At 45.0% G+C, this 259425-nt stretch overlaps 1 protein-coding gene across 4 annotated transcripts; it reads left to right on the top strand.

Moving 5' to 3' along the window:
- Nucleotides 1-30952: 30952 nt before the first annotated feature.
- FAM193A (family with sequence similarity 193 member A) lies at nt 30953-151305 on the top strand. Of its 4 annotated transcripts, none has more exons than XM_040419201.1 (23): nt 30953-31360; nt 63729-63794; nt 68746-68991; nt 72173-72342; nt 74249-74416; nt 76874-77096; nt 77204-77328; nt 83264-83411; nt 85239-85316; nt 89601-89713; nt 91052-91294; nt 93657-93810; nt 93885-94064; nt 95439-95687; nt 97351-97483; nt 102011-102283; nt 103521-103803; nt 106323-106509; nt 110834-111067; nt 111808-111951; nt 132774-133587; nt 134589-134670; nt 150593-151305. In XM_040419201.1, exons 1-23 carry the CDS (start codon nt 31136-31138, stop codon nt 150684-150686), a joined length of 4632 nt encoding a protein of 1543 aa, XP_040275135.1. In that variant the 5' UTR covers nt 30953-31135; the 3' UTR covers nt 150687-151305. The 4 variants fall into 4 exon arrangements, with proteins under 4 accessions (XP_040275135.1, XP_040275134.1, XP_040275136.1 ...); XM_040419200.1 differs by having other exon boundaries at nt 97285-97483; XM_040419205.1 differs by lacking the exon at nt 30953-31360 and adding an exon at nt 63250-63255 and having other exon boundaries at nt 97285-97483.
- The last annotated feature ends 108120 nt before the right edge of the window (nt 151306-259425 follow it).

The following is a 259425-nucleotide window of genomic DNA, read 5'->3' as shown; positions in this document are numbered from 1 at the left end:
CCATTCAGATGTCCGCATGATTTTTACGGATGCACTGATAGATGGATCGGATCCGCAAAACGCATCCGGACGTCTGAATGAAGCCTTACAGGGGCATGATCAATGACTGTGGTGATCACCCCATATAGACTCCCTGATCACCCCCCTGTCATTGATTACCCCCCTGTAAAGCTCCATTCAGATGTCCGCATGATTTTTACGGATGCACTGATAGATGGATCGGATCCGCAAAACGCATCCGGACGTCTGAATGAAGCCTTACACGGGCGTGATCAATGACTGTGGTGATCACCCCATATAGACTCCCTGATCACCCCCCTGTCATTGATCACCCCCCTGTCATTGATCACCCCCCTGTCATTGATCACCCCCCTGTCATTGATCACCCCCCTGTCATTGATCACCCCCCCTGTCATTGATCACCCCCCTGTCATTGATCACCCCTCTGTAAGGCTCCATTCAGATATTTTTTTGGCCCAAGTTAGCGGAATTTTATTTTTTTTTTCTTACAAAGTCTCATATTCCACTAACTTGTGTCAAAAAATAAAATCTCACATGAACTCACCATACCCCTCACGGAATCCAAATGCGTAAAATTTTTTAGACATTTATATTCCAGACTTCTTCTCACGCTTTAGGGCCCCTAGAATGCCAGGGCAGTATAAATACCCCACATGTGACCCCATTTCGGAAAGAAGACACCCCCAGGTATTCCGTGAGGGGCATATTGAGTCCATGAAAGATTGAAATTTTTGTCCCAAGTTAGCGGAACGGGAGACTTTGTGAGAAAAAAATTAAAAATATCAATTTCCACTAACTTGTGCCAAAAAAAAAAAATTTCTATGAACTCGCCATGCCCCTCATTGAATACCTTGGGGTGTCTTCTTTCCAAAATGGGGTCACATTTGGGGTATTTATACTGCCCTGGCATTCTAGGGGCCCCAAAGCGTGAGAAGAAGTCTGGTATCCAAATGTCTAAAAATGCCCTCCTAAAAGGAATTTGGGCACCTTTGCGCATCTAGGCTGCAAAAAAGTGTCACACATCTGGTATCGCCGTACTCAGGAGAAGTTGGGGAATGTGTTTTGGGGTGTCATTTTACATATACCCATGCTGGGTGAGAGAAATATCTTGGTCAAATGCCAACTTTGTATAAAAAAATGGGAAAAGTTGTCTTTTGCCAAGATATTTCTCTCACCCAGCATGGGTATATGTAAAATGACACCCCAAAACACATTCCCCAACTTCTCCTGAATACGGCGATACCACATGTTGACACTTTTTTGCAGCCTAGGTGGGCAAAGGGGCCCATATTCCAAAGAGCACCTTTAGGATTTCACAGGTCATTTACCTACTTACCACACATTAGGGCCCCTGGAAAATGCCAGGGCAGTATAACTACCCCACAAGTGACCCTATTTTGGAAAGAAGACACCCCAAGGTATTCCGTGAGGGGCATGGCGAGTTCCTAGAATTTTTTATTTTTTGTCACAAGTTAGTGGAAAATGCTTATTTTTTTTTATTTATTTTTTTCATACAAAGTCTCATATTCCACTAACTTGTGACAAAAAATAAAAACTTCCATGAACTCACTATGCCCATCAGCGAATACCTTGGGGTCTCTTCTTTCCAAAATGGGGTCACTTGTGGGGTAGTTATACTGCCCTGGCATTCTAGGGGCCCAAATGTGTGGTAAGGAGTTTGAAATCAAATTCTGTAAAAAATGACCTGTGAAATCCGAAAGGTGCTCTTTTGAATATGGGCCCCTTTGCCCACCTCGGCTGCAAAAAAGTGTCACACATCTGGTATCTCCGTAATCGGGAGAAGTTGGGGAATGTGTTTTGGGGTGTCATTTTACATATACCCATGCTGGGTGAGAGAAATATCTTGGCAAAAGACAACTTTTCCCATTTTTTTTATACAAAGTTGGCATTTGACCAAGATATTTATCTCACCCAGCATGGGTATATGTAAAAAGACACCCCAAAACACATTCCTCAACTTCTCCTGAATACAGAGATACCAGATGTGTGACACTTTTTTGCAGCCTAGGTGGGCAAAGGGGCCCACATTCCAAAGAGCACCTTTCGGATTTCACAGGTCATTTACCTACTTACCACACATTTGGGCCCCTAGAATGCCAGGGCAGTATAACTACCCCACAAGTGACCCCATTTTGGAAAGAAGAGACCCCAAGGTATTCGCTGATGGGCATAGTGAGTTCATGGAAGTTTTTATTTTTTGTCACAAGTTTGTGGAATATGAGACTTTGTATGAAAAAAAAAAAAAAAAAAAAAATCATCATTTTCCACTAACTTGTGACAAAAAATAAAAAATTCTAGGAACTCGCCATGCCCCTCACGGAATACCTTGGGGTCTCTTCTTTCCAAAATGGGGTCACTTGTGGGGTAGTTATACTGCCCTGGTATTCTAGGGGCCCAAATGTGTGGTAAGGAGTTTGAAATCAAATTCAGTAAAAAATGACCTGTGAAATCCGAAAGGTGCTCTTTGGAATATGGGCCCCTTTGCCCACCTAGGCTGCAAAAAAGTGTCACACATCTGGTATCCCCGTACTCAGGAGAAGTTGAGGAATGTGTTTTGGGGTGTCTTTTTACATATACCCATGCTGGGTGAGATAAATATCTTGGTCAAATGACAACTTTGTATAAAAAAATTGGAAAAGTTGTCTTTTGCCAAGATATTTCTCTCACCCAGCATGGGTATATATAAAATGACACCCCAAAACACATTCCCCACCTTCTCCTGAGTACGGAGATACCAGATGTGTGACACTTTTTTGCAGCCTAGGTGGGCAAAGGGGCCCATATTCCAAAGAGCACCTTTCGGATTTCACAGGTCATTTTTTACAGAATTTGATTTCAAACTCCTTACCACACATTTGGGCCCCTAGAATGCCAGGGCAGTATAACTACCCCACAAGTGACCCCATTTTGGAAAGAAGAGACCCCAAGGTATTCGCTGATGGGCATAGTGAGTTCATAGAACTTTTTATTTTTTGTCACAAGTTAGTGGAATATGAGACTTTGTAAGAAAAAAAAAAAAAAAAAAAAATCATCATTTTCCGCTAACTTGTGACAAAAAATAAAAAGTTCTATGAACTCACTATGCCCATCAGCAAATACCTTAGGGTGTCTACTTTCAGAAATAGGGTCATTTGTGGGGTGTTTGTACTGTCTGGGCATTGTAGAACCTCAGGAAACATGACAGGTGCTCAGAAAGTCAGAGCTGCTTCAAAAAGCGGAAATTCACATTTTTGTACCATAGTTTGTAAACGCTATAACTTTTACCCAAACCATTTTTTTTTTTACCCAAACATTTTTTTTTTATCAAAGACATGTAGAACTATAAATTTAGAGCAAAATTTCTATATGGATGTCGTTTTTTTTGCAAAATTTTACAACTGAAAGTGAAAAATGTCATTTTTTTGCAAAAAAATCGTTAAATTTCGATTAATAACAAAAAAAGTAAAAATGTCAGCAGCAATGAAATACCACCAAATGAAAGCTCTATTAGTGAGAAGAAAAGGAGGTAAAATTCATTTGGGTGGTAAGTTGCATGACCGAGCAATAAACGGTGAAAGTAGTGTAGGTCAGAAGTGTAAAAAGTGGCCTGGTCTTTCAGGGTGTTTAAGCACTGGGGGCTGAGGTGGTTAAGGACTTGGCCATTTTTTGCAAATCTGACCAGTGTCACTTTAAGAGGTGATAACTTTAAAACGCTTTGACTTATCCAGGCCATTCTGAGATTGTTCTTTCGTCACATATTGTACTTCATGACACTGGTAAAATGAAGTAAAAAAAAAATCATTTTTATTTATAAAAAAATACAAAATTTACCAAAAATTTGTAAAAAATAACAAATTTCCAAGTTTAAATTTCTCTACTTCTATAATACATAGTAATACCTCCAAAAATAGTTATTACTTTACATTCCCCATATGTCTACTTCATGTTTGGATCATTTTGGGAATGATATTTTATATTTTGGGGATGTTACAAGGCTTAGAAGTTTAGAAGAAACCCAATTTTTAGGGACCAGTTCAGGTCTGAAGTCACTTTGTGAGGCTTACATAATAAAAACCACCAAAAACCCATTCTAGAAACTACACCCCTCAAGGTATTCAAAACTGATTTTACAAACGTTGTTAACCCTTTAGGTGTTCCACAAGAGTTAATGGCAAATGGGGATGAAATTTGAGAATTTAAATTTTTTGGCAAATTTTTAATTTTAATCCATTTTTTCCAGTAACAAAGCAAGGGTTAACAGCCAAACAAAATGCTATATTTATTGCCCCGATTCTGTAGTTTGCAAAAACACCCCATATGTGTCCGTAAACTACTGTATGGGCACACGGCAGGGCGTAGAGGGAAAGGTGCGCCATATGGTTTTTGGAAGGCAGATTTTGCTGGACTGGTTTATTTACACCATGGGCCAGATTTATCATTAGCTCAGGTCAGAATAATGGAGTGAAAAAGTCGCAAAAAAATGCGCAAACGCTAAAACTGCGCACAAATTTGCACTATGCTCGCCAGTTTTCTGAAAGTGGGCGTGTTTTCTTATGTAAATTAATCTCTAGACAGATTTACTATTGGGACTATTTAAAAAGTCGCAAAAAAATGCGCAATTTCACTCCAGTGAGGACCATGCTTATCTTTTGAGGCTTTTTAATAGAACATGCGACTTTTTGGTAAAGACGTGCGACTTTTTCGTAAGGACGTGCGACTTTTGTAAAGCTGCTTACTGACGGATAAACTGCTACAGTCAAACCACATTTATTACAGTCTTAAAGGGCCGATCATAAATCTGACTTGGCTAAAACTGACTTTAGCCATATGTGAAAGTGGAGTGAGCTGTCAGAGTAATGATAAATCTGGCCCCATGTCTCATTTGAAGCCCCCCTGATGCACCCCTAGAGTAGAAACTCCATAAAAGTGACCCCCATTTTGGAAACTACGGGATAAGGTGGCAGTTTTGTTGGGACTATTTTTAGGGTACATATGATTTTTGGTTTATCTATATTACATTTTTTTGAGGCAAGGTTACCAGAAATAGAAATTCTGAAATTTCCTCTCCATTTGCCAATAACTCTTGTGGAACACCTAAAGGGTTAATGACGTTTGTAAAATCAGTTTTGAATACCTTGAGGGGTGTAGTTTCTTAGATGGGGTCGCTTTTTTTGGAGTGTTTACTCTAGGGGTGCATCAGGGGGGCTTCAAATGGGACATGGTGCCAAAAAAAAAGGCCATCAAAACTGCCTTCCAGAAACCATACGGCGTTCCTTTCCTTCTGCGCCCTGCCGTTTGGTCATACAGCAGTTTACGACCACATATGGGGTGTTTCTGTAAACTGCAGTATGAGGGTAATACATTTTTAAGTTTTGTTTGGCTGTTAACCCTTGCTTTGTTATTGGAAAAAAAAACAGATTAACATGGAAAATTTGCCCAAAAATTGCTTTTTGGCACCTTTTTTACTTTTTACCGTGTTCATCTGAGGGGTTAGGGAGGGGGGTATTTTTATAGAGCAGATTCTTACGGAAGCGGCGATACCGAATATGTCTAATTTTTATTTATTTATGTTTTACACTATATTATCTTTTTATAAAGAAAAAAAAACATTTTAGTATCTCCATAGTCTAAGGTTTTTTTTTTTTTTTTGCCGATTATCTTATGTAGGGGCTCATTTTTGCTGTGATCAGAGGACGGTTTTTTTGGCACTATTTTGGGGGGCTTATGACTTTTTTTGATCGCTTGCTATTACAATTTTTGTGCTGTAAGGTGACAAAAAAAAACGTTTTTTGCACCGTTTTTATTTTATTTTTTTGACCGTGTTCATCTGAGGAGTTAGGGAGGGGGGTATTTTTATAGAGCAGATTCTTACGGACGCGGCGATACCTAATATGTCTACTTTTTTTTTATTTTAGTTTTACTAAATAATATTTTTGAAACATTTTTTTTTTACTTTTAGTGTCTCAAGTCTGAGAACCAGTTTTTTATCCGATAGTCAGTGGCTAAATTGGGATATAAATTTAGTACTCCTTGGAAGTGTGGTACTCCCTGAAGCAACCAATAATGCAGAGGCCCGGATGATCGGGGCATGTGTCGCACTGAGTAGTCGTGCCCTTCCGTATCCCCCTCCTGCGACACACTCTGCACCTTTTTTGGGTCCGTCCCTTCTTTCCAGTATGGGGGACCACACCTGGAAAGTGTTGGCCAGGGACGATCCGGGCGCCTCCAGTTCCCGAGGTACTCCGGCCTGCTCTTTCCCGGTCAGAAAAGATCAGGGCCTTGAGGACTGCCTCATAGAACTGAAGGAATGTCCCTGTGTTGCCAGCGCTCCGGGACAGCACAAAAGAGTTGTACAAGGCAACCTGCACCAAGTAGACCGCAACTTTTTTGTACCATGCCCGGGTTTTGCGCATGGCGTTATATGGCTTGAGGACTTGATCAGAGATATCAACTCCTCCCATATACCGATTGTAGTCGACGATACAATTGGGCTTGAGGACCGTTGCCCCGGTACCTCACACAGGGACTGGGGTGATGCCGTTACCATGAATTGTGGACAGTACAAGGACATCCCTCTTGTCCTTATATCTGACAGCAACAGGTTTCCAGTGGTAAGGGCACGGGTCTCACCCCTGGGGATAGGTACCTGGAGGGGGAGGGCAGGGAGGCCGCGTTGATTTTTCTGCACGGTCCCACAAGCGGACGTGGATCTGGCGGCGAGGGACTGGAACAAGGGGATACTAGAATAAAAGTTATCCACGTACAGGTGGTAATCCTTATCTAGCAGTGGGTGCATAAGGTCCCACACAAGTTTCCCGCTAACACCCAGAGTGGGGGGACATTCTGGGGGTTCAATACGGGAATCTCTCCCCTCGTACACATAAAACTTGTAAGTGTACCCTGAGGTACTCTCACAAAGTTTGTACAGCTTCACGCCATACCTCGCCCGCTTAGAGGGAACATACTGGCGGAAAATGAGTCTCCCCTTGAAAGCAATGAGAGACTCATCAACAGCGACCTCCCTTCCAGGTACATAGGCCTGTACAAATTTGGCCCCAAAATGATCGATGACCGGCCTGATTTTGTACAGGCGGTCATAGGCAGGATAACCTTGAGGGGGACATGCTGCATTATCTGAATAATGCAGGCATTTCCGGATGGCCTCAAACTGGGAGCGTGTCATGGCCGTACTGTAAAGTGGGGTCTGGTAGAGCAGCGGTCCCCAACCGCCGGGCCGCGGCCCGGGACCGGGCCGTGGAGGATTGTTAGCCGGGCCGCGGCGATCAGGGCAGTCTTTAACTCTGTACTAATGAAGCGCTTCCATTATGGAAGCGCTTCATTAGTACAGAAGGACCAGGAAGCGGGGAAGGATCTGTACTCACCACTTCCTGGTCCTCGGCTCGGCTATCGGCTGTGCATGGCTGCGCACAGCGTGAGGTCTCTCTGTGACCTCACGCTGTGCGCCGCTATACACAGCCAGCCGACAGCAGAATAATGAGGATCGCGATGGTGACCAGGAGCAGGAGAGGTAAGTGTTTTTTTTATTTTATTTTATTTGCACTAGGGGCTGATGGCTGACCTGGGGGACATGGGGCTGACATGAGGGACATGGGGCTGACATGAGGGGCTAATGGGGGTCTTATGGCTGACATGAGGGGCTTATGGCTGACATGAGGGGCTAATGGGGGGCTTATGGCTGACATGAGGGGCTAATGGGGGGCTTATGGCTGACATGAGGGGCTAATGGGGGCTTATGGCTGACATGAGGGGCTAATGGGGGGCTTATGGCTGACATGAGGGGCTAATGGGGGCTTATGGCTGACATGGGGGGCTAATGGCTGACATGAGGGGCTAATGGGGGGCTTATGGCTGACATGAGGGGCTAATGGGGGGCTTATGGCTGACATGAGGGGCTAATGGCTGACATGAGGGGCTAATGGGGGCTTATGGCTGACATGAGGGGCTAATTGGGGGGCTTATGGCTGACATGAGGGGCTAATGGGGGGCTTATGGCTGACATGAGGGGCTAATGGGGGGCTTATGGCTGACATGAGGGGTAATGGGGGGCTTATGGCTGACATGAGGGGCTAATGGGGGCTTATGGCTGACATGAAGGGCTAATGGGGGGCTTATGGCTGACATGAAGGGCTAATGGGGGGCTTATGGCTGACATGAAGGGCTAATGGGGGGCTTATGGCTGACATGAGGGGCTAATGGGGGGCTTATGGCTGACATGAGGGGCTTATGGCTGACATTGGGGGGGTTTATGGCTGACATTGGGGGGGTTTATGGCTGACATTGGGGGGGGGGGGGGTTATGGCTGACATTGGGGGGGTTTATGGCTGACATTGGGGGGTTTATGGCTGACATTGGGGGGGTTTATGGCTGACATTGGGGGGGTTTATGGCTGACATTGGGGGGGTTATGGCTGACATTGGGGGCTGATAGATGGCTAAAGGTTTGGGGGTTGATCTGAGCCATTGGGAGTCTAATCTGAGGTCTGATTAACATTGGGGGTCTGATTGCTGGTCTGACCTGAGGTGTAATGAAATTTTTCTTTTTTTATTGTTCTCCTCTAAAACTAGGTGCATCTTATAGGGCGAAAAATACGGTACAGTGCAGCAGAGACCAGTGCAGCAGAGACCATAGTCAGTTTAGTCAGTTTATATAGGGTTATATATTTTAATATGCACCTTTGTGTTTTTTTATGCGCGTGAATCAGTCAGCCCCGCCCACCCCAGAACCCCCGCCCCCTCCCCCCCCACCCGGTCCCTGGGAAAATTGTCTCGCATGAAACCGGTCCTTGGTGCAAAAAAGGTTGGGGACCACTGTGGTAGAGGACGTCCCCACTCCAGTAATGCCTGACACTAGGTTTCTTGACTAGGCCCATGTGCAGCACGAGGTCCCAAAATGTCCTCATCTTGGCTGCACTGACCAGGGTCCAGCCACCGGCCCTAGCCAAAAAGGAGCCCGGGTGTTGAGCAAAGAACTGTTGGGCGTACAGGTTCGTCTGCTCCACCATCAGATTTACAAAGTGGTCACTGAAAAAAAAAAAAAAATAGTCATATTCAGTGAAGCCCACTGTGGAAATCTGGATTCCTGGTTGGCCTACAAAATCAGGAATCACGGGCTCAAATTGCTCTGGGGTACACCAGACAAGTTCACCGGCAGGGGGCTCTGGTGGATTTAACTGGTGGGCCGGAAAACTAGTATGAGCCCCAGAGCTGCTCGTACTAGGGTGGGCCATAGGGTCCCTGGCATGGCCGTCCCTTTGCTCCGCCTTGCAGCGTCTCCGCCGCCTTGGGGGCTCATCATCATCGCTAGATGATGAGGAGGACGCGGATGACAACAGGAAAGTGGGGTCATCCTCGTCCTCACTGGGACTCTCGGACTCGGAGGCAAGCTGGGCGTATGCCTCCTCGGCCGAGAACCTCCGGTGGGCCATAGGGGAGTGTGTGTGGGCGTGGGCACGGGTGTTCGCGAACTCACCCTAAACCTAACAGACCAAAAAAAATAAAGAGTAACTAAAAAAAGGGGAAATTTCATTTTTTCCAAAGTTGATCAGCGGTGGGGTGTGCGATGCGCTAACAGTGGCCGGACGCTAAGAGTGCCGGCCACAGTCAGCGTACGCACACAAAAAAAAACTGCTTGCGCACAAAAAAAAGTTGAGGGGGGGCAGGGGGGCAAGCTGCAGCACCCCTGGGGGGGTGGTCTAGGGTCACACAGCTGTGCTGTGGACCCCAGACACCCGATTTAGGGTGATGCAACAAAAATGAGTTTTTTTTCTCACTAACTTTTCCTATATACAATATTATCTAATGACATTATAATCAAAATAAATACTCATCTCATTGCCTTTAAGAATAAAATCTGCCTTAACCAAAGTTTTGTTATGTGGCTGAAAAAGCCAAGATGAGTTCATGGCAAGTTCAGTTTATGTAAAAAAAAAAATAATTGTGAACATAAACGGACATTGTATTCAAAAGTTATTACTAAAGATATGGGACCATCTGTAAGGAGTATGCCAACTCCCTAAGACATGTCTGTCTGGAGGGAGCAAGGTTACTTGATAAGGACTCATGTCCTTGAGGCACACCTGCTGTATGAGGTTCAATTTATATATTCATAATTATATTATATATATATCTCTGTATGGTATATTTAGTTTACAACATATGTTAATCAATAATTCATATAATGTGTTATCTATGTGTAACAATGTATCGATTTATATATATGTTATACCATGTATTTACCATTTAGAAGGTACAGAAACAAGTAAGTTTATATTAATTGAATTTCAAAACAATAGTTATTCATGGATGTAGATAAGTGAAATGTACAAGTTCCGATGCCAAGCATCAAAGCCGCTATATATTTCATCAAGTCAACCTATTGTCACAACCAGACAGTTGAGAAGCTCTGACAGGAGCTTTCCAGATCCTCCTCCTTGAGTTTCTTTGTTTTGGTTAAGTTCCTCATCTCGTTAGTCTATCTCAGCTGTCATGCAGTTGGACTGATTGCTGCCCTTTAAGTTCCTCCCCAGAATGCAGTAGTGTGCGGCTTATACAACTTCCTGGAGTGTGTGTGCATGCTGTTCCTAGTTCTCAGTCCACAGTCCCCAGTCGTCTGCAAGATAAGTTCGGTTTATGTATTTATGATTTTCTGTTTTCTGGATCCAGGTGACCCTGACTCCCTCCGTGTCTGTGTAGGGAGCCGGTGGTCGTGTCCCCTCACTATTGTAGGGTCTTCAGGTGTAAGATAGTCGAGGTACGTGGATATGCGCCCATCCACCTTTGGGGTGGTCGCATAGGCTGAGCAATAAGGGAGAGCGGCAGGTCTCCCTTATTACAAATTTAGTTACAAATTTATTTTTTTATTTTTTTCTCCTCTTTAAAATGGCAGACTTGGTTCAGTGCAGGAACTGTTGTGCATTTATTTCATGTTCCACTCTTTGGAGATTCGGATGCTGTCAGATCTGTAGACAGTTTTCCTTACTGCAGCAGGAAATTGCATTTTTGAAAGCTGAAATATTTAAATTATCTGTTAAACAAACTCCAGCTAGGACTGCTGCAATGCCACTGCCACAGAGGACCCCCAGAAATGGCAGATGGGTTAATGTAGGTTCTGGAAGTCTTAGAGTGGTGGATAGAAGACATGTCCCACAGTCGGTGGTTCTCCATAATTCATTTGCAGCACTCTCAGAATGTAAGGACAACATGGATATGGACTCAAGCACAGAGGGTGAGAAACCATCGACTCCTATGTCTAGTGTATGCAACAAAAAAGATAAAGTGAAGTCTCAAAGGAAGCAGCTGTTGCTGGGTGATTCAATCATAAGAAGTGTGGAGCTTAAAGAAAATGGTTTTGTGAGATGTCTCCCTGGGGCTACTGCTAGAAGAGATAGAAGACGTATTATTAATATTGTTAAGCAAGCAAAGCAGGAAGGGGACGTGGATGTTCTTGTCCATCTAGGGACAAATGACCTGGCTTGCAATGAAGTGTCAGAGGTGAAAAAATCTTTTATCACACTTGGTAATGACGTACAGGATTTTGCATCCACCATTTCATTTTCTGAAGTTCTGCCTGTGCATAATGTTCAGAATGATAGGCAGAGGCGCATAAAGGAGTTCAACATATGGCTTGGTAAATGGTGTCAAGAGCAAGGATTTGGCTTTGTTTCTCATGATAGCTCTACTTGGAATAGAAAGGAACTGTACAAAAAAGATGGTTTGCATCTTTCTCTCAAAGGAACAAATGTACTTAGTGAACAACTCCAAGAATTTGCGAAAGAGTATTTAAACTAGGAAGGGGGGGCAAAAGAGTGAAAATAAAAGAGTCCAATTGCCCCCCGAAACAATGCCAGAACAGGTCAGAAGCACAGAGGTTAAGAAATGATAAGCTCAGAGTCCTGTCTACAAATGCTCGCAGTTTAGGTAAAAAAATCAATGAACTTGGGTCAATAATGGCATCTGAGAATGTAGATTTAGTGGCTGTTACGGAGACATGGTTTAATGAAAGAAATGACTGGGACATAACCATACCAGGGTACTCTTTATACAGAAGAGACAGAGAAGGCAAGAAAGGAGGAGGAGTGGCCCTGTATGTGAAAGATAGCATTAAATCTAACCTAATACAAGTTGGTGAGGCCAACATAGAGTCAGTTTGGGTTACGTTGCAGTTTGCTAACCATGCAGTAACTCGTGTAGGTGTGATATATAGACCACCTGGTCAAGTTAAAGAACTAGATGATCTACTAGTTGAAGAAATAGCTAAAATGACAATGAAAGGAGAAGTTATCATTATGGGAGATTTCAATCTTCCAGATATAAACTGGAAAACCAAAATAGCAAGTTCTACCAGGAGTACAGATATTCTAAATTCCCTACTGGGGTTATCTCTACAACAAGTGGTTGAGGAGCCAACCCGGAGGGAGGCCATTTTGGATTTGGTATTCACAAACGGGGATTCGGTATATGATGTCATTGTAGGCGAAACCTTGGGATCTAGTGATCACCAGTCAGTGTGGTTTAATATAAGAACTGTGAAAGAGTCCCACCACACAAAAACAAAAGTTTTAGATTTTAGAAAAACAGACTTTTCAAAAATGAAATTAGTCATAAATGAGTCCTTATCAGACTGGAACGGATTACATGGAGTCCAGGAGAAATGGGACTACTTAAAAGGTGCATTATTGAAGGCAACAGAAAATTGCATTAGACTCGTCAGTAAAAGCAAAAAAAGGAGGAGACCAATGTGGTACTCAGTAGAAGTGACCCAAATCATTAAAAATAAAAAGCTAGCATTTTGTAATTATAAAAAAACCCAGAGCAATGAAGATAAGGAAATCTACAAGATTAGGCAGAGAGAGGCCAAGCAAGTTATAAGAACTTCTAAAGCGCAGGCAGAAGAAAAACTAGCTCAGTCTATGAAAAAAGGGGATAAGACATTCTTCAGATATATAAATGAAAAAAGGAAATTAAAACAAGGAATAACTAAATTAAAAACAAAGGACGGAAGGTATGTAGAAGAGAAAGGGCTAGCCGACTGCCTTAATGAATACTTCTGTTCAGTTTTTACAAAAGAAAAAGGAGAAGGACCTCCACTAGAAAGAATGACTATTAAATCGTTTGATGCATGTATCTTTACAGAGGAAGATGTTCTAAGTTTGCTGTCTAAGGTGAAGACAGATAAGTCACAGGGGCCTGATGAGATACATCCAAAATTATTAAAAGAGCTTAGTGGTGAGCTGGCAAAACCGTTAACAGATTTATTTAACCAATCATTAGTAACAGGAGTCGTCCCGGAAGATTGGAAATTGGCAAATGTCGTGCCCATTCACAAGAAAGGTAGTAGGGAGGAATCGAGCAACTATAGACCAGTGAGTCTGACATCAATAGTAGGCAAATTAATGGAAACCCTATTAAAGGATAGGATTGTGGAACATCTAAAATCCCATGGATTGCAAGATGAAAAACAACATGGGTTTACTTCAGGGAGATCATGTCAAACAAATCTTATAGATTTTTTTGACTGGGTGAATAAAATAATAGACGGTGGAGGTGCAGTAGACATCGCATATCTAGATTTTAGTAAGGCTTTTGACACTGTCCCACATAGAAGACTTATCAATAAACTGCAGTCATTGAGCATGGACTCCCATATTGTTGAGTGGATTAGGCAGTGGCTGAGTGACAGACAACAGAGGGTTGTAGTCAATGAACATTCAAAACAAGGTCATGTTACCAGTGGGGTTCCACAGGGATCTGTACTGGGACCGATTTTGTTTAATATCTTCATAAGTGATATTGCAAAAGGCCTCGATGGTAAGGTTTGTCTTTTTGCTGATGACACAAAGATATGTAACAGGGTTGATGTTCCTGGAGGGAAACGCCAAATGGAAAAGGATTTAGGAAAACTAGAAGAATGGTCAGAACTCTGGAAACTGAAATTTAATGTGGATAAGTGCAAGATAATGCACCTGGGGCGTAAAAACCCAAGGGAAGAAAATAGAATATTTGACACAGTCCTGACCTCAGTATCTGAGGAAAGGGATTTAGGAGTAATTATTTCAGAAGACTTAAAGGTGGGAAGACAATGTAATAGAGCAGCACGAAATGCCAGCAGAATGCTTGGATGTATAGGGAGAGGTATAAGCAGTAGAAAGAGTGAAGTGCTTATGCCGCTGTACAGAACACTGGTGAGACCTCACTTGGAGTATTGTGCGCAGTACTGGAGGCCATATCTCCAGAAGGATATAGATACTCTAGAGAGAGTTCAGAGAAGAGCTACTAAACTAGTACATGGATTGCAGGATAAAACTTACCAGGAAAGGTTAAAGGACCTTAATATGTATAGCTTGGAAGAAAGAAGAGACAGAGGGGATATGATAGAAACTTTTAAATACATAAAGGGAATCAACTCGGTAAAGGAAGAGAGCATATTTAAAAGAAGAAAAACTACCACAAGAGGACACAGTTTTAAATTAGAGGGGCAAACGTTTAAAAGTAATATAAGGAAGTATTACTTTACTGAGAGAGTAGTGGATGCATGGAATAGCCTTCCTGCAGAAGTGGTAGCTGCAAATACAGTGAAGGGGTTTAAGCATGCATGGGATAGGCATAAGGCCATCCTTCATATAAGATAGGGCCGGGGGCTATCCATAGTATTCAGTATATTGGGCAGACTAGATGGGCCAAATGGTTCTTATCTGCCGACACATTCTATGTTTCTATTCTATGTTTCTATGTCTCTTGCAGGGGTCTCCCTTTTGTTCCTTAGTTGTGGATCCAGTGAGTCATTATTTATATTGTATTGTCTTGTTTCCTGTACACCATCCGTGACACCTATATTTCAAAAAGATAGGAGAAGACAGTCAACTCCAACAAGTCCAGGATATAGGTAATTAAAAGTGTCAGGAAAAGACCTTCCTCAATGATTTAGTAAGAAAGGTCAACGAGTTCATGTGAACATATTATTAGATATTTAATTTTAATGCTTAAAAGTTGTGATGTTCATCTACATTACCGCAGTGCCATCTGGAGGCAGATGGACAATATTATATTATTTCATTATTTGTTCTATACCATATTAGGAGTTGATATAGCGTCATGATGTTATTAGCATGCGAATACACCCACCCTACCTGATTGGGAATCCCTAATCTAAAGGGGATAATTCTTAGATAAGGGGGGAATAATTACTCATGTGCGGGGGAAAAGAAAAAAAGAGCTAGAGAAAAAGATCCATATATCCATTGATCCATCCATTCATTCAATCAAAAAGAAAAACTTTACCAGAAGAAACTTGGATTATTCTTTTTGGATTACTAGGAAAGTTCTTCAGAACTGGTCCCATCTGAACTCTGTCTACCTTTGACCCGGTAATGTATATTTTGTTTACTACTCATGATATTAATAAGATATTTCTCTCGGTATATAGTCAAGAGTTCCCATACTGTGGGAATATATAGTGTTAGGTGCCTCCATAATGCTGATTATTCTCTTAGCAAAGATGCATATTGTTAATGGAAGATCTGACATTATTTGAAAAGAGGACAAAACCCTTGGAAAGTTATTCTCCTTAGTCTGATTGCCGAGCTGAATATTTTATCATATTAATATCATATATTTTTGATTGGTCATAGGAAAACAGAGTCAAGGGATAACAGTTATTTTCCTGTAAATCCGTGTTTTATTGTTATAGCCTGTTTGATAAACAGAAGATCCTAAGTTTCTCTTGGTATATGAGTCTGTTTGTTAAAAGTATGACACTGGTTGTCATAAATCAATAAATCATACTGTGCTGATCAGATAGGGGTGTGTGAACACCACCGTGTGGTACATTTTGGGTATTACGTTGTAACTTCATCATTTGTTTTGCAGTTGTATTGTTTTTATATTCTTTGTTTTTATAATAAACGATTATATATTTTGCACATACAATTGTTCCTTTGTTTCACTGCTTGCACAAATCAAATTAAGATACTTGATAAAAAGAACTTAGAGGCGTTTTTTATGTCCGCCTGAAGAATAATGTATTTTTATATTTTTTTTTATCCTCTCTTTTATATGAAGATTCTTTTTCATATAGAAGATATATGACAGGGTGCTGACTGGAGATCGGTGAAGCTCTGGATCCACGTGCAGCGCTCCTCTCTCCTCGGCTCCCGGACACAAAAGGAGGAGGAGAGGAGCGCTGCAATAATTTGAATGACCCGACCAATGAGAGCGATCCTGAGAGGTGATGAATTGACCTGCGGTTTGCTGCGATCGCCGACATGGGGGGGGGGGGGGGATCACAGGACCCCCCGGCATATTTAGCCAAGGTGCCTGCTCAATGATTTGAGCAGGCACCGGGTTCCGATACGGCGGTGATCGGTACTATACATGAAGTACCGGTACGTCATGTGTCCTTAAGTACCAGGACAACATGCCGTACCGGTACGTCATGTGTCCTGAAGAGGTTAAGGTACAGTCATATGCACCATGATTGTACATACAAGAACTTACATGCTGACCTTCAGGGATCAAGAATGGTGGAGGAGGATACCCCAAGGGAGCTTGTCCCTCCTCTGGTTCTGGCGTCATCAAAGCAAGGCTTTGGTGCTGTGGGACATTAAGGTAATATGCTATGTGAATGTACAGTTGTGTTCAAAATAATAGCAGTGATTAAAGCTCAAAATCCTTCTAATAGCTTTTATTTCCATACACACAAATGCATTGGGAACACTACACATGCTATTCCAAATCTAAACACGAAGAAAAGTGAATATTAGACTGTTCAAAAAAAAATAGCAGTGTTTGTATTCTTCTTTACAAACTCAAACATTCACTATATAAACTGAAAAATGTTTGAATCCTTTGAATCACTTAACTAATATTTAGTTGTATAACCGCTGTTTCTGAGAACTGCTGTACATCTGTGTTGCTCGGAGTCAACCGACTTCTGGCCCCTGTGAACAGGTATTCCAGCCCAGGATGATTGGACTACATTCCACTGTTCTTCTCTATTTCTTGGTCAGAAACTGCATTTTTGATGTCACCCCACAAGTTTTCTATTGGATTAAGATCCGGGGATTTGGCTGGCCACTCCATAACGTCAATCTTGTTGGTCTGGAACCAAGATGTTGCCCGTGTACTGGTGTGTTTGGGGTCGTTGTCTTGTTGGAACACCCATTTCAAGGGCATTTTCTCTTCAGCATAAGGCAGCATGACCTCTTCAAGTATTCGGATGTATTCAAACTGATCCATGATCCCTGGTCTGCGATAAATAGACCCAACACCGTAGTATGAGAAACATCCCCATATGATGCTTGTCCACCATGCTTCACTGTCTTCACTGTGAATGGCTTGAATTCAGTGTTTGGGGGTCGTCTGACAAACTGTCTCCGGCCACTAGACCCAAAAAGAACAATCTTACTTTCATCAGTCCACAGAATGTCTCTTTAGGCCGTTAATGTGCTCTCTGGCAAATTGTAACCTCTTCAGAACATGTCTTCTTTTCAACAGTGGGACTTTGCGGGGGCTTCTTGCAGATAGCTTGGCTTCACATAGGCGTCTTCTAAGACCTCATGCACACGACAGTTGTTTTTTGCGTCCGCAAATTATGCGTCAGTCCAAAAAAACGGATCCATTTGAATGTTTTTTCGCTTTCTTTCACGTCTTTCAGGTTTTGGTTGCCATTTTAAAGCATTTGCGATCATTTTAGCTGAGCAGCCTATCATTTTCTGCACTTCTTTATATGTTTTCCCCTCTCCAATCACCTTTTTAATCAAGGTACGCTGTTCTTCTGAACAATGTCTGGAACGACCCATTTTCCTCAGAATTTCAGAGAGAAATGCACTGTAACCAGCATGTACAACATTTGCTGCCTTCCTTCCTTAAATAAGGGCAATAATTGCCTCCTGTTTTTCAAAGAATGAATGACCTCGCTCATTTAACTCCACACTGCTATTATTTTGATCATGCCCCTTTCAATAAGTGATTGAATTACAGAGAATCAGCAGCATGCATGTCATGACTGTCGGGTCTGTTAGGTTTCTATTACTCTACCACACCTTCTAGTAAATTATTTTCCACGTAGAAATATAAAAACTGATTGATCAGGTTAGTGATGTCTGACTGCTATTATTTTGAACACAGCTGTATGTACATTTATCTGTATCCCATAATGCTCTGTGCAGGTTCCATGAATGGTGGGATCATGCTTCGGTTATCTGGATATTCATCTGCAGACATTATCGTGCCATGTAAACTCTAAGTGGATGCGAGGAGGAAATGAAACGTCATCTGTTACTGGCAATAGATGGACTCAAGGGCTCGATGACAATGGTCTGATTCACACGGGGGTGACGCAATAATGGCAGTCCTGTAATAAAATAGAGTCCCATACAGCGCACGTGTCCGCACTGCTGACTCATATGTAATAAGGAAGCTGGGGTCACCAGGGAATTGCAGGGAAAGTAGCCATGAATGCACTTAATGGTGGCCAGACGCTGCATATTAATGACGTCAATGACATTACGCTCAAGTTCTTCCCTCTAGATGGGGCACAAATTCATGACCGTCTTCTTGTACAGAATGCTCTTTGATATGTTTTCTACAGATATCGTATACTAAGTGATGGATTTTGGCTGTTCCCAAAACCTGACCCCTTCCCCACTGACGCCCTGCCTCCAAGGTCGGACTGGCCCACTAGAGTACCCCCTTCGGTGGGTCCAGGCTCTGATGCCATACTGGGCCCTAAAGGTCCTGGAGAAAAACAAACAAACAATTGGCTTCCTATAGAGCCGATCACTTGCCAATTATGTTGATTTCTGTTACTTAAAACCTATTAAAGGGGTTGACCCATCTAATACATTGGTAGTATATCGCCACCTCTGGGACCCGCACCTATATCTAAAATGGAGCCCAAAAAGAGTAAAGCGGAACAAGCATGCGCAGCCGTCCTCCATTCATTTCTATGGGTGTGCCGAAAACAGCTAGTCCATTTTTCAGAAGTCCCCTAGAAGTGAATGGGAAGCGCAACACGCAAGCATGGCTTCCACTCCATTCACTTCTGTGGCACTGACGGAAATCGTTGAGCCAGCGCTCATTTTTGGCAGTCCCGTAGAAATAAATGGAGGGCAGTTGCACATGCGCGCCCCGCTCTCCTTCTTTTGGCTCCGTTTTAGAGATGGGTGGGACCCGCAGTTATCAGACATGGGGGCATATTCTAGTGATATGCCCCCATGTATGAAATGGGCCAACTCCTTTAAACTTTATTGATGACTAGCAGAAGGACCCGTCTTTGCACAGGTATATTTCATTTAATGTTTCGGTGTGTCGTTAAAAGATATTGACAGTATCCACTATAAAAGTGACCTCCACAGTGCCCGCCCCTTTAACAGTAAACTCCACTGCAGCCTGACCCCTTAACAGTAACATCCACAGCGCCCTCCCCTTTAACAGTGACCTTAACAGAGGCAGCCCCTTTATTAGTGACCTCCACATTTCCCCGTCTCGTTAATAGTGATTTCCACAATAACCCGCCCCCTTAACAGTGACCTCCACAGAGCTCGGTTCCCTTAAAATGTGACCTCCACAGCAGCCCGCCCGTTTTAACAGTGACCTCCACATCGGCCACCCCTTTATTAGTGACCTCTACAGTACACCATCTCCTTAACAGTGATTTCCACAACACCCTGTCCCCTTAACAGTGGCCTCTACAGTAATCTGCCCCTTAACACTGACCTCCATAGCAGATCGTCCCCTTTAGGCCCCATTCACACGTCCGCGATTTTGTTCCGCATTTTGTGGGTCCGAATTTCCTTTCCCCAAAAAAATAGAACATTTCCTATTCTTGTCCGCAATTGTGGACAAGAATAGGCATTTTCTATTAGTGCCGGTGATGTGCGGTCTGCAAAATGCAGAACGCACATTGCCGTGTCCGTGTTTTGCAGATCCATGGATCTGCAAAACACGTTACGGATGTGTTTTCACCTCAGCCTGCCCCTAGGGTGGCCAGAGGTCCAGTTTTAGGCCAGACAGTCCGGCTTTCAGACTCCCTGTCCTCCGTCTAGCGCAGGACCCGGACGGACACAGGGATGTACTTTGAACAGCTCACTCTCATACAGCAGCATTGTAGTGTCTGAGTGTGAGCTGCAGGGAGAAAGTCACCCTCCCTCCCACCCCTGCAGCTGACAGAAGTTGATTTTTACCTTCATTTTTTCTATTCCCGTCAGCTGCGAAGTGGGAGGGGGTGTGGCTTAGTGGGACCTGGGGGCGGGGTTTTTAAGTCCATCTTTTGAGGGTGGCCTGAATGGCCACCCTATCTGCCCCCTGAACTGTGACCTCCACAGACTCCTGCCCCTTTAAAGCAAAATGGTTGGTTTGTTATGGAAACCTGGTGTAAAACTGTGTGTATGTGGAGACTGCGAGCTTCTATTGGCTGATAATGGTCATGTGACCAGGCTTCTATTGGCTAATGCATTTTGTGGGAATATCTCAGGAACGGTACATGCTAGAGAGCTGAGACCCAGTCTAAAACCTTCCCGGACACCTGATGTACCTGTGTGTCAAATTTCGTGATTGTAAATGTGACGGTGCGGATTCCTTTAGCAGACCTACAGTCGTGGCCAAAAGTTTTGAGAATTAGATAAATATTGGAAATGTGAAAAGTTGCTGCATAAGTTTTTATAATAGCAATTTGCATATACTCCAGAATGTTATGAAGAGTGATCAGATGAATTGCATAGTCCTTGTTTGCCATGAAAATTAACTTAATCCCAAAAAAACCTTTCCACTGCATTTCATTGCTGTCATTAAAGGACCTGCTGAGATCATTTCAGTAATCGTCTTGTTAACTCAGGTGAGAATGTTGACGAGCACAAGGCTGGAGATCATTATGTCAGGCTGATTGGGTAAAAATGGCAGACTTGACATGTTAAAAGGAGGGTGATGCTGGAAATCATTGTTCTTCCATTGTTAACCATGGTGACCTGCAAAGAAATGCGTGCATCCATCATTGCGTTGCATAAAAATGGCTTCACAGGCAAGGATATTGTGGCTACTAAGATTGCACCTCAATCAACAATTTATAGGATCATCAAGAACTTCAAGGAAAGAGGTTCAATTCTTGTTAAGAAGGCTTCAGGGCGTCCAAGAAAGTCCAGCAAGCGCCAGGATCGTCTCCTAAAGAGGATTCAGCTGCGGGATCGGAGTGCCACCAGTGCAGAGCTTGCTCAGGAATGGCAGCAGGAAAGTGTGAGCGCATCTGCACGCACAGTGAGGTGAAGACTTTTGGAAGATGGCCTGGTGTCAAGATGGGCAGCAAAGAAGCCACTTCTCTCCAAAAAAACATCAGGGACAGATTGATCTTCTGCAGAAAGTATGGTGAATGGACTGCTGAGGACTGGGACAAAGTCATATTCTCCGATGAAGCCTCTTTCCGATTGTTTGGGGCATCTGGAAAAAGGCTTGTCCGGAGAAGAAAAGGTGAGCGCTACCATCAGTCCTGTGTCATGCCAACAGTAAAGCATCCTGAGACCATTGTGGGGTTGCTTCTCATCCAAGGGAGTGGGCTCACTCACAATTTTGCCCAAAAACACAGCCATGAATAAAGAATGGCACCAAAACACCCTCCAACAGCAACTTCTTCCAACAATCCAACAACAGTTTGGTGAAGAACAATGCATTTTCCAGCACGATGGAGCACTGTGCCATAAGGCAAAAGTGATAACTAAGTGGCTCGGGGACCAAAACGTTTACATTTTGGGTCCATGGCCTGGAAACTCCCCAGATCTTAATCCCATTGAGAACTTGTGGTCAATCCTCAAGAGGCGGGTGGACAAACAATAAACCACTAATTCTGACAAACTCCAAGAAGTGATTATGAAAGAATGGGTTGCTATCAGTCAGGAATTGGCCCAGAAGTTGATTGAGAGCATGCCCAGTCGAATTGCAGAGGTCCTGAAAAAGAAGGGTCAACACTGCAAATACTGACTCTTTGCATAAATGTCATGTAATTGTCGATAAAAGCCTTCAAAACGTACGAAGTGCGTGTAATTATATTTCACTACATCACAGAAACAACTGAAACAAAGATCCAAAAGCAGTTTAGCAGCAAACTTTATGAAAACTAATATTTGTGTCATTCTCAAAACATTTGGCCACGACTGTACACACATACACTCAGCTTTATATATTAGATATAGGGGTTGGGCCTCGAGAATAATTTCCTCTGGTGATCCCAAAGAACCCCAGCCTGCCGCCATGTGACTATAGTCAAGCCATCTTTTGCTGTGTATTTTGCCATGGATCCACAGCAGAATCCATTAAAGGGGCACTACTTTTGCCTTGGGTTTTCCAGACCCCCTTTGTACTTTGATCTGGTTATCTTCCGGTCTGGCATAGGCATTGGATATATGATATGTGTTGTCCACTTTCATCTTGCACTTTGGATTTTCCCTGTTTATTGTTTTTTATCGTGCTGTCATCGTGTTTTTCTTTTATTGTGTCAGTATTATGTTCCTTCTTTCATATTTACACAGCTACATGAAACTCGCTGCCGTCACAAGACGCTGAGATCTAAGCCGCTGCTTGCAGTGTCCTTGTGGCCGTTACGTGGTGGGCATGGTGTGGTCCCTAACGAATTTACAAGAACAGGGCTCATGCACACGACTGTAGCAAATTGCGGTCCCACAAAAAACGCGGAACGAAACGTCTGGCCAATAGTAGAACAGTCTTATCCTTGTGCTCATTTTTTTTGGGTGCTGTGGAACGGACATACGGATGTGGACAACACACATTTTTTTCGGCCCTGTTGAAGAGAATGAGTCCGCATCCGACCCACAAAAACTGCAGATCAGACGCGGACAAAAAAATACGTTCATGAGCCCTAAAACAGATACTAACTACTGGGCACGTCACTTAGTACTATGATTCCTTCTACTGGGCTCTCCTTTTTTTACCCTCGCTTATACAGTATAGTGCCGGTTTAGTAAGTGCCATAAGCTCAGCTGTTTCCGTAAACCCGGGCACCTCTAGCAGCCTGGACGGGTCGGCCAGCGGCACCAGGTGAGAGGGGTCGGGGTCGGGGGACTGCCGTTCTAGAGGTACGTCCTCTGGAGCCCTCGTCTCCTGTGGATATATCATACCTGTCTGAAATGACAACACCCCTTTGCCATCCAGATGGGGGCCATACACATCAGATTGAAGTTAGTTGAACCCACCAATTTCACTGGGTCTAATGTGTATTGGGGGCATGCCCTCACTTTTCACAGATCGATGACGATGGGAGAAAGAAGGGTCAGACATGGAGTTGTCTGGCAGCGGCTTTCTCCTCTCTCCCCATTCAGAACACCTGCATGCACAGCTGAATATGCAGGTGTATGGAGAAGTCGGGAACAATAGCTGTTAATCAGCATAAGGGCTCATGCCCATGACCGTATGTATTTTTCCTTCTGCAAAAAAACCCAAAATGGATGACGTCTGTGTTGCATCCGTTTTTTTTTGCAGATCCATTGTAACAATGCCTGCCCTCGTCCGCAAAACGGACAAGAATACAGCATGTTCTATTTATTCGTATGTGGACATACCGAATGCACAAGGAGTCATTTCCGTTTTTTTTTTCAAGTCCCATTGAAGTTAATGGTTCTGCATACAGACCTGTAAAAAAAACAAAGAACGGAACGGAAACAGAAAAAAATATATATATGTGTACATAAGCCCTAAGGGTGTATTCACAGGGGCCAGTTTTTTGACAAAGTAGGATGACAGGGTAGTAGGTGATAGGTGTATCTTCTGCAGGGCTCAGCGGTTCCCATGGACGGACTGCGAGTCTATTCTTTGCGTGTTTGTTACAAAGGGGAAATATGGCTGTTTCTGTGGCCAAAATCGCTGCAGGCTGCTTATTGATCTATCATATTGATCCTTCCTTATGCCAGATATATCCTTGGCTACCGAACCATCCCCCAGATACTTTAAAGTTGTGATGTCCAACATATGGTGTTCAAGCTGTTGCAAAACTACAACGCCCAGCATGCTCTGACAGCTGTCAGCGCATACTAGGAGTTGCAGATTATGATTCCTGCACTGCAGGGATTTCCTGCCAGTCCCCCCCCCCCCCAATGTCGTGCGGAACCGTATATATATATAGCTTCCAAATGAATGTCAGAAAACCACGGAGCAGATGGCGGGGAACCTCCACGCGTCTCTTATTTATCTATCACTTTCTATTGAGTGTTAGCACTGCCGGGGAGCTGTTGGATCAATAGCTACGACTATCCGGCTCGGCTACAACACACCGCGCGGGGACGGGCCGTGTTTCGTCCTGCTACAAGGTGGTCCATCCAAAATCAGAGAAGAGCACTAAGGCTGGATCCCTTTAACAAACCTAAGCTGCTGTTTATGGCGCCAATCATTTTCACCATGAGAAAACCTTCTGACTAATATGCCCGCGCCCAGGAATTCTTACAACTATTACTACTGTTATAGTAACTGCTATCGTCCGGGGACAAGATCGCGGGTGAACCACGGAAACCTCGGCACACGCCGGTCCCATAGGAGCCTATGAACGCGTTCACTATACACATCGCATACGCTGAAAGTACACAGCAAGAACAGTGTTAAGGCTCCATTCACACGTCCGCAACGTGTTTTGCGCATACGCAAAACACGGAAAGCGGCAATGTGCGTTCTGCATTTTGCGGACCGCACATTGCCGGCACTAATAGAATATGCCTGTTTTTGTCCGCAATTGCGGACAAGAATAGGACATGTTCTATTTTTTTGCGGAACGGAAGTGCGGACCCGCAATTCCGTGTCCGGGCAGCACATCATGCTGCCCCATAGGAATGAATGGGTCCGCAATTGCATTCCGCATATAGGGGCCCCCACAAGTCTATCGGTGCTCTATCACGTCTCCATAAACATGACTGTATCCAAAATACAGATACCGTCCATGTTGTATGTTTTTTTTTTTTGCAGAGCCACTGACCTCATTGGATACGTGGGCTGTATTTTGCGGACATGTTCTATCCTTTTGCAGAACGGACATATGGATGCGGAGAACATATGGATTGTCCTTGTGCTTTCCGCATCCGTAAGTCTGTTCCACAAAAAGAGAGAATATGTCCGCAAAACGCGGACCATGGACCCATCGAAGTCAATGGGTCTACAAAAAAAATAAAAAATGCAGATGGCACATAAACCGCATCCGTATTATGCGGATCCGGAAAACGGATACAGTCGTGTGCATATGGGGCCAAACTCGGAGGTTGTACTAAATTGATTTGCATGAATTGATGAGAACCAGTTCAACCAGACTGGACACAGGGGAAGGCAAAAAAGTCAGTTCTGGGCACAGACCAAAACTAATGGAAAACTCATTGGTAGAGTGTGTAAGGACACACCCTATTAACAAACGGAATGGTAACGCCCAACTATTCATATATTTACAGGAGGAATAACAGAAGGACTGTAGAGTGCAAAATTCTAAGAAAAGATGCTTCAGAATCATGGAACTGCAAGTATTACTAAAACAGACTTGTCGGCAGTGTGGGCTAGGGGTCAGTAAGGAATTTTTCCCTTAGGTTGTGCTCCGCTTTGACTTCCTATCAGGATTTTTCACCTTCCTCTGGATTCTATTTTTCCTTTCTTTCGGGGTGAATTTTTTGGCTGCCTGTTTTTTTTTGTGTACCAGGGATCAGCAAGTTCCAGCTGGTATAAAACTACAACTCCCAACCTGCACATTTGGCCGACTGTTCATGGAGCTCCCATATCGGTGAATGGAGCATGCTGGGAGTTGTAGTTTCACCACAACTGGAGTGCTGCCTGAGGTCACTGACCCATAATATATTCTATATTGAAATCTTTCTTAACGATTCATGGTTTTAAACAATACTCGCAGCCTGGTTAGGAGATAGCAGTGATCTACGGTGGTGCCTACACTTTTAGTGGCGCGGGGGCCAGTGTTAGATAATGGTTCCCAATGGAGCAATTTTCCTAAATCTTCTCATTACGGAATTCAGAAGCAATGACGTGCAGATATCGCTCGCTCTGGCAGAGGTAATAGGATAATTATTACACCTGTAGCCTCGCTGTAGTAATGTGCCCCGAGGACCTGTGCGGACCTCCGCTGGGCTTTGAATACTGCAGCACATCCTGCTGGTGAGAGGGAAGCTGACTTCATGATTAGGGCTCGTGCACACGGCCGCATCTGCGCGTCCATTCTGCGGCCCCGCAAAAAAACACAGAGCAAGTCCTATTCATGTCTGTTTAGCGGACAAGGATAGGACCTTTCTAGTGGAGTGTGAAAAATAAAATAGCAGCATGCACTCGGTTGGGATCCGTATTTTATGGATCCGCGATTTGCGGACCGTAAAATGAACGCAGTCATGTGGATAAGCCCTTATTCCTAATAGTGAACAGGAATTTAATATGTATTCCCTCAATTTAAAAAAAAAAAGTTGTTACCCTGTTTTCCTAGAGTCCAGAATTGCAAATGTGTAAACAAGTACAGGGCTGATGTAAAAAATATAAATCAGACATGATATAGTACATGATAATCTCTTTCTAACAAAGCTAGAACCAGCCCTGTACCTCACATGGATCCAGAGATCTCCCCATTCATTGCTCTGCTAGATTTATATCAAGCTGGCTGCTCAGGGGAGTGTCTTTTCTGCTGCAGCTCTCCCCCTATCACAGCTCTGGGGGCGGATCCTTTTTGCTGCAGCTCTCCCCCTATCACAGCTCTGGGGGCGGATCCTTTTTGCTGCAGCTCTCCCCCTATCACAGCTCTGGGGGCGGATCCTTTTTGCTGCAGCTCTCCCCCTATCACAGCTCTGGGGGCGGATCCTTTTTGCTGTAGCTCTCCCCCTATCACAGCTCAGAGGGAGTGTCTTTTCTGCTGCAGCTCTTCCCCTATCACAGCTCTGGGGGAGGATCCTTTTTGCTGCAGCTCTCTCCCTATCACAGCTCATGGGGCGTGTCTTTTAGTCTGCGGCTCTCTCCCTATCACAGCTCAAGGGGTGTGCCCTTTCTCAGGGGGCCGTGTTTTTTCCGCTGCAGCTCTCTCCCTGTAACTGTCACAGCTTCTAACAGTAGATCTGGCTGGTGATAGTTGAAGGATGGAACTAAGTATGTGCGACCAGCTCAGTAGGTGGACGCGCACATTACTATACAGATTAGACACCTGGGGCACCATTGTAATAAAGTAAAGGGAATATATCACAACTAGAGAATTTTTATAATAAAATAAATCACAAAATTAACTAGTTTATTATGATGAATTATATAAAAATAAGACTTCATAGGGTGTTCCCATCTGACACATTGATGGCATAGCGCTAGGATATGCCTTCAATGTCAGAAAGGTGCAGGTTCCACCTCTGGGACCTGCTCCCATCTAGAGAACGGGGCCCTGGAGTGAAAGAGAGTGACAGAACAGCTGATGGAGGTCTAACTGACTATAAAGATGTGACATAACAGCTGATGGAGGTCTAACTGACTATAAAGATGTGACGTAACAGCTGTTGGAGGTCTACCAGACAATGATGATGTGACAGAACAGGTGATAGAGGTCTACCTGACTATAATGATGTGACATTACAGTGGACGAAGGTCTATCTGATTATAAAAATGTGACCGAACAGCTTTTGGAGGTCGGACTGACTATAGTAATGTGACAGAACAGCTGATGGAGGTCTACCTGACTATAAACTATAAACATGTGACAGAACAGCTGTTGAAGGTCTACCAGACAATGATGATATGACAGAACAGGTGATGGAGGTCTACCTATGATGATGTGACCAAACAGGTCTACCTGACTATAGTGATGTGACAGAACAGCTGTTGGAGCTCTACCAGACAATGATGATGTGATAGAGGTCTATCTGATTATCAAAATGTGACAGAACAGCGGATGGAGGTCCACCTTACTATGATGATGGGACAGAATAGCTGATGGAGGTCTACCTGATTATCATGATCTGACAGAACAGCTGACAGAGGTCTACCTGACTATAATGATATGAAGGAACAGCTTATGAGGGTCTACCTGACTATACAAATGTGACAGAACCGCTGATGGGGGTCTACCTGACTATATTAGGGATGCTTATAGGACTATGTCAAATAGTGAGCTGTAAATGGGTGAACACTGAGGAGGGAGGGCCCAAAACAAAAATGGAGTCTTCTTTTCTTAGTGTTGTCCCACATCCATGATCCTACCACAACCCTTCCACACCCATCATGGCAACTGAAAACTCTTGTCGCACATACAAGGGTTGTCTCAGACTCCATCTTCCAGCAGATTAAAAGTGATGTCAGGGGACCCCCTTACTTCCTGAACCCCATTTCTTCTATGGAAACCACTTCACTGGTCATAAGTTGTCTACCTCTACTGCAGGGCAGGGGCATAGGACTGCCAATCAACCATTTGGCAGGTGTCACACATAGTTTTTTCTTTGTGTTTTTGAGGGGTTTTGTGGTTTTTGGTGCTCTTTATTTGGTTGTGGTACTCTGAAGCTTTTTCTTTAGTAAAAATAAATTTTAAAAACGTAAACTCCAGATGTTTCTACAGGAAATTTTAAAGTGACCCTCGTGTTAAACAATTTTTTTTTTACATTAACTGGGGAATGAACAAAACACTTACCCGGTGACCTCTTTTTCATCTTTTCAGCTGCAGATCCGCCAATTCCCAGCACTGCTCTCATGATCAGGAAGTAGTCTGACAAACTCTATGGCCATCTTGGATTCCAGAAGAGGGGCTTGAGAATTGGGGAATTTGCAGCTAAAAAAGATGAAAAGGAGGTCATCAGGTAAGTCTTCTATTCGTTCCCTAGTTTGTGTTTTTTTCTTGAACAGGAGGAACGCTGTATAGATATGCAGGAGAAATAGATTTTTCATGCAGTGTAAGTGTCCCTAAAGCCCAAAAAGTTGGGAGGTATGGGTACATACTTGACTATAAAAATTAGCGAGACATACAAAAAACCACCATTAAAATTAACGCCAGTTGGTGAAAGACACTATATGGCTGAGGGCACACATAGTTTTTTCAGGTGTATTTATGGGGCTTTTGTCTGCAGCTTATTTAGCGCTAAAACAACGGGTCTGCAATATATGGGCACTGGGCGTGTGTGTGCGCCGTATGACGGGTGCAGACCAATTCACTTGAATGCATGCACTACTTTTTTGTGGTGCAGACCATCGGATGCGGATAGTGGACCCCATTCAAGTGAATGGGTCCTGCGTCCGCATACGGCGGCCCTACGGTCGTGTCTGTGCACGATGTGTGTATGAGCCCTTAAAACAAGTGTTTTCCAAGACATTTCTACTGATGACTTATCCTCAGGATAGGTCATCAGTATCTGATTGGTGCAGGTCTGACACCCGGGACCTCCGCCGATCACCGCCGCTCCTGTGAGCTTTGTGCCGTTCTCGCAGCTTACTAAGCACAGCGCCGTACATTGTATAGTGGCAATGTTTGGTATTGCAGCTCAGCCCCATTCACTTCTATGAGGCTGAGCTGCTCCTAGGCCACATGACTGATGAACGTGACGTCACTGACCTAGGAAAAGCAGGGTGAAGGCTGTGGCTCTACTGCGAGTGCTGGTGTCTTCTCAAACGGCTAATTGGTGGGGGTCAGACCTCCACCGATCATATACTGATGTCCTGTCCAGAGGGTAGATCGTCAGTAGAAAAGTCTTGGAAAGCCCCTTTAAGACAAAATACACATGCTCCAGATGTTGCATAAAAGTCTATGGGAAAAAAATTAAACACAGGGCAAACATGCCTTTTATTTGTAGCTGTGTTTTGTACAACTTTGATGTGTGTTTTCGGGGTCAGTGACGGTTTTTGAAATCGCAGCATGCTCTGGTCTGCCATTTTTTTTTCATCTGTTTTTCCATAGAATTCTCTATAGAGGAGAAAAACGCCTGAAAAAAGCCTAAAAAAATCCTTGTAAAAAATACCATCATTTCATGACTTTTTTAGAAGATAGAAAAAAAAAACTAAAAAAAAGGCTGTGTGTGACGGGCCTTTAGGGCTACTTAAATTTGACTACTCAGTAAAATAAAATGTACACATTCCGTGCTACAGGCAGGGTTGTCAGCCATCCAGAAGTTTCTGGATAGTCCGTAAAAATAGGCGACTTTTTTCCCGCGGCTGATGGTACTTGACTAGATTATTTTAGTGGTAATTATCATCAATTCACAGCTCACAGTAAACGCTGGTAAAAAGTTCTTATCAGTATATAGAGTTTTAGACACGTATTACTCATAATTAGGGATGAGCGAATCGACTTCGGATGAAACATCCGAAGTCGATTCGCATAAAACTTTGTTCTAATACTGTACGGGGCAGGAGCTCCGTACGGTATTAGAATGTATTGGCTCTGATGAGCCGAAGTTATTGCTTTGTGAAGTCTTGCGAGACTTCGTGCAATAACTTCATAAATTAATTTGTACTGTAAAAAACCATTTCCTGAACTTGGGTTCGGTTCCAAGGAATCGCTCATCCCTACTCATAATCTTCATCATTCACTATAGTTTTCCAATTTTTCTGTGATTTTGGGATAAATTGTCCAGAAAAAAAGAAAAATTCTGGTCGGCACCCTTGGCTACAGGTGTCCTGTATCAATGAAACACCTTATTTTATTACAAGGCTGCTGTAAATTCAGCACCTTGTCATTTTCCTTACGGACACATCCCTACATCTTTTGTGAACTACAAATCCCAGCATCCCTAAGCAACTTCCGACCGCCATCTATCCCCATTTCAGGCGCACTGCCTTATGGGACTCGTAGTCCAGTCAGGCGCTTACTGCGGCTTTTCAACCTTTTTGGAACGTTCGAACTCCTCACTCCCTGAAGGTGGCAGCAGTGAGCGCTCGGTCCAGCGGCACGTTGACGTAGGATTACGCGATGACGTCTGTGCGTAAGACGGGAATAGCTTTCCTCCTTGTAGTCCGCCATATTGGAGTCTAGCTTGGCTCCGCTGTGGTCGGTTGTTCTCTTTCTCTGCCGCCCTGTGTTCTGTCGTTGCGGATAATTCCGCTCCCCGGCCCCCCTTCCCTTCGGTATTGCTCCGGTGTGCGGCTTTCGGTTGAGCAGACGGTGTAATAGCGCAGACATGAGCCCTGCCGACGCCAAGAGAGGGGCGAAGCGGAGGAAGAACAAGCGGGGCGGAGGCAGCGGCAGCAGTAGCGGCAGTAACAGCAGTGCAGCCGGGGACGTGAAGGCGGCGGCTCTTCGGGGACAGCACAGTGCGGCAGCCGGAGCCAGCAGCAGCGGAGGAGCGGGCAGCGCAGCAGGAGCAGGCCTCATCTCCAGCTCCTCCACCCCGCCCGGGACAGAGGTGAGCTGCCAGCCTGCAGTGCCGGGCCCCTGCCTCCCCCGATACCTGCATGGCACGGGGGCCCCATGCCATGCATGTGTGGACCTCTGCAGTACTGCCCCTCCTGTGGGCACCCTCCTGTCTGCACTGACATCAGTGCCCTGCAGCCTGCTGTCATTAGAGGGCAGTGCCCTATGGCAGCTTCTGTGCCAGCCCATGGACTGGTGCTATGTGTCTCATTTTTTTGGTGATGCTGCTGCAGTTGTCATGGTAACTGCTCCTGTTTGCGGAGTGTGGCGGGGCACGGTTGGCACCGGTTATGCTTTCTGTTTCATTATTATGTGTATGGAGCTGTACCCACGGCATGGTCGTGGAGCTTAACTGGGCATCGACATGTGCGCCTTACAACCCGTCGTTATCCTGCTGTCAGAAGACGGGAAATTAGGAAAAGTGTTTTTTTTTTTTTTTTTTGGAAGCAGCGCCACCCTTATCCCTGGGCTGTGCCTAGTATTGCAGCTCGGCCCTATTCCGGTGAATGTTGCAGTGCCAGTCACAGCCCATGGACAAGAGTGGTGCTGTTTTTTGGAAAAACATACTTGATTGGTGCAGAAGTGAGTAGAGCGGTGGCTCGGTGGTCGTGGGTGCCACTGTTGGGTTGCACTGGTGATGCCCGGCTTAGGTGATGCCCTGTGTTTCGCAGAATGAACCCTATGACGCTGCCTCCTTTGGTGTTCTGTACCTTTCTAATATACAGTGTGTTTAATTCCACGGAGTCTCCACTTGCTGTCAGTGACTGGAAGCGCTCCGAGGTTGAAGTCTCCACTTGCTGTCAGTGACTGGAAGGGCTCCGAGGTTGAAGTCTCCACTTGCTGTCAGTGACTGGAAGGGCTCCGAGGTTGAAGTCTCCACTTGCTGTCAGTGACTGGAAGGGCTCCGAGGTTGAAGTCTCCACTTGCTGTCAGTGACTGGAAGGGCTCCGAGGTTGAAGTCTCCACTTGCTGTCAGTGACTGGAAGGGCTCCGAGGTTGAAGTCTCCACTTGCTGTCAGTGACTGGAAGGGCTCCGAGGTTGAAGTCTCCCTGCTCATACAGCTGAGGGTTAGTTACAGTGTGGAAGCTGTGAGAGGAAAGAGACTGTGTGGTTTTTTTTTTTTTTTCTGGTCAGGATACCAGATTATTGGGAATCCGAGACCCCCGCCAATCAGGTGCTGCAAACTATACAGCAGTGCACAGAGCGGGTAACCGCAGCGATGCCCTCATTCTCTTCAGTGCTGCGGTGACCAGCTCCATCTGGCAGGGGTGAGGGGTGTCAGACCCCCCGCACCGATTAGATATTGATGGCCTTATGAGGTTAAAGCATCAATATTTAGATCCCCCCCCCCCCCCCCCAAAAAAAAAAAAAAAAACAACAAACTTTAAAGGGTCAATCACATGATGTCTGAGATGAGAATACCTATCTGGATGTGGAGTCCAGAATTCGGGGAGAGATGGCAGTGTGACTGCTAGATCAGACTACACTGGATTTGCTTGTAGTCTGTAGCCATGGCAACACAATTTTACATGAGTTGTAGATTCTAAACCATAGGCTGTTTTTTAATTAAACTTTTTGAATTCTATTTTTTATTTTTTTATTTAACCTGCATTGGAGCAGTGATGCTCTGTATCTGATAGGCCATCAGTAGTAGAATTCTGGAACACCCCTTTAAGAAATATCATCCAAACGCTGCAAAAAAATAATAATAATAAATTGCTGCGTAAATTGACCTGTGGTGCAGATTTAAAATCCGGGGCATGTTAAAGGGGTTCAGCTCTGAACCTGGACATATCCCCTTCTTCTTCCCCCCCCCCCACTCAGCACCTCTCAGGGCAAGGGCTGTTTTGTTTACATTTTTACACTGCTAGGCCGAGGCTTCCACCTAGCATTGATCTCAGTGATGTCACCGGCACTAATGGGCGGCGCTGTCCTATCCCGCCCATTACTGCCGGTGACATCATCGGGAATACTGCTAGGTGGAAGCTTCCGCCTAGCAGAGACCCGGTGCGTCACCAGATCTGCAGAAAAAGCCTTTGCCCTGCTCCAATGCTTAGCTGAGACGGGCTGCCTGGATAAGGAAGGGGATATGTCCGGCTTCAGCGGCGGGGAGCAGGTAAGTGTGTCCCTTCACAGGTCTGGCGTGGAGGGGGAGCTATTTAAAAAATAAATAAAGCTGGAATAACCCTTTAATTTAGGCTACGTTCACACAAACGTGGTGTTTTGCAGATCCGAAAACACGGACACGTTGCGGACAAGAATAGGACATATTCTATTTTCTTTGCGCGGTCGCGGCACGTAGAAATGAATGGGTCCGCAAAATTGCAGAACGGATGTGGTTGTGTGACTGTAGCCTTAGGCTAAATGCACACGATCGGGATTGCATGCGGATTTTGACCTGATTTTTTTTTTTTTTTCCTGACCGGATTTTCTTCATTCACTTAGTAAAATCCGCACCGAAACTGCACCAAATCCGCATGCAAATCTGCACCAATTGATGCGGATTGACAGCACAGATTTGCCTGCGAACACCTTCGGATTTCAGTGCGGATGCTCGGCACATGAATCCTGAACGTGTGCATGTACCCTTAGGGTCCATTCACACGTCTGCAAAATGGGTCCGAATCCGTTCCGAAATTTTGCGGCACAGGTGCGGACCCATTCATTTTCAATGGGGCCGGAATATGCTGTCCGCATCCGCGGATCCGCACTTCAGTTCCGCAAAAAAATAGAACATGTCCTATTCTTGTCCGCAATTGCCGCTGTCTGTGTTTTGTGTGTCCACAAAACGCATACGGACGTGTGAATGGACCCTTAGGCATCATGCACACAACTCCATTCACTTCAATGGGGCCGCAAAAGATGCGGACAGCACTCCGTGTGCTGTCCGCATCCGTTGCACTGTTCCGTGGCCCTGCAAAAAAAATATAGCATGTCCTATTCTTGTCCGTTTTGCGGACAAGAATAGGTATTTCTACAATGGGCCGCCCGTTCCGTTCTGCAAATTGCGGAAGGCACACGGGCGGCTTCCGTTTTTTGCGGATATGCGGTTTGCAGACTGCAAAAAATGGCACGGTCGTGTGCATGAGGCCTTAGACTGTGGATTTCCACCGGGGATTTAACCCTTTGCACAAGACATTGGTACAGCAACACAGCAATTCCACCCTGTGTGGCCTTACCCATAACCTAGGTACGTTGTAACAAGCGGTGGAAGGTACTAGGGCAGGAATCGGGCCCCCTTCGGCACTCCAGCTGCAGTGAAACTACAACTCTCAGCATGCACACTTGCTCAGCTATTCTTGAAGCTCTCATGGAAGTGAATGAAGCATTGTGGGAATTGTAGTTTCAGAACGGCTGGAGGTTGCTGACCCCTACAGATTCTGATTTCTCAGCAAATCTCCATGCGCTACAAGCAGATTACGGATTGGATTTTGGTGTGGCGTTCCCCCGCTGTGACCCGACCCGTGTGGGTTTTTATCTGCTACATGTGGACGGTGGGCCCTAAAATCCATCCACATGTATCGTACTGTAAATTTCCTGACCTTCTCAGGATGTAAACAAGAGTGTTTTCTTTCACTGACAGCAAGCAGTGCTCTTGAATTGGTGGGAAACTGAAACAGACTGTTGAGAAGCGCACAGAACTTTTCATCCAGCAGTGAGTCGGCTTTATTTACGGAAGCCTGTTCCTTTAAGAATACGGCATTATGGACTCTGGTACCAAGTGATGAGAAAAAGTGAGAATTTGTGCCGTGTTGTCACGGAGATCTTCTGTAGGTCCAGATCATCAAATACAGATCCGTGGACACGTGGGGACTTCATTGGATGTACGGCAGAATTTAGAGGCGGACATGTCAGTAGTGCAGCCTCAGGCTTTAGGCCTGAAACATCTGATGGTTATATCTCGGCATAGACAGAAAATAGGAAAATGTTTTTCATATTTTTAGTCTAGAATAAAGGGTCTTTTTAACTTTTTTTTTTTTTTTTTAATAATATATACTTTTAAAATTATTTTTATTGCACTAAACAAAATCAAAATGATCTTTAGATCTGTGGTCTCCATGGTTACAGACTACAAGCACCCTACATGTAGTCTGAGCCCGCAGTCGCCTCATTTCTCCCTTCCTGTATGCAGGATATGGCTCATTACTGCAGTTTAAAGGGGTGATCCGATACTAAAAAATGTCCCCCATACGCCCAGCTCCCCTGCGCCTTTTCCTGGTCCCTGCGACGCTGCGGCTGCTACTCCCAGGACGTGGAGGAAAACATCCAGTGGGGGGAGGGGGAGCAGGTGGTGACAAGGACGAGCCTAGATCCCTAGCTCATTCAGAGGGCCGTAGTGTTTTGCTGTCCGCCAAACAAGGATACCGGCCTCGTGCGTCCTGCGTTTTTTGCGGACCGAACATGTCCGGCACTATGATATAAATGACTGTTTTTGTCCACGATTGTGGACAAGAATAGGACATGCTGTAAATTTTTGGCGGGGCCGCGGAACGGAATTAAGGATGCGGACATCTTTTGCAGCCCCTTTGAAATGAAAAGGTCCTCAAAATTGTGGAACGGGTGCGGACCCTTTCATACAGTTGTCTGAATGAGCCCTTATTGCAAGGACGTGTCCTTACAGGTGGTGGAACTGCAAGTTCCAGCTTAGGCATTGTACAGACAGACTCGGGGCAGCAGAGTTGACAGCTGGAGCTCATCTCCTCATGTATAGGAGTATCCTGTAGCACAGCATGGAGGATCAGTCCACCCCCCAGCGACTGGTTCTCTTTGTCAGGGTTTATCCCTCCCTTTAAAGGGGTTTTCTGGGTGTTTAATAATGACCTATCCTAAGGATAGGTCATCGATATCTGATCAGTGGGCGGGAGGGGGGGTCTGACACCCGATACCGTTTGAAGAGGCTGCGGCCTCCTCACAGCACAGCGCCATACTTTATATAGTGGTTGTATTTGGTATTGCAGTCCGGGCCCATTCACCAGGTGACTGATGGAGGTGACCTCACCGGCCTAGGAAGAGGACGCAGCACTAGGGCCTCTTCAAGCAGCTGATCGGTGAGGGTTCCTGGAGTCGGACCCCCGCTGATATATTAATGACCTATCCTGAGGATTGGCACTCAATAGGAAAATCTTGGACAGCCCCTTTAAAAGTGATTTCAGCATGGATAGGCCATCGGTATCAGATGTCAGAATCTTAGCACCTTTACAGATCTGCTGTTTGAAGGGTCTTCATTACATGGGGCCGTCTACTTAGTGGTGGCGGTGCAGGGGATTGCAGCTCCTGATTGGACAGCATGCAGGGGGGGGGGGGGGGTACTGGAAGTCAGGCCCCCACCAGTCTGATAATGATGGCCTATCCTGCTTCTTACTTGTGTCAGTACTTCCTGTCCTGTTGTCACCCTAGCTTTTTCTGTTCATGCTCTGTCACCAAGTAGGTGGCCGTGCTGGTGAAGTGTCTAGTATAAGGCTGGGTTCACACGAGCGTGTCCGGATGCGTCCCGGTGTTGCGGCAAACCCGCGCGAGTAGGAATGCAATTGCAGTCAGTTTTGACTTCGATTGCGTTCCGATGTTCAGTTTTTATCGCGCTGGTGCAATGAGTTCTGCACGCGCGTGATAAAAAACCGACTGTGGTACCCAGACCTGAACTTCTTCACAGAAGTACAGGTTTGGGTTAGTTGTAGTGTAGATTGTATTATTTCCCCTTATAACATGGTTATAAGGGAAAATAATAGCATTCTGAATACAGAATGCATAGTAGGTGAACAATTGAGGGTTAAAAAAAAATAAACAAATTAACTCACCTTCTCCTCTTGTTCGCGTAGTTCCCGGTCTCTTCTTTACTTCTTTAATGATGAGTTGTGGGCTAAAGGACCTTTCGTGACGTCTGATCACATGCTCCAATCACATGGTACATCACCACGGTGATGGACCATGTGATTGGAGCATGTGATCTGACGTCACCAAAGGTCCTTTAGCCCACAACTCATCAGAAGAGACTGGGAACTATGCGATCAAGAGGAGAAGGTGAGTTAATTTGTTTATTTTTTTTAACCCCTCCAGCCCTATTTTACTAAGCATTCTGTATTCAGAATGCTATTATTTTCCCTTATAACCATGTTATAAGGGAAAATAATACAGTGAATAGACTGTCACCTAGCAACCATGCGTGAAAATCGCACCGCATCCGCACTTGCTTGCGGATGCTTGCGATTTTCACGCAACCCCATTCACTTCTATGGGACCTGCGTTGCGTGAAAAACGCAGAATATAGAGCATGCTGCGATTTTCACGCAACGCACAAGTGATGCGTGAAAATCATCGCTCATCTGAACAGCCCCATAGAAATGAATGGGTCCGGATTCAGTGCGGGTGCAATGCGTTCACCTACCGGATTGCACCCGCGCGGAAATCTCGCCCGTGTGAACGCAGCCTAAGGCCTCCTGCACACGAACGTTGCGGCCCGCAATGCACGGGCACCAACCGTGGGCCAGCCGCATGCAGATCGTGACCCCATTCTATTGAATGGGGTCCGCGATCCGTCTGTTCCGCAAAAAGAGAGAGCAAGTTCTATCTTTTTGCGGTGCGCAGGCACGGAACGGAACCCACGGAACTTGGAAGCACTCTGTAGTGGTTCCGTTCCTTGCTTCCTTTCCGCATCTCTGGATTTGCGGACCCATTCAAGTCAATGGGTCCGCATCCGTGATGCGGAATGCACACGGAGCGGTGCCCGTGTATTGCGGATTCGCAATACGGCAACGGGACGCCTATGTTCATGTGCAGGTGGCCTAAGGCTGTATTATTCTTCTTTATTATTAAAGCGCCATTCATTCCATAGCGCTGTACATATGATAAGCGGTGCACATACATAATACAGACAATTGCACTAATCATAAACAAGACGAGTTACAAACTGGCATGCTCCTCTTTGTGCGTTTTTCACGTAACGAAGGCCCCATAGAAATGAATGGGGTTGCGGTGCGGCAAACAAGTGCGGATGCGGTGCGATTTTCACGCACGGTTGCTAGGTGATGATCGGGATGGGGACCCGATCATTATTTTCTTTTATAACATGGTTATAAGGGAAAATAATAGCATTCTGAATTAGAGTTGTTGCGATACCAAATTTTTGATTCGGTTTCGATACCATGAAAAAGTATTGCGATACTCGATACCATTCGATACCACGCGAAAAAAATAAACAAAAAAAGCCACGTGCATTCCTCATTTTTAAAAATGGCGAATCGCGCAGTTTTTATTTTATTTTTTCTGTTCCGGCATTCACCACCTAGATTTTTTTTTATATTTTAATAGTTTGGACTTTTCTGACGTGGCGATGTAATATGTTTATTTATATATTTTATATGTGAAATTGGGAAAAGGGGGGTGATTTATACTTCATATTTTAGTGTTTTTTTTTTTTTCACTTTTTATTTAATAACTATTTCCCCCCTTAGGGGCTAGAACCTGGGATCTTTCATCCCTTTTCCTATTCACCCTGATAGATCTCTATCAGGGTGAATAGGACTCCACACTGTCCCTGCTGCTCTGTGCTTTGTGCACACAGCATCAGGGATGTTACCATGGCAACCAGGGCTTCCTGGCTGCCATGGTAACCGATCGGAGCCCCAGGCTTACACAGCTGGGGCTCCGATCAGAAGCTGCCACTGCACCACCAATGAGGGGGAGTGGAGAGGTCCCTGTGGCCACTGCCACCAATGATTTTAATACTGGAGGGTTGAGAGGGGCCGGCGCACTGTGCCACCAATGATTTTAATGGGATGGGGGGATTGAGGGGGGTGGCACACTGCACCACCAATGATTTTACCCCTTTATACAGGAGGCGGGTACTAGCAGATCAGCGGCAGTTAACTGCCGCTGATCGCAGCTCCCTGTCAGGGGCAGGGTGCCGGCAATGCGATTCTGCTGCCGGCACCCGCCTCCTGTATGTGTTAAAGACTGACTACTGTATATGAGTCCAGACTTTCACTATTAGGCCACACAGAGCGGCGCCCAGCGATGTCTCAGCACTCACCATTTAGTCCTGGGCGCCGCTCCGTTCGCCCGCAGTGCCCCATTACTGTCTCCTCTCCTGCTCCACATGCTGCTGATTACTATCGGAGCGATGGGAGGAGACATCAGCTTCACTAGTGGGCGTTCCTTCTCCCTGGCTGTAGCGCTGTCCAATCGCAGCGCAGGGAAAAGGAACGCCCACTAGTGAAGCTGATGTCTCCTCCCATCGCTCCGATAGTAATCCTATCATTGGTGGCGCAGTGCGCCCGCCCCTCTCTTCTCATTGCCGCCCCTCCTCTTCTCATTGCCGCCCCTCCTCCGCCCCTCTCTTCTCATTGCCGCCCCTCCTCCGCCCCTCTCTTCTCATTGCCGCCCCTCTCTTCTCATTGCCGCCCCTCCTCCGCCCCTCTCTTCTCATTGCCGCCCCTCTCTTCTCATTGCCGCCCCTCCTCCGCCCCTCTCTTCTCATTGCCGCCCCTCCTCCGCCCCTCTCTTCTCATTGGTGGCAGCGGCAGCAGCACAGGGGGAGGGAGGACAGCTTCCTTCTCCCCGTGCTGCTGAGAGAGAACATGAACGCGCCGATAGCAGCGCGCTCATGTTCAGAGATACTAGACTGCGCAGAAGCGCAGCCCAGTATCGAAAAAACGGAAATCCCGGTATCGTATCGATACCGGGACAAAAGTATCGATTGGGTATCGAAATTTCGATACCCGCAACAACCCTATTCTGAATACAGAATGCATAGTACAATAGGGCTGGAGGGGTTAAAATAAATAAATAAAATAATTTAACTCACCTTAATCCACTTGTTCGCGCAGCCGGCATCTCTTCTGTCTTGTTCTGTGAGGAATAGGACCTTTGATGACGTCACTACGTTCATCACACGATCCGTCACATGATCCATCACCATGGTAAAAGATCATGTGACGGACCATGTGATGAGCGTAGTGACGTCATCAAAGGTCATATTCCTCACAGATGAAGACAGAAGAGATGCCATCTGCGCCAATAAGTGTATTAAGGTGAGTTAAATAAAAAAAATTTTTTAACCCATCCAGCCCTATTCGAATGCTATTATTTTCCCTTATAACCATGTTATAAGGGAAAATAATACAATCTACACAACCTTGAACCCAAACCTGAACTTCTGTGAAGAAGTTCGGGTCTGGGTACCACAGTCAGTTTTTTATCACGCGCATGCAAAACACATTGCACCCGCGCGATAAAAACTGAACAACGGAACGCAATCAAAACTGACTGCAATTGCGTACCTACTCGCGCAGGTTTGCCGCAATGCACCAGGACGCATCCAGACCTAATCCGGACACGCTCGTCTGCAAGGGGCCTAACTCTGTTTTATCCATGTTAAGTTTTAGAAATGAGAGGAGGAGGAGGATATGGAAGATAGGCATTGTGGGATTCTTGATAGTAAGGTGGTGATGTCTGGACCAGAGAAGTGTAGATAGAGAAGAGCAGGGGTCCTAGGACAGAGCCTCGCGGGACACCAACAGAGAGGGAATGAGACGAGGAGGTGGTGCGAGAGTGGGAGACGCTAAACATCCGCTCTGTGAGGCATGATGTGATCCAGGAGAGGATCAGTGATGCCAAGAGATGAGAGTTTGCAAATGAAGGGAGTGGTCGACAGTGTCAAAGGCAGAGGACAGGTCAAGGAGAAGGAGGACAGAGTCATGTTTTTTGGTTTTGGCTGTTAGTAGGTCATTAGTGACTTTGGTGAGGGCAGTCTCAGTGGAGTGGTGGGGTCGGAAGCCAGATTGTAGCCGGTCTAAGAGGGAGCAGGAGGAGAGGAGAGGTGAGAATGGACGTGTTGCTCAAGAAGCTTTGAGGCGTATAGGAGAAGTGATATCGGGCGATAACTGGACAAAGAAGATGGGTCAAGTGAAGGCTTTTTGAGGATGTATGGCGGATCCTAGTTGGGGAAAAAAAAAACATAAGGCCTCTTGCTCGTGACCGTATGGTTTTGCGGTCTGTTTCAAACGGATCCGTTTTTTTGTTTCAGTAGTGTTTCTGTTCCATTTTGCTGTTCTGTTTGGTTTCAGTTTGTGATCCGTTTTTTGCGGATCGGAAACTGAAGCATACAATCAGAGGTCGCACTACATTTTTTTCTGGAAGAGTGAAAATACTCCTCTTACCATTTTTGAGGAGTATTTTTAGCCGATTAAGAGTACGAAAGTTACAGTAATTCAAATAGTTAATACGAAGGCCTACGTAACATTAAGGGGTTGCTATTTATGCAGGGAAACCATTACTAGTACTCTAGAACTGTAGTCCATGCATAAATAGCAAATTTAGACAATTTAATTAGGGGTAGGTAGATTTTCCAGCAAAAAATGTTCCATCAGATCTCCCTACCCCTGAGTGCGCACAAATCATCAGGAGCAGTTCATCCTTACCGCAGAGCTGAGTGCAGAATTTTGAGGTCACCACATAGCAGAGCTGAGTGCGGGATATTACCCCATCTGCTATGTGGTGACCGATACTCTGCACTCAGCTCTGCGGTAAGGATGAACTGCTCCTGATGATTTGTGCGCACTCAGGGGTAGGGAGATCTGATGGAACATTTTTTGCTGGAAAATCTACCTACCCCTAAGTGCGCATGCGCGGTGTACAATTTTGCGCATGAAGTCCTTCTCCCGCGGCGCTGCAATGATTTTTTGCTAATCCAGTGGATGTGCGCTTGCGCAGCGCCGCACACACCCTCCTCCAGCTGATTCCTGTGCAGCTGCGTCACTTCCGGTATAGCGTTCTGGCAAGGTATAGGAATCTGGCAGAACTCCTGCTCCAGAGATCAAAATCCGCATCGCTGCAGTTCTTGTACATGAGGTTTCTTCATCTCATCCACTTTGCCGCTACTGTACAGCACTGCGGATTTGCCTCCCGAAAATCCTCAACAGCAAATCCGCAGCTAATCAGGCAATTTTACCTCCTTTTCTTCTCACAAATACAGCTTTCTTTTGGTGGTATTTGATTGCTGCTGAGATTTTTTGTTTTTCTTATATTAATCAAAATAGACCACAATTTTCTCAAAAAAAAGTGTATTTTTAACTTTTTCTGGTAAAATTGTTCAAATATAATTACATTTCTATACAATTTTGTGTCAGAATTTATAGTGCTACATGTCTTTGATAAAAATAAAATCCAATAAGTGTATATTTATTGGTTTGCGCAAAAGTTATAGCGTTTACAAACTATGGTACAAAAATGTGAATTTTTCCGCATTCTGAAGCAGCTCTGACTTTCTGAGCACCTGTCATGTTTCCTGAGGTGCTAGAATGCCAGGATAGTATAAATGACCCCATTTTAGAAAGAAGACACCCCAAAGTATTCGCGGAGGGGCATGGTGAGTTCACGTATGATTTCATTTTTTTTCACAAGTTAGCGGAAAATTAGACTTTCTGAGGAAAAAAAATAATAATAAAGTTTCCATTTCTGCTAACTTCTGGCAAAAAAAAAAAAAATCTCCCACGGACTCACTATGCCCCTCAGTGAATACCTTGGGGTGTCTACTTTCTGAAATGGGGTCATTTGTGGGGTGTGTTTACTGTTCTGGCATTTGGGGGGGGGGGGGGGGGGGGGGGCTAAATTGTGAGCAACCCTGTAAAGCCTAAAGGTACTCATTGGATTTTCGGCCCCTTTGCGCATCTTGGCTGCAAAAAAGTGTCACACATGTGGTATCGCCGTACTCAGAAGAAGTAGGGCAATGTGTTTTAGGGTGTATTTTTACATATACCCATGCTGTGTGTGAGAAATATCTCTGTAAATGACAACTTTTTCCATTTTTTTTTTATACAAAGTTGTCAATTTACAGAGATATTTCTCTCACCCAGCATGGGTAAGGTATATGTAAAAATACACCCCAAAACACATTGCCCTATTTCTCCTGAGTACGGTGATACCACATGAGTGACACTTTTTTGCAGCCTAGGTGGGCAAAGGGGCCAATGAGTACCTTTTAGGAGGGCATTTTTAGGCATTTGGATTCCAGACTTCTTCTCACGCTTTAGGGCCCCTAAAATGCCAGGGCAGTATAAATACCCCACATGTGACCCCATTTTGGAAAGAAGACACCCCAAGGTATTCCGTGAGGGGCATGGCGAGTTCATAGAAGCTTTTTTTTTTTTTTTTTTTTTTGCACATGTTAGCGGAATTTGATATTTTTATTTTTTTTCTCAGTCTCCCTTTCCGCTAACTTGTGACAAAAAGTTCAATCTTTCATGGACTCAATATCCCCCTCAGCGAATACCTTGGGGTGTCTTCTTTCCAAAATGGCGTCATTTGTGGGGTGTTTGTACTGCCCTGGCATTTGAGGGTCTCCGCAATCATTACATGTATGCCCAGCATTAGGAGTTTCTACTATTCTCCTTATATTGGGCATACGGGTAATGAGATTTTTTTTTTCTGTTCATCCTCTGGGCTGAAAGAAAAAATGAACGGCACAGATTTCTTCATTCGCATCGATCAATGTGGATGAAAAAATCTCTGCCAAAAAATGTGCAAAAAAATAAAAAGAGGGGAAAGGACAAAGGAGTGCTTGCGAAGTAAAGCTGTGATCGCTAATAAAGATCCAAAAAGCTCAAAAGTGATCTTTATAGCGCTGCAGCGATTTTACAGTGTTTTTGCAGTGATCAGAAAAAAAATTTTGGCACTGCGGTGGGGCGGACTGAACGCAAGTGTGCGCACAAGATCAGGCCTGATTGGGCGAACACTGCGTTTTTGTAGAGCCTAAGGTGACCCTAATGTACTGATATAGATCTGATTGCGATCAGTCTTGATCACTTACAGATACTATATAGTACTAGTGCTGATTAGCGACAGCGATGACGCTAATCAGCGACTAATCAGTGACTGCGGTGCGGTGGGCGCTAACTACCTAACAAGTGGCTAACTAACTGGCTGTGATAAGGGACCCTTAGGCCCCATTCACACGTCCGCAATTCTGTTCCGCATTTTACGGAACGGAATTGCGGACCCGTTCATTTCTATGGGGACAGACTTTGTCCCGCTCGCATCCGGAATTGCCGATCTGCACTTCCAGGTCCGCACTTCCATTCCGCAAAAATATAGAACATGTCCTATTCTTGTCCGCAATTGCGGACAAGAAAAGGCATTTTCTATATAGTTCTGGCAATGTGCGGATCCGCAAAATGCAGAAAGCACATTGCCGGCGTCCGTGTTTTGCGGATCCGTAAAACACATACGGACGTCTGAATGGAGCCTTACAGGGGGGTGATCATGGAGTCTATATGGGGTGATCAGATGTCAATAAGGGGTTAATAAGTGACGGGGGGGGGGGGGGTGTAGTGTGGTGCTTGGTGCTACTTACAGAGCTGCCCGTGTCCTCTGGTGGTCGATCCAAGCAAAAGGGACCACCAGAGGATCAGGTAGCAGGTATATCAGATGCTGTTAACAAAACTAATAAATATACCTTTCTGATGCGATTTTTTTTATTTATTTTTAAAAAAATCTACAGCCTGCCAGCGAATGATCAGCGCTGGCAGGCTGTAGTTTAACTTTAGAGCTGCGCGCCGCTGTGAACGCAAAATTTCGGGTCTCACGAGATGACGCCAATAGGCGTCATTAAGACCCGAGAGCGCTGACGCCTATCGGCGTTAGTGTGACCGTAAGTGGTTAAAGGGAACCTGTCACCGGGATTTTGTGTATAGAGCTGAGGACATGGGCTGCTAGATGGCCGCTAGAACATCCGCAATGCCCAGTCCCCATAGCTCTGTGTGCTTTTATTGTGTATAAAAACCGATTTGATACATTTGCAAATTAACCTGAGATGAATCAGAGCTTGAAATATGACTCTTCTCTGGTCACACAAGTAAGATATGACTCTTTTATGTTAATTTGTATATGTATCAAATCGTTTTTTTTTACACAATAAAAGCACACAGAGCTATGGGGACTGGGTATTGCGGATGTGCTAGCAGCCATCTAGCAACCCATGTCCTCAGCTCTATACACAAAATCCCGGTGACAGGTTCCCTTTGAAGGAGATGTCTCACCTCAGCATGTAGCATTTATCATGTGTAGGGAAAACAAATACAAGGCACTTACTAATGTATTGTGATTGTCCATATTGCCTCCTTTGCTGCCTGGATTAATTTTTCCATCGCATTATACACTGCTCGTTTCCATGGTTACCAACCACCCTGCAATCCAGCAGTGGTGGGCTGTGCTTGCACACTGTAGGAAAAAGCGTCAGTTTCTGGTGGCCGGGACTGTGGGAGCGCACATAGGCTAATGCTTTTTCTTATAGTATGCAAGTATGGCCACCACTGCTGGATTACAGGGTGGTCGTAACCATGGAAACAAGCAGTGTATAACGCGATGGAATAATGAATCCAGCCAGCAAAGGAGGCAATATGGACAATCACAATACATTAGTAAGTGCCTTGTATTAACTTTCTCTGCATAAGTGCCACTTCCTGAAGTGAGACAACCCCTTTTAAGGCTGTATTACACTGGCCAATAATCAGTAACAAGCGTTCCTGCGGCGGACATAGTGCCTCCGATTGAATGAACAATATCGGGAAATCCATTTTTTTTATTTTTATTTATTTATTATAAGTATGCTTAAAAATCAGAGCTGAGGACGATTGATGGCATAACGATCGCTCTCTCCCATGCTGCGAAGGAAATCGCTGCATGTAATAGCAGCGCTCTCCTCTGCTAGCGAGCAGGCGATTGCCGGTAGGGAACGTTTCTAGCCTGTTCAAGGCTGTAAACATCACCGTCTAGCTTTCCTGTTGGATTAGTTCCCTGTATTAAATTTTTTATTTAATTTTTTTTATTTTTTGACAGAAAAAAGTACTGTAGGACTTTGAAAAAAAAAAAATCTAAAAAACGGGACTCAGGCGGAAATGGCTCAAACAGATGCCAATTGATGCAACAGGATCCTGTGTTTTTTTTCCCCCCTCTCCTGACGGATCAGAAGAACGGAAAGCTAAACAGTGATATTTAAAATGCTGATGGGAAGGTGAACTTGCGGTTTGGCACTGTTATTTGAACTCCTTAAAATCAGTTCATTTAATGCAGTTCCCTTGTGTAGTCTGATGACCTGTACACAGTATTAGGCTACTTTCACACTAGCGTTATTATTTTTCGGTATTGCGTTCCATCATAGGGTCTTAATACTGGAAAAAAAACTCTTCCGTTTTGTCCCCATTCATTGTCAATGGGGATAAAACGTAACTAAACAGAACGGAGCGCTCCAAAATACATTCCGTTCCATTTGGTTTTGCGTTCCCAGACCGGAGAGCAAACTGCGGCATGTTGCGGTTTTCTTTCCGTCCTGGGATGTGGAGCAAGACGGATCCGTCATGACCCACAATGCAAGTTAATGGGGACGGATCAGTTTTCTCTGACACAATGGTAAACGGATCCGTCTCCCATTGACTTTCAGTGGAGTTTATGACGGATCCGTCTTGCCTATGTTACAGATAACACAACCGGATCCGTTTATAACTGATGCAGACGGTTGTATTATCAGTAACGGAAGCGTTTTTGCTGAACCCTACCGGATCCAGTAAAAACGCTAGTGTGAAAGTAGCCTAAGGCCTCATGCACACGACCGTAGTTATGGTCCGCATGCGAGCCGCAGTTTTTGCGGCTCGGGTGCGGACCCGTTCACTTCAATGGGGCTGCAAAAGATGCGGACAGCACTCTGTGTGCTGTCCGCATCCGTTCCTTTCCGAGGCCCCCTTTAAAAAAAAAAATATAGCATGTTCTATTCTTGTCCCTTTTGCGGACAAGAATAGGCATGTCCACAATGCGCCACCTGTTCCGTTCCGCAAATTGCGGAAGGCACACGGGCGGCTTCCGTTTTTGCGGATCCGCGGTTTGCGGACCGCAAAAAAAACGGCACGGTCTTGTGCATGAGCCCTAACTGTCTTACTGCAGGTCAAAGGAGAGAGAAATCACGCAACTTTTGTTGTCTTGGTTAAAAAATCAACCGTCGTGTGTATACAGCTCCTCTGCAGTCTCTTATCTCCATGGTTACGGAGTACAAACAAACTGTTGTCTGATCCCGCGTTCATATAGAACAGTATGCAGCTCTATACGTAGCACAACAGTAAATCTATAAGCTGACAACCCGTGTGACCACTATTGCAGTTCTCACAGCTGTTGTCACCCAGGATGAGACACGGGTATGCAGTCATATTCCGCAGCTAGCCTGCCAGCCAAGCCTCTAGACCATGTAATATGGGTTGTCACTGGGCTCTCTGCATAGACATTGGTGGCACATCAGGAGCATTTGCCACGTTTGAGGATAGCTCATTTCTGTGGGGCCGTGCACACATCCGTATTGTGCTGATCCGTTATTCCGTTCTGAAAATGATAGAACGTGTCCTGTTCTTGTCTGTGTATTGTGAACGAGGATAGACATTTCCATTGAAGGGAGTGAGAAAATTTACGGAATTCACATGGAAACATGTCCTTATTTTGCAGATATATTTTACATTTTTTTTTAACTTGCAGACTGAAATATGAAGCATGAAGTCTTGGGGTACCTGCTCATGGCGATGTAGTTTATGCGGGGTCTCTGCACCGAGTCCTCACCAATGCCTGGGTCGCTTGCCCCAGATCTCGCCTATTGAATTGAAATGCTGCGGACTTCAAAATCTGCCTCGCAGGTCAATTTCTGCATGGAAAATCTCTGCACCATCTACGCGAGATTTTGAACATCTCCTCTGCTTAGCTGGTGCTGTGAGGCCTCACGCACATGATCGTATTTTGGGTCCATGTCCCTTCTGCATTTTTTGCGGATCATTCATTTCTATGGATATGCTAAAAATACGGCCAGCACGTAGATGTCACCCATGTGCTGTCCGCATCCGTGCGGTGGTTCCGCAAACTATGGGACATGTCCTATTCTTGTCCCTTTTGTGGACCAGAATAGTCAGTTCTAGTGAAGGGAGGGAGAAAGTTGCGGCATGCACAAGGACGCTGTCCGTATTCTGCAGATCCGTGGTTTGCGGACCACAAAGCGGGTCCAGTTGTGTGCATGTTGCCTTAGGCTACTTTCACACTAGCGGCCCGGACCTCCGACAGGCTGTTCCGTCGGGTGAAGTGAACAGCCTGTCGGATCTGTCCATTGACTATAATGGGGTCGGGGCGGAGTTTCGGCGAGGCACGACAAGAGGCTGCCGGAATAAATGTCGGACATGTCGTAGTTTTACTCCGGCAGCCTCTCGCCGTGCCTTGCCGGGAACTCCACCCCTATTATAGTCAATGGGGACGGAGCGGCAGTCCGGAGGCACACGTTCACTAGTGGCAGGACGGATCCGACCAGGCTGTTCACCCGACGGAGCAGCCTGCCGGAGGTCCGTGCCGCCAGTGTGAAAGTAGCCTTACACTGTGGAGAGTCTGCATGTAATATGTATCGTGTTCATACTTCCTAAAGGCTCATGCAAATCACCATATGCATTTTCCGGTCCGCAAAAAATACAGATGATGTCCATGTGCATTCTGTTTTTTGCAGAACGGAACAGCCGGCCCCTGATAGAACCGTACTATCCTTGTCCATAATGCGGACAATAATCGGACAGGTTCTATATTATTTTTTTTTGCTTAACGGACATACGGAACTTTTTCAGACCCATTGAAGTGAATGGTTCAACATATGGTCCCCAAAAAAAAAAACGGAACGGACACAAACAATATGTTAGTGAGCATGAGCCCTAAAGCTGATCTCACATGGTGTGGACTCCCCACCTCTAAGCCTCAATCAGTGTGTGTGTGTGTGTGTGTGTGTGTGTGTGTGTGTGTGTGTGTGTGTGTGTGTGTGTGTGTGTGTGTGTGTGTATATATATATATATATATATATATATATATATATATATATATGTGTGTGTGTATATAGACTGTGTGCGGCCCGGCACTCCATGGTAAATGAAGAGGACTACATAGAGCTCTTGTGTAAGTCACTGTGTCTTGGGGCCCTGTCTCCAAGCAACTCCGCTTCTTCCTCCGCCACCGCCGGCCCCTGAAGTCTGTGCGCTGACAGGTTGCTCATTTCCCCCGCTCAGCTCCGCTTTCTGCAAATTGCTGTTTGCTAATTACTATGAGATGTCACTTGTATGGAAGCGATGTGCATGTACCATATGCGGAGAAGAGGGCGTTACCGCGCTGCCGGTCTGTATGCCCTGCGTGCAGGCCGGTTATGTCATATCCATGTACATAGAGCCGCTCGGCACCTGTCAGGTCTGACCGATTATTGCCGTCGCTGCATCTTTTATTTTCTGACGACCGGAAGAATGAGTTGTATTCGTGGCTGAGCTTTCCAGGTCGTCGTGTTCTTTATTGTGTGCTGTTTGTGTCGTCCGCTGCTTGTGTTGTGCGGTCTTTGTCACGCACTTTAGCAGAGCGTTCCAGCCCGTGGTTTATTCCGCTCATTGTTTTTAAGCAAATTGACTTTCCAAAACTTTTACATATTGTCTGATTTTGTGTAAGTGTTTGTCAGCGATCGTGCACCTGGCCGAGGGCCAACGGCGAGCGCTGGAAGGATGCTGCGTCCTGCAGTAACAGCTGAGGTACAAATACCATAGCATCGTACCGTTTTGTGTGCGCAGCTCCTGTGCAGACCTATTGGCCTCCTGCAGAAAGGATGTCAGTGGTTTGTCCATGAAGTATTCGTGTTTGGACCTTGTTTTGCTCCATGCGGACTTTGAAATCTGAAGCAGGTCAACTCGTTGTGCGGTTCAAATCTGCAGCAACGACCGCGAGTAACACATCCGTTTTTGGTGCTGAAACGCACAGAAATCTGCACAGAATTTCTGCAAGTCTACCCGCACCTATGGGGACGGATGGGAGTATGACTGCAAGATCAGACTACATGGGGTTTGCTTGGAGTCTGTAACCATGACGACGCAAGTTCCTCTGGGAGTGGTATAGTGAAAATGACAGGGTATTTTAACGAAAAAGGTAACTTTAAAAAAAAAAAAATTTATTAAGATTTATTGGAGCAATCCAGAACGATTTGCTGAAGTATTCATGCCCTGTAACACAGCACTCGGCGGTGGCTTTTGGTTCTGCAAGCTTTCCATGACCTGTAAACATATTAATAGCCTGTTATTTGAAATGGAGCAGTGCTGGGAGCGCGGCGACCCATCATGTCTCTGCTGCGTGAGGGTTAGATAAAATCGGCATCCTGTGATTGTCATCACACTGATGGGTTAATGTGCGTAATATTTCTCTAGTTGGTATATTTCCTTGGATTTGTGTTATGTAATGGTTATTGTCTTATATGTATACAGTTAGGCCTCTTTCACACGAACGATACGAATTAGATACGGATGCGTTCAGTGAAACTCGCACCATTTTGCAAGCGAGTTCAGTCAGTTTTGTCTGTGATTGCGTTCAGTTTTTTCCGCGCGGGTGCAATGCTTTTTGATGTGTTTTTCACGCGCGTGATAAAAAAACGGAAGGTTTACAAACAACATCTCTTAGCAACCATCAGTGAAAAACGCAGAATCTAAAACGTGCTGCGATTTTCACGCAACGCAGAACTGATGCGTGAAAAAAAAAAAAAAAAAAAAACGTACACAGACCTATTCAAATGAATGGGTCAGGATTCAGTTCAGGCGCTATGCGTTCACATCACGCATCGCACCCACGCGGAAAACTCGCTCATGTGAAAGAGGCCTTAAAGTCCTGACCTGTGTGCTGACTTTAGTAAGTTGTGTTGCCATAGATAGAAATCGTCATTGTGTCTTGTGTGATGCCCTTGTATTGGAAGGTGAGCCCGGCGTATACCGCCGAGGTGAGCCCGGCGTATACCGCCGAGGTGAGCCCGGCGTATACCGCCGAGGTGAGCCCGGCGCGCTGGCGTATACCGCCGAGGTGAGCCCGGCGCGCTGGCGTATACCGCCGAGGTGAGCCCGGCGCGCTGGCGTATACCGCCGAGGTGAGCCCGGCGCGCTGGCGTATACCGCCGAGGTGAGCCCGGCGCGCTGGCGTATACCGCCGAGGTGAGCCCGGCGCGCTGGCGTATACCGCCGAGGTGAGCCCGGCGCGCTGGCGTATACCGCCGAGGTGAGCCCGGCGCGCTGGCGTATACCGCCGAGGTGATATGTCTGGCCCATTGAAATCTATAAATGTGTTTTGAGATTTTTCTGGCATATGCACAGAAGGTGGTGTGAAAATAGGTGTATTACAGTGGTATCCCCATCTGAGACATTTATGGCATATTGCTAGGATTGTGGTCTGGGGCCACCACGTGAAGGGGAGAGCAAGCCACGTATTCTCTGCAACCCTCCATTTACCATGACTGTTTTGAAAATAGCTGAGCGCTGGATTTTTGGAAGTCCCATGGCGGTGAAGTAGGGAACAGAGATGTCGCCTCACTTTCAGGCTGGGTTCACACTTGAGCGTTTTACAGCGCGTTCAAACGCGCTGTAAAACGCTCAACACATGAAAACCAATGCTTCCCTATGGCCCTGGTTCTCACTTGAGCGTTTTACAGCGCGTTTGAACGCGCTGAAAAACGCCCTACGCTCAAACAAGTTCTTGAGCTTCTTTGGGGCGTTGTGACGCGCGTTTGTGGCCATAGGACACTGCAGTCAATCACACAAACGCGCGTTTACTATTGCAAAAAACGCGCGACAAAAACGCGCGTTAAACGCGCATATAAAATGCGCTCAAGTGTGAACCCAACCTCATGGTTCGCTCTCTATTCACTTTTGTGGGTCTTCAAAAAAATGTATAAAAAAAACTTACTGCTCCATTGAATAAAATGATATATCTTTGATAGACTAGCAGGAAGGGGAAAGATGGAAGAGAGTATGCCGGCAGGATCAGACTACACAGAATGCGTTTGTAGTCTGTAACCACGGAGCTGTGGATGCATGACAATTTTTCAAATGTATTTTTGTATAAAAATACTAGAAAAACTATAAAAATGTGGTATTGCTGTGATCGTACTGACCTGTAGAATGAAGGTAACAGGTGATTGTTACTGCATGGAGAACCACATTTTCCCCAATTCCACCTCCACTTCTGGTCCCTGCTGGACTGGAAATGTGACGTGCATGTTGGCGCTGCCAGCCAATCCATGGCCTTAGTGGTGACGTGCAGGCAGGGCACATGACTGCTACCACCGCTGCTTGGCCAGTCCCTTCAACGGGGCCGCAAAAAAATGGAAATGACTCCGTGTCCGCATTAAGGATAAGACTGTTCTATTCCACAAAATGCGGAATGCACGCGGCCGGTATCTGTGTTTTGTGGATCCACAATTTGCAGACCGCAAAAAAAAACGGTCGTGTGCATAAGCCCTTATTGTAAGTGTTATTATATTGGCCCTAAGTGTTCATCCTCACACGTCTGTCACACAGAACTTCATATCTCATGAAAGTGTCACATAAACGGCACGCCGCAAGGTCTCGTACTGGGTGTGAACGGGAGTCTGTATAATTGCAGCACGCTTTATGGAAGGATTCATGCTCCCTGCAAAGCAGCAACCCGAATATAGCAACAGATGCCACGGGGTGACACCGCCGGATACCCGTCCACTCATGGAGGCCACTCGCTGTACTGGTGAATGTTAGGTGATACAAACTGAGACGTCCAACAAGTGGTGGCTGTCGCCCCTGCGTGTTAGTGTTTATTGCTGGGGAGCTTTAAGAGGACCTGTTAATTCCCCGTCTGTGAATAGGGTTTTACAGCATTGTGCTGTAAACTTGCTGCAAATTTACTATGTGGAAAATGGGCAACATCTGCAATATTTTTTGCTACGTTTTGCATTGCAGTATTATATATAATATATATATATAATATATAATGTGCTCTCAAATCAGAATGCGGCCTAATTGATTTCGCCAAGTTTTCGCCTGTGCTTTTGTAAAGTCCCAGGTTATATCGCGGCTTTGAGCTTGATGAAGTTTTGTGATCTGATGAGGGCAGTGGTGGGGAGACTAACTTGCCCTGTTTGAGTTTAAAGGTTATGTCCACCTTCATAACTTTTTTTTTTTGGTCCCAATTTATTTCCCATACATTTCAGACTATAAGACGCACCCCATGTTTAGATGACATGAAATCAGAAAGAAAACATTTATGTTTACAGTGTCCTCTGCTGACCGTTGAAGCAAACGGCAATGGCGTATGCGTTCACCTCCAAGGGGTTCTGCAGCTTTTTCTTACTGATGAGCTATACTCAGGATAGGTCATCGGCATGTGATTGGCGGCGGTCCGACACCTGGAACCCCCGCCAGTCAGCTGTTTGAGAAGGCAGTGACGCTGGCAGCAGCACTGCAGCCTTCTCGTTTCCCACAGGACCAGTGACGCCATGACTAGTATCACTAGTCTAGGTGTGCCTAAGCCCCCTTGAAGTGAACGGGGTTTAGCCTCGCCCAGGCCAATGATACTGGTCGTGACCTCACTGGTCCTGTGGTAAACGAGAAGGCTGCAGTGCTACAGCCAGCGTTGCTGCCTCGTTCTCAAACCGCTGATTGGCGGGGGTCCCAGATTTCAGACCCCCGACAATCAGATGCTGATGATCTATCCAGAGGATTGATCAGCAATCTCTGGCACTCCAGGTGTTGTGAAACTACATCTCCCATCATGCACACTTGCTTGGCTGTACTTTGAACTCCCACAGAAGTGAAAGGAGCATGCTTGGAGTCGTAGTTTTACAACAGCTGAAGTGTCAAAGGTTGCTCGTCCCTGGGATAGAACCCCTTTAAATGTGCCTCCTACTATCATTGTCTGTAGTGTCCCACCAGGCTTGTTCTGCTAGAGCAGGGATCGGCAACCTTTTGGCACTCCAGCTGTTCTGAAACTACAACTCCCAGAATCCTCTTTACACTTCTATGGAACAGGAGGGTAAAGTTGCATGCTGGGAGTTTTAGTTTCCCAGCAGCTGGAGTGCTGTGAACGCCATATGGGGATGCCATACTTGTAATTACACCTGCTCACCACTGCAATTGCTGCAGCGAGCAGGTAAACAGAACAAAGAAGGCAGCGCTCGTATCAACACTGCCTTCTCTTCAAACAGCTGATCAGTGGGAGTGCCGGGAGTCAGACCCCTGCTGATCTGATATATCCTGAGGCCGCAGTTCTTGCATAAGGCCTCTTTCACATGAGCGTGTACGGATAAGGTCTGGATGCGTTGCGGCAAACCCGCTCGAGTAGGTACCCAATTGCAGTCAGTTTTGACTGTGATTGCGTTCCGTTGTTCAGTTTTTATCGTGCGGGTGCAATGCGTTTTGCACGCGCATGATAAAAATCTGGATGTGGTACCCAGACCCGAACTTCTTCACAGATGTTCAGGTTTGGGTTCAAGGTTGTGTAGATTGTATTATTTCCCCTTATAACATGGTTATAAGGGAAAATAATAGCATTCTGAATACAGAATGCAAAGTACAATAGGGCTGGAAGGGTTAAAAAAAAATGATGATAATTTAACTCACCTTAATCCACTTGTTCGCGCAGCCGGCATCTCTTCTGTCTTCTTCTTTGAGGAATAGGACCTTTGACGACGTCACTACGCTCATCACATGGTCTGTCACATGATCCATCACCATGGTAAAAAAAAGATTGTGATGGACCATGTGTTGAACGTAGTGACGTCATCAAAGGTCCTATTCCTCAAAGAAGACAGAAGAGAAGTCGGGCTGCACGAACAAGTGGATTAAGGCGAGTAAAATTATTTTTTTTTTAACCCCTTCAGCCCTATTGTACTTTGCATTCGGTATTCAGAATGCTATTATTTTCCCTTATAGCCATGTTATAAGGGGAACTAATAAATGATCGGGTCTCCATCCCGATCGTCTCCTAGCAACCGTGCGTGAAAATCGCACCGCATCCGCACTTGCCTGCGGATGCTTGCGATTTTCACGCAGCCCCATTCACTTCTATGGGGCCTGCCTTACGTGAAAATCGCATTATGTTCTATATTGTGCGTTTTTCACGCAGCGCAAAAGTGATGCGTAAAAATCGCCGCTCATGTGCACAGCCCCATAGAAATGAATGGGTCCGGATTCAGTGCGGGTGCAATGCGTTCACCTCACGCATTGCACCCCCCGTGGAAATTTCGCCCGTGTGATAGAGGCCTAAGAGGGGCGCTGGCAGTAGGAACCGCGCTAATCGGGTAATGATGACATATCCCAAAGATGGGTGATTAAAGAGGTTGTCCCATCTCTCCTTTTTCCACGGGAGTTACGGAAGCAGCGTCGCTTGTTCTGCGTTTCTATTGTCTTAGGGCCAATTCACTATAATAGTAGTTAGAGAAGCAGCAGATCTCTGGCCCGCTCGGCTGTTTCTGTAAGCCTGGTGCTTAGACCCAATCCCTGTAATATTTATTACTTGGAAAATAACTGACCATGGTACCAATATTACTTGAATGGGTCCACAATCCGGAAGGAGCGATACGGAAGCACTAAGGAGCGCTTCCGTTGGGTTTCCCACGTCCGTTTCGTGCATTGGGGACCTCAATTTGGGGTCCCCAATGCACGGGCAACATCCGTGCGGTTTTCTCAGATGGACACTGACCCAATCAACTTGAATGGGTCCGTGATCCGTCCGCATCGCAAATTTTTTTAAAAATAAAACATGCTCTATTTTTTTTTTTTTTGCGCAAAAAAAATTGAACATATTTCATTCAAAAAAAAATTGTGCTTCCGTACCGCTCCTTCCGGATTGCGGACCCAAATTGAGGTCCCCAATGCTCGAAACGGACGTGTGCATGAGCCTCAAGGCAGGACCTTTTATAGGCGATTTTGCACTGACATGTATAATACACTCCATTAGAGGAGTGCAGCAAAAGTGAAGCAGGGTTTTATGAAAAAATAATTAAAAGGACGTGATGGATAAGTGGCTGTAATTTGTAAAGGTGATCAAAAAGTCGTATATTGATGTACACTTAGTTTTTCTTAGGTCCATGTCCAGCTTGGTCATTTATACGCTTTCCATATTGCATGGGTAGCCCTCAGCAGTGCATTGCACCTGCGGTGTTCCCATAGTACACCGGACTCTGCTGTCCCATAGAAGGTGGTGGTCCAGCATTGCTCCTTTCACACACGGTTCTCGTGGTTGGTGGGGTCCCAGCAGTTGGACTCTCAATGATCTTACCTGTGGAAATATTGTTTGTGCACCAACCCCTTAACAAGGGGAGAAATGATGTTTCATTGAAATGACCCCCGATGCTGTCCACCATGGACGTCAGTCCTAAGTCACCCATGTTGCAGAATATTTGGGTGTAATAGGGTTGCTGTGCAGGTTTAGAAACACATGGCTGCTTTTTTCCCCCCAAAAAACAGCACCACACCTGTCCATGGTTTCTGTTTGGAATTACAGTTCTACCCTTTTTACTTTAACGGAGCATCCCTTTCAGACCTCATGCAGACGATCCGCAAAATACGGATACCGGCTGTGTGCTTTCCACAATTTTCTCAGTCCTATCAATAGTAATGACTATTCTTGGCCACAAAACGGACAGGAATAGGACATGTTCTACCATTTGTGGAACGGACACGGATCCCTGTGCTGTCCGCATTTTATTTAATTTTTTTGTTGAGCAGTAGAAATGAATGTCTGTGCGATACACACACACCAAAAAAAAAAATGCGAATCGATCGGGGACCAAAACTTCAGTCGTATGCATGAGGCCTATTTCTTCTTTTGGCTGGATATATAGTAAAGGCATCCAGCATTTCTTGTCTGTATTTGACTCCTAATACTATATGTGCCCCCCTTCTACGTGCGTGCACCCCTGCTGTCAGCCCCCTCCTCATTACAGGTGAAGCAGGTACCAGAGTTTTTCCCAATCTGAAATAAACCTTCATTTAGCAACAGAAAATAAAAAGCGAGCACTTCCAGGGGTCTGCTGCCCCGGGGCATGTACCCGCCGTCAGTGGCTGCCACTCGCTGTGCTGCTTATATCAGCAGTTTAGTGACTGCACTAGGTTTAGTGTAGCTGCCCATCTGCTGTCATGCAGGAAAAACACTGGGAAAACATGCCGTCACGTTGTCAAAAATTCCGTTTTTTTCCCTCTTTACCTTAATCCTATCTGCTTTAGGCAAAGCTGGATGATAGTTTAAAGGGTATTCCATTTCATAAAGTCCGGGGCCTATTAGCAAACACTTTGGTGGGGGCAAGTCGGGTTGATTTTGAGAATTAAGGGGGCGCTCTGCTGTCAGTCTTTCCCTGCATATTGTGCCCCCTCCATTCAAGTGAACCAGTGCTGCGCTACCCCCCAGAAGTGGTGGCGGCGGTGGGGCGAGAGGTGTATTCACATAGTATATTCTAACACCATTGAGTTGCCGTACTAAAGACGTCCTAGGTCAGGGATCAGCGACCTTTGGCACTCCTGCTGCTGTGAAACTACAACTCCCAGCATGCAACCTTACTCGACTGTTCTTGTAACTCCCACAGAAGTGAAATGAGGATTCTGGGAGTTGTAGTTTCAGAACAGCCGGCGGTTGCTCATCCTTGGCCGGCACTAGAGAAACCTCTGATCCTGGCACGTTAGCCATTTGATTGTCACATTGAGAGCGACTGCAGCGTGATCAAAAGGGATTCTCCTCTTCGATCACGTCACTGGGCTTTCCTAAGACGATGGGGGAAATGATGCATCATTTCCTGAGCAGCCCGTGCCGGAGTGACGCAGAGGACGATGAATAAGCATTCGGAGGTACACAAATATGTTAAAAATCACCAAAGGATAAAGTCAGGAAACTATATCTTAAAGGGGTTTGTCCCGTTTTCCCATATTGATGACCCATCCTCAGGATAAGTCATCAATATCCGATTGGCGGTTGTCCTACTCCCGGGATCCCCGCCGCAGCACTATTTACCTGATATTGCGGCAGTATAATTTCAGCTCCGCCATCCCATTCACTTCAATAGCGAGGCCATGGAACGGAGGTACGGATGCGGACAGCGCACGTTGTACTGACCACATCTATCGTGGCCCCATTTAAATGAATGTCCTCATTTTTTGGGGGTCGGATGTGGACCTATTCACTTCGATGGGGCTGCAAAAGTCGCAGACAGCACTCCGTGCGCTGTTCGCCTCCGCAGGTCCGTTCAGTTTCCTATTGTCTGTGTCGCGGACCAGGATAGTATTGCTCCATTGTCAGCCAGACGTTCGGGCAAAATGCAGGACACAAACGGCCGGTATCCGTGTTTTATGGACCGCAAAACTGACATGGGGATGTGCTTGAGGCCTAAAGGTCCAGTTGGGGGTGTCCAGAGGTGGAACCTAGCGATATCTGCCCCCAATGTGTAAGATGGGAATACCCCTTTAAGTGGTTAATTGTCAGATGAAATCATTGCATTGGGCAACTTGCACTAGTATTGGGCAGGTTATTGTATTGGAGGGGCCTGGAAAAGCGATGGCTATAATGTAGAAAATACGGTGTAATGCACTGGGCGTGTTTATGGCTGGGGTTCTCCGTCAGCCGGCTGCTGCTGCGTCCCAGGTCGTGTCATTGGCTTCATGTATAGCCGGTATCTGACTTCTCTGCTTTGAAGGTGACGAGTGACTCCGCTTTTCTGGGCGGTCTCTTCCATTGAGCTGCGCTCTGCATGTGACAGTCGTGGAGTGTCTTTTTCCCATGCCGGCCCTTTGTAAATCTGCAGCAGGAAGCAGGGTTGTGTACAGGGACAGACCGCCTGCTCATTTACATGATAATGCCTGGCCGGACCTGTCGCCACATCCTGAGGGGTGCCGGGTGACTTCATGCTATGGGAGGGGAGGCTGCCGTCTCTGTGTGTGTGTGCAGCTGTTTCATTTTTCAGCATGGGGGTCTTGCAGAGTTTGCGGGAGGGAGCAGCGGTAGTGGAGTAGCACATGGACGTGGTGTAGAGGTAGCAGCCCCACCCGGGCCTTCAGAAGACACAAGTGTCATAAATGGTACATGAAGTGTTGGGGTCTTGTTATACATTTTGTGTTGGAGCAAAACTACAGCTCCCAGCATGCCCGGCCAGCTGAAGAGCCACAGGTTGGACCTGACCTTGATTATTCAGTGCTGATATTTCCAGCCCGTTGTAGCACCTCAAGGCGCCTATTGTACTTGCCTGGAATTCGTGTAGTTATCCCACCTTTTGGAGGCGGCTCTTTTGAGAACAAAACGTTCAGGCATGAGGAAATCCAACATGCCCGATCAGCTACTGCCTGGAGAGAGTCGGTAAATGGTCAACCATTCCCACCGGGTATGGCCACAGTTTATCTGATATCAGCTTGAGTATACATGCAGCAAACATTTGTGTTTAGCGCCATAGGGACTGAGTGCCACAGTCCTGGACCCTATAATATAGATATTCACCCCGAGAAACAATACCTATGGGGCATGAAATAAGGTGTTTCTTGCTCCATCGTAACTTCAAATGAAAATCGGACATCATTTAGTACATGACGATATCTATCTAACAAAGCTAGAACCGGCCCTGTACCTCACATGGATCCAGAGATCTCCTCATTCATTGCTCTGCTAGATTTATATCAAGCTGACAGCTCAGGGGAGTGTCTTTTCTATGGCAGCTCAGGAGGCGTGTCCATGCTTTCCCTATCACAGCTTAGTGGGCATGTCCATGCTCTCCCTATCACAGCTCAGTGGGCGTGTCTCAGCTCTCCCCATCACAGCTCAGGAGGCAGTTGAAAGATGATACTGAGCATGTGCATCTGTCTCGGTGAGCAGGTCAAAGAAATAAGAGAAAGAACAAACAGCAGGTGGCGCTGTACAGATATATTTTATTGAATAACTCAGTGGCTATGCAAATTTTTTAATTACATGCAATTACAAAAGTATTCATATCCAGGAGCTGGTTTGAAAAATGTAGAATATTTGTGGGACAACACCTTTAACATAAAGTGCCACAGACACTACTGACCTGCAGCACGTGTGATTGGTTGGAAGACCACTTTATATAGAGAATAGGGGCTGCTTCTGGATCCAGTACAGTACACCCGAAAAATAACATGGAGCCGCCCTCACCCTCCAAAGGAATTACTCTGCTGGACACCAGGTGAGGATGGCGCTCTGGTATTTTTCGGGTGCGCTCTGTGTGTGCTGTATTGGACCCTGAAGGCGCTCATAATGTGATTGGCTGTAGATTTTACCCTTGTACAGACTTGGAACGATCAGTGAATGCTGGATGATTTCCCCTCTGCAGCCTGAGGAATGGTGAATGCAGCTCTAGGTTATAACGCAGGCTGTTACTCTAAAGAACTTTTTGGTTACCTCATGAGATGAGATCCACGTTACCCAGTGCCCGGTCGGCTGTGTCCAGCTTGGTACATGATTATAACGGCTTATGGAGCCATATAAATTGTGAGCTCATATTCTGATAAGCCTGACCCTGAGGATCAGCCGAGCCGCACTCATCCGATCGCTGGTGGTCTGAGTACCTGAATCATTCAAAATGTCTGTCCTGCCTATCTGCAGGAAACAGGCGTATTACGTGAAAAGAATACTTTAACCGTAACGTCTTGGGAGCGCTCCCCTCAGAGGGGTGATGCCGTTATCATAGTAACTCGCCATGATACTATAGGCACCAAGGATTTCAGCTGCTTCATGGTGAGAGGATCAAGGCATGCACTTGTCAGAAAGGAACCTATGAGGACATGTTCACATGGCGAGCTTTACTTGTGTTAAAACACACTTAAAGGGGTTGTCCAGGTTTTAGATGATGACCTATTCTGATCACTATCACATCAGTGGGGGTCTGACACCCTGGATCCCCGCTGATCAGCTGTTCTAAGCACTTTAGCACTTGAGTGAAAGGGCACTGATCTGCAGTACACCAGAATGGCCACTATACAGAGGATGGAGCTGTACTTCCGTTTTCTGCGTTTGTTCCGGCGCCTATACTGTGAACAGCTGATTGGGTGGGTGCTGTCTGAGCTGTTAGTATTACTACTAGGGGTGACCGACTGTCGTATACAATGACTCCGCAGATCATGACACCAGTGTGTCGCTCCACAGCAGAGACAGGGGTGTGAAGAAGGGGCCTCATGGTGGACAGTGAAACTGGGAGCTGCTCGCGGTTGTCAGAAGATCAAACGATCCGGAGCCTGTTCGCTGAGGGTGTGCGCCCTCACATAACCACTGCTCCCAACACCTCCTAACAGGTAGGTCAGAACAGCCAAGATGTCGGACAGTTTGTCGACACGACCATCCTGCTTCCCTCAGGCCAATCATCGGCCCCCTCTCAGTCTGTCCACTGGGCAAAATGTCTGACAGCATTATGTCAGTACCGTTCATTACATCAGATGTCGGGCAGGAACACACAGCATTAGAAATCATTATAATGCCGTGAGGTCCTGAGTTCAGGCCGGGAAATAACGCTCCCTCACAAAGTATCTTCCCCGGAGTGAACTCTCTTGTCTGAAAAGGCTTTCTGTTGAGCCTTGTAACGTCGGGCCGCTCGGTGAAGGCGTAGGAGTATTACGTTGGATTTTATGTTGTGCCTGAACCTTGTTTGTGACTGTGGTTAAACAGAAAACTGAACACCTGGCCTCCTCGGAGGACACAACATGGCTGCTGTGCGCGCCGTCGTCACTGCTCTCGGAGTACTACTTCTGACTATTTTTAGGCTTTTGCAGCCTGGTAACAGGATGCAGAATTATTAATATTTGACTCGAGCAGCTGGTTTTGTCGAGAGCTGCTTTGTATGGGCTGAAGATGCCAGCCTTTATTGGTGCCCTGTCCTCGTCGTTAGCGCACCACATTTTATCCCTCATTGGCTTGTACTAGTTATGGGCCTCGGGTGCACCCATTAAACTGCACCCATAAGTGTCAGATGCAGGGGGATAGGTGGCACGCATGGCATGAAAGGTCTATGTGACAGCTAATCTGCAGCATGGAGAAGGCTTGTGATATTGTAAGGACTATTATTAAAGGTCCACCTGCGTGTGGGTCCTGCCAAGTATCATTCATGAAGCCGACTCGGTCATTTTCTTTTTAAAAGACGTGCCCCAAAGTGAACAAGGCCTTAAGCTGGCCGTACACATTACATGTATACAGGTCGATGTCTATGGGGGTCCCTCTGATCCATGTTCGCTCCTTGTGTCCGCTTTTTTGCCGTCCATGTGTCATCTGTATTCCACGGACGCTGCTCAGCCGAAAATGAGATTCCTGAGCGTCTCCTTCCAATCTGTCTGTAAAACACTGACAGAACACAGATGCCATCGGTGTGGTTTTTCACGGACCCACAGACTTTAATGGGTGCACCTTGTCCGCATCCCGGACTGAAGAAGTGCATGTCTCTGACGTGAAAAAATTAAATAAATGGAGGTCAATAGGTATTTGTGCTTTCCGTGTAAAACAGAAACGTGAACGAGGACTCTGTGTAGTGAGAACACGTATCTTTTTTTTGCGGCGCTGGTGGTTTCACAGGAGATTTGAAATATCGCCCCCCCAAAATAAACGCTGCCGAAGAGCTGGTGCAATGGTATTGGTACATGTGCCCTCAGTATTCCCTGCTGTACATGTCATGATAGGTGCATGTTCTAGTCTGGAATAAAAAAATTCTGCAGTTACCTTTTTTTGTTTGGTGGAGTCACACATGATGGGTATATTGTGGCATTTTTCAACACATTTGGGGCTTTTTTTGTGTTTTAGAAAGTGTCACCTCCAGATGTTAGCTGAATATCTATGGGAAATATGAGAAGCAGGACATTTTTCTTGCTTGTGGTGGTTTTTATATATATATATATATATATATAATATATTATATTATATTATATTATATTATATTATAATATTTTTCCCCCTGCTATTTTCCCATCTTTTCTCTGTGTGAAAAAAGCTTTTTGTTTGACAAAAATGTTGCTACCAACTCTAGCGGTTTCTACTGTGGTTTTTTTTTTAGCTCGGGTTGTGTGTGTACGGGCACTTTTAGTGTAGAACCGGGACTAGAGGTAAGGGCTCATGCACACAACTGCATGTACTTTGTGGTCCGCAAAAAAATACGGATGACGTGCTTTCCGTATTTTGCGGAACGGAACAGCCGACCCCTAATAGAACAGTCCTATCCTTGTCCGTTATGCGGAACGGAGATACGGACATATGGAAACGGAATGCACACTGAGTACCTTCTTTTTTTTTTCTTCGGACCCATTGAACAGAATGGTTCCGTATACAGTCCGCAAAAAATAAAAAAAGGAAAGGGACACTGAAAGAATATACGTTTGTGTGCATGAGCTCTGAGTACAGAATGCAGTAGATATCTATGGGAAGAGCTGCGTGCCTTTGATAGTCCCATCATGCACTTGCCCGACCTACCTGCCTATGGACGCCTACGTGTAAAGCTGTCGTCTAGCCCTGGTCTCTCTACTGATGGCAAATCGCTTCTCCGTGTAATAAGGTTTCTTCTGTTTTTTTTCCCCCCCAGATTGCATTAAACGGTACCCCTTTCACAGATGGACCACTCGGTTCCGATTTCACCGGCGTCCCACAGGTAAGAGGCTGTATGTCAAGTATTGTCTTAGGGCTCTTTCACACTTGCGTTCTTGTCTTCCGGCATAGAGTTCCGTCGTCGGGGCTCTATGCCGGAAGAATCCTGATCAGGATTATCCTAATGCATTCTGAATGGAGAGATATCCGTTCAGGATGCATCAGGATGTCTTCAGTTCAGGACCGGAACGTTTTTTGGCCGGAGAAAATACCGCAGCATGCTGCGCTTTTTGCTCCGGCCAAAAATCCTGAACACTTGCCGCAAGGCCGGATCCGGAATTAATGCCCATTGAAAGGCATTGATCCGGATCCGGCCTTAAGCTAAACGTCGTTTCGGCGCATTGCCGGAGCCGACATTTAGCTTTTTCAGAGTGGTTACCATGGCTGCCGGGATGCTAAAGTCCTGACAGCCATGGTAAAGTGTAGTGGGGAGCGGGGAGCAGTGTACTTACCGTCCGTGCGGCTCCCCGGGCGCTCCAGAGTGACGTCAGGGCGCCCCAAGCGCATGGATCATGTGATCGCATGGATCACGTCATCCATGCACATGGGGCGCTCTGACGTCATTCTGGAGCGCCCCAGGAGCCGCACGGACTGTAAGTATACCGCTCCCCCGCTCCTACTATGGCAACCAGGACTTTAATAGCGTCCTGGGTGCCATAGTAACACTGAACGCATTTGGAAGACGGTTCCGTCTTCAAATGCTTTCAGTACACTTGCGTTTTTCCGGATCCGGAGTGTAATTCCGGCAAGTGGAGTACACGCCGGATTAGGACAACGCAAGTGTGAAAGAGGCCTTAGAATGAAATTTTAATTTTAAATATCCCATTTGTTTTTTTAATTGACCTTTTTAGAAGATTTTTACCTTTTTCACCTTCCGCTTTATCCTAGACTTCCTTCCTTACTATGTGGTCTTCGTGCATCTGTTATTCATTAGGTCTCCTTCAGACCACCCAGTTTCAAAATGGCAGATGCTTTTTTTTATTTTTTTTACAGCGATAGAGGATGTTTATGAATAAATGTAAAACTGGGTTTTACTAGTTGGCGGGGGTGGCCCTGCCCGGTCTGACACTATGCAATCAGTACAAGGGCACATCCCTAACTGCTAACACCCAGATGGCAATTCCTTCATAAACTTCTAGAAGGAATAACAGAGGAGCAACACACAGTGACATGAAAAGATGCTTCTGAATTCTTATTACATGGAGAATGCACCTAGTTACTGAAGTGGACCTGTCAGGAGAGGTGACGGCTCCTATTTAAGGTTGCAGGCAAACGTAGAATATTATGTCCGAATATTATGTAGAAATTCCCACTGCAAAATCCATGCCTATTACATGTGCATTTCACAGCGTATTTTCTGCAGATTTTAACTGGATTTCACGACTCGTGTAAGGGCTCGTTCACACGAACGTGTGCTTCCCGTTGCCGTATTGCGGCCCGCATTTGCCGATCCGTAATACACGGGTTACCGTTCCGTGGCCATTCTGCATCACTGATGTGGACCCATTCATTTCAACGGGTCCGCAAATCTGGAGATACGGAACACTACGGAAGAACTATGGAGTGCTTTCTGGGGTTCCGCACCGCAAAAAGATAGAGCAAGTTCTATCTTTTTGCGGAACGGAAGGATCGCGGAACCATTCAAGTAAATGGGTCTGCGATCCCCATGCGCCTGCCCCACAGACGGTGCCCGTGCATTTCGTACCGCTGTTTTGCAGGTTTTGAACATTGCTTACGTTCTCAGTATGGGGTCTTTGCGTGCCTCAGCCATTGGCAGGTGCTATTGCTCCGCAGCTTTTACTTAAAGGGCTTGTCTCATCTGAGACATAGGTGGCATATCACTAGGATATCAAGACGGTGAGACATGCTTAATTATATATCACTAGGGACATGTGCCTATCTCCAGAACAGGACTCCCTCTGTTCATGGAAAATAGTAGAGCGCTGGCTTGGCTTGCGTGGTGCACTCTCTATTAATTTTTATGGGACTTCCCTCTGTTTTTGGAACTCCCATAGAAATTAATGGAGAGCATGGTCCACTCCCCTTCACTTTCGGGGGCCTGTTCTGGAGAGGGGTGCGGGACTAGGGATCGACCGATTATCGGTTTGGCCGATATTATCGGCCGATATTGAGGATTTTGAACGTTATCGGCATCTATTTTGCCGATATACCGATAACGTATGGGGAACACAGAACGCGCTGCTCTCAGCGCGTTCTGTGTTCCTTCCGCAGCACAGGGGAGAAGGAAGCAGTGTCTCCTCCCCCTGTGCTGCTGCTGCTGCCGCCAATGACAGAAGAGAAGACAAGAGGAGGGGAGGGGCTGTGGCCACCGCTCCACCAATGAAGATAAGCCTTTCATTCATTCATATACAGGAGGCGGGAGCTGGCTGCAGAATCACATAGCCGGCTCCCGGCCTCTATGAGCGATAGCTGCGATCCGCGGTAGTTAACTCCTCAGGTGCCGCGGATCGCAGCTACCGCTCATAGAGGTCGGGAGCCGGCTATGTGATTCTGCAGCCAGCTCCCGCCTCCTGTATATGAATGATTGAGAGACTTATCTTCATTGGTGGCGCAGTGCGCCCCCCCCCCCCCCCCCCCCCCCCCAAGCCCTCCAGTATTAATCATTGGTGGCGCAGTGCGCCCCCACCGCAATCCCGGCCAATAGTAAAAACATTGGTGGCGCAGTGCGCCCCCCCCCACCCAGTATTACTCATTGGTGGCAGTGGCCACAGGATCCCCTCTCCCCTGCTCCTCCGATCGGAGCCCCAGCTGTGTAAGCCTGGGGCTCCGATCGGTTACCATGGCAGCCAGGACACTATTGAAGCCCTGGCTGCTATGTTCAGCTCCATGCTGCTGTTTGCACAAAGCACAGAGCAGCAGGGACAGTGTGAGATCCTATTCACCCTGATAGAGCTCTATCAGGGTGAATAGGACAAGGGTTCTAGTCCCTAAGGGGGCTAAAAGTTAGTAAAAAAAAAAAAACACAAAAATATTAAGTATAAATGAAAAAGACTTATAAAAAAAAAATACACATTAACAATAAACATATTAATTTTCAGCAGATTTGTGTAGGAATTTTTTTTTTTTTCTCAAAAATGAAAATTCCCAGAATATCGGTATAAATTATCGGCTATCGGCCTGAAAGTTCACAAAGTATCGGTATCGGCCCTAAAAAATCCATATCGGTCGATCCCTATGCGGGACCCCACGCCTATATGACATTGGTGGCATATCTTAGCGATGTCTCAGAGGAGAGAACCTTTTTAATGGGGCTAAGCTGCCCAAGGGTAAAGCCACACGAGCAGTAGTATTTCATGAAGTCAAAACCCACCTGGGTGTATGGCGACACAATTTTATCACAAAATCATGCATCCATTTGTTGGCACTGGCGGGCAAGACTGTTTGGGCTCCACCTTATTAGACAATGCCACACATACATCAGCCTTTTGTACTGGTTAGTGTGGAGGCCCCAGGGTCCGGTCCCTCACTGATCGCACCTCCATGGCCTGCACTTAGAGGATAGATTTCTTGGTTTTCTCCTCTAGGATGGCGGCAATAATGTCTTTGACATATATCCTAGCAAACGGGAAGCAGAACCCGAGCTCGCCTGCCTGTTGTGACTGATCAGGATGTGCAGCCTGATGCTCTGCACCACAGCAATTAAAACCTGTGATTGATGGCGCTTTTATGTTGTGCGCTGCACAGAGGTGACTGCTTCTTCCCAGCAGCCTGGTGGAGAAATCCCGTCCATGCGGCAGGCACTGCATATCTTCTGTGCAGAGTCACTGAGCACCTGCAATAAATCTGCCGGCTGCACACGGTCCGAGGAACGCTGCAAGGTAACGTGGAGCTGAACGTCCCAGTTTCACCTCTTCAATGTGTGGATAAACAAGGTTAGGGTGGGTTCACACTAGCGTTAGGGATTCTGTTCTTGTCCGTTTTGCGGATAGGCATTGTTACAATAGATCTTAAAAAAAAAAAAAAAAAAAACGGATGCCATACGGACTTCATCTGTTTTTTGTTTTTTTTGGGACCGCAAAACTCATACGGTCATGTGCATGTAGCCTTAAAGGGGTTGTCTCACTTGAGCAAGTGGCATTTATCATGTAGAGAAAGTTAATACAAGGCACTCACTAATGTATTGTGATCGTCCATATTGCCTCCTTTGCTGGCTGGATTCATTTTTCCATCACATTATACACTGCTCGTTTCCATGGTTACGATCACCCTGCAATCCATCAGTGGTGGCCGTGCTTGCACACTATAGAAAAGTGTCAGCCTTTCTGGTGGCCGAGACCACAGGAGTGAGCATAGACCAGTGTTTTAACCTACAATGTGCAATTACGACCACCACTGCTGGATTACAGGGAGGTCATAACCATGGAAACCACCAGTGTATAATGTGATGGAAAAATGAATCCAGCCAGCAAAGGAGGCAATATGGACAATCACAATACATTAGTGAGTGCCTTGTATTAACTTTCAGTACATGATAAATGCTATTTGCTAAAGTGAGACAACCCCTTAAAACTGTTTCTTTGCCATTGCTGCCCCTCTACCCCCTTCCTCCCCTTTTTTGGGGATAGAACAGTAGCCTGTCTTCATAAAATCCAGGCTCCCATGGTATAGATCCTAAGTAGAGCGGAGGAGCCCATGAATGAAAGCATCTGTAACGGGGATCAGCAACGGCCTGCACTCCAGCTGTTCTAAAACTACAACTCCCAGTATCCTCCATTCACTTCTATGGGATTTATAAGAACAGCCGAGTAAGTGTGCATGCTGAGAGTTGTAGTTTATCAAGGGTGCTGAAATTCTTTGCTAGCATTTATATATTTTTTTTTTCATGAAACCTGTGAAATTCACGTGTTTGGTGTCATCCTGCTCAGCTCTAGTATTATAATTGGCTACCGAATAATCGTTTAATAATATATATATATTTTTTTAAACATTTTTAGGCACCCTTTACATTTGGCCTAGGTCAGAGGGCGCCCTACACCACGGGTGAGCATTGCCTCCTCTGCAGGAGTGAACGAAAGGACCTTACGCTCTCAGAGTGCGGCACAAAAAATTCAAGCAAACTAGCACTTTCCACATCTCCAAAATCCAATGCCAAGATGCACCTTCCCTTATGGGTATGCTCAGACTGCCGGCGGACGGTAGAAAGCGAGGATATCCACCCCACACCAGACCAATCATTAGTGGTAAGTCTGTGGACACGGTGCACCTTATTGTCCGATCTACCAGCAGGTTTTCGGTTGGCGATGAACATTAGTCGAATCCCCCACTGATTTGACCTCTCTAACAAGTGAATGTAGAATAACTCATTGAAAGGATTGCTTTAATTGCAGGGTAAATTTTTTTTTTTATTGAGGGTGCAGGATAATGTGTGAGGATTTGCACCTATGACACTGGCTGACCTGTTACATGTGCTCTTGGCCGCTGAAGACATCTGTGTTGGTCCCATGTTCATATGTGTCCGCATTGCTGAGAGAAATTATGTTTTATTATATGCAAATGAGCCTCTAGGAGCAACGGGGGCGTAACCATTACACCTAGAGGCTCCACATTCTCTGCAAATGCCATGCTTTTTTTTACTTTGACGGGGCTGGGCAGTAAAAATGTCATCACTAATGGTCTTGTCAATTCAAAGAACAGAGGACGCGGCAGTTGCAGAGAGAGCAGAGCCTCTAGGTGTAATGGTAACGCCCCCGTTGCTCCTAGAGGCTCATTTGCATATATTAAAGCCTCATTTTTCTCAGCAATGCGAACACATAGGAACATGGGACCAACACAGATGTCTTCAGCTGCCAAGCGCACATGTAACAGGTCAACCAGTGTAATAGGTAAAAAACTGCCGACAGGTGCCCTTTAACCACCTCAGGACCGCCGTACGCAGGATTGCGTCCTGGCGGCGGCCCTGTTGTTCTGGGTGGACGCGCCCTCTCGCGAGAGGCGAGATTTCCTGTCAACGCGCGCACACAGGCACCGAAGGTAAGCGAGTGGATCTACAGCCTGCCAGCGGCGATCGTTCGCGATGCGATTTTAACCCCTAAAAGGTATATTAGACGCTGTTTTGATAACAGCGTCTAATATACCTGCTACCTGGTCCTCTGGTGGTCCCTTTTGCTTGGATCGACCACCAGAGGACACAGGCAGCTCTGTAATAAGTAGCACCAAGCACTACACTACACCCCCCCCCCCCCCGACACTTATTAACCCCTGATCACCCCATATTAGACTCCCTGATCACCCCCCTGTCATTGATCACCCCCCTGTAAGGCTGGCTCCATTCAGAGGTCCATATGTGTTTCGCGGATCCATGGATCGGATCCGCAAAACACATACGGACGTCTGAATGGAGCCTTACAGGGGGGTTATCACCCCATATAGACTCCCTGATCACCCCCCTGTCATTGATCACCCCCTTGTAAGGCTGGCTCCATTCAGAGGTCCGACTGTGTTTTGCGGATCCATGGATCGGATCCGCAAAACACATACGGACCTCTGAATGGAGCCTTACAGGGGGGTGATCAATGACAGGGTGCTGATCACCCCCCTGTAAGGCTCCATTCAGACATTTTTTTGGCACAAGTTAGCGGAAATTGATATATTTTTTTTTTGTTTTTTCTTACAAAGTCTCATATTCCACTAACTTGTGACAAAAAATAAAATCTCACATGAACTCACCATACCCCTCACAGAATCCAAATGCTTAACATTTTTTAGACATTTATATTCCAGACTTCTTCTCACGCTTTAGGGCCCCTAAAATGCCAGGGCAGTATAAATACCCCACATGTGACCCCATTTTGGAAAGAAGACATCTTAAGGTATTTTGTGAGGGGCATGGCGAGTTCATGTAAAATTTAATTTTTTGTCACAATTTAGCGGAAAGGGAGACTTTGAGAAAAAAAAAAAAAAATCAATTTCCGCTAACTTGTGCCAAAAAAAAAAAAACTTCTATGAACTTGCCATGCCCCTCACGGAATACCTTGGGGTGTCTTCTTTCCAAAATTGGGTCACATGTGGGGTATTTATACTGCCCTGGCATTTTAGGGGCCCTAAAGCGTGAGAAGTAGTCTGGAATATAAATGTCTAAAAATGCCCTCTTAAAAAAAATTTGGGCCCCTTTGTGCATCTAGGCTGCAAAAAAGTGTCACACATCTGGTATCTCTGTACTCAGGAGAAGTTGAGGAATGTGTTTTGGGGTGTCATTTTACATATACCCATGCTGGGTGAGATAAATATCTCGGGCCAAATTCCAACTTTGTATAAAAAAATGGGAAAAGTTGTCTTTTGCCGAGATATTTCTCTCACCCAGCATGGGTATATGTAAAAAGACACCCCAAAACACATTGCCCAACTTCTCCTGAGTACGGCGATACCACATGTGACATTTTTTTGCAGCCTAGGTGGGCAAAGGGGCCCACATTCCAAGGAGCACCTTTAGGATTTCACAGGACATTTTTTACACATTTTGATTTCAAACTACTTCTCACGCATTAGGGCCCCTAAAATGCCAGGGTAGTATAACTACCCCACAAGTGACCCCATTTTGGAAAGAAGACACCCCAAGGTATTCCGTGAGTTCCTAGAATTTTTTTATTTTTTGTCACAAGTTAGCGGAAAATGAGACTTTGTAAGAAAAAAAAAACAAAAAACATTTTCCGCTAACTTGTGACAAAAAATAAAAAGTTCTATGAACTCACTATGCCCATCAGCGAATACCTTAGGGTGTCTACTTTCCGAAATGGGGTCATTTGTGGGGTGTTTGTACTGTCTGGCCATTGTAGAACCTCAGGAAACATGACAGGTGCTCAGAAAGTCAGAGCTGCTTCAAAAAGCGGAAATTCACATTTTTATACCATAGTTTGTAAACGCTATAACTTTTACCCAAACCATTTTTTTTTTTTTATCAAAGACATGTAGAACAATAAATTTAGAGAAAAAATTAAATAGAAATGTAGTTTTATTTGAAAAATTTTACAACTGAAAGTGTAAAATGTCATTTTTTTGCAAAAAAAAACTGTAAATTTCGATTAATAACAAAAAAGTAAAAATGTCAGCAGCAATGAAATACCAACAAATGAAAGCTCTATTAGTGAGAAGAAAAGGAGGTAAAATTAATTTGGGTGGTAAGTTGCATGACCGAGCAATAAACGGTGAAAGTAGTGTAGGTCAGAAGTGTAAAAAGTGGCCTGGTCTTTCAGGGTGTTTAAGCACTGGGGGCTGAGGTGGTTAAAGGAAAATGTATAGGAATGTAACACCATTGACTTCTATGGGATGTGAAGTTGATTTGGTGTGCACCGCCATCTGACTATCATGTCGTGGTTCAGCTGCACTTGGAAATATTGTGTATTTATTTTTTTTCTTCTCTTTTAGAGTCAAGATTTCCTTTTGCACATGCCACCGGGCAATAGCGGTTCAAAGCAGGAATCTGTTGGCGGAGGACGAATGTTAGTCGGAGCCCAGACTGTTGCACCCACTGTGGCCCTTAATAACTCTGCACCTCCTGAAATGTCGTGCGGTTGTGAAGCTTGTAATGAGCGCAGGTAAGGCACATCATCGGTGAGACCACAAATGAGTTTGCAGCATTGTGAGCCATGCTGGGGAATTATCCTGTCATGTCACTCCCTGCATTGTTCATTGTCAGTAATAGATCTATAATCTGTGATAATGAGGTGGTGGAGCTTTCATTTATGGCACTGCAGGGAAGTAGGAGGACGCCTGCTTGTAACCTGTGGGATATATGGAATCGCTAGCATTCTTCTCGCTGGAAGACACGAATATTGAGATGTCTTCAAATGCTGCGTGTCTCTGCAAACAGCTTAACTTGTCACTTGAGAGGTGGGCATTGCTAGAATGAAAGGGGTCCTCCTCTGTGTGAGGTCCAATGAAGTCTGTTCTCTTGTAGCTTTAGATACATGGTGCCTAACATCGAAAGGCCGCAGAGTTAGTCCTTTCAGCAGCTCATCAATTATTGATGACCCAACGTGAGGGTATGTAAAGGGAAGCTTACTTACCTGCTTCCCGGCGTTGGCTCCCCGCTCCTCCCCCTTCCCGGCCTGTGACGCTCTGCTGGGCTCCCTCGCCGTAAACACCGGGTTTAACATTGCTGCATGCAATCACTGGCCACGGTGGTGACCAGATCCCCTTGCGTCATGTGCCCATTTGTCATGATGTTAGAGGACCCAGTCCCCGAAGCAGCCAGTGATTGGCTACGACAATGTCAAACTGGAAGTTGACATCAAGGAAGCCCAGAGGAGTATCGGAGGCCGGGAGTCGTGCACAGAAGCACTTCCCTTAGGGTCCAATCACACGTCCGCAATTTTTTTCCGGATCCGTTCTGAATTTTGTGGGGCCGGAACTGATGCTATGTGCTATCCGCATTTCTAGATCCGCAGTGTCCTACTGCAGACAAGAAAATGCATTTTCTATTAGAGTGCTGGCCGCGAAATGCAGAACACACATTGCCTGTGTCCGTGATTTGCGGATCGGCAAAACACCTATGGACGTGTGAATGGACCCTTACAGGTCTGGTAAACAACCCCTTTGCTAATACTCCAATACACTATTGATAATATGGCAACCATTGTGCCTCAGAAAGGCTCCATGATGCTTTAGGCCAGGGATGGCCAACCTGAGGCTCTCCAGATGTTGCAAAACTACAACTCCGATCATGCCCGGACAGTCTACAGCTATCAGCCTACAGCAGGGCATGGTGGGAGTTGTAGTTTTACAACAGCTGGAGAGCCTCAGGTTGGCCATGCCTGCTTTAGGCTATGTTCACACTCGCATCGTGGTTTCTGCTTATAAAGGAACAAGGCCATGCAGAATATTACTCACTATTGATACAGCACAGGTCTGATATTGACTTATCAGGGGCCTGTTCATACAGCAAATTTTGGTCGTGGGTCATAATCTGGAGTGTATTCCGATAGAGAAACCAATGCTGTTTCTGCTGCGGTTCTTTACTTTGAATGCTTCCGGCCTGCTTGCTGCTTAGCGCCATTGAATTACGTTAAATCGCTAGTGGACACCCACCACGGCTTCAAGCAATGTCTGTCCAGACACCCCGCCAAGATGGGACATGTCTCTTATTGGCACGGTCGCTACTTTAAACCGCTGGCCTGCGAGCAAGAGCTGCAGACAGACGCCACACGGAGGTCGCTGGAATTTTGGTGCGCCATTGGCACCTAAATTCCGCTAGCAGATTCCACTGTGTCCATTGTTTTAGCAGGAAAAATAGCCCCGTGTAGCAATATGCTTCCCTTCAGATCTGACAGCAGTGTGAACAGTGACATAGCTGCTCATTGGGATGTTTTGAAGCGCTGCAAAGCTTTTCATTGAGGTAAATGTGTCTGTTTTGGCTGATGGACCCTGGTCCTTCCCATTTACATAGGAATACATTGTGATTTAAAGGTCTGGTGAAGCTGTTTTTCTCCTTTTTAATTTTAGGGAAATTTCAGCAGAGACTGAACGGGAATCCCAGCAGCTGCAAAATTACTGGTCAGATGTACGGTACATGATTCGTTGCATATACCGTCAAGCGGGAACGCCATTGGCGGATGACCAGGACCAGTCACTGGTGCCAGAGAAAGATGGAATGAAAGACTTGGTAGATAGGTAAATGTACAAGGAGGATGAGCCTGCGGTGTACATGAGTTGTAATACAGAATTCCTCGAAGGTGATCAGGTCTTTGTGTTAGGGTTAAAGCCTCACCTCTTTCTTTTCTCTAACCTTGCATACTGCAAATACATATAAAAAAAAAGTAGAGGTCTTTCCCTTAGATAACATGGGCCATAGACACAGTGGACAGGAGGGGGCCTCGATGACTTCTGAGTTTTCGCATGTTATGTGACCTGTACAGAGGTTATTGTACAAGCAAACAATAGATAAGCTCTGACCATCACCTATTGTAAATGGTGGATCCTGTCTTATCTGTACACAGAGGTGATATCATTACAGGCAGGATAAGCAGGTAACTGCAGTAAAGGGATCTGTACAGACCAAGAAGTGGTGCAATGTGAAAACTGCAGGATTTTATGCATTTCGTCAGCCCACTAAACCGTTTTTTTTTTTTTTTGCTTAATAATAACCCCTACACTGCGATCTCTGCATACATAAGTAAAATAATAATTTTCGTTCAGTAGAATTTGCTAAAACCCTATTTTTATAATATGTAAATTACCTTGCTACCAGCGAGTGGGGCGGCTACTTGCTGGTAGCAGCCGCATCCTCCCATCGTAATGACGCCCCCTCCGCTTGTTGATTGACAGGGCCAGCGGACGGGATCTTTCTCCGCTGGCCCTGCCTGTTTTCATTCAATATCTGGTGCCTGCGCAACGGCCGTACCTATCTTCAATCTGCGCAGGCGCACTGAGAGGCGGCCACTCACTCAGCTGCTCCATCCTCAATGCGCCTGCCCCGGGTGTAGATGTGACGTCATCGGCGCAGGCGCATTGAGGATGAAGCGGCTGAGTGAGTGGCCGCCTCTCAGTGCGCCTGTGCCGATTAAAGATAGGTACGGCCGTGGCGCAGGCGCCAGATATTGAATGAAAACAGGCAGGGCCAGCGGAGAAAGATCCCGTCCGCTGGCCCTGTCAATCAACAAGCGGAGGGGGCGTCATTAGGATCGGAGGATGCGGCTGCTACCAGCAAGTTGTCGCCCTACTTGCTGGTAGCAAGGTAATTTACATATTATAAAAATAGGGTTTTAGCAAATTGTACTGAACGAAAATTATTATTTTACTTATGTATGGATAAATCACAGTGTAGGGGTTATTATTAAGCAAAAAAAAAAAAATGGTTTAGTGGGCTGACAGAAGCCCTTTAAATATAGATATTAACATGGAAAATTAAAAATAACCACCAAAATTTCTTTAACAATGTTGAACATAAAAAATGATATAAACAATAGGTGAAGATGGCACATTCCCTCTAAAGTCTATACCAAATTATAAAAAAAATCTATGTACACAGAGGGTAGACATTTTATTAAAACTTTTACGCCCATTTGTTTTATCAAAAAGTCGCAATTTATGGTGCACGATATATTTGCACCATAATTAGCAAATTTTTCAGCTTCCCGACACTTCTGTCGTAGACTTCAGTTTCTGACACACAAAGTGAGTAATTTATTAATAGGCATCTGCCCCTTAATAAATTAGGATCATCTTACTCCAGCAATGGGGGATCAATACTGTCGTATGGGAACACCAGTCTTGGCTTAATGGCCCCCAGTATGTGTGTGGCAATCAAAAAGCAACATGAGCTTTTTTTCTTCTTTTCCTTGTAGGCTTCTGTAAAATCACAAAAACCATTGGTAAATTTTTTTTTAAAAAAATTACTGAAACCTGACGCTCCATTACAGCAGGGGAAGGGGACCACCGTTGGGATCAATGTGGGTCCCAGCTGGTTTACCCCTTTAATTTGGTGTTAAAGGGGTTCTCCGGGTTCAGAGCTGAACCCGGACATACCCATAATTTCACCCAGGCAGCCCCCCTGATGTTAGCATCAGAGCAGTTCATGCTCTGATGTTCTCCCTTGCCCTGCTCTGGATAGCGCAGGGCAAGGGCTCTTTTATTTACAATAACACACTGCCGGGTGGAGGCTTCCGCCCAGCAGTGTATTCGGTGACGTCATCAGCTCTGATGGGCGGGCTTTAGCGCTGCCCTAGCCATTTTACAGGCTAGGGCAGGGCTAAAGCCCGCCCATCAGTGCCGGTGATGTCACCGGGCTCAATGGTGGGCGAAAGCCTCCGCCTGGCAGCCCTATGGAGAGCCCGGTTCGTCACCGGAACTCCAGAAAATGCCTTTCCCCTGCTCGATTCAGCCCAAGGCAAAGGAGAGCATCGGAGCATGAACTGCTCCGATGCTCAAGTCAGGGGGGCTGCCTGGCTGAAAATGGGCATATGTCTGGGTTCAGTTCTAAACCCGGACAGCCCCTTTAATAATGTATCTGTTCCCTCAAGGAATCAGGGATTTGGATTCTTCTTTCTTCTATGTGCTAAACTCTTTAGCCAAATACTTACAAAGCTACTTGACCTACCTTTATGACTCCTCTCTCCTTGATATATGCAGGTTATGTGAAAGGGACCCTTACCAGTTGTATCAACGCTTAGAGCAGCAAGCACGAGAGTACGTCCTGGAGATGAAAGTCCGTCTACTCAAGCACTTGTCACTGGGCTTTAAGGTGGCCCCAAACAAACCTCCTCAAGCTCACCAATTCATCTCCCTCCTCCTAGAAGAATACAGTTCCCTCTGTCAGGCGGCATGCACAATCGGCACCTTCCTCATCACTTTGGTATGAACAAAATGACTCTCCGTGTTGTGTGCTCTGAAAACAGTGTACCTTTGGTGGCAGGCAATGTCTTTTGAGAGTTAAATTTTTTTGTATTATTTGAACTGCAGGAAAATGAACATTTGAAAAAATTCCAGGTGACGTGGGAACTGCACAATAAGCATCTTTTTGAAAACTTGGTGTTTTCTGAACCGTTACTCCAAAATAGCTTACCGGCGCTGGTTTCACAGTTAAGGTAATGTGCCTTCAGTGCTGAAAACTCATGATCCGGATTTTTTTTTTCTTCCTAATCTTCGATTGTGATTTGGGTACTGCTTGATGCACAGGACACTGGTCTGTGCAGTTATAATGATCTTCAAAATTAGTCTTCCCATTTAAAGCAACACTAAACACAGAAAATACACAAAAGAGAAATATCTCCAATCAACCTCTATGAATCTCCTTTCTTCCTTTACACTTAAAAATGAGGAATATATAGAGAAATCTGTGTTCCAGTAAATCAGCCAGTAATCCTCCTCCTCCTCACTGTCCTTTGTCTGGCTGTAAGACACATGGCTGCAGCAGGAGCCTCCCCTCTCTGCAGTGTGTTCCCTACAAGACTCCTGCTTACTTTTATCTTTAATTTTAGGTTAAAGTGGTAATCTGGGAAAAGATATTTATGATCTATCCTCTTTATAGGCCGTTAATATCAAACCTGTGGTGGTCTGCCACCCGGGGCCCCTCTCACCAGCTGGTAGAAGAGGCCAGGCTCTCAGTGAACACAGTGGCCTCTTCCTAGGTCAGTGAGGTCACCGTAAAGCGACCTTGTTGCAGCTCAGCCCTATTCAAGTTCGATGGCACTGAGCTGCAATACCGAGCACAGCCATTATCCAATGTACGACGCCGTGCTTGGTTAGTCCCAGTGACCACTGCCGCTTCCTGAAACATCAGTGGGTGTGCCTGGACTTGGACCCCCGCTGATTTTTCAGCAAAATAAGTATTTTCACCCAATCCTTCAGGCTGGGTTCACACTTGAGCGTTTTACAGCGCGTTCAAACGCGCTGTAAAACGCTCAACACATGAAAACCAATGCTTCCCTATGGCCCTGGTTCTCACTTGAGCGTTTTACAGCGCGTTTGAACGCGCTGAAAAACGCCCTACGCTCAAAGAAGTTCTTGAGCTTCTTTGGGGCGTTTTGTCGCGCGTTTGCGGCCATAGGACACTGCTGTCAATCACACAAACGCGCGTAATACGCGTGTTGACTATGGACAAAAACGAGCACAAAAACGCGCGACAAAAATGTGCGTTAAACGCGCATATCAGATACACTCAAGTGTGAACCCAGCCTCAAAGCTGCCGCAAAGTGTCTGACAGAGGCTTTCTCCACTCCTCATGTTCAGCCAGACAGATCAGTGTTTGTGTATGGGGAGGTCGGGGAGAGAACTGTTGTCCGTAAAAGCTATTCAATGTGTATGGCCACCTTTGCAGAGCTTGTTCTATGGTATATCGCCTTGGAAATACCTTTGTAAGGAAGGTTCTCTGACAATTCCTGGGTCCTGGGAACCCAAGAAAACAGCGGTTATCAATAATGAAACCTGGCAGGAAGTGTTGCATTTCTTGTAGCATTACCTCGGAAGAATTACAGCATTAAAAGGGGTTTCTGGCTAAAATCCCATTTTCATATATCCTAATAAGGTTTAAGGCTAATAAAGGGTTTCTCCTTGTTCAGTATCTTCCTCTCTGGGTCAGATTGGACAGCAGATAGAAAGAACATCCCTTGCTGTGTAGGGCCTATTCTGTCCTGCAGAACACAGACAGACCTTTGATTTGAATGACTATTGTGTAACTTCCTGGAAAAGATAATGATGACATCCTCAGTGTAGGTCATCATTATCACATCAGCGGGGGTCAGAGTCCGGGCACCCCTGCCGATCATCTGTTTTAGGGATGCCGCTGCTCTCACCGAAGCTCTGGTGATCAATGCAGGCTCCCTGCAGTTTTCCAAGCACCGCGTCATACGTCATATAGTGGCAGTGCTTGGTATTGCAGCTTAGCCCCATTCAAGTCAACTAGGCTAACTCCCAACCATGTAATGTATATGGGGCCTCCAGACAATTTGTCTCTTGTATATGGCCTGCTTTACGGCTAGATTTCCACACAGATTGCAGTTGATCAATTCGGGTCCCAGCAGGTGGACACTTTATAATCAGCTTCTTGTCAAGAGACTCTTCTAATAAGTAGGGAGATGGTACAAACCTGGGTACCTCTTTAAATGGTGCTCATTTCTGTTAATGGGCTGCAAAGTAAGAATGCTTTCAAAGATAGAAGTGTTAATAGTTAATTTATATCAATCAGTTTGTGCTGTGACCACCCTTTGCCTCCAGCATCAGTTCTCATAGGTACACTTGCACACAGTTTTTGAAGGAACTCGTCAGAGGTTGTACAAACATCTTGGAGAACCACAGATCTTCTGTGGATGTAGGCTTTCTCAGATCCTTTTGTGTCCATGTAATCCTGGACAAACTCAATGATGATGAGATCAGGGAATATCACTTCTAGGACTCCTTCTTTACGCTTAAGGCTACTTTCACACCTCTGGTTTTAGTTCCGGCAGAGAATTGCCTGCCAGAACTCCCATGTCCGGCACTGACGGATGTGAAGGCAATGTCCGCCGGTCTCATTAAGTATGCATTCCGGCAGACAAATGGAGACCCAGCCGGACACAAACAAATGCATGCTGCGGTTTGTGTTGGGCCGATTCTCCACTTGTCTGCTGGAACAGCCATGCTGGAGTTTCACACCAGAGTTGTGGAAGTAGCATAAGACTGTTCTTAACCACTCCACATCCGCCCATAGGCTATAAATGTCTTATGCGCTTCCTGTCCCGGCCCGGTGGTCATGTGACCGCTGGGGCCGGTAGAGTGCAGGAGCTGACGGGTCTTCCACAGACCTCGATCAGCCCTCCACTGAGGCTGTACAGCGCAGTATACCGCTGTACAGCGTCTTTGGGGGCTGTATTTCCCCTGTAACTGGGGCTACTATGTCAGCCCCAGTTACAAGAGAAATCAATGGTAAAAAAAAAAGAAAAGTGAATCTTGTATGACCTTATGGGGGACGCAAAGTGTAAAATAAATTTTTCACAAAGTTAAAAACAGAAATAAATAAATTAGACATATTTAGTATTGCCGCGTCCGTAACGACCTGCTCTATAAATATATCACATGATCCACCCCGTCTGATAAACACCATAAAAAGTGTAAAAAAAAGCCATTTTTGTCACCTTACATTGCAAAAAGTGCAACACCAAGTGATCAAAAAGGCGTATGTCCCACAAAATGGTATCAATAAAACTGTCACCTCATCCTGCAAAAAATGAGCCCCTACATAAGAAAATTGCTCAAAAAATAAAAAACTATAGCTCTCAGAACATAAAGACATTAAAACATCATTTTTTTTGTTTCAAAAATGCTATTATTGTGTTAAAGTGAAATAAATAAATAAAAATGTATACATATTGGGTATCGCCGCGTCCGTAACAACCAGCTCTATAAAAATATTCCATGACCTAACCCCTCATGTGAACACCGGAATTAAAAATAAAAATAAAAACAGTGCCAAAAAAATGCAATTTTTGGTCACCGTACGTCACCAAGCGATCATAAAAGGCGTATGCCCCCCAAAATAGTACCAAACAGTCACCTCATCCTGCAAAAAATTAGACTCTACCTAAGACAATCGGTCAAAAAATAAAAAAAACGGACTCAGACAATGGAGACACTAAAATGTATTTTCTTTTGCTTCAAAACTGCTCTTATTGTGTTAAAGTGAAATAAATAAAAGACATATTGGGTATTTCCGCGTCTGTAGCAACCTGCTCTATAAAAATATCACATAACCTAACTCAGGTTAACACCATAAAAAAATAAAAACAGTGCCAAAAAAAGCAATTTTTTGGTCACCTAACATCACAAAGTGCAACACCAAGCGATCAAAAAGGCATATGCCCCCCAAAATAGTACCAAACAGTCACCTCATCCTGCAAAAAATGAGACCCTAATTAAGACAATCGGTCAAAAAATAAAAAAAGCTATGGCTCTCAGACTATGGAGACTAAAACATAATTTTTTTTGTTTCAAAAATGCTATTATAAATAAGAAAAAGTATATATTAGGTATTGCCACGTCCGTAACAACCTGCTCTATAAAATGTCACGCGACCTAACCCCTCAGGTGAACGCTGTAAAAATAAATAAAAACTGTGCTAAAACCACCAATTTTATGGTCGCCTTGCCCCATAAAGTGTAATAATGAATGATCAAAAAAATCATATGTACATAAATATGGTACCTATCAAAACGTCAACTTTTCCTGCCAAAAACGAGCCCCTGCACAAGACGATTGACAGAAAAATAAAAAATATGGCGTTCAGAAAATGGAGACACAAAAACATATTTTTTTTTTTCAAAAATGCTTTTTTATGTAAAACTGAAAAGAAAGTAGACATATTTGATATCATTGCATCCGTAACAACCTGCTCTATAAAAATAGCACATGATTTACCCCGTCAGATGAATATTGTAAAAAATAAACAGTTTTTTGGTTACCTTTAGTCACAAAAAACATAATATAGAGCAATTAAAAATCATATGTACTCCAAAATAGTACCAATAAAACTGGCACCTTATCCCCTAGTTTCTAAAATGGGGTCACTTTTTGGGAGTTTCTACTGTAAGGGTGCATCAGAGCGGCTTCAAATGGGACATGGCATCTAAAAACCAGTCCAGCAAAATCTGCCTTCCAAAAACCATATGGCGCTCCTTTTCTTCTGCGCCCTGCCGTGTGCCCTTACATCAGTTTACGACCACAAGTGGGGTGTTTCTGTAAACTGCAGAATCAGCGCCATAAATATTGAGTTTTGTATGGCTGTTAACCCTCGATGTGTTAAAGAAAAAAAAAAATGGATTAAAATGGAAAATCTGCCAAAAAAGTGAAATTTAGAAATGTCATCTCCATTTTCCGTTAATTCTTGTGGAACATCTAAAGGGTTAACAAAGTTAGTAAAATCAGTTTTGAGTAACTTGAGGGGTGTAGTTTCTACAATGGAGTCATTTATGAGGGGTTTCCACTATGTAAACCCCACAAAGTGACTTCAGAACTGAACTGGTACTTAAAAAGTGAGTTTTGAATATTTTCTTAAAAATGTTAATAATTGCTTCTAAAATTCTAAGCCTTCTGACTCCTAAAAAAAAAAAATGACGCCAACATAAAGTAGACACATAAGGAATGTTAAGTAATAAATATTTTATGAGGTGGCATTTTCTGTTTAAAAGCAGAAAAATGTAAATTTTGAAAATTGCACATTTTTCTAAATGTTTGGTAAATTTTGGATTATTTTATAAATGTGAAATATATCGACTCAAATTTACCACTGTCATAAAGTACAATGTGTCACGAAAAAACAATCTCAGACTAGCTTGGATAAGAAGCGTTCCAAAGTTATTACCACATAACGTGACACATGTCAGATTTGCTAAATTAGGCCCGGTCAGGAAGGGGGTAAATGGCCCGGATGTGAAGTGGTTAATGACAATGGCTGTATGTTTGGGGTCCGTGTCCTGCTGAGGAATACATTTGATGCTTTGGACAAGCATCTCTCTTTTGAAGAAGCACTGGGAAACGGGCAACATTGAGGACCATAGATGCAGTGGTCTTCCAAGGAAACTTAGTGCAGCAGATGCAAAACACAGCGTGCTTACTTTCCTTTGAAATGCTAATATGTCCATCATGTCTATCAGCTCCGAACTGGCAGAAACCAGTGGGTCCCAGGTACACCCATCTGTTAAGAGATGTCTAGCCAAAATTTGTCTTCATGGAAGACCTTTGATGTGGAAACAAGGCCAAGTGACTCAACTGTGCATGAAAACATTGGGCCTGGGATGCAGAGGAATTAGTGGTTGGTTTTCCAAGAGGTTAGGAACAGCAGCAAATTTATCAGAGCACTTGGTTGTACTTAGTATGCTTTCTAGGGCCCGGTGTAGGCAGTTTCTTTGGGTATAAACGTAGGTGGTAGTTAGTTTGTTGGGTTGCATCCACAGTGTTATTGAACAGCATTGTTTCAAAATCATGAGCTCTAAAGAGCGTTCTTTTTACCAAAGCAGTCGCTCATACCTAGACACTTGGTTTGTGCCGCAGGCTGGGAACAACATCGCACGACTCGTACAGCGAGGACATGTACAGTACCTTATTACAAAGGTACCTTCAGCTGGAGCAAGAGATGGGTCGGATTGCTGAAGAGTGGCTGGAGTGTCAAAAAAGAATCGACAACTATGTGGATGAGCAGGTAAACGAGCTGATTGTTATGTCCATGGGATTACCCACAGATTTGTGTCGTGCATGATCCAATGTTGTGCTCCTCATCGACATCCATAGTCTCTGCTGTGTCTACCTGTATGTCCAAATGGAGTGGATATTTGAAGTGGTTGGGATATACTTTTTTTATGATTTAGTATGCATAACCAACATAAAAATCTCTGGAATCTACCTGTTTTCTTGAGCATGCGCCGTTGCTTTGCATATAGACACTGCCCTGATTCATCACCTGTACTGCACATGCGCGATGACGTCCACCCGGAAGCGACGGACCTCTGCCTTGCTTATTGGCACATGCACTTAATGGTGGTTTTGACTCTGTCAGAGCTTTACATTGTGTCATTGGTGCATGCGTATATGGGTGATTTCGGCCCATGTGCCGATAAGCAAAGCTACAGGCGTGCGCGAGAACACAGGACCAGGTGAGATTACCTTGCAACTGCCGGGTCCTGTCAATAAAAAGCAAGGTGGGTAGCGGCCGGGCGCTGAAAGGACCTGAGCTTTGCTGCATCAAGGGTGATGTCCTTGTTGCACCAAGCGGCTCAGGTGCATATTAGGACAAGGCTCACATTTCAGGAAGCAAAAAAAAAACTAAAAATCTTTTACTTGGGTGACCTAAGGCGATCTGTCTATGTCCTTGGTTTGATAAGGAGTTCGCTGATGACAGAATCTCTTTAAGGTGTTTGATATAAGCAGCATTTCTCCATATTAAGGAGTGGTATCTGACAGGAGGTGAGTAGGAGCTGCTTAGTCAAAGGATAACATTAAGGCCGCATGCACACGTCCGTTGTGCGACCACAATTGCGGTCCCCAATGCACGGGCAACGGCAACTTGAATGGGTCCATGGTCTGTCCGCACCGCATCTCTGTAATTGCGGACCTATTTAATTGAATGGGTCTGCAGGGTGGATTGCCGACCCAGCCGCCCAACGGCTGTGTGCATGAGGCCTAAAAGAACACCTTCTGCTGAATAATCCCACCTACTGTCTGTTATCTACATAGCACTATCCATCATTGTGCAGATGATAAACCCAGCACCCATAAAGGATAGCCATGATTGTTTTTTACGTGCACACGTGGATGGTGTTTTCAGAAACTCCATCCATGTATTGTGCTGTGGATTTGTAGTGCAGAATCCGCACAGCGAGGCTGCCATGTCTGAACTGACGCTTATAGTTAGGTAGGTATTACGGTTGGGAACGGACACTGACCCATTTTATTATAAATGGGTATGTTCTCATGGTTGATTTTTCTGCCATGCCGAGTAAATCCAAGCATGTCCAATCTGGTCAGTTTTTCCAGCTAGACTCATTCGATTGAATTGGTCTGTGTGAAAAGTAGACCACACAAGGACGCAGCCCATGTGGGACCCGTCCTGTATCCTGTCTTTCCATGGATTGATTCTTCCTGCACACGACTGCCTCTGTCATTCCACCTGGAAATGGAGATTAGATTGACAATTGGGTGCCGCCAATCCTCTTGTCAATAGGGTCTGTATCTACGCATACGGAGTCTGGTTTGAAAAGTGACGGGCTGTGTAAGGACATAACCCATTGACAAGGTGAAGGGGAATGGCAAAGTGCAGAAAAGATATTTCATTTGTAATTTCATGCTAGTATTTACTAAAATAGACTGCAGTCATTTGCCAATTATCACAGAAATACCATTGATCTGGCCTAATGCCCAATTTCCCTATTGCATTTGCCTAAAATCACACCGTAGTCGGTGATTCTACCTCCGCAGAGCTCAGTGAGATTCTACAGAAAGCATGTTTATTCTGGTCTAAACTTCATTTTAGATGGCTTTGCAGTCCAAACACAGGATGCTAAAAGAAGATTGGGAATACTATAAGCAAAGGATGTTTATTGAAGAACAAGTAAGATGCCTCCATTGCTTTCACTCTGCTTTGGGTTTTACTTTTCATGAAGCAAAATCCTATTTTGAGCAAAAATAAATTTTTGAGAATCTCTTCTTTCCACTGCTTCGTTATGTACTTAGTTTGATCGGGTGGATGGCCATGTCGCTGTACTGCTTGCCTCAAATAATAAAAATGTACATTTTCTAAGCCAGAGAGACCTGCAGCCTGCTGAGTGGCTTGGCCTTCAGGTTGAGTGGCCATCGCTGTTGTGTAATGTTGACTGGAGGGTTGATCTGAAGAGAACCTGCCGTGCTGAACGTGGCGTCTGCAGGGTATAGAGCAGGAGGAGCTGAGCAAATTGATCTGTAGGTTCGTAGGAAAAAAATCGGGCTAATTTTTATATTTCATTCATTTATATCCCTCCTCCTTCTATGCTTCGGAGTCCAGAGGGTGGTCCGATCAGTGATTGACGGCGGTCTCTGTATGCAATTATACAGGAAGGGTGTCAGTCACTGAGTACCACCTGCTGGACTCCGAAACATAGAATGACCAGAAATTTTAGTTAATAAAATACAAGTTTATACCCATACAATTGTAAATGAATCTGCTCAGCTCCCCCTGCTCTATACCTGCGGATTGACCCTGGTTTTCAGTGTGACTGGTTTCCTTTAATTTTCTGAGTGAATGTCGGTGCTAGAACTATAGATATTCACATTGATCAGCCATAACATTAAAGCCTAATATTATGTAGATCCCTGTTGTTCCACCAGAAGCGCTCTGACCTGTCCAAGCATGGGCTCCACAAGACCTCTGAAGGTGTCCTGTGTAGAGAAGAGCAAATCGATTTTTGTAATTCCAGGTTGCGGCAAATGTGCAGTTGCTGCCCCTGCGCTTGCGTCGCTACACTAAGCGGCAGCGCAGATGCGAGATTGTCAGGGCCAGGCGACATTGGCCTTGGAGAGTGGCACCTACACACTGGATGGGACAGTTGCAGAGCGGATTATCCACGATTTTTCCTCCACTGGTTTTCTAATCCAGCTTTTCCCAACCAGTGTGCCTCCAGCTGTTGCAAAACTACAACTCCCAGCATGCCCTGAGAGCCTTTGTCTGTGCGGGCATGCTGGGAGTTGTAGTTTTGCAACAGCTGGAGGCACACTGGTTGGGAAACACTGTAAGGGGCACATGCGTGATACTCACTAGGCATCAAATGGTGGAAACTGTCCTGCCCAGTGTGCCGATTCTTCTATCCACACATGGCCAGACCACACAGGCCAGCCATCGCTGATCAGTGATCGCTGGTTCTCCTTCCTTGGACTTCTTTTTGGAAGGTACCAACCATTACCTAGCAGGATCACAAATTACAAGACCCGTTGTTTAGGAGATGCTTTGAACCCAGTTGTCTAGACACAACCTGTCCCTTAAATTGCTAAGATCCTTAAGCTGCATTTAGACGCAGCGATGAGAAGCCGATTGTCTGGAAGGAAGAGTTACTTCCTGAAAGTCTGCTATTCATTAGGCGGAGGTTAGAGCTGTATTTACATGCAGCGATCTCCTCCACAGTACAAGACCGCACATTCTGCTGCTCTGTAATGATTATTGAGGTGTCCGCATCTCCGATCACTTAACCGCGCGTGAGATCTGCGGCACTTTTAGACTGGCCAATTATCGGGAACGTGCGTTCGTAGGAATATTCGTTCCAGATATTCGAGCCGTGTAAATCCACCTTTATGCTTGATGATTTTACCTGCTTTTATCACGTCCACTTCGAGAACTGACTGGGCTGTTTGTCTACTATATCCCACCTCTTTACAGGGGCTTTTGTCACGACATAATGGTTTTAATATTATAGCTGATCGGTGTAGGTTAGTAATTGGTTGGCTTAGTATTCACAAGGTTGACTTGCCGGTAAGTTTCCATTCACATAGCAATATTCTCTGGTGCTTCAGGTTTCTGTCGCCGATACCAGGAATTGCATAATCTACAGTGCTGCTCATGGTGTAAAAAAAAATAAATAGTAACCTGACCAATCCGTTAAAATTTTTTAACAGAAACCCCTCATATCTTATATAGTGTATAATGTCCCGTGTGCAGCGCTGATCTATGGAACCGTTAGCAGTCCGGAACTTAATTGTTCCCATTATAGACCTTCACGGCATGTACCATAACATTTTTGATAGGTGGATGTCCCACCTTTCTGCAAAATGGTGATCTCCTGTCTCACTTCACTGGTGGCCACCAAATCCAGGCAGGGGGGGGGGGGGGGTGATTGGAGAGGTGGCCATACACCACGACCTGTGGACAGAGGTGGCACTGTTTTTCGGTTGAGAGCAGCCACACTTTTTATAATCCCTGACAACACCTTTAATTGACCATAGTTGTGATGACCCTTTAAGCTTTTTTTTTTTGTTTGTTTCACAAATATGTTAAAGGGGCAGTGCGGTGTCCGATATTAATCACCTATCCTCACTTGAATTGAAGTGGAAGCTGTAATTACACTGAACCGCCTCTGCAAGCTTGATGGTGTGCAGGTAAACATTGAAGAGGACGCAGCGCTCGCATGAACGCCACAGCCACTGGGGCTCATGTGATATTGATGACCTTGGGATAGCTCATCGATACCGGACACTGCACAACTCCCTTTAAATATTGGCAAAAAGGAGCTAATTTGGCACTCAAAGTAATTATTATTTTATTTTTTTGTGAACAGATCTCAGTACAAAATAGTGAGACTCAAATGGGTGTATTTGGTGATGTGGCTCCTGGGGATTGTCCAGCCTGCTAGATTACTTCTGGACTTCAGTCCCATTTTCAGTGCCAGGAACATATATCGTCGTGTGTGTGTATGTGTATATATATATATCTGTATAGCAGGCATGTGTATTTCTCCATTGTTTAACTACATAGTCCCATGCCTTCATGTCATTGTCATGTCCATAAACCAGTCAGAAATGGTAATCCTCACTGCTGTTCTCTTGTGTCTTAAAGGGATCCTGTCTGCTCGTTTTTGGGATATAAACTACCAAGGTGCCTCTTGTCCCCTTTTTCCAACTTGCAGACATGATGAAATCGGCTTTAATCCTCACTCACACTGTATTAGCTTTTTTAAGGGAAGGTGGTCGTCCCTTTCCTCCTCTAAGTCGAGCATTTCCTGCCCAAACTGAACCCCCTGCTTGATTAGACCTTCCCCGTCACAGGGAAAACGTCACCCCCTTGTCTCTGGGGCACAGGCATTTGTTCGGTCGCATTTCTGCCGCATGTGCAGTCATATTCAGTGCACAGATCCTGGCTTCAATGTGCATGGGCCGCACAGCGCAAGATCGCGCTGCTCCACCGACGAGCGCTGACTTCTCAGAAGCGATTCCTCCCGCTGTGCGGAGCATGTGCATTGGAGCCGTACGCCAAACGTGATTGGTCATACGGTGAAAATGCAACAGAACAGCGCCCGTGCGAGATCCCAGAAGACGGGGTGATGTGGAAACTCAGTCAAGTTTCAGGAAGTGGGGAATGCTTGGCTCCAAGGAGGGGGAGCGCCTGCCATCTTGACTCGAAAAGGTAAACTTTCATACGACGCAAGCCTGGATGAAAGCTGATTTTATCTTTTTATTTTAATTTTATTTTTGCAAATTGGAAAAAGACGAGGCACCTCAGGAGCCACATGGGCAGGGTGGAAGGGCACTGAAAACAGATTAAATCACAAAGACGAGCGGACAGCTTTCTGTTCAAGTGTCTTTACTTGATTTGTGTCAGTTCCTTTTCTCTTTAAAGGGGTTCTCCTCGGGATAGGTCATCAATATCAGATCAGCGGGGGTCTGACACTCGGTTCCCACGCTGATCAGCTGTATGAAGGGAAGGTGTGCGCATGCTGTCTATGGCGAGACTGCATGCGTCTTCTCTTCACACAGCTGATCGGTGGGGGTGCTTCGTGTCGGACCCCCGCTGATCTGATATTGATGACCTATCTTGAGGATAGCTCATCAATATTAAAAGCCCTGAGAACCCCTTTAAGCCTAAGGCTTCATTGTGACGCTGCTGCCTGTGAGTTGCAGTAAAATTGCAGCGTTACCACAACTCGAATGGAGAGAGTTTTGGGCGGCGATTGAAACAATTGCAGTCGTGATGATGTATCGGGTGACTCGTCTCTTAAGAGAGCTATGCGGTCTCTGTGGTAAAGCTGCAGTTTTGCTGTGACTTTTGGGCACCTTCTGTAGAGTGCTAACCCAGGGCTTTTTTTTTCACGTTCATATAGTTTAGTGATGGATATAATTATTGCATGCCTGTTTTATGTCTTTTTCCCCCCCTCAGTTAAACAATAAGAAGGCGTTAACTGGAGAAAACAACTTTGCAGACAAAATGAGGCACATGTTGTCAACGCGGATGTGCATGTCCGACTGTCCGAACTGTAACTACAGGAGGAGGTGAGATTATTGCTCTCGGACGGTCAGTACTTTGGTTTGTCCTGTCTGCTGGATTACCATAGACTAGGCTCAGATCAGGAGATCTACATTCACCCAATGCATTGCAAAAGGTGAAATTTGCCCGATTAATGGACATGCTGCAGATTTAAAGTTCACACATCAGGTCAATTTCTGCTGCAGATTTTCGCTAAAATCTCCTCCACTTTGCTGGTGCTGTAATATGCTGCAGTTTTGGATGAAAATCTGCAGCTTATCTGCCACATGGGAGCATACCCTAACGGTGTCAGCCACAGTAAAAAGATATACATTGCTCGTGGCATACTCTGGCTGTAGATCACTATTAAAGGGTGCTGGCAGCTTTATTTGATTGTGGATACAAAATACGGGACATTCTTCTACACAGTATATTGGCAGAATGCCCCTGCGTTTCCACAGGACAGCTACCGCAGCTGAGCCCACCAGTGTATGGGTGTTACCTACATATGTGGTGTCACTGGCTGCAGGGTTGTGGTGGCCCTCCTGTACAAGCACAGCAATGTCCCCTTGCTGCTGCAGTTGGGAAGTGGACATGTATCGGGTTATGGAAATTAGATTCAGCTTGAAGAGGAGCTGAACTGGTCGGGGGCACTCCATAATTTTTCACTCGGAACGATCTTGTAAGGGTGCTAGAAAGAATGTGCTGCAGGTGCGGTAATGTGCTGTCTTGCCGTGGTTTTGCAGTAGGGCGGCTTTTACCTGTGAAGCACGTGGTTTCCCATGCAGTACCCGATCATGTGGCACACTGGGCACAATGTGTAATAGCTGGTACTGTAACGTAATTCCACTGCAGAGAATTTACTTGTGGCCTTAGAGTGCTTGCAGAAATACGTTTTTTCCCACATATATATACATGCGGAAAAAAAGTAGTACAGTACCAGCAAATCTCATATACTCTTTCTTAGATGTGGAAATTGACCTGCTGTGTGGATTTCGAAATCTGAAGCATGTCATTTGGTACGGTTTTCTTTGCAGATTTCACCCTTTTCAATGGAAGGGTGAATCCGCATCAAACGTGCACTAACAACTGCGCAAAAAACACTCACCAAAAATCTGATTTTGCAGGTACAGATTTCTTGCAGATTTTCAGCAGTTCAGATATGCTCCAGTTGTGCTTTCCACCCAAATCCTTAGAAAGCTAGCAGAATGTAGGAGGTCGTGTTATGCCTGCTCATAATTTGTATGCGTGCAAGTTTTTACAACTTCTAATTATGGAGCGCGTAGTGTCGCTGTTTTGATTATCACCTTCAAAAACGATAATTGATTGAATTTCTCTGTCTGTACTCTGTGTTCTGCTCACAGATGCACCTGCGATGACTGCAGCCTTTCTCACATCCTCACATGCGGTATCATGGATACGCCTATTGCAGATGATATCCACCTAAACCCCTTACCACTGCAAGTCGACGGTACTCCAGACTATCTATCGGAGATACACCCACCCAGCATGTCCTCCACCAGTTCAGGGTCTGGCCCCAGTTCTCCCATCACTATCCAGCAGCACCCCAGGCTGATCCTTGCAGACAACGGCTCTGCACCGACATTGTGAGTTCTGACTGTGCATGTGTGGTAAATGCCGTGACTTTCTTCACCGAGAGATATGGATTCTGCTGTTTTGTGAACTGCACCCACATTTTTAGGATTCTTAAATTATCAGCATAGCAGGGAGTTCAGTAATTGGCATTGATATGATTCATTGTTTGTATAAAATGCCATAGGTCCTTAAAGGGGTTGTCTGCTTTCTGCTTAAATTTCTGAATAGCATACACAGGCCATTGCTTAGCCCAGCGCAGGCGCAGGTGCAGAAGAGTTGGCTGCCTGTTTCTGCGGGTGTGCTGGCATAAGCAGTAGGCCCTCTTTAGTGTTACGTATGCCATTTCAGAAATGAAAAAAGACAAACCCTTTAATTTATCCAGTACCTAGAACGTGTCTATAATTAATTAATTTTACACACACAATGTTATACTTGTTTTGGTTGAATATATATTTTTTTTTTGTAAAATCGCAAGGTAACTTGCTGTCATCTGTCTTTTATTTGCACATTGATGTGTTTTTTGATCTTTAAGAGGTTCTCTGGGATTTATATATTGATGTCTTATCCTCACGAAAGGCCATCAGTATGAGATCGGTCGGAGTCAGACCAGTCAACCAGTGAGCTCTTAGGCCTCTTCCTAAGCCATGTGGCGTCATGTTCATCGTTCATATGGCATATGTGCTGCTCAGCCCCATTGAAGTAAATGGGACTGAGCTGCGATACCAAGCACAGCCGCTATACAATGTACATCACTGTGCTTTGTAAGCTGCGAGGAGTCTACTGCGCTCACAGGTGATGGCCCGGAGTCGGCCCCTCTCCGATCTCATATTGATGATGGGTCATCAATATGAAAATCCCAGGAAAACCCCTTTAAAGGGAGTCTGTCACCACATTTCAGCATATTAGACCGATCAAATAGGGTTATATGATCCACCCAGAACTTAAAAACGGTACCTTTGTTGTAGAAAACGGACTTTTCTTTTAGCCGAAAATGAACTTATAAGGTTATGTTAATGAGCCCTCTCAAGTGCCCAGGGCGGTCTCTCAATCCTCGGAGCCCCAGGCAGCACCTCCTCAACGGCTCATAACCCCGCCCTCTGTGCGCCTCTGCCCGCCCGTTTACTCCCCTCCCCTGTCCTTTTCCACTGCGGCTGTGCGGTCCAAATCGTAGCGGGCGCATGCGCAGTAGGTATTGCGATGCCCTGCCAGGAGCAGGCATCGCATTGCGCATGCGCCCGCTACGATTTGGACCGCACAGCCGCAGTGGAAAAGGACAGGGGAGGGGAGTAAACGGGCGGGCAGAGGCGCACGGAGGGCGGGGTTATGAGCCGTTGAGGAGGTGCTGCCTGGGGCTCCGAGGATTGAGAGACCGCCCTGGGCACTTGAGAGGGCTCATTAACATAACCTTATAAGTTCATTTTCGGCTAAAAGAAAAGTCCGTTTTCTACAACAAAGGTACCGTTTTTAAGTTCTGGGTGGATCATATAAACCTATTTGATCGGTCTAATATGCTGAAATGTGGTGACAGACTCCCTTTAAGGACTTGGCACTTCAGGATGAGGATGTTTGTCCAAATGATTGCACAGCCCTGCAAGTGGGCTGTTAGATTAGGCGCGGGGCTGTGGCACTAATCCAGGGACACAGCTTAATGGCAGACATCAGAGGAGCCTTGGATCTGTTGTTTAACCCTATGTATGCTGCAATCAGTGCTGATAGTTCCATTTAAGAGAGTCTGGGGGTCACATCCTTGATTGTGCAGAAAGCCCAGAGTCCACTGAATACCCCGAGGCTTTCTGACTGTATCGGTGTAATACAGCGCAAAGTGTCAGTGCATTATAGTGAAAAGGATAAAAAATAAAAATATATATGATTCCCCAAAAACGTAATATATTTACTTGGTTTCTTCTCTATATAGTTATATTTTGGATCTAACCCAAAGTTTAAGGGGGTTGTATACAGCGTTAGTATATTGAAGACCTATACACAGGCTAGGTCATGAATAATCAGATCTGTGGGGGTCCAACTCCAGGGATGCCTGCCGATCAGCTGTTTGAAGAGGCCACAGCACCGCACCCTCTTTTCTCACTTTTTTTTTTTTTTTACTGCTCACCATCTAGATTGCAGCAGCGGTGCAATGTAACTACAACTGCTCGTCCCCTTCACTTGAATGGGACGAGTAGTTGTAATTACACTGCACCTCCACTACCAGTTAGATGGCGTGCGGTTGAACACCTACGAGGACGCAATGTGAGTCGGACCCTCACTGATATGATATTGATCACCCATCCCGAGGATAGGTCATAAGCACTGTAGCACTGCACAACCTCTTGAAGGCTTGTGGTCGAACTTGATCTGTTTTCTTTTTGTTTATAGTGGCAGTGATGATGAAGATGGAGCCCCTTTATCAGCAAAATTTGCTGATATCTACCCCCTGAACAACTACGATGATGCAGATGTTGTGGCAAACATGAATGGAATTCACAGTGAGCTCAATGGTGGTGGTGAAAACATGGCATTGAAAGACGAGGTAGATGACTCTACATGGCAACTAGGCATCTGTCATGGCTCTTGTCTTTCATAATCGCGGTCTCTGCTTTACAGTCCCCTTCAGTGAGCAGCACGAGCAGCAGCTCCTCAGAGGCGGATGACGAAGAAGCAGATGGGGAGAGCGGCAGTGAGCAGCCCGACTTGTCAAAAGAAGGCGTTCATGTTGGGAAGAGGTCCCCTAGAAAGGAAGGTCCAAAGATGGATAGCCCCCCTCCGTCATACCTCAGCCCCCAGGTGATGCATGTCCTCATTCCCTGTCCTGTTAAATTTGTCAATTAATTGATTCTGAGTTGAGCTCATTGACATCTGATAGAGAACAAGCGCAGCTACAGCTGATCGGCGGGGGTGCTGTGAGTCAGACCTCCTACTGATCTGATATTGGTGACCTATCCTGAGGACAGGTAATCAATATTTACCCACTGCACAACCCCTTTAATAATCCACACTGCATTTCAGTTTTTCTCCTGCATGGGTAGCTCCTGAGACTCAACTACACAGCTCCGTCCTTTGTGTTGTTGACAGAGCCTGTTACTGCAGCTCTGCTCCCATGCACTTCAATGAGAGCAGCACTACCGTAACTAGCTCCGCACTACACAGTGGATGAGGCTGGGTAATTCCCAAAACAGCTCATCGGCAAAGGTTAAAAAGATTAAAACATAACATTTACTATTGTTCACTGAAATAAATGAGGCCCAAACTAAAAAGTAAATGTAAATTGGTGAAAAAGAATTATCAAAGTAATATATAAAGAAAGAAAGGTCCTTAAAGGGGACTCGTAGCCCCTTTCCCATTAATACATAGGGTCTGTTTTAGGGCTAGACAGATTCATGTCCTTATGTAACCTGCAACACTATAGGGGCCGCTCCAAGAGAGTAATACAATCGACAAAAGGTTGAAGAATCTACAGAAAATGACCACCTTCACATATAAACAGAAAATAAACCACCCATACACATCTTAGGGCTCTTTCACACTTGCGTTGTCCGGATCCGTCATGCACTCCATTTGTGTTCAGGATTTTTGGCCGGAGCAAAAAGCGCAGCATGCTGCGGTATTTTCTCCGGCCAAAAAACGTTCCGGTCCGGAACTGAAGACATCCTGATACATCCTGAACGGATTTCTCTCCATTCAGAATGCATTAGGATAATCCTGATCAGGATTCTTCCGGCATAGAGCCCCGACGACGGAACTCTATGCCGGAAGACAAGAACGCAAGTGTGAAAGAGCCCTTAGGTGGTAATGACCTATGTACATATTACTTTGATAATTCTTTTTCACCAATTTACGTTTACTTTTTAGTTTGGGCCTCATTTATTTCAGTGAACAATAGTAAATGTTATGTTTTAATCTATTCTCTTTCCTCAGTAGTATAATCCTGGATAACCCCTTTAAGCTGGAATCACACTTTGAGTTTTTTGTGCCAAAGCCAGGAGTAGGTTTTCTCCTCCCTGTTGGATCTGTTCTTGGCTTTGGTTGAAACTGCACATGTGATTCCTTGTGATAGTCTGCTGTGGCCGTTCTTGCAAGTATTCTGGTGGTATACGGGATGACATAATGGAGACTTTTTTTCTTATGTAAAGTGGTCTGACAGCATTTTCTATATTGTAGGTGGAAACCATACCAAATACTTGTGAATGTCATGTATGTAAGCAGGAAGCTTCTGGCCTTTCCCCATCTGCAGTGGTAGCTGGACGTCTCCCTCCTGGACATCAGTTTGTTAATCCTGACAAGCCGGCACACCCAGCACTTCACCTCTACCCCCATATTCATGGACATTTACCCTTACATACAATCCCTCACTTGCCCAGACCTGTAATCCATCCCACACTCTATGCTTCTCCGTTTGCACATAATAAGGTAAGTTCTGAGCTATTAAAGTCTGTGATCATTCATTCAGGCCTAGATATAGCTCCTTTTGCTCCTCGTATTGGAGCAGAAGGATCTAGTTAACAGTATCAGCTGGTTTTCTGAAGTCGGGCCCTCACAATCTGATAGTGCTGACCTAGCCTAGTCCTAGAAACCCCCCAAAAGGCATTGGTCATCTACTTTGGACTAACCAGACATATTGCCGAAGGTGTTAATGCATAGGTTGAGTAAGACCTAGGTTTACTTCTGCAATGTATGTTCTAGCAGGAGCTTCAGTCAAAGAATCTTGCAAAAAAGGATAAAATACCGCTTCATGTAATACCAGAATCCATATTCGAACCCCATTGGAGCCCCTGATGGTCAACGGGATCTGACTGGCATATACCTGATCCAATGATTCTAGTTTTGTGTTCCTATTTTTTGCTGCCTACCGAACCTAGTCTTAATGTATTGTACAATCCTGTAGTAGGACTAAGTAGCACGGTCATCTGATCGGCAGTGTGTAAGGATGTGGGAGAGCCAATTATCTTTCTGCTGTCTTCTCCTGGAAAGAACCAACACAATTGCTATTTAATGAAGAAAGGAGTGCGAATAAACCTGTACAAATGGGAGGATTAATGTGCCAGAAAGGCTTAAAAATATTGCCCGTCTCTTGCGAGTGGTCCTGCACTGCTTGCTTTAACTCCTGTGAGGTGATGGCTGTCATCCATGAGGGTGACGCACACAGAGCGTCATGCAATTAGACTTTCACAAGCCAAATATAATTGGGCTTCATGGTCTTGACGTATCTGGCGTGACTTGTCATTGTGCCCTGGGGTGTTAATAAGGATAACGGGGCAGCTGATAAGTATATTGCACACATTCTGTTAACTCGGGAATGCCAGTGGTCAGCTGGTTCGTTGGCTGTATTATTTAGGCCCCATGCACACGACGTTATAGTTTTTGCAGATCTGATGCGGATCCATTCAGTGGGGCGGCAAAAAAATGAAGACAGCGCACCGTGGGCTGTCTGCATCCATATGTCCATTCCGACGGCCCGCAAAAAAAAATAAAAAATTAGAACATGTCCTATTCTTGTCCATATTGCGGACGAGGATAAGACATTTTTTTAAAGGGTGAAAAAAATGGCATGCACACAATTGGTATCCGTGTTTTGTTCATGAGGCCTTATGAGCCTGAAATGCGTTTCCCCTTGCAAATGGGATTTGCTGCTGGCAGACTATAGGACAGGGATCAGCAACCTTTGGCACTACAACTGCCAGCATGCAAACATGTTCGGCTGTTCTTCTGAAACCTATAGACGTGAATGCAGCACTCTGGGAGTTGTAGTTTCAGAACAGCTTGCGTGCCAGAGGTTGCTGATCTCTGCTGTAGAAGTATAGGAGCCAAATGTAGTAGTAACCCACCCCCCATGAACTTGCCATCTGCCTGTGTGAAAGGTCTTTTAAATAAGTGCCAATTGACTTTTGTCAAAGGATTGGCACTTCTCAGCATCTCCTTAACCCCTTCTCTTCTGACAGATGAGCTTTTCCTATTGTGTTTGCGTGTACTTTTGCACTTGGTCATGCTTTTTGTGTTTTTTGTTCAGGCCTTGCCACCAACCACCGTTCAGAATCACATAAATAAGCATCAGGTGTTCAATGCCTCTCTACAGGATCACATATACCCAACCTGTTTTGGCAATTCTCCCGAGTGGAACAGGTCGAAGTTTATAAGTCTATGGAATTCAGAAATGATGAACGAGAAAAACTGGAACCCAACGTCTTTTTTACCAGACCCCTTGGCTGGTAAGTTGCACTTTGCTGTGGACACTACAGTTAAAACGAATATAACTTTGGATTGAGAATGTGCTTCATTGGTAGTTTGTAGGACGGAGCATGTATGTACCACAGTCTCATAGAGATGAATGGAGTGTCTGTAGGACTTGTAGGACAGAGCATGTATGTACCACAGTCTCATAGAGATGAATGGTGTCTATGGGACTTGTAGGACGGAGCATGTATGTACCACAGTCTCATAGAGATGAATGGAGTGTCTATGGGACTTGTAGGACGGAGCATGTATGTACCACAGTCTCATAGAGATGAATAGTGTCTATGGGACTTGTAGGACGGAGCATGTATGTACCACAGTCTCATAGAGATGAATGGAGTGTCTGTAGGACTTGTAGGACGGAGCATGTATGTACCACAGTCTCATAGAGATGAATGGCGTGTCTATGGGACTTGTAGGACAGAGCATGTATGTACCACAGTCTCATAGAGATGAATGGCGTGTCTGTAGGACGGAGCATGTATGTACCACAGTCTCATAGAGATGAATGGAGTGTCTGTAGGACTTGTAGGACGGAGCATGTATGTACCACAGTCTCATAGAGATGAATGGAGTGTCTGTAGGACTTGTAGGACAGAGCATGTATGTACCACAGTCTCATAGAGATGAATGGAGTGTCTATGGGACTTGTAGGACAGAGCATGTATGTACCACAGTCTCATAGAGATGAATGGAGTGTCTATGGGACTTGTAGGACGGAGCATGTATGTACCACAGTCTCATAGAGATGAATGGAGTGTCTATGGGACTTGTAGGACGGAGCATGTATGTACCACAGTCTCATAGAGATGAATGGAGTGTCTGTAGGACTTGTAGGACGGAGCATGTATGTACCACAGTCTCATAGAGATGAATGGAGTGTCTGTAGGACTTGTAGGACGGAGCATGTATGTACCACAGTCTCATAGAGATGAATGGCGTGTCTATGGGACTTGTAGGACAGAGCATGTATGTACCACAGTCTCATAGAGATGAATGGCGTGTCTGTAGGACGGAGCATGTATGTACCACAGTCTCATAGAGATGAATGGAGTGTCTGTAGGACTTGTAGGACGGAGCATGTATGTACCACAGTCTCATAGAGATGAATGGAGTGTCTGTAGGACTTGTAGGACAGAGCATGTATGTACCACAGTCTCATAGAGATGAATGGAGTGTCTATGGGACTTGTAGGACAGAGCATGTATGTACCACAGTCTCATAGAGATGAATGGAGTGTCTATGGGACTTGTAGGACGGAGCATGTATGTACCACAGTCTCATAGAGATGAATGGAGTGTCTATGGGACTTGTAGGACGGAGCATGTATGTACCACAGTCTCATAGAGATGAATGGAGTGTCTGTAGGACTTGTAGGACGGAGCATGTATGTACCACAGTCTCATAGAGATGAATAGTGTCTATGGGACTTGTAGGACGGAGCATGTATGTACCACAGTCTCATAGAGATGAATGGCGTGTCTATGGGACTTGTAGGACGGAGCATGTATGTACCACAGTCTCATAGAGATGAATGGAGTGTCTATGGGACTTGTAGGACGGAGCATGTATGTACCACAGTCTCATAGAGATGAATGGCGTGTCTATGGGACTTGTAGGACGGAGCATGTATGTACCACAGTCTCATAGAGATGAATGGAGTGTCTGTAGGACTTGTAGGACGGAGCATGTATGTACCACAGTCTCATAGAGATGAATGGAGTGTCTGTAGGACTTGTAGGACAGAGCATGTATGTACCACAGTCTCATAGAGATGAATGGCGTGTCTATGGGACTTGTAGGACGGAGCATGTATGTACCACAGTCTCATAGAGATGAATGGAGTGTCTGTAGGACGGAGCATGTATGTACCACAGTCTCATAGAGATGAATGGCATGTCTGTAGGACGGAGCATGTATGTACCACAGTCTCATAGAGATGAATGGCGTGTCTATGGGACTTGTAGGACTGAGCATGTATGTACCACAGTCTCATAGAGATGAATGGCGTGTCTATGGGACTTGTAGGACGGAGCATGTATGTACCACAGTCTCATAGAGATGAATGGAGTGTCTGTAGGACGGAGCATGTATGTACCACAGTCTCATAGAGATGAATGGCGTGTCTATGGGACTTGTAGGACGGAGCATGTATGTACCACAGTCTCATAGAGATGAATGGAGTGTCTATGGGACTTGTAGGACGGAGCATGTATGTACCACAGTCTCATAGAGATGAATGGAGTGTCTGTAGGACGGAGCATGTATGTACCACAGTCTCATAGAGATGAATGGCGTGTCTATGGGACTTGTAGGACTGAGCATGTATGTACCACAGTCTCATAGAGATGAATGGCGTGTCTATGGGACTTGTAGGACGGAGCATGTATGTACCACAGTCTCATAGAGATGAATAGTGTCTATGGGACTTGTAGGACGGAGCATGTATGTACCACAGTCTCATAGAGATGAATGGCGTGTCTATGGGACTTGTAGGACGGAGCATGTATGTACCACAGTCTCATAGAGATGAATGGAGTGTCTATGGGACTTGTAGGACGGAGCATGTATGTACCACAGTCTCATAGAGATGAATGGAGTGTCTGTAGGACTTGTAGGACGGAGCATGTATGTACCACAGTCTCATAGAGATGAATGGAGTGTCTGTAGGACTTGTAGGACGGAGCATGTATGTACCACAGTCTCATAGAGATGAATGGCGTGTCTATGGGACTTGTAGGACAGAGCATGTATGTACCACAGTCTCATAGAGATGAATGGAGTGTCTATGGGACTTGTAGGACGGAGCATGTATGTACCACAGTCTCATAGAGATGAATGGCGTGTCTATGGGACTTGTAGGACGGAGCATGTATGTACCACAGTCTCATAGAGATGAATGGAGTGTCTATGGGACTTGTAGGACAGAGCATGTATGTACCACAGTCTCATAGAGATGAATGGCGTGTCTATGGGACTTGTAGGACAGAGCATGTATGTACCACAGTCTCATAGAGATGAATGGCGTGTCTATGGGACTTGTAGGACGGAGCATGTATGTACCACAGTCTCATAGAGATGAATGGCGTGTCTATGGGACTTGTAGGACGGAGCATGTATGTACCACAGTCTCATAGAGATGAATGGCGTGTCTATGGGACTTGTAGGACGGAGCATGTATGTACCACAGTCTCATAGAGATGAATGGAGTGTCTATGGGACTTGTAGGACGGAGCATGTATGTACCACAGTCTCATAGAGATGAATGGCGTGTCTATGGGACTTGTAGGACGGAGCATGTATGTACCACAGTCTCATAGAGATGAATGGAGTGTCTATGGGACTTGTAGGACAGAGCATGTATGTACCACAGTCTCATAGAGATGAATGGCGTGTCTATGGGACTTGTAGGACAGAGCATGTATGTACCACAGTCTCATAGAGATGAATGGCGTGTCTATGGGACTTGTAGGACGGAGCATGTATGTACCACAGTCTCATAGAGATGAATGGCGTGTCTATGGGACTTGTAGGACGGAGCATGTATGTACCACAGTCTCATAGAGATGAATGGCGTGTCTATGGGACTTGTAGGACGGAGCATGTATGTACCACAGTCTCATAGAGATGAATGGAGTGTCTATGGGACTTGTAGGACGGAGCATGTATGTACCACAGTCTCATAGAGATGAATGGAGTGTCTGTAGGACTTGTAGGACGGAGCATGTATGTACCACAGTCTCATAGAGATGAATGGCGTGTCTATGGGACTTGTAGGACGGAGCATGTATGTACCACAGTCTCATAGAGATGAATGGCATGTCTGTAGGACGGAGCATGTATGTACCACAGTCTCATAGAGATGAATGGCGTGTCTGTAGGACGGAGCATGTATGTACCACAGTCTCATAGAGATGAATGGAGTGTCTATGGGACTTGTAGGACAGAGCATGTATGTACCACAGTCTCATAGAGATGAATGGAGTGTCTATGGGACTTGTAGGACGGAGCATGTATGTACCACAGTCTCATAGAGATGAATGGCGTGTCTATGGGACTTGTAGGACAGAGCATGTATGTACCACAGTCTCATAGAGATGAATGGAGTGTCTATGGGACTTGTAGGACGGAGCATGTATGTACCACAGTCTCATAGAGATGAATGGAGTGTCTGTAGGACTTGTAGGACGGAGCATGTATGTACCACAGTCTCATAGAGATGAATGGAGTGTCTATGGGACTTGTAGGACGGAGCATGTATGTACCACAGTCTCATAGAGATGAATGGAGTGTCTGTAGGACTTGTAGGACGGAGCATGTATGTACCACAGTCTCATAGAGATGAATGGAGTGACAGTGCACTTGCTTGACTTGCTGCTCCTTTCACAGCTGTTCATAGGACCCCCTTTTTTGTGAACAGTGTCAATAAAATTACCTGAAAATGCAAAGCCATACAGTATTTTATATATATATTTTTTTCCCCCTCTTTTATCACTTTATAGGGGGAGACATATTAGGTCCAGCACTCCCAGAAATTAGACCAGAAACACTTCCAACCACATCCAGCAACGAGACCACACCGGTACCGGATGTGAAAGAGAAGAAAAACACTGCCAAAAAGAAATGTCTTTATAATTTCCAGGATGCCTTTATAGAAGCAAATAAGGTTGTGATGGCCACATCATCTGCAACTTCGTCCGTTTCCTGCACAGCCACCACAGTACAGTCTAGCAGCAACCAGTTCAAAATGTCATCCAAGAGGCCTTCTTCTATAGGTGAGAGGGGAACCGTATATCAGTCTCTATACGTCGGCTTCAGACTATATGTATCTGTCCAATTACTTTTCTATGGCTATAATTCATTGCATTGCTTTCAATGGGTGTTTTGGATAAGGATCGCAAGAACGGTGATCCCTATTCCTCTGAATGAATGAAATGGCAGGTCCAGCTTGCAGGCTGCCAGTCCATTAGAACAGGGGAATTTGCTTATCTCCTATACTGTGGATAAATCATAAGTTGTGGCAAGTTTGAAACATATTTAAAGGCTATGGACACCATGGGGTCATTCTTTTTATTGCATTCTACTCAATTTTGGGCTAAAAATCAGGCAGTTTTCCTAGCTGTGAGCATCTTACTCTCCCCATTGTCTAGCTATGTATATCCCCTGTCTTTGAACTTCTTACAGTTTATAAACACTTAAAGAGGACCTTTCACTAGAATAAAACATCTAAACTAAGTATACAGACATGTAGAGCGGCGCCCAGGGATCCCCCTGCACTTACTGTTATCCCCGGGCGCCGCTCCGTTCTCCGGTTATAGCCTCCGGTATGTTCATAGTTAGGCTCCACCCAGGGGAACCTGCCGCGGTCTTTTTCTCCTATGCTGTAGCGCTGGCCAATCGCAGCGCTCAGCTCATAGCCTGAGAGGCTTTTTTTTCTCTCAGGCTATGAGCTGAGCGCTGCCATTGGCCAGCGCTACAGCATAGGAGAAAGAGACCGCGGCAGGTTCCCCTGGGTGGAGCCTAACTATGAAGATTCCGGAGGCTATAAAGGGAGAACGGAGCGGCGCCCGGGGATAACAGTAAGTGCAGGGGGATCCCTGGGCGCCGCTCTACATGTCTGTATACTTAGTTTAGATGTTTTATTCTAGTGAAAGGTCCTCTTTAATTAACCCTTATTCTTATGAGTTAATAAGAATTGAGCCATCATGAGTGTTTGAGGTCAGGAGATCAGAGATAGAGCCATCATCTGAACTGCCTGACGGGAAACCATATAAACACAGCCTGCTACTACAAAATCTTTAGGTTGTACAGAGAAAGGGGCTACAAATTTTTAATAAGGACTAATTGAAAAATGATGCTTAGCTCAAAAGGAGTACAATGCGATGATGAAAAAAATTGCCTCTAAAGGTGTACATAGCCTTTAACTACATGTATTCACTTCAGACGGGAGAGAAGGGGTTGGACTCTGTAAATTACAATTTTATTTTACTTTGACTTTCTTAATCATTTTAGGTGATGTATTTCACAACATCAAAGAAGAGCATAGGCATCCGTCTACACCAGTTGCACCAAGAAACAGTCCGACAAGCTTAGCTTCCCTTCCCAACCTGTCTCCTGCTACACATTCATCGGCCTCCACTCCACACCATCCAAACATTAATCCTCAGCCCTTCCCCAAGACAGCTGCCACCGCTCCTGGTTTTGTGGATCCACACTTAGGTTTCTGTCCTTCCACTGCTGCTCCTCCAACATCTGCTACAGATAGCACGCTCAGCGCACCTCCCAGTGTCTGCAGGTAACGAAAATGCACGTTTTATCCTGTTAGCCATTGCTGATATGTTGCATGTATCAAATGAGGTATAGGTAGGTATACAGATGAGGTCTTAGCAAGCTCTGCCTCTGATGTCACCAGATGTAAGGCAGCTATCCTATAAATCAGTGTTCGACCCTTTAAATAGGCCTTGAGACATGACTTGGATAATAAATAAGCCAGCACCTCATCTGCAGACAGCTGTTTCAGGGTGACTGCCCCTCATCAGCGCAGAGCAGATAGATCTGGGCGAGAGGCCTAGGTCAGGATTCAGGGGATGCTGTATCTCCTTACAAGAGAGCTCCTTAATCAGCATCAGTAGACTTATAGGCCATACATGCTCCTCTGGAATTCTGGGAAGAAGTTAGGCAAATGAGCTCTTGGCAAGCTCTGCCTCTGCTACCATATGTAAGGCAGCTATCCTGTAAGTCAATGTTCGACCCTTTAACTAGGCCTTGAGACATGCCATGGATATCAATAAGTACGCACCTCATCTACAGAGATGCCGATTTAAGGCGCTCTCCATAAGGAGATAGTATCCCACAAATCCCGACTTGGCTTCTCAGCCAGTTAAGCAGTACTCTCTGCTCTGCACTGATAAGGGGCAATCACCCCGAAACAGCTGTCTGCAGATGAGATGCTGGCTTATTTGTTATCCAAGTCATGTTTCAATTCCTAGTTAAAGGGTCGAACATTGACTTTATAAGATGGCTGCCTTACATCTGGTGGCCAGGGTTGCCAACCAGAGTTTTTTTATTTTTATTTTTTTCCTGGACAATTTATCCAAAAATCAGCCAACATTTTTTACTGACAAATTGAAAAACCATACCGAATGATATAGATTATTATTAATACATGTCTGTAGCTCAATATACTGATCAGAACTCATTACCAGCATTTACTGTGAGCTGTGAAATGATAATTAGCACCAAAACAATTTAGTCAAGTAACACCAGCCCTTTAAAAAAAATCACGGACACTGGAAAAGAGTTTCCAATTTTTACGGACTGTCCAGAAGTTTCTGGATGATTGGCAATCCTGCTGATGGCATTAGAGGCAGAGCTTGCTAAGAGCTAATTTTCCTTCTTCCCAGAATTCCAGAGGAGCATGTATGGCCTATAAGTCTCCTCATGCCGATTAAGGTGCTCTCCGTAAGGAGAGATAATACTCCCCTAATGTAGGTATATTGGAGCATAGTGCACTTGCTAAGCACTGGCAGTTCTGTACTCTCTTCCCTGCCCTCACTATCTGAGAAGTGCAGGGAACAGAGGTAGACAAGTAGAGCTGACAGCAGGTCAGGCAAGGAGACAGTCCGAAAGGGCGCAAACAAGTATAATGCGGTTTGGGGAGTAAGCCAAGAGGTTCCTCAGTCGTATTCAGTGCACAGGAGACTATTACACCTCGTTTTCTAGTAAAATAAAACACCTTTCCCTATAAAATGTATTACAAAAATGTTTAACATGCCCTGTCCTCGCACTCTATTGAAAAAATGAAATTGCAGTACCACTTCTCTGTTCCGAGTCAGTCCCCCAATGAGGCAGAAGAAACCTGAGGCATTTCCCTCAGTGTTTGTGCCGTCCTGGGAGGAAACCAGGATGCAGGGGATGAGCGGGACCTATGAGGGAAGACCCTAGGCCGCTATTGGACTCTGCCCTATGATATAGAACGAGGCAGGAAGCAAAGGACGTCTGGAGGGGGGGGGGGGGGGGGGGAGGAGAGCACAATAATATCATAGCTGAGAAAGGGCGCAGGCTACGGTGGAGGTGAGGGACCCACATGGGGAGAACGAGATTTTAGGGTAACCCGACTGAGCCCAGGATCCAGTCACCGCATGCAGGCCAGCCAGGCCAATAGCACAGCAACCCCCAGCCACCGCGGGAGCAGATGCACACCAGGGGGAGGGATGGAGGGCAAGGGGGGACCAGCCACAACATGAACCATCGAACAGGGGCCCAAGATAATATGTCCCACCAATGACGCTACATGCCTAGGAGAAGGAGACTCCCACAGGACAAGAGAAGACCCGCCTACTATAACTTAAGGAGCAAAGGTACCGGAGCCTATAACGGGATAACGGAGCGGCGCCCGGGGATAATAGTAAGTGCAGTGAGATCCCCGGGCGCCGCTCTATATGGCAGCATACTCAGTTCACATAGTTTATACAAGTGAAAGGTCCTCTTTAAGTTGCCTCAGTAAGTTTTCCATCTCCGCTCCTGGTAATTGTAGCGGAAAGCATGCAATAGCCGTGACACAAATTGCAACAGAAAACACTTGTACTACATGTGTTTTTTGCCACGTAAAAGGCAGCAAAAAGGTGAAAACCAGTTATGAGAACCACAGCATTAATAGACTTGACAGATTTCTAATCCGCACTGCAGTTCAGTTTACGCTGCTGTTTATGTACACAGCGCTAGGACGAGATTTCTGAATCTTATAACACTGCCGCACGTGTGAACCCAGCCTTACAGTCTGCAGACTTTAACCAAGTGTGACTTGTATTCCAGTGATCCCGACTGTGAGGGTCATAGGTGTGAAAACAGCGCCGCATATGATCACCAGCCATACGACGGGGAGGAGAGTCAGGACGAGGACAGCTGCTCAGAACACAGCTCCAGCACATCAACATCCACCAATCAGAAAGAGGGCAAATACTGTGACTGCTGCTACTGCGAGTTCTTTGGACATGGAGGGGTGAGCACCTTTTATATATAGAACTGCTAATTCATGGTCTGCCTGGGACGCAACTTTCCAATATCCACCCTGCCCTGATTCTGTGCCTCTACGTTGTGTGGAGGGTCAGGAGACAGTGGCAGCGTTGTCCAGACAGTGCTTTTTTTTTTTTAGTAGAAAGTCATGCCCCATCCTGATTGCTGCCGGTGGAGAACCCTTTCTCAGATCCTGGCTCCTCCAGTCATTTGTTTGGGCCCCTGCAGTGAGTTATGGCCTGATCAGGTACTTCTTTGAGGGCTCTTCAGAATGCTGCAGTGCTCTTGAGCAACCTTGTCAAGTAAGCAACATCGACAGTGAAGTCTATACGGCTCATCACAAAGCATCTCTTGTTTTACACCTGGCTCTCTTGTAAGAACAGGCTTGGGGAGGATCAGCAGTCGTTTTTCACTGACTGAGCAGCTTTTCTCTGTCATAGTAGGTGAGAAACCTGAACCAGGGGATGCGTATATTGGGGAGCCCGATCAAAATCCATTCTCCAGACACAACATAATGTGAATTTCTGTGTATTTCATAATAGATTCCATTCATTCTTTTTCTTTCTGTGTATCTTTAGTTATCTTTAAAGTTGATGGGTTCCCAGTGTACTTTGTGTTAAAGGGAGTTGTTTTATATTAGACAATGGGGCATATCGCTAGGATATGCCCCATTGTCTGATAGGTGTGGGACCCACACCTATCTCCTAAACGGAGGCGGCAAAGTCCCGGAGGGTGCATCGCGCATATGCAACTGCCCTCCATTCATCTCTGCCATTTTCGGCGGGCCAGTAGGAAGGCGTGGTGGTGGCTGGAACCGGCTTTGCTGGCCACGTGTTAGGCTTCATTTTAGGGCTAGGTGCGGATCCCAGAGGAAATGGGGTATATCCTAGTGATATGCCCCCCATAAGCTCTCTGCTTGCTTTTATTCGCAAGACTTTTAGGCCTCTTTCACACGAGCGAGTTTTCCATGCAGGCGCAGATTTGCTTGTTTTTCACTGATGGTTGCTAAGAGATGTTGTTTGTAAACCTTCAGGTTTTTTTTCACACGCGTGAAAAACGCATTAATGCGCATTTCACCCGCGCAAAAAAAAAAACGGAACCACTGAACGCAGTCGCAGACAAAACTGACTGAACTTGCTTGCGAAATGGTGTGAGTTTTCCTGAACGCACCCTGAACACATCCGGACGTAATCAGTCACGCTTGTGTGAAACCTTATGGTTTAGTTCCATGGATCAAACTCTTTCCTGATTACTTAATGAACACACAAGTGCTCGCCTTACTACAACACTGAGCTCTGATAACTGTACTTGTTAAAGGGGTTATCCTGTTTCCTGTATTGATGAACTTTCCTTAGGATAAGTCATCAATATCAGATCGACGGGAAGTGTTCATACGGGGGGCTGCCTTCTCGTCACTGTTTACCTGTTCTCCATCAACATTATAGTGACTGGCAGTGTAATTACATCTCAGCCATCCCAGTCCCTTAGATAGGACGGAGTGTAATGTCAGAATATTTATTTGCTCCAATAAACAGATTTATTTATTTATGTAAACAAGTTAGGACCTATAAGGGTCCATTCACACGTCCGCATCCGTTCCGCAATTTTGCGGAACAGGTGCGGACCCATTCATTTTCAATGGGGCCGGAATGTGCTGCCCACATCCGCATTTGCGGATCTGCTCTTCCGTTCCGCAAAAAAATAAAACCTGTCCTATTCTTGTCTGCAATTGTGGACAAGAAAAGGCATTTTCTATAAGAGTGCCGGCGATGTGCGTCCGCAAAATGCGGAACGCACATTGCCGGTGTCGTGTTTTGTGGATCCGCAATTTGCGGATCTGCAAAACACATACTGTCGTGTGAATGGACCCTAATGGAGGAGATTCCAACTTGTTTTCCACAAATAAAAAGCTAACGAGCTTGTGATTTGTGCCAAAGGAAGAAAAAGGAAAAATATTTCAGTGCAATGAAAATAAAATTTAATCAAATATATGACTATATAAAATTTTTGGCAATTAAAGAATAATCAATGATATGCAATCAAGAAGACAAAATAACCCATAGGGTATAGATATAATCAATAATCAAACCGGTATTTTGGTAATAACTGATGCAAAAGAAAACTTTAGATAGACACTTGATTTCTCACAGCGAATAGATTTTCCTGTTTCAAAGTAAAGTTAGGCTTTCACCATGTTATATTATAATTATCCAACCAATTAGACCATCTGACTAGAACTACAATCCGTTCTCTGGAGATCACACAATTGTGTGTGTATGTGTGTGTATGTATATATATTTATCTCTATCTCTCTCGTATAGATTAATCTCTATCTCTCTCGTATAGATTAATCTCTATCTCTCTCGTATAGATTAATCTCTATCGTATAGATTAATCTCTATCTCTCTCGTATAGATTAATCTCTATCTCTCTCGTATAGATTAATCTCTATCGTATAGATTAATCTCTATCTCTATCGTATAGATTAATCTCTATCTCTATCGTATAGATTTATCTCTATCTCTATCGTATAGATTTATCTCTATCTCTATCGTATAGATTTATCTCTATCTCTATCGTATAGATTTATCTCCCTAGATTGAAAAGACACCATTGATTCTGCAGGTACAATTAAGTCTAATCAATCTACCATAGTTCCTACAACGAACAACATGATCTATTTAAATAAATATATATATGGGTATATTGCAATCAGTTGCCTAATATACAGTCAAAAATGTATACTATACCAATCTGTCTGGAAGAAATCAGCGTCAATGTTCAAATTCAAGGTACAAGGTTGTGGCTTTCCTGGATTGATCTGATGGATGGATCAATCTGATGTGATCCTCTAATCTCATGTAATATGTAATATGATGATCCCCCTTGCTGGCTCCTACCAACTTTTATTTCTCACCCCCCCCCCCCCCCTCTAGAAAGGGCTTGACCTGAATTTTCATGTGACCACTGACATCAGTATTTTATTTTTTTCAATGCTGTTTCTTACTTATTACCACCACCAGAGGGCACTAGTGTTCTATGTAAGAGTTGTTGTAATTACAAATCAAATCTTCTATTTTCTTCTAATTTTGTAAAAGATGACCTCTGACTCAAATCTAGGACCATGTTATAAATATAGATAAAAATGGCATTTAGGCTTACTACTGTCAGACATCCAGTCTACTAGAACGATATATACGATTTGAAACAACTCTTTCACAGGACACCAATCTCCTTATCTGTGAATTCTTCAGACCTGTTATAACTAACTTCAACCATTCAACCAAGTCTACATTGGAAACCTCACCTAATTCTATACTCCATGAATATATTTTGATTACCAATAAGGAATTCTAATTGATTTCAGTTTCTTAGAATATTATATTTATAGGATAAAATATAGAACACACAATACAACCACGTTATAGCTATATACTCCATACAATGAATATAACATTGATCCCCTTCTATTAATTGGGATGGGGGAAAAAAAAAATTAGCACATTAGACCATTGTTTTGCAGTAGCCTGTATGTTTTACGGTACGTCTCAACCTCTCCCATTCAATTTACGACCTGGGAATTGTATATGCAAGCATTCCTAACTTTTTAGTCAGTGATTCTCTTTCTTAAGAAAGCTTGAGCTCACACTTCCCTTTCAGAAAATGGACAAGATGGCTACCAGAATGTCCATATTCCCATCTTTTAAATGTAATCTGTATAGAGGCTTTTATAATATTGATTCCTTTTCTGTCCAATATATCTGACACTAACTCCAACTGCTTCTTCCCAGTCAAATGAATGGGGCGGAGGAGCCATAAATTACAATGCTTACCGCTGCAATGTGGACGAGGACTGCCACTGATCTGATATTGATGACCCATCCTGCTATCCGTGTTAAAATCCGATGTGTGAATTTCCTTGACAAAATTAAAATCTGCCATGCAGAAAGTGTTCGCATGTGGATTTGATTTGTAAAATCTCCTCCACTTGCCTTGTACTGCAATATCCTGCAGATTTTACTGACACAATCTGCAGCAAATCCTCTCTTTGAGGGGTACCAGGGTAGATTTTAGTCGACTGGAAGTAAACGGTCAAGGTTCCTATCTACAGCAAGCAGGGATTGTAAAATCTTTGGAGAATGTCTGCAGACACAGTATTGGAAAGTTTTTGTAATAATCTATTGAGTACGTAGATGTTACTCATTGAATGTGTACGTTTTCTATCTCCTATAGCAGTTCCCTCTGTGACTTGGTTATTATACAGTGTTGAGACCATATGTTTGGCTAAAGCATTTTGCTTTAAATTAAAGCCCCCATCAGCGCCAACCAGTAGGAATTACACGGAAATGAGGGAGAAACTCCGTTTGCGGCTAACCAAGAGGAAAGAAGAGCAGCCGAAAAAGCCAGACCTGATCCCAGAAAAGGAATCCGGTGTGGTCGACCATCGAAGGGTAGAAGATCTAGTACAGTTTATCAACAGCTCTGAATCCAAACCAGTCAGCAGCTCCCGGGCAGCCAAGCGTGCAAGACACAAGCAGAGAAAGGTGAGCACTGTTCTATAGCACAGCATTACCCTATAGAGACACACACAGAAGCAGATTGGCTTCATACATAAGGCTACTTTCACACCATCGTTTTTGCTGGATCCGGCAGGGTTCAGCAAAAACACTTCCGTTACTGATAATACAACCGTCTGCATCCGTTATGAACGGAACCGGTTGTATTATCTTTAACATAGCCAAGATGGATCAGTCATGAACACCATTGAAAGTCAATGGGGGACGAATCCGTTTTCTATTATGTCAGAGAAAACTGATCAGTCCCCATTGACTTGCATTGTGGGTCATGACGGATCCGTTTTGCTCCGCATCCCAGGACGGAAAGCAAACCACAGCATGCTGCTCTCCGGTATGAGAATGGAATGCATTTTTGAGCATTCAATTCTATTCAGTTACGTTTTGTCCCCATGACGGATCTCAATACCAGAAGATAGTAACGCTAGCCTAAGATGACACAAGTGCATGCTGTCCTTGCCACACTCGTACGTAAATGCATACTTCTAGCATTGTGAAGAAAGCTCACAGCTGTACATTTTAATCTGTGCACTACACACACTTGTTATATGTACACCTATAAAGACTGTATAAGTGCACATTTGTGATGTCAGCCAGACCTGTTGTGCCTGTGCTGATGGAACCTGCTATATATATATATATACATACATACATACATACATATTTTTTGTATTCATTCTAATATAATTACCCATGTGCTATCCCCATAGGAGTATGGGGCGAGCCCAGCAATGAATATTATTGTTGGCCATGAGCTTGAGGGCAGCATGCAGGGAATCTGCACCAGCACGGCTGAGGAACGGACTGACAAAGCAGAAGCTGAACTGGACCGAGAACGACTGGAAAAGCAGCAGGTTAGCATATTGGCCAGCAGTGTCTGGGAGCATCCTTAGGTGCAAGGTACCAAACAGTAACACAGGTGACAGTATCCATCCCCGTGGTGCTTCCAGTCCTCACCTTCACACCATCAGCACACATTGGTTATTTTTACGGACTGTTTTGTACACACCAGTCTTAAAGTCCCCAGTTAGACACAGAGACAAGCTTATCCCAGAGTTTTTTTCTAGTCTTTGTATGCAAGCCTTGAATTGACATTGGCTGTGTCATAAGGATATACAGTTAGGTCCATATATATTTCAACACTGACACAGACTTTTAGCTTTCATTTGAGGGTATCAACATTAAAATTGGCTGAAGTGTTTAGGAATTTCAGCTCCTTTACATGTGACGCCCTGTAAAGTAATTGGACAATTGACTCAAAGGCTGTTTCATGGGCAGGTTGGGGCAATTCCTTCATTATTTCATTCTCAATTAAGCACATAAAAGGCCTGGAGTTGATTTGAGGTGTGGTGCTTGCATTTTGAAGATTTTGCTGAGAAGTAAACATGCAGTCAAAGGAGCTCTCCATGCAGGTGAAACAAGCCATCCTTCATCTGCGAAAACCGCCCCTATATCATACATGTAATGGAGGCATGGAGCGCTCTGATGGGGCCCGAAATTGCCACTGTACTTCATGCCGGGCCCCATCAGAGCGCTCCATTACATGTGAGTACAGCGGCCTGGGAAGGGGGGTCCACAGGTGGCCGGGCCCCCTGGAGTGTCGGGCCCGGTCGCAACTGCGACCCCTGTATGTACGCCACTGCTGGTGACATCAACAATGCAAAAATACCTGGACGCCCACGGAAGATAACAGTGGAGGATGATGGCAGAATAATTACCATGGTGAAGAGCATCCAAGTGAACAACACTCTCCAGGATATAGGCGTATCAATATCCAAATCTACCGTAAAGAGAAGACTGCATGAAAGTAAATACAGAGGGTCCACTGCACGGTGCAAGCCACTCATAAGCCTCAAGAATAAGAAGGCTAGATTGGACTTTGCTAAAAAAAAACAAAAAAAAACATCTTAACCACTTCCCGCCACGCTAACGCCGAAAGGCGTCATTGCTGCCGTGCTCCCAGGCTACACTAACGCCGATTGGCGTCATCTCGCGTGAGCCGAGATTTCCTGTGAACACACGCACACAGGCGCGCGCGCTCACAGGATCGGAAGGTAAGTGAGTGGATCTTCAGCCTGCCAGCGGCGATCGTTCGCTGACAGGCTGTAGATGCGATTTTTTTAACCCCTAACAGGTATATTAGACGCTGTTTTGATAACAGCGTCTAATATACCTGCTACCTGGTCCTCTGGTGGTCCCTTTTGCTTGGATCGACCACCAGAGGACACAGGCAGCTCAGTAATAAGTAGCACTAAACACCACTACACTACACCCCCCCCCCATCACTTATTAACCCCTGATCACCCCATATAGACTCCCTGATCACCCCCCTGTCATTGATCACCCCCCTGTCATTGATCACCCCCCTGTAAGGCTCCATTCAGATGTCCGTATGTGTTTTGCGGATCCGATCCGTGGATCCGTAAAAAACATACGGACGTCTGAATGGAGCCTTACAGGGGGGGTGATCAATGACAGGGGGGTGATCACCCCATATAGACTCCCTGATCACCCTCCTGTCATTGATCACCCCCCTGTAAGGCTCCATTCAGACATTTTTTTGGCCAAAGTTAGCGGAAATTTATTTTTATTTTTTTTCTTACAAAGTCTCATATTCCACTAACTTGTGTCAAAAAATAAAATCTCACATGAACTCACCATACCCCTCACGGAATCCAAATGCGTAAAATTTTTTAGACATTTATATTCCAGACTTCTTCTCACGCTTTAGGGCCCCTAAAATGCCAGGGCAGTATAAATACCCCACATGTGACCCCATTTCGGAAAGTAGACACCCCAAGGTATTCGCTGAGGAGAATATTGAGTCCATGAAAGATTTAAATTTTTGTCCCAAGTTAGCGGAAAGGGAGACTTTGTGAGAAAAAACAAAAAAAGATAAATTTCCGCTAACTTGTGGCAAAAAAATAATAATTCTATGAACTCGCCATGCCCCTCATTGAATACCTTGGGGTGTCTTCTTTCCAAAATGGGGTCACATGTGGGGTATTTATACTGCCCTGGCATTTTAGGGGCCCTAAAGCGTGAGAAGAAGTCTGGAATATAAATGTCTAAAAATGCCCTCCTAAAAGGAATGTGGGCCCCTTTGCGCATCTAGGCTGCAAAAAAGTGTCACACATCTGGTATCGCCGTACTCAGGAGAAGTTGGGGAATGTGTTTTGGGGTGTCATTTTACATATACCCATGCTGGGTGAGAGAAATATCTTGGTCAAATGCCAACTTTGTATAAAAAAAATGGGAAAAGTTGTCTTTGGCCGAGATATTTATCTCACCCAGCATGGGTATATGTAAAATGACACCCCAAAAAACATTGCCCAACTTCTCCTGAGTACGGCAATACCACATGTGTGACACTTTTTTGCAGCCTAGGTGGGCAAAGGGGCCCACATTCCAAAGAGCACCTTTCGGATTTCACCGGCCATTTTTTACAGATTTTGATTTCAAACTACTTCTCACGCATTTGGGCCTCTAAAATGCCAGGGCAGTAGAACTACCCCACAAGTGACCCCATTTTGGAAAGAAGACACCCCAAGGTATTTCGTGATGGGCATAGTGAGTTCATGGAAGTTTTTATTTATTGTCACAAGTTAGTGGAATATGAGACTTTGTAAGAAAAAAAGTAAAAAAAAAAAAATCATCATTTTCCGCTAACTTGTGACAAAAAATAAAAAATTCTAGGAACTCGCCATGCCCCTCACGGAATACCTTGGGGTGTCTTCTTTCCAAAATGGGGTCACTTGTGGGGTAGTTATACTGCACTGGCATTCTAGGGGCCCTAATGTGTGGCAAGTAGTTTAAAATCAAAATGTGTAAAAAATGACCTGTGAAATCCTAAAGGTGCTCTTTGAAATGTGGGCCCCTTTGCCCACCTAGGCTGCAAAAAAGTGTCACACGTGGTATTGCCGTACTCGGGAGAAGTTGGGGAATGTGTTTTGGGGTGTCATTTTACATATACCCTTGCTGGGTGAGAGAAATATCTTGGTCAAATGCCAACTTTGTATAAAAAAATGGGAAAAGTTGTCTTTTGCCAAGATATTTCTCTCACCCAGCATGGGTATATGTAAAATGACACCCCAAAAAACATTGCCCAACTTCTCCTGAGTACGGCAGTACCACATGTGTGACACTTTTTTGCAGCCTAGGTGGGCAAAGGGGCCCACATTCCAAAGAGCACCTTTCGGATTTCACCGGCCATTTTTTACACATTTTGATTTCAAACTACTTCTCACGCATTTGGGCCCCTAAAATGCCAGGGCAGTATAACTACCCCACAAGTGACCCGATTGTGGAAAGAAGACACCCCAAGGTATTTCCTGATGGGCATAGTGAGTTCATGGAAGTTTTTATTTTTTGTCACAAGTTAGTGGAATATGAGACTTTGTATGAAAAAAAAAAAATCATCATTTTCCGCTAACTTGTGACAAAAAATAAAGTTCTATGAACTCACTATGCCCATCAGCGAATACCTTAGAGTGTCTACTTTCCGAAATGGGGTCATTTGTGGGGTGTTTGTACTGTCTGGCCATTGTAGAACCTCAGGAAACATGACAGGTGCTCAAAGTCAGAGCTGCTTCAAAATGCAGAAATTCACATTTTTGTACCATAGTTTGTAAACGCTATAACTTTTACCCAAACCATTTTTTTTTTAATCAAAGACATGTAGAACAATAAATTTAGAGAAAAATTTATATATGGATGTCGTTTTTTTTGCAAAATTTTACAACTGAAAGTGAAAAATGTCATTTTTTTTGCAAAAAAATCGGTAAATTTCGATTAATAACAAAAAAAGTAAAAATGTCAGCAGCAATGAAATACCTCCAAATGAAAGCTCTATTAGTGAGAAGAAAAGGAGGTAAAATTTATTTGGGTGGTAAGTTGCATGACCGAGCAATAAACCGCTAAAGTTGTGGAGTGCCGATTTGTAAAAAAGGGCCTGGTCACTAAGGGGGTATAAACCTGTGGTCCTTAAGTGGTTAAAAAACCAGCACACTTCTGGAAGAACATTCTTTGGACAGATGAAACCAAGATCAACCTCTACCAGAATGATGGAAAGAAAAAAGTATGGCGAAGGCATGGTACAGCTCATGATCCAAAGCATACCACATCATGTGTTGGCTCGGGCATGCATAGCTGCCAGTGGCCCCGGGGCCCTAGTGTTTATTGATGATGTGACACAGAACAGAAGCAGCCGGGTGAATTCTGGGGTTTTCAGAGACCTACTGTGTGATCAAATCCAGCCAAACTGATTGGTCGGCGTTTCATAATACCGATGGGCAATGACCCAAAACATAAAGCCGAAGCAAACTAGGAGTTTATTAAAGCAAAGCAGTGGAATATTCTTGAATGGCCGAGTCAGTCACCGGATCTGAATCCAATAGAGCATTTCACTTGTTAAAGACTAAACTTCAGACAGAAAGGCCACAGACAAACAGCAACTGAAAACCGCGGCAGTAAAGGCCCGGCCGAGCATTAAAGAGGAGGAAACACAGCGCCTGGTGATGTCCATGAGGTCAAGACTTGAGGCAGTCATTGCCAACAAAGGGGTTTCAACCAAGTATTAGAAATTATCATTTTAAATTATTGAATTTTGTCCAATTACTGTTGAGCCCCTAAAATGAAGGAATTGAGTTTTAAAAAAATCATTTAGTTTCTCACATTTTTATGCAATCATTTTGTTCAACCCACTGAATTAAGGTTGAAAGTCTGAACTTCAACTGCATCTGATTTGTTTTGTTCGAAATTCATTGTGGTAAAATACAGAACAAAGATTAGAAAAGGGTTGTCTGTCCAAATATATATGGACCTAACTGTATTTATAGAGCGTTTGGATACCAATCCAGTAGTGCAGCCATAGACACCTCCTTGGTACATTTTTAAGATCCCACCTTGGTATTGGCTGGAAAATCATGAAATTACATCATAACTATACTGTGTGAACACATCCTTAAAGGGGTTGTCTCATCTCAGACATTGGTGGCAGATTGCTAGGATATGCCACCAAAGTCGTATAGGTTCGGGTCTTATCTCTGCCACCCGCCCCAATCTTCAGAATGGGACCCCCAAAGTACAGGAGACAGCACCGCGCATGCTTCTATGGGAGTTCCAAAAATAGCCGAGTGAGGCCCAAAGCACTGAGTGGAACGCGTAATGCGCTAGCACGGCCGCCTCTCTATTTAATGCTATGGGACTGCTGGAAATGGCCAAGCCAGTGCTCCGCTATTTTCAGAACTACCATAGCGGTGAATAGAGATTGGCAGATGTCTCAGATGAGAGAACCCCTTTAAAAAAAAGTCCCTTTGAACTTCACATTAGTGTCCACGTGTATATGCCACATGTGTAGAAACCCTATTAAAAAGGAAAAAACAAACAAAAAAACTGGTATTTCTCGCCCAATTTCCTTGGGGGACACAGAAGACCTTGGGTATAGCTCATCTCCCTAGGAGGCGTGACACTAAGTGAAGACTGTTAAGCCCCTCCTCCACAGCTATACCCTCAGCCTGGAGAGAGAGACTGCCAGTTTTTTGCTTAGTGTCCAAGGAGGCAAGACACTCCCTGCTCTGCAGGGCTGCTTTCTCCTTGTTTCAATTTTAGATTTTTACTTTTTTATTTTCTTTTTGTTCAGATCATCAGGGATAACAGAGACGCACTAGACCTCTCTGTTCTCCCGGGGTTGAGCTGCGCCAGTGCCGGTCACCCGCACTGCTGCCTCCCCCACAGAAGGCAAGGTGGACCAGGGCAGCCCAGCTCCCCTGCATCCCGCCAGCGCAAGGGTCGCCCGCACGCCAAGTCCCTCCCCCGGCGTCCTGCCACTACGGTGCCAGTAGCTGAAGGGGCGACCCTGCTGGAACGGACCGAGGGTGAAGACGGCTATGGTGAGAGATTGGCTTCTCCAGCCCTACGTCCCCCCCCTCCCCCCTCGGTCTCCTGCGTGCCTGACCCTTACCTGGGCCTATGGACCCTTCTGTCCCTGCTAGACCTAGGCTGGCCCTGGGCTGCCGCAGGTCGACATCTGCTCCCTCTCTCCTGGCCTCCAGGACATTGGCACCCTTGTTCCTACAAGAGGAATGCCTAGGGAGCTGCGGAGGTCCGCACCTAGCTGCCCCTGACGGAGGGGTCATGCAGGCGTCCCACCCTCACAGACCCGGTCTCAGGGTCCCCCTCCCTCTTACCGGCCACTACTTCAGGGCCAGAGGGCCCGCGCCTTGCTGCCACTGACCCTCCCTGCTCTCACCGGTCCAGGGGAAAGGTGGTTGTAGCTGCCGGCAGGGGTGAAATCATATGGAGCGCTGTTCTAGGCCAAGGGCCCGCTCCAGGGGTAAAATGGCTGCCGGGTGCAGGGTCCTGACTTCCGGACACCTGGGTGGGCACCGCGGCCTGCAAAGGAGCGCTTCAACAGCCCCGGCTGACCGTCGGAACCTTCCGGTCGGCCGGGCGCCGAAGTCTTGTGTTCCCTTCAAGACGATCCCGCTCTATCCGGGTCCCCGGCTCGCGGGGTGGGCACCCGCGGCCGGTATGTGCCGCTCCGTAGGCCCGGCTGGTACTTTAGGTACTTGCGGCCCCGGTCAGCCGGGCGCCGCTAAAAATTTAGGCCCCGGCTCTTCCGGCCCGCGGGGTGGGCACCCGCGGCCGGTATGTGCCGCTCCGTAGGCCCGGACGCTACTTTAAATACTGTGCGGCCCCGGTTCGCCGGGCGCCGCTAAAAATTTAGGCCCCAGCTTCACGGCCTACTAGGCCGCAAAAATTCAGGCCTCTGTTGGAGGGGGCTGGAACTTCTCCAGGCGCGAATTTTTCCCGCCTGGAGGTTCCCCCGCCCACAGAGGATAGGCCTGTATGGGTGGATCTGTGCCCTGTAGGTGGCATCTGCCTCAGTGAGGCTGTGTGTTTAAAAAAAAAAAAAAAAAATAATAATATTTATTATATATATGACTTGTGGGCTGCGCAGGACGCTGCAGCCTCATCTCAGAGTGCTGCCTGTATACATGCCCCCCTTCCATAGGCGGCATGGTGTCGCGCTCCCCGGCTGCGGCGCTGCCAGGTTCTTTTTTCCCCTTCTGGGGGTTTTTTTGCCCTCTCCGCGCTACGGCGCTGGTCAAGGTGCAGTTTCTCCGGATACAATGCTGGCCATGTGCACGACCCCCTTACATAGGTGGAACACGGCACTCTTACTGGATTCGCTGCTGGCCATGTGCGTGCCCCCCTTCCATAGGCGGAACGCTACACTCTCACTGGATTCGTTGCCGATCATGTGCATGACCCCCTTTTTTAGGCGGAATACTGCACTTTCACCGGATACGGTGCTGGCCATGTGCACGACCCCCTTCCTTAGGCGGAACTCTGCACTCTCACTGGATTAGCTGCCGGCCATGTGCGTGCCCCCCTTCCATAGGCGGAACGCTACACTCTCACTGGATTCGTTGCCGATCATGTGCATGACCCCCTTTTTTAGGCGGAATACTGCACTTTCACCGGATACGGTGCTGGCCATGTGCACGACCCCCTTCCTTAGGCGGAACGCTGCACTCTCTCTGGATTCGCTGCCTGCCATAGGCATGACTCCCTTCTGTGGACGGCATTCGGCACTCTCACTGGATTCACTGCCAGCCATGTGCATGACCACCTTCCATAGGCGATATGATGTACTCTCATTGGATTCACTACCGGCCTTGGGCATGCCTCCTTCCCGGGTGGCGGCATACATACACTCCCTCGGTCGGTGGTTGTTCTCTCGCCTGTACATTGTTGGCCATGTGCATGACCCCTATACATGCACTCTCTCTGGATCCACCGTCGGCCACATCATGACCCCCCTTCCGTGGGCGGTGTACGCACTCTCACTGGATTCGCTGCCGGCCATGGGCATGCCTCCTTCTGGTGGCATACACACATTCTCACCGACTGCTCGCATTCTCCCTGAATGCGATGCTGGCCTTGTGCATGATTCCCCCCCCCCCCCCTTCCTTTTCTGGGCGGCATACTACGCTCACCAGATACGTTGCTGGCCTTGAGCATGGCCTCTAACATGGGCGGAACGCTTGCGCTCCCCTTGGATACGGTGCTGGCCTTGGCGTGACCACCCCTCATTCCATGGGTGGAATTTTGCACGCTCACAAGATTCAAGGCTGTCCTTGTATGTGCTGTACTGGACTTGCACATGTTCCCCTTCATTGGCGGAGTAGTTACACTCTCACGAAATTTCGGTGTTGGGTGAATTGTCGCACACTCACTTAATGCTAGGATAGCCCTATGCATGTCCCCCTTTTCCCTAGGTGGACCTCCTGCGTTTCCGCTGGATACTGTGTGGCCATGTGCATGGCGCCTTTCTGGGCGAAGTATGGTATGCCCTACTTCTCTGACGTAGGTCCGGCCTTGGGCATCTCCCCCTTTTTGGGGCAGGCCTTTGCATTCTTGCCCACTGCAGTTTGCCAGGTACATTTCCTCCCTTTCGGGGCGGTCAGTTTGCGTTCCATCGCATTCCATATTAGTCTTGTGCATAACTCCTTTCAGTTTGCACTCCCGTAGATACTGTGGCACTCTGTGGCTGGCCCTCTTCGCGGTGTTATATTTTTGCAGTGAGCGGACGTTCTTGTGCGTTGTTTGGGCCGTGTATGCCTTCTCGTCCTGTAGGTGGGTTGGCCTTCTCACTGCTTACGGGGCTCCTCGTACGTAGCCTCCTTCCTCCTGCGACATTCTTTTTCTCTTGGGATACGATGATTGCCGCAAGCCTTGCACTATTCTCTAAGGAGATCATTCTGGTGCAGTGTGGTATGATTCTTTCCGGATTGGCGCCCTCGGTGCTTCAGTCTGATCTGCTACCAGGTTCGGGCGCTCTTCTTGGGGAGGTCACCCAACTTCTCTTGGGTGCTCGCTTATACAGGTCCGGGGGACCTCCACCTTGGGTTCTTCAGGGTATTCGCCTTCTGCGTGGCGGTGAACCGGGCGTCTCTGTGTAGCGGTGTTCTGCTTTTGAGCTGTCCTATGGCCTCTCTGTTGCCCACCCCCCCTTTTTTTGTTGGAGGGTGTTATACCGGCCTCTGTCTCGCCTGCCTTTTCTCGCCGGCTCTGTTTGACTCCCACTCGGTACAGATCATTCCGATGTGGCGTCTGTTCCTGCCACGCTTCAGAGGCTGTTCCTTCACTGCCCTTCCCTCTGGGGAGAGCATGTTTGTTCATTTGGATGGTTATGGTGTTCCTTTTCAGTCTCCCTTGTCCACACTGGCTGTACTAGCTGTGTGCCTAGTTACCGGGTCTACCGCTTTCTGTCCTCCCGCTGGGTGCAGATTGCGTTTTTTTCCATTCTAGGCAATGTTTCGGCTTTGGATTCACCTTCTCGGTAACTTGGGAGGACTACCATTTGGTCAGGATTGTCTTTTGATCTCCCACACCGGAACTGTAGTCTGTCTTCCTGTGGTGGCTACATTGGCTTCGGCTTTAGCCTGTCTTGTCCTGGCGGTTGCTGGGCAGACCCTTCGGTTCCTGTCCGTTTGTCCTTCTGCTTCCCCACTCTGGGGGGATACGGGACAACCTTGCTCGGGGGCCGACGGGACCAGTTCTACCGACTGTTCTACCCGTGTTACTGGTCCGCGCCTGATCATTGGGTTTTCACCCGCTTGCCCAGGCGACTCTAGTGGGCTCGCTAGTGTTCGCTTCTAGCCGAGTTTTCGTCCAGGATCTGTGGTAGGACTTAGGGCTTTACCTGGGGTTCTGTGGGAAGCTGGGCGTTCCCCCACTCTGCCTTTCTCCATGGTTCTGTCTTTCTCCAGTCCGGCCTGGACCTGGGGCTGGGACTCTGTTGCTTGAAGTATCAAGTGTCATTCCTGTCCTTCCTCTTTCAGCGTTCCCCGTCCCTCTGGGCCTGTCAGGAACTTCTTCCATGGAGCGGCTCTTGGGTTCCTTTGTACTGCCCTCCGGTACCGTCCTGGGAACTACATACTGGGCTCTTGGCGCTCCAACTTTTCCTTGGAGCCGTTACAGAAGTTCTCTCTACTCCTTCTGTCCTGTACGGTTGGGTTTTCTGTAGCCATCGTGTCTCTGACGGGTGCCTGAGTGGCGGCCCTTCTTGTTCCGAGCCTTCCGTCTTCCCCCAGGACAGGATTGTTCTCCATTCCGTCTCTTCCTTCCTTCTGAAGGTGGTATTTGTCCTTCATTTCATTGAGGCAGTCGTCCTCCCCTTCCCCCCCCCTCCCCCCCCCCCCCCCCCCCGGGAACGGACACTTCACCGATTTGGACGTTGTTTGGGCCTTGCAGTTTTTACTTGGAGATCTCCGACTCTTGTCGAGTTCGGTCTCTTATGTTTCCAGGAGGTCCGAGCAAAGGGTTGACGGCCTCCAGGGTGGCTTTCTTCCGCTTTCTCAGAGTGGCTCTTGTTGTGGTTGCCGCACCAAGGGCAGGGTCCTGCTTTTGGTGTCACCATTCATTTGGCCAGGGCCGTCTGTCTTTTCCTGGGCCGGAGGCTTTAGGCTTCGGCCATCCATTTGTGCAAGGCGGTCACTGGTCTTCCTTGCACACCTTACCGAGTTCTACAGGGTGCATACGCGGGCTTCGGCGTATGCTGCCTTGGGCCGCCTGGTCTGCAGGCGGCGGGTTTTTTTGATGCCTTCGGGTGCTTCGCCTTGGTGCTGTGGTCCCTCCCCCTTTGGACTGCTTTTGAACGTCCCAAGGTCTTCTGTGTCCCCCAAGGAAATTGGGCGAGAAAACGAGATTTTTGTATAACTTACCAGTAAAATCTCTTTCTCGCTCTTTCCTTGGGGGACACAGCACCCACCCATTCTTTGTTCTTCTCTGACTGTTTCCGAGTTTGTTTTACCCTTAGGGTAGTTGGCTTGTTGGTTCCAATTTTTTGGACTTTGCCTTTTCTCACTACTTGGACACGCAACTGGCAGTCTCTCTCTCCAGGCTGAGGGTATAGCTGTGGAGGAGGGGCTTAACAGTCTTCACTTAGTGTCACGCCTCCTAGGGAGATGAGCTATACCCAAGGTCTTCTGTGTCCCCCAAGGAAAGGGCGAGAAAGAGATTTTACTGGTAAGTTATACAAAAATCTCGTTTTTGTTTTGGCTTTGCACCCTTGCAGAAACCAATTTAAATTGGTGCATGAACCAGGAGCACTTCCTAGAACATATGCCGAAAATCGGTGAACAGACCATTCCTCCACAGTTTATCTACGCCTTATTTTATAGGTGTTTTTATCTCGTTACAATGTGCCATCACTTTATGACCCCTGGTCCTCTTCACATTCTAACCTGTAGAGCGATGCCCAGCTACCTGCTGAGCAGGGGGAACATCAGCACAGCCCCATTCAGGTGAATTTCGGTGGCCGGAGTGCTACTGTGCAGATGATAACGCTGAATCAGAACTGCAGGCCATTTATTCTCCGAATCCGTGAGGTCCCAGATGTTTGGAATTGCCACCATTCATGAAGTGATGGCATATCCTAACAATATGCCATCACTTTATAAGATGAGAATACCCCTTTAATAATTTTGCTGGTTACTGATGCAGGAAAAACCAGGGCATTGAAATATTGCATTCATTTCCCCAGTGTGTGTGTAATATACAGTACAGACCAAAAGTTTGGACACACCTTCTCATTCAAAGAGTTTTCTTTATTTTCATGACTATGAAGGCATCAAAACTATGAATTAATACATGTGGAATTATATACATAACAAACAAGTGTGAAACAACTGAAAATATGTCATATTCTAGGTTCTTCAAAGTAGCCACCTTTTGCTTTGATTACTGCTTTGCACACTCTTGGCATTCTCTTGATGAGCTTGAATAGGTAGTCCCCTGAAATGGTTTTCACTTCACAGGTGTGCCCTGTCAGGTTTAATAAGTGGGATTTCTTGCCTTATAAATGGGGTTGGGACCATCAGTTGCGTTGAGGAGAAGTCAGGTGGATACACAGCTGATAGTCCTACTGAATAGACTGTTAGCTGCTTTTTTCTTGCCATAATACAAATTCTAAGTAAAGAAAAACGAGTGGCCATCATTACTTTAAGAAATGAAGGTCAGTCAGTCAGCCGAAAAATTGGGAAAACTTTGACAGTAAGGGCCATTTGACCATGAAGGAGAGTGATGGGGTGCTGCGCCAGATGACCTGGCCTCCACAGTCACCGGACCTGAACCCAATCGAGATGGTTTGGGATGAGCTGGACCGCAGACTGAAGGCAAAAGGGCCAACAAGTGCTAAGCATCTCTGGGAACTCCTTCAAGACTGTTGGAAGACCATTTCAGGGGACTACCTCTTGAAGCTCATCAAGAGAATGCCAAGAGTGTGCAAAGCAGTAATCAAAGCAAAAGGTGGCTACTTTGAAGAACCTAGAATATGACATATTTTCAGTTGTTTCACACTTGTTTGTTATGTATATAATTCCACATGTGTTAATTCATAGTTTTGATGCCTTCATAGTCATGAAAATAAAGAAAATTCTTTGAATGAGAAGGTGTGTCCAAACTTTTGGTCTGTACTGTATATTTAGATTTTTCTATGCCCATCCTAATTTTATTCAGCACCACCACCACCAGACATGACATGAGCTCTTATAGATAAGATGGGGAAAGGTAGAAGGTGCATTTCTTTGCTGCAGTGTCAGATGATTGGTTTTATGATGGATTTATCTCTTTTACGTTGGAATCGTAACAGTCTCATCATTCTTGTTAGCATATTGTATAATATGTACAGTCTGATCATGCATGAGGTTTGTGTACCACCTTTGGCCATTGCCAACCCAACATGTCACGACCACTACCAGCCCGTAGCTTCTCTGCCAATACTTCTGGCGGCCACCTCCATCTTATCTGCATTGTTGCTGGCAGCAGTCTTATGAAATGATAGTTACATGCCTCATCCTTATGGTCACCTGTGAGTAAATGTCGCCCTTACTTCACCTTCCTTAGTAGAGGTTCCCATGGTGGTCAGCCCTTGAGGGGCATAGTTTGCTTGCTTTTTTGAGCCTTAACAATCAGAGAAATCATACCGGTTGTCCAGCATTTTTATATTAGTCGAAATCTCAACCCCCCCCCCCCCCCCCCCCCCCCCCCCTCAACCATGTTGAACAGCCGTTTATTTGTACCTCCGGCACCGGGACAATATGGCTCCATACATTGTGTAGCAGACACATTCACTTGAATGGGAGTAGTGCTGCAGTTACCAGCTGTGTCCACTGCAGTATGGATGGAACTGTTTAGTTCCATCGCGACTTCCCCCACCGATGTGAGGCTAGACCATCAGTATTAAAATCCTGGAATACACCTTTAAATGTGTTTTCTGAGTTATACAGAAAGTCTGGCAAACCCTGTAAAATAAGAGAATTAATACTCGTGCCTTTTCCCCACTTCTTCCAATACTGAGCTTCAGTCCTCCCCGCTGCTTCCTCCCCGTCATCTTCCTGGCTGAAGTGGTGATGTTCCGTGCACACCGGTCACCACTGCAGCCAGCTCCTGGCCTCAGCAGTATACAGGAAGCAGCAGAGAGAACCTGAAGCACAGCTCTGGAAGAAGCAGGGGTGAAAAGTGGCGAGTATCAATTCTGTTATTTTACCTGGGTTGCCTGAGTTTTTTATTATTTTATTATTTATTTAACGCAGGCAACCTCTTTAAATGAGTTCTCCAGGTTTTTCTAAAACTCCTACAGCCTTTTAGACCTGTGGAGACAAGATGGTTTACTCATTACTTAATTCCTCAGTCATGCAGCCGTTTCACATTCTCCTCCGCTCTAATGTGGCCACCTGGACTTCATAAATTGAGAATAAACCACGGCACTCCAAGTTCTGATTTATGAACGTCTTATTTTATTTTGTTAACATTTTTAATCCATACAGAAAAAAATGATATTTAGTCACTGGCCAACGTTTCGTTCCAATCTATACCTTGTTCCTGGCCTGGTATAGATATATTGAGAAAAAGGGGGTTCAGCGGTACTCCTTGTTAAAGGTTGGGAGATGCTCAGTGGTAAGGGTACGTACAAGTTTCATCAAAAGACCGCAGCACTCTATGATTATTTTAGTTGCTTATTTTATTTCATATCTTTTATATATGGCGCCATCCACCATTCTCCCTGCTCCACAGACTAAGGCCTTGAACAAGGTCTAAGCCTAGACCGAAACGTTGGCCAGTGGCTACTTTTCTTGGATGGATATACAAAAGAAAATAATATATATAAAAAAGATATGAAATAAAATAAGCAACTAAAATAATCACAGAGTGCCGCGGTCTTTTGATGAAACTGGTAAAGATATAGACTTGAGTACAAAACATAAAAGAAAATATTTGTCAAGACATATGGGATGTAACAACAGTAGATAATATAGGATGTTACATGATGCCATAGCGGAGGGAGTAACATGATCATATATAGAGAGAAACGTTATTTATTGCAGAGAAGTAATACAGTGGTAATAGTAGATCTATTAGGATGTCCCAGGGTAGTGGACGCGAGACCATCGTAATGGAGATCCCTATGGATTTCAAGTAGACCATCCGTGAGTAGATATAATAGGAGAAAGACACCTATGCGTACTCAATAGGTTCATTCGTAGAGAGATTTCTCTATGTTTGGGTCTTTATAATAACCCTGCGCTTAAGATTAAATATAATGAATGAATATAATGTCGCCATACACAGTCATACACCTATATCAGATAGCTTTGTATAAGCACTTCTATAGGCATATTGTATCCTTATGAAAAGGATTACTTAAGGTAAGTAATGTGTCTGTGTAGGCTTTATGTACATGGGTAAAGATAGTTCTATTAGGAAGGAATATATGGGACGCTGGGAGGTAGTTATGGAGAGAGAGAAATCTAAACTAGGAGAGAGCAGTCAAAACAACATATATAACCTATAATATATATATATATATGGCGCCGATTTGAGTAGGCATCGGTGGCGCTGGTAAATGAAACTAGTTGTACTAATTTGTAAATATATTGGTGATCAGTGGGTACAGACCTTGGACATTTGTGGAGAGGAGCGTGTGGACGCCATTACCCTGCGAGGATTAAATGGGAGTAGCGGTATGGCGCGCGCCGCCGGGCGTCTAGCGTCATCGGAGTCGGGCGCGTGCGCACTGGGGTTTTAGAGCGCAGGCAGGGAACTGCCACATTCTGGCTTATGCTGGGTTAGCTAATAGTTAATGTAGAACTGCTGATTCACAGGGGGAGTGCTACTGTGGTAGGAGTCAGTCCTAATATTATAATGAGGCGCAGTTTGAATATATGTGTAGATGTAGGTGGACGGGGGAGTGTGTAAAAGGAAGAGGGAGAACTGGATACTATTGAGTAGGAGAAAATATGAGAGGACATGGAGAATAATAATCGTGAACAATATGCACAGTCATATAAATATTTGCAGACTTATAAATAAATGAATCGGTGGACACGCACAATTATATAAATATACGCAAGCTTATGGATGATAGGATAAATGGACATACAGTGGGGAACAGAAGTATTTGAACACCTTGCAATTTAGCAAGTTTTCCCACTTAGAAATCATGGAGGGGTCTGAAATTCGCATTGTAGGTGCATTCCCACTTAGACAGAATAAAAAAAATAATATTAAGGAAATCACATTGTATGATTTTTAAAGAATTTGTTTGTCTTGCACTGCTGAACATAAGTATTTGAACACCTGAGAAAATCGGTGTTAGTATTTGGTACAGAAGCCTTTGTTTGCAATTACAGAGGTCAGACGTCTCCTGTAGTTCTTGACCAGGTTTGCACACACTGCAACAGGGATTTTGTCCCACTCCTCCACACAGATCTCCTCTAGATCTGTCTGGTTTTGGGGCTGTTGCGGAGCAACACAGAGTTTCAGCTCCCTCCAAAGATGTTCTATTGGATTTAGGTCTGGAGACTGACTAGGCCACTCCAAAACCTTGATAAGCTTCTTACGGAGCCACTCCTTGGTTATCCTGGCTGTGTGCTTCGCGTCGTTGTCATGTTGGAAGACCCAGCCACGACCCATCTTCAATGCTGTGACTGAAGGAACGAGGTTTTTGCTCAAAATCTCACAATAAATGGCCCCATTCATCCTCTCCTTAATACAGTGCAGTCGTCCTGTCCCCTTCACAGAAAAGCACCCCCAAACCATAATGTTACCACCCCATGCTTCACAGTAGGGATGGTGTTCTTGGGATGCAACTCATCCTTCTTTTACCTCCAAACACGACAAGTGAAGTTTAGACCAAAAAGTTCTACTTTGGTCTAATCTGACCACATGACTTTCTCCTATGTCTCCTCTGGATCATCCAGATGGTCATTGGCAAACTTCAGACGGGCCTGGACATGTGACTTGAGCAGAGGAACCTTCCGTGTAATGCATGATTTGAAACAATGACGGCGTAGTGTTCTACCAATAGTGACCTTTGAAACTGTGGTCCCAGCTCTCTTCATGTCATTGACCAGCTCCTCCTTTGTAGTTCTGGGCTGATTCCTCACCTTTCTTATCATCAGTGATACCCCACGAGGTGAGATCTTGCATGGAGCCCCAGTCCGAGGGAGACTGACAGTCGTCTTTAGCCTCTTCCATTTTCTAACAATTGCTCCAACAGTTGATCTATTTTCACCAAGCTGCTTTGCAATTGCCCTGTAGTCCTTTCTAGCCTTGTGGAGGTCCACAATTTTGTCTTTGGTGTCTTTTGACAGCTCTTTGGTCTTGCCCATGGTAGTAGTTGGCGTCTGACTGTGGGATGGAGAGGGGTCTTTAAAGAGCTCAGACAGGTGCTACTAAGTCAGATTAATTAGTGGCGTAGAGGTGGACTTTTTAAAGGCACAGTAACAGGTCTTTGAGAGCCAGAATATATGCTGTTTCTCAGGTGTTCAAATACTTATGTTCAGCAGTGCAAGACAAATAAATTCTTTAAAAATCATACAATGTGATTTCCAGAATTTTTTTTATTTATTTTTTATTCTGTCTAAGTGGGAATGCACCTACAATGTGAATTTCAGACCAATCCATGATTTATAAGTGGGAGAACTTGCAAAATCGCAGGGTGTTCAAATACTTCTGTTCCTCACTGTACAGTACATAATCCTAAAATGAAAAGCGACATAAAGATAGCCCAGGTAGCGAAAATAGTATGTAGTAGTATACGTGGGCATAATACATATGTATGGTGTTTGTGTGTGTATGTGTGTATGTGTGTATGTGTGTATGTATATATATATATATATATATATATATATATATATACACACACACACACACATACTCTCAAAATATCACTTCGTGTGTAGGGAAATAAGGGTGAAGAAGAGTTAGTAACAGAGAATATAATTTTGATATTATAAGCTATATCGAATACTCGTATGGTGCATTACAGAAAATGTCCAGAACAAGAAGAGTCATAGGGTAAAAGCATCATAGGTTGCAAAAATCAAAATCTCTATTTAGTCCTCGTGGAGGGAGGGTATTGAGTTCAAAAAATCCAGTATGCCTCCCGTTGTTTCAAGCGTGTGGTCCTGTTGCCTCCTCTTCTTATGGGAGCTATTTGTTCCAGCATTTGGACACCGAATATCGGACTTGTGTTTAGAGATGCGGTCTCGCACACTCTGTGTGGTCTTGCCCACGTATACGAGGCCGCACGGACAACTGATTAAGTAGACAACATAGGAGGAAGTACATGTGTGAAAACCTTTTGAGTGGTAAATTTTGCCTGAGTGAGGATGAGTAACTCTGTTGCCTTTGACATTTGTGCACAGTTGAGGCATGGATAGGTCCCCGTTTTTTTAGGTGCCAATGTTGTTTGCAGCTGATCGTGGACCCATTCACTTTAATGAGTCCGCGATCCGGCTGTTCCGCAAAAAGATAGGACATGTTCTGTCTTTTCGCGGAACGGAAGTACGGGACGAAACCCCACGGAAGCACTTGGTAGTACTTCCGTGGGGTTCCGTTCCGTGCTTCCATTCCGCATCTCTGGATTTGCGGACCCATTGAAGTTAATGGGTCCACATTCGTGATGCAGAATGCATATGAAACGGTGCCCGTGTATTGCAGATCCGCAAATGCGGTCCGCAATACGGCCACGGAGTACACACGTTCGTGTGAAAGAGGCCTCAGAGTGGGTTTGAAAGGGCGGATATCAGCCTGGCCAAATTTGAGAACTAGTGGATTTACCCGAATAACCTATTCCAAACACACGCTACAACATGGTACAGATATATCGATGACATATTTTACACATGTACTTCCTCCTATGTTGTCTACTTAATCAGACTTCAGGCTGTAATTGACTGCCATAGATTTGCAACCAAGTATTAAAAAGTGAAAGTTTGATTTATGATTATTATTCCGTCCCATTACTTTTGGTCCCTTAACAAGTGGGAGGCACATATGCAAACTGTTGTAATTCCTACACCGTTCACCTGATTTGGATGTAAATACCCTCAAATTAAAGCTGACAGTCTGCAGGTAAAGCACATCTTGTTCGTTTCATTTCAAATCCATTGTGGTGGTGATTAGAGCCAAAAATGTTAGAATTGTGTCAATGTCCCAATATTTATGGACCTGACTGTGTGTGTGTGTGTATATAGATAGATAGATAGATTTAGATAGATAGATTTAGATAGATAGATTTAGATAGATAGATAGATTTAGATAGATAGATAGATATAGATAGATTTATATATATAGATAGATTGATAGATAGATTTATATATAGATAGATTTATATATATAGATAGATTGATAGATTTATATATATACAGATACAGGGTGGGCCATTTATATGGATACACCTTAATAAAATGGGAATGGTTGGTGATATTAACTTACTGTTTGTGGCACATTAGTATATGTGAGGGGGGAAACTTTTCAAGATGGGTGGTGACCATGGCGGCCATTTTGAAGTCGGCCATTTTGAATCCAACTTTTGTTTTTTCAATAGGAAGAGGGTCATTTGACACATCAAACTTATTGGAAATTTCACAAGGAAAACAATGGTGTGCTTGGTTTTAACGTAACTTTATTCTTTCATGAGTTATTTACAAGTTTCTGACCACTTATAAAATGTGTTCAATGTGCTGCCCATTGTGTTGGATTGTCAATGCAACCCTCTTCTCCCACTCTTCACACACTGATAGCAACACCACAGGAGAAATGCTAGCACAAGCTTCCAGTATCCGTAGTTTCAGCTGCTGCACATCTCGTATTTTCACAGCATAGACGATTGCCTTCAGATGATACGAGATGTGCAGCACCTGAAACTACGGATACTGGAAGCCTGTGCTAGCATTTCTCCTGCCGTGTTGCTATCAGTGTGTGAAGAGTGGGAGAAGATGGTTGCATTGACAATCCAACACAATGGGCAGCACATTGAACACATTTTATAAGTGGTCAGAAACTTGTAAATAACTCATGAAAGAATAAAGTTACGTTAAAACCAAGCACACCATTGTTTTCCTTGTGAAATTTCCAATAAGTTTGATGTGTCAAATGACCCTCTTCCTATTGAAAAAACAAAAGTTGGATTCAAAATGGCCGACTTCAAAATGGCCGCCATGGTCACCACCCATCTTGAAAAGTTTCCCCCCTCACATATTAACTTCCTGCACATTAGTATATCACCAACCATTCCCATTTTATTAAGGTGTATCCATATAAATGGCCCACCCTGTGTATATATGTATATATATATATATAACTGCTCTCTCCTAGTTTAGATTTCTCTCTCTCCATAACTACCTCCCAGCGTCCCATATATTCCTTCCTAATAGAACTATCTTTACCCATGTACATAAAGCCTACACAGACACATTATTTACCTTAAGTACAGTAATCCTTTTCATAAGGATACAATATGCCTATAGAAGTGCTTATACAAAGCTATCTGATATAGGTGTATGACTGTGTATGGCGACATTATATTCATTCATTATATTTAATCTTAAGCGCAGGGTTATTATAAAGACCCAAACACATAGAGAAATCTCTCTACGAATGAACCTATTGAGTACGCATAGGTGTCTTTCTCCTATTATATCTACTCACGGATGGTCTACTTGAAATCCATAGGGATCTCCATTACGATGGTCTCGCGTCCACTACCCTGGGACATCCTAATAGATCTACTATTACCACTGTATTACTTCTCTGCAATAAATAACGTTTCTCTCTATATATGATCATGTTACTCCCTCCGCTATGGCATCATGTAACATCCTATATTATCTTTTGTTATTACATCCCATATGTCTTGACAAATATTTTCTTTTATGTTTTGTACTGAAGTCTATATCTATACCAGGCCGTGAACAAGGTACAGATTGGAATGAAACGTTGGCCAGTGACTAAATGTCTTTTTTTTTTCTGTATGGATTAAAAATGTTTACAAAATAAAATAAGACGTTCATAAAACAGAACTTGGAGTGCCGTGGTTTATTAATTTCTGAAGACTTATAGTACCACTGAGCACCACCTTCACCCTAGAGGTGTGCCGTTCAACTATTTCGGCCACCTGGACTTGACTGTGAGCTGTTCCCCCTCAGGTCTCAACCGAATGTGTTCTTTAGTTTTTCTGTTCAGCTCCATTTACAAGATTCAGAAGGCTAGTGGATTTTTAGAAAAGCCCAGAGAACCTTTCTAAGGCTTGTGGCCTTGTGTTAGTTTAGGTAGTCGCATAGTTATTAATAATCTCTCCCTATTTATTCCTTTTAAACAGCTGGAAGACAAGGCACGACAGGAGGCTGAGACCAGAGAACGGGAAGTCTGTCAACTACTAGAAGAGCAGCGGCAAGAGGACGAGGAGAGGTTTAAGCAGGAATTTCAGCGACACCAAGAGTGTGTAGCTCTCAAGAAAAAGAAGAAAGATCGATCTAATAAAGACGGTCACAGGGCAGATCGACCCATACATAGCACTCTCCTCTGTAAAGAAGCCGCCACAGTGCTACTTCCTAATGGGACCCTAGAGCAGGAAACCATATCTATTCCACCTCCCACAAGGCATTGTCACAAAACCGAGCTGGGTCCGTTTTTGGAGGCCATGAACGAGCTACCGAACCACACAAATGGCAGAGACTTGAAATCGTACACCCACAAAGAGGTGAAGGCAAAACAGCAGGAGCAGCTCTCCCTCCTCCTTGACTTGGTCCAGCAAAAAGAAAACCACGTAAAGCAGAAGCCCAAATCCCAAGTCACAAAACTCAGCCCGGAACAGGTTAAAAAATCTGAGGCCCCCAAGCTGTCTGAACCCCAACCCCAACCAAAACCCAAGAACCAAAGCGAAACCAAAGTCCGAACAGTGGAAGTCGTCCCTTTGGTTGAGCAGAAGAAGGAAGAGAAAAAGGCTGGTAATGGTAACAACAAGAAGCAGTTAAATTATGTAAAGGAGGAAAAGCCACCAGCACCTTGTGAAGCCACCATCATAGCGGAGCAGCAGCACAACAAGCCACTGATCACCGCCGATTCCCCCCAGCCAAAGGGGAAAAGCAAGAGGAATAAGAAAAAGAAAGGAGAAAAAGTGAATAATTCTATTGGTAAGAAGTTGCTAAAAAGATGGCAGTCCACATAGGTTTTGCTTTTTGGCAATGTTATTAGTCTCCTCCACTTTCCTGTAGCTAGAGTGATGATGTTGCTCTCCTGGACAACAGACTTGATGCGCTTTAAGACATGGCGATCATAGGCATCATACATTTGCTGGCTAGTCTTCAGACACTGGTACCTAAAGTCTTCTGTATACGTTAGATCCGAAGTTCTCTTTCACTGGTTATAAGAGGGACCGATACAGACAGTTGTCTTGCCAAACTTTTCACTGGATGTTAAAATGTACCTCTGATTACGTCGAGAAGTGATGGAAGTGCAGGAGCGTGTAGAATAGTCCTTTTTCTAAACTGCTCCCAAAAAGGAGCACAGACCGTCCGCAGTCTGTCCTGCAGGCTACTCTATGCACTAGAGCATCCCAGCGCTGTTTCCTAGGCTTCTGTATGCAGAACCACTGTAAGAACCTCCTTACATCTTACAGCAATGGCTCCCATACTGGAGATGAGCAGCCTGCGGCACGGACCGCAGCCAGGCCGACTCTGCTGTGCAGATCCTGCTTTGTAAACCTTTCTCTCTATAATTTAAAGCCACATTTTAGTAAGTTGACCCAAATTGTTAAATCCATTCACATCAAAAATACGTTTTAGAATATGCATATAGGTCCAATATCTGATCGTGGGGGTTTGACACCTGGCACCCCCGCTGATCAGCTGTTTGAAAAGTCTCCAGCCTCCTCACTGCATACATTGTATAGCAGCTGTGTTTAGGATTTCACCCCAGGACATCTGCTTGAATGGTACTGAGCTACGCATGGACCATGAACGTGACATCACCGGCTTAGGAAGAGGCCACAGCGCTCACCGGTGCGCCGCAGCCTTTTCGGACGATTGGCCCCCACTGATTTGATATTGATGAGCTATCCTGAAGATAGGTCATCAATATATGACCCCCTCGGAAAACCCAGTAATTAAAATGTCACTTTTCTATTGTCTTCCAGATGATGTTTTTCTTCCAAAAGACATTGATCTCGACAGTGTTGAAATGGATGAGACCGAAAGAGAAGTGGAATATTTTAAAAGGTAAGGAGAAGTTAGTCTGCAGGAAATAGTTCCTGTATGAGATTTGAGAGCAGATCTTGAGGACTGAGATCGTTGCTTATTTCATTCTTTTTGAAGGCAAGATCATGGGTTGTATGGTTCTTCATTAGAAGCAGCTGGAGGGGAAGCTCAGGCAAGTGCCGGGAGAACTTGCTCCATCAGTCGGACTTCCACTCGTGATATTGATGGCCTCTACTTATGATAGTTGATCAGACATGGATAAACCTTTACATTTGAGGGTTTATTGACAGCACCCATTGTTAAAGCGTTTTCCCAGTATTTTAAACTCTTCATGATCCCTGACATAATAGTACATCAGCGGGCAGGGGAGGTTTATGGAGCGGGATCATGAGCTGATCCTGCTCCATATGTGGCTGGTGCTGGCTGTGAATACAGCTGACACCCACCAGAATGACTGGTATTGGATATAGAGCTGATCCTGGTTATTAAACCACTCAGATGCCTTGGACAGTAGCAACCTTGGGCTTCCTCTGTTCTCCGATCGGAGCCCCCATGACAAAATTGAAGGATTCCAAATGGTTGCTTTGGCAGCCTGGGGCCTTGTGAAGGCTCCCAGGCCTACTGAAGCAAACTACCTATTAGGCCATGCCTACAACAGGGCTTGACACTTAACCAGTAAAAATCCCATCGACCTCAATAGTGTGCTATTGTAGTCTATGGAATAAGTGATCAGAAAATCGCATGTTAAAGTCCCCTAAGGGGACTAAAAAGGACACTAAAAAGAATAGAAAGAAAGGTTTTTAAAAAATATAGAAAAAAAACAAAATACTAAACATTGAAATAACCTCACTTTCCCAATGTTACATAATTGGTATTGCCGCGTCTGAACATGTCCAAACTACTAAAAATCCAAATATTTATAGCGTGCAGTGAATGCCATAACAAAATGAATATCACCTCGCCACCTTCAAAAATTTCATGAAAAGGGATCAAGAAGTTGTATGAATCCCAAAATGGTACCGGTGAAAACCGCTTGCCCTGAAAAAGCCCTCACACAGCTCTGTAGATGAAAAAAAAAAAATATAAAGTTATGGGGTATTAGAATATGGTAATGCAAAGACATTTTATTCAAAGGTGTGTTTTCTCGCCTATATTCCTTGGGGGACACAGGAAACCATGGGTATAGCTCTGCTCCCTAGGAGGCGTGACACTAAGTGAAAGCTGTAAGCCCCTCCTCCATCAGCTATACCCCTCAGCCTGGAGAAGAGACTGCCAGTTTTTGCTTAGTGTCCAAGGAGGCAAGACACCCCCTGCTTATGCAGGGTTGTTTTCCTATAATTTTTTATTTTTTGCGTTATTTGTTGTTTTAATTCGATTTTTTTCTACTTACAGGGACAACAGAGGCGCATTAGACCCCTCTGTTTCTCCCGGGGTTGAGTTGCGCCAGTGCCGGTAATACCGCACTGCCGCCTCCCCCACAGAAGACAAGGTGGACCAGGGCAGCCTCGCTCCCCTGCGTCCCGCCAGCTCAAGGGTCGCCCGCACGCCAAGTCCCTCCCCCGGCTTCCTGCCACTGCGGTGCCAGTAGCTGAAGGGGCGACCCTGCTGGATGGATTGAGGGCGAAGACAGCGATGGTGAGAGTGGCTGCTCCAGCCTCCCCTTCCTTCCCACTGCTGCTACATCGAGCCGCCCCCCCCCCCCCCCCCCCCCCCCCCCCCCCTTCCCCCATGGGCATATCTTACCGGCACCTTACCGGGTATCATTTGGGGGGGACTTTGTCAGGGCAAAAATTCACTTTATTAGCGGAAGGGCACGAACTCATGCCTTCAGGGACGGCTGTAGGCTGGGGGCCGTTTTTCCTTGGCACGAACAGGCGCCATAGCTGGCCGGCACTCATCCAAGCTTGGGGGTTAAAATCATTTTGCCGCGCGCGGCTTTGCGTCTCTTCAGCGCGGCGAGGGGTGGGCGGAGCTTCATAGCGCTCCGCTACTTCCGGTTTCGTCGGGCTCCACATCGCATACTGCGTGGAATCCTGCTACGTCCGATCCTGAAGCTGTTCATCCCCGTGCCGGCTGCCTCTCCTCCACAGCCTCCTTCAGTCTGCTTCCCTTGCTGCTGCCGCTTGCAGGGTCTGGTAGGACTGTTAACCCCCTCCGTGCCAGTACTGTTGTTGGGTGTAATCTCCGTTCCTTTAGCCCTGGGGTCTCCCATAAGGCAACATTTCCACCATGTCAGACCCTTCTGCAGCTGCCAAGCCTTGGTACCATGCCTGTACTGCTTGTAGGGAACCCTTTCCCCGGGGGCAGTCTGATCCGCACTGTCCTGCATGCCGAGCTCCACCGCAGCCTCAGTCGCCCGCTGTGTCGCTCCCTGCTTTCTCTGACCCGCCTGACTGGGCTAGATCCCTGTCCCAGGCCGTGGAAAGCCTCACTCATGTCGTGGGCCGCCTAATAGACAGGCCACCTACCCCGCAGGACGCTACTTTTACTGTCGCGCCCTCCGGGTCCACCGCTTCTGCCGCTGCAGCGGGTTCACTCCCTCTTAGTGACCCCTCCCGAGCTAGGCACTCTCAGAAGCGTCTTAGAGTAGAGCGAGCCTCCTCCTCGGATGCCTCCCTCTCCCCGCCACGCGTGCGCACCCAGACGAGCCTCTCCTCTCCAAAGGATTCGCTCTCTGAAGGTGAATTGGCGGTTTCAGATTTGGAAATGGACTCGGCCCTGCCGTCCAAGCTAGCCTCAGCGATGAGTCAACTCATCTCGGATATTCGTGACACCTTTAAGGTGCAGGATGACCCCCCTAGCTCTGACGCAGCTAGCGTCTCCTTTATCAGACCCAGGCAGGCCTCAAAAGTCTTTCCAATCCACTCTGATTTCTCCTCCGTGGTGTCTAAGGCTTGGGCTCGCCCGGACGCCCGTTTTGTCGTGTGCAATCGGACAACGCCACGGCCGTGGCGTACATAAACCACCAGGGGGGCACTCGCAGCGTTGCAGCAATGCGGGAGGTCACCAGCATTCTCCGTTGGGCGGAAGCCCACGTCCCGGCCCTATCTGCAATTTTTATTCCAGGGGTGGACAATTGGGCGGCGGACTTCCTCAGTCGCACCACCGTCGACCCCGGCGAGTGGTCTCTTCACCCGGAGGTGTTCGAGGCCATTTGCCTTCGTTGGGGCATACCGGACGTGGACCTCATGGCCTCAAAATTCAATCACAAGGTCCCCGCATATCTGTCCAGGGCCAGGGATCCGGGAGCCTGCGGAGCCGACGCCCTCGTTCTTCCTTGGCGAGGCTTCGCGCGCCCATACATATTCCCTCCCATCCCTCTCCTGCCCAAGGTCCTTCGGAAGATAGCGGCGGAAGGCGTCTCGGTGATTCTGGTCGCTCCGGACTGGCCCCGCCGGTCTTGGTATGCCGACCTCATGCTGCTCCTGGCAGACGCGCCCTGGCCGCTGCCCGCCAGGGAAGATCTTCTCTCTCAGGGACCGATCTTCCACCCGCGTTTAGGGTCCCTACGTTTGACGGCGTGGTTGTTGAGACCACCGTCCTGACGCGTAGGGGTTTTTCTGCGGACGTCGTCCGCACCATGATCCGCGCCCGAAAGCCGTCCTCTTCTAGGATCTATTATAGGACCTGGAGGACCTTTTTGGGGTTCTGTGCCGATCTGGGGATTCCTCCGCTCCGCTTTTCTCTCCCCACCGTTTTGTCCTTCCTGCAGAGCGGACTGGCCCAAGGGCTGGCCCTTAGTTCTTTGAAGGGTCAGGTGTCTGCGCTGTCCATTTTGTTTCAGCGCCCACTGGCCCCCCTTGGTCCGGTCAAGACCTTCCTTCAGGGTGTGGCTCACGCGGTTCCCCCGTACCGTCCTCCGGTACCGCCCTGGGACCTGAACCTGGTTCTCTCAGCGCTCCAGGCTTCCCCTTTCGAGCCCCTGCGGACGGTTTCCTTGCGACTTCTGTCCTGCAAGGTTATTTTCCTTGTAGCCGTCACCTCTCTTCGGAGGGTGTCCGAATTGGCTGCACTCTCCTGTCTGGAACCTTTCCTAGTGTTCCACCAGGACAAGGTGGTTCTTCGTCCGGTCCCTTCCTTCCTTCCTAAGGTGGTCTCCGCCTTTCATCTGAACGAGGACATCGTTCTCCCCTCTTTGTGTCCTTCCCCTTCCCACCCGCGGGAGAGGGAGCTTCATCGCCTGGACGTTGTCAGGGCGCTCAAGGTTTACCTGGAGGTAACCAGCTCTTTCAGGCGTACTGACTCGCTCTTTGTGGTTCCGGAGGGGTCGCGCAGAGGGATGGCGGCATCCAAAGTTGCTATCGCCCGTTTTGTCAAGATGGCTGTTACTGAGTCTTATCTCGCCAAGGGCAAGGTTCCGCCCCTTGGTGTTACCGCTCACTCCACTAGAGCGGTCGGGGCTTCCTGGGCTCAGAGGAATCGGGCTTCTACGGAGCAGATTTGCAAGGCGGCCACTTGGTCCTCCTTGCACACCTTCACCAAGTTCTACAGGGTGCATACTCATGCGTCGGCTGACGCTGCTTTAGGCCGTCTGGTGTTGCAGGCGGCAGTTGATTGATGCCTCTGGTGTTGGTCTAGTTTGTTCTGGTCCCTCCCTTCTGGGACTGCTCTGGAACGTCCCATGGTTTCCTGTGTCCCCCAAGGAATATGGGCGAGAAAAGGAGACTTTTGTATTACTTACCAGTAAAGTCTCTTTCTCGCTCTTCCTTGGGGGACACAGCACCCGCCCTTCATTTGGGTTACAGTTGTGGTTCCGGCTTGGTTGCCCCCGTTGGGGCTCGACAGTTCTTTTTTCCGGTTGGTGGTTATCTTTCACTACTTGGACACGCAACTGGCAGTCTCTTCTCCAGGCTGAGGGGTATAGCTGATGGAGGAGGGGCTTACAGCTTTCACTTAGTGTCACGCCTCCTAGGGAGCAGAGCTATACCCATGGTTTCCTGTGTCCCCCAAGGAAGAGCGAGAAAGAGACTTTACTGGTAAGTAATACAAAAGTCTCCTTTTTTTTTTTTTTTTTTTTTTTTTTGTAAGACGTAATAAAAACTATTTAAATATGGTATCTCCATAATAATACCGACTTGCAGAATTAAGTCATCATGTAATTTAAAGAGCACGGTGAACGCATAAAAACAAACTCCAAAAATCAAATGTAGAATTGCATTTATTTAATTTTTTTCATTCACTTTTTTAATACATGATATGGTAAATGGGGCCCCTAGAAAATGTGTTCTGCATAAGACAAGCCCTTATCAGGCTGAGTATAAAGAAAAGTAAAAAAAAGTTATGGCTCTTGGAAAACGGGTGCGGAAAGAAAAAGAAAATTGGCTTTGTCCTTTTAAAAGGTTAATATCTATCTAAAGGACAGGCCATGGACATTTACGTTTGGAAAGAACCTTACATTTTCTGAAATCTTATTCTTAGAGGCAGATCTAGATCTGTTTGGACACGGACTCCCTACATTTAGAAAGCTGGTAACTCCTGTAGATCCTCTTATGTATGTTATGAGTCAGTTGTTGACTTTAAAGGGCTTCTCCGGAAATTAAGAAAATGAAAATAAATATTACTTTATTATTATACATATATTCACAAATACCTTTCATTAGTTATAATGGCTTGTATTGTCTAGGGAGCAATTGGGGAAAAGAAAAGGGCCGCCGTCCTATTAATACACACAATACCTGTCCTAATCACACAGCAGGACAAGTTACTTCACAACACTGAGGTAAAGAGCTGCCTCATCCTCCTCTGTTCTGTCAGGGATTATGTTCCTGAATATAGATGATATGATCTTCAGCTGATGAATAGGAATAGAGTTCATGAGGAGACATGAAGTATAGAGGGGACACACAGGAAAGACTGCGTTAATGGAGACTGCATATAAGTGCTGCTGCTCATCAGCCACATCCACATCCACACCTCCGCTCTGTTCTTCATGTCTCTTAATGAACTCCATTCCTACAGAGATTCATCTGAAGACCTTATCAGCTGTATTTAGGATTGTAATCCCTAACAAAGGAGAGGAGGATGAAGCAGCTCTTTACCTCAGTGTTGTGAAGTAACTTGTCCTGTGATTAGGACGTGTTGTGTGTGTACTAATAGGACAGCGGCCATTCGATTTCCCCTGATGATTGCTCCCCAGACAAAACAAGCCGTTATAACTAATGAAAGGTATTTGGTTATATAATTATAATAAAGTAATTAAGTATTTTCTTAATTCCCGTAGAACCTTTTTAAATTCAGTCTGAGATTGGGTTCTTGCATGGAGTCTAAGATGTGGTCAAAACCAAGCTGACAGTCATTTTTGAAATTTTCAACTAAAAGCATTTTTATTTAAAGGAGATGTCCAGAATTAGAAATAAAAATGGCTGCTTTCTTTCAAAAACAGTGACAACTACAGGTTGTTCCTGGTATTACAGCTAAGCCCATTTCACTTCAATGGTACCTGGCTGTAATACTAGACGCAACCCATGTGTGGCTTTGTTCTTGTAACAAAGCAGCCTTTTTTTTTTTTGTACTTCTGGACAACCCCTTTAAGAGTTGTGCAAGTAACCTGCTATTTAGCTGTAAAACCACACGACCATTAACCACCTCCGGACCGCCTAACGCAGGATCGCGTTCCGGAGGTGGCAGCGCTGCGCACAGTCACGCATATATGCGTCATCTCGCGAGGGCCGAGATTTCCTGTGAACGCGCGCACACAGGCGCGCGCGCTCACAGGAACGGAAGGTAAGAGAGTTGATCTCCAGCCTGCCAGCGGCGATCGTTCGCTGGCAGGCTGGAGATGTGTTTTTTTTAACCCCTAACAGGTATATTAGACGCTGTTTTGATAACAGCGTCTAATATACCTGCTACCTGGTCCTCTGGTGGTCCCCTTTGTTTGGATCGACCACCAGAGGACACTGGTAGGTAGCTCAGTAAAGTAGCACCACTACACTACACTACACCCCCCCCCCCCCCGTCACTTATTAACCCCTTATTAGCCCCTGATCACCCCTGATCACCCCATATAGACTCCCTGATCACCCCACTGTCATTGATTACCCCCCTGTCATTGATCAACCCCCTGTAAAGCTCCATTCAGACGTCCGCATGATTTTTACGTATCCACTGATAGATGGATCGGATCCGCAAAATGCATCCGGACGTCTGAATGAAGCCTTACAGGGGCGTGATCAATGACTGTGGTGATCACCCCATATAGACTCCCTGATCACCCCCCTGTAAAGCTCCATTCAGATGTCTGCATGATTTTTACGGATGCACTGATAGATGGATCCGATCCGCAAAACGCATCCGGACGTCTGAATGAAGCCTTACAGGGGCATGATCAATGACTGTGGTGATCACCCCATATAGACTCCCTGATCACCCCCCTGTAAAGCTCCATTCAGATGTCCGCATGATTTTTACGGATGCACTGATAGATGGATCCGATCTGCAAAACGCATCCGGACGTCTGAATGAAGCCTTACAGGGGCATGATCAATGACTGTGGTGATCACCCCATATAGACTCCCTGATCACCCCCCTGTAAAGCTCCATTCAGATGTCCGCATGATTTTTACGGATGCACTGATAGATGGATCGGATCCGCAAAACGCATCCGGACGTCTGAATGAAGCCTTACAGGGGCATGATCAATGACTGTGGTGATCACCCCCCTGTCATTGATTACCCCCCTTTAAAGCTCCATTCAGATGTCCGCATGATTTTTACGGATGCACTGATAGATGGATCGGATCCGCAAAACGCATCCGGACGTCTGAATGAAGCCTTACAGGGGCATGATCAATGACTGTGGTGATCACCCCATATAGACTCCCTGATCACCCCCCTGTAAAGCTCCATTCAGATGTCCGCATGATTTTTACGGATGCACTGATAGATGGATCGGATCCGCAAAACGCATCCGGACGTCTGAATGAAGCCTTACAGGGGCATGATCAATGACTGTGGTGATCACCCCATATAGACTCCCTGATCACCCCCCTGTCATTGATCACCCCCCCCTGTCATTGATCACCCCCCCCTGTCATTGATCACCCCCCCCTGTCATTGATCACCACCCCTGTCATTGATCACCCCCCTGTCATTGATCACCCCTCTGTAAGGCTCCATTCAGACATTTTTTTGGCCCAAGTTAGCGGAATTTTTTTTTTTTTTTCTTACAAAGTCTCATATTCCACTAACTTGTGTCAAAAAATTAAATCTCACATGAACTCACCATACCCCTCACGGAATCCAAATGCGTAAATTTTTTTAGACATTTATATTCCAGACTTCTTCTCACGCTTTAGGGCCCCTAGAATGCCAGGGCAGTATAAATACCCCACATGTGACCCCATTTCGGAAAGAAGACACCCCCAGGTATTCCGTGAGGGGCATATTGAGTCCATGAAAGATTGAAATTTTTGTCCCAAGTTAGCGGACGGGAGACTTTGTGAGAAAAAAATTTAAAATATCAATTTCCGCTAACTTGTGCCAAAAAAAAATAATTTCTATGAACTCGCCATGCCCCTCATTGAATACCTTGGGGTGTCTTATTTCCAAAATGGGGTCACATGTGGGGTATTTATACTGCCCTGGCATTCTAGGGGCCCCAAAGCGTGAGAAGAAGTCTGGTATCCAAATGTCTAAAAATGCCCTCCTAAAAGGAATTTGGGCCCCTTTGCGCATCTAGGCTGCAAAAAAGTGTCACACATCTGGTATCGCCGTACTCAGGAGAAGTTGGGGAATGTGTTTTGGGGTGTCATTTTACATATACCCATGCTGGGTGAGAGAAATATCTTGGTCAAATGCCAACTTTGTATAAAAAAATGGGAAAAGTTGTCTTTTGCCAAGATATTTCTCTCACCCAGCATGGGTATATGTAAAATGACACCCCAAAACACATTCCCCAACTTCTCCCGAGTACGGAGATACCAGATGTGTGACACTTTTTTGCAGCCTAGGTGGGCAAAGGGGCCCATATTCCAAAGAGCACCTTTAGGATTTCACAGGTCATTTACCTACTTACCACACATTAGGGCCCCTGGAAAATGCCAGGGCAGTATAACTACCCCACAAGTGACCCCATTTTGGAAAGAAGACACTCCAAGGTATTCCGTGAGGGGCATGGCGAGTTCCTAGAATTTTTTATTTTTTGTCACAAGTTAGCGGAAAATGATGATTTTTTTTTTTTTTTTCATACAAAGTCTCATATTCCACTAACTTGTGACAAAAAATAAAAACTTCCATGAACTCACTATGCCCATCAGCGAATACCTTGGGGTCTCTTCTTTCCAAAATGGGGTCACTTGTGGGGTAGTTATACTGCCCTGGCATTCTAGGGGCCCAAATGTGTGGTAAGGAGTTTGAAATCAAATTCTGTAAAAAATGACCTGTGAAATCCGAAAGGTGCTCTTTGGAATATGGGCCCCTTTGCCCACCTAGGCTGCAAAAAGTGTCACACATCTGGTATCTCCGTACTCAGGAGAAGTTGGGGAATGTGTTTTGGGGTGTCTTTTTACATATACCCATGCTGGGTGAGAGAAATATCTTGGCAAAAGACAACTTTTCCCATTTTTTTATACAAAGTTGGCATTTGACCAAGATATTTATCTCACCCAGCATGGGTATATGTAAAAAGACACCCCAAAACACATTCCCCACCTTCTCCTGAGTACGGAGATACCAGATGTGTGACACTTTTTTGCAGCCTAGGTGGGCAAAGGGGCCCATATTCCAAAGAGCACCTTTCGGATTTCACAGGTCATTTTTTACAGAATTTGATTTCAAACTCCTTACTACACATTTGGGCCCCTAGAATGCCAGGGCAGTATAACTACCCCACAAGTGACCCCATTTTGGAAAGAAGAGACCCCAAGGTATTTCGTGATGGGCATAGTGAGTTCATAGAAGTTTTTATTTTTTGTCACAAGTTAGTGGAATATGAGACTTTGTAAGAAAAAAAATAAAAAAGAAAAAAATCATCATTTTCCGCTAACTTGTGACAAAAAATAAAAAGTTCTATGAACTCACTATGCCCATCAGCGAATACCTTAGGGTGTGTACTTTCCGAAATGGGGTCATTTGTGGGGTGTTTGTACTGTCTGGCCATTGTAGAACCTCAGGAAACATGACAGGTGCTCAGAAAGTCAGAGCTGCTTCAAAAAGCGGAAATTCACATTTTTGTACCATAGTTTGTAAACGCTATAACTTTTACCCAAACCATTTTTTTTTTATCAAAGACATGTAGAACTATAAATTTAGAGCAAAATTTCTATATGGATCTCGTTTTTTTTGCAAAATTTTACAACTGAAAGTGAAAAATGTCATTTTTTTGCAAAAAAATCGTTAAATTTCGATTAATAACAAAAAAAGTAAAAATGTCAGCAGCAATGAAATACCACCAAATGAAAGCTCTATTAGTGAGAAGAAAAGGAGGTAAAATTCATTTGGGTGGTAAGTTGTATGACCGAGCAATAAACGGTGAAAGTAGTGTAGGTCAGAAGTGTAAAAAGTGGCCTGGTCTTTCAGGGTGTTTAACCACCTCAGCCCCCAGTGCTTAAACACCCTGAAAGACCAGGCCACTTTTTACACTTCTGACCTACACTACTTTCACCGTTTATTGCTCGGTCATACAACTTACCACCCAAATGAATTTTACCTCCTTTTCTTCTCACTAATAGAGCTTTCATTTGGTGGTATTTCATTGCTGCTGACATTTTTACTTTTTTTGTTATTAATCGAAATTTAACGATTTTTTTGCAAAAAAATGACATTTTTCACTTTCAGTTGTAAAATTTTGCAAAAAAAACGACATCCATATAGAAATTTTGCTCTAAATTTATAGTTCTACATGTCTTTGATAAAAAAAAAATGTTTGGGTAAAAAAAAAATGGTTTGGGTAAAAGTTATAGCGTTTACAAACTATGGTACAAAAATGTGAATTTCCGCTTTTTGAAGCAGCTCTGACTTTCTGAGCACCTGTCATGTTTCCTGAGGTTCTACAATGCCCAGACAGTACAAACACCCCACAAATGACCCCATTTCTGAAAGTACACACCCTAAGGTATTCGCTGATGGGCATAGTGAGTTCATAGAACTTTTTATTTTTTGTCACAAGTTAGCGGAAAATGATGATTTTTTTTTTTTTTTTTTCCTTACAAAGTCTCATATTCCACTAACTTGTGACAAAAAATAAAAACTTCTATGAACTCACTATGCCCATCAGCGAATACCTTGGGGTCTCTTCTTTCCAAAATGGGGTCACTTGTGGGGTAGTTATACTGCCCTGGCATTCTAGGGGCCCAAATGTGTGGTAAGGAGTTTGAAATCAAATTCTGTAAAAAATGACCTGTGAAATCCGAAAGGTGCTCTTTGGAATATGGGCCCCTTTGCCCACCTAGGCTGCAAAAAAGTGTCACACATCTGGTATCTCCGTACTCAGGAGAAGGTGGGGAATGTGTTTTGGGGTGTCATTTTATATATACCCATGCTGGGTGAGAGAAATATCTTGGCAAAAGACAACTTTTCCCATTTTTTTATACAAAGTTGTCATTTGACCAAGATATTTATCTCACCCAGCATGGGTATATGTAAAAAGACACCCCAAAACACATTCCTCAACTTCTCCTGAGTACGGGGATACCAGATGTGTGACACTTTTTTGCAGCCTAGGTGGGCAAAGGGGCCCATATTCCAAAGAGCACCTTTCGGATTTCACTCCTCATTTTTTCCTGAATTTGATTTCAAACTCCTTACCACACATTTGGGCCCCTAGAATACCAGGGCAGTATAACTACCCCACAAGTGACCCCATTTTGGAAAGAAGACACCCCAAGGTATTCCGTGAGGGGCATGGCGAGTTCCTAGAATTTTTTATTTTTTGTCACAAGTTAGTGGAAAATGATGATTTTTTTTTTTTTTTTTTTTCATACAAAGTCTCATATTCCACAAACTTGTGACAAAAAATAAAAACTTCCATGAACTCACTATGCCCATCAGCGAATACCTTGGGGTCTCTTCTTTCCAAAATGGGGTCACTTGTGTGGTAGTTATACTGCCCTGGCATTCTAGGGGCCCAAATGTGTGGTAAGTAGGTAAATGACCTGTGAAATCCGAAAGGTGCTCTTTGGAATGTGGGCCCCTTTGCCCACCTAGGCTGCAAAAAAGTGTCACACATCTGGTATCCCCGTATTCAGGAGAAGTTGAGGAATGTGTTTTGGGGTGTCTTTTTACATATACCCATGCTGGGTGAGATAAATATCTTGGTCAAATGCCAACTTTGTATAAAAAAATGGGAAAAGTTGTCTTTTGCCAAGATATTTCTCTCACCCAGCATGGGTATATGTAAAATGACACCCCAAAACACATTCCCCAACTTCTCCCGATTACGGAGATACCAGATGTGTGACACTTTTTTGCAGCCGAGGTGGGCAAAGGGGCCCATATTCAAAAGAGCACCTTTCGGATTTCACAGGTCATTTTTTACAGAATTTGATTTCAAACTCCTTACCACACATTTGGGCCCCTAGAATGCCAGGGCAGTATAACTACCCCACAAGTGACCCCATTTTGGAAAGAAGAGACCCCAAGGTATTCGCTGATGGGCAAAGTGAGTTCATGGAAGTTTTTATTTTTTGTCACAAGTTAGTGGAATATGAGACTTTGTATGAAAAAAAAAAAAAAAAAAAAAATAAGCATTTTCCACTAACTTGTGACAAAAAATAAAAAATTCTAGGAACTCGCCATGCCCCTCACAGAATACCTTGGGGTGTCTTCTTTCCAAAATGGGGTCACTTGTGGGGTAGTTATACTGCCCTGGCATTTTCCAGGGGCCCTAATGTGTGGTAAGTAGGTAAATGACCTGTGAAATCCTAAAGGTGCTCTTTGGAATATGGGCCCCTTTGCCCACCTAGGCTGCAAAAAAGTGTCACACATGTGGTATCGCCGTATTCAGGAGAAGTTGGGGAATGTGTTTTGGGGTGTCATTTTACATATACCCATGCTGGGTGAGAGAAATATCTTGGCAAAAGACAACTTTTCCCATTTTTTTATACAAAGTTGGCATTTGACCAAGATATTTCTCTCACCCAGCATGGGTATATGTAAAATGACACCCCAAAACACATTCCCCAACTTCTCCTGAGTACGGCGATACCAGATGTGTGACACTTTTTTGCAGCCTAGATGCGCAAAGGTGCCCAAATTCCTTTTAGGAGGGCATTTTTAGACATTTGGATACCAGACTTCTTCTCACGCTTTGGGGCCCCTAGAATGCCAGGGCAGTATAAATACCCCACATGTGACCCCATTTTGGAAAGAAGACACCCCAAGGTATTCAATGAGGGGCATGGCGAGTTCATAGAAATTTTTTTTTTTTGGCACAAGTTAGCGGAAATTGATATTTTTAATTTTTTTCTCACAAAGTCTCCCGTTCCGCTAACTTGGGACAAAAATTTCAATCTTTCATGGACTCAATATGCCCCTCACGGAATACCTGGGGGTGTCTTCTTTCCGAAATGGGGTCACATGTGGGGTATTTATACTGCCCTGGCATTCTAGGGGCCCTAAAGCGTGAGAAGAAGTCTGGAATATAAATGTCTAAAAAATTTTACGCATTTGGATTCCGTGAGGGGTATGGTGAGTTCATGTGAGATTTTATTTTTTGACACAAGTTAGTGGAATATGAGACTTTGTAAGAAAAAAAAAAAAAAATTCTGCTAACTTGGGCCAAAAAAATATCTGAATGGAGCCTTACAGAGGGGTGCTAAATGACAGGGGGGTGCTAAATGACAGGGGGGTGATAAATGACAGGGGGGTGATAAATGACAGGGGGGTGATCAATGACAGGGGGGTGATCAATGACAGGGGGGTGATCAATGACAGGGGGGTGATCAATGACAGGGGGGTGATCAATGACAGGGGGGTGATCAATGACAGGGGGGTGATCAATGACAGGGGGGTGATCAGGGAGTCTATATGGGGTGATAACCACAGTCATTGATCACGCCCGTGTAAGGCTTCATTCAGACGTCCGGATGCGTTTTGCGGATCGGATCCATCTATCAGTGCATCCGTAAAAATCATGCGGACATCTGAATGGAGCTTTACAGGGGGGTAATCAATGACAGGTGGGTGATCACCACAGTCATTGATCATGCCCCTGTAAGGCTTCATTCAGACGACCGGATGCGTTTTGCGGATCCGATCCATGTATCAGTGCATCCGTAAAAATCATGCGGACATCTGAATGGAGCTTTACAGGGGGGTGATCAGGGAGTCTATATGGGGTGATAACCACAGTCATTGATCATGCCCCTGTAAGGCTTCATTCAGACGTCCGGATGCGTTTTGCGGATCCGATCCATCTATCAGTGCATCCGTAAAAATCATGCGGACATCTGAATGGAGCTTTACAGGGGGGTAATCAATGACAGGGGGGTGATCAGGGAGTCTATATGGGGTGATCACCACAGTCATTGATCATGCCCCTGTAAGGCTTCATTCAGACGTCCGGATGCGTTTTGCGGATCCGATCCATCTATCAGTGCATCCGTAAAAATCATGCGGACATCTGAATGGAGCTTTACAGGGGGGTAATCAATGACAGGGGGGTGATCACCACAGTCATTGATCATGCCCCTGTAAGGCTTCATTCAGACGACCGGATGCGTTTTGCGGATCCGATCCATGTATCAGTGCATCCGTAAAAATCATGCGGACATCTGAATGGAGCTTTACAGGGGGGTAATCAATGACAGGGGGGTAATCAATGACAGGGGGGTGATCAGGGAGTCTATATGGGGTGATCACCACAGTCATTGATCATGCCCCTGTAAGGCTTCATTCAGACGTCCGGATGCGTTTTGCGGATCCGATCCATCTATCAGTGGATCCGTAAAAATCATGCGGACGTCTGAATGGAGCTTTACAGGGGGTTGATCAATGACAGGGGGGTAATCAATGACAGGGGGGTGATCAGGGAGTCTATATGGGGTGATCAGGGGTGATTAGGGGTGATCAGGGGCTAATAAGGGGTTAATAAGTGATGGGGGGGGGGTGTAGTGTAGTGTAGTGGTGCTTGGTGCTACTTTACTGAGCTACCTGTGTCCTCTGGTGGTCGATCCAAACAAAGGGGACCACCAGAGGACCAGGTAGCAGGTATATTAGACGCTGTTATCAAAACAGCGTCTAATATACCTGTTAGGGGTTAAAAAAAACACATCTCCAGCCTGCCAGCGAACGATCGCCGCTGGCAGGCTGGAGATCAACTCTCTTACCTTCCGTTCCTGTGAGCGCGCGCGCCTGTGTGCGCGCGTTCACAGGAAATCTCGCGTCTCGCGAGATGACGCGTATATGCGTGACTGTGCGCAGCGCTGCCACCTCCGGAACGCGATCCTGCGTTAGGCGGTCCGGAGGTGGTTAAGCACTGGGGGCTGAAGTGGTTAACAATGTGCAGGTTGGGCTGAATTTGCCTACGTTTGCGGCATTTTACTCGGCTGTATTTGCTAGCCTGGAGAAGCTATGTATTCTACAATACTGGGGATTAACCAATTATTATACAGGCTGATCTTGCAGTCTGGGAAAGCTGGGTAAAAATCTTTGAGGTGATGATGGGGGACAAATTTGTTTTATACAATACACACCATGCTGCCCCAATACATTATACGAATCCATCATGTGGTGCCAGAGCAACAAAATTATCCATACTTAAACCCAGCTCCCTCCTCTTAAAATCCCTGCATCAGAGAGGGAGGAGGGAGAAGACCTGGCTGCAGCCGGAGAGAACGATGCACTGCTTTTCTATTGTGTTTTCATGGTCTGCAATTGTGAAATGTAACGAAACAAGAGCAAATAACATGAGATTGTTTTGTTGGCTGTTCTTTTTTTCTGTGTTTACTGGCCCTTTAAGGTTTCTGAAGTTTAGTGCATTCATGTGTCACGCTTTGTGTTTTTGCAGGTTTTGCTTAGACTCTGCCCGGCAGACAAGACAGAGGCTGTCAATCAATTGGTCTAACTTTAGCCTGAAGAAGACTACCTATGCTGCACACTGACTGTGGAACTGTTCATGGGGAAAGGGGGTCACCCTGCAGGAACCGATGCCACTGGTGTATGCCCTGCTGTTCTGACCGCTTTATCAGGCCCCGAGCCAGTGCTGCCTTGCCTTGTCCCCAGTGCTGTGTGGATCTGCACTGAACCCCCTCAGCCCCGACCATTCTTGCTGATCTGAAAACGAATATGCCACTTTCTACCTGAATTTGTTAGCTTGTGTGCTCGTAGTCTGTGAGTTGAGACGTTGGTTGTAGCAATACGCTCTCTTCTAAACTGCCTTGGCGTCGGACTTGATACTGGTTCCTCGGGTTGAGTTGAAGCATACCTAGCTGTCATCCACGATGGCTCATGTCACTTCTGCAGTACGCTGTGTTTTATCCACATGGAAAACAAAAGGAATGGACTTTATACTGCTCATGTAATCATCACTGCTCCGATCTCATGGGGAAATTCTCGTAAACGGACAAGCGTTTGTCAGCTCACATACAATCTACTGTTGGAAAGTGTACAAGATACGCTTATTTGTGTTTTTGGATTTTTTTTTTCCCTCCCAACTCGTAGCCGGCTTGTGTAAGAATGCTTGCAGAATGAGGATGTGAACAGGAGAAGAAAAACAAAAAAGAAAAAAAAAATACTCACACTATCGATCTGTTATAGAGTGTATAATTGTATTAACACTGACGCCCAAGTGGCTACTTTAACATATTGTTAAGTAATATTAAAATCATATCTTTCTTTTTGAAAGATGGAATACATTAGTATGGCAGAAGGATGGCCTGTTCCTGTGTCCTTTCTTTCTAGGTTCACCAGTGTTCACTTATTTTTAAGAAGCTACCTGGATTGACAGCTGGGATGCCATCTGGTTGTCAGTTTAAGAGCTCATGCACACGACCGTCCAAAAAATGCGGATTGGATGCGGACCCATTCACTTCAGTGGGGCACCAAAATATGCGGACAGCACTCCTTCTAAGCATCAGGAAAGGGTTGTCAGCAGCTAGTGTAGTTGGGAAGCAGGTTGGCGGCTGCCATGGTTAAGATGAGGTTGGCAGATGCTAAAAAATCTGTAATTTGGTTGTCAGGCTGCTCCCATGGTTGGTCTGGGTTCGGCAGCCGGCCTGCTACCGGGCTCGGGGTGGGTTTGGCAGCCGGCCTGCTACCGGGCTCGGGGTGGGTTCGGCAGCCGGCCTGCTACCGGGCTCGGGGTGGGTTCGGCGGCCGGCCTGCTACCGGGCTCGGGGTGGGTTCGCCGGCCGGCCTGCTACCGGGCTCGGGGTGGGTTCGGCAGCCGGCCTGCTACCGGGCTCGGGGTGGGTTCGGCAGCCGGCCTGCTACCGGGCTCGGGGTGGGTTCGGCAGCCGGCCTGCTACCGGGCTCGGGGTGGGTTCGGCAGCCGGCCTGCTACCTGGCTCGGGGTGGGTTCGGCAGCCGGCCTGCTACCGTGCTCGGGGTGGGTTCGGCAGCCGGCCTGCTACCGGGCTCGGGGTGGGTTCGGCAGCCGGCCTGCTACCGGGCTCGGGGTGGGTTCGGCAGCCGAGGCTTCTGCTGTGGTTGAATTATGGACAGATTATGCTATTGAATGAAATTTGCAGTGCAAAAATATGGTAAGTGTCAGAAGTGCTTGCTGGATTTTATATACGGTATGTTTATTTCATTATGGAAACAAAAAGCCTGTGTGATCTTGAGCTAACATCCAAATTAGAATAACAATAGAAAATGGATCTGGTTTTGACACTAGGTAATAATTAATCATGTGTAATAGAAATGATGGAGGCGTACAAAACTCTCGGTCCACTAGGCTGCGGTTTGGCTTCATAGCTCAGGGGTTATAGCGATGGTCTCGTAAAAACCAGGAGTCGTGAGTTCAAATCTCCCTGAGATCTGAAAGCTATCTGAATTCTAAACCAGCAACTATAATGCTGTAGTGCTTCACCAGTGGATAAAAAACTGCTGTATTTTTTCTTGTTTACACCAAGAAATTTACTTTTAAGATGAACATTTTTCATCTGATTCTAAAACCTTTGGCCCCTGTGTTAGACTGATACTGTATGACACACGTTTTGTGTTGACAGGCGAAATGACTGATTTACATCAAATTATCTGAGCTCTTCCTCACATTTCGGTCAGGTTGCCCAAACAATGTAAAGTTCTGTGTCCCATGACAGCCCTGCTTTTCTGATGTGCTTTTAGCCTTGCACCTTCCTATCAGTGGATATGCTATCTACTCTCTGGGCGTCTAACAGCCAGGATCCTGCCTACTGTAAAGACTAATGGGTTATAGCATGTTAGAATCCATCTTCAGCTGGCATGGGCATGACAATCCGGGCACCATCTTAAGGTTGAGAAAGGGGAAAAGCCTACCCTGGTACAGTGGTCTTGTCTGGCCGATTCTCTGCATTCCGGTTCTGTCTGGCAATGCCAGATCCAGAAAAGAGCTCCTTGCAGGCTGGTGTCTACCTGAACAGCCTGCCGGATCTCTTACTGTGTATGTGAAACTAGCGTTAATATTAGTGAATTCTGGGTATGGCCACGTTGGGTGGAATTTCCACTGCAGATTTGTCCTGGATTTTGCTGTGGATTTCAGTCTGCATTGCAAAGGGTCACATCTGTGGGGGAAATCCGCAGCAAAGTTTTACGTCTTGCTTATGTAAAGTCTGCTCCACGGGTCAATTTGCATTGCAAATTGTTTCTGCATGCCGTGTATGAGATGTTAAAGGAGTTGGCCCACATGTTGGTGACATCGCTAGGGTATGCTACCAATGTCAGGTGCAGGTCCCATCTCTGCGACCCGCACATATCTCTAAAACGTGGCTCCTAAAGCCAAGGCATGTGTGGCATGCTCTCCATTCACTAATATGTAAATTCCATCGATAAAATGACCATCGGCTATTTTGAATGGTGCTTCCTGTTATCTATTTGTTACCTGTCATTGTAATCCTGCCTGTGATAATGAAACGACTGCTGAGAAGTTCTCTCCACAATCGGAAGTGTCAGCCTATTGTGAGTGTTAGTGTGAAAACTGCAAGGTCTGGGTTCTTGAAAAAAAAATAAAAAATGTCCTGGGGGGGGAAAAAATCGCCAAAAATTCAAAAAAGGTTCAAAGGGGTGTTCCGTTGTTAGTACTCCCTTTACTGGTCCCCTACTATGCAGTGCAGTCACTGCTCCTCATTCGCTTGGACTTGATGACCTCGACAGGTGTCTTGGCCTGACCGCTCAGCCAATCACTGGCTGTAGAGATGACCCACGTTAGCCGGTGATGGGATAAGAGGGCCGTACAAGCCATTTTAGTGTGTGGAGACAAAGAATAGGTCACATTCCCTTTAAATTTGCCTTCTCCTCTTTGCCATGAGAGACTAATGAACTTCCATGCTTTACACTGCAGCTGTTTTAGCTGCTGAGTATAGGCATAACTCAGGTGAATGAAGAATGTATTTGTTATTGCTAGGATGCAATGATTATAAACCACACCATTGGGTGAAAGACTACTATTACTACTGTTATGCAATTTCTTACCACATGGTGGCAGTATAATCTTATTAGATTTGTTTTTAATGTCCCCCTTTCTGTGATTACTTTCCTCTCGGTGGAGGTTTGATACCCTGGTGTGTGGTGCCACCTGTCAGCCTGTTCCATCTGATCCTCTGTTTGCCAAAGGGATTTTATTGCACCCTGGTTATTGACATTCTCCGATTTTGTGCACTAAAGTGCATTACGACCGTTTACCTGTCCTCATCAACTGGTTGAAGAGCAGCCTTCCCTTAATTGTTTACCTGCTCGCCATCGACGTCACAGTGAAGTGAGCAGTTGTGATTACAAGCTGTCCCCATTGACTTCAATAGTAGGACTCGAATAGAAAGAAGCCTTTTCTTCAACCAGCTAAATTGACAGGGGTCCCGGGTGTTGGCATATTGATGACCTATCGCCTATCCGATATTGATGACCTATCCTGAGGATAGGTCATCAATATTAAAATCATGGAAAGCCCCTTTAAGGACTGTAGAATACATTCTAAGCGTGCATTCACATGACCATAAGTGTTTTGTGGTCCGCAAATCACAGATACCGGCCATATGCATTGCACATTTTGCAGACCGCACATGGTCGGCTATATAGAAAATGCCTATTCTTGTCCGCGATTGCAGAACAGAAAAGGACATTCTCTATATTTTTTGTGGGGCCGCAGAACGGCACAATGGATGCGGACAGCTCATGGTGTGCTGTCTGCATCTTTTGCGTCCTCATTGAAATGAGTGGGTCCGCACCCATTCAGGAAAATTGAAGAATGTATGCGGACCCGTAATTACAGCCGTGTGAATGGACCCTTACTAGACGACAAAGTGGCAAAAAGCTTTTGAAATTGGGAATTTATAGCATTTTACGGTTTAGCTGGAATATAACTGGAACGCTAAAGGGATCATGATGGGCTCTGCTAGGGTTAAAGGGGTTCTGCACTTTGTTTAAACTGATGATCTATCCTCTGGGTAGATCATCAGTATCTGATCGGCGGGGGTCCGACACCCGGGACCCCCGCCGATCAGCTGTTTGAGAAGGCAGCAGCGCCGCGGCCTTCTCACTGTTTACCGCCGGCCGAGTGACGTCACGACTTGTATCAACTGGCCTGGGCGGGGCTAAGCTCTATTAAAGGGAACAGAGCTTAGCCCCGCCCAGGCCAGTGATACAAGTCGTGACGTCACTTTGCCTGCGGTAAACAGAAGGCCGCTGCGCTGCTGCCTTCTCAAACAGCTGATTGGTGGGGGTCCCGGGTGTCGGACCCCCGCCGATCAAATGCTGATGATCTACCCAGAGGATAAATCATCAGTTTAAACAAAGTGCAGAACCCCTTTAATTATTTACAGTCTTTTCAAGGTACTTGGATCTCCTGCTTCCAGAAGTACAATTTCATTCAATTATGTGTTATAGGTCGTTCCACATGGGATGGATTTTCCATGACAAGTGAATTGAGACACCCGGTCCCCAAACTCCTGACCTCTCAGTTTAGTAGCAGCGATTCTTCCGCATTCTCCTGACAGTTTAATAAGAATAATTAATGCTTACATGCAGCTCCGCTGATCTGCGTGCCGGCGCTGCGCTGGCGACATGGTCTCTGATGAAGCATTCCGTCCGTTGGGGGCCTCCATTCATTTGCACTGCGGATGGACTTGCGCATGCGATAGTTTCCCTGTCTGTCCCCAGTGTAAGTGAATGGAGGACGCTGATGGACAGAATCCTCCTTCAGCGCCCATGTTCTCAGCGCAGCGCCGGCATGTAGGTCCGGTGACTTGCGTGTAAACAGGAATTATTCATATTCAATTATCGGGCATCAGTGGCCATAGTTTTATTATGCTTATTACCAGCACGTGCAGCTAATCCTGTTAAAGGCGTTTCTCGATAGTTATTTTCATGGCCTGGCCTCCAAATAGGTCATGAATATCATATCGGTCCAATACCCAGCCGTCCCACCTGTCTGCTTTCTCGGACAACCACTGGTGTTGGAAGCTATACGGTCGCTGCACAGTGGATGGGGCCTTCTGCTTCCGCCTCTGTACAGCGGACAGTTTCCAGTGCTGGCGCTCTGGTGTGTTCAAGCCTTACGCCTAAGTCCTGGTGGTCCTGATCACTCCCACAATTTGGGGGCTGGGTAAGAAAATAATAGAGCTTTCTTCACCAGGAAGATTATGACTATCTCAATGACTCTTACAAGAAGTGATAAAGAAGGAAGGACCAGCACTCGCGATGATGATGAATGTTGCGTTTATTCAGTCACATATTAAGGACATATAGTGACGCGTTTCAGCACAACACGTGCTTTCTTCAGACTATACAATAAACTCCTATCACATCTCTTTTATACACAGAGAGAGGGAGGAGTAACAAAACAAAAGGAAAATGACATCATACTATGTAGCTCCACCCACCTCAGGGCTGACACAGGTGAAGTAATGAAAGATGCAATAAACCAAAAAAAATTCAATGTGGATACATTGATGAAACAATGGAACAGTTGATAACAATTCAGGAATCAAGTCCGCTGAAAGAGACAAATGAAATGTATATTATCATAATCTAAATTCTTATAATAAGAATAATATAGTCAAGAACTAGGTGAAACTGGAAATATTATACTCGCGGTTGAGCCCCCTTGGATCCACAGTTTGTAACCGGTGGATCCAATAAGCCTCACGCTTTAAAAGCAAACTATTCCTGTCGCCGCCTCGGCGAGGTAAAGATACGCTCTCAATCACTTGAAACCGCAACTGCGATATCGCATGACGCTTCTCATGGAAATGATGCGGTAGGGGTAACAACAAATTCTCAGTGCGGATAGTGGACTTATGCTTACTTAATCTATCTTTAATCCGCATTGAGGTTTCCCCTACATAGACCAAACCGCAGGGACATTTCAAAATATAAATGACATTTTTACTATCACATGTGAACATGCCTTTAATGGGAATTTGTTCTCCAGAATGAGGGTGGGTCAGTGTAGAACCTCTAATGACACTTGAACAGTTGTTACAATTTAAACACGGAAATGTGCCCTGACGCGGAGTAGTCAGTGTGGTTTGTCTGACTATAGGTTTGTTAGTGCCTATGTCTGCTCTAATAATTTTGTCACGGATATTGTCCGCTTTTTTGAAACACATCATTGGAGAATTTTGAAATATCTCCATATGAGGATATGATCTAGACATGATGTGCCAATGCTTATTAATTATACCCCTTATTCTCTGTGCCCAAGGATGGTACTTCACTATTAATGGAATGCGTGGTGGTTTGATAATCTTCTGTCCCTGCGGTTGATCTAACTTCTGCTTTTGAGATTGTAATAAGTGTAGGGGATAGCCTCTGTTGAGGAACTTTTTCGTCATCTCTTGCAACCTAATTTCACAGGTGTCAGGATCAGTCACGATCCTTTTAACCCTCTGGTACTGTGAAAAAGGAATCGCCTTCTTGATTGCTGGGGGATGGCTACTAGTGTAGGTAAGTAGACTATTACGATCTGTATCCTTGATATATAAATCAGTGTACACTGTACCATCATCCTTGCGCTTTACCCATGTATCAAGAAAGGATATTTGTTGAAAATCAAAGTGTATGGTAAATTGAAGCTCACTCCAAATGGAGTTAAGATGACTGTTAAATTCCATGAGGGATCGAACGTCGCCTCGCCATACGCAAAACACGTCATCTATAAATCGACGCCAAAATATGCAATGCTTTAAATATAAAGAATTGGAATAAACAAATTCACTTTCAAACGATGACATATAACTGTTTGCGTACGGCGGCGCGACGTTCGATCCCATCGCGGTCCCGCGGCGCTGTTGAAAAAAGGTGTCTTGAAATAAGAAGTAATTTTCCTCCAACACTAGTTTTAAAAGTGTCAGAAAAAAATCCTTCTGTGCTGATGTATAATGACTGGTATTCAATAGTCTGGATGCTGCCTCTAAACCCTTTTCGTGAGTAATGGAAGTATAGAGGCTGCATACATCAAAAGTGACCAGTAGGGGAAACCTCAATGCGGATTAAAGATAGATTAAGTAAGCATAAGTCCACTATCCGCACTGAGAATTTGTTGTTACCCCTACCGCATCATTTCCATGAGAAGCGTCATGCGATATCGCAGTTGCGGTTTCAAGTGATTGAGAGCGTATCTTTACCTCGCCGAGGCGGCGACAGGAATAGTTTGCTTTTAAAGCGTGAGGCTTATTGGATCCACCGGTTACAAACTGTGGATCCAAGGGGGCTCAACCGCGAGTATAATATTTCCAGTTTCACCTAGTTCTTGACTATATTATTCTTATTATAAGAATTTAGATTATGATAATATACATTTCATTTGTCTCTTTCAGCGGACTTGATTCCTGAATTGTTATCAACTGTTCCATTGTTTCATCAATGTATCCACATTGAATTTTTTTTGGTTTATTGCATCTTTCATTACTTCACCTGTGTCAGCCCTGAGGTGGGTGGAGCTACATAGTATGATGTCATTTTCCTTTTGTTTTGTTACTCCTCCCTCTCTCTGTGTATAAAAGAGATGTGATAGGAGTTTATTGTATAGTCTGAAGAAAGCACGTGTTGTGCTGAAACGCGTCACTATATGTCCTTAATATGTGACTGAATAAACGCAACATTCATCATCATCGCGAGTGCTGGTCCTTCCTTCTTTATTGCAAGTATTGGGACGTCTTCCCACTGACTCGTGCACCGCGTCTATTCCAGCAGTGCCGACCCTTTCCCACATAATCTTACAAGAAGTGAGGACGTTCAGTGGTTGCAGTAACTATTCTTATTTTAGGATACCGTCCCACTGCTGAAGCCTTATAGTGAATGGGGCCAGAGTGGACTTGCGGCGGCACGGTGGACTTGCGGAAAAGGCTACCGCCAGTGTAAAAGTAGCCTTTCTATGGAAGCCATGGTTGCCGTGCCATAAATACTTCAGATGGGAATGTTCTTTTCTCGTTCATTCCATTGGGGGACACAGACCATGGGTATAGCTTAGAGATATTACTAGGAGGGACACTATGCAAAAAAAGAAGCTCCTCCTCCTCGGGCTATACCCCCAGGCACCTCCAGGAGAACTTCAGTCTTTGCTTAGTGTCCGTTCAAGGAGGTTGACATTTATTCTTCTCCTGTTTGTTATTTTTTTCTGGTTTCAGATGGGGACGCAGGTCAGCATTGCGCTTTCCTGGCCCCTGTGGAGGGTCTGCCACGGTCTTCTGAAGGTTCCTGGCTACCTCCCATTCCCCCACAGAAGAAAAGTGGATCCAGGCTCGACATGTTAGCTCTGGCATCCCACCAGCTGCTGGGACACCTGCTGCCTACCCTCCACCAGAGCACTGCTCTCCTTGATTGGAGTCAGACGTCTGAAGAGGTGAATCCCTGCTGGTCTGGACATCGAGGGAGCATGCTGTGCAGATAAGTATTGCCTGCTTCAATCTCCCTCCTTTCCCCCCCCCTCCCCCCACCCCTTCATGTCATTACCAGTTCGTCGCCCTACCTTTTGGGTTGGCAACCGCCCCTCGAGTTTTTACGAAGATTCTGGCGCCTCTCATGGCGCTTCTTCGCACCAGGGGCATCTCTTTGTTACCATACCTAGACGACATCTTGATAAAAGCTATCTTTTTTCAGAGGTCCATTGCCTTTTTGAGACCTGTAAAAACCTTCCTGCAGGGGGTGGCGCATTCGGTTCCTCCGTATGTGCCTCCCTTGCCCCCCTGGGATCTCAACTTGGTTCTGCGCGCCCTTCAGGCGGCGCCTTTTGAACCTCTGAGGGAGATCTCTCTGGTTTTACTCACCTGGAAGGTAGTTTTTCTGGTGGCCATAACCTCCATCAGGCGAGTTTCGGAGCTGGCCGCACTTTCCTGCCGGGAACCTTTTCTGGTCTTTCACCAGGATAAGGTGGTGCTCAGGCCGGTGCCTTCTTTTTTGCCCAAGGTGGTTTCTCCCTTCCACCTTAACGAGGATCTTGTCCTGCCCTCTTTTTGTCCTTCTCCGGTGAACCCCAAGGAATGTGCTCTCCACTCCCTGGACGTCGTCAGGGCCCTGAAGGTGTACCTGGGGGCTACCGCTTCCTTCCGGCGTTCAGACTCTCTCTTTGTGATTCCTGAAGGGTCCCGTAAGGGCCTGGCGGCTTCCAAGGTCACCGTGGCGCGGTGGATCCGTTCCGCTATTGCTGCGGCATATCGCGCTCGCGGCCACGTTCCGCCGTCGCGGATTACCGCTCACTCCACAAGGGCAGTGGGTGCTTCCTGGGCTAGACGCAATCGCGCATCCGTTTCCCAGTTGTGTAAGGCGGCCACTTGGTCGTCCTTACATACTTTCACAAAGTTTTATCAGTTACACTCTCTGGCCTCGGCTGATGCTGCTCTTGGGCGCAGGGTATTGCAGGCTGTGGTTCCGGTTTGACTACTGGACGTTTATTCCTGGCGGTGTTGGATTTGTTCTTTTTTCCCACCCCATGGACTGCTTTGGGACGTCCCATGGTCTGTGTCCCCCAATGGAATGAACGAGAAAAGGAGATTTTTGTGAAACTCACCTGTAAAATCTTTTTCTCGTAATTTCCATTGGGGGACACAGCTCCCGCCCCCTTTTTTGGTTTACGCCTTAGGGTGTGCTGTGTGATGGTTTCCATAATGTTTTGTTTCCGTTCTCCTTCTCCTACTGCTTTTGCAACGACTGAAGTTCTCCTGGAGGTGCCTGGGGGTATAGCCCGAGGAGGAGGAGCTTCTTTTTTTGCATAGTGTCCCTCCTAGTAATATCTCTAAGCTATACCCATGGTCTGTGTCCCCCAATGGAAATTACGAGAAAAAGATTTTACAGGTGAGTTTCACAAAAATCTCCTTTTCACATATCCAGAATTTTGTAAAATGCTTCACCTTGTCATTAATCCCTGATAAAAGGGAATCTGTCAGCAGCGACCTCTCTATTCAGCTGTTTGCATAGACCCATGGCTGTAGTTCACCTGATGAAAACATTATTTTTGTTTTTATTTCTCCTGAATAAAGAAACCTTTTTGTTAATATGCAAATTAGACCTTTGGTGCAATAAGGGCATTGCCATTGCTCTTGTTGCACCCCAGCCCCACTTCTTTCTCTGGCCAAGCAGCCCTCACTGATTTGCCTCCATCTGCAGTTCTGAGGGGGTATAAACTGCTGACAGATTCCCTTTTAAGGAGCCTTTTCCCAGTAGTTGGGTTAATGCTCCACTGACCTTTTGTGTGATAATTCGTACTATCGCAGTGTCATGGCGCTTGCTTATTTTAGTATGAGACGCATCCGGTTGATGGATCTTTTTCATTTACTATTGACTTTTTGACCGTGCAGGATCATTGTGTACCCGCTGCTATCGCCACTGACATCAGTTTATTGAACCTGTCTTAAGCAATCTGACAAGGATGTCCGCGATTCATCTGAGAACTCTGAAATTCCCTGCGGATTGTGCAGACCGTATGTATTATCATTAGTCTTCTTTATAGATAGCTCCTCTGGCATGTCTGTTTTAGTATATAGAATATTTACTCTGTTATTCCTCCTGGAAATCTGAGTAACTTGACAACTGCGTGTTCCTGTTCTCCTTGTCAGTGGGGGGTATTTCCTTAGGTGCTGTCCAATCAGTACACACAGGAGAAGGGCATCACAAAGTTTTTAAGTTGCATTTCCAGGAAGAATAACTGAGTAACTGCATTAAGCAAAGTACAAAGAGAAAATTCTCCAGCATTATTATTTTTGTACATTCACATGTCAGGTTAATGGTCAAATCCTGTAACTCTTGAGAAGCTGTAGAATAGAGAACACAAAATAGGAGAAAACTGCTGCATGCAAAACCACGTGTAGAGTCCAGGAACATCTCGCAGAAATACTTTTGTGTATTTTACATGGAGTGCCAATTTTCCGGTGTAGCAATACCAGTATGCATAGTGGAACATTGAGTACTATTCAAATGTCAGATCCCATTGACCTGCATGGCCCTGAGCTACAATACAATACATACCCCATGGACAAGGGTGATGTCGTTCTAGAAGAAAGCAACATGTTTTCTTCCATCTTATATACAAGCCTTTTAAAGGGATCCTGGTATTCACTGTAGGCAGACAACTCATTTGACCATGACTCTTTCCAGGCTCGGGCTCCAGTATAATGCAGGTTCTCAGCAACTGCTTAGCCTCGTGAGTGACAGAAATATTCCCTCAGTAAGGACAGCATAAAGTTGATGACTGGTTCCCTTGGGGGGGGCATATGTTCACTTTTAGCTCACATATAGAATGAATCTAGTTTGTAAAACACAAGTTTGTAAAAATATGGTATTTTACTGTATGATTGAACAGAGCTGAACTGAGGCTTCAGAGCTTAACTCTTCTGCATAATGGCTCATTCAGACGGCTGTATGTTATCCGCAAAAATGCGGATCCGTTTTTTTGCGGATTAGATGTTGACCCATTCACTTCTATGGGGCCCTTTTCTATTCCAAGTTACCGCAAAGCAAATGAAACATGTCCTATACTTGTCCGTGAAAATCAGGACATGGCCCTATTGAAGTCTATGGGTCCGCAAAAATACTGAATGCTATCCGTTTTTTCCAGATCCGCATTCAGTAATTTTCCGGACAGCATACGGCCGTCTGAATGAGCCCTAAAGGCGGACAAGCTGTTTCATACAGCAGACACCTGCTGCTCATGTCTGCGACCGTCGATGATGCCAGTCATGGACATTTAACACTTTAGATCCCGTGGTCACACCTGACAATGGCATCTGAGCGCGTGCAAACCAGGAAGCGCAAGCTAACAGGTATGCTCTGGGATCGGAGGAGCTGGAGCTTGTATACAGCATAGGCTGCTGCATAGTGTTTCCTATCGAGCCCCTGTCTGTATCAGAACTCCATAGGAAGCTAGTAAATTTCTCATACTCTAATGCTAATGCGTTGGAGTCTATGACAATAGCAGTGTAATGATTGCTTTTAATATAAAATGAAAAAATTCAACTCGCCCACCTTTCCCCAAAATCGAAAAAAATGAAAAAATAATAAACATCATGAGTATCTCCACATGCGAAAACGCCCATACTATAAAAATATTTGCCGCAAACGCCGAAACGGGGAAAAAGTCAAAATGGCTCATTTGCCATTTTTGCTCACTTCATGGCCCATAAAAAAATTAAATAAGAGGTGATAAAGTTGTACACACCACAGAATTGTATCAATGAAAAAGTAAGGCCCCATTCACACGTCCGCAAAAAGGTCCGCACCCAATCCGCTATTTTGCGGAACAGGTGCAGACCCATTCATTCTCTATGGGCCCCGGACGTGAAGCGGAGGCCACACTATGTGCTCATTTGCAGAGCGTGGCCCTGAACTTCCAGTCTGCAGCTCCGCAAAAGATAGAACATGTCCTATTCTTGTCCGCAGCTGCAGACAAGAATGGGCATTTCTATAGGGGGTGCCGGCCGGGTGTGTTGCGGATCCGCAATTTCCCAAACAGATCCTCCCCCCGAAAAAAAAAATGAATGCTCCCACAGCTCCGTACACATAACTAACAAAAAATTAAGTGGTTAGAATACAGCAAAAAAATAACATTTTTTTTTCCCCCAAGGTTTTATTTATTTTATCAGTATCGAAATTCAAAATGCTAAAAAATGTATACATACAAGGTATAGCCGGATTCGTACTGACCTGTAGAATGAAATTAACTGGTAAGTTTTATCGCACATTGAACTTCGAAAATGAAAAAAAAAACTGTAAAACTGTGGCGAAATTATTTTATTTTTTCTCTCTAATTTCACGCCATTTGGATTTTTTTCCCTGCTTACCTCTACATCATATGCTATATTAAATGATGGCGTTGGAAAGTACAACTTGTCCTGCAAAAAACAAGCCCTCATACGGCTGTGAATGGAAAAATAAAAAAGTTATGGGTCTGGCAAGGCAGGGAGCGCAAAACGTAAAAACCTCTGGGGGTAGAAAGGCTTAAATACCCAGAAACTTCCAGCCATAGACTGGGGAAGAATTAGGACATGTGCGCTGGCCCTTTAAGAGTCAGAAAGCTTGTTCTTGCCCTATGGGCAGGGAGAAAAGGCCGGACCAAGAAGCTCAGGCTGCGGACTGCAAGAGTAGAACAAGACTCCGGCGGCCAGGCCTACTGTGGGTGAGGAAGAGGCTGGACAAGGAGGGTGAGCAAAATGGTGCCCAGTTTACTGGACATTTCAGCTTTCCAGTGGTTTTTCTAATGGAAATTCTCTAAATTTTGAAATATCAGATATTTTCGATTATTGTACTTGTAAAAACTAGTACATAAAAGGGTGCAGAACCTTTTAGAAAGGACACCTATACTAAATCTTAATACAATATATCATGTTATAACTTTTCAAGAGATCATATGAATAAGTTATGAAATTCAAGTTTAATGCTGCCACCACTAGGGGGAGCTAACTACATATGCGTTTTTAATGCTAGTCAAGGAAAAGATTGGGCTTTAGATTGTTGGGGGGTACCACAATCTTCATAAAGTTTTAGCCTAAAGATACATGGCGACTTTGACTGCGTCCGCATTATGGCCAAAGATTACATTGCAATGCTACCTTCCACCACGCATGTATTGAAGAGAATTACAGCTATCAAATCACAGCAACCATGACATAATCGTTGCAAGAAATCTAAACCAATTTTTGAGCCTACAAAGAGATGACAACGGAACCAAAGTTATAGATATAAGAACAGTACCGCCCTTACTACTCCTAACATTGAAGTTTCAACACCAAGAAGGGAAAGTCTTGGAAATATGGAAATCACAGTATTCTAAACATCTCAATTTATTGAACATAATGAGAGCCACGTGCAGAAATACAGGCACTTACACGCCTTGGCATACTATCAAAGAGGTTATTAATGGTTGTATTAGGAATGTTCTTCCTTGCTGAATGTGCTTGGGCATGTAAATCATCAAGATCTGCTGCTGGCAATGACACTGCAGACTATGGGAGTACATTTAGACCAGGCAGGCTGGCGTTTTCCTGTTTGTTGAAAAAAGGGCTCCTGATACACTTTGGAGAAATGACCGTACCACTGGTGTAACTCCAAGCTGTAAAGAAGACTAGAGGGGTCTGGCTACTGTATATTATGCAATGCACACCATAGATCTGGGAGTAGGACAAGTGTGACATTCCCTCGTGAAGCCCTCTTCATGGCGTTGCCCACGTGGTCTCCAGACCAATCTCCTTCATTGCATCCAAGACAAAAGCGGCACTCCTCTCTCAAGAGGATATCCTCCATTCCAGCTTTTAGTGTCGTCTTGCTGTGCAACACCACAGCTAGGGATGAGCAAACCGACTTTGTTTTAATACTGTACGGAGCGGGAGCTCTGTACAGTATTAGAATGTATTGGCTCCGATGAGCCGAAGTCTTGCGAGACTGTGTAATAACTTTGTGAATTAATTATTACTGTAAAAAACCTTAATACCGAACTCTGGTTCAGTTCCAAGTGGAGCCAATATATTCTAATACTGCTCCCGCTCCATACAGTATTGCAACGTTTTATGCGAATCGACTTCGGATGAAGCATCCAAAGTCGATTTGCTTATCCCTAATCTCAGCCTTTAAGAGCGGAGGTTTGAGGTCAATAGAACACCTATAGCTGGTCATCTGGTTTGTAGCCCAATGTTGGATGCTTTCTGATGGTTCGTGTACACGCTGTTTGCAGACTCACCCTTGGGATGTGACGTCCAATTTCACTTGCAGTACAGAATGGATCACTATGCGCCATTCTTGTGATCAGATGATACGTCCATGCAGAGGTTCTCTTCTGTGCACCTCTTCCTGTTATTCCAGTTTGTCATCTTGACGTCTTGGACATAGTGTAGCGATCTGCTGGAGTGATAAACCAAGGTCTGGTATGTCCACGAACAGGAGGCATCGCATAATCCTCCCACGTGACGACATGATTTCTGAGGTTTCATGTGGCTTTGCTTTCAACCTGTCTCTTATGCCCCACACCAATCTTAGCATAGCCTGCTTTGTCCATCCTCTCTGTACTTCATGTCTCCTCATGAAATAAATTCCCCAGAGATACAGCAAAAGTTCTTATCATCTGTATTCAGTATCATAATCCCTGACAAGTAGAGAGAAGGATGAGGCAGCTCTTTAGCTCAGTGTTGTGAAGTAACTTGTCCTGCTGTGTGATTAGGACAGGTTTTGTGTGAACTAATGGGACAGTGGCCATTTTGTTTCCCCTGATGATTGCTCCCCAGACAAAAGGAGCCATTATAAATAATGAAAGGTATTTGAGAATATATTTATAATAAAGTATTATTTAAGTATTTTTCTTTTCTTAATTCCCGGAGAGCCCCTTTAAGTAAATCAGATTTCACATAGTTTATTTTAAAGTTAGGCTACTTTCACACTTGCGGTTTTGTTTTCAGTTATTGAGATCCGGCATAGGATCCCAATACCGGAACAAAATGCTTCCGTTTAGTCTTCATGTATTCTGAATGGAAAGAGATCCGTTCAGGATGCATCAAGATGTCTTCTGTTCCGGGAGCATTCTGTTTTGTGACCAGACACAGACGGGGAAAAAAACAGATCCGGCACTGAAAGCAATGTAAGTCAATGGCGACGGATCCATTTTTTTAAGGAGCCTAAAAAAAACTGATCCGTCACCCATTTATTTTCAATGTATTTAGTGACGGATCCGTTTTTTCTGTTTTTGTTTTTCACACAACCGCCTCCACTGCCGTATCTCAATACCGGAATTAACAATGCAAGTGTGAAAGAAGCCATAGAGAGAGATCCACAGAGTGCAAAAATATCTACTAGTCTGGGCATGGATTTGCTAACCTTTCAACAAACTTGGCATCAATCAAAATTCTTTGCTGATTAATTTCATAATATATTTTTATAGGGGTTTGTTTTCTGGTCACACAGCCCCAGATCCTCAGCTTCTCTTCACACAGACATAGTGACGGTATATAGTAAAATGATGGATTCCAGCAGTGGCCACTAGGAGAAGCTTAAAGGGGTTATGCCATGATGGAAGCTAAACCACTTCCAGCCCTGTACCTCACATGGATCCAGAGATCTCCCCATTCATTTCTACAATTTCAGGCTGACCGGTCAGGAGACGTGTCCTTTCTGCTGCATCGCTCCCTATCACAGCTCAGGTGGTGTGTCCTCTCTGCTGTAGTTCTTTCCGTGTAACTGCCACAGTGGCAGGTGAAGATTTAAACTGAGCGTGTGTGACCACCTCAGTGAGGTGGACAAGAAATAAGGAAAAGAACAAACAGCAGGTGGCGCTATACAGATTTTATTGAATGTATTGCATTTTTTATTACATGCAATTACAAGGTGCTGGTTTTGTAAAATGTAGAATATTTTTGATGGCTCAACCCCTTAAAGGGATATAGATTTAAATGAGTACTATGCATCTCGAGCTTGCTGTGAGCTCCCCCTAGTGGTGACTTTTGTCATGTAACTGACTGTAAAGTGAACCAGTACAAAAAAGAATGGCTAAATAGAATTTAGGACCTACCAATAACCTTTTCTTTACCAATTTACAGTTTTATATGAATCACATATTTCTAGATAAGGAAATGCTAGTTTTAAATAGCTGTGCAGAAACTTTCAGAATAAAAAAAAAATTTATTTGATGAACTTCATTAGGGAAGTGTGTTGTAGATAAAGGGAAGTTAAAGGGTGAGGGGTTGTCATACACTGCAGTCATGACCTTAACCCTGATAATCAGACTTGTGATTAAGAATCAAGATCCGGCAAGAACTTTCTTACAGAGGTCACAGAAACCAATACTGTGTGTGTGTGTGGGGTGGGGGCACTGGGGGGTCATTATACTGTGTGTGTATGGGGGCACTGGGGGATCATTATACTGTGTGTGTATGGGGGCACTGGGGAGTCATTATACTGTGTGTGTATGGGGGCACTGGGGGATCATTATACTGTGTGTATGGGGGCACTGGGGGGTCATTATACTGTGTGTGGGGGGGCACTGGGGGATCATTATACTGTGTGTGTGGGGGCACTGGGGGATCATTATACTGTGTGTATGGGGGCACTGGGGGATCATTATACTGTGTGTGTATGGGGGCACTGGGGGTCATTATACTGTGTGTGTATGGGGGCACTGGGGGTCATTATACTGCGTGTGTATGGGGGCACTGGGGGTCATTATACTGTGTGTGTATGGGGGCACTGGGGGATCATTATACTGCGTGTGTATGGGGGCACTGGGGGTCATTATACTGTGTGTGTATGGGGGCACTGGGGGTCATTATACTGTGTGTGTATGGGGGCACTGGGGAGTCATTATACTGTGTGTGGGGGCACTGGGGAGTCATTATACTGTGTGTGGGGGCACTGGGGAGTCATTATACTGTGTGTGTGGGGGCACTGGGGAGTCATTATACTGTGTGTGTGGGGGCACTGGGGAGTCGTCATACTGTGTGTGTGGGGGCACTGGGGAGTCATTATACTGTGTGTGGGGGCACTGGGGAGTCGTCATACTGTGTGTGTGGGGGCACTGGGGAGTCATTATACTGTGTGTGTGGGGGCACTGGGGAGTCATTATACTGTGTGTGTGGGGGCACTAGGGGGTCATTATACTGTGTGGGGGGGGCGGCACTGGGGAGTCATTATACTGTGTATGTGGGGGGGGGGCACTGGGGGGTCATTATACTGTGTGTGTGTGGGGGCACTGGGGGGTCATACTGTGTGAGGGCCCCCATAAAGTATAATGACCCCCAGTGAGCTCCAAAGGCAGCTCTAATAGTTTTTTTCTCTCTGAATCTTACTCCGGTGGGCCCGTCCGATCCTGTGCTCACGCTCGTTCATCAGGTGAAATGATTGGAGGTGCGGATGCGTCAATCATGGAATCGGGGCAGCAGATCGTGGTGTCTAAACAGCACTCTGCTGCCCAGGAGCAATGATTTTGTATGAGGATGAGCGATGGCAGCAGCGAGCACTCGCCCTCATACTGTGGAAGTGATCATTGAGTGTAAATACAGCGCTTCACCTCCACTTAACGAGCAGCTTTCCTTCCCGACCATCGTCTTCTCCTTGCCCAGCATACATCCACCTTCAGTTGGTCTCACCCCACCCCTCCTAGTATTGTGGCAAAACCACAGTAAGGACTCATTCACACTTCCACATTGATTATTAGGATTTCCTTTTGTAATAAAGGGCAGATTTCTCCCTGTTTTTGTTTTATCATCTGTATTTTGGCAACATTACAAAAATAGTAAAAAATAGCAAATACATTACAAATGCGGATGAAAACAGACTCCATAATACAGAACAAAAACGGATACAATACAAAATACAAGTCCGTATTGTGCATCCATATTCCTACTTTAATACACACAATGTGAAGGAGCCCCAAAGCTGCCTGCAATAAGATGCTGTTTTTCTGCCATTGTGTTTGCTGAGTGGTGATGCTGCTGTACTTGGCCTTACACCAGATTTTCAATTACATGGGTTAATGATTGTACAATGTAAACGTAATCTAGCTGTCAGGCTTGCACATAGGTCAGGCTATTTTGGCCTCCCGTAAAGGGGTTGTCTCACTTCAGTAAGTGGCATTTATCATGTAGAGAAAGTTAATACTAGGCACTTACTAATAAATTTGTTATTATCTGTATTGCTTCCTTTGCTGGCTGGATTCATTTTCCCATCACATTATACACTTTTTCATAGTTACAAACCACCCCGCAATCCATCAGTGGTGATCTTGCTTGCAAAATATAGGAAAAAGCACCAGCCTATGTTCACTCCCCGGCCACCAGAGAGGCTGATTCTTCTTTCTATAGTGTGCAAGCACGACCACCACTGATGGATTGCAGGGTGGTCTGTAACCATGGAAACGAGCTGTGTATTATAATGTGATGGAAAAATGAATCCATAATAACAATACATTAGTAAGTGGCTTGTATTAATTTTCTCTACATGATAAATCCTACTTACTGAAGTGAGACAACCCCTTTAAGGTGGATTTAGATGGGCCGGCTGAGCGGCCAGTTGTCGGGAAGGAAGCGACTGCTGAGCAGCAGATGACTGTTTAGGCCACACGATCTGCTGCCCAGAAACCATGATAAGTGTTGCCTGCATGAACTACAGGATCACCTGATGAATGAGCGTTTTGCTCATTTATTAGGTGATCGGCAGCAAATTTACATGACCAGATTGTAGGGAACGACCGTTGGCAGGAACAGTCGTTCCCGATAGTCTGCCATATTCTCAGGCAGTTTAGATGCGTTGCATCCCTAAGAATGTCCATGGATACTTGTGCCCATTAAAAAAGACCACTAGAGTGCTTACTGGTGGACTAAAATGAAGGATACTCTAAGTGACTCTTGTTGGGTGAAGAGTGTACCTATTAATTCTTTTAGTTTTTTACAATAATCTTGTCAATATGATATGATACTACTGATAACTTCTTATGACACCAGGGTACTAGTGCACCTTCAACATCATCACTCCCTACAGCACCATGAATGTCCAGTGCAGACTTTTCTTCTGAGTCAGACATATAGGTCAATGACCTAGATGAGCATTTCCTGCCCAATGGTTGTCTGTCCCTCTACTGAAGGTAGGACGAAGAATACACTGAATGGCCATGTGGAACCTCTACAGCCCAGACGTTTCAGCCACACCCAATGCAAACAGGTATATAATGTCCAGCACACCGTCATGCAAGCTCCATAGATCAATATCGCTAGTAGTATGGGTCCAACTGGGGAGCTCAATGACTTTTAGATCTGGCATTTTCATAGGGAGCTGCATTTGCCAAAAGTCAGTTTGCAAAACGTGTTACTTGCTAGATCTGATCCCATAACCTCCAAGTGCTAAAACGGGGAAGTGTCTACTGTATGAGTAGCAAAAGTTCAGCCATGAATCGGAAGACCATCCAAACTAACAGGGACTGGTCAGTGGATGGTGACTAAAAATTGCCTATCCTATCATTTACTATAGAGTTTGAAACTCCCCCTAGAAGGCACGTCAGCATGAGGATTGTGCATCAAGGGCCTCATGAAATGGTTGGCCAGTTGCCCACAACCTAAGATCACCAGGCTCAATGCCAAGTAGTGGCTAGAGTAATGTAAGAGACATTGTCACTAGACTCTGGCGCAAAGGAAATGTGTTCTCTGAAGAGATGAATCATGTCTCGCACCATGTGAAAGTCTGGTGGGTGAATCTAGGTTTGGTACGGAGAATGCTAGCTACTGGAATGTGTAGTGTCTACAAGAGAGAGAGGGAGATGATCTGAGAGGCTGTTTTCCCTAATTTCCAGTGAACGGTGAATGTTAAACTACAGCATAAAAGATATAGACACTTGCGCTTTCAAAGTTGTGGTAGAAGGTCCTCTCAACATGACTACCCCCCTGTGCACTAAGCAAGCTCCATAGCTACATGGTGAGACCACCTATGTGTGGAGGAACTTGAGCAACTACACGGAGCCTAGACCTCAATACCATTTTTGAAAACTTTTGGGATTGAATTTCAGTAACGATTGCTAGCAAGACCTTCATGTCCAACTTCAAGGGCTGACCTCCCAAATGATATTCTGGCTAAATAGGAACATATTCCTACAAACATACTCCAAAATCTTGTAGAAAGCCTTCCCTGAAGAGTAGAGGCTGTTATTGCCACAAAAGGGGCCCAACCCTCGTATTAAGAGTCCTGAATTTGGAATTACAGTAGATGTCTGATAAGCTCATATAGATGTGATGGTCAGGTGTCCACATAATTTTGGCCATATACTGTATAGACAAATGTGGATGTAGTTTACTAAGAGGACCAAGTAGGTGTCATATCCCTACAAAGAGCCTTCATTAGGCAAAAGCATGACAACCTTATCAAGCTACAGTATGTCTTCACAGTCTTCAAAATGGCAACGAAATAGAGTTAAAACATCTCGGTCATAAATTCCAGTAGTGTAACAAGCTGGTGGTGAACAGGCTGCAGACCTACCAGGGGGGAGTCCTGACATTGAGTAACCTGAGTACTCCTGTGGGTGTATTCATTTCTCTGGTTCATTCAGTGGTCAGTGGAGGCGTTCCTTACACTTTAAAGTGTTATTGCTATTATTGTTTTAGGCGAACTCATTGAACTTAATGAAGGTCACCATGTGGAACTGATTAAGTCAAAATTGCAGCAGTTCTATGGAAAGTTAATACGAAGGGCTTGGTCCTGTGTGGTGTGTGAAGATTTCACAATTACGTTACTGGGAATGTTCTGACTATGACTTACAAAATAAATAAAAGTGCAACCCTAACTTGTGCATTATGAAATAGTATTATGTGCAGTTGTAATATATCGTCATTACCTGTACTATGCCTGACCACTTGTGTGCAGAGACGAAGCTTGAAGGTCCTGGCCCCAGTGCAAAATCTGTAGTTTGAGGGCCAGACTGGGATTACAAAGCAGCTCTGCCACACAAACCCCACCGTCTGATAACGTGTAGAAAAAATAGTGTAGACGTAGTGGTGTGCAGTGAATGCTGCAGCAAATTTAGCTTAACTTGGTCATGCCGCTATGTAGACCATCAATGGAAAAAAATAAAAGTGCAAGACCGAAATGCCTAATCACATGTTGAGAGACATATATTATGCTCCCCCAACAACACATACCATGACAAAGCTCAAAATACCTCCCCAGCAGCATCCGATACCACCGTGCAGCCCAAAATACCCCTCCCACAATGGCAGCAGCATTGTCCCAAGTTAAACCCTTCCTGATGCAGCAAATTTCCAAAGTTTAATTTTTTCAGTTTTTTTTTTCACACTCTGCCTTCCCGGAGCCATACATTTTTTTATTTTTCAGTTCACGTATATGAGGGCTTGTTTTTTTGCAAAAGTTGTACTTTCTAATGGCACTAATTACATATGATTGCATACGATGGCATTGCATATGATGTAGTAGAAAGCTGGGGAAAAAAAACAGTAAATGGGTTGGAATTGGAAAAAAAACACAATTCCACCATAGTTTTATGGGTTTCATTTTTATGGCTTTTTTTTTAAATAAAAAAAACTTGTGTTTTAATACTTTAAAAATTATAAAAACTATGAAAATAAATTAAATTGTTTCTTTGAATCTGCCTAAAACACTTTTATATTTACATCTACGGAGCTGTGTGAGGGCTCATTTTTTGAAGGGCGATCTGTATTTTTCAATGATGTGTAAAAAACAAAGAAAAAATTCGGCTCACAGTATAGTATGAAAAGGATGTGGGAACTTACATGATCCACGGTGCTCCTGGAGACTCCATCTTGGCCATGGGTAGTGATAACCAGTAAAAAATAAAAGTTCCGGCACTTTAATGGAAAAATACTGTATTTATTCAACGAAGTGCCGGAGCTTTTATTTTCTACTGGTTATTTTCCAATCCCCCATACTGCCCGGGTGCTCACTGGTGTCCACTTTCTTGGTTCCCTCTCAACACATTGGAAAAGCCCCCTCAGCCAATCACTGGCCACCTTAGTGACCTGCCTCAGCCTACAGTCAATAATGCCAGTGTAGGGAGAGGTTGCTGTGTGGAGCAGGGACAGACTGTTAGGCACACCAAACGCTAGCTAATAGGGCCACAAAAGTCCTTTTAAGGACTGGTAAAGGTGTGCTATCGATAGGTGTGACTTACTGAGGGGTGTAATATACTTATAATATACTTTCAAACATAGAAAGTATATTATAGTGCATTTGTATTGTGCAGCAGTTGTGTGCGGTTCTGCTGCGATACTGCAGCTATACAGAGGGGCAAACGCTATTGGAACAAATAATTTCTACTGGTGTGATATACCAATTGCCCCCCAAAAAAGTGATTGAGGCAGGGGTGTTATATACCTTCTTCCACAAATACTGCTCTTCTATAGGGACTTTTGTCACAGGGTCATTTTGAAAATGACAGCCAGAGGAAGAGGCAGGCCATTCCGCAGGGGTGGTAGGGGTCGGGCAGGAGCACCAAACCAGCTATAGGTGCATGTCAGGCGGCTCTAACAACAAAGATTGATCACTTACAGAGCGATATTAATTGTCTACGGCATGATATGGATAAAATGAGGGATCGCACTAAGGAGGTTGAATGCCGCTTGGGTGATGTGGAGAACTCTGCAAACACCACGTCTGAAACAACCAGAAACCTGCAACAATAGGTGAAAATCCTGCTTGCCAGAGTAGAGGATGCCGAAAACCGTAATAGAAGAAATAATGTCAGAATCCTGGGATTACCCGAAAGGGTGGAAGGTTCCACTCCAGAGACATATGCTAAGCAATTGATTCGCACTATATTGTGCCCTATTGAGTTGTCATCCAGTTTTGTGGTGGAGAGAGCCCACAGGATCCCTACAAGACCACTACCATCAGGAGCTGCTCCCAGACCCTTCATAATGAAAATATTAAACTACAGGGATCGGGATGCTATTCTGGCGGCTGCCAGACAAAAGAAGGACATTCAAATTGAAAATGCCAAGTTATCCTTCTACCATGATTTCACAGCAGAAGTTCAGAAACAACGGCGACAGTTTTCAAATGTCAGAGCACGTCTTCGTGAGCTGGGAATTAAGTACGCAATGATATACCCGTCCAAACTAAGAATCCAAGAGGGAGATAGAGCCAGATTTTTCCAAATTCCGGAGGAAGCGGCTGATTGGATTGATCATCAACGTCCGAGATGAAGACAAGGACTATGAGATTGCAGAGAACTCCTAAAGGGGTTCTGATTATACCAATCTGGACCTGCGGAGCACCTCAGTTGCTGCTAGACAGATAGCCTGCTGCTTTACGCATTCCTTCATGTAACCTATTTTGTATGTAATACGTTTTAGTATATATGGGCAGACTGTGTCTTCCTTAGTTTACATCAAAAGGATTAGTCGGTTAGGGATATAGAGGCTTAGACGAGTTGGGGATGTCTGGGCAGGGTGGGCGCAGAGTGGGAAGTTCTACTCTAGTTGTAAGCGGGAATGTGTGTGTGTGTGTGAGAGAATGGGGCAGTGACGCTGAAGAATCTGGAGGGGAGTGGGCTCTTGAGCAACAATAGCTATATGTAAGCTAATTTCCTGGAATGTCCGGGGGCTGAATGACAAAGTTAAAAGAGCGCTAGTGTTTAATTACATTAAGAAGTATAACCCAGATGTTCATATTTTTCAGGAAACTCATCTTCGGGGTCAAAAAGTTTTGGCGGTTAAAAGACCGTAGGTGGGACACGTTTATCATGCGACATACTCTAACTACGCTAGAGGGGTATCCATAATGGTCAGTAAGACTCTTTTAGTTTCAGCTGATGTCCGTGCACATTGATCCGGCAGGGAATTATGTATTATTGCAGGCTAACATTAGAGGGTGTGAAGTCTTAATAGTAGGTATCTATGTGCCCCTGCCGTTTGAGAGGGAGGTGGTTGACTGAATCATGGCCAGAGTGGTTACTCTTCCTGGGGTCCCTTGTTTATACTGGGAGATTTTAATGCCACGCTAGATAGTCATCTTGACAGACTTAGGCCATCTCCCAGGCATAACCCCGCACTACTATATTGGGCACAAGCGCATCATTTGACGGATATATGGAGGGATCTTCACCCTAATGCAAGGCAATACTCCTGTCACTCAGCCTCTGTCAACTCATTATCCCGCATTGATTTGGCCTTTACAAATCAAGTGTAATGACCGGCGTCACGCACAGGGAGGAAAAAGGGAAAGCCCTGCCCAAGGGAGAGGGAAAGGTGGTGACCCCTAACTCACCTTGCAGCTGGCACCTGACTGCCCTGACGTCCCTAGACGGGTTCCTCACCCGTGCGGCAATCACGTGCCTAAACCCTGGCTTTCTCTAAAATGAGCCCTAGATAGTGAATGGGCCGGTCGGATCGCTAGTCCGCACTACTATCCCTAAGAGGGAAACACCAGGGAGAGGACAGACAAAACAGACAAACACATACACCCAGGTGGGCGACCACAATAGACCACCAAGGTCCAACAGGGATCCGGAGGGTAGCGTTCTTGACCAACTACCAGAGAACGCAGCAACACAGCTCCAGGAGGTCAGAATAGATGTCCAGGCAGGAAGCTCTATATCTGGCAACCAGAGAAGTGTGAGAGGGGAATATAAGGAGGTTTGGGAGTGCTGCACAAGGAACAGCTGAGGAGAAGGAGCTACGGATCCCTGAGTGAGCCAAAAGGGTTTGCAAAGCAAACCCAGAAAGCTACCATAAGGAAACAGCCCTATCTTACATAGAGCGCGCAGCCAACCGCTGCGACTTCCTGACCCCGGGTATAACTGAGTCAGGCGTGGTTCTTGACACCCTCGTGACATCAAGCGGGGCTAATGTGGGTGAAAGCAGCGGAATACCTACCGAGAGGTATCTCTGATCATGCTCCCCTGCAGATAGTCCTCACACTACCGAGCGGTAAGCCGCGCTCTACTTGGCGGTTGAATCCGGCGTGGTTGGACGTTCTTCCTGTGGGGGTGGCATGTAGGGAAGCTATCTCATCCTATTGGGAAGTTAATGAGGGCTCCTCCAGTCCACTCGTGGTATGGGACGCAAGCAAGGCAGTTTTAAGAGGTGTACTAAAAGCGGCGATAGCAACACATAGAATGGAACTGCTCTCCTCACGGGTGAAATTAGAGGAAAAGTTAGATCTTGCAGAAAGAGCATATGTAGCTGACCCCACGCCAGAGCATCAATCACTTTGGCTTTTAGCTCAAAGGCAGTATACTTTATATTTAACGGAATACTACTGTTTTACGCAGAAACGCCTCCTAGTTCAGAAGCAAAACATCTTTCCTGAGGGGGATAAGAGTGGGAGAACCTTGGCGTATCTGGCTAAAACAGAAACCCCACAAACAGTGGTACCAGCAATTAGGAATGGGCAGGGTGTACTCTTTACTGCACCAGAAGAGGTATGTGACCAGTTTGCCAGTTATTACTCATCCCCATATTCCTCTAAAGCTACTAGATCTGCAGAGGAAATAGCACTTTTTCTGGATACTATCCCTGTGGCTGAGCTAGCGTACTCGGAGAAGCAATTATTAGATGGCCCCATAGTCCCGCAGGAAATCCAACATGCAAAATTGTCCATGGCAAAAGGGAAGACCCCTGGTCCGGATGACTTCCCGGTGGAGTGGTACAATTTTCAGATTGAGGAAGTGAGTCAGAGGCTCAGTAAACTATTCATGTATGCTCTGGAGGGTGGGGCATTGCCGACATTGTTCCATGAAGCTACTATAGTGGTCATACACAAAGCAGGGAAGCCTCCGGATCAGTGTGGCTCATATAGGCCCATATCGTTGATAAATTCAGACGCTAAGCTTTTGGCTAAAGTGCTGACCGGTAGGTTATCGTCAGTCATTTTATCTGTAGTAGGCATGGATCAATCCGGTTTCATGCCCGGGAAAACGACGGACATAAACTTGAGACGCCTCTTTACAAACTTACAAATCACGCATGATAATGCAGGCAGCAGAGCGATCGCCTCGTTGGATAATGAGAAGGCGTTTGATTCGGTAGAATGAGGGTTTATGTGGGAGGTCTTTAAAGAAAATTGGGTTCCCAAAAATTTCCTCCAGTGGTTACATCTGCTATACTTACAACCGACGGCTAGGGTAAGAGTCAATGGATATTTGTCTAAGTCGTTTGCGCTGAAAAGGGGCACCAGACAGGGGTGTCCTCTGTCACCCCTTCTGTTTGTTTTAGTAATGGAACTGTTATCGGCGTATATAGCGGGTAGTAATAGAATACAAGGTTGGGATATTGCAGGTATTTCCGAAAAGATCTCACTCTATGCAGATGATATGCTGATATACTTAGGAGATGTAGGCCCTTCTCTGGAAGCCTTACTAGAGATAGTTGATCTGTATGGATCATTCTCTGGCTTACGTGTCAATTGGGCCAAATCGGCATTATATTTGGTTGACGAGTTTCCCCCTCAGAGCGTTTCATCCAGGTCATTGCTTCAGGTGGTGAATAACTTCACGTACCGGGGGATAGTTATACATAAAGATGTCACCCAATTTGTGGCTTTGAATGTAAGCCTGGTAGTAAAATACATCTCGCAAAAACGGAAAGCTTGGGAGGTGTTACCGCTATCTCTGATAGGACGCATCAATATATTTAAAATGGTTCTTCTTCCTAAGTTACTATACTTATATAGAGCGACCCCCTTAACTTTGCTGAAATCTCACTTTCAGACCCTAGATCGCATACGAACGCCCTTTTTATGGAATAAATCCGTTACCCGCATAGCTAGAGATACTTTGAAAGCCACAAATGAGAGAGGTGGTCTGGCACTTCTGGATATGTATCTATACCACATTGTGACACAACTAAACTATGCGGCCTGGTGGATTAAGGGAGACCCATACAACCCGGCGGTGGTATTTGAGGCAGTCCTCATGGGATCATATGAAGCTATGACAAACTTAGTGTATAGCAATATACTATCCCCAGGAATGCCCTTGTGGGGGAATCCCAAATTGGTGGAACTGAATTCTCTGCTTGACTTTGAGTTCTGGCCGCGAAGAGGCATCAAATATCTTACTCAAGTCTACGAGGAAGTTTTTTTTTTTAAATGTTCTCAGCCCTACAGATGGAATACAACTTACCACAAGCATCCCTCTTTAGATTTTTTTCAACTGAGACATGCTTGCGAATCCCAGTTTGGGGCTGTCCTTTGAGGCTAGATTACAGTGAAGTAGAGAAAATTGCCAAATCATACTAAGATAGTGTCATCTTTCTACCGTTTCCTTCTATCCTCCCGACCTTCGCCGATGGCAAGGGCTTTTCTTAAGTGGAAAGCAGACATCCCTATATTGGAAGCTTATCATGAGAAAAAGCTGTCGGCCTCCTGGAGGAGGACAGTGATTTGTGCACGGGATCAGCTGATTCAGGCAAAATGGTTACACAGTCTACTTTACTCCAGTGAGATGGGTACGCATGCATAAACTTGCTTCAGATACATGTACAAGATATAATAATGACAAGGGGACTCTATTGCATATGGTATGGGAGTGTCCGGTTATTGCGGAATTCTGGATAGAGGTGCATAAGTATCTTAATGCTCATCTGGGGCTCCCAGCAGTTGTAACACCCGAAGTTAGTCTACTGGGTCTTGTTAACGATATTATCCCAACTAAACATACCAAAATCCTTTTATAGGCTGCTGATGTTCTATGCGAGAAAATTTTGCAGAATTGGAAGCCCCCCAAAAAAACAACGCTGTCTTGTTGGATTCAGCTTATTAATGCTACATTATCAGTATATAAGCTAACCTATGAAGCCAGGGGTATACCGGAGAAATTTGGGAAGATCTGGGATATTTGGCTGAGTGCAAACTCAGTTACAGTGTAATTGGGCTGGAGAAGTTAAGAGATGTCCAGGTCACTGCCAATATGAATGTGTGTGTGTGAATGGGGACAGGTTCTAATGAAATAATTCTGCTTTGTGGCTGATGTGAATCGCATTAACAACCTTTACACTTGAAGATACATCATCTATATGTAATCTTATTATCTTGCCTGTCAATTTGAATGTGATGGTTGAGGTTTACACCTTGTTGTGGGGGTTGTTCTCCCCTATTTAATGTGCTTCTCTTTTCTTTGTGAAAATGGAAAAATAAAGCCTTTAAAAAAAAAAAAGGCACCTGACCTCCCATTACCGAGCCCAGTGGGAGCAACACCGTCAGAACCCACAAAGCCACTCTCCCGGCGCTCCACATCCTGTCTCTTCTCCTTCTCATCTCCTCCCATTTGTCCTCCACTCCACCTTCCACCGTGCCGTCGTTCCGTTCATCTGGCAAAAGGCAGGCTTCCGTGGCCCAAATGTTCGAGCGTAAAAAGATGATGATGCTGGACAACCCTCTTGCCCAACGGCTGACCGCTAGCTTGTTGGAACTGCTAGCCCGCCAACTACTGTCATATAAACTGGTGGACTTGGAGGCCTTTAGAAAATTTGTGGCCATTGGCATACCGCAATGGAAGGTCCCCGGAAGGAAATATTTCTCCCAGAAGGGCGTTTACGAACTATATGGCCACGTTCAGCGGCAAGTGAATGTATCTCTGGCACACAGTGTCGATGCCAAGATGCATCTGACCACAGACACGTGGTCTAGCAAACACGGGTAGGGAAGGTACATAACTTTTACTCCCCAGTGGGTGAACCTTCCGACGGCCGTCAAGTATGCAACCCGTGGCATCCGTGTGGATTTGGTGCTACCGCCACGGATTGCATGCAGGCCTGCCTCTTCTTCTCCTTCTACTCCATCCTCTGTCTCTTCCTCGGCTGACTGCTCCTTTTCCACTGCTACCGCCTCTTCAGCTGTGCTCCCCAAGCTCCCCAGAACCTATTCGACATGCCAGGTGAGACGTTTCCATGCTGTGCTGCGTCTGTTGTGGTTGGAAGCCAAGAGCCACAATGGTCCTGCACTCCTTTCAGCTTTAAGGTCACAGGCCGATCAGTGGCTAACCCCGCTCAATTTGACAGTTGGTAAAGTGGTGCTATAATGGTGCCAATCTACGGAGCGCGCTGAAACGGCAAAATGACACACATGCTGTGCATGGCACACGTCCTGAACTTAGTCGTGCAGCGATTCATTGCCAAATACCCCGGGCTCCAGGACGTCTTGCGGCAGGCCTGGAAAATCTCTGGTCATTTTAGAAGATCTTACACGGCCATGGCTCGCCTTGCTGACGTTCAGCGGCAACACCACCTGCCTGTCAGACGTCTGATTTGTGACAGCCTGACGCGCTGGAACTCCACCTTGTATATGCTTGATAGGCTGCTCCAGCAGAAACGTGCAAACGACTACCTGTACGAACTCTGCGGCAGGACAGGTTCTGGGAGCTTGGTTTTTTTTCCACCGCGCCAGTGGCTGCTCATGTGTGACGCCATTTGATGAGATCACCAAACTGGTCAGTTGCAGCCAGGGCGCCATCCGTGACATCGTACCTTACGTCTTCTTTCTGGAGCGTGCATTGCGTCGTGTCATTGATCTAACCGTCGAGGAGCAGGAAGATGAGGAAGTCGCAATGCTGGATAAATTCCCAGAAGGCCTACTCCATCTGAGACAAGTCAACAGGAGTCTGAATAGGAATCAGAGGAGGATGGTGCCAGGGCGGAGGAGGAGCAAGAAGAGCAGGCTTTAAACTTTTCTGGGATCCCTGGAGTTGTCCGTGGCTGGGGGAGGAAACAGAGGACGACATTATGCTGGACGATGAGCAGGAGCCAGGCCACTCAACCGCTTCCAGTTTAGTGGAAATGGGGGCCTTTATGCTCCAGTGTTTGAAGAGGGACCCCCGTATGTAGCTGGCCAGCTAAGACCTGCCCTAGGTTGCTAATATAGCTTGTGTGTTTTTACAGCTAGACCTGCCAATAACCTTAATACAGTTCCAATGTTCGTGTGCTAAAGACAAAAGCAGAGTAATTTACAATGACTTCATGTTTTGATGTCATGTAATAGTCATATTATGTATTCACAGAAGCAGAAAAGATAGTATGCCTTTGAGCTTACCTTACATTATATAATGAATCTTAATGACACAGCAGAAACAACAGAAAGCATAGAGTTAAACTGTTGTTGCTGGGCAGGAGTCTTGACCAATCATAGCCAGCCTCACACACAGCAAGAGATTTGACCAATCACAGCCAGCCTCACACACAGCATGTGTGGGAATCTCCCCTAGCTTGAAATGTAACAATAAGACAGCACTACTCACTGGGTTTCCAGCTATTCCAGTCTGTGGCGGTGCCTGTAGCGTCGGATCCCGGTCTCTTGGTCCCCGCAAACATCATAAAATGATATAAAGCCACGGCACTCCAATATATCTTGTTCTTTTCCTTGTTTTATTGCACCTAACACAGCAACGTTTTGACCTTGCGGTCTTTATCAAGCTCACAATACAATACCACCATAGTGAACATTTAAATACCTTCACAATACCTCTCATTGATTACATATTTTCCCGCCTCATTAACCCCTCCTGCTTCTCAATCTGCGATTTACACCTTCATGTAGTTACTTAACATATTCATATATTCACATACCGTGCCCCATGCTGCGGGAACATCCCCCGGATCTTCATTCTCAAATTTCCTTTCAGCAGTTGTTGCAGAACTTGCATACCTATCTTATACTACAGAATCCAGTGACTCCTCTACTATATGTCCTCCCGAAAATACATAAGGGACTAATTGACCCCCCTGGATGCCCGATAGTGTCAGGTATAGGGTCTGTATTCTCCAATGCAGCCACCTTCCTGGACAAAGTATTAACACCATATGCAGTGGAGGCTAAATCCTATGTGAGAGATACTACAGATTTCTTATCTAGGATTAGCACCATTGGATTTGAAGAGGGTGATGTGCTAGTATCTTTTGTCGTTATTAGTCTTTATACTAGCATAGATCACGAACTAGGCCTGGAGGCAGTCAAATGGGCCCTTGAGGGATCAGATTATGGAGTAGAATCTAATACTTTCCTTGTCCCTACTGGAAATTCTGCTGAACTGCAATTATTTTCTGTTTGAAGATGTGTTTTATGAGCAATGTCGGGGTACTGCGATGGGGTCCAACGTGAACCCGACATATGATAATATATACATGTCCAACTTGAAGGCGTCGTATATATACCTGTCTGCCCTCTACACATATGTGAGGGGGTGGATGAGGTATATAGATGACCTTTTTTTGATTTGGAGTGGTACTGTGACTGATTTACATGCCTTCCATGAATATGTCAATCAGCTACATGACCAGTTAAAATTTACTAAGGTTTTCTCTACAGAATCCCTACAGTTCCTAGATACATTGGTCTATGTTAAGGAAGGCAAATTGGAGACCGATCTGTTTATTAAACCTACGGATCGGAATAGCATGCTACGTTTTGATAGTGCACACCCTAGGAGTACACTGGAATCCCTACCATACAGCCAATTTTTACGAGCCAGAAGGATAGTGTCAGAGGAAGGTCTGATAGATGACAGATTACAAAAGATGGGACAAAGATTCAGGGACAGGAAGTATCCCAAAAATCTTGTAGACCGACATCTTGAGAGAGCTAGACATAGTGAACGGCAACAACTATTATCAACAACAGAGAGAACAAAAGAGCAGAAAACAAACAGAATTCCATTTGTGTCGACATACACGAGAATAAGTAATAAGATATCAGATATATTGAGACACAACTGGCATATTCTGACTCAATCTTTTTCAAGGGTAGAGAAGTTTCAGTCTCCCCCTTGATGTCATACAAAAGACCAAAGAATCTGAGTGATAGCTTGACATCTGCAGATGTAAAGTTGAAGAAAAAGCAGGAAAGGAGAAAGGGGTGTTACCTGTGCTTGGGCTGCTGCAATTGCGGCAGCCTAATCAGGGGTGACTCCTTTTGCCATCCGAGAACAGGAAAAAAGTATAACATCAATGATTATTATACATGTAATTCGGACTTTGTTATATATAGCTTGCAATGTCCATGTGGCCTTCTATACATTGGGGAGACGACGCAGCCTTGCAAGAATAGGATCAACCAGCATAGATATACGATCTGAAAGCTATTAACTAAGAGACAGAATCAACAGAATCAGGACTGTGGGGAAGAAGAGGAGTTATCTGTACCAGAACATTTTTGGAGATATCGACACAATATTTCACAATTGAGATATAGGATTATTGATAGTGTTCCCATACTCGGGAAAGGAGGTGATAGGGAAAAACAATTGAAAAGGAAGGAATTAAGATGGATCTTTGAATTAGATGCCATGGAACCTAAAGGTTTGAATAGGGAATTTAAGGTGGGCTCTCTGTTCTGAACCCCCTGAAAGATGTGTATTTTAGTAATTTAAGTAAAAGTTCCCGGCTATTAGCCGTGTTTTTAACTATAATTAACCCTTCTTTGTCTCCATTTTTAAGAGGAACTGTGCACATGCTGCGGGAGGATCGAACTTGGATTATAGAATAGAGGACTTGGACCCCTGATGAGGGACTTTGGAGGATGATATTGATTATAATTAAAAAGATATTCGAGATACTATTGTTTTTTTGGGGGTACATTCGGCCACTGTGATATGTACTGTGTGGACAGAGGTATAGATAAGGAATAATAGTAATATTTTTAATATGGGGAGATTCATTGGGTGTAGCACCTTAGGATGAACCGAATTAATGTTAAAAGTATTTATATGTATTAAATGGGGATGTTGTGGCGGAAAGGCTGGATATATAAGGTACAGGTATGTCCGCAAAGACCTGGAGGGACAGCCGAAGGGGAAGACTCCTCTCCCCCCACTCCCCCCCCCCCCCCCCGAGCATGGGGTCTATTCACCAGTCTAGTAACTGAGCAACCAGAAGTCAGGTGATCGGCAGAGAACATGTGAGACACAGCGTCATAGTGACGCGGGGTCAGGTGATTGAGTCAGGTGACCGGAGGTTTACCTAGACGATCACGAGATGACGGAACCCAGAAAAAGTGTCTGTGGGATGACGTCAGGACGCATGCGCAATGTGATTAGAAGGACGCCAATCGTTTAGCAACTGACGAAAGGAAATTTGAGAGTGAAGATCCGGGGGATGTTCCCGCAGCATGGGGCACGGTATGTGAATATGTGAATATGATAAGTAACTGCATCAAGGTGTAAATCGCAGATTGAGAAGCAGGAGGGGTTAATGAGGCAGGGAAATATGTAACCAATGAGAGGTATTGTGAAGGTATTTAAATATTCACTATGGTGGTATTGTATTGTGAGCTTGATAAAGACCGCAAGGTCGAAACGTTGCTGTGTTAGGTGCAATAAAATAAGGAAAAGAACAAGATATATTGGAATGCCATGGCTTTATATCCTTTTATGAAACTCCCCTAGCAGGAGCTGCTGGAATCATTATTCACCAGAGAGAGAAGCTGAACAGAGACACACTCCACTAAGAGCTGTGTTTTATGGAAGCAGATAGGCCAAAATAGGTATTAAAAAAAAACAAAACAGTTATTTAATGTTCCTACTGTTAATATAGTGATTATATATATTGCAATCCAAATTGCATACACCCATACCAGATCATATTCAACCAATCTGCAAATAGTTACTGCTAACTGCATACTGCAAATTGCGACCAAATTCAGCCAGTAGAACTATTAGTTAGACCTCAGATATACCTCTCAGAGAGATCATAAAGTGCTTAAATAACTTAGTGAGAGTACAAATACTGAAGAGAGAAATATATCCACCATTTGATGTTGAATGACAAGATTGAACAGTTGAACCACCATCTTATGCAAACCGCCATTTTGTGATATCTTTTCAACATGTGTTATGTACATGGACTATCTTCTGCAGAGACGGCAGTGTTATATATGAAGAAAAGTTGAAGTTAATAAAGAAGTTATTTCAAGCATTTGGTGTGCTCTTTAAACCTACTGTTTCCATAGAATGGCGCTAGAGGAATTACAGAGTAATAGACAGTCTGGTTAGACTAAAAAGTCAGTTATATCAGAATTCTTCTAATGCCACAGCGCAAAGGGCACTTCATAGTGCTGCGCCTGCCACACCGTATAAAAAGCATAAAGGGCAAGGACCAGTACTGGGTGGCAACGTACTTAGACCCACGGTACAAACACAAAATGTCAGAATGCAGCACTTCCAGGCCTTGCTTCGAGAAATACTGCATTCTGCTTTTGCGGGCGCTGGCCTTGCTTCGAGAAATTCTGCATTCTGCTTTTGTGGGCGCTGGCAGAGGAAATTCCACTCAGAGAAACAGTTGCGGGTACCAATCCAACAGCGCATGCAAGAAGAGGGCGGTTTGAAGATGTGTTGGTCATTTCAGATATGAGATCATTCTTGCAGCCAACTCATCGACAGTCGCCCTCTGGATCCAGCCTCAGGGAACGCCTAGACCGACAGGTGTCCGACTACATCGGGTTAACAGCCGATGTGGACGCCCTGAAAAGCGAGGAACCCCTGGACTACTGGGTGTGCATGCTTGACCTGTGGCCAGAGCAGGCACAATTTGCCATGGAACTCTTGGCTTGCCCCTCATCCAGTGTCCTGTCCGAATGGTCATTCAGCGCAGCAGGGGGGATCATGACCAATAAACGCACTAGCTCACGACAGTGTGGACTACCTCACATTCCTAAAAGTGAATGAGGCATGGATCTCGGAGAAATTCAACACATGTGACGACCACGTTTAATTGAATTTCCTCATGACAGTCCACAAATATCCGCCACCACCCAGAACAAATAATGGTCCCCGTCTTGGGTAAATACAGCAGCATAAAAGGCCTTTTTTGTCCGGTGAATGCCTAATGTTTTGGGCCTCGGAGGAATTCAACACCTGTGACGACCACGTGTTTCAACTATTATCATTAGGGGTTTTTTCAAGAGGGGGGATTTCGTTAGCCATGTTTTTAATCCAATTTTATATTTTTAGTTCTTTTAAACATATGTATTTGACCTGTATGTACTGGCCTTTAGTAAAATTGATATCCATTGACCCTCTAATAGACCACCAGCCACAAAATCACTTGATCTTTTCTGTAAGGTGAATGTATAATTTTTGGGGCCTGTAATACACTGGCCTGCTGTAAAATTGATATCCAATGACTGTGTAATCTACCTCCAGCCACATACGTACTTGTTTTTTTCTGTACGGTGAATGAATAATTGTTGGGGCCTCTGAGCAATTCAACACCTGTGACGACCACGTGTTTCAACTATTATCATTAGGGTTGTTTTCAAGAGGGGGGATTTCGTTAGCCATGTTTTTAATCCAATTTTATATTTTTAGTTCTTTTAAACATATGTATTTGACCTTTATTTGTACTGGCCTGCAGTAAAATTTATATCCATTGACCATGTAATATACCTCCGGCCACATAATCACTTGATCTTTTCTGTCCAGTGATTGCCTAATGTTTGGGGCCTGTAGTCCAGTGGCCTACAGTAAAATTTTTATCCATTGACCACATAATGTACTCGAGCCACATAATCAGAATTTCTTTTATGTCAGGGGAATGCCTAATTTTTAAGGCCCATACTCCCGTGGCCTAAAATAAAAATTTTCTAGGTTCCGATAGGGCATATTTCAGAGAATTTCACTTTAAGACGCATAAAAATGTCCCCTAATTAAGATACATATTTTTTGTCATTGATCCCCCTCTAGTATGTCATTGTCCATGTTGTGGGACTATTTGTGCACTTCTACTAAGTATTTGGTGGCTGCAAATATGAGCTGAAGATTTTTCAGGTTCGCCTGCCATTAAAGTGAAGCGGGCTGGACGCGAACTTGCAGTTCACGAACATTTGATCGCGTTCGCACACCGTCCCAGCTGATGTTCGTTCATCACTACTGCTCACTCTTTGTCTTGCTATATGTGAGGACAGTATAGGACAGGGGGGGGGGATTGTCCACAATAGTTTTTTGAACCCCCAATTAACACTGGACCCCGGAATTATTTTAAGCCCCAAAATTCTGAACCTAGACCAGACCCCAATATTGTGATCCCATAATTCAGGCCCCACTCCAGAACCTATACTAGACCCTAGTATCCAGACCCCATATCCCAAAAGTCAGACCCCTTGAATTACTCACCTCTCCTGGCTCCTCTTCAGCCCCAAGCATCACCTCCAGATAATGTCCTGATGCTGGCCAGCGTACAGCAGCCCCCGGAACTGAAGAGGAACCTGGAGAGGTGAGTAATCAATATCGATCGTTTCCTATTGGAGTAAGATGCAACTATATTAACCCCTTAGTGACCACCCATACGTGTTTTTACGGCGGTCACTAAGGGGCCTTAGGCTGGGCCGCCGCGTTTTTACGGCGGCACAGTTTAAGCGCCGCGCGGCTCCCCCGTGCAGCGGGGAGCGCGGACCTGGCTCTCACATGAGAGCCGGGTCCCTGCTCTAACAGCCCGGAACGGCAGGAGTGCCTATCCGGGCTGTTTAACCCTTTACATGCCGGGCGCAATGGCGCCCGCTGCATGTAAAGTGGTGACAGAGGGAGCGGACTCCCTCTGTCTCCCATCAGCACCCCGAAAATGCGATCGCAGGGTGCTGATGTGCTGGGAAGCTTACCTTGCTTCCGATGAGGGCCCGAGCCTGTCTTCAGTTACTTCCAGCAGGCTGTGCCTCTCTGGCGCAGCCTGCTGGTCAATGTTCGAATAGCATTGCTATTGAAATGCAATGCATTATAGAGATAATGCATTACATTTTAAAAGCAATCAAAATACTGTATATTATAGTCCCCTTGTGGGACTATTAAGTAGTAAAAAAAATAGAAAAAAAATACACATTTATTAAATAAAAAAAATTCCATAAAATAAAAAAATATGCCTTTTTTTCCATTGAAAATACGCTTTTCAATGAAAAAAATAGCAAAAAGAAAATATCCCCCATATGTTTGGTATTGCCGCGTCCGTAACGACCGGGACTACATAAATATTACATAAATTATCCCCTATGGTGAACGCCATAAAAAATAAAAAAAGACAGAATTTCTAATTTATTCTTAGTTTCCACCGAAAAAAAACGTAATAACAAGCGATCAAAAAGCGGCATTTACTCCAAAATCATACCCATGAAAAATACAAGTCGTCTTTCAAAAATCAAGCCCTCACACAATTCCATATAAAAAAATTAAAAAAAGTTATGGGTCTTGTGAAGTGGCAATGCAAAATAATTTTTTGGGTTAATAAAAGGTGTTTTATTGCAAAAAAAAAGTAGTAAAACGTAAACAAAATTATAAGTATTTAGTATCACTGTAATCGTACTGACCCAGAGAATAAAGATATTATGTTATTTGCACCGAAAAATGAACGCCAAAAAATGTATAATGTAAAAACGCAGTGGCAGTATTGCTATTTTTCCCCATCTCCCTCCCAGAAAGAGTTAACTTTCTGATTAACTTTTATTATGTGTACCCCAAAATGGCGCCATTAAAAACTACAACTTGTCCCGTAAAAAACAAGCCCTCCATAAAGCTATATAGACGAAAAAATAAAAAAGTTATAGCTCTTGGAACGAGACCATAAAAAAAGGAAGAAAAACGCTTGGTCATAAAGGCCCAAACAGGCTTGGTCACTAAGGGGTTAAAGGGAATCTGTCAGCAGATTTGTACCTATGACACTGGCTGACCTGTTCCATGTGCGCTTGGCAGCGGAAGGCATCTGTGTTGGTCCCATGTTCATATGTGTCCACATTGCTGAGAAAAAGGAAGTTTTAATATATGCAAATGAGCCTCTAGGAGCAACGAGGGCGTTGCCATTACACCTAGAGGCTCTGCTCTCTTTACAACTGCTGTGCCCTCTGCACTTTGACAGGACCAGGCAGTGTATAAATATCATGTCTGGCCCTGTCAATCAAAGTGAAGAGGGCGTGGCAGTTGCAGAGAGGTGTAACGGCAACGCCCCTGTTGCTCCTAGAGGCTCATTTGCATATAATAAAGCATAATTTTTCTCAGCAATGTGGGCACATATGAACATGGGACCAACACAGATGTCTTCAGCTGCCAAGTGCACATGTAACAGGTCAGCCGGTGTCATAGGTACAAAACTGCTGACAGCTAAACGCCATACTACACTACTGCCCCCTATGGACAAGAGCTTTGGCCTGAGTACATTTCTAACATTATGGAGTTGCTTTTTAAGCAATGTCTTGGTGTTTCTGTGCCGTGTGCATCCAGCGTGCTGCTGACCTCACCGAGTATAATCTAGTATAGGAAGTACAGTGTCTGCAAGTGACGTCTGTGTGCAGCAGAAGGGGGAGTAACCACGGTTTCTATGGTAACGCGATATATGCAGGAAACTCCCTCCTCGTACGCAGGCTCCAGCTAATGCGTCAGGAAGTTTGACGGTTTTGTAAACAGTTCACATAACAGGATGCATTACAGATTGTGTTTGTTCAGAATGGAAGCCCCAGAGCTCTGCCTGCAAAGTGCTCGCTCCTTCTGTGCGTCCAGACACATAAGAGCGGTCAGATAAATGCAGACGAGGAATTTCCAGCAGTCATTTTTTTTTTATTGATTTTGGCAAACAGCAAAGAGTCAAAAAATGCAAAAAAAAAAAAACCCAATTATACCCAGAGCACAAGGGGTGAAGCACAATTCTTACGTAGTATATCAAGTTTCTAATATGCAGTACAATGAAAGTACAAAGGGTGCAGAATTCTCAAAGGCTAAGAGGAGCTTAAAGGGAACCTGTCATCAACGTTATGCTGCCCACACTAACAGCAGAATAAAGTAGAGACCGGTGAGATGATTTCAGCGGTCTGTCATTTATAAGGTAAAAGTAAGTGGTTGCCGAGAACCAACATCACAATCATTGCAGACTGGGCCTGGAAAAGAGTCCCGGCCACCTGAGAAGAGTCATGGTTATTCATGAATTCCTGTTCTCCCTGCCCACCTACCCACCTTCTACCGAGTTTTCTCCCTTTCTCTCTAGGAGAGAACTGCCAGTCATCAGCAGATGGGTGAGAGCAGGAGATTATGAATAACCAGGACTCTTCTCAGGTAGATCTGACTCTTCTCAAGGCCTGGGCTGCAATGATGAAGATGCTGGTTCTCAGCAACCACTTACTTTTAGCTCATGAGTAATACACCGCTGACATCAGCATTTCTGTCACTAATTTATGCTGCCCTCAGTGAGGTCAGCGTAACGTTGATGACGGGTTCTCTTTTAAAGAGGTTTCCCAGAAAAGCACATTGATAGACCTATCCTTAGGACAGGCCATCTATGGGCGATCTGTGGGAGTGTGTCCCTCCCCTCCTCCAGGATCACACTGCTCAGCAGAACATAGGGGCCACAGGGCTCAATCCATCAGTGTGATGTCCCTCTCTTGCTTGGAGTTGTAGTTTCACAACAGCTGGAGTGATGCATGGTGCTGACCCCTGTTTTAGAGCATGTTATATATGGCATAACTTAGTAGGGGGCTACAGTGAGCTTAGGAGATTATGAAATTGATGTTTAACTTTCACCTAAGCAGCTTAGGCAGGGCGCTGAATCTCCTTAAAGGGAATTCTCTCAGCTCCGAAACACACCTCAAACTAGAGTAAGTGATGCAGAGTCCGACTAATGTAATTTTTATCTTCATATTCTATTGCATTCTGAAGCTGTGATCTGACAAACCAGCAGCAAAATGCATTGAGGACTCATGCACATAATAGAGAGGACTCACAGAGGAGTCCTCTCAATGCATTTTACTGTTTCCTTGTGGGAGCACTGTGTCAAAATGCAAGTGAGTATGAAGATACAATACCATACACAATGTATTCTAGTTTGGGGGGATTTTGGAGCTGACAGATTCCCTTTAAGGAGACCAGTCCTGTATGGAGACTTATTGGCAGTTCTACATGGGAAATAAATATGCAGAGTTTTAACTCTTTGCACATGCTTCAACTAACCAAGAAATTTGCAATGGTGTCCAAAATGACTCCTATACTACGGATTCATAGAAAGGTTTTGCAGAAGTCCAAGAAGTGGTTTGCATTTGTAAAGGGTATTTCTTGGTGGGCCCAGCTGGTCTTGCAGCACCGGTCACATGATTACCAGGGGAGTATCCGGCGGTCCCGCATCCTGTTATATCTGCACTACCATGAGCGCTATGCTTCTCTCACACATTGCAATGAACATAGAGAAGTAGAGGAGAGAATAATTGGATTTTCATTCTTTCTCTAGATATGGAAGTGTAGCTATATAGGGCAGGCAGCCGTCATACCTAAGGCCATATAAGAAGACGCCACTACTATAAACGACATATGCTAAGTGGGAGGCCTGTTACAGATTTTACATTGGGACCCAGCATCTACAAGTTAAGCATGGCCAATTTCATAGGTGGCCAACTGACCACATGCAAACTTTCTATCGAACCCTAAGTATCTCTGTGGGTCTCAATGGAGCCTCCCTCTGTCTTGTAGAATACCGCAGTAGTGGGCTTTGGTTGCACCATTTGTCCGAAGCTTGCTCCCAGCTGCATTCCTCGTTGGTACTAGTAGTGGCTAACCGCTACCTATCACTAGATGGACCTGGCACTTGGAGTTGAATAGTTTGGTTCAATATTGCCTAGGTGAAGAAGTAGTTATACTAGTCCGATATAGCTGGATATAGTCCTTGTAAGTGAAATGTTACAATGCTGCATTGTATATCCCTACTGCCCCTTCCTGCACCTTTGCATACCATGTAGACGCCCACATGCTCTCTTTCCACTGTTTGGGGTTGCATGATCATGTCATGCCCGGCCACCAGCCAAGCCAGCTCCTAACTCCTACTGATTTGGTCCATAGGGTCGCCATTCAAGGGAACAGAGGGCAGAGCCACTTACTTGTCTGCTCTTGAACAGGCTTTGACTCCACCACAAACCAAGAGCCCAAGAGTCCACTCTACTCCTCCTTTTCCAAAGACCCGGCATAGCCATATGGCATTCAGCAACGCCGATGGAGGCAGAAAGATGCCACAGTACAAGCACACCACGGGATGACCTCAATCCACACAGACAGGACACATTCTCATCAATAAAACATGAGCTTCAGTCTATACACGTTTATGATGCCAGTTCCGAACCATTGATATTGGCTTTTCTGGAAAGTTTTTTTAGCCGTTGTAGCCAGAGCTGTTTTTAGATCCTGCCCTTTTCTTTGTAAATATTCATCAGATTTGGCTTTCTGTTTCCTGGGCCATATATAAAGCAGGTGCTGCTCTTATGGCTGTACATGACCATACCCTAGCTCTTGCCCGTCCACTCCAAACCTTCATTCTTTGGTATAGACACATGGATACTTACATTATACAGCTACCACATGCAGCAAAGCAAGAATACAGTCAGGTCCTTAAATATTGGGACATCAACACAATTCTAACATTTTTGGCTCTATACACCACCACAATGGATTTGAAATGAAACGAACAAGATGTGCTTTACCTGCAGACTGTCAGCTTTAATTTGAGGTATTTACATCCAAATCAGGTGAACGGTGCAGGAATTACAGCAGTTTGCATATGTGCCTCCCACTTGTTAAGGAACTAAAAGTAATGGGACAGAACAATAATCAGAAATCAAACTTTCACTTTTTTGTACTTGGTTGCAAATCCTTTGCAGTCAATTACAGCCTGAAGTCTGGAACGCATAGACATCACCAGACGCTGGGTTTCATCCCTGGTGATGCTCTGCCAGGCCTCTACTGCAACTGTCTTCAGTTCCTGCTTGTTCTTGGGGCATTTTCACTTCAGTTTTGTCTTCAGCAGGTGAAATGCATGCTCAATCGGATTCAGGTCAGGTGATTGACTTTGCTTCTTTCCCTTAAAAAACTCTTTGGTTGCTTTTGCAGTATGCTTTGGGTCATTGTCCATCTGCACTGTGAAGCGCCGTCCAATGAGTTCTGAAGCATTTGGCTGAATATGAGCAGATAATATTGCCCGAAACACTTCAGAATTCATCCTGCTGCTTTTGTCAGCAGTCACATCATCAATAAATACAAGAGAAACAGTTCCATTGGCAGCCATACATGCCCACGCCATGACAATACCACCACCATGCTTCACTGATGAGGTGGTATGCTTAGGATCTTGAGCAGTTCCTTTCCTTCTACATACTCTTCTCTTCCCATCACTCTGGTACAAGTTGATCTTGGTCTCATCTGTCCATAGGATGTTGTTCCAGAACTGTCAAGGCTTTTTTTAAGATGTTTGGCAAACTCTAATCTGGCCTTCCTGTTTGTGAGGCTCACCAATGGTTTAAATCTTGTGGTGAACCCTCTGTATTCACTCTGGTGAAGTCTTCTCTTGATTGTTGACTTTGACACACATACACCTACCTCCTGGAGAGTGTTCTTAATCTGGCCAACTGTTGTGAAGGGTGTTTTCTTCACCATGGAAAGAATTCTTCGGTCATCCACCACAGTTGTTTTCCGTGGTCTTCTGGGTCTTTTGGTGTTGCTGAGCTCACCGGTGCGTTCCTTCTTTTTAAGAATATTCCAAACAGTTGTTTTGGCCACGCCTAATGTTTTTGCTATCTCTCTGATGGGTTCGGGTTTTTTTTCAGCCTAATGATGGCTTGCTTCACTGATAGTGACAGCTCTTTGGATCTCAACTTGAGAGTTGACAGCAACAGATTCCAAATGCAAATAGCACACTTGAAATGAACTCTGGACCTTTTATATACTCATTGTAATTAGGATAATGAAGGAATAACACACACCGGGCCATGGAACAGCTGAGAAGCCAATTGTCCCATTACTTTTGGTCCCTTAACAAGTGGGAGGCATATATGCAAACTGTTGTAATTCCTGTACCGTTCACCTGATTTGGATGCAAATACTCTCAAATTAAAGCTGACAGTCTGCAGTTAAAGCACATCTTTTTAGTTTAATTTCAAATCCATTGTGGTGGTGTACAGAGCCAAAAATGTTAGAATTGTGTCGATGTCCCAATATTTATGGACCTGACTGTGTGTGTGTTGGCTTGGCTCCCTTCATATAATCCATATAATCCTCCAGAGCAGGAGAAAATAGGAAAACATCAGTTAACTTATTTGCAGACCATGGGCGTAATTACTCAGAAAGTTGAGAATTAGCTTTCGAACTAATACTCTGTTTATCAATGGAACAACGTGATAGTTTGTAGGGATTGTAACTATATGGGGTGCAAAGGATGCTCTGAAGCCTAAGAGGGACCCAAAAGGTCCCTCTGCCGCATATGAGGGAAATAATACCATAAGGTATACCGTACAACCTTCAAGACTCCATTAACCACCTCAGCCCCTATGGCTTAAACACCCTGAAAGACCAGGACACTTTTTACACTTCTGACCTACACTACTTTCACCGTTTATTGCTCGGTCATGCAACTTACCACCCAAATGAATTTTACCTCCTTTTCTTCTCACTAATAGAGCTTTCATTTGGTGGTATTTCTTTGCTGCTGACATTTTTACTTTTTTTGTTATTAATCGAAATTTAACGATTTTTTTGCAAAAAAATGATATTTTTCACTTTCAGTTGTAAAATTTTGCAAAAAAAACGACATCCATATATAAATTTTGCTCTAAATTTATTGTTCTACATGTCTTTGTTAAAAAAAAAATGTTTGGGTAAAAAAAAAATGGTTTGGGTAAAAGTTATAGCATTTACAAACTATGGTACAAAAATGTGAATTTCCGCTTTTTTAAGCAGCTCTGACTTTCTGAGCACCTGTCATGTTTCCTGAGGTTCTACAATGCCCAGACAGTACAAACACCCCACAAATGACCCCATTTCGGAAAGTAGACACCCTAAGGTATTCGCTGATGGGCATAGTGAGTTCATAGAACTTTTTATTTTTTGTCAAAAGTTAGCGGAAAATGATGATTTTTTTTTTTTTGTTTCTTACAAAGTCTCATATTCCACTAACTTGTGACAAAAAATAAAAAGTTCTATGAACTCACTATGCCCATCAGTGAATACCTTGGGGTGTCTTCTTTCCAAAATGGGGTCACTTGTGGGGTAGTTATACTGCCCTGGCATTCTAGGGGCCCAAATGTGTGGTAAGGAGTTTGAAATCAAATTCTGTAAAAATTGGCCGGTGAAATCCGAAAGGTGCTCTTTGGAATATGGGCCCCTTTGCCCACCTAGGCTGAAAAAAAGTGTCACACATGTGGTATCTCCGTATTCAGGAGAAGTTGGGGAATGTGTTTTGGGGTGTCATTTTACATATACCCATGCTGGGTGAGATAAATATCTTGGTCAAATGCCAACTTTGTATAAAAAAATGGGAAAAGTTGTCTTTTGCCAAGATATTTCTCTCACCCAGCATGGGTATATGTAAAATGACACCCCAAAACACATTCCCCAACTTCTCCTGAATACGGGGATACCAGATGTGTGACACTTTTTTGCAGCCTAGGTGGGCAAAGGGGCCCATATTCCAAAGAGCACCTTTCGGATTTCACTGGCCATTTTTTACAGAATTTGATTTCAAACTCCTTACCACACATTTGGGCCCCTAGAATGCCAGGGCAGTATAACTACCCCACAAGTGACCCCATTTTGGAAAGAAGACACCCCAAGGTATTCCGTGAGGGGCATGGCGAGTTCCTAGAATTTTTTATTTTTTGTCACAAGTTAGTGGAATATGAGACTTTGTAAGGAAAAAATAAATAAAAAAAATCATCATTTTCCACTAACTTGTGACAAAAAATAAAAAATTCTAGGAACTCGCCATGCCCCTCACGGAATACCTTGGGGTGTCTTCTTTCCAAAATGGGGTCACTTGTGGGGTAGTTATACTGCCCTGGCATTTTCCAGGGGCCCTAATGTGTGGTAAGTAGGTAAATGACCTGTGAAATCCGAAAGGTGCTCTTTGGAATGTGGGCCCCTTTGCCCACCTAGGCTGTAAAAAAGTGCCACACATGTGGTATCGCCGTACTCAGGAGAAGTTGGGGAATGTGTTTTGGGGTGTCATTTTACATATACCCATGCTGGGTGAGATAAATATCTTGGTCAAATGCCAACTTTGTATAAAAAAATAGGAAAAGTTGTCTTTTGCCAAGATATTTCTCTCACCCAGCATGGGTATATGTAAAATGACACCCCAAAACACATTCCCCAACTTCTCCTGAATACGGAGATACCAGATGTGTGACACTTTTTTGCAGCCTAGATGCGCAAAGGGGCCCACATTCCTTTTATGAGGGCATTTTTAGACATTTGGATCCCAGACTTCTTCTCACGCTTTAGGGCCCCTAGAATGCCAGGGCATTATAAATACCCCACATGTGACCCCATTTTGGAAAGAAGACACCCCAAGGTATTCAATGAGGGGCATGGCGAGTTCATAGAAATTATTTTTTTTTGGCACAAGTTAGCGGAAATTGATTTTATTTATTTTTTTCTCACAAAGTCTCCCTTTCCGCTAACTTGGGACAAAAATTTCAATCTTTCATGGACTCAATATGCCCCTCACGGAATACCTGGGGGTGTCTTCTTTCCGAAATGGGGTCACATGTGGGGTATTTATACTGCCCTTGCATTCTAGGGGCCCTAAAGCGTGAGAAGAAGTCTGGAATATAAATGTCTAAAAAATTTTACGCATTTGGATTCCGTGAGGGGTATGGTGAGTTCATGTGAGATTAAATTTTTTGACACAAGTTAGTGGAATATGAGACTTTGTAAGAAAAAAAAAAAATTTCCGCTAACTTGGGCCAAAAAAATGTCTGAATGGAGCCTTACAGGGGGGTGATCAATGACAGGGGGGTGATCAATGACAGGGGGGTGATCAGGGAGTCTATATGGGGTGATCACCACAGCCATTGATCACGCCCCTGTAAGGCTCCATTCAGACGTCCGTATGCGTTTTGCGGATCCGATCCATCTATCAGTGGATCCGTAAAAATCATGCGGACATCTGAATAGAGCTTTACAGGGGGGTGATCAATGACAGGGGGGTGATCAGGGAGTCTATATGGGGTGATCACCACAGTCATTGATCACGCCCCTGTAAGGCTCCATTCAGACGTCCGTATGCGTTTTGCGGATCCGATCCATGTATCAGTGGATCCGTAAAAATCATGCGGACATCTGAATGGAGCTTTACAGGGGGGTGATCAATGACAGGGGGGTAATCAATGACAGGGGGGTGATCAGGGAGTCTATATGGGGTGATCACCACAGACATTGATCACGCCCCTGTAAGGCTCCATTCAGACGTCCGTATGCGTTTTGCGGATCCGATCCATCTATCAGTGGATCCGTAAAAATCATGCGGACATCTGAATGAAGCTTTACAGGGGGGTAATCAATGACAGGGGGGTGATCAGGGAGTCTATATGGGGTGATCACCACAGTCATTGATCACGCCACTGTAAGGCTCCATTCAGACGTCCGTATGCGTTTTGCGGATCCTATCCATCTATCAGTGGATCCGTAAAATTCATGCAAACATCTGAATGGAGCTTGACAGGGGGGTAATCAATGACAGGGGGGTGATCAGGGAGTCTATATGGGGTGATCAGGGGTGATCAAGGGGTTAATAAGTGACAGGGGGGGGGGGGGTAGTCTAGTGGTGCTTGGTGCAACATATTACTGAGCTATCTGTGTCCTCTGGTGGTCGATCCAAACAAAGGGGACCACCAGAGGACCAGGTAGCAGGTATATTAGACGCTGTTATCAAAACAGCGTCTAATATACCTGTTAGGGGTTAAAAAAATCACATCTCCAGCCTGCAAGCGAACGATCGCCGCTGGCAGGCTGGAGATCCACTCGCTTACCTTCCGATCCTGTGAACGCACGCGCCTGTGTGCGTTCGTTCACAGGAAATCTCGCGTCTCGCGAGATGACGCATATATGCGTGACTCTGCGCAGGGCTGCCACCTCCGGAACGCGAATCTGCGTTAGGCAGTCCGGAGGTGGTTAAAGTGTTCAATATGGTTAGTGGATTGTTGCTTAAAGGCTATGGGAATCTTTGCATTGAATTTTTCTAATTGTTTTCTTTCTGGATGCAAAATTAGACAACTGTCTAATTAGTCTTCTTTAAAAATGTTCAACCATTTTGCTTCTGCAGAGTGTGTATAAGTCCTTCAAGCAGTTGCTGGTGCTGATGAATTTGACATAAATCCATCAGAGCAATGCTTCTGTTTATGACGACCCTCTCTGTTGTCCTTCTTTTACTAGAAAAAGCAGCGAGATGTTGTACATGGCATATGTGGTGGGGAATCTCACCCAGACTGTAGGATGGCAAATAGCACAACTGAGCCAGCTGCAGAGGGAAGAGAGCAGCATCCTGGACACACAGATCTCACATCCAGCATGTGTTATTAGGAGGGACACATTCATATAAGAAAAGTCTGAAACTAGATAGCCTCTAACTAAAGAAAGTTTAGTCTTGTCCTCTGTTGACGACACATCATTGCTAGTAGAGTTATGTTGAAGCAAGCTGCCTCGAAGTCAGAGACTAAGCCTAAAGCTGCCCATAAGAATGATAAAAAGTCATCCAAAATGGCAGATTTTGGCCATTACGGCCAGCTTCCGTTTGAAAAATTAATGCGAGAGATAGTTTGCAAAGGCTAACAGCAGGCTTCTGGAAACTTTCGGCCCGAACCTACAAGTACATGCCATAATTGGCCAAGTTCAGCCAATTGTTGACCACTTTTTGCAAGATGCATGGAGTCAGCTGGTGTTGGGATAGTTTGTATGAACAATCCCATGGACAACTGGTCAGCCTCATTATAGCTGGCCATCATCTATCATCCAATAGTAGATGGTGTCCTGAGATGGAATAAAGAGCGGAGGTGCACGATATAAGGGTCTAATCACAATAGCATTCTAATGCCGTGATGTAACCACATGTTGACTGCCATCTTCAGTAGGTGAAAGTTAATGTTAAATGATGTTAAGACGTGAAGTCCCTGCTTGTGTAAGAGACTTGACCTTTCCTCCTCTGTCTTTGGTATACTTATTTATACATCTGAAGCTGACATAAAATTTTAATCACTTTTTACCCACATCATATTTTTTTTCCTATTTATCACAAACTGGAAGAACGAAAGCAAAATGTCACAAGTAACAAGTTGCAACTTGTGACTGAAATTTAAAAAAGGTGCATGTAGTTGTGTCAGCTAGTAATACACAAACTATACGACTCCTCCCCGTCTCCTGCTATTTTAAACTTGACCTACACCCCAACCCAAAATATCCTGTGCTCGTTGCTATAAGACTTCAAAGGATTTAGAAAGCTTTGTAGAACTTCCTATCGAAATGTCAGATAAAAATTTCCTTCGGTTAAGGTGTTACAGGGTTCTTCAGCAGAACAAAGCCCTTCGATGCCTACAGTGTCTGTTCTAGATAAAGGGCAACCAAGGTGAATGTCACGGTTTTGTAAAACCCCCACAGCCCCCATTGTCTGCATGCTAATCTACTGTGTCTTACTTTAGCCAAAAAGTTATAATCTTCACACATTGATTACCAAATGGGGATGTGAGGTTGCAGCACAGATTCAAAAGCCGTAAGCCGTGCTGGCGAAAGTGATTTCAGTAACTGGATTTTACGGGAATGGCAACTGGTGGCAATGGTCAATACACTTCTTGATTACAGTACAAATAGTGATGGTCTCCTTAAGCATCTCTAAGATTTGGAGCTGTAAGACTGATCTCTTGACCCTCTAGTATGGTTCCCTGATAGCTCCTTCACTAGACAGGGCCTGCCATGTTCAGGTACTCCTCTTTTGCACCATGCATCATTACACTCTGGGCTTGAGCCATAACCAGGGACTCCTTTGACAAGACAGGGGCAGCCTAAAGTACCTTTCCCAGGTGCCACCCAGGTAGGACATGCAGCTTAACACTTGTGCTCCTCACGCCAGTGAGCCAGGCCAATATGGCAATTTCTCCCTAACCCCAAAGCTGTTCCTCAATCAGTTCAAGGAAGCCACCACCGCCATTATAACACTCAATAAACTTAGTTGCATACATAAAAATACTTAAACATACAGAATGCAACTTCTTGCAATGGGATTGCTCCTGCTCCACTGTATCTAAAGCGGTAGTAACTATAGACTTAAACACTAAACTTGGAACCAGATGGATGTCTCCTCAAATGTTCAAGAATCTCTATTCATTAGAGTGTCTACTGTATTGCAGCCAAGGAGTATTATTATTCCCTTTCCATTAAAAAAAGGAAGAATTGCTTAGGACAACCTCTTTCTCTATGTCCTAAACAAATGTATGTACATAATAGACAGTGAAAACCCTACTTAAGACCCTTTTATATTAACTAGAGAGGAAGTGAACTGCAACTTTCTCTGTGGTGGTCTTGATGTGACTCCACGATTGCCAATTGACTTCAGTGCCACCACAGTGATGGCTAGTCCACTTTAAAGGGAACCTGTCACCAGGATTTGATGTATAGAGCTAAGGACATGGGTTGCTAGATGGCCTCTAGCACATCAGCAATACCCAGTCCACATAGCTCTCTGTGCTTTTATTGTGTAAAAAAAAATATTTGATACATATGCAAATTAACCTGAGATGAGTCCTGTCCCTGACTCCTCTCACCTACAGGACTCATCTCAGGTTAATTTGCATATGTATCAAATCGTTTTTTTTTACACAATAAAAGCACACAGAGCTATGGGGACTGGATATTGCGGATGTACTAGCGGCCATCTAGCAACCCATGTCCTCAGCTCTATACACAAAATCCCGGTGACAGGTTCCCTTTAAGCCTTAGTAGCAGGAACCTGAAACTGTTCACGTCAAGCACGGAAGGGGTAAGTGTCTACTGGTGGTCTAGGGCAGTGTCAGTATCCTTAGTGATGGTTAGTAAAGAGTTTAGTCTTTTACTGTATACCTGGTGTCTAGTGGTTACTGTCTAAAGCCCACACTCCGAGAAGATATAAGTGAGGGACATGAACATGTGGAGTCACTGTGGGTAGAAATACATGGAGGAAGAAACAATAATAAAATACTAATAGGAGTTATTATAAACCACCTAATATACCAGAGTCCACAGGAAATCTGCTACTAAACAAGATAGATGATGCGGCAGATCATAATGAGGTGGTTATTATGGGGGACTTCAACTACCCAGATATAGACTGGGAAACTGAAACTTGTACATCTCAAAGGAAACAGGTTCTTGGCAATAACCAAAGACAATGACTTTTCCCAACTGGTTCAGGACCCGACTAGAGGGACGGCCATACTGGACTTAGTATTAACAAATAGTGATGAGCGGCAGGTGCAATATTCGAATTCGCAATATATCACAAATATTTTGTAGAATATTCGTGATATATTCGTGAATTCGCATATTTGTTATATTCGACTTCCCGAATTTTACGCGAAAATCGGGAATGTAATGATCGAGTAAGTACGCGAGCGCATGCTGTAATTTACATCAGTCGATAATGTAAAAAGTCTGCCCGATAAGAAGAAATGGTGCGCAACTACTTTGAGAAAGCTGAGGAAGAAATCGTGATAATATTATATTACAGCACTTTTTTTTTTTTTTTTACATATTGCATGCATGGCAGAACAATTTTTATATGTAGATCGAGTCTTTCCAAATATTTGTACATACGAATATTAGCGATATTTTAATTTTTCGTAAAACAAACAACACCGTTTATATGGTAAGAGTAGATATTACTGATTGGTGCACTAAGTATTCTTGTTACTTCACAACTGTAGCATGTATGTATGGACAACAGATAATTATCTCTCACATGCACATAGCACATCCATTTTCCTGCCACTCAATATATACCACACACTATATACCATACACACATACAATATATATATATAGATTATATTTTTATGTCCATGAGCTTTCTTTGTTTGACCGTAAGTATTTGCGGGTTCATTTAGCGTTACCCAGGGTGCACCACGGGGAGGAGAACCAGCAGTACACCCCGAACCGTACCGTCAATTAACTAGACAGGTACATCACTGCTCAGCTGGCCAGTATCTGATTGCTCAGACCCCACACACATACCATTAAACGGTAACATTAAATCTAATATTTCCCCTTCAAAGACGTAACTACTTTTTGCTGTTTTGTTAAGGACATTTTTTTTGAAAACTTGTATTTAAAAAAATTGGGATTATATGCTTGAATCTTTATCCTGCAGCGAATGTTGGTGCGGGGCTATGACAGGACCCGGAAAAGAGAGGAGAAGCGGGCCATCATCCAGGCTCTCAGGTTTGAATTGTCACAAAAATATGGAATCTGGGTCAGAAAGGACGCCATCCAGAAAAAATGGTGCGATCTGAAGCACTTCCATCATGATCGGGTCAAAGAGATGAGTGAAAGATCATGCCCAGGTACAATGCTTACATGACTTTTGTATCTCTCTCTACAACACTCTGTAATGTATATATTCAGTTATGCTGCTAATCCGTACAGATGTAGTAGGGTTAACACTTAACACACAGACTCTTAACTGAAATTTCTTAACTCATTGTGTTATCTTGAAACAAAATAATTTTTTTTAAAATAGCTTAAAGCATTTAATTGCAATTAAGTTTACATAACATGTCTCCTAAAGCATGTGTGTTAACTCTACTACATCCATATTTCATCCCTTTAAAAATGATTACTTACGAGATGGTTTGGGGTGAGCTGGACCGCAGAGTGAAGGCAAAAGGGCCAACAAGTGCTAAGCATCTCTGGGACCTCCTTCAAGACTGTTGGAAGACCATTTCAGGGAACTACCTCTTGAAGCTCATCAAGAGAATGCCAAGAGTGTGCAAAGCAGTAATCAAAGCAAAAGGCGGCTACTTTGAAGAACCTAGAATATGACATATTTTCATGAATAAAAAGAGGAGAGCGAGCACTCACAACACCTGTGTCATATGGAAATGATTTTACTTGGACCTGATAGGTCAGAAAACGTTATAACACTATTACATTCACTACTAAAATACATCCACATTAAAATACAATAAACATAAAATGGTACCAATTTGATTACACGACTGTGGTCGGGGTAAAGAATCCGTGGCCGCACTCCGTGACACTTATGAAATAGTGTCAGTGTCTATAAATTGAATAGATGAAAGTGTCCTAAAAGTTCCTCATGTGGGGCACTTTTCACGGCTTGTTTCCAATGTGAGCGGACACCATGTATATCAATTCCTGCAGAAAGGTTCGCTCCTGCCAGAAGAGTAAGGGCAAAGTCCCAAACTTATGATTTTCAGTTCCTACCTGGTTCCTTAGTTATGTACCTCGCTATGTGGCGTCTCCTCGAGGCGAGCGGTGCTGGCCGTCCGAGCGTTCTCCGCCGCAAGTCTCAGGCGGGTGACGACACAGTATCGCGGGATCCGACAGGTAGGATTCCAGACAGCAAAATGCGCTGAAGGCTATGTGCGTACTTGCTTTACTGGAGATTCATCCATGCATGGCCATGCAATCCATAAGAGGGTCCGGTATGTTAGGTGGGCGCTTTTCCTTCTCTTTCACCAGACGCGTTTCGGGGCGTCTACACCCCTTCCTCAGTGGTCAAAGCGCCATCAATCTTTCTCCACCTTTTATAGTCTCTATGGTGATCCACAAAACAGGAACAGGAATCCGGATCATTCGGAAACAAAAACTACCGATGCGGTTTTGAGTGCGGTATTCGTGCGGTTTTTCAACATCTATTGCGTTTTTTATTGCAAATGCAACTAACCCACTACAATAAACTACCCGACACAATATTAAAAATAAAAAATGATAATTTAAGATACAATTAGTACTTTAATATATAAATTAAAATTAAAATGAATAAAACCATAAATAGATATACATACATTCTAACCCTTTCTCTGCACACATTAATAAGCTTCAGCTGATATATCTGGGGACATTAATATATAAATATATAAAAATATAAAAATATATATAAGGATATAGAATATATAGAGGAAAATTTCTGCCAATGAAATAAATGTAGAGAATGAGGTTCAGAAGTCATGGATGCCGATCTCATCTCGGACGGGAGGCCCCAGAGCCAAAAGGCTAACCATGGGATCTCTCGTCAAAGAGGAGAACAGCATCCTATAGAAAACCAAAGATCTCAAGGTCCGAATTCAGGCCTGCTGGTAATAGGCAGCCAAATTCATAAATATGTTTTGATTCGGCTCTGGACATCCTTCTAATATAATCACCCCCTCTCCAATGTCTATCGATTTTCTCCAGGGCCACAAAAAACAATTTCGATGGATCCCTGTTATGTACTTCATCATAGTGTTTGGAGAGGGAGTGTTTCAAATAGCCCTTTTTAATATTTGATACGTGTTCACTTATTCTAACTTTCAGTAATCTTTTTGTTCTGCCAATGTATTGGCGCTTACATGGACACTGTATCAAGTAAATAACTCCAGATGAGTTACAGGTGAGACAATTATTAATTTCCCAGACAAAAGAGTTGTGTGCTGAGTGTACTTTAGTAATTTTTCTTTCTTGTAAGCTCATCCTGCAACCCATACATCTCCCGCACTTGAAAAAGCCTTTTAGGTTCATATAGGATCCTAAATTGGTGATTGTGGGTCCTTTTTCTTTTTCTTTCACTGACGGGGCTATTTTGAGTTTTAAATTTGGGGCTTTTGTATATATTATTTTTGGTATATTCGGCAGTAATGGGCCTATCACTCTATCACTCGTCACATGATGCCAGTGTTTGGATATAATATTTTTTAACTTTTTATAATCACTGCTAAAAGGTAGAATTATTTTAATTTCACTCTTAGAGTCCTCAGTTGTCTCAATTATTGTTTTTTCTTTAAAAAAGGACTTTCTATCCAATTCTCTCACCTTATTTAGCGAATCGTCCAGAACCATTACTGGATATTTCTTATCCATGAATTGTGATTTCATTACAACTGCCTCTTCCTCAAATTTTTCGGGTTCAGTGCAATTTCTTTTAATTCTCCGGAATTGGCCTAATGGGACATTTAGTAGCCACCTGGGTAGGTGGCAACTATTAAAAAGAATAAAACCATTCTTCGCAGTTGGCTTTTGATACGTACTGCAAGAATAATGATCACCTGCCTTTTTTATCAAGAGATCCAAAAATTCTGTTTCTTCTCTGATATTAGACGTAAATATTAAATTTCGGTCATTATTATTAATCTCTTCCAGAAACCTCATTAATTCTGTCTTTCCCTTCCTCCAGATAAATATCACATCATCGATGTAACGCCGCCATAGGACCAGATCCGCCCCAAGTTTGGGCAAGATGGTAGTAAATTCCCATTCCGCCAGAAATAAATTGGCGTAGCTTGGGGCAAATCTGGTCCCCATGGCGGTGCCACATCATGGGGACCAGATTTGCCCCAAGCTACGCCAATTTATTTCTGGCGGAATGGGAATTTACTACCATCTTGCCCAAACTTGGGGCGGATCTGGTCCTATGGCGGCGTTACATCGATGATGTGATATTTATCTGGAGGAAGGGAAAGACAGAATTAATGAGGTTTCTGGAAGAGATTAATAATAATGACCGAAATTTAATATTTACGTCTAATATCAGAGAAGAAACAGAATTTTTGGATCTCTTGATAAAAAAGGCAGGTGATCATTATTCTTGCAGTACGTATCAAAAGCCAACTGCGAAGAATGGTTTTATTCTTTTTAATAGTTGCCACCTACCCAGGTGGCTACTAAATGTCCCATTAGGCCAATTCCGGAGAATTAAAAGAAATTGCACTGAACCCGAAAAATTTGAGGAAGAGGCAGTTGTAATGAAATCACAATTCATGGATAAGAAATATCCAGTAATGGTTCTGGACGATTCGCTAAATAAGGTGAGAGAATTGGATAGAAAGTCCTTTTTTAAAGAAAAAACAATAATTGAGACAACTGAGGACTCTAAGAGTGAAATTAAAATAATTCTACCTTTTAGCAGTGATTATAAAAAGTTAAAAAATATTATATCCAAACACTGGCATCATGTGACGAGTGATAGAGTGATAGGCCCATTACTGCCGAATATACCAAAAATAATATATACAAAAGCCCCAAATTTAAAACTCAAAATAGCCCCGTCAGTGAAAGAAAAAGAAAAAGGACCCACAATCACCAATTTAGGATCCTATATGAACCTAAAAGGCTTTTTCAAGTGCGGGAGATGTATGGGTTGCAGGATGAGCTTACAAGAAAGAAAAATTACTAAAGTACACTCAGCACACAACTCTTTTGTCTGGGAAATTAATAATTGTCTCACCTGTAACTCATCTGGAGTTATTTACTTGATACAGTGTCCATGTAAGCGCCAATACATTGGCAGAACAAAAAGATTACTGAAAGTTAGAATAAGTGAACACGTATCAAATATTAAAAAGGGCTATTTGAAACACTCCCTCTCCAAACACTATGATGAAGTACATAACAGGGATCCATCGAAATTGTTTTTTGTGGCCCTGGAGAAAATCGATAGACATTGGAGAGGGGGTGATTATATTAGAAGGATGTCCAGAGCCGAATCAAAACATATTTATGAATTTGGCTGCCTATTACCAGCAGGCCTGAATTCGGACCTTGAGATCTTTGGTTTTCTATAGGATGCTGTTCTCCTCTTTGACGAGAGATCCCATGGTTAGCCTTTTGGCTCTGGGGCCTCCCGTCCGAGATGAGATCGGCATCCATGACTTCTGAACCTCATTCTCTACATTTATTTCATTGGCAGAAATTTTCCTCTATATATTCTATATCCTTATATATATTTTTATATTTTTATATATTTATATATTAATGTCCCCAGATATATCAGCTGAAGCTTATTAATGTGTGCAGAGAAAGGGTTAGAATGTATGTATATCTATTTATGGTTTTATTCATTTTAATTTTAATTTATATATTAAAGTACTAATTGTATCTTAAATTATCATTTTTTATTTTTAATATTGTGTCGGGTAGTTTATTGTAGTGGGTTAGTTGCATTTGCAATAAAAAACGCAATAGATGTTGAAAAACCGCACGAATACCGCACTCAAAACCGCATCGGTAGTTTTTGTTTCCGAATGATCCGGATTCCTGTTCCTGTTTTGTGGATCACCATAGAGACTATAAAAGGTGGAGAAAGATTGATGGCGCTTTGACCACTGAGGAAGGGGTGTAGACGCCCCGAAACGCGTCTGGTGAAAGAGAAGGAAAAGCGCCCACCTAACATACCGGACCCTCTTATGGATTGCATGGCCATGCATGGATGAATCTCCAGTAAAGCAAGTACGCACATAGCCTTCAGCGCATTTTGCTGTCTGGAATCCTACCTGTCGGATCCCGCGATACTGTGTCGTCACCCGCCTGAGACTTGCGGCGGAGAACGCTCGGACGGCCAGCACCGCTCGCCTCGAGGAGACGCCACATAGCGAGGTACATAACTAAGGAACCAGGTAGGAACTGAAAATCATAAGTTTGGGACTTTGCCCTTACTCTTCTGGCAGGAGCGAACCTTTCTGCAGGAATTGATATACATGGTGTCCGCTCACATTGGAAACAAGCCGTGAAAAGTGCCCCACATGAGGAACTTTTAGGACACTTTCATCTATTCAATTTATAGACACTGACACTATTTCATAAGTGTCACGGAGTGCGGCCACGGATTCTTTACCCCGACCACAGTCGTGTAATCAAATTGGTACCATTTTATGTTTATTGTATTTTAATGTGGATGTATTTTAGTAGTGAATGTAATAGTGTTATAACGTTTTCTGACCTATCAGGTCCAAGTAAAATCATTTCCATATGACACAGGTGTTGTGAGTGCTCGCTCTCCTCTTTTTATTCAAGCTTTTATTATTCTTGGGATCGGGCTCCCAATTCAGAGTTAGTAGCACCCATCATAGCTATTAGGTGAGAGCCACCCACCTACATATATACAATGACATATTTTCAGTTGTTTCACACTTGTTTGTTATGTATATAATTCCACATGTGTTAATTCATAGTTTTGATGACTTCATAGTCATGAAAATAAAGAAAACTCTTTGAATGAGAAGGTGTGTCCAAACTTTTGGTCTGTACTGTGTATATATATATATATATATATATATATATATATATATATACACACACACACACACACACACACACACACACACACACACACACACACACACACCTAAGTAAATTAACCTCATAAACCACTAATTAAATGCAATATGAAAGGTAAGATTGTAATAGGGGGAAGGTAAGGGAGATCATGATGTTAGTGATGTAAAATGATGATTTTACGTGAAAGACTCCCTTTAACCACTGAATAGACCAGCAATAAACTCTGCCTAAATAGCATATCAAAATCTAGTCAGCTCGCCACCTATCGGCAAGCGACTTTGCCCCTCCTTCTAATAAAAAAATGACCGTGACAACTAAATCAACAGGGAGGGCGGGCAGGCTGGCAGCAGATCTTCAAAATGCGCCTTGGCAGACAGTATAACGCTGACAAAAAATTATATACCCAACATAACACCATCCAATAACCCCTTATCTAATTTCCGAACTGTTGCTTGGTTTCCCTAAACGTCAATAACCCAGCCACCATACCCTATAGGACATCCTCCTAACAAATCCCATGTTACCTTATCCTACCTTCTAACTTAGGCTACAAAGAAAAAGGGGGTCAGTCAGCACATCCCAAAGCGCAGGGGCACGTTGATATGGCAGAGAACAAGACTGTTAAACAAAAAATATGCAATGCAACAGCTCACTGCAAACCAAATAAAGTACAAAATTGCATCATAATTGCAAATGCTATACTAATAAGTTAGAGATGCTTGGCAAATTGTTTTGTACAAAATTATTTGAGCCCGTCTGCCGCACATCAAGGCGATCTCTAGTTAGACGGGTTCCTAACACTAAATTTTACCTGTTATGTGCCATGACGGCTAACTTAGGCTAGTCTTACCCATCTGTAGCACTGGTTTTGGCATGCTATTTAAAGAGGACCTTTCATCTGGCAAAAAATTGTGAACTAAGTATCAGTGTGGACCGGTATGTTCGGTCACTGGGTTATAGTAGGCGGAGACTTAGGGGACTTGGTTATAGTAGGAGGAGACTGCCCTTGTTCTCCTGGGCGTCTCCTTCTCCCAGGCTGTAGCGCTGGCCAATCGCAGCGCAGAGCTCACAGCCTGGGAGAAAAAAAACCTCCCAGGCTGTGAGCTCTGCGCTGCGATTGGCCAGCGCTACAGCCTGGGAGAAGAAGACGCCTAGGATAACAAGGGCAGTCTCCTCCTACTATAACCAAGTCCCCTAAGTCTCCGCCTACTATAACCCAGTGACCGAACATAACGGAGGGCATAGCAGGAGAACGGAGCGGCGCCCAGGGATAATAGTAAGTGCAGTGAGATCCCTGGGTGCCGCTGTACAGATCATGACCAGGTCCTCTTTAACACCAAAATGAGGCAAATACACCATGTGGATAATCATAATCCCATGCAGATCCCTCCATATAGGAATTTTCTGGAGTGTAATAATATTACAGGATATAGCTACTAGAGAGGGGTCGTTGATCCAGGGAGTTATTCTGATGCCTGATTGGAGTCGGGAAGGAATTTTTTACCCCTTAAGTGGGGAAAATTGGCTTCTACCTCACAGGTTTTTTTTTTTTGCCTTCCTCTGGATCAACTTGCAGGATAACAGGCCGAACTGGATAGACAAATATATTTTTTCGGCCTTATATACTATGTTACTATGTTACTATGTTACTATGTTATTATGTTACTCAACACTCCAGGCTCCAGCAGTCAGACCCTTAGCAATACACTGATTGTTGGAGGAGCTGTCTAGCTAAAACTTGGCCAAAGGAATGGAATTACCTAGCCTCATTTCCTAATGAAAACAACATCAGATGAAGGTTTCTGCTGCAGCAAGCTGCCTTCTCAAAAGAATTTAGCCAGAAGTTCAACATCTCACCGCTCTTTCACTTTCACCACTATGTTCTCGATATAGGAGCACCACTTGGACCCGCACCTATCAGACAATGGGGACATATCCTGGAGATATGCCCCCATTGTCTCAGATGGGAATACCCCTTTAATTTAATTTGCTTCGATTTTTTTTTTTTTTATGTTTAGTATTTTCGCTCATTTTATTAATGATTTTATATTTTTCCTTTTGTTGTTCTAAACCCACATTCAACTGCCCTTTTCAACCACAGCTAAATAAACCAGAGAAGGTTATAAGAGGAAGTAAGTGATACAAAGTGATAGCTGAAGTGCTGAGATATGTATAAAGATTTAAATATCACTACTTTCTGGGGTTTTCTGTATGAGGATCCTATTAATAGATGCACATGATCCAGGGTGAAGAGCTTGAAATGGAAAATTATGATTTTTAAAATGTACCCTTTATTTAATTAGTATCAGGAACTTTTGTAGAAAAACGTTTAGTTCTCTGATCCATTACAGTATTCTGAAGTCCAGTGGTACGTCTTTGAGGGATCAGACGAGTTTGGGTTCCCCCAGAACAAAAAGTTTTTCCAGTGTCATCGAAATCTTGGAGAGTATTTTTGTTTTTGAATGTGTCATCCATAGTGTTACAGGGGCTTTCCGTGTCTGTCGTCACCCCGCTATCCAGGGCAGGTTACTTACTCTGCTGCCTATGTTTCTGCTCTGGTGGTCTGGACCCACCGACCCTCCCCTGCCCTCTAGCAGCAGGCCCTTCCACCGCTGTTCCAAGTTATGTCTTCTTCTGAAGGCCGACTCTGATTCTGCCTGACCTGTGCCTGATTATACAGTAGTGATGCCCCCTTAGTGTCCCAAAACAGTAAGAATGTCCATTTAGTGCCCCCCTCACAATATTAATGCTTCTTAGTGCCCTCCACACAGCAATGGTGCCCCCCAGACCGTAATGATGCCACTTTAGTATGCCCAGCATAGCATGATGGCCCCCACACAGCATGAGCTCCCACAGAGTTCAATGCCCCCTTAAGTGCCCTCCATACAGAGTGATGCTTTCTTCGTACAAATTAAATATTTATCTACACCACGTTCCCACATGAACAAAAAACTGCAGGTTTGCTCTGCTCTCCCGTCTCAGAGGTCTGTAGTTAGGTGCAGCAGGTGCCATCACATCACTGCCTGCACCGAGCCATCAGCACCAGGAATGGTGGAGCAGTTAGCTGATGGCGTCATGCATCACCATTGTATTCAATTGTATCTGCATCCTGAGGATGTGTATATACACTACATATATACAAACCGGATTCCAAAAAAGTTGGGACACTAAACAAATTGTGAATAAAAACTGAATGCAATGATGTGGAGATGGCAAATGTCAATATTTTATTTGTAATAGAACGTAGATGACAGATCAAACGTTTAATCCGAGTAAATGTATCATTTTAAAGGAAAAATACGTTGATTCCAATTTTCACGGTGTCAACAAATCCCAAAAAAGTTGGGACAAGTAGCAATAAGAGGCTGGAAAAAGTAAATTTGAGCATAACGAAGATAACACTAATTAGGTCAATTGGCAACATGATTGGGTATAAAAAGAGCTTCTCAGAGTGGCAGTGTCTCTCAGAAGCCAAGATGGGTAGAGGATCACCAATTCCCACAATGTTGCGCAGAAAGATAGTGGAGCAATATCAGAAAGGTGTTACCCAGCGAAAAATTGCAAAGACTTTGCATCTATCATCATCAACTGTGCATAACATCATCCGAAGATTCAGAGAATCTGGAACAATCTCTGTGCGTAAGGGTCAAGGCCGTAAAACCATACTGGATGCCCGTGATCTCCAGGCCCTTAAACGACACTGCACCACAAACAGGAATGCTACTGTAAAGGAAATCACAGAATGGGCTCAGGAATACTTCCAGAAACCATTGTCAGTGAACACAATCCACCGTGCCATCCACCGTTGCCAGCTGAAACTCTACAGTGCAAAGAAGAAGCCATTTCTAAGCAAGATCCACAAGCTCAGGCGTTTTCACTGGGCCAGGGGTCATTTAAAATAGAGTGTGGCAAAATGGAAGACTGTTCTGTGGTCAGACGAGTCACGATTCTAAGTTCTTTTTGGAAATCTGGGACGCCATGTCATCCGGACCAAAGAGGACAAGGACAACCCAAGTTGTTATCAACGCTCAGTTCAGAAGCCTGCATCTCTGATGGTATGGGGTTGCATGAGTGCGTGTGGCATGGGCAGCTTGCATGTCTGGAAAGGCACCATCAATGCAGAAAAATATATTCAGGTTCTAGAACAACATATGCTCCCATCCAGACGTCATCTCTTTCAGGGAAGACCCTGCATTTCTCAACAAGATAATGCCAGACCACATTCTGCATCAATCACAACATCATGGCTGCGTAGGAGAAGGATCCGGGTACTGAAATGGCCAGTCTGCAGTCCAGATCTTTCACCTATAGAGAACATTTGGCGCATCATAAAGAGGAAGGTGCAACAAAGAAGGCCCAAGACGATTGAACAGTTAGAGGCCTGTATTAGACAAGAATGGGAGAACATTCCTATTTCTAAACTTGATTAACTGGTCTCCTCGGTCCCCAGACATCTGTTGAGTGTTGTAAGAAGAAGGGGAGATGCCACACAGTGGTGAAAATGGCCTTGTCCCAACTTTTTGGGGATTTGTTGACACCATGAAATTCTGATTCAACATATTTTTCCCTTAAAATGGTACATTTTCTCAGTTTAAACTTTTGTTCCGTGATTTATGTTCTATTCTGAATAAAATATTAGACGTTGGCACCTCCACATCATTGCATTCAGTTTTTATTCACGATTTGTATACTGTCCCAACTTTTTTGGAATCCGGTTTGTGTGTGTATATATATATATATATATATATATATATATATATACAGTTTAAGTACATATAGGCAGCAGACATCCTGGGATCGTAGGATAGAGGCTGTATTTCAGGACCGTCCTGCCAGATCCAAAATGGTTGGGAGGCATAATTTAGGATATAATTCAAAGACGCTTTAGGCCACATATCTCTGTGGCTGGCACAAAGTCAATGCATTTGCAGACAACTCTGTGTTGACTACCTTTATGGGCACTGTGTATTACTGAAATAAATGTATGGTCTTTGTACAGTGCTAACATATATGGCACTGTTCGTATGTAAGATATAGACAGTACTTTTTACGTTTATATCATACAGGGGAAAACTGGATGGCAGTGCTATCTGTCCTAACATAATTTACAGGGAGAGACAGGAAGGCAGTACTATCTCTCCTAACATAATTTACAGGGAGAGACAATGAGACAGTACGATCTATGCCTACATCATTTACAGGGAGAAACAGGAAGGCAGTAATATCTGTGCCTACATTATTTACAGAGAGCGACAGGGAGGCAATACTATCTGTACCTACATAATTTACAGGGAGGCAGAACTATCTGTGTCTACATAATTGACAGGGAGGAAGTACTATCTGTGCCTACATCATTTACAGAGAGAGACAGGGAGGCAGTACTATTTGTACCTACATCATTTACAGAGAGAGACAGGGAGGCAGTACTATTTGTACCTACATCATTGACAGAGTGAAACAATGAGGCAATACTATATGTGCCTACAGCATTTACAGGGAGAGACAGGGAGGCAGTACTATCTGTACCTTCATAATTTACAGGGAGGCAGTACTATCTATGCCTACATCATTTACAGGGAGAAACGGTGAGGCAGTACTATCTATGCCTATATCATTTGCAGAGAGAGACGGGGAGGCATTACTATCTGTGCCTACACTATTTACAGGTAGTCAGTATTATCTGTGCCTATATCATTTGCAGGGAGAAACAGGGAGGCAGTACTATCTATGCCTGCATCGATTACAGGGAGAGATAAGGAGGCAGTACTATCTGTGCCTACATAATTTACAGAGAGAGATCGGGAGGCAGTACTATCTATGCCTACATCATTTGCAGAGAGAGACAGGGAGGCATTACTATCTGTGCCTACACTATTTACAGGTAGTCAGTATTATCTGTGCCTATATCATTTGCAGGGAGAAACAGGGAGGCAGTACTATCTATGCCTAGATCATTTACACAGAGAGACGGGGAGGCAGTACTAGCTATATCAGGGGTACACAACTTTTTTGGGCCGGGGGCTGCATTGTCCCATTACTGTATTTTAAGGTGCGGCAAAAAAAAATATTTGATTGGCGCTCGTTTACATCTGTTTATTACAGAGGCCATTGCAAAGTGAATGGGGAGAAGTGCTCGCCACCAGTTATTCCTCCCTCATTCGGCTGTGTTGATTATCAGCAGTACACCCCTGATTACAAAGACGTGTGCTGTTTATAATCGTACATCTATCATCTATCTGATGAAGGATGCAAATAAGACGGGTCATTGCTCATTTATCAGCTTATTGGCGGCACGATTATACAGTTATCAGGAATAAGCATTCCTATGAACACTTGTTCCCAGTAATTGGCCCAAAAATTATGCAGCTTAATAGGGGCTTAACCTCTTGGGGACACAGGGCATACGGATAATCCGCCCGCCCCCCCCCCCTCTCATTTCCAGGATGGGCGAGCGGTTAGCAGAGTATCAGCACATTGCTTACACTCTGCTTGAAATGGCTGACATCTGTGCTGGCACACATGTCAGCCGTTTAACCCCTCCATGCCGCGTTCCGTTGGGACCGCTGTATGGAAGGGGTTAACAGGGAGGGAGCTCCCTCCCTCTCCCATCGGGGGCTGCTGTGCCGTTTCAGCCCCCAATTCTTGACGGGATCACAGAGGGACGGGGCCCCCCTTCCGCCCGCTCCTCTGTTGTGGCAGCGGATGATGGTTACCATCACAGGCTTCCGGCTTGCCATGGTAAGGCTAAGTCTGATCCGACTTTAGCTAAAGGCAGAAGTCTGATCAGACTAAGTGTAAAGTGAAAATACAGTGCAGTACACTATATATAGTGTACTGTATTGTATTATACAGACATCAGACCCACTATCTTCAAGAACCAAGTGGGTCTAGGTAAAAAAAAAAAAAAAAAAAAAGGAATAATAAAAAAAACACATTTATCACTGATTAAAAATAAAAAAAATAAAATGCACTACACATGTTTGATATCACCGCGTCCGTAATGACCGGATCTATGAAACAGTCATGTTACTTTCCCCACGGTGAACGCCAAAAAAAATATGTCTCTCAGACTATGGAGACACTAAACCATGATTTTTAATTTTTTTAAATGCTGTTATTGTGTTAAAGTAAAATAAATTAAAAAAAACTATAGATATTAGGTATCGCCGCTTCCGTAAGAACCTGCTCTATAAAAATATCACATGACCTAACCCCTCAGGTAAATACTGTAAAAAAATTTAATAAGTGTCAAAAAAGCAATTTTTGTCACCTCACATCACAAAAAGTGTAATACCAAGCGATCAAAAAGTTACATGCCTCCCAAAATAGTACCAATCAAACCGCCATCTCATGCCGCAAAAAATGAGCCCCTACATAAGACAGTCGCCCAAAAAATAAAAATATGGCTTTCAAAATGTGGAGACACTAAAAAAATATATTTAAAAAAAAAATGCTTTATTATGTAAAACTGAAACAAAACCCCCCAAAAAGTAGTCATATTTGGTATTGTCACGTCCATAACAACCTGCTCTATAGAAATAGCACACAATCTAACCTGTCAGATCAACGATGTAAATAACAAAAAATAAAAACGGTCCCAAAACAGCTATTTATTTTTGCAAATTTTCCATTTTAATCAATTTTTCCAGTAATAAAGCAAGGGTTAACAGCCAAACAAAACTCAACATTTATTGCCCTGATTCTGTAGTTTTCAGAAACACCCCATATGTGGTCGTAAACTGCTGTATGGCCAAACGGCAGAGCACAGAAGGAAGGGAACGCCATATGGTTTTAAGAAGGCAGATTTTGCTGGACTGTTTTTTTGACACCATGTCACATTTGAAGCCCCCCTGATGTACCCCTAGAGTAGAAACTCCAAAAAAGTGACTCCATCTAAGAAACTACACCCCTCAAGGTATTCAAAACTGATTTTACAAACTTTGCTAACCCTTTAGGTGTTCCACAAGAGAGAGACAGGGAGGCAGTACTATCTATGTCTACATCTTTTACAGATAGACATAGATATCTATGATGTGCCTACATCATTTACAGAGAGAGACAGGGAAGCAGTACTGTCAGTGCCTACATCATTTACAGAGAGAGACAGGGAGGCAGTAATGTCAGTGCCTACATCATTTACAGAGAGAGACAGGGAAGCAGTACTGCCAGTGCCTACATCATTTACAGAGAGAGACAGGGAAGCAGTACTGTCAGTGCCTACATCATTTACAGAGAGAGACAGGGAGGCAGTAATGTCAGTGCCTACATCATTTACAGAGAGAGACAGGGAAGCAGTACTGCCAGTGCCTACATCATTTACAGAGAGAGACAGGGAAGCAGTACTGTCAGTGCCTACATCATTTACAGAGAGAGACAGGGAAGCAGTACTGCCAGTGCCTACATCATTTACAGAGAGAGACAGGGAAGCAGTACTGTCAGTGCCTACATCATTTACAGAGAGAGACAGGGAAGCAGTACTGCCAGTGCCTACATCATTTACAGAGAGAGACAGGGAGGCAGTACTGTCAGTGCCTACATCATTTACAGAGAGAGACAGGGAAGCAGTACTGCCAGTGCCTACATCATTTACAGAGAGAGACAGGGAAGCAGTACTGTCAGTGCCTACATCATTTACAGAGAGAGACAGGGAAGCAGTACTGCCAGTGCCTACATCATTTACAGAGAGAGACAGGGAAGCAGTACTGTCAGTGCCTACATCATTTACAGAGAGAGACAGGGAAGCAGTACTGTCAGTGCCTACATCATTTACAGAGAGAGACAGGGAAGCAGTACTGCCAGTGCCTACATCATTTACAGAGAGAGACAGGGAAGCAGTACTGCCAGTGCCTACATCATTTACAGAGAGAGACAGGGAAGCAGTACTGCCAGTGCCTACATCATTTACAGAGAGAGACAGGGAAGCAGTACTGTCAGTGCCTACATCATTTACAGAGAGAGACAGGGAAGCAGTACTGCCAGTGCCTACATCATTTACAGAGAGAGACAGGGAAGCAGTACTGCCAGTGCCTACATCATTTACAGAGAGAGACAGGGAAGCAGTACTGCCAGTGCCTACATCATTTACAGAGAGACAGGGAAGCAGTACTGTCAGTGCCTACATCATTTACAGAGAGACAGGGAAGCAGTACTGCCAGTGCCTACATCATTTACAGAGAGAGACAGGGAAGCAGTACTGCCAGTGCCTACATCATTTACAGAGAGAGACAGGGAAGCAGTACTGCCAGTGCCTACATCATTTACAGAGAGAGACAGGGAAGCAGTACTGTCAGTGCCTACATCATTTACAGAGAGAGACAGGGAAGCAGTACTGCCAGTGCCTACATCATTTACAGAGAGAGACAGGGAAGCAGTACTGTCAGTGCCTACATCATTTACAGAGAGACAGGGAAGCAGTACTGTCAGTGCCTACATCATTTACAGAGAGAGACAGGGAAGCAGTACTGTCAGTGCCTACATCATTTACAGAGAGAGACAGGGAAGCAGTACTGTCAGTGCCTACATCATTTACAGAGAGAGACAGGGAAGCAGTACTGCCAGTGCCTACATCATTTACAGAGAGAGACAGGGAAGCAGTACTGCCAGTGCCTACATCATTTACAGAGAGAGACAGGGAAGCAGTACTGCCAGTGCCTACATCATTTACAGAGAGAGACAGGGAAGCAGTACTGCCAGTGCCTACATCATTTACAGAGAGAGACAGGGAGGCAGTACTGTCAGTGCCTACATCATTTACAGAGAGAGACAGGGAGGCAGTACTGTCAGTGCCTACATCATTTACAGAGAGAGACAGGGAAGCAGTACTGCCAGTGCCTACATCATTTACAGAGAGAGACAGGGAAGCAGTACTGCCAGTGCCTACATAATTTACAGAGAGAGACAGGGAAGCAGTACTGCCAGTGCCTACATCATTTACAGAGAGAGACAGGGAAGCAGTACTGTCAGTGCCTACATCATTTACAGAGAGAGACAGGGAGGCAGTAATGTCAGTGCCTACATCATTTACAGAGAGAGACAGGGAAGCAGTACTGCCAGTGCCTACATCATTTACAGAGAGAGACAGGGAAGCAGTACTGTCAGTGCCTACATCATTTACAGAGAGAGACAGGGAAGCAGTACTGCCAGTGCCTACATCATTTACAGAGAGAGACAGGGAAGCAGTACTGTCAGTGCCTACATCATTTACAGAGAGAGACAGGGAAGCAGTACTGCCAGTGCCTACATCATTTACAGAGAGAGACAGGGAAGCAGTACTGTCAGTGCCTACATCATTTACAGAGAGAGACAGGGAAGCAGTACTGTCAGTGCCTACATCATTTACAGAGAGAGACAGGGAAGCAGTACTGCCAGTGCCTACATCATTTACAGAGAGAGACAGGGAAGCAGTACTGCCAGTGCCTACATCATTTACAGAGAGAGACAGGGAAGCAGTACTGCCAGTGCCTACATCATTTACAGAGAGAGACAGGGAAGCAGTACTGTCAGTGCCTACATCATTTACAGAGAGAGACAGGGAAGCAGTACTGCCAGTGCCTACATCATTTACAGAGAGAGACAGGGAAGCAGTACTGCCAGTGCCTACATCATTTACAGAGAGAGACAGGGAAGCAGTACTGCCAGTGCCTACATCATTTACAGAGAGACAGGGAAGCAGTACTGTCAGTGCCTACATCATTTACAGAGAGACAGGGAAGCAGTACTGCCAGTGCCTACATCATTTACAGAGAGAGACAGGGAAGCAGTACTGCCAGTGCCTACATCATTTACAGAGAGAGACAGGGAAGCAGTACTGCCAGTGCCTACATCATTTACAGAGAGAGACAGGGAAGCAGTACTGTCAGTGCCTACATCATTTACAGAGAGAGACAGGGAAGCAGTACTGCCAGTGCCTACATCATTTACAGAGAGAGACAGGGAAGCAGTACTGTCAGTGCCTACATCATTTACAGAGAGACAGGGAAGCAGTACTGTCAGTGCCTACATCATTTACAGAGAGAGACAGGGAAGCAGTACTGTCAGTGCCTACATCATTTACAGAGAGAGACAGGGAAGCAGTACTGTCAGTGCCTACATCATTTACAGAGAGAGACAGGGAAGCAGTACTGCCAGTGCCTACATCATTTACAGAGAGAGACAGGGAAGCAGTACTGCCAGTGCCTACATCATTTACAGAGAGAGACAGGGAAGCAGTACTGCCAGTGCCTACATCATTTACAGAGAGAGACAGGGAAGCAGTACTGCCAGTGCCTACATCATTTACAGAGAGAGACAGGGAGGCAGTACTGTCAGTGCCTACATCATTTACAGAGAGAGACAGGGAGGCAGTACTGTCAGTGCCTACATCATTTACAGAGAGAGACAGGGAAGCAGTACTGCCAGTGCCTACATCATTTACAGAGAGAGACAGGGAAGCAGTACTGCCAGTGCCTACATCATTTACAGAGAGAGACAGGGAAGCAGTACTGCCAGTGCCTACATCATTTACAGAGAGAGACAGGGAAGCAGTACTGCCAGTGCCTACATCATTTACAGAGAGAGACAGGGAGGCAGTACTGTCAGTGCCTACATCATTTACAGAGAGAGACAGGGAGGCAGTACTGTCAGTGCCTACATCATTTACAGAGAGAGACAGGGAAGCAGTACTGCCAGTGCCTACATCATTTACAGAGAGAGACAGGGAAGCAGTACTGCCAGTGCCTACATCATTTACAGAGAGAGACAGGGAAGCAGTACTGTCAGTGCCTACATCATTTACAGAGAGAGACAGGGAAGCAGTACTGCCAGTGCCTACATCATTTACAGAGAGAGACAGGGAAGCAGTACTGCCAGTGCCTACATCATTTACAGAGAGAGACAGGGAAGCAGTACTGCCAGTGCCTACATCATTTACAGAGAGAGACAGGGAAGCAGTACTGTCAGTGCCTACATCATTTACAGAGTGCTTTGGTCCTATACCGGGTCTGTAATCAGGAACAGAGGCTGGAGTAAGCTTGTAATAGTTTATTGAGCAGTAAAAGACTATGCATCTCTGGACTGAACAGTTCCGTTCATCAGGTAACATTAACTACATACTACGCAGTAGGCACATGGTTACATTTAAAATCTATTTGTCACTAAAAGCCCCCAAGGTCAGGAGTTACATTTGGACATAGTAGTTAGTTAAAAGTCATAAAAACAGGTAGAAACACAGAACTATGAATATACAATATAAAGCACAGAATGAGCAATACTTCAGTAGGGCCTGTTCTCATTTGGTGAACTTTAAGACCCAAAGCTGCCCAAGCTGTGGGATTACTGACGTTCATACTTAATGGGGTTTTCCAAGACTTTATTACTGTCGTATCTGATCGTGGGGGTCCAACACCCAGGACACCCACTGATCAGCTGTTTGAGAAGGCACTGGCCTCACCAAGCATAGCGCCATACATTGCCTAGTGGCTGTGTTTGGTATCGCAGCTCAGCCTCATTCACTTCCACATGACCAATGATTATGATATCACATGGCCTAGGTTAAGCTGTGAGAAGGCGGCAGTACTATTGCCTTCTCAAACACCTGATTGGTGGGGATCTCAGGTTTTGGACCCCCACTTATCAGTTAAAATATATACTTAAAGGGGCAGTCCCTTGAAAAATTGTCTACATGTTTCAAACCAGCATCTGGATCTGCATACTTTTGTAATTGCATGTAATTAAAAATGTAGTATAGCCACAGAGTTATTCAATAAAATCTGTATAGCGCCACCTGCTGTTTGACCATTTTCAAAATGCTCTGTCCTGCTCACTTAAGTTGACATAGATGCTCAGTCCCATCCTTCAACTGCCACCAGCTGATGGTAGGCAACCTTGGTCTGTACCTCGCTGCAGGACATTAAGAGCTCATTCAGATGACCGTATGTGTTTTGCGGTCTACAAATTGCGGATCTGCAAAACACGGATACCGGCTGTGTGCATTCCGCATTTTGACCTATGATAGAAATGCCTATTCTTGTCCACAATTGCGGACAAGAATAGGACATGCTCTATCTTTTTTGCGGGGCCGCGGAACGGAAGTACGGATGTGGACAGCTCATGGTGTGCAGGTTTGCATCTTTTGCGGCCCCTTTAATATGAATGGGTCTGCATCCGTTCCGCAAAATTGCGCAACTGATGTGGACACATAAATACGGTCATGTGAATGAGCCCTAATGCATATGTAACCACTAATAGTAGTGGCGAGAGGGGCCCTTGCTCCATCTATGCGTACATTCACAGTGCGCTGGTGTAAATGCCAGAACTAGGACTCAAATAAAGATAGAATTCCTTATGGGGACGAGTTTCTACAATTTGTGCTTTTACAGAATTTCTTTATATCTATAGATTTTTTCCCCCGGCTGTAATTAAAGATAATTTTCTATTGTTATCCTTTTGGCATAAAGCTCTTCATTCTGTAACGCCTGTCTCCTCCAGTGTCAGTAGATCTTAGTCATGCCATTCCCTTGTTTAATTGCACAAACCATTTGCTGTAGTAACATCTGTATTTCTGGGGTATATGAGGCCAAATTTTATATATTTTTGAGATGACTATGTGAACAGAAACAGGAAAAGTAGTGAATCCCCTCATCCAGAATAATGTCAGCTAGCAGATGTTCTTATGGTTGAGTTGTAAAGGGCGTAAATCACTGGAGCAGTTTTTTTTTCTTCTGTGACTTTGAGATTAACATATGTGCGCTGAAGAAACTCAGGGCATGTGCGGCTTTGGTTCGTGTCTCATGAAATACAGACCTGGAAACTGAAGATACTTATCTTTGGAAGTCGGACATACAGACCATACTGCATATTAAAAAACCTGTTTGTTTGGTGGCAGTGCAGCAAGACCCTGAAGAGCCGATGCAGTTTCTGGCACAATTGAAGGAGGAATGGAGGCAGGTTGGATGGCTACAACTTAGCACTTGTGGGTATAGATGTCCACTGTCAGGTTCAGACTTGAACTTAAAGGGGTTCTCTGGGAATTAAGAAAATGAAAATACTTAAATATTACTTTATAATATATTCCCAAATACCTTTCATTATTTATAATGGCTCATGTTTAGGGTTGAGCGAATTTTAGGATTTTTGGACCCTGGACCCGAACCCGAACTTTTCAGTAAAAGTTCGGTTTCGGTGTTCGGCGAGTTAATGGCGCTTTTATGAAAGGCTGCAGAGCAGCCAATCAACAAGCGTTTAACTCGTGTGCCCTTAGAAGCCATCACAGCCATGCCTACTAATGGCATGGCTGTGATTGGCCAGTGCAGCATGTGACCCAGCCTCTATTTAAGCTGGAGTCACGTAGCGCTGCACGTCACTCTGCTCTGATTAGTGTAGGGATAGGATGCTGCTGCTGTGAGGGAGAGAATAGGACAGAACAGAATCTTTAATCTGAAGTGCTTGTTAACTCAGCGATCTACCTAGATTTTGTTTTGTGGGTGCAGTGCACAATCTTTTTACCCTGCATGAGCCCAGTGACCCAGAAAAATAACTTTTATCCGTCTGTTAGTTAGGTGGGCGGCCGCAGCCATTTTATGCAAGCTCAGTGCACCAGCACAGCATATGTGCATTTGTGACATTCAAATCCAAGCTTGAAATACTGCAATAATAATCTGGGTTTAAAAAAATCATCCATTTTTGGCAAGACCCTACATCTGTGGCATTTGCAGCATTTGTCTGTGCGCAATTTAAGCTTAAAATACTTCAATAATTTTCTGGGTTTTAAAAAAACACCCATTTTTGGCAATACCCTCCATCTGGGGCCCATGCCGCATTAGTCAGTGTGCAATTTAAGCTTGAAATACAGCAATAATTTTCTGGGTTTTAAAAAACACCCTTTTTGGGCAAATTACTACATTTTACAGCCCTGGTTGCATCTGTCAGTGTGAAATACAAGCGTTAGATACTGCTGTCATATTCTGTTAAAAAAAAACACCCATTTAGGGCAAAATCCTAATTTTGCGGCATTTGCTGCATCAGTCATTGTTAAATACAAGCTTCAAATACAGCAATAATTTTTTGGGTTCTAAAAAACACCCATTTAGGGCCAAATACAAAATTTGCGGCCTTGGCTGCATCTGTCAGTGTGAGATACACGGGTTAGATAGTGGTGTTCTATTCTGTAATTAAAAAAACACCCATATTTGACCAAATACTAAATTTGCAGCCTTGGCTGCATCTGTCTGTGTGAGATACACGCGTTAGATACTGCAGTTCTATTCTGTTATTAAAAAAACACCCATTTTGGGCAATATACTTAATTTTGCAGCCTTTGCTGCATCTGTCAGTGTGAGATACACGCGTTCGATAGCGGTGTTTTATTCTGTTATAAAAAAAAAACACCCATTTTGGTCCAAATACAAAATTTGCGTCCTTGGCTGCATCTGTTAGTGTGAGATACATGCGTTAGATAGTGGTGTTATATTCTGTTATTAAAAAAACACCCATTTTGGTCCAAATACTAAATTTGCGGCCTTGTCTGCATCTGTCAGTGTGAGATACAAGCTTGAAATACAGCAATAATATTCTGTTATTAAAAAAACACCCCTTTTGGGCAAAGTACTTAATATTGCAGCCTTTGCTGCATCTGTCAGTGTGAAATACACGCGTTAGATACTGTTCTATTCTGTTATAAAAAAAAAACACCCATTTTGGGCAAGATCCTAAATTTGAGAAATATGAGGAGATCGTCAAATAAGGGACGTGCTGCTGGTGGAGCTCCTGTTGCAGGGCGAGGACGTGGTCGATCTGTGCCAGCTACACGCACAAGTGAAACATTTTCCTCAGGTGCAAGTAGGCGACAGAACCTTCAGCGGTATTTGGTCAGGCCTAATGCGGCTCTACGAATGGTGAGGCCAGAACAAGTACAGGTGATAGTAGATTGTGTTGCTGACAGTGCCTCCAGTTCCTTTACATTGTCTCCCACCAAGTCTCCTGCTGAAAGATCCGAGTTGGCACCTCCTCCTACTCCGCTTCCTCATCCTCTACCGACTCCTCATCCGGTCAGCGTAACACCTTCACCACCAACTTCAGCACAGCCCGGGGTAAACGACAGCACGCAGTTTTAAAACTTATGTGTTAGGGGGACAAACCCCACACCAAACAGGAGCTGTGGACGGGCCTTGAACAACAGACTGATGAGTGGTTGGTGCTAGTGAGCCTCAAGCCCGGGCTGGTGGTGTGCGATAATGGGTGAAATCTCGTAGCAGCTCTGGGACTAGCCGGTTTGACGCACATCCCTTGCCTGGCGCATGTGCTGAATTTGGTGGTGCATAGGTTCCTTAAAGATTTTCACGATATGTCAGAGCTGCAGCATAAAGTGCGCGCTTTCGGCGTTCTCACCCTGCTGCTGCTCGCTTGTCAGTGCTGCAGCGTAACTTCAGCCTTCCCGCTCACCGCCTCATATGCGACGTGCCCACAAGGTGGAACTCCACCTTGCACATGCTGGCCAGACTGTGCAAGCAGCAGAAGGCGATAGTGGAGTTTCAGCTGCAGCACGCACGGATGAGTCGCTCTGCGGAACAGCACCACTTCATAACCAATGACTGGGCCTGAGGATGTGACACAGGAGGAGGAGGAGGAAGAGGGATCATTTCATAGGGTTTCCGGCCAGTCATTCACAAGTGGCTCAGCGGGTGGGTTCCTGCACCCACAAACGCCAGGTACACAATTGTCCAGCCAGGGCACAGTTCTGGAGGATGAGGAGGTGGAGGATGAGAAGGAGAAGATGGAGGAGGAGGAACAGTGTTCACAGCAGGGTGGCACCCAAACCAGCTCATGGCCATCACTGGTGCGTGGCTGGGGGGATACAGAGGACACAGACGATACACCTCCCACAGAGGACAGCTTTTCGTTGCCTCTGGGTAGCCTGGCACACATGAGCGATTACATGCTGCAGTGTCTCCGCAACGACCGCCGAGTTGCCCACATTCTAACTTGTGCTGATTACTGGGTGGCCACACTGCTGGATCCCCGTTACAAGGACAACGTACCGTCCCTAATTCTGTCACTGGAGCGTGATCGTAAGATGCGCGAGTAGAAGCGCACGCTGGTAGACGCGCTCCTGGTGGCATTCCCACCTGACAGCAGGGGCACAGTGGAAGCACAAGGCGAAGGCAGAGGAGGAGGAAGAGGTCGCCAACGCAGCTGGGGCACCGCCAGCACCTCAGAAGGCAGGGTTAGCATGGCTGAAATGTGGAAAAGCTTTGTCAGCACGCTACAACAACCAGCACCACCAGCTGATATGGAACGTCTTAGCAGGAGGCAGCACTTCACCAACATGGTGGAGCAGTATGTGTGCACACGTCTACACGTACTGAATGATGGTTATCTACCCCCTTCAACTTCTGGGTCTCCAAATTGGGCACATGGCCTGAGCTTGCCCTTTACGCCTTGGAGGTGCTGGCCTGCCCTGCAGCCAGTGTATTGTCTGAACGTGTGTTTAGCGCGGCAGGGGGCGTTATCACAGACAAGCGCAGCCGCCTGTCCACAGCCAATGTGGACAAGCTCACGTTCATTAAACTGAACCAGGCATGGATCCCACAGGACCAGGGCTGTTTCTTGGGGCGGGCGGGCCGGGCAGCCGCCCGGGGCGCTGTCAGAAGGGGGGCGCCGGCGGGGCACAGCAGGAGATGAGCGCTGCGCTTCCATTGTGGAAGCGCTCACTCATCTCCAAAGTCATCTCATCTGTATCGCCGTCCTCAGGACGGCGATACAAATGTCTGTAATGCGGCAGGGCAGAGAGAGGTGTGTCCCCTCCCTGTTCCTCTGATAGGCTGCCAGCACTAGGCCAGCAGCCTATCAGAGGCCGGTCGCGGCGGCGATGACGTCATCGCGCCGCCAGAGCCAGCGAGGGACACATCCCGGAAGAGGCCTGCATCGCATCCTGGAGGAGGTAAGTATAAGTTTATTATTAATTTTTTTATATGTAAAAATCACAATTCTGGCACATAAGGGGGGCTGCTGGGCTGGCACAGACATAAGGGGGGCTGCTGGCACATAAGGGGGGATACTGGCTACTGGCACATAAGGGGGGCTGCTGGGCTGGAACAGACATAAGGGGGGCTGCTGGCACATAAGGGGGGCTACTGGCACATAAGGGGGGCTACTGGCAAATAAGGGGGGCTTCTGGCACAGACAGGAGGCTGCTGGCACAGACATAAGGGGGGCTGCTGGCACATAAGGGGGGCTACTGGCTACTGGCACATAAGGGGGGCTACTGGCAAATAAGGGGGGCTTCTGGCACAGACAGGAGGCTGCTGGCACAGACATAAGGGGGGCTGCTGGCACATAAGGGGGGCTACTGGCTACTGGCACATAAGGGGGGCTACTGGCAAATAAGGGATAAGGGGGGCTACTGGCACATAAGGGGGGCTACTGGCACATAAGGGGGGCCACTGGCACATGATAGGAGGCTACTAGCACATAAGGGGGGGCTACTGGCACTTGATAGGGGGGCTACTGGCACATGATAGGGGGGCTACTGGCACATGATAGGGGGGCTACTGGCCCTTGATAGGGGGGCTACTGGCACATGATAGGGGGGCTACTGGCACATGATAGGGGGCACTCAGGCTACTGGCACATGATGGTGGGGGGCTCTTATTACTGGCACATGATTGGGGGGCATCTATGGGGGCACATCTTACTGGCACATGATTTGGGGGCACATCTTACTGGTACATGATTGGGGGGCATCTATTGGGGCACTTATTACTGGCACATTATTGGGTGGCACTATAGGGACATCTACATAGGCTGAAAAGAAGGGGTATTTTATATGGGGGCTCTGTATAGGGGCATTTTATACTGGGACACATTATGGTGGGTACTATGGGGAAGGGGGGAGAGGAGCACTATGGGGTCATCTACGGGGGCACTGAGAAGGGGTATTTTATATTGGCACATTATGGGAACATTAGCTCAACTGGGGGCATTACAAGGGGGTATGTTTTGCACATTATACGGAGAATTATTACTACTGGGGGGGCATTATGGTGGGCTTTATTACTCCCCCATGGTATGACCCCCTAGTAGCAGCACCAGCCTCTCCCTGCTCTGCTATCCCTCTGCCCCTTCTCCACATACTTATTATGAAATCTTTCTCATTAGGATAAAACCCATCAGCTCCGCCGAGCCCCCGGCCAAAGTGTGGAAGTGGCGTCCGAGATCCCCAAGGCCAAGCCAAGTAATTGTAAGTTTTCATGTGAAATATATTTATGTTATACACACATAGCCTACACTGTGCCACACAATATACAGTATACCTCTACACTATGTAGGGGTTAGGCTCCATTTCACACGTCCGCAAAATGGGTCCGCATCTGTTCCGCAATTTTGCGGAACGGGTGCGGACCCATTCATTCTCTATGGGGACGAAATGGATGCGGACAGCACACAGTGTGCTGTCTGCATCCGCAATTGCGGAGCGCTGCCCCGATCTTCGGGTCCGCAGCTCCGCAAAAGATAGAGCATGTCCTATTCTTGTCAGCAGCTGCGGACAAGAATAGGCATTTCTATAGGGGTGTCGGGCGGGTGTGTTGTGGACCCGCAATTTGCATAAAAAAAAAATATATATATATATGGTGAGACGGTTGCAAGTACTCTTCTGATATGATTTTATCGAGCAGTTTTTTTTGGGGGGGGGGGGGGGGGGAGTTTTTTTTGACACTCGCCCTGAGAGAAATTTTACCTAGAAACTGCACTGCACAGGACTTGTCCGTACCTTGTGCAGAATAGTCATGTATACCGGCCTTAACCAGCAATTGTTATACTACAGCGCAATTGCTCTTTGTATTTTGGATATTTCCCACTCTTTTGGAGTGTACCCTAATTAAAAAAATAAAAATAAAAAATGTATAAAAAAAACAGTGTTGGCTACCTCGTCCTCCTCCACTGCCGCTTCCACCTACTCCGCTACGTCCACCGCCTCCTCAAACTCCTACTCCATATGGACCTCCACATCATAAATCAAGTTTATTTATTTTTTAATTTGTACGTATTTTATTTTATTTTATGTAATTTCACTAATATGTCTGTTACATTTTCTAGTGAAATTCACCAATTTTTGGGTGTGATATACCACTGCTATACCTAGTAGACAGGTAAAAATAATTCACTAATTTGTCTGTTACCTATTCGGGTGAAATTCACCAATTTTTGGGTGGGATATACCCCTGCTGTACCTAGAAACACAAAACGAAAAGGGACCCTCATGACCGGCCTGAAGTCAGCACATGCAATTTATATTGCGCCAACAGTGCGAGGGTCAACCTATAAACAATCAAGAGTACCAGCTCCTACATACACAGAACCTACAAAAGACGGAGCTCACCACGTACTAGTACCAAAATATATAAATGCTTTATTGAATTAATAACATGATGTATTTAAACGACATTGTCATTAAAAGACAGGTAGACAGAAAGAAACACCACCCTGATGGGACATAGGCTACACATGAATATTATGATGTAACTGTCAGATTATCAATATATGATGAATAAATAAATAACATAACGGTTGATCTCATATAATTATGTAGTGCATATATTGGGGGACAACAGGCCTACAGAGTGTTCCCAGCAGTGCTCCGGGAACCCAGAGACCAGCACCGTAACTCCAAACCATATGACTCAATATGCTGTGCAAAATTAAAAGAGACCTACCGGAAAGGATGCCGTATGTCCACAACTAGGATGGCGCTACCCCGACGCTCCTTTTGGCGTGCCTTCGTCACCCTCCGGGTCCCGAACTCTAACTTTTTTGTGAAGTTCGGCCGAACCTGTCGAACCCGAACATCCAGGTGTCTGCTCAACCTTAATCTGGATCAACTGATCTCTGGCGCTAATAACCGTAGTTTTCCAGTTGTATAGTAACTCTTTCTCATGTCTATCCTCCAGCTCCGGGATGTCCACTTTCCATCTGGCCAAAGTTTTGATAACAGCGAAGAAACCTGTGACAAAAGCCCCAAATAAAAGGAAGACACTGGCCTACACATCACTTTCTGTCGCGCACTTTTCTCCATACTCTAACATAGGTATGCTCAACCTGCGGCCTTCCAGCTGTTGGAAAACTACAACTCTCATAATTCCCAGACAGCCTACAGCTATCAGCCTACAGAAGGGCATGGTGGGAGTTGTAGTTTTACAACAGCTGGAGGGCCGCAAGTTGATCATCCTTGCTCTAACTTAATCGGGTCTCTTCCAAATTGCTCTGTACATGCAGACGAGTTGAAAGGATCTAAATAGACTAGATTGGGGCAGCTGGAACTTCTCTTTGAGATCTGGAAAGGTTTTGAAATTGCCATCCAGATATAACTGGATGATGTATTTAATGCGGTGTTGCGGCCAAAATTCAAAGTCAGGCAGGGCATACAGTTCAGACAATTTAGAATTTCGCCACAAAGGCAACACTGGGGACCACCCGGCACCATTCGTTCTATCTCCGCACACTTGTGTGTTTCCCTTCCACACATTTATTACTGCTATCATATTAGAGGTAAGACACTGGACTGGGTAGTCACCCGCTCTATATAGGAAGTTTGTCAGAGCCTCATATGATTCTAAGAGTGCCGCCTCCAACACTGTTGTTGGCATCAACTGTCACAGATGTAGTAGGAGAGAACACCAAAAGACAACAAGAAGGAAGGGGAAAGACACTAGGCCTCACCGATAGGGAAGAAAAAGGGTCACCACCTATAAGACCCTGCTCCTGGCCCCAAATCCTATCCGTATGGGCACCTCTCGATGGTAGAGATGCCAATGCACAGGAACCTAGAAAACCCTGGTGACCCTCGGATGCCCTAAACAACCCGTTCCTTCCCTGGTGAACACTTAACTTCTGAGGATGAGGGATGAACAGGACTGCAACAAGAATCACACTCCAGCTCTTCCAAAACCAAATGAAGCTATCCAGAGCAAGGAGTGATGGGTAAAGTCAGACTAAATAGGGAGCGGTAAAGGTTACATGATCCACACCTGAACAGGAGGTGTGGACATACCAGCAACACACAGACAAAGTGAAACCAAAAGAGGCTGTCAGATCACTCATGTGCAGTCAGTCTTTCAGACCTACTAACACCTGTCACAGGTGTGACATCAGCACGGATACACAGGCTGGCATATGTCAGTTGAACGGCTTGATAATACTTATGCATATAAGGCAAGTCCAGCCCATGGGCTTATGATGCTTTCAGTGTATCCCTAGCAATTCTGGGCCAGGTGTTGGGTCAAAGAAAGGGAGTGAGTAATCTGTCAATGGCTACAAAGTGAGGTTTCCTAAGGAGCATCGGGGCCGCCCTATGCAGATACAGTAGCTTGGGCAGTATTATCATTTTAAATATATCTATGTGCCCTATTAGTGAGAGGGGGAGAGTCACCCATGCCTTCAGTTTCTGGGCAATATACTCCATGGTGGGTGTCATTTGAATCTATCTACCACCAATAGTTTCGACTGAGCTGCGATAGATAGCCCATCCCCCGGATATATCACTGATTTAGCCCAATTTACCTTCAAGCCCGAGTGTCTCTCATATCCATCTACCACCTCCAGGAGAGCCTCTAAGGAGCCCCCAGTATCTTACAGGTATACTAACATGTCATCAGCATAAAGGGATAGTTTTTCTGTTATCCCCGCTATATTCCAGCCTTCTATCCCATGGCATTTGTTTATCAGGATGGACAGAGGTTCCATCACAAGCGCAAATAGTAACGGGGACAGGGGGCACCCCTGTCGCATGCCTCTATTAGGGAGAAAAGGTTCAGACAGGTACCCATTTACTCGCACTCCTGCCGTGGGTTGTAAGTATAGAAGGCGCACATTTCAAAAAATTATCTGGGAAACCAAACTTTTCCAGTATTCCCCACAGAAAGACCCATTCCTTTTAGTTGTCTAATGAAGCTATAGCCCTATTCCCAATATTATCATGCTTAATCTGCAGATTTGTATAGAGTCGCCTGAGATTTATGTCGGTAGACTTCCCTGGGATGAAGCCAAACTGGTCCGGCCCCATTATAGACAGACAGTATAACCTCAGCTAGACGTAACGCTAAAACCTTAGCTAAAATTTTGGCATCTAGGTTAATAAGAGAGATAAGGCGATAGGAGCTGCATGGGTCTGGTGGCTTCATCACCTTGTGAATCACCACTATGGTGGCTTCAGAAAATGTGGCTGGTAGCCTAGACATGTGAGCAAAGAGTCCACTCAAATGAGCACCAAAAGTCTCTGCATGTAGCTTGTACCACTCAGCCAGGAAGCCATCTGAGCCAGGAGTTTTGTGTGGGGCCATAGAGCAGATGGCCATCTGGATCTCTCACGGAGAGATGGGGGAGTCAAGCATAGTTCTGCCTTCCCTAGATATCTGTGGGAATGTTATCTGACACAAGTAACTCTTAATTTCCGCAGATGTGCATGTCAGTGTGGAGGTATATAGTTTGGGAAAATAAGTAGCAAATTGGGTGCAGATCTCATCAAATTTAGAGACCTTCCTCCCCGAATCTATCTGAATCGCCGCCACTACTCATTGAGGGGTCTCCACCCTAGCAAAATATGCCAGACCTTTCCCATTCTTATTTCCATCTGAGAAGATAACCTGCTTCTGTGTAAAAAGCCATTTCTGAGTGTACTCAGTGAGGTGTAACTTGTAATCTCTCTGAAGGGTCAGCCATCTCTCCCGATGCTCCACATTTGAGTCACCAACATACACCTCCTCCACCTTTGCAAGTCTAGCCTCCATCCCGCTATAGGTGACCTGCAACTGTATTCTATAAGTGGCAATTGCTGATATGAGAGCATCCCTCAGTACTGCCTTACAGGCTCTTATTCCGTAATTGGGTCAGATAAACCCTCATTCACCGTCCACTACTCCTCTAGCTCTTTCTGACAGGCAGACTCTACTGGGAGTACTTAAGTTCATAAATTCCCCGCGGCAGATACGACGCCGCTTTCACCATGGGCAGAGAGTTAGGGCTGCCAAAGGAGAGCTCAATGCGAGACATAGTGTTGGGGCAAAACCCCTACTTCTTTGACCTGCTGGGGTCCAAATCAGGTAAAAGTGCGAGTACTCGGGAAAAAATAAACAACACAGACTCAAGGTTGTATCAGAATAATCTCTTGACTTTATTGAGAGGATACAGAAATACTTATACCCAGTTTCTAGGACTCAAGCTAACACAGCTCTCGTCACTTACGTAAGCATTGCGTGATTAACAATAATAACATAACATTTTTGGTATTTGTAAATCAAGCACATTTAATTACAAAAAGCTTTATTTTATCCTTGAGTTATTCATCCTTGAGAAGTATCTAGAACCAGTTGTACTTTCAGAACATCAGATACACATAGTTCTGAGAACTAACATAGTAACATAGTGTATAAGGCCGAAAAAAGACATTTGTCCATCCAGTTCGGCCTGTCATCCTGCAAGTTGATCCAGAGGAAGGCAAAAAAAACAAAACCCTCTGAGGTAGAAGCCAATTTTCCCCACTTTAGGGGAATAAAAAATTCACTTACAGTATATGCTGCCACTCCACAAGCAAAATAAAGATCACCAGGAAGAGTATAATTATAGGTTACACGATAAAGAAGTATATAAGCAACTGCAGTAATAGTTACACTTTCATTGTATAAACACCATTTTTGACCATCATTATCACTGCCTATTTCCCCCCCCCCCAAACCACAGGAATAACTGTCATCAGTTTTAGGAGTCAATACAGCCCCAGGGTTGTCTTTATAGTCATCACTATCCTTTCTGGACCCTTCAAACCTGTTATTATGCTCCTATGACACGTTATGTAGAGTCTTTTGTATCGCCACTGTAGTGACTCCTTCAGTCTGATCATATCCCTGGGCCAGTGCAAAAGAGACTGATACTGGAAAATCAAAATCTCCTAGATGAAGCTTTCGTACTTTCTTGCAATGTGAGGCGTGAATCCAGTTAGGCTTTCCTTCCACCTTTACAAAGTTTTCAACAGGACTTGGAAGGGACTATCAAATCTGGGCTCAAAGGTTTTCCTCACGTTTCCTCTTTATCACCACCCAATCTCCAGGCTTGAGACTGTGTGTGCCTTCTATTGAATCAGGGTCTGGAATGGAAGCAAACACTTGTTTATGAGTGTGATCTAGTCTTTCAGTAAGGGCCTTCATGTATCTGACCATACTATCAGCCTGTAACTGCAGTTGTTGAGGAAAATATAGTCCTAGCCTCGGGGCACTGCCAAACAATACCTCAAAGGGGGAAAACCCTGTCTTCTCGATTGGTGTGGTTCTTATTGAGTACAAGGCTAGAGGCACTCTGTCCATGGTTTACCTGTTTCTTGCATGGCCTTTTGAATTTTTAACTTAAAGGGAACCTGTCACCTGGATTTTGGGTATAGAGCTGAGGACATGGGTTGCTAGATGGCCGCTAGCACATCCGCAATATCCAGTCCCCATAGCTCTGTGTGCTTTTATTGTGTCAAAAAAACGATTTGATACATATGCAAATTAACCTGAGATGAGTCCTGTCCCTGACTCATCTCATGTACAGGACTCATCTCAGGTTAATTTGCATATGTATCAAATCGTTTTTTTTACACAATAAAAGCACACAGAGCTATGGGGACTGGATATTGCGGATGTGCTAGCGGCCATCTAGCAACCCGTGTCCTCGGCTCTATACACAAAATCCCGGTGACATGTTCCCTTTAATTGTTCCGTTCAGTCGCTCGACACGGCCGCTGCTTTGGGGATGGTAAGCTGTATGAAAGGCTTGGGTCACCCCTAAGGCTTGCATAACCTCTCTCATAACTTCACCTGTAAAGTGGGAACCTCTATCTGACTCAATAACTTCAGGAACACCATACCTGCATATGAATTCACTGACCAGTTTCTTTGCGGTGTTCTTTGCATTTGCCTTAGACACGGGATAAGCTTCCGGCCACCCTAAAAAGAGATCAACACACACGAGAACAAACTCATATACTCCTACCTTAGGCAATTGTATATAGTCTATCTGCAGTCTCTGGAACGGGTAAAATGGCCTCGGAGTGTGCTTGCTTGGAGTCTTTACCACTTGACCTGGATTATTCAAAGCACAAATCATGCAACTTTGTAGAAACCTGCTTGCCATGGTGGAGAACCCTGGAGCGATCCACCTTTTGGCCACAGTGTTGATCATAGGACATTTTGCCTGGTGCATCACCCCATGGGCTTCTTGAGCCATCATCGGATACAGGACTCTGGGTAGGCAGATCTTACCTTGAACTTCCCATAGTCCCTGCTCATTTAGGGTAGCGTCTCTCTTAGTCCAAGATTCTTTTTCTTCTTCATCTGCCTGAGCAGACAGCTTTACCAAAACCTACACAGACATCTCCTGAGGCCCAAAGGCATTCCGCGGTACAGTCTAAGTGTCTCTGGGCTTGAGGGAGGCTTGTTTAGCAACTTTGTCAGCCCTGTTGTTTACTTTTGCTTCATTAGTCCCTTGTTTTTTGTGGGCTTTTACCCTTATGACAGCCACCTATTCAGGTAAAAACAGAGAGTTCATTAGTTCAAATACAGAGTCTTTGTTCTTAATAGGCTGGCCTGCCGATGTCAAAAAGTCTGTGGCCTGCCAAATTGGTCCATAATCATAAGCAATACCAAAAGCATACTTGAAATCCGTGTAGATGTTCGCCTTCTTGTCTTTGGCCATTTTACATGCCTCAGAGAGTGCCTTCAGATCTGCCTCCTGTGCTAACATGTGAGGAGGGAGTGGTTCAGCCAACACTACCTCATGCTGTGTGACCACCGCATATCCAGTGTGGAACCGGCCATCCTATCCCATGGACCTACTTCTATCTACAAAATACTCAAAATCAGGGTTATCAAGTGTAGTGTACGGGGACTGTAATGCCCGTCACTACAAAGGTGTCACTTGGTGTGCTGTCGTCCCCCCTTATTTATGGGGAAGTTGGTATATGTCATCTTTATAAATTGTCATGTAATGTAATGTTATGTATTTCCCTGTTACTGTGAAACTTGCATGTACAGGCCTGCTAGGGGTGTCATTCCAGCTTCTAGTCACTAGAGGGAGCTAGAGAGCCCTAGTTTATATAAGGCCCAGACAGGGAAGCAAAAGTCAGTCAGAAGTTTCTAGAGTGTGCTGAAGTTTCTAGAGCCTGAGGAAGCTGAGAGGGAGACAGAGGCAAAGCGCAGAGAAGCAAGAGGTACTCAATATAACAGAGGAGGTACTTTATAAAGAGAGAGAACCAAGGATATACGCCATAGTGAAGGTATTGGGCCTTGGAGAAGATTTGCTATGTTCCAGGATCAGTCAGAGATAGAGTGCAAGCTCCTGTACTGCAAGTCCTGTGTGTTTAACACTCTGTAGTCACCTTGCTCAATCTGTATTGCCTGCATCAACCGTATTGAAAAATCGACTATATGCAAAGGAACTGCGCTTCCGTGAATGTCTCTATATTTAAAACTACTAAAGTTGGAGTTCTGTTTTAACATCACGGTGTTCCTCATTTATTCCTGCTATCAGCAAACGGCGTGCCACCGTTTAATTGGCACTGGCGTCACGAACATTTTCCTACCATCACCTGCTTATGCAGAGAGTCAGCCGTCTCAGGTTAGTGTCATTGCACTACTACACCCAGAAACTCTATTACACACAACTTGAGTACGCTGCACCTCTCTTTTGGCGTCACGAACAGGATACGCACGCTTTCTAGTGCAAGAAGCGTGAACTTTGTGCCTTATACAGTTGCCCTGTGACCAAAGTGACAAATTGCCTGTTTATTGAAAGTGGACTTTGTGGACTGAAAATCATACCCAAAGTGTACCAAAAAATTCTAAAAAGCGCTGTGCAGTGTTGCGCTATCAAGAGGAAGAAAATCGCCGCATTGGAGTGTGGTTTTGTGGACTTTTTACAATCCTGCTTGCTGTCAGTGAATGGACAGCGTTTTGCTAAAGATGGCCACCAGCTGCCTGGAGTAAAGTTTCCCGCGCCGCTGAGGACCTTCGTGGGCGGATCCCTGCAAAGACACAGAGAGTCCCGCCCCTCTTCATCATCGCACCGCCGCGGCCCTGCTTCTTCTGCATCAACGGGTGCTCAGGACGTCCGGAACCTCGCGAGACTTGGCCTGCGCAAGCCCGGCGATACCGGTAAGCACTTGTAACCGGAGGGAAGGGGAGTGTACCGGCCCCTTTAATCGCCAGCGGCCACCTCTCAATAGACTACCATGTCAGAGCCAGGAGTGCCTGAGCAGCCGGCCCCGGGAGAGCTTGCGGCTCCTAATCATCCTACAGCCCCCAGCATGATGCCCTTTACCATGCCTTACTATTTCGGGGCCCCATGGTTCCCTCGCTACAGGGGAGAGACCCATACCCTAAGGGACTTTAAAGAAAAGTTGCTGGCATTATTCCGATTGTACCCTATAAATGCCGACCAGCAAATGGAAATCCTGCTGGCACAACTGGAGGGAGCTGCCCGTAGAGAAGTATTATCCTGGCCTGCTACTGAGCGGAGTACTCTAGAACAGATATTCACCCGCCTCAGGGCCACTTTTGAAACTAGGACTGCCTCAGAGATAAAGATGCATTTCTTTGGCAAGAAACAGAAGTCCGGTGAGTCCCTCCGTGACTATGCCCTATCACTTCAGGAGGCTTTAGGGGCTGTAATTCAGATAGATCCCAAAGAGGCTGATAACCAGGACCAGACCCTGAGGGAACAATTTATCAACGGGGTGTCTAGTGAACAAATAAGGACCCAATTAAAGATGCTGTCCGCCCAGCACCCTAACAGTACCTTTCTGGACTTTAAAGAACTGGCTATAAAAATTCTGGGGTCCGCAGTATCTCCTGAGTTGAGCACCCCACCTGAGTCACCAGCCTGCAGGCCAAAACCGCTTATCACTAACCGAGCTGAGGCCGGCCAAGCTGTTCAAGTGTCAGCTACCGATACTATTGCCATGCTGACAGAGCAAGTAAATCACCTCACTAAAAGTCTAGAGAAAGTGTGCAGAAAAATAGAGGAATGGGAAAAACCCATAATGCTAGAAGAAGAATTCCTGTCACCTCCTAGGCTGTTCCCACCTCCTTACCAAGAGACTCACCCCAGGGATCCTGGGAGGCGTAATAGAGGTCGCAAGAAGCCCGTGTGTACATACTGCAAAAAGCTGGGACACACAGAATCCACGTGCTGGCAGTTAAACGGGCAACCCCTGAGGCTGAGGACCACCCCTCGGGAGGTAGAACACTAGGTCCAGAGGATCCAAATTGGATGCCACGGTATGTAGGATCCCATCCTAAAATCAATATAGAGATCAACGGGGTCCCCTTTGAAGCCCTATTAGATACTGGGTCTCAGGTCACTACCATTCAGCTGCCTGCATTTGAAAAGTTCTGGGACACCAACTAATTGACCCAGCCGCCTGAATCCTGGGTGGAGATTATCGCCAGCAATGGCAAACCAGTAAAGATTCATGGATACTGGGAACCCACCCTGCAGGTGGGAGAAGTAACCCTGCCTCAACAGGGAGTGATCGTAGTACAGGCCGGCGACCGAGGAGGACATCCTGTCATTCTAGGCACCAATGTCTTCAAAAACTGTTATTCAGAAATACTTGCTGTATTACATCAGACTTTGCCCACTGCTTCCTCTGCATCCAGGAGGGTGATTCAAAAGACTATTACTGTGTTAAGTGCCCAGCAGAGGTTTGCTAATGGGAAAGGAGAAATTTGTACTGCCAGGATTAGTGATATTAAGCCTGTGACCTTGCCTCCTAATTCTCAAACTCTTTTATGGTGTCGTGCTGTCCTGGGAGTCCAAGGCCGAGATTATCCAGCCCTGGTGGAACCAATCCAGATGGAGGATTACCCTTATGTGAGAGCTGCCAAGTGCCTGGTGAACGTCTCCCAAGGTAAAGTACCTGTCCGTCTGATTAACCTGAGTGATCATCCTGTTGCGCTTACTAAGCATTGCCGTGTTGCCCAGCTGTCCCAGGTGTCCTTCCAAGACATCATTCGTCTTCCAGCGACAGAGAAGCCGCCAGCTGCAGTCAGCGGATGTTCGCCAGTGACCCAGCCACAAGTGCCCTGGTGGGAAGAGCTCCATGTAGGGGACGAGACTACCCCCCAACATCAACAAGAAGGGATTCTACAGCTTGTCAAGGAGCACCACCAGGCCTTCAGTAAGCATGCTACTGACTATGGAGAGGTTAGTGCCATACAACACACCATACCTACTGGCTCTCATCCTCCTGTCAAGGAGAGATACAGACCCTTACCACCTACTTCATATCAGACTGTAAAGGAAATGATCCAAGAGATTAAAGACTCTAATGTAATCCGGGACAGCCGTAGTCCGTGGGCTGCACCCCTGGTTCTTGTAAAGAAGAAGGACGGTAGTATCCGTTTCTGTGTGGATTATAGGAAAATTAATCAAATAACCCACAAAGATGCATACCCACTGCCCCGCATTGAGGAGTCACTAACTGCTCTGGGCTCTTCTGCCTATTTCTCCACATTGGACTTGACCAGCGGCTACTGGCAAGTACCCATGGCCCCCGAGGATAGGGAAAAGACTGCTTTCACTACTCCCATGGGCCTGTTTGAATTCAATTGTATGCCGTTCGGGCTATGTAATGCCCCAGGGACTTTCCAGAGACTAATGGAACGGTGTTTGGGTCACAAAAACTTCGAAACAGTGCTGCTGTATCTAGATGACGTCATTATGTACTCAAAAACATATGAAGACCATCTGAAACATTTGGCAGAAGTATTTGAAATCCTTATCAAATATGGCTTGAAGGTAAAGCCATCCAAGTGTCACCTGCTCAAACCTGCAGTAAGATACCTGGGGCATGTAGTAAGCGGAGAGGGAGTGCAACCTGACCCTGATAAATTAGCAGCTGTCCGTAATTGGCCGGTTCCTACTACCGTCAAAGAGGTGAGGAGTTTCCTTGGTTTTGCCGGCTACTATAGACGTTTTATCCCCCATTTTGCTCAAATAGCTGATCCTATCCAGGAACTCTTGAGGGGGCAACCCAAGAAAAGTCCTAGAACTCCTGTGCCCATTGAGTGGAATGAGGAAAGAGAGATAGCGTTCCAATTGCTAAAAAAGAAACTGACCGAGCCTCCAGTGTTAGGTTATCCAGATTATAGCAAGCCCTTCCATCTCTATACTGATGCTAGCAAGCGAGGCCTGGGAGCTGTGTTAGCCCAAATCCAAGAGGGAAAAGAGAGAGTGATAGCATATGCAAGCCGCTCTCTGAAAGGAGCTGAGAAAAATGACCAGAATTATAGTTCCTTCAAACTAGAGTTCCTGGCATTAGTGTGGGCGGTGACAGAAAAATTCAAGGATTATCTAGCCGCCACCCCGTTCATTGCATTCACTGACAATAACCCTCTGGCACATCTAAATACAGCTAAATTAGGGGCCTTGGAGCAGAGATGGGCCTCTCGCCTTGCCAACTATAATTTCTCTGTAAAGTATCGTGCTGGACGTACTAATGATAATGCTGATGCTTTATCCAGGCTTCCCACAGAGACAGCTCCTGATGATGTGCGAGATGCTTGGGAAGATGTAGAGATGCCGGCTTTCTATAACAAATTTGCTCAACAGGATCAGGCTCGAGCTACCAATAACAGAGCTGCAGTTCCTTCACCCTCCAGTAGGCCTGAACCTAAAGAAGAAAGGTGGGTGAAACTACAGTCTGAAAGTAGAGTGCTGGGTGAGTTGTTGGACTTCATTACTAGTGGCAGAGCCCCTGAGAGGATTCGGCGTAAGAGTGCAGATCCTGAGCTCATCAAACTGTGGAGACAGCTCCATCAACTCTTCATACAAAAGGGCCTATTGCTACGGAGAAGCCTAGACCCAGTGTCCAACGAAAGAGTACACCAGATTCTCATACCCCGACGAGATGCAGGTATGGTGTTGGAGATGTACCACAATCAATCCGGTCACTTTGGGGTCCAAAAGACTGAGGCTACTATCCGCCAGCGGTTTTACTGGGTGGGCATGAGAGAAGACATGGAGAAGTGGTGTCGGGAGTGTGTAGCCTGTGCCTTAAAACGAAGTGAGCACCAGGATCAGAGGGCACCACTGAGACCCATTGTAAGTACCCGTCCTCTTGAACTTGTCGCCATCGACCATGTGAAACTGGAGCCTAGTCGCTCAGGGTATGCTTATGCCATGACTATTATTGACCATTTCACAAAGTTTGTTGTAGCAGTGCCTGTGAGAGACCAGACAGCCAAGACTACAGCCGAAATGTTCTGGAAGCACTTCCTCCTGCCCTATGGATGTCCGGAAAAGATCCTCACCGATCAAGGACCTGCTTTTGAGTCCCATCTGTTCCATGAACTGTGCTGCTTACACAACTGTAAGAAGATCCGGAAAACGGCCTACCATCCTCAAGGTAACGGATTATGTGAAAAAATGAATCAGACCTTGATAGAGATGCTGAGGGCCGTGCCTCCTGAGAACAGAGGAGATTGGCCCAGTCTGTTGCCACAGCTCATGTTCACATACAATCATACCATACATTGTTCCACCGGGTATACCCCTTTTTACTTGATGTTTGGGCGCCAAGGGACATTGCCTGCTGATCATTCATTGGACATACACGTACCTGATTGCATTAACCCATTACCTAACACCGACTGGGTTGCTGAACATCAAAGGCGATTGAGTACAGCCAAAGCCATTGTTCAGGAGCGTATGGACTATGCTAGGGACCGACAGCAGAGAGACTATGATCAAGCAGCCCATGCAGAACCCTTGACAATAGGGGCCGTGGTATGGTTAAAGAATAACCGCCGTACCAGTAAATTGGACAGTAAATGGGAGCGAAGTCCCTATGTTGTCACGGCAATCCCAAATGTTGGAACTCACACTTATGAGATCACCCGGGAAGACAAGGGATCCCAAATTGTACACCGAAACCGGTTAAAGCTCTGCCTGACACCAGGACCTAGTGCCGAGAGTTCTGGATCTGAATATCCTGTGTCAGAGTCGGCAATACCGCCCGAGGATCCTATGCAGGCTGTTAGTAACCTGAGGTATGACGCTGATCCCATGCATTGGCTTCTGACACCTTGGTTGAACTTGCTGGTGCCTGCTCCGGCACCTACTGTAACTTCACCTCCGGAAGAGCTGGTTCAAGATGCCCCGGATCCAGTTCCCCCTCTAGTGGATCTAATTGTTCCAGTTGTTCCAGTTGTTCCTGACCAAGATCTCCCTGATGGAGACCCTCCTGTTGCTCCTCTCTCTTCTACCTCATTGCTAAGGGAAGAGGAGACCCCTGTTTTGAGAAGGTCTACCCGGATGACCAGGGGACGCCCGCCAGTCCGTTTAGGAGACTTTGATTATTCTGGTGGTGTCTCCTCCCAAACAGTTGCCACTGGCAATACCTTACTTGACATTTGTGCGCAAGAATGGACTCCTCCACGTGAGCCCTTGCCTGTGATACACCCACAGGAAACTCCTGGGTAGTTCCGTTTTTATACTGTTTTATCTATTGTGCTGTTCTATTATGGACTTATTCATTGTCATGGACTATCCTGGTTTTAATGTTACGCTGTGCCAGGTCAGCGCCCCAGTTCCATTCACTATCCTGAGAGAAGAGAACGACGCCCCTTGTCACCACCCTTCATCTTTGCCAATTGGACCTGATATGAATGTAAATGCAGATGAATTACATGTATGTATGCCTGCATGTCTCTTTTTTCTGTTTCAGGTAGAGATTCCAGTTGGGCGAGCCCTGATGGAGTACGAGGCCGTACTCAGCTTAAAGCAGTGGGGTATGTAGTGTACGGGGACTGTAATGCCCGTCACTACAAAGGTGTCACTTGGTGTGCTGTCGTCCCCCCTTATTTATGGGGAAGTTGGTATATGTCATCTTTATAAATTGTCATGTAATGTAATGTTATGTATTTCCCTGTTACTGTGAAACTTGCATGTACAGGCCTGCTAGGGGTGTCATTCCAGCTTCTAGTCACTAGAGGGAGCTAGAGAGCCCTAGTTTATATAAGGCCCAGACAGGGAAGCAAAAGTCAGTCAGAAGTTTCTAGAGTGTGCTGAAGTTTCTAGAGCCTGAGGAAGCTGAGAGGGAGACAGAGGCAAAGCGCAGAGAAGCAAGAGGTACTCAATATAACAGAGGAGGTACTTTATAAAGAGAGAGAACCAAGGATATACGCCAGAGTGAAGGTATTGGGCCTTGGAGAAGATTTGCTATGTTCCAGGATCAGTCAGAGATAGAGTGCAAGCTCCTGTACTGCAAGTCCTGTGTGTTTAACACTCTGTAGTCACCTTGCTCAATCTGTATTGCCTGCATCAACCGTATTGAAAAATCGACTGTATGCAAAGGAACTGCGCTTCCGTGAATGTCTCTATATTTAAAACTACTAAAGTTGGAGTTCTGTTTTAACATCACGGTGTTCCTCATTTATTCCTGCTATCAGCAAACGGCGTGCCACCGTTTAATTGGCACTGGCGTCACGAACATTTTCCTACCATCACCTGCTTATGCAGAGAGTCAGCCGTCTCAGGTTAGTGTCATTGCACTACTACACCCAGAAACTCTATTACACACAACTTGAGTACGCTGCACAAGGAGTTGATCATGAACATGTGAAAATCCAGAGGTCTCTTGTTGCATCAAATGCTCACAATCATGATCTTCTGTTTCCATGAACTCTGCAAGTAATGGACCTGTACTTCCCTCTCCAATTCTGAATCTGTGATTGGTAACAATATAGCATGATTCAGAGTTGTGCATCTCTTAACCTCTTAAGGACACATGACGTACCGGTACGTCATGATGTCCTGGTACTTAAGGACACATGACGTACCGGTACGTCATGAATGGTTCCGATCACTGCCGCTCGGCCGGCGGTGATCGGAACCCGGTGCCTGCTCAAATCATCGAGCAGGCACCTGGGGCAAATGCGTCGGGGGGTCCTGTGACCCCCCCATGTCGGCGATCGCAGAAAACCGCAGGTCAATTCAGACCTGCGGTTTTCTGCGTTTCCGGGATATTCGGGTCTCTGAAGACCCGATAACCCGGAACAGGATGGTGATGGTGGTGTGATTTCACTCCACCAATCACCATCCAGCGATCCTGAGTGGTGATGGTGACATCACCACTCAGGATCGCTTTCTGATTGGTCTGTGGGCGGTCCGGCGGCAAATTCAAAAGAGGCAGGCGCTCCTCTCCTCCTCCTTTTGTGTTCCGGAGCCGGAGGAGAGAGGAGCTGCCTGCACGTGTGTCTGCCAGCACCCCCAGGACCCGATCTGTGCCCCCAGGACCCGATCTGTGCCCCCAGGACCCGATCTGTGCCCCAGCACCCCCCATCAGGTACATAGGGACAGCACAGGGAAAGTTTGGTTTAGGCAGGGAAAAAAAAGGGAAAGTTAGTTTGTGAACTTTTATTGCATCACCCTAAGTTAGGGTGTCTGGGGTCCACAGCACAGCTGTGTGACCCTAGACCCCCCAGGGGTGCTGCCACTTCCCCCCCCCACCCCTTGCCCCCCCCCCCCACCTTTTTTGGGGTGCATTTTTTCTTTTTCTTTTTTCTTTTTTGGTGTACGCTGACTGTGGCCGGCACTTAGTGTCCGGCCGCTGTTAGCGCATCGCACACCTCACCGCTGATCAACTTCGGACGGTTGATCAGCGGTTTTGAATTTTTTTTTTCACGTTTTTTGCCCTTTTTTTAGTTAGTTGTTTTTTTTTTTTTTCTGTTAGTTTTAGGGTTAAGTCCGCGAACACCCGTGCCCCCACACACACGCACACAAAATAAAGAGTTACACACACGCACATATACACGCAGACACACACTCCCCTATGGCCCGCCGGACGTTCTCGGCCGAGGAGGCATACGCCCAGCTTGCCTCTGACTCCGAGAGTCCCAGTGAGGATGAGGATGACCCCACATTCCTGTTGTCATCCGCGTCCTCCTCATCATCTAAAGATGATGATGAGCCCCCAAGGCGGCGGAGACGCCGCCAGGCGGAGCAAGGGGACCGCCATGTTAGGGACCCTGTGGCCCAGCCTGGTACGAGCAGCTCTGGGGCTAGTACTGGTTTCCCGGCCCACCAGTTAAATCCACCGGAGCCCCCTGCCGGTGAACTTGTCTGGTGTAGCCCAGAGCGATACGAGCCTGTGATTCCTGATTTTGTAGGCCAATCAGGAATCCAGATTTCCACAGTGGGCTACACTGAATATGACTTTTTTTGTCATTTTTTCAGTGACCCACTGGTAAATCTGATGGTGGAGCAGACGAATCTGTACGCCCAACAGTTCGTCGCTCAACACCCGGGCTCCTTTTTGGCCAGGCCCGGTGGCTGGACGCCGGTCAGTGCAGCCGAAATGAGGACATTTTGGGGCCTCGTGCTGCATATGGGCCTGGTCAAGAAACCCAGTGTCAGGCTGTACTGGAGTGGGGACGTCCTATACCAGACCCCACTTTACAGTACAGCCATGACACGCTCCCGGTTTGAGGCCATCCGGAAATGTCTGCATTATTCCGATAATGCAGCATGTCCACCCCGAGGTGATCCTGCCCATGACCGTCTGTATAAGATACGGCCGGTCATCGATCACTTTGGGGCCAAATTCATGGAGGCCTATGTACCTGGAAGGGAGGTCGCAGTTGATGAGTCTCTCATTGCGTTCAAGGGGAGACTCATTTTCCGCCAGTATGTGCCCTCCAAGCGGGCGAGGTATGGCGTAAAGCTATACAAAATTTGTGAGAGTACCTCAGGGTACACTTACAAATTTCGTATATACGAGGGGCGAGATTCCCGGATTCAACCACCAGAATGTCCCCCCACTCTGGGTGTTACCGGGAAACTTGTGTGGGACCTTATGTACCCACTGCTGGATAAGGGTTACCACCTGTACGTGGATAACTTTTATACCAGTATCCCCTTGTTCCAGTCCCTTGCCGCCAGATCCACGTTCGCTTGTGGGACCGTGCGGAAAAATCAACGCGGCCTCCCTGCCCTCCCCCTCCAGGTACCTATCCCCAGGGGTGAGACCCGTGCCCTTACCACTGGAAACCTGTTGCTGGTCAGGTATAAGGACAAGAGGGATGTCCTTATGCTGTCCACAATTCATGGTAACGGCATCACCCCTGTCCCTGTGCGAGGTACCGCGGCAACGGTCCTCAAGCCCGATTGTATCGTCGCCTACAATCGGTATATGGGAGGAGTTGATCTCTCGGATCAAGTCCTCAAGCCATATAACGCCATGCGCAAAACCCGTACATGGTACAAAAAAGTTGCGGTCTACTTGGTGCAGGTTGCCATGTACAACTCTTTTGTACTATCCCGAAGCGCTGGCAGCACAGGGACATTCCTGCAGTTCTATGAGGCAGTCCTCATGGCCCTGATCTTTTCGGACCGGGAAAGAGCAGGCCGGAGTACCTCGGGAACTGTAGGTGCCCGGATCGTCCCTGGCCAACACTTTCCAGGTGTGGTCCCCCATACTGGAAAGAAGGGACGAACCCAAAAAAGGTGCAGAGTGTGTCACAGGAGGGGGATACGGAAGGACACCACTACTCATTGTGACACGTGCCCCGATCATCCGGGCCTCTGCATTATTGGTTGCTTCAGGGAGTATCACACTTCCATGGAGTACTAAATTTATATCCCAATTTAGCACTGACATCGGAAAAAAAAAACTGGTTCTCAGACTTGAGACACCCAAAAAAATGAAAATAATTTATTAAAAGTAGACATATTAGGTATTGCCGCGTCGGTAATAATCTCCTCTATAAAAATACCCCATGACCTAACCCCCCAGATTAACACGGTCAAGAAAAAAAAAAAAAAAAAGGTGCAAAAAAGATTTTTTTTTGTCACCTTACATAACAAAAAGTTTAATAGCAAGCGATCATAAAGTCATATAGCCCCCAAAATAGTGCCAATAAAACCGTCCGCTCGTCCCGCAAAAAATGAGCCCCCACATAAGATAATCAGATAAAAAAAAAAAAAAATGACACCTAGACTTTAGAGATACAAAAATTTTCTTTTTGTATCAAAAAGGATAATATAGTCAAAAACCTAAATAATTGTAAAAGAAAAGTAGACTTATTAGGTATCGCCGCGTCCGTAAGAATCTCCTCTATAAAAATATCCCATGACCTAACCCCCCAGATTAACACGGTTAAAAAAAATTAAAAAAACGGTGCCAAAAACGCAATTTTTGGCACTTTTCCATTTCAATCCGTTTTTTCCGGTAACAAAACGAGGGTTAACAACCAAACAAAAGTTAAAATTTATTACCCTGATACTGCAGTTTACAGAAATGCCACATTTGTGGTCGTAAACTGCTGTATCAGTAAAAGGGAGGCCGCAAAAGGAAAGGACCGACATGGTTTCTGGAAGGCCGATTTTGATGGCCTTTTTTTATTGACACCATGTCCCTTTTGAAGCCCCCCTGATGCCCCCCTAGAGTAAAAACTCCCTAAAAGTGACCCCATCTAAAAAACTACACCCCTCAAGGTATTCAAAACTGATTATACAAACTTTATTAACCCTTTAGGTGTTTCTCAACAGTTAATGGCAAATGGAGATGAAATTTCAGAATGTTAATTTTTGGTAACCTTGCCTCACAAAAATGTAATATAGAGCAACCAAAAATCATATGTACCCTAAAAATAGTCCCCCAAAAAATGCCACCTTATCCCCTAGTTTCCAAAATGGGGTCACTTTTAGGGAGTTTCGACTCCAGGGGTGCATCAGGGGGGTTGAAACAGGACACGGTGTAAATAAACCGGTCCATAAAAATCAGCCCTCCAAAAACCAAACGGCGCACCTTTCACTCTACGCCCCGCTGTGTGGCCGTACAGTAGTTTACGGCCACATATTGGGTGTTTCTGTAAACGGCAGAGTCAGGGCAATAAAGATACAGTCTTGTTTGGCTGTTAACCCTTGCTTTGTTAGTGGAAAAAATGGGTTAAATTGGAAAATTAGACAAAAAAATGAAATTCACAAATTTCATCCCCATTTGCCAATAACTCTTGTGCAACACCTAAAGGGTTAACGACGTATGTAAAAATCAGTTTTGAATACCTTGAGGAGTGTAGTTTCTTAGATGGGGTTATTTTTGGGTGGTTTCTATTATGTAAGCCTCGCAAAGTGACTTCAGACCTGAACTGGTCCCTAAAAATTTAGTTTTTGTAAATTTCTGAAAAATTTCAAGATTTGCTTCTAAACTTATAAGCCTTATAACATCCCCAAAAAATAAAATATCATTCCCAAAACAATTCAAACATGAAGTAGACATATGGGGAATGTAAAGTCATCACAATTTTTGGGGGTATTACTATGTATTACAGAAGTAGAGAAACTGAAACTTTGAAATTTGCTAAATTTTTCAAAATTTTTGTTAAATTAGGTATTTTTTGGTGCAAAAAAAATTTTTTTTTTGACTTAATTTACTAGTGTCATGAAGTACAATATGTGATGAAAAAACAATCTCAGAACGGCCTGGATAAGTCAAAGCGTTTTAAAGTTATCAGCACTTAAAGGGACTCTGGTCAGATTTGCAAAAAATGGCCTGGTCCTAAGGTGTAAAAAGGCTGTGTCCTTAAGGGGTTAAAGGTAATGCTATCTGGCATGAGGAGGGAACATTGTAACCTCAGTTGTCTGGCCATAGAACTGTGTTTTGGCTATACTTGACTGAGTATGCCTTGAATGTCATGTGGTGTTTGTACCACTAGAGGGTAGTCAAGGACAATGTCAGATGTTTTTTTCCACCATGAGCTGGACAGCCGCCACAGCTCTGACACATGAAGGAGCTCCCCTGGACACAGGATCCAATCTGGCAGAGAAATATGCAACTGGTCTGTGCCTATCACCATGTTTTGAGTGAGTACTGCTGTACTGTGTCCCTGGAGCTCTGAACAAAACAGGTTAAATTGCTGGTCATAATTTGGAATACCAAGAGCAGGTGCAGACAGTATTGCCAATTTTGCAGTGAAAAAGGAGTCAATTTCCTGTTCTGTCAGACAAAAAGGATCTGACAACAGGCAATCGTACAAAGGCTGCATAAGCATAGATGCTTGCCTTATCCAGGGTCTGCAATATGAAACCAGACCCCAAAACATCCTGAGAGGTTTTGGCCCCTGGGGAAGCTTTATATCCTTCACAGCTTGTTTCCTTTCTTCAGTAAGGTGTCTTGCACCTTCTGAGAGACAATTCCCCAAATATGTTACTCTTGCTTGGCAATACTGCAGTTTTTCCTCTGGAGACTTTAGTAATACTGACTGTAAAGCGTGTGTGTACATGGTAGGTGAGTTCTGTGCCCCTGGTGGCAAGACTGTCCATGTATATTGGTTCCCTTTGAATGTAAATGCGAACAGGTATTGACACTCTGGGTGTAGGGGAACACTGAAGAACGCATTTGTCAGGTCTATCACAGTGAAGTGTGTAGCAGTTGGTGGTACCTGTGATAACAATGTGTGTGGGTTTGGTACAATGGGGGCCTGTAATATAGTAACCTTGTTTACCTCTCTGAGATCATGAACCATTCGATATGTAACTGGCTATTCCTTTATGGGCTTCTTCTTCACCGGGAACAGGGGCGTTTTTGCTGGTGAGTTAGTTCTTACTAACACCCCCATTCGCTCATACTGTTTTATCTGCAGGGCCACTGATTGCTCCTGGGCATGACTTAACAGGTACTGTTTGACTCAAGGTGGTTGTCAACTGGGTTTAAGATGAACCATAAAAGGTGTGACATTGAGCTTACCAATATCCAGTTTTGTAGATGCCCACAATTTACTGGGGACCACCTGAAGTTCCTCACGGTCCTTGTAATGCAGGTGAGGTTCCAGGTCAGGCTCCAAATATAAGGCCATGACCTTACAGAGGACCTCATCCGAGGCCCCTATATCTACATGTGTGGTACCATCTACATTAAAATTAATATTTGCCCCCAGTGCCTGCAAAACATCAATGCCTAGCAGATTAAAAGGAATACTTTCTTTGACCAACAACTGTGTTACCACCGTGCTATCTTTGATCTTCAACTTTATAGGTAATGTTTCTGGAACATAGACAACTTCCCCCGTGAAACCAGACTCTGGTACATGCTGTGCACTTATCTGCCATGGTTTAACGTAATGCGGATTTATCACAGTTTTGGCTGCCCCCGTGTCTACCAGAAAGGGAACTTGTTGATTCCCCACCTAAAGCGTTATTTGTATTTGACATCCTGCTTTTGCTGTACTTATGGCAGATAAGGACACACGGGGTTGCCGGCCTCCTATTGTGAACCCACAGAGGCAGGGGTGCGCGCAGGCCCCTGAGTCTGAGGATCCTGGTCCTGTTGAGGCTGTTGGGGAGGGGAACGACAGTTTCTAAGAATATGTTCTAGTTTTCCACAATTGTAACATTTTAAATAATTCCTCCTCTGTCTTCCTTGTCCCTGCTGACCAGACCATGGTTAGTAGCTCTTCTCTGAACTCTCTCCAAAGTATCAATATCCTTCTGGAGATATGGTCTCCAGTACTGCGCACAATACTCCAAATGAGGTCTCACTAGTGCTCTGTAGAGCGGCATGAGCGCCTCCCTCTTTCTACTAGTAATGCCTCTCCCTATACACCCAAGCATTCTGCTAGCATTTCCTGCTGCTCTATGACATTGTCTGCCAACCTTTAAGTGTTCTGAAATAATGACCCCTAAATCCCTTTCCTCAGATACTGAGGTTAGGACTGTATCACTGATTTTATATTCTGCTCTTGGGTTTTCCCAGGTGCATTATCTTGCACTTATCAACATTAAATTTTAGTTGCCAGATTTTTGACCATTCCTCTAGTTTTCCTAAATCCTTTTCCATTTGGTGTATCCCTCCAGGAACATCAACCCTGTTACAAATCTTTGTGTCATCAGCAAAAAGACACACCTTACCACCGAGGCCTTCTGCAATTTGGCTGATAAAGATATTAAACAATATGGGTCCCAGAACAGATCCCTGAGGTACCCCACTGGTAACAAGACCATGATCTGAATATACTCCATTGACTACAACCCTCTGTTGTCTGTCTCTCAGCCATTGCCTAATCCATTCAACAATATGGGAGTCCAAGCACAAAGACTGCAATTTATTGATAAGCCTTCTATGTGGGATAGTATCAATAGCCTTACTAAAGTCTAGATAAGCGATGTCTACTGCACCTCCGCCATCTATTATTTTAGTCACCCAATCAAAAAAATCAATAAGATTAGTTTGACATGATCTCCCTGAAGTTAAACCCATGCTGTTTTTCATCTTTCAATCCATGGGATTTTAGATGTTCCACAATCCTCTCCTTAAGTATGGTTTCCATTAATTTCCCCACTATTGATGTCAGGCTTACTGGCCTATAGTTGCCCGATTCCTCCCTACTACCTTTCTTGTTAATGGGCACAACATTTGCTAATTTCCAATCTTCTGGGACGACTCCTTTTACCAGTGATTGGTTAAATAAATCTGTTAATGGTTAAATACATCTGTTATCATGTTTATCTTTGAGGGCTTGGAACAAGACATATCCAGCTCCAGACCTTTAGCAGCAGCAACTAATTGGGGTAATGGTGTTACCCTCCACTCTGGTTTGCAGGCTTTCAATTTCGCCTGCAAAGCAGGTCTCAGTCCTTCCATGAAGGCAGATGTCAACAGTTTCTGTCCCATTAGTCCCGTCGTGTCCCATCCCATGTCTGTCCATACAGTCCGTAGTCTGGATTCAAATTAAACCACGTCCCCCTTGGTCTCCTGTACTACATCCTTCAGGCTCCATGCACTGTCATCTTCTTTTGTCCTTGCCCATCTCCCAAAAATTCTACAGTATTCTGTCCCTGAGACCTCAGTCTTCTCCCAGTCTCCCCGTGCGAAATTTTGCTCATTCTTCATCCTCTCATTAAGCAACTGCTCCTTAAGGGTGCTGTAAGAAGACTCTCCCATTTCTAAAGCCATTAAATCATTTAGGTCGGCCCATGTCGCTCTGTAATTGACTTGAATCTGCTGTAACATGCGGTGGGCGGGCATTGGTCTTGTCAGTGGGTCAGGGATCCTACCCAGAAGCCCCATTTGGTCCTTAGGACTCCATGGTGTGTATGTTAATGTATGTTGCTGGGCATACTGGGGATGGGCAGGTGGTCCCTGAGGAGCCTGATTGTCCCCATCCCCACCACCAGCTGCACCGTCGGCCAGAGGTCGAGACTGTGGGACAAAAGCTGTTCTCACGGTCATTAGAAACAGTCCTGCACGATGTTGTCTATGCCTTGGTGCTCCACAGACCCTACACATATCAGTCCAGTCAGGGTTTTGAGTGTCACATACTTGGCATGTCCAACCGGCCGGCCCCTCGACCATCATCGGATAAGCTGGTGGTGGAGCAGGAGGGGCAGAGGAAAAACCATGCTCCCCCTTCTTTTTCTCTTGAGGATCGGACTTGGTATCGTGATACAGATTACCTCTCATATGTCTGAACACCAAGTGCTGATTTTCCACATGATTTGCGACTTTACACCAAGCATTCACTATCTTCTCACATTCATGATCCTTTATCCACCCTCCATTTAACTCCTTAAACTTCTGCCACGTTCTAGGGTTTAAATTTCCATACTTCATCCTAGGGTTGTTTCGGGAATTGAACTTTCGATACCCAAACAATACTTTTAGCCCGGTATTGATACAATACCGGGATTTGTCTTTTATCGATACTAGGCTGTACTACTGCACAGCCCAGTATCAGAGAATATGGATCACGCTGCTCTCAGAGTGCGCCACTTCCCTCAGCACAGGGAAAAAGGAAACAGTCTCTCCCTCCCCCTGTGCTGCTGCTGCCGCTGCCTCCAATGAAAGTGCAGGGGGGCGGAGGAGGGGAGGGGCTGTGACCACTGCGCCACAAATGATAACTAACGTTTAATACATTACAAATGTAGGCGGCGGCTGAAACACATAGCTGGCACCCTGCCTCTGAAAGGGCTCTGCGATCCCAGGCAATTAACCCCTCAGGTGCAGCACCCTGTCAGAGGTCGGGTGCCGGCAATGTGTTTCTAGAGAAAAAAAACTATGCAACAGCACTCTGCAAACCAGATAAAGTACAATAATGCCATAGTCACAAAAAATATTCAAGTGCTAATGCTACGCTTATTTATAAAGTGAGATGCTTGGCAAATGCATTTTGTACAAAACCATTTGGGCCCGTCTGCCAAACATCAAGGCGATCTCTGTAAGACGGGAACCTGACACTATATTGGCCGCCATAAAGTTCAGGAAGTGTTGGTTCCACATGCATGCTTGGTCCACTCTGCCTTTTACCATTTTTGGCGCCATAATGGCCTCCATTACTTCCAGGGGATGCAGGTACAAACATGCATGCTGAGCCCACTCCATACCTCTCCTGGCGCCAGACGGCTTCCAATGAATTTAGTGAGAGCAGGCTACAGCTTTATACTGAAACGAATTAAAATCAGCCTATGGGGCAGACAGGCTAATCAGGAGTGCACGACTCGCTGGAGTGCCACACCTCCGGCGCTGTAAATCTGCAAAAAAAAGGGGGTTAGTCAGCACATCCCAATGCACAGGTGCACGCTGACATGGCTAGAAACATAGAGAAAACAGACAATGCAACAGCACTCTGCAAACCAGATAAAGTACAATAATGCCATAGTCACAAAGAATATTCATCTGCTAATGCTACGCTTATTTATAAAGTGAGATGCTTGGCAAATGCATTTTGTACAAAACCATTTGCGCCCGTCTGCCAAACGTCAAGGCGATCTCTGTAAGACGGGAACCTAACACTGAATACTACCTGTTATGCACCATAATAGCCGCCATAAAGTTCAGGAACTGTTGGTTCCACATGCATGCTGGGTCCATTCTGCCTTTTACCATTTTTGGTGCCATAATAGCCTCCATTACTTCCAGGGGATGCAGGTACCAACATGCATGCCGAGCCCACTCCATACCTCTCCTGGCGCCAGACGGCTTCCAATGAATGTAGTGAGAGCAGGCCACAGCTTTATACTGAAACAAATTAAAATCAGCCCAGCATATCACTTTATAAATAAGCGTAGCATTAGCACTTGAATATTTTTTGTGTTTTTCTCTATGTTTCTAGCCATGGCAGCGTGCACCTGCGCATTGGAATGTGCGGACTAACCCCCTTTTTTTTGCAGGCAATGTGTTTCTACCGCCGCCTGTATTTGTATATTAAACGTTAATTAATTAAAAACATTGGTGGCGCAGTGCGCCCTCCCCCTCCACAGTATTAAAAAAATTGGTGGCGCAGTGTGCCCCCCACCCCTTCCCCAGTACTAAAAACATTGGTGGTGCAGTGCACCCCCCCTCCACAGTATTAAAAACATTGGTGGCGCATTGCGCCCCCACCCCTTTCCCAGTATTAAAATCATTGGTGACAGTGGCCACAGAGTCCCCTCACCTCCTATCATTGGTGGCAGTGGCAGCTTCTATATAGAGCCCCAGCAGTGTAATCGCGGGGCTCCGATCGGTTACCATGGCAGCCAGGACGCTACTGAAGCTCCCTGCGATTCGCCTTTTTTTTTTGTCACCTTGTCCCCCAAAAAATAGGAAAGGACTGTTCGATTATGGGCCGGACGTTCCATAAAATAATTTTTTTTCGCCTGATATCAAACGGTATTGATTATCGCAATACTTTTTGATGGTATCAAAACTTTTTTTTTATCCTGTTTACCTTCCATATCCTCTACCACTTCCTTTAGGCCTCTTTCACACGACCGTATGGCTTTTTTAGTGTTTTGCGGTCCGTTTTTCACGGATCCGTTGTGTTTCCGTTTGTGTTCCGTTTTTCCGTATGGCATATACAGTGTACAGTAATTACATAGAAAAAATTGGCTGGGCATAACATTTTCAATAGATGGTTCCGCAAAATCGGTACGATACGGAAGACATATGGATGCAGTTCCATATGTGTTCAGTTTTTTTGCGGACCCATTGACTTGAATGGAGCCACGGAACGTGATTTGCGGGCAATAATAGGACATGTTCTATCTTTCAACGGAACAGAAATATGGAAACGGAATGCATACGGAGTACATTCCATTTTTTTTTTTTTGTGGAACCATTGAAATGAATAGTTCCGTATACAGACTGTATACAGAACGCAAAAAACGGCCCGTAAACTGAAAAAAAAAAAACGGTCGTGTCAAAGAGGCCTTAGCCTGTTTGTAGCCCTCAGGGATTTCATGGGAGTTTCCCATTTTACTTTCCAATCCATTAACTGAATGCACTAATTATCTTATTATTATTTCTAATTCCCTGCTTGTCCCTTCCTCGTGGTGCTTCCCCACTAGACTTCCTCTAGTGTAGGATAGCAGAATAACAAGCCCTACCTGCTTTTAGCAGCGCCTTAACCACCTCCCGTCCGACCGTTGACTATAAACGTCCAGGAATTGGATCTCTATCTCTGAATGGACGTTTCTGAACGTCCATTCAGAGATGGCAGCTGCACGCTAATTGTGTTCCCAGTTGTTCCTGCCTTCTAGATCGCTGTATACACGCTATGCGCTTCCTGTCGGGAGAGTGCAGGAGCTGTCGGGTCTTCTTCAGACCTCTATCAGCCCTGCACTGAGGCTGTACAGCATTACAATCAATAGTGGGAAAAAAAAAAAGTGAAGTTAAATGTCCCCCAGGGGTCTTGTATGACCTTGTCCCCCACAAGGTCATACAAGACCCCTGGGGGACATTTAACTTCACTTTTCTTTTTTTTCACTATTGATTGTAATGCTGTACAGCCTCAGTGCAGGGCTGATAGAGGTCTGAAGAAGACCATTTTACAAAGTGTAAAATAAAAAAAGAACGTGTTAAAATAAAAAAATAAAAAAAGGTTTCACGTATAAAAAAATATATATTCCCCAAGTAAGGATTAAAAAGAAATGTAAAAAATAGACATACTTGATATTGCCGCGTCTGTGACGATCGGCTCTATAAAAATATCACATGATCCACCCAGTCTGATAAACACTATAAAAAAAAAATTATAAACTGTGTCAAAAAAAGCCATTTTTGTCACCTTACATCACAAAAAATGCAACACCAAGTGATTAAAAAGGCGTATGTCCCAAAAAAGGTACCAATAAAACCGTCACCTCATCCTGCAAAAAATTAGTCCCTATATAAGAAAATCGCTCAAAAAATAAAAAAAACTATAGCTCTCAGAACATGGACACATTAAAACCTCATTTTTTTGTTTCAAAAATGTTATTATTGTGTAAAAGTGAAATAAAATAAAAAAAAGTATACATATTCGTTATCGCTGCATCCGTAACAACCAGCTCTATAAAAATATCACATTACCTAACCCCTCGGGTGAACACCATAAAAAAATAAAAATAAAAACTGTGCCAAAAAAGCTATTTTTTGTCACCTAACATCACATAAAGTGCAACACCAAGCGATCAAAAAGGCATATGCCCCCAAAAATAGTACCATTCAAACTGTCACCTCATCTCGCAAAAAATGAGATGTTAACTAAGACAATCGGTCAAAAAATTTAAAAACTATGGCTATGACTATGGAGACACTAAAACATCATTTTTTTTATTTCAAAAATGCTATTATTGTGTAAAACTTAAATAAATAAGAAAAAGTATACATATTAGGTATTGCCACGTCCGTAATGATCTGCTCTATACGAATGTCACATGACATAACCCCTTAGATGAATGCTGTAAAAGTAAATAAATAAAAACTGTGCTAAAACAACCAATTTTTTGGTCACAATGTTATAATGAATGATCAAAAAATCATATGTACCAAAAAATGGCACCAATAAAAACGTCAACTCTTCCTGCAAAAAACGAGCCCCGGCATAAAATAAAAAAAATATGGCGTTCAGAATATGGAGACACAAAAGCATAATAAAAAATAAAAAAATGCTTTATTATGTAAAACTGAAACAAACAAAGTAGACATATTTGATATCATTGCGTCTGTAACAACCTGCTCTATAAAAGTAGCACATGATCTACCCTTTTCTACAGATAGTAAACAGGTGGCTCACTCTGATTTACCACGACTGGTGCACAGGTTCAAAGAAACACCCCTAGTTCAAAACAATGGGAATTCACGTGGAACTGAGGTAGAGTTATTAAGAATTTATTAAACACTACAGGGAGTGCAGAATTATTAGGCAAGTTGTATTTTTGAGGATTAATTTTATTATTGAACAACAACCATGTTCTCAATGAACCCAAAAAACTCATTAATATCAAAGCTGAATATTTTTGGAAGTAGTTTTTAGTTTGTTTTTAGTTTTAGCTATTTTAGGGGGATATCTGTGTGTGCAGGTGACTATTACTGTGCATAATTATTAGGCAACTTAGGAAAAAACAAATATATACCCATTTCAATTATTTATTTTTACCAGTGAAACCAATATAACATCTCAACATTCACAAATATACATTTCTGACATTCAAAAACAAAACAAAAACAAATCAGTGACCAATATAGCCACCTTTCTTTGCAAGGACACTCAAAAGCCTGCCATCCATGGATTCTGTCAGTGTTTTGATCTGTTCACCATCAACATTGCGTGCAGCAGCAACCACAGCCTCCCAGACACTGTTCAGAGAGGTGTACTGTTTTCCCTCCTTGTAAATCTCACATTTGATGATGGACCACAGGTTCTCAATGGGGTTCAGATCAGGTGAACAAGGAGGCCATGTCATTAGATTTTCTTCTTTTATACCCTTTCTTGCCAGCCACGCTGTGAAGTACTTGGACGCGTGTGATGGAGCATTGTCCTGCATGAAAATCATGTTTTTCTTGAAGGATGCAGACTTCTTCCTGTACCACTGCTTGAAGAAGGTGTCTTCCAGAAACTGGCAGTAGGACTGGGAGTTGAGCTTGACTCCATCCTCAACCCGAAAAGGCCCCACAAGCTCATCTTTGATGATACCAGCCCAAACCAGTACTCCACCTCCACCTTGCTGGCGTCTGAGTCGGACTGCAGCTCTCTGCCCTTTACCAATCCAGCCACGGGCCCATCCATCTGGCCCATCAAGACTCACTCTCATTTCATCAGTCCATAAAACCTTAGAAAAATCAGTCTTGAGATATTTCTTGGCCCAGTCTTGACGTTTCAGCTTGTGTGTCTTGTTCAGTGGTGGTCGTCTTTCAGCCTTTCTTACCTTGGCCATGTCTCTGAGTATTGCACACCTTGTGCTTTTGGGCACTCCAGTGATGTTGCAGCTCTGAAATATGGCCAAACTGGTGGCAAGTGGCATCTTGGCAGCTGCACGCTTGACTTTTCTCAGTTCATGGGCAGTTATTTTGTGCCTTGGTTTTTCCACACGCTTCTTGCGACCCTGTTGACTATTTTGAATGAAACGCTTGATTGTTCGATGATCACGCTTCAGAAGCTTTGCAATTTTAAGAGTGTTGCATCCCTCTGCAAGATATCTCACTATTTTTGACTTTTCTGAGCCTGTCAAGTCCTTCTTTTGACCCATTTTGCCAAAGGAAAGGAAGTTGCCTAATAATTATGCACACCTAATATAGGGTGTTGATGTCATTAGACCACACCCCTTCTCATTACAGAGATGCACATCACCTAATATGCTTAATTGGTAGTAGGCTTTCGAGCCTATACAGCTTGGAGTAACACAACATGCATAAAGAGGATGATGTGGTCAAAATACTCATTTGCCTAATAATTCTGCACGCAGTGTATACCATGTGTACACAAGAAATAAAATATAAAATATCGATAAGAGCATATATCAATTCTAAACAGTTAAAATTACAAATAAAAATAAAAATGAATTGCCTTCAAGATTCACTATGTCGCAGAAAGCTGCATCCGTATCTTCCCTAGTAGGTATGACTCTTAAGATCACAGTTGTTATGACAAAGTGAATCGTGATTAGGACCAAGTATATGACTGTATTCCAGATATAGGTTGCGTGTGTCATATACTATTTCAAAGACACCACCGTGTGTAACATAGGGCATAAGTTATAAAAGCATCATTTACTCTCTCGCTCCACTTCATGCGGTATACAGATTGTCCATCCGATATGGTTTTTTCAAAGGTCTGGGCACACCATGTGTGTGACTCCAACCGTACGGTAAGTCTAATTCACCCACACTTATAAGGCTTTTAACTCAAAGGTATAGTCTCTATGTGGTTCCGATTTCAGACAGGTTGTGTGTCTACTCACTGTGTACCATGCAGGTTCACTTTGTTCGTTCTGCGGGGGTCACTGCTGTGGCGTCACACGCTTCAACCTTTCTCCGCTATGGTGTCATGCCCTGTCCTGACGGTGTGCGGAGGTCGGCCAGAATAGCAGCACGAGTTTAGTGTTTTGTTTTGGAGCCGTGCTGGATCCGCCTCCCATCAGGTGCACTGGGTGGGGTTATGAGTTTAAATAGCACTCCACCCCAGTGTTCTGAGAGGATTATATTCATCACTTTGGTCTTGGAAGCTAGAGAGGAAGGTTGTCTGTTCCAGTGCAGAGAGATAAGTGTGGTTTCTTATTTGATTGTTTGGTGTCATCTCTCCCATCCAGGTTCTGTGCGAGCAGGCTGCTCCTATTTCCCCTCTTCACCATCTCAGGGAATTTAGGGTGTTTCAGTCCAGGCACGGGGACACATCATACCTACCATTAAGGTCTGCATGTGGGCTGAGCATTGCAGGGAGAGAGGTCAGGGATAAGTTAGGAGGTGACCCTTCCCCTGCCTCTCGCCTAGAGCCTGGTTGGTGGTTTAACTGTTAGTCTGTGTGCACGTCCGTCGTGACATTATAATCCGTCCA

Source organism: Bufo bufo, chromosome 2 (assembly GCF_905171765.1).
Source record: "Bufo bufo chromosome 2, aBufBuf1.1, whole genome shotgun sequence".
NCBI lineage: Eukaryota > Metazoa > Chordata > Amphibia > Anura > Bufonidae > Bufo > Bufo bufo.
This window is presented reverse-complemented; position numbering and strand designations above follow the sequence as displayed.

Coding starts and splice junctions, on each gene's coding strand:
- FAM193A (XM_040419200.1), top strand. CDS start 31,136: ATGAGCCCTGCCGACGCCAAGAGAGGGGCGAAGCGGAGGAAGAACAAG. Junction 97,484..102,010: donor TTTACCAGACCCCTTGGCTG/GTAAGTTGCACT, acceptor ATCACTTTATAG/GGGGAGACATATTAGGTCCA. Junction 111,068..111,807: donor CAAGACACAAGCAGAGAAAG/GTGAGCACTGTT, acceptor CTATCCCCATAG/GAGTATGGGGCGAGCCCAGC.